This window comes from Perissodus microlepis, chromosome 15 (genome assembly GCF_051167445.1).
Source record: "Perissodus microlepis isolate ML-2025 ecotype Zambia chromosome 15, ASM5116744v1, whole genome shotgun sequence".
In the NCBI taxonomy this organism is placed as follows: Eukaryota; Metazoa; Chordata; class Actinopteri; order Cichliformes; family Cichlidae; genus Perissodus; species Perissodus microlepis.
The window spans coordinates 33,805,875-34,094,232 of NC_140475.1; the positions used below are offsets into that span (position 1 = coordinate 33,805,875).

The following is a 288,358-nucleotide window of genomic DNA, read 5'->3' on the forward strand; positions in this document are numbered from 1 at the left end:
CAAAATACAGACATTCATGTTTATGTTAGGGAAGACCAGTGAACATTTCAGTCTTTTATCTTTAATAGGTTTGGAAATATTCATGTTCCAACATTGCCTCAGATTTCAAAGTGTGAAAAAACAAACCAAAGAATTTGGACCATAACATTTTATGCAAATGGCCCATGATGATTTCAGATGGAATGACCCTAATTAACCAGGTTGGGCTTTGAAACCTTGAAAACACCAATAGTCCAGTTCCAGTGCCATATCTTAGAAATATATATATATATATATAAAAGAAAGAACCCTACGACTAATATTTCCAAAACTGTTTCATGGTTAAATATTATCCTTCCATGAAAAGAGTTTGCTTCTATTAACAATCTCCTCTTTGCATATCCTTTTAAAATATACCCTCATTTGCAATCAACACCACATACATGCTGATGTCATGCTTTATTTTATTTAATGCAAAATGAAAAAGAAAAAGAAAAATGACACTACATGTTCAGCCACATGTTGAATGAGGGCACAGCGTCTGACGAAACAAAAACAAAGTCATCATAGTGAATAAATTGCTCACATGAACACACTGTACACTATCATTACAGTTTAAATAATAATCTTCTTTTTAACCTTGGCCTTAAAACAGCCAAATGCAGGCAGACCGAGCTTTTTGCTGACACATCCTTCCAGTAAAGAACATTGAAACACTTCTTCCCCCAGTCGTACTAGATTACAATTTCAAAAACACGTACATGTCTCTTTTGGTCATAAATACCCCCCACCCGTCCCACGCCCCCAGTTAAAAACAAAGCACCACGTTGGCAGATTTATTTTTTGGGGGGGGAAATCGTACCTGCAAATGGTGTTGGATTTGACATTCAGTGGCAAAAGTAACACAACGCTGACGCTGGTTAAACCAAATGGCGAGACTCTACCCGTATGCAGCAACAAGGATCTACCTATTCTGCCTCGCATTATTGTGTGAATTTCATCCTAGTGTTAATAGAAAAAAAATAAATCTAGCAAAATTACAATGTTACTATAAATTCACAACGTGCTGCATTTATAGATGATGGACAAAAATGCTGCTAACACACACGCTTTAGTTGTTCAGGTTGAACCCGTTTCTGTGGTGAAAAAGACGCATAGATATGTTGAAAATGACACAAACACTTCATAATGTGGCCTTTTTAATAAACTGGGAGAAACTACTTATTTTAATGCATCACTTACCTTGTAAATAACAGAACATATCTTTTGCAACTATGAGAAATCTAGCATGTGCTATATTCTAGCTATTCTTACTTAATTTTGGTGGGCCAAAAGTGGCTTATAGCTGGGTGCAGATATGATAATAAAGAGTCTGAGTGTGCATCTTGAATTTAATGTTAACATTTCATCGTGACATAAAGAGAAATACTTTGTAGGTGTCATTATAGCCTGGATATCAGTCCTGATCCCAGTGGCCAGGAGTGTGATTGTACAATATCTTAGTACACTGCAAAGAACCCTACAAGTTGTAGTCGGCAGCATTTCATAATAAAAAATAAATAATACTGAGGAGTTTCATTTGTTCACAAACCTGCTGTGAACCAGCAGCGAGGTGATCTACAACACTGGTTCCCGATCTTTTGGGCTGAAGCAATGCAAATAAACCAGAAAACTGACATTGTACTCGACAGCACAAACTGTCTGCACGTGTCCTGACCTACAGGTTGAGAACCAGTGATCTACAGTAACGTCCTGCATTCATTAAAATCACTTCCTCAAAAACAGGGGTTCTGAAAAAGCTGGAACCGCTTTGCTTTGTTGAGCTGAACACACATATCCTGTGTGGCTAACGCTAGCTGTATGCAGTCAGGTTTTTTTTGGCCCTTTGGAGTTTACGTACTTTAATGTACAAACTTTTACTCACACAGGTGAGAAAAGAAAAAAGAGGCTTCTTCCAAATACAAAAGAGGCTGTTGCTTTACACTCACTCTTACACTAAAACAAAACGTGCGTAAGGCCACACTTCAACAGGGTAGAGCGAACAAAAGTCAATCTATACGTGAATTGAAAACATTCAGAGCTTCAGTGTACGGAGTAAAATGTCCCGGCATTCATACTGTCTCCTTTTTTTTTCTTTTAATGTTTGGCACATAGAGAACGAAAACATCAGTCACACGCGCTCTCACACAATGTCTCAAATCTCTTTTTCAAACACAGACATGATTACGTTTACATCATTCCTCGACAGTGTCGTACATTCCAGCTGTTCGTGATCTTTAAAGTCTTATCACTTCTGGTCCGAATATGAAGGATAAATAAGGACGGGAATGCAATGAGGAGAACGAACAAAACAAAAGATAAATACGCATTCATCTAACTGGCATTGCAGGTGTTTGAATCTTCATGGATATGTACAGTGAAGTGCTAACCGAGACTGGTTATGTTCAAAGAAAGAAAATGAAATGTTCGGGGTATCAAGTCCCATTAGGACTGGGCAGGCACTACTTTTTTAGGGGTGGCTGGCTTCTTGGTTTGCCAGAGGTGGTTGTGGATTGTCACTGCGTCCACGCTGGCTGACATGGTCTTAGCTGGTATCTGACTGAACTGCTTCTTGTCTGAGTTGTACTTGTAGAGGCCATCGATCATCTTGCGTGTGATGCTCTTGGGGCCGATGCCCGTCAGCTTGTTGATCTCTTCAGTCTCGGGGCAATAAGTGTAGAGAGCGCGAAACTGGCATCCGGCATCTCGGAACAAAACCAAGAAGTTGTTGGCTTCTGATTTCTCCATTTCCTGTCAAGATCAGATAAGCAGGTGACATATGCTTAAGGACACTTGATGTGCCATGTAGATATTTTTTCCTATTTATAAATCTGTGACTTAAAATATCAACAGGATATACAGCTTACAAAACACTGATGATACATGAATTGTGAAGTGGCTATGATCTCTGCAGAGATTATGCCAAATGCTGCATAACTAATCAGATAGTGCCTTACAGTGCGAATGGATAATGAAACATACTGCAAAGGCAAGCCAAGAGTTACTCAAGGCAAAGAAATGGGATAGTCTTCAAAAGGTTTGCACTACAATCACATCTTGATTGTTTCAAATCCACTGTGATGGTGTACAGAGGTAAATCTACAAAAACTCTGTGTCTCTGAATTTAAAGACCACTTTATATGAAAATGTACACTAAACATACACCTCAAAGAGAGTCAAAGGTCCCATGTCAGTTTTAGTGCAACTGTAAGTATAGTTATGAAGGACATGTACCTCCAAAATCTTGTTCTTTTGCCCCTCGTTGACCTTCCCTGCAAGGCAGCAGTGTGCCAGAGCATTTTGGATGATGTGCTTGTTAGATTTGGCGCTGGGCTCCTTGTACAGCCTCGGTCCTGAAAGAAAAACGGAGGCAGGGAGATCAGGATGGGACTGTTGCCATAGCAACCACTCCAGTGATGTCAAAGGAAAGACTTGTTTGCTTGGTTTTACTTTTTCTGCTGCTGAATTGTGTATGACGATTGCTAAGGGTAGGGTTACCAGTTAGTCTGACAGAGGAATGTGAGCTATTTGAATCAGAAACAACTGTTTATATCACTACTTTGAACTGCAATCAGTACAAAAGGAAACCCTGCTTCAGACAATGAGATCAAGATAAAAAATAAAAAAAACTAAAAACAAATCTCCAATGGATAGAACAAAGATCTAATTTGTTGTGAATATTTGCCACTTTTAATATGTGTCTATAAACTAAGACGTGCACTGAGTTAACCTACCAGTGTACTCTGTATTTGATGTAACAGAAGAGGTGGTGGATCCATTTTCCCAGTCCTTTTCTCCATTCCTGCTGCTGGAGCGACTGGGGGACAGGAAACCATCAGCAGAGTCAGGCCTAGAAAACACACACACACACACACACACACACGCACACACACACACAACACACACACACAACACACACACACACACACACACACACACACACACACACACACACACACACACACACACAGAGCGTTAGTTTACCTCTCTGGATGTGTGCTGATCCTGAACACTCAGCACAGCATACTGCAGGCACTGCTATTCAGTTCAGTTTGGTCATCAAAAGAAAGGACTTGGTTTGGGTTTTAGCTGTGTGACAAAGTCACGATAACCAGGGCAGCAGCAAAGCTTGCAAGCGCAGGCAGTGAATACAGTTTGGTGCATTAAGCTCAGTAAAAAAGGTCAGATACGTTTTTGTGCAGGATTTGGCATTTACTTGCTCTCACTGTAAGACTCTTTGCATTTGGAGTATTTTAACTTCACAATATTAAATCAAATGCTGCTTTTTACATGGACACCACCAAATTACATGATCTGTGCCATGCATTTGTAAATATAAGCAAAGAAAATGCAAAGTAAGAGCAATTAGGCCAACTTGTGCAACTAAACTGACCATATTAACAAGTCATTTCAGCTTTCTTTGAATAAAAAAATGTGTTTATGACTTGATAAGATGGATGCTCTACCTCGGGTGTGCATTGGGTTTGTCAAGCAGTGGTTCTGAATAAATCACCTGGTGTTTTATCAGACGTAAATGACCAAAGCAGGTGTGGACATTGGTGAGAACAGCACAGCAGAAGGGTAAGCAGGAAAGAAAAAAGTGATTGTTTTGTGATGGTGATACTGAAGGAAGCATAGCGGACCTGCTTTGAAGTTAGTTATGAGTGTCTTAACAAAAAAACATTTGCTTTTGCTTAAAGTGCTTACTCAATCCCTAACAAAACCCATTGTGGTCTAAAGGGTTTTCAGTGCAGGATTGGGCTCAGGACAGCATGAATTGCCTTTAAGATTTCACCGTCAACCAGAAAAACTAACCTTCTCCTTCTCAGTTTAGGAGAGCCCAGAAAGTAGAAGAGACCGCTAGAGGCTAAACTAGAACTTCTGACGTGTGAAACAACATGAAAGGAAAGCGTTAAAAGGGAAGACTGAGAGAAAACAGGAAAAATGTTAGATCTGAGAGTTAGAGTTAGTCTGCTGGTCCAATTAAATGCACATCACGGCAGGTGTGAAGGATAAAACTCCTACTGTAACACCGGAGAGCACTTCAGCACATGCTCTGCCTGAGAAGGCAGTGCGAGTTTACTCTGTACTATATATCCGGCATGGATTTAAGGCTCTTACAGCAAGTAGAAAAGGTTAAAACAGTAAAATTATTTACTGCTGAATGGAACACAAAAATCTAAACCAGGTGTTAAACCTTTGTTTCATTTTGGGGAAAAAAGAACCCAGTAACATCTCACCTTGCTGCTCTCTTCTCAGAGTGAACGCTGTCGTTGTCTCCCAGGTTGAGTGAAGCAAGGGACAAGCTGGAGACTGAAAAGACACGCTGGCGTGAACCTGCATGTGAGATAATCACACGTGGCACAACACGACACGATTACACCACAGCACGAATGAAAACACCACCGGGCTGTCCACGGTGTTTTGTGCCACCTGCAACAGCATTGGAGCCTCAGTGCTGCGACTGAAATGTCTCACAACCACAAATACATGCAAAACCGACTAATATGATGCATAATTAAACACGTATTCAGTAAAATCAGATCATATAATGCTTTTTTAAAAATATACACATATCACACATGCATACACTGATGCTGCTTCCTTCAACGTGAGGTTTTAATTTGTTATTTTAGAATAATTTTTCAGTATACTAATTATTATTATTATTGCATTAATATCAATGCCATATATTAGCTTGATATTTTTACTACATAAAACAGCATTTAAGGAAACATCAGGAAGAAGGCAACGCTCAGCTGGTTGCTTAACACAGTCTAAGGTGGCACAATGCACTGCAGCAGCGAGACACTGATGTGACAGACGAGATGGCATTGACCTCTCTAAGAGATAGTTGGTTACCTGTGGCAGCCCTCACGGGGGTTTTGGGTGAGTCCATGCTGTCGCGATGGATAGACTTCGGTCGCCCTCGCCTCTGTTTGGCCCCTGCCGCGGGTCGAGGTTTAATGACGATGTCCATGTCCTCCATCAGCTTCAGCTGCTTCCTCCGGAGGTACTCCTGCTTGATGAACTCCTTCCTGGCCTTGTCCTCCTCCTTCCTGACACGCTCCTCTTCGGCTTTCAGTCTGAAAAGATGCAGGGATGGAAGGAGAGTTAGCAATAAGATACTTTGAAATGCTAAATTCACCATACAAGAGACAGTTGATCGATTGGTAAATATTGTACTGCACTGCTATTAAAAAGAGACTAGTTATTTGGCAAGATGTTATTAAGCAAATATTGGGATATATTGGGCTTTAGAAAGCTGTGACGTTACTATTACTATCTTGTGATGTTTCATAAATGGACAGAATGAAGAAAATACATGGAAGATAATACAAAATGGAAACAAAAAATATGAGGAAAAAGTAGGAAAAAGATTCTAGTAAAGCATCAAATAAAATCTCGACAAACAAGTTAAAAAAAATTTTCTCAGACGGACACACCGAGCTTCCTCTTTCTTCTGCTCCAGCTCAGCTCCCAGCTGCATCTTCTTCTGCTGGGTCTCCTTTTCCCTTCGCATCCTTTTCTCCAGCAGTGCAGCCCTCTTCTGCGCCATGTTCTCCTCTGCTTTTCCATCCTCCTGTAGGAACACAAGGCAGCTGGGTTAATGTGTGTGTGTGTGAGGTAATGCAAGCTGCTGTGTCAATTTATGAATATTATACGTTTAGCTGTTTATCTGTTTTTCATCAAGCAAAGTTGACCTTCTGTGATTGTGATGCAAATCCAGAGCTGGCAGAACCGAGTGTCATTTTGATACCCAGTAAATCCTTTTTATTGTTGTTTTGTTCAATCTAATCTGATATAATGAAGAGATGACTCTAAACCTGGATTGTGAAAAGGTCAACGTGCTTTTGTAATATTAAATGAGGCATTCAAAAGGGCTTGCAGAAGCCACAGAACAGAGGAATTTCTCAGGGCCAGAAAGAGCACATTCCTTTGAAGGCTTTCTAAACACTTTATTATGCAACTTTGTTTCATGTCCCTGTGGTTAACGCTGTAATATCTGAGTTCAGACTATAAATATAAACACACGTCACAAAATGAATTTGAATTCAGCTGTTTCTAATGGTGGCACAGCAAACTTCTAATGCAACTCAACTACAAATCTGATTCCTGTAGAGGTTAATTCATGTGACCGCTCATTGCTCATCCCTCTGTATCCACCCTCGTTTTCTAGCCGACCCATCTTCAGCCCCGTGTTTCCACAGCTGCGCCTGAATTATTCACAGCAGTCCCAGTTTTGTGACCCACATTGAAGCCCAGACAGCAGTTAGCAGCAGCCTTAGAAGCTATAAAGGGGAAGATAATACTATCCTCAAACAGCATATATCCTGTGCTACTTATCATCTTCACCTAGGAACAAAAACTGTTTCCCTATGAAAACAATCATTTCTGCCCAATTACAAATATGTCTGTAGGTTTTTTAAATTTGTTTTCAACTTAGCGACACGTTTAAATGCCACTCGGGTTGTGCGTGTGTTAATTTTTGTGATTTAGCCTACCTTGAAAAAGAAACCACGGCACAGCTTCTGTTCATCATCTAGGCTTTCCGCATCCCCCTGCTGCATTTCCAGGCTTTCATCCAGAGTTGGATCCTCTAGCGGTTTCACCACTGACAGAGGAACCTCAATCAAACTGCTTTTGGCTTGGCCAGACAATTCTGACTGGAAAGGGATCTCTGTTGGCATCACCGTGAAGGTCTCTACCACAGGGTGGGCTAGAACTTCAGGGAATGTTGACTCTAAAGTAGGTTTGAGCTCTACATCTGACTTCTGAACTTTCTGGTAATCTGTTTCCATGTCAGTGGTCTTGGATTGGTGGGGAGCTTCTGTTTCCTGGGTTTGGGCATTAGTACCTACTTCACTTTGCTCTTTTTTGTTCTGCAGTTTTGGGGAGCTACAGGGGGAGCCGGCTATACCCACAAGCTCTCGCTCTGGGGAAAGGAGGGAATGTGTTTCCTTGTTTTTATCTGCAACTGGAGCGACCGTCTCCAAATTGGCGGTTGCTGGTTTCTCCCCCATGTAAACGAAGGAACTTGCCAGGGGCTGGCAGGGTGAAAATCGCCGTAGCCTTGGGATGCTATCGACAGACTGCGGCGCGGTTAGGACGCGACTGTAGGGGGCCAGCTTGAGCTCGCTGGGTCGAGGGGTGCGAGGATTACGTGAGTGGAAGGACGCAGATTTCCGTTTGATGCTGGTTGGAGAGTGATGGGTGGAACGAGGGGAGTCAGCCGGCGAAGAGGGTCCCGAGGATCGAGTGACGGCTCCGGCTCGACCGTGCTTCTGTGGCGAGGGGTTTGTATGTGGAGGAGGGATGACCCACGCCTGCTGCTGTTTTTGCTCCCTCATGGCCATGATTACTTCTTGCTGCTGAGCCAATCGCTGCATCTCAGTTTGGAGGAAGGCCAAAGAGTGGTTGAGTTTCTCAATTGAACGTGTATACTCTGTGAGATCCACTTCTGTCAGCTGAGCGTGGCTTTGTCCGCCTTCCTCACCTGCACCGGGAGATTTTTGCCAACAGGAAGCCGTGCTGCTTTGCTCTGCCCCGTCAGGTGTGTCTGCCTTGTTCCTCCCAAATTTAAAGGTAGGACTTGTACTTGCTGACTTTCCTTCTCCCTCAGTTTTTCCTCCCTCTTCTCCACTTGCTGCACCGTCACCTTTTCTCTTTACCACGTTTAGGAATGCTGAGTGGCCCATCTTTTGCCGATGCCTTGTGAAAGCTGCCTCCACTTTCTTCTTCTGCGCCTCAATAGCTTTCCGTTTCTCCTCGAGCCTCATCCGCAGCTGCACCATCTCTGTAGCCATGACCTGAGCGGGGTCATTGGGTGGAAGCTGCACAGGTGTGGGTGACAGCTGTGAAATAGGGGGCGGTGTGGTTTGTTGGCGGACTGGGCTGTGCTCAGGGGTCGGGGCCCATGAGACAGATAATGGGAGCCCAAATTCAGAGCCCTCCGGAGTGGTCTTCAGCGAGCTGCAGCTGCCCCTTCCTGAGTCTGGTGCTGATGGATTAAGCTTCTTCATCTTCTGCTCAGCAAAGCTAGTCATCTTTACTGCTGAAGGGGATTTGCTTTGACTGCTCGGGCAGGGGCTCGGCGTGTCCATGTCCAGCTCCATGTTCACAGAGCAGTCTTTCAGAGAGGAATCTTCATCCAGCATGTCCTCTGTTTGGATATGGATGCCAGTGTCCACTTCTGTGGTGTCCGTGGTGCTCAGAGGTCCTTTGGAGTCCACCTCTGACACTGGATCTAAAGCACCAACGCCGGCACCATGTTCCTGACTATGCAGAAAGAAACCATTGTTGATGCCCTCCACTGGTGGCCTGGTTGGGCTTTGGATAATCTGGAGGGCTTCCTCCATGGACGGAGTTGTTTCTGTAACTCCTCTGTGTCCGTTGGAGTACCCTTGCTTGCTCGGCTCCATGCCAGCAAGGCTGTCTGGGCAGCCTTCCTCTTCAATGCCGACACTCTGACCATTCACTGGCTGGAAGGACAGGTTGCGCTTCATTCCACGGGGCATGTGAAGGACCTTGAAACCAGAACCATCATCCGTGCTGACAGACCTGACCATGCCATGTGTGGAGGGAACAGTGGCAGGCGCAGACTCCTCTTTATCAAAGGGGATGTCAAAGGACACACCGTAAGGCCCGGATCTTAACACAAAAGACAAAACAAAAAACAACAAGAAATTGTAATTTAAATTAGCAGATTTGGTTAACAAATGATAAAAGGTTAGACATAAAGAGGGCAATGATAACACTCACCTCTTCTCTTTTGGCCAGGTACCGAGATTGCCATCAACAAAGGACATCGAGGTTGACCTCTTGATCTCTCCTGTAAGACACATATGATGAGTAACAATCACAACAGATTGCTTTTGTATATACTTTGTATGTATTTTCATAAATAAATATAATCACCTGAGTTTCGGGGCTGGGGCCGCAGGGGTAAACTTGAGAACGAGAGAGACAAACATGATGATGGGAACTGAGAATTTTCTGCCACCTGATTTCTTGTCATTGTAACTTGGTGCTAACATACCTGGGTCTTTCAGGGCTTGGGGGCCTTTCCATAAAACTCTTCTTAGTAGCCTTGGAGATGGGGATTACAGGGAAATTCTTCAAGAAGGATGAGGGCTCTGACGTGATAAGACAAATAAAAATGATCGCACTGTGGTTTTTCAATAGACACAATGTAATATTGCATGATCCTTATCTGATTAATTTGTGTATGATTCAGAGAAAAAACATTACCATACTCAGTTACTGCTGCTTCGCTACAAATCGTGACACTAGCATGACTATAGCTACTTTAAATTTAATTGAAACGACATTACATTTTAGGTTAGCTTTCCCTTCATCCATAGTTTACAATGATTTGTGTTTATTGGAATTGTGTATGTTGGAATGAACGTTTGACCATATGGTTGATTATGCATCTTTGTTCGATCATGTACGCTTTAATGTCTGAATTTTATTCAAAACTGTGAAGCAATTTGTGTCTCTTTGAAAAATGCTATACAAATAAAGTTGCAGGGTTAGAATTTCACACTTGCCTGTGCCTTCGGTATCGAGCTTTCTTGGTTTCACAAATGACGGTTTGACCACCTCAAACCACCAAAACAGCTCTGCCATGAACACCAGGTAGTTATTCTGGGGAGGAAAACAAGAGCAAGATTGAAACCATTCAAAACCACGTAAATGCTACAGCACAGAGAATAAAATCCGGATGAGTCCAACACAGCTTCATTCAACTGCATTGTCTGATTTGTCCAGCAGGTGTCTCTGTTAAGCTGAGGTATCATAAACTTGTATTGTACCCAGTGTATATATGACTAATTAGTTGATGGAATATCCTCTTTAAGAGAAACATGCCTCACAGTTCAAACGACTGTAGAGTCATTTACAGGGAAATTATATTTTCTGTGTGTTGGCTCAGGTAATGTAAATGATGCTAAAGCAAATAGTACCAGTGCTAGTCGAGAAGCGATTAAGACATTAACCTCATTTACAAAATAGAGGTCACCTGGATCCAACCTGAATGAGACTGAGAGTCAGAGCTCAAAGGGATTTAACACTGCTGTGCCAGGTCATGTCCACGTTTGAATCGGGTCAACATACACGAGGAGGTGAAACTGCTGGAGGAGAGTGCACTGCGCTGCAAAAAAACATCAATCTTACAAAGTCCCTGACTCAGTATTTCATTCTCCCAAAGCACTGTTGTTTGTTTCCTTATAATAATGGGGAAAAAAGCTTATTCTCTAGAAACATTGCCTTTCTTCTGCTCCCTCTTTCTAAATTCTTTCAATCTGTCACTGTCTTGAAACAAAGAAATGACCAAATAACATGTCTCCAATCCAAACAGATGAGATTCATTTACAGTAATCAATTTATGCTGAATGATCAGGCCAAATTGTACAGTTTTTCTTTATTCACTCACAGACGCACACAAATGCAAATGAGTGGAGTAAAGGACGACCTTGAGGAATCCCACCCTCTACCAGCTCTCAGTCCACGGTCTCCAGACAAAGACAATGGTGCGTACTCCAGCTCTAAAAAAGCCTGACTCAAGTCATGAGCAGCATCTTTCTGTACCAGTCAAACACCAGAGCGCACGTGTCAACTGAAGCACAAAAGCACACCAGGAAGGACGGAGGCAATTAACACCAGCACCCTGGTTGGCTGGAGGGGGGGGGTGTTACTGCAGCATTTCACATGGTTTTGTTTCCCGTCTAATTCACATGCGAGCGTGCAGGGCTGCAAGAAGACGAAAAGGTGTGTCTGCTGCAGAATGCTGCTCTGCTGGTGTGAGAAGCAGTGGAGCACATGGTTAACAAAGTCGTTAGAGTTGAGTAAAGCAAAAAATGATCAACTTCCCATTTTAAATTATTTTTATTCTCCTGATGACTCTGGAATTAAAAAGCAAAGAATGACTAATGAACTCCAAATCAAATAGTGCTGGTTACCTTTTAGGTGTGTTCAGCATGTGAAGCACTCCTCAGAAGAAAGAAAAAGCAGGGGAAAAAAATGACTGAATGAGAAAGAGACAAAGATCTCCTGTCATCCGCCCTTCCCAGATTGGTGCCACCAGCTTACTTGTTCTCTCCTCCCATCTGTTCGCCCGACTACTACTGACACACCAGGTGTGAGTGTTTTTGCTTAATACCCCCAGCCTCAGCACTCACTCACACACACACACACACACACACACACACACACACACACACACACACACACACACACACACACACACACACACACACACTCAGTCTGATCCCTTAAACCAACCACTGCACCACCACCACCACCACACCTATCTCCCCAGTGAATGGCATTACTGCCTCGTGGGTTGCCAGGTCTGCAGCATTGCCAAGTTCCCTGTCTGCTGATTTCAGTGTGTGCCGCTCAGAATGAAGTCAGATTGGTGATTACTAGAAGACTAGAAGATCAGAGCTGAGAGTGGTGGGGTGGGGGAAGCTAATCCACTTTGCGGGTATAGGAATAAACACCCTCCCCCTCCTCCCCTGTATGTGCCACACACATACACAACAGTGAAACATTCAAATGCATAGGAAAATATATACCAACAAAGCCCCTAGAAATGATGTTATCCAGCTCAGCGCACGATGTGGCCTATAGCCACACAGTGAGCATTCAGAGGGAATTAATCTTAAGAGTCACTGGGCCTGAGGGTTGATTAAAGGATCTACGTCCAGCAGCCAGCCAGACAGACTCACTCCAATCTGGAAAAACCACTCTTTGGTCTATCGCCAAGTTTATCAGACAGCTGCCAGACGCCTATTGAAAGACGGTAGGAGAAAACATTTGGATTTTTAGAAGTGATTGCTCAGAGACACGTAGTATCGGACATCATATTACTTCCTGTTACCCTGCCACTCTTTACCTGACAGTGAAGAGAAATTATACTAGACTGCAATGTGTGTTTACTACACCCACGGCTATTATATGTAATCCTGTGTGCCACTTTAGGTCAAAGGAGTAAAAGTGCCATCCTTCAGTGCTGACAGTCAGATCATAAACAAATGACTAATTGAGAATCACGTTGAAGAGGGAGATTATGAATTATTGTAAGTGTGTTAACTGCCTCCTCAGGGCAACCGCAGCATGTCGTGGTACAAAAGGAGCTGGTGAATTTCATTTATCTTCCTTGAGTCCACAGATAGCCACTATGATGTGTGAGGAATTAATTAAACATAGAGCCAGTAAATGGGAGCAGGTTGGGTGATTTAGTGGTCTGGTGTCCATTAGCAAAGAATGGCCTTAGATAATGTATGTGATATATGGCTTTTGGGTTCCTTACAGAAAGGAAGAAAGTGTTTTGCTTCTTACTAAGGTATACTGAACAAAATGTCAAGTCAACCTGTCATCACCATACATGCAAATTTTGTGTACCTTGAGAGGAAAGAGTGCAGACTCTTAATCTTGGAGAGGGCTACATATTTACCAGAAAGAGACCTGGTGTCTGACATGAAGATATCAGGCAGACTAGTTTGGGGGGGGTGTGGGCAATAAATGTTCCCACTGTAACGCTTCATGCTCTTTTCCAATTTTCTGCATCTGATTTCTTAGGAAGACTGATAACATCTATTAAATGATCTTCGCCACACCAGCTAGAGTTGATCATTTAAGCTAAACTGTGGCATCTTCCAGGTTCTCTCTTTACTGCAATCCTATATTCTGATGCACTTTATTGTCACGTGTTATATCTTATGAATTATGACTATTTTAATGTCAATCAATTGAGAAGTGTGTTTTTAACTGTGTTTGGAAACCACCAGCTCTAATCTCCGCTAACCACATCTGGCAGCAGCATTAGCAGAGGGACACTTTCACAGAGGCAAAGTGTGAGTCTATTGTGTATGTTACTGTAACACGTGTGCCCAATCTTGTCATCACTTTCCCAAAGATACTGTCCCATTTACTCTGTTTCCTCGCTCCTTCTCCTTCCTAATTGTTTCAAACTGTGTTATCACACCTTCTTGTCGCTTCTCTCCTATTTCCACTTTTTTCCACATCAACACCTCGTGCACCTCCCCTCCCCTCTAAGCGGAGGCTCATTCTCTGTAATATTGTCTCCATCAGCGTGCCGAGCAACAACATACGACCACTGAGGGTGTGACTCCCTGCAATCTGGGTCAAGGTTACTGAATCTAACTAGTTCTGTGTGTACTCGTGTCTGCCGCGCTGCTTCTCTCAGGCTATTACTGTGCCTGCTGAGACTGCTCTACCCCTCCTGAAATCAGTGTCAGCAAAATGCTGCTAATGGCTGGTTCACAAAGCTTGGTGATTATTTTTTTGACACCATGTTGAAAAGAATGCATGTGCTTTGGGCTGAAATTGATATGTTTCTTTTGCTTTTTCTTTTCTTTTTTCTTTTTTTAGAAATTTTGTGCAAAATAAAGCATGTAAAGGACACTTTCCTCTAAATATGAATACATTTCATTACTTTAAGCATATAATGATACTTTCAATACTTTCTACCTTCATCATTTTGCTGGATTTCAGCTTCAAAACTGCTTTTTTCAGCGTGTTTCCTTTAGATATTAGACATATTTTAGTCAGTTTGGACAGTCCCCTGAGGTTTGTCCTTTCAGTGACCTGTATTGTATGTGTGCTCAGAGCTCTCCTACATCTGAGGACATGCTGAAGTGACAGTCAGGGAAAGTCAAACTTATCCAGACACATCAACTTATTTTTCCCCTGCCCGTGCAGCTCTCGGGCAAAACACACTGAGACTGACACACTAAAAACAAACTCAAGCATGAGAGAGGGAACGTTAGATCAAACCACTGAGCAAACACAAGTGCACTGTGATTGTGGCAACCACTGGCTACAATGGCAATTTGATGATAAATTAGTAGGTATGCAACAGAAACATATATATATATATATATATGTATATGCAGTATGCACACCAGCTGACCAAGTAAACATACTGAAATGTTGTGGATTCAAAGAGAGAGTGGAACATTAGTGAGAGGGTAAAATAAGCTCTTTCCTGTGTGTCTCGAGTGACCTATATATGTTTTTATGGTAACGGCAGAAAAGCAGGGCTGAGCTTAATGTAAAATGCGGACTGTCTCCATGGCACTCCAGCTGCAATACACATTCATACACCAAGAAACCACACACACACAGAGAAACAACAGTGTTATAGACGAGAGAGGACTGAAGGATTTATAAATCAGAAAGGTCTCTGTCAAGAGAAACTAATACTGTCTGAGAAAGGTCAGCAAACATGAGGAGAAACATCATTAGTAAAATTCCTTAAAAGCAGTGGCAACTTTTTAAATGAAATAAACGAGCAAAAGAAAAAAGATGGTTGGAGAAGAAGAAAGAGTAACTAGAGAAGGAAATTAGGAAATGAAGATGAAAAGAAAACAAACAATGGAAAGCAAGTTAAAGGGCAGAAAAATGAACGCATGCATAGACTGTTTGGGGGAAAAGGCTGAGTGGAGCTCTCCAAGCTTGTGGCTGGTGAAGACGGATAGTTTGGACTGAAAGTTTCTTTTCCACAGTGTGACTCACCACACTGGCCTACACTGCTGCACACTTCTCTTGTTTCATTTAGCCTGAATCTAACACCACACGGGGTTCTAATCTGTGTCGGTACAACACTTATGAATAATTTTAAAGTGTTTTGGAAAAAAGTCATCAACTCTGACTGGGACTGACATCGCAAACTAGTGTTTTAAATAGAGCAGGCGGCACTGCGGACAGGGTTTGGACTTTCTGCTAACAGACATTTTTTACTGGGTACCATTCTAACGTTTTAGCAGCTAAAATTCTATTTTTACAACACTGTAATGACTAAGAGTGAAGAATCTGTTTACAGTGAGAACCATGAGACAGCCAAGCAACCAGTAAACCAACAAACCAAAATCAGCATCACAATGCAAGCCTCAGATCACACCACAAACGCAAATGCAGTGCCTAAAAATGTATTCTTACAATCTTATATATTAACTTAAGCAAGTATTTTATTAGACAGTAGTACCTTGACGGTGGAGGAGGCGTAGAGCATGTCTTCCAGGCTGAAGTGGCAGCAGCTGTTCAGGTTGTCTTTGCAGAAGTCTTGTATTAGCTGCAGGTTGTACAGTCGATCAGCCAGACTCATATTCTCCTTCAGGCAAACATCTGGGAGGGCAGAGAGATCCATCAGGTGTCACTGTGACGCAGTACGAATTTGATGATTGAAGTCGGTCTGGTTATAATGCAGACGCCAGTGTTTTCCTTTTTACTGTGCTGACAGTAATATTTAAGATCAGTGATGGAGCACGTTCAGAACAATGCTGTGTCTCTTTTTTAGGAACTGCTGAGGCATTTAAAGTGTAAAGTTTTGTGAACGTCTGCCTGACCAATCAAAACACTCCACAGTAGGCATCAACTGGTGGTTGGACGTAAGGTAATTACATCACATTGGTGATGAAGTGTGTGTAATAGCTGACCAAACACACACAAACACACCCCCGCACTACATACATCCACAGTCATTTATCCAAGCTGAAACAATCACAGGAACAAAAGATCAATCAGGAAACACTGTTCATTTAAACACGGTAAACAACGTTCCCTGATTGATTTTTGTTCCCCTCATTGTTGTCTGTGCGTTTGCATATTTGTCCTGATATTAACTCGGCTCTTTGGCAACATAATGTGATTATCTTGAGTCTATTTTGATGTTTGATCTATTGAATAAACCATTAGCTCTTTCCCTCATAAAGACAACATTTGACGACCTCCCCCTGTACTCTCAATTATGAATTTTGACACCTCAATATGTACCAATAAGATGCATTTTGGGTTTAGTTGTTTGGTCAAATAAGCAATTAACTGCTGGTAGATACATTACTGTCATGTTGTACTTTATTATCAAGCCTCCTTTAACTGCAAATTCCACTGACCCACCCACGCTCCTCATGCTTGTTTCTTACCATCCAGTGGCAGCAGCTGAGGACAGTAAAAGTGCAGCAGTGCACCCAGGGCCGAGCCATCTGTGCTGTCTTTTAGCAGGTTGTCCACTGGGGGGATCCAAGGAACTGGCTGAGTCGAGGCCTGCTCCTTCCTGTAGCGAGCCTGCAGAATGTAAAGTACTATAAAACCAGGCCCTTGAGCAAAATTACCAAGCCTACACCTACAGCAGGTATTAAGCCAAATTCCTCCTGCTGTTTCTTACCGTTTCACTAATGACAGCAGCAAAATTAGGGAAGTATAATGGAGCTTTAAAGCAGCAACAAGCGCTGCAAGGCCTCATTGAATTCACTCATGTATTAAAGTAAGTGAACGGCTCTGGAGCCTTGTTGGAACTGAAAAGGAAAAAGAACTGGCACGAGAATGAAGAGAGCTGCATGATTGAAGTAAGTATCACTGATTATTATTCCAGATGTCATGACGTGACCTTAATTATTTTCTCCTTGTATTACAATGAGCTCTTGTTTATGTGGACCATCTTCATCTTCATACGGATTGAGGAATTACACACAGCTCTGTATGGAAAAACATTGAAATATTGCCATTTCCTTATCAATTTGATATGTATAGTAACTGTGGGAGCTTCTAGATTTCTAAAAGCCAATAATAATCAGTGATTTCCCAAGATTTTATAGTTCAACTTTCCAGTTAGCAATACAAGGAAGCACGTTAGAGACACAAATAATGGCTATATTGACTTTTGTAAACTCAGGCTCATATACAGAACATGGTTAATGATGGACACTCAGATATTAACTGTCATTTACAGCCTACTTTGTCTGCTTTAAATTAAGAAAAGCAATAATCACATGCATACAGCACTTGTAAATCAAAACAGGAGAAGAGAGAAAATATCTGGTTTATATCACAGTGACTGAGTGATGCACACATGACAAAACGATGGCGATCGGACAGAAAGAGCAATGAAAGACAGTCACTCTGGACACAGATGAAAGAGCAGCGCACTGATTAGGTCACTTACAGGCACAAGCTTCATGTACCACTTGGTTGGAGACTGCAGATGCACAGCAAAGGGAAAAGACAAACAGCAACAAAGAAATACCTGTTAGTCAGATTAGTTAGTAATGGGATTAGTATTCCAAGCAAAGACATGACAAACCTGCACTTTTTTCAGAGTGTACAAAAAGACTGTATACAGCAAGCTGTTACTGATTACACATATATTACAGTTGCTTTGGGTTACAGAGTTACCGTGTACTTTCCTCACATCAGCTCGGAGGCTCATTCTTTAAAGATACATGGAAACACTAAACCACGACTATTTTCCACCAGCTGACAGTCGATGTGTTAAACCTCAAATGGAACTTTAGACTTAAGCATCAAATTCCCCTCAAAAACGATCACATTGTATCCTGAAACATTTAACTGAAATTTTAATTGCTCACTTTTACCTCACGTTACCTCAGTGGAAAAAAACAAGTATTACTGTAACCAAACTGTCAGCTATCCAGTGTCACTGTAAGCTGATTCCAAAAAGGAGAGGATTGCCTCAGTTAACAGCTAATTCCCACGCTACGGAGAAGCATCAAAGACCTAAAATGTAAGTGCCACTCAAGAGGTCTGCGAGCCCTCGACTTCAAAGGCACGCAGTGACTCGTGAGAAGATACAGCTGCTTTGTTCTGAAACCCTCAAAAGTAAATATTAATGTCAGCCAGAGGAAAAATAAATATTAAAGACAGCAAAGAGGATGAAAGGATCAATAGTAGCTTTCGAAGATTCTTCTGATTTTATTGGTGCCACAGCTCTCTGAATGATAATTTGATTTGGCTTCTAACCTTCGATAATTCTACTTCCCCTAAGATCACTGACCCGGAACGATTCTTGACCTCAATAAAAGTATCATAAACCCTGCAGTCACATCACCTCTCCAGGCTGAGCGACATCAACAAAAACAACAACAACAAAAAGCTGTACCCAATCCATGACCTCACAAAGTCAGTGCAGGCCAGCAGGCCAACTTCAACATTTGGCTGTCAGTTGGGGAGCACAGCAAACACAGAGATCAGGATTTGATCACTTCTCAGGCTCTCATCAACATTCTATCTCTTTTGGAAAAATTTACTCACAAATCACAAATGTTTGAACTTTTATTTTCTCATTTTAACCCGAGTGTAAGGTTGTGTTTATGAAGAACAAACACAATGACATTTTGCAGCAAGGTAACCAAAACTACTCCAAACCCTGCTGTCCCAGTTTGAGAGCAAGACACAGGAAATGGATGCTGTCTGTATCTAATGTGATGATTTAAGGCTGGTTAGACAGAGAGTAAAATCTCCACCAATCAAACCCCTGGGGAGAGGTACAGTAATGCCCTCTTTTATCATCTTACAGCAAAGCACACACATGCAAGCACCCTTTATTTCTGTATTTAAACACACACCCCACCCAAATTCACCCCAGTCATTCCCCTACTCTCTCTCTCTCTGTGTTACTAGCAAAGTTCATCCTCTCATACAGAGGATGATGTCCGGTTGAGCTGCAGCTCAGCTTTGGCAACTTTAAAGGATTAGTCCTTCCTTCTCTGTCCGGACGTGCCTTTGCAGCTCCCTCCTCTTATTCTCCACCCACCATCACCTCTGAACATAATGCAGTAGGTTGAAATAAAAACACCGTTGCCCTGGTGAGCGTCAGTCTGTGTCTCTCTATGCCTGACTGAGACAGAGGCTGTGTGCGTGACTCACACTGCAGTAATACTGCAAAGACTAAAGGGGGGGGAAGTATTTGGAGGTGGGGAGTGATGGAGGTACAGGGAGAGAATAGATGAATGTGCTAGACATACACACACAAAAAAAATAGTAGCTCTTCTGGGTGTTTTTAACTCTTACTTAAAAATAATAATAATAAAGAAGTAAAAAAACAAACAAACACAAAAAATCCAAAGACTTTTTTAGGCTGAAGGCTGCAAGTGAGAAATACATAGTGCTAAAATGCTCTAACTTTCTGAGTCTTTGACAATCAAAGAAACATGTTTGTATAGATAAAAGAAAAAAGAGGATGAAGAGAGCTTCATACATGGCTTCATCTGCATTTCATGAAATACTAAGAGGCAGAAAAAAAATGGCTGGAATGACAAAGTGAGCTTAAACCTATTCCATCAAGTCTCCTGCTGGCTCAAATTTCACATCTCCTACAATGCAATTCAATTCAATTAGTTTTATTTATAAACCTGAATCACAACAACACCAAGACATTTTATATTGTCTGGGAGGGCCTTCCTCCCATTCTAATTTTAAATATCCTAGGAACCACAAGTAAGCCAGCACTCTGACAGCAAGTGACTTTGGGCACTATGAGAGATTATGGGAGAAATATGCTCTCTGATGCTAGTCCATCAGTACGCTTGCTGCAGTTTCCAGTATTTATCTTTCTGATATCCATATAATAAGTGAAACTTTAACCATAGAAAAACTCTTTTTAAGAAGTTAAATGCAAACATAATGACTGATAAATGTGGACTTCAATTCACCCAAAGGTGTAAAACGGCAGCATCCAATGACTGTGACTTTCTGCGGTGGTTGGACAATGTCATAAGCAGCCATAGGCAAACACAAACACACAACAATCCGCCAAAGCCGCCCAGAGGTGACAAATGATGTTACCAAAAAGCCAGCTCTCCAGCTCGGGGGCCAAACACGCAGACTGTGATGACACTCACATTGACAGAGCAAGTTAAAGCTATTCCGCTTTAAAAAGGGATTTTCTTATACAATAAGCATGACAAAAATCCGATGATGAAATGATGATGTGATGGCACTTTTTCCTTCAACTTCACCAATTAAAGTGTGTGTCATCCTGTGTGTTTGTGGGGGGCTAGCTGAGGCATGCAGTGCTGTGTCTGCATACTGACTGGTCAGATCAGGATCAAACACTGTGCAAGTTTTCCCCAGCCCTGGGACTGGGACAGAAAATGCAGACACACACTAAAACACATTGGACAGGGTTACAATTTTTACCCTTAGGTGAACTTTCTCACTCTCTAAACATCTCTAGGAAAAAGCATCACTGACAGTGTTAGTGCATGGAGTTTTTGCCTGATTTAACTCGGGGTAGAAAGGCAGTTTGAAAAACCAGGAAGGCCAGAGGAGCAAGGGTCAAGAAAGGTTATTGGGTGGGATGATAGAGAGAGTCTGGAGAGGGAGGAATGGAGTAACTAAAAAGAAAGAAAAGAACAAACTGCTGATAAATGTCAGCTGAAGTTTATTAATTTTTTTATGGTTATTAAGGATGAGTTAACTTTCAGGGGTCAGCGGTACCCACCGCATCATTAAAAAACTCACAGCAGGGTGACTTCATAGTACAAGAAGTAAAAATAATGAATGATCTGGAGTCGAGAAACAGGCGCACAGCATGAAGGATAAGGATAAAGGTGAATACACAGATGACATCATGCATCTCCTCCTCCTCTCCCCCCTCCTCTGTTATCATTCTGCTTTGTCAGGTTGACAGAAAGTGGCTGCCATACCAACTTTGCCCCTTGCTGCTGCACCATAATACTAAATGTAGCTTGACTGTTAGCACACAATGAAGTCATAACAACAGTAAATCCACACACGCACAGATGTTTCATCTGAAAAATATATCAGGATTTTATTGCCATTGTTATATGAGTTTCCACAATAATAAAGTCATAAATGACAAAGATGTGATTCCGGAAATCGGGAGCATTTGCTGCGCCCCCTGCTATTACTGGAACCCAACTTATTCCTCCTTCTCAAATAACCTCTGTGACAAAGAAAGCAAGGCAAAAGGGACAAATATAAGATTTAGGGCAGACTGGAATGTAGGCCATTTCTTTTTGTGCGTACTTGATTCGTACAGCTGCTTCATAGGAAAACCCCCGGTTGCTTTAAATCTGATAACACTGTGGCGGTTAACTGAATTAGCCCGAAATGCTAGTAATGCTTGATAAAACAATAGATAAGCAACATCATTACCACAAACTCTTACATCCATATTAACACTATTATATATTATGGACAGCCAGTCCTTATGCAGACCCACATAATTTGTGTATCATTTAAAATACAAAGATAAAGGTGACAAAATTAATATTGCCCATTGACATATTATATCATAACGTAATATGGCATGCCATCTACTATATGACACCTGTATAAATAAAACTTCAGATATTTGTTTATCTCTGGCTCTCTTGTCCTGTCACCCTCCCCTCACCACAAACCTGTCGCTGCAGATGGCCCCGCCCCTCCCTGAGCCTGCTTCTGTTGGAGGGTTCTTCCTGTTAAAAGGGAGTTTTTCCTTCCCACTGTCGCCAAAGTGCTTGCTCATAGGCGGTTGTCTGATTATTGGGGTTTTCTCTCTACTACTCATTACTTGAAGTGACTGTTCTTGTGATTTGGAGCTATACACATAAAATTGAATTGAATTAATGAAATAATTTACATTTCCATATATATATTTAATAGTATTGATGACTAAACAGCACACAAGGTGATGCATATCAGTGGCAAAATGCAGTCAATAAAGCCTATTCTGTCTCACATTATTTGTTAAATGGTACATCACATATGTTATTTACTCTCAGTACTAAGTAGTCCTGTTGTAGGTATACTGTATCTGTGAACATATGCACTGGTATAGACCTGCTTAAGAGATTTATGAGGTATTTGAATTTAAAGAAGGACTTTATGAGATTTCAGTTAATTCATTTCCACCCATGAGAGGCATTATTCAGTGAATCACTGAATTATTTACTGTAAATGCAGTGTCAATCTACAGAATCCAGCATGGATTACTTAAATACAATAAACAGACACACACACAGGCCACACCAGCCTGTCTCATTGCATTCTAAATTACTGCTGATAGTAGAGTCGGTTATATAACTGGTTTGGACTGTGGGCTGGACCCTGAACTTGGGTCACCCCTGATTGCCTCATTAGACTGCAGAGGGCTGATGTTCTGGTTAAGACAAAGATGAAGTGATTGAAGCATGCAGAGTTGTCAGAGCAGATAAACTCATTATGGTGTTGAAGAAGTAACCTGGTCTTATCTCTTCCTCTCTCTGTGTGATTTAACCCTTGGATGCACAACCTACCAATACCTACACTCTTCCACGAGTGGGGTCAAAAATGACCCCAAATAAAATCAATGCATTTTGCTATAAACTCGGTTGTTATTCTTCAAAATCTTTAAAACAAAGAGTTGTAATATTTTCATATTTGAGGTATTCCTCATAAAACATGTTTGTGGCATGAGGCCCTTTGCATTTTTATTTATTTTTTCATTAATTTTAAGAAATTGGAGATTTTGTATCACTTCTATCACTTTTGTATGCTTGCTCTGCATATACTGCAGAAGCTGGGTCTTCCCTCTGAAAGGCACAAGTTGTTCATCCACTGTAACACAATCACTGAGCATGAATTTCTGCCTGCAGTTGACCAGGAACAGACCCCATATGTAGCGGAAAGCTGCCACATGGTTTGTTTTCAGTCGGTAGGCTCTGGTCCTCTTGTCATCAAAGTGCAAGACGGGCAAATATCTTCAAATCTTTGAATTGACATAGTGGCCTTGTACAATGGGTTATGCAGAGGACTCCCAAAAAGCACACCGACTGGTACATCCCAGTTGTTCTCACTTCCTGCAAGAATGGTCAATCAAATGAAGGCCAGCTTATGTTTAATTACATTTTTCCACTCTTTTCCCCTGTCTGTGGCTACTCTTCGTGCCTCCATGTTTGTGCATGTCAGCACCTCTTCTATTATATTATCAGACATGAACATCTTCCATACATCTATTGGGGAGACAGTACTAAACCCAGGTGCAAGCCCTGGCTGACTAATTCAGAATATTGTGGCTAGAGCAGTAAGAGGGGCTCATTCTGTTGGACTCAATATCCATTTCCTTTTTAGAGGACTCATCAGAGGACTCCTCTGTGTCTGACTGGCCTTGTTCAGTGGGGGGGACAATAGTCTGGGTGCTCTATATCTGAGATGTCCGATGTCCGAGTCAATGCCTCCGATGGGCTCTTCATCCCATCCATCCTGGATCATTTGTAGGGCCACAGGGATCCTAGCTGGCCTCATAGCAGCCATGCTACTTTAGATATTTAAAAAAAACATCAATGTTTGAAATGCACAGAAAACTATAAACAGGGCTGCACATAAATGGTCCGCAGGTGCGCATTCGCTGTCAAAATAAAAGACACGCACCAGATAAGAAGTTGGAACGCTCGTTTGCGTACATAAGATGTTCTGGAGGAGGACAGACATTTGTTCAGAACTCTTAAAGATGTTGAAGAAGCAAGCTCTGTAAGCAATTACTTTGGTGTTCCTCCACCGCAAAAGAAGCGCATATTCTCAGAATTTCTGGGAATACTTTTTTTTTGACAGCCAATGCGCACCTGCAGACCACTTATGTGCAGCCCTGACTATAAATCATATATGTTACTGTGTAAAAATAAATTCCTGATCCTTTAGAAGTGTAAGTGGGACGGTCGGAGTTGCTAAGAATTAACGTTTCATAGAAGATTCCACAGGAACTGCTTGGGGTCATTTTTGACCCCACTTGTGGAAGAGTGGGGTAGTGATACAGAAACAGCTTTTTCTTTAAATTAATGAAAAAATAAATAAAAATGCAAATGGCATCATGTTACAAACATATTTTATGAGGAATACCTGGAATATGAATATATTACAACTTTTCATTTTAGAGATTTTGAAGACAAACAACCCCTGGGGTCATTTTTGACCCCACGTGTGCATCTAAGGGTTAATTAAGACAGATTGAGCGTAATCTAAAGCTCAGACATCTGTGAGTCAGATTTTCTTTGATGGCATCAGGATTTTAACAGCTTAACTTCTGTCCAGGAAGCTGTTCACAGACATAAAGTGACATAGAGGTCTGGGACAAATATCTGTCAGTCAAAAGGCGAATGTGGCGATAATTCTATTAAGCAGAGCCAAGAGTTTTACTTTGCTTCGGTTTACTGTCCGACAAACATTTGTGTTTTTATGCCTAGTTTGTGAAGGACTAAAGATGAGAAATTGAAGGGGAAAAAAATCACCTACCCGAGGACTCCCAGCAGGCTCGGTGCCCTGCGTTTCCTTCTTCCTTTGCTCCTGCGCCACAATCTCTTTCAGGTATTCATTTACCTGAAAGAGAGAGCACAAACAAGTTTAAAATGACCCGAGCCGCAAAAAGCATCAAGAAGCAAATTATAAGGAGCAGTGTATGACTCAAATTGCTCTCTTAGAAAGTGTAATAGCCTAATTAGTTTTGTTATTTTAAGTTAGTCTCCATAGTTTATTTTCAAATTGGTAACCTTAATACTGAAATTTTAGTTTCCACATTATTGTCCTGCCAGTAATTAAAGTTCAAAAACAGTTTCTTATTAAGAGCTGATTCAAAGGAAAAAGCAGTCCTGGTCCATTTTTGTGACTTTGTCCTGATTTCTACCAATGACTGTAGAAAACAGTCATTTCTACAGTCATTGATTTCTACAGTAAACCACAACACCACTCTGTGGATTATACTATACACATTTTACATTAAATTTACTTTATTAACAATGCATTTAAGTGGAGCTGAATTGATTTTATTTAAATCTAGCATCTAGCATGAGTTAAAAATGAGAAATCAGTAAAACACAAGTGGAACCCAACAGAGAGCCATATGTCAGATCAGTGGGACACCAAGACCACACCTCCTGTTTGCTGTTGTAAGTGTGTGCATGTGTGTGTAGCTGAAAGCTGACAGCAGCTCCTTGTCTCTATTAGAGGAATGCAAACAGACTGTTGTAGATTCTTTAGTACTGTATGGAGGAGCAGCCATATGTGTCTGCAGATGATGACCACAACCACTTACACGCTTAGAAATTCTGATTTGCTGTGATAGTATAAGTAACACTTTTGTAGGGCATGTTTCATAGGTCATATATAGCCTGATGTAACATGGTTTAAGTCTATATATTAAATGTGAGTTTGCGGATATAAGAATGTTTTGTGCCTGAACCAACACACAGACTGAACACTGACTTATCTCCTGCAGATGTGACTGTAAAAAATGTGTTTATTGTGACACAATAGAGCTAAATTTAGTGAATTTTCTATAGGTATCAGGATAATAAACAATAGCAGGATAATAACAAATAACAAACGCATTTTGCTTTTCCAACATCAGCTCCACAAATTCTCTGTTTATTTCTTCATTTCTATTTGTCTTTTTTGAGTTAATACATTATATGTAGAATACAGTATGACAATGTCTAAGGCAGGAGAAAACAAAAAAAAAAGGGGGGGGGGGGTAAAAGGATAGAGTACAAATAGACATGCATAATGTATCGCTAACTGCCTCACCTGTAAGAAAGAACAAACATACAACACCTGGAACACAAAAATTAGAAAATGCACAAGTACATAAATCAGAAATCTTCTTGGGGGGGGTGTTTGTCTTTGTCATAAGCTACAACAACCCCTCCCAGGAGCCCAACGCATTCAGAGATGGATCCAGGAGAACTGGGCCAGCCGCGGCCTCCAAGAGTACTGAAGACTCGAGGCCACACATCTCAGCAATATCTGCCTGCCCATCCTAGCAGGAGAAGTGGGAGGCCCTAAATAGAATACCCACGGCCAAGGGGTGGGGGTCTCAAAGGACCAGAGACGACGGGCAGCTCACCCCACTAGAGGCTGCCCTAGAGGCTGTGAGCTAAGATCAGGGTCCCAGGGCTCCAGGGGCCCAAGAACCACCAAATACCCGACAGGGAACACACCAGATCATCCAGCCACGCGCCCCAGAACCAGCAAGTACCCCCAGCGGAGGGTAGCAGCGCCCAGCGAGGAGCGGTGGGGAGGTGAAGTCTTAGGGTTCACCTGCAGACTGAGTCACAACAATGTGCAAGTATTTTTTTCTCATTTTTTAGTGAATCTACCTGTATGCATCATATGGCAGAACCTCAGGGCACGAAGGCAACATGGTGTATCTAGATCAGATTTCATGGTATTTAGGTCAGTGTTTTCGCTGGACTTCACTGTGCAATGTGAATTTCAGAGGTCAAGCTTCATGAAACCGACGTTGGTGAAACGCCCCTGTGTGAGACTTTTGAAAGAGCTCCTTAAAAAGACATTGAACACAATGAAAGGGGACACTTATGAAATGGCAAAATCTCAAAGGGCATTACTTTTGATCAGTCCTTGATGTTACAAAATATTATTTGTTCTTTAGAAAAAAGATTTTTATAGAGGTTCGCCTGTGAGGAGGACAAATTGACCTGTGCTGGCTTCACAGCTGAGAGATGACTGATGAGAAATGTTGTTTTGATGTCAGAATGACCTATGCTTCTGCAGGTTTGGATTTCTTGTGACAAAATAAAATGTTTAATCATACGTCGACTCATGGGATGGCTTACAGAAAGCAATACATCAACACCTGTAATCTTAAGACACTAGTCTTGTGGCCCAAACACTTTTTTTGCCAGGTACAAAATACCAGGCACAAACACAGTCATTTCTATCTCTCCATAACATGTCTTAAGAAAACATTGTGTACCATAACTGACCTTGTTGATCCAGGTGGTCACTGCATCCTCAGTGTCATAAGGTGTTTCCACCTCAGGGTAGCAAGATGGATATTGACAAATGCAGGCCATCACCTTCTCCACGCTCACAGCCTCCACTGTGTATGCCATCATCAGAGTGTCAATCATTGCCAGATGGGCGCTCTGAAAGGGAAAACAGTAACAAGATTAAAGGCTGAAAATTAAAATCTCCCAGCTAGCTCACTGTAGTAAAAGAAAAGCAGTCCATCTTGTTTCTTTGCCATAAAATAACAAAATAGTCCTTGTATTATTTGATCATATCCTTTAAGTAGTGAGCAAAGGGAATGAAAAAGCCGTCATTAGTTTCTTCAGTACTGTACAACTGAAACTTTTTCTGTGGTTAAATTTTCTCATGTGGCTGTTACCCTGGAAACAAATGTGTCCAAGACCCAGTTTGCTCACAGTGGCTGCTGGGCTGTGATGGGCCTGAAGAAAACTTCTTCCTGACAACACTACTGGCATCCGTTCTCTGTTGATTGGCTCATGGTTTTTGCTGAAAGCAGGGTGTGTGCTTTTAATTAGATAAAGCCATGTTTGGTGACAGCTTGTGTTATCAGACTGTTATCTTGTGAAGAATTTGGCATATCTACTTTTTCGCTTATTCGGCTCCGTTCTATAACAAAAACAAATATGAATTATAAAAGAAACAATGACTATAACAAGGTGTTAAGTAGCAGCCTGTTCTATTTGGAAACATGCAAATATACTGTTGTTAAGAGTGGGTTTCAAGTAGTTCTCTTATACATCCATCAGTTTTAAGCTATGATTTGGATAAAACCATATTTCTTATTTTTCATCCTTATTTCTTATCATTATTAACCGGAAGTAGGTTTTATTATTTATATCTCTAAAAACAGAAATAGAATAGAGTCTGCAGATTAAACCATCATTTAATGAACTAAAGAAGACAACTTCTGAATATTGACATCATCTCATCTGCTGACTCTTAGCATCTTCCGCTCAGCCACCTCCAGCTCAGCCTACTGTCTTTTTCTTAGTGGTACTGTCTCCAAGCATCATAGCAGGGCTCACTACCTTCTTGTAAACTTTCCCTTTCACTCTTGTTGCTATCCTTCTGTCACAAATCACCCCTGACACTTGTCTCCATCCACTTCAGCCTGTCTGCACTCTTTTCTTTTCCTCTCAGGGCACCATCCTTTGCTCTCAGCGGTTGACCCCAGGTATTTAAACTCCTCTACCTTCACTACCCCTGCTCCTTGTTACACTGGCTCCTTCTCATCACAAACAAATAGGGGCTATGTAACCTGATGTAATCCCACTCCCAACTTGAATCCATTTGTCACTGCTACTGCACACCTCACCACTGCCTTACTGTCCTCATACAGTACCATAATTCCTATCTTCCTAATTCCTATCGTATGCTTTCTCTAGATCCACAAAGACGCAGTGCCACTCCTTCAGATCTCAAAGCAACCCTCACATCTACCGCTGCTCACTGATCGGTAGTTCACTTCTTAATCGAGCTTCATCAAATTTTTCCCACAGCTTCATGTTATGGCTCATTGACTTTATCCCTCTGTTGTTACCAAACATCACCTAGTTCTTGAAAACATGTACCAGTACACTTCTTCTTTATCCCTCAGCCATCCTCTCACTTCCTAAGATTTTGTTAAGCAAAAAAATCTGCTGCCCTCACATCTGCATACCTCCACGGGTATGTCATCTGGACCAACTGTGTTTCCACTCTTCATCCTCTTCACAGCTGCTCTCACTTCCTCCTTACTAATCCTCTGGACTTCCTGAGTCACTAACTTTCCCCAATCCATCCTCCTCTCTCTCATTTTCTTCATTCACAAGCTCCTCAAAATACTCCCTCCATCTTCTAAACACACGCTCTATATTCATTAGCAGACTTCCATCTCTTAACCTCCCTCACCTGCTGCACATCCTTTCAAGCCTGAGCTCTCTGCATAGCCAGACTGCACAACAGAAAGTATTTACAATAATTTGAGACTATACTTAAGAACTACAATAGCTAAAGCCTTTGCTTACTACAATGTTTTGTTTTTATGATGTTAGCAAACATCTGCATCAATGACCAGTCTGTTTTCTTTCATCATGACTAAAAAATATTAATTTGATTGGTTCTTCTATATTTTTATGTCCACTTTTCTAGTTTCTTTTTGAACAACGCACCATTAGTCAGGCTCATTAACCATATCAAGTCAAAGCCAGAAAAAATGCATAATTTGCATTAGAGCAGGGTGATATGACCAAAAATATTTATCAAGATATACATTTGAAAATTTGCGATAACGATATAACTGACGATATAATTGACACTAGACAAAATACTTTACAACTCCACAACTTTGTTAGTGCTGTTTTTTATGTGCATTAAAGTTATATAAAATTTTAACAGTGCAAATGCAAATTCCTTGCTGACAGTTTAACCAAAGGGCATTTCCAGTGGAAATTGGCCGACATATCCTCAGCATAACCATGTATAATATCCACAAAACTTAAAAAGAGGTTATACACACACAATACGGTAATATTATGTTGAAGCACAGTACGTATCACTCCGTGAGGCTCCTCCCTACGATAGCCGTAACGCTCCGACAGTCCATCAAGCGGTGCGGGTTCGTAGCTTAGTAAAGTCGTACTGAAACATTTGACAGATTTTCGAGCGCCGTGTAGCACATAAAATTGTTTCGAGGTCAGTAAACGTTTTTCAAAAAACACGGTAATAACGACGGCCCGCTAGCATGCTCTACCAAAAATAGCGCTTTGTTGTGTATCTGACGGACGAAAGCCAAACCAGTTCCACACCATTAAAGTTGCAGCATTTTTACAAACCAATTCTGGTTCATCCGTTTCATTCAACGATCCGCTTTCGCCCTTCTCATTCTCCGTCGCCGCCATGCTTTTTCCGTCATGTGCGTATGAAAACAAAGGCACTGCGCATGCGCGTTTTACCCATATTCTATCGTGATATTTCATTTTCTTATCGTTGCCCAACATTATACCGGTATTACCGTGAACGGTATGATATGGCCCAGCCCTAATTTGTATGATGACATTACTTCTCAAGGACAAAGCAAGGGAATCCTATTCTCTCATGTTTGCAAACTGAGCATATTTTATTGTATCTTTGCATGCACAGAAATGATATGATCTATGATCTTCTATGACTTTCTACTTTGCAAATGACATTTTTTTTCAGTTGCTTCCTTTAAATCACTCTGTTAGTGAGTGATACCATGTGTGTCCTCCACACACAAAAGGAATCAAACTGCTTTCCATGAGCTAACCCAGTTAATCAAGCTGAAACTTTGAATGTCCTTGTGAAGATTCACAATTATGCAGTGGACCAAAGTTAGACAAAAAGAGCCAACGTTACGAAAGGTATTTCTGGAGGCTTTATTGCGAAAGATATTCATGAGCCATTTATAAGGTGAAAGAGGGCAGAGTAGTAAGAGTCCACATTTACTTATTTACGTGGAGGAAAAAGGCTGACTCGGTCAACAACGGTTGGTAACTTGTACTAAAAATGACCTGCTAAGACAGCCAGAACCCCCACACAGTCCAAATGTAAGTGACGATAAATATGACACAAATGTATTATTTGTATCTCTGAAATGAATTTTCTATCTGCTGTGTCATTATTCCAATGCCTAATTTCCACTATCTGGCAACCAGGCGGCAAAGCGAACCCATTTAATAATACACTGCCGAGATGCTTCCAGTTGGCCTTCATTTAGCCTGTCCAAACAGTGTAAAACATTATCACAAAGACATACAAACAACAGAAAGCGCGCACACACATATCCATAATCTGCCCTTTATTTTCAAAACAAAACGAACAACTCCAGGCAACATCAATTTTAAAGGCCAAGGGACCAGCGTAAATCCTCTGAGGGCTCCTTTTCTCTCTCACATCTCCTCCCCCTCTGCCGAGTAATGTGAGAATATCGATTTGGATCGGCTGCGGTCTGACGAGATAAAATGACAACAGTGAGAGTAAGTGTTGTTTACTCGACCGCAGACCTGAAGCCTCTAATTGTACTGAATGAAAACACACTACTGTGTGGGTGAAAGAGGTTAGCGTAGGACTGAGCGTTCATTCGGCTGTTAGTGGAACTGGAATCAAGCATACTTTAGAAAATGACACCTTCTGTCTGCGCCTAAATGTGAAAAAATGCAGTTTTGATTATTTGTGTAAACATTCGTGACATGAGAACTGAAGATGGCGACTTTTGTGTTGTGTTGCCGTGGAGATGGTAGACCCAATACTGAGACAGTAAAGGACGATGCTAAAGTAGGAGAACGGCTTACGCGAGCTCAGATGAGTCAGTAAGCATTCAGTTATTTTCACCTAAATCCCTAAACAACGTGTTTGAAGTATTATTAATAAAAAGCTTAAAATAAAAAGCTTTAGTACTGTGAATTGCATGAAATCAAGTGGGAAACTGTCAAGAGTTAGGAAGCGAAACAAAAGCACACTGTCAGAGCAACATTTCACAGTATTTGTGCTACACTAAACTTCCCGACTTTGAAAGGATTAGATTATTAGCTTCTGTGTTTCCATGTTCCAAAATAAAAAAAACAAAACAAATGTAACTGTCTTGTTATATTTGAATAAAGCTGAAAATGCCTCTTTAAAGGTCCAAGCTTTCATCGAGCTAAATGCATGCTTGGGATGTTCCACAGAGTCGCTGCTCCGTGTAACGGTCAAACAAATGGACTGTGAAGGATCAGCTGACCATGTGTGAATGTCAAATGAAATTTAGGAGACGAGAGAAAGCCTTTGGTGACTGGATGGATGCAAAGGAAAGAGTAAGGAAAGAGGAGAAGAGGCAGATAGGTTGCTGCCAGAGGAAAGGGTCAGCCTTCCTCATTAACTGCAGACCTCCCTGTTGTTTAAAGTAAGGCTTGTTTCCTCTGTTTTATCCCGTGATGTCATGTTTCCTAACCTTTTGGTTTGTGGAGCACATATGCTTCCCCTCAACGATGCTCTACCTCATATTCATGCATCTGCACATATTAAACCTTGCAGCAGCTCTGGCTAGACATAGCTCCACTGGGGTATTCAGAGATCAAATGCCCTGCTGGAGGGTATCTAAATGGCTGAAAGAGGGGGAAATGTCACTTATTCATGCCCTTTGATGGAGACTTTTTAATCATAAGGCTGCTTCTCTGTCCCTTAATTCGATTTATCCCCAAGATATCACTTTTATCTCATGGCGATTACAAAAACTGTACAAATAGTTAGATGCTAAGTCATTCTGATTTAATGAATAAACAGGTTACAGACACAAACACACATACACACACACTATTTTGCTTTCTCATCTAAGCTGATTGTGTCTATAAATCTTGTTTAGATTTCTCAGGAGGTGAGAAGATGCTGCTTCACGGTCAATATCCTGTTTTTATTGTGCTGCTGTATTGCTGGCTTTCTGTATTTCCACCCGGGCAAACACAAAGAAGGCAAACACGGCTCATCCTTAATATGGCTTCATGGTTGGAAAAAAAAAGAAGAAGGGGGGAAAATAGCAAAGATGGAAATCCACCACAGAAGCCTGATTTAACATAGCACAAAAGAATTGCAAATATGAACCGCAGTGACCTACAAAAGACAGCGTGTGTGACGATTTTTTTCAACCTCACAATCTGTTGTAAATAAACCGAAATCTCAATGTCAGAGCTCTGAGCTGCTTGCTGATCCCTGACACAGGTATTCAGAGAAAGATGCTTCCATAGACTCAGTTTATTTCGACGGAAAATGATCTGGACAGAGTTAATGACTAAACAATACTCGCTTACAATAAAAGCTTGTAGGACTGCACTGAGTCATCATGGATAATGATCCGCTTGTGTCTGTTTTTCTGGCTGTTCGAGGCTTCACTGATCCTCCCAAACTTCTGCACAATGGTCTCCTGTGCGACCACATGGCCATGGTAGCACACATACTCAGGGGTGATGTAATATTGAAAAGCAGTCTGCTTTTAGAATTAAAGCTCTCCTAACCTGGCACTGAGTCTCGATGCTGGGGCAGATGTCTAAAAACTGAAACTGTCTAGCTTCAGGTAAATTCACGCCAACTCAGCTGGACATGGAAAACCACTCAGCTGTACCTCTCTTTTTGAAGGTCAACACATGTACCAAAGGAAAGGCAAAAAGCTGGACCGAGAGAGCTTTACTTTATATTACATGGAGTGAAAATAGGAGAAAAAACCCCAACAAGGTTTAAGATTTTATCTTTTTTTAGAGTTTATTCCACTGTGAAGGAGCTGAAATGAGTAGGATTTGCTATAGTCCCAGTTACCAGGTGCTTTAGATAATCATAGGAAGATTATTTTTTATACAAAGAGCACTACAGGAACTAACTCGACAAGAACAATCTAACAACCTCACAGTGAGACTTCAAATGAAAGTTAATGAATTGGCACTAAATGAAACCAATAAAATGCGAAGTTCATCAACAAAGTTATTACAATTAATCCTGCATAGAATATTTATATCTTTACTTTTTTCACACCAATGTCAGTCAAGACCAAAATGGTGGCCTGACCAACACAAATACATGACAGTTTAACTAACTTTAAGCCTTTTCCCAGTAATTCTGCCTGATCTGTCACAAGTTAATGTTGCATTTTCCCTGAAAAAGCTTCTGGTGTGACACAGAATTGCAGGTTTAAGAGATTAAATGTTTTTATGAAGATCATTGCTATAAACCTAAAATGTAAAACCTTCCAGTTTTCTGTGCCTTTAATTACCTTTTCTTTACAAAATGCACAAAACACCAACTGAGAACGCTGGCATCAGTTGTGGGAATTCAGCATTTAACCAGCATGCCTTCCATATGCTCCAAACCCGAAGCTAGCAATTATTTAGAAACCTCAAAGCTACCCTTGGAACTTGACTGAGGGACAGTACCATGGCTTCCATCCAGTGTTGACCTACTCTGTTGAAATGCAAGAACTCCGACTCCTCCCATCATCTTTGAAAACTCCCTCTGTGTTGACATATTTTCATGTGTGGATCGTCTCTATTTAACAGGCTAAATGGATCAGCAAAAACAGGAAACACTGCTGCAGATTTTCTGCAGAGCACTGACTGATTTTACCAGTTATCGGGAATTCTGGATTTCTGCTAGCCAAGCACTGTGGCTTGCTCCACATGTTTGACTTTGCAGATTTTTACCCCAGATCTCCACTAGCATAATAGCATTTATTTACTATAGAAAGACGCAGTTCTCAGGCCATCACGTGACATTGTGTAATGTGGTTCGCTGCTTATCCATCCATACTGTACTGCCCGGGAGTCACTGCTGGCATTAAGCATAACTTCCTGCCTGTGACTCCGCTGAGGCCAGCAAGGACAGAAAGAACTTGGATGTGCCTCCCTTCAACCCTGCTGCTTCAGCTCGTCTTTATTCACAAGATCAGTTGCAATATGAGAAGAAAAAGATTCTGAGGAAGCCGGTCTGATGTTGACAAGTGTGTTGTTACATGCTTGGCACATAATTTTCTGTAATTCATCTTCTGTGTGTGCCTCTTTGCACATGAAGCAGCGTGACAGCGTTGCCGTGTGCTTCTATTAATCCTGCATTTCAGCGTCTCTCCTGGAGTCCATCTCCTCTACTATAACAGCCACTACACACACACAGAGCACACAGCTGCACATACAAGTTCATATCGCAAATAACGACATATGCAGCATAAGCACCCCCACTCTTGCGCCCACCTACACACAAACGCAACACCCGGCCAACTGGTGTGTAACCATGGAAACGGAGTGCCTGCCCAATAGGAGGAGTGATGGAGGCAGCAAAGGAGAGGGAGAATAACAGGAGGAAGTGTACGCTCCTCCATCCATCCATGGTATATATATGTCTTGATGAATCAGTCTGTCACAGTAAAACTAATATTTGGTACACACAGTGTGTATATGGCTGTTGTAATCATTTTTCATCACTACAAGCTGACGAAAATCCAACTGGGATGGAAATGTACTTAAAATGGTTGATATGGTGTCCATGTGCAGGCCTTTCATCACATTATCAGTAGCAGCTTTATTTAAATAAATAAAGTATTAATGTAGGACAAGTCCTATCATACAGACCAGCAATAAAAACAGTTGTATTATCAGCTGCTAGAGGGAACTGTTGTCCTGCAGAGGTAATGCACGTATGACACAGTTATGTTTCTTGATGCTTCAAAGCTAGCATGTTGCAAGATGACATTCCTCGTCCAGTTTGTTCCAGACCAAATGGGCTCAAATTAAGAAGCTTGAATATAATGTGAAAGTCTAACTTGTGCAATAAATGTGTTATATAATTGGCAGGCAGCTAAACAGAGGGCCAGAACTAGGTTGAATGTTTAAGTTTGCATACATGTAACGAGCACAGCTGCCAATAAGGTAAACCTCTGAAAGAATATGACTATAGTGACTATAACCCTGTTTTTGTTTTATGGTTCGTCTTATATACAGTCACAGAGACACATAAAGCCAGTAAATAACCCAGAAAAAAGGACGTGGTGCTTCTGGCTACCAGTATTCAGAGCATACAGTTCACAAAATAAACACATTATCATCTAATATATAATGAAAATCTCATAGCGGCATCATGAACTATTTACTGCTGCTTTATTAAATTAAATAGTTATGACATCCACTGTTCAGTTGTGAGATTATTTAAAGAAACATACATATTCTTGGAATCTATTGTTTCCAATTACTATACTGTAACTAGGCTGTTCTGCATGTCATTACAAAATTCAGAAGTCAATCTCTTAAATCTGACTTTAATCTTATAAATCTGTCTTAAATCTCACAAGTCTGATTTTAATCTTGTAAATCTGATTTAAATCTTATTCTGACTTTAATCTCAAAAGTCTGAGTTTAATCTCACAAGTCTGAGTTTAATCTCAAAAGTCTGACTTTAATCTCAAAAGTCTGAGTTTAATCTCACAAGTCTGACTTTAATCTCAAAAGTCTGAGTTTAATCTCAAAAGTCTGACTTTAATCTCAAAAGTCTGAGTTTAATCTCACAAGTCTGACTTTAATCTCAAAAGTCTGACTTTAATCTCAAAAGTCTGAGTTTAATCTCACAAATCTGAGTTTAATCTCAAAAGTCTGACTTTAATCTCAAAAGTCTGAGTTTAATCTCACAAGTCTGACTTTAATCTCAAAAGTCTGACTTTAATCTCAAAAGTCTGAGTTTAATCTCACAAATCTGAGTTTAATCTCAAAAGTCTGAGTTTAATCTCAAAAGTCTAAGCTTCATAGCTTCATAACATGACTCAAAAAGTCATGACCCCAAATTATAGACTTTTATTGGCTCTAATCCTCTTCCGTAGGTTACACACACACACAGAGTTTATCCTTTGGCTACATTCTCACCCCAGCCAATATAATTTATATTTCACCATGGCAACAGAGTGACTTTCTCCAGGATTAATTTTTCAAGTGAAGACACTGCTTGATATTTGATAAGGATTATCTGTTGATTATTGTCTCAAACTTCCTTTTTTGTCACATGCCACATGTACAGTGAAACAACACAAACATGATATTCCTGCTGCAGTACACACCTTTGTGTTTTAAATAAATCCTCCATCATTCCAGAGGACTCACTCAAAGAAGGCTACTGCACTTCCACAAATGAGCACAAGCCTAGCAATTAAAGCTTTTCTCAGCAGGTAATTGTGTTCGCTGTAGTGCTGCATGGGAGCGACAATGTTTAACGCTAACAATATTTCAGTATTGCCCACCTTGACATCCCTCTTTATTCTTTGAGAGCACTACAGGTGGGGAGAGTCAGCGATACAGAATGTGTGTAGGCGACCGAGTGGGAGGAAACTGCGATTTGGATTCTGCATCTTCACGTGTAGAAATGTGTCACATGGCAGAAGAGAGAAGGCTGAGTGGGCAGAATAGTGGCAGAAACGACAGGGACAGAAAAATACGACTATAAAGCAACGTCGGGTCGGCAACCTAACGAAATGTCAGCAGTGTGCTCGGTCCTGACACGTGTCAGACAAGACGTCAGCAGCATCTGATTCTGTAGCTGCCTGACCTACTAAAGCTGCCTTCAACATCCTCTAAAGTTGCTTATTCTGAATATTCTTATTCTTCATGCAAACTGCTGAGTCAAAAAAGATGCTAAGCCAAAATGCCACGAAGCATTATTTAACGACACTGCTGGTGCTCTTATCCCGAGCAGCTTACATATACAGCTGCAGGCAGGTGCTCGGTCTCTGCTTCTGGAGTAAAAGCAGTGATGTTTTTCTTTCACTAAAACCTCTCAACACAGCAAACCACCTTGTCTGATTCTTCCAGAAGAAATGCCTTTTTCTCTATCGCATGAGTTCTCTTCAGACACCTAACAGCCAAGGTAGACACTCAAACAGTCTCTTAATAATTAATAAAGCTCTTCTTGAGCTGCAGTGTGCAGCCAGCTGATCAATATTAATACTGTCTCGCAGTGCTTATCAAACTGCAATCATTCCACTAGTGGAAACACTTGCTCGGTTTGGGTCAGGTTGCTGCCCCAGCAGAGTGTTCAGGAAGACAATGCACTAGCTGTCAGTTCAGTGGATTATTATTTATTCTCACATCAACGTAATTCAGACACACACAGATTTTGTACACTTTGTGTGAGTTACATAGAATCTGTCTGCACTGGACGTTTAGATTGTTTGCAGACAAAGAGCCAAGAACAAAACAACGGGATACAGCAAAACAGGAGGTGGGAGGAATAAGGAGCAAGGAAAAAGACAAGTGAACACAGAGAGGGAAGTGACTGGATTTAATGGGAATGATTAAAAAAGAGGAAAGATTTGGAAATAAAGTAAAAGAGGGGATTTGAAAGTGTCAGGAAGGTAAGTAGGGAGTAAGGAAAAAGCACAGAAAGAAAGAAGATAAGAAGAGATGATTAAAACAGAAGAAAAAGGCCAGGACAGAGCATGGCAAAGGAAAGTAATTTCACACTCTTCTAACAGCTCATTTTCACATTCACAAAAACCTGCTCTGTCACACAAACACAAATGCTGACACCCTCTAGCACAACATTCAGCCATGAACCGCAGTGAATTACAATCAAATAAAGAATCCTGGCATTGGGGCAATCATGGCTCAAGTGTTGGCAGTTCGTCTTGTAACCGGAAGGTTGCCGGTTCGAGCCCCGGCTCGGACAGTCTCAGTCGTTGTGTCCTTGGGCAAGACACTTCACCTACCGCCTACTGGTGTTGGCCAGAGGGGCCGATGGCGCGATATGGCAGCCTCACTTCTGTCAGTCTGCCCCAGGGCAGCTGTGGCTACAACTGTAGCTTGCCTCCACCAGTGTGTGAATGAATAGTGGCATTGTAAAGCACTTTGGGTGCCTTGAAAAGCACTATATAAATGCAATCTATTATTATTATTATTATTAGTGAGCTAAGAGAGACTAGCCAAATAACACTCACAAGTGCAACGTTTCCCTTACCTTTAAAAACCCATTAAAATTTAAACCTGGGAGAAATGGTTGCACTGAAACACTTGTTGTAATCTGGAAACTAAGTGCTTTAAACGTAACCCCAAACAAAACTTAAATAACTTTTACATTAGCATTGGAGGGAAATTAAAATCAGCAAGACTCTACAAGCAGACTGCAGGCATACTGTGTGCTAATTGTGTTGCAATTGCAAATTCACTGAAGCAATAAAGCCTCCTATCGGGATTTTGCCCCAAAATAATGAGGATACCTCAATCTTGCGCAGTATGCTTCCTGCAAAGTCATCTCATCTCTGACACTGACAGACTGAGAGGAGCTGCGAGTGTACAGTAAATCCCACCCTACAGCATGCTTTCATGAAGAAAATACCAACCCGCACAGAGCAGTAAAAGCCTTGAGGTGTGAATCATCATGAGAAATGACAAATTCAAGACAAAAATCTGTATGAGAGATGTGTGTAAGTGACACTCTCCATCTTGTTGTATTCTCTTGTTACACTGTGGTCGTCTTGCATTGTTATTCTAATGCAATGTGTAGAAGCTGTTGGTGTCCAGCTATAGTCCATTAAGAGACTATGTGATTTCCACAAAGTAGTTTAATCACAGTTTAGTATGAGCCAAACTGTATATATATGAACATGAATAAGAACTACTGTGGTTTGTCATGTTTACCTGAATTACCATAGAGAAATATGTTTTACAAATAATGGGAGGAAAAAAATGTCCTGATCAGTAAGCAATAAAGGTTTGCACAAAAGTTTAAATAAGGGAATAAATTTAGTACCTTAGCACAGCGGTCTCCAACCCCCGGGCCTCGGACCGGTACCGGTCCGTGAGTTGTTTGGTACCGGGCCGCGAGATTTGAGGATCAGGTGTGAAATGTATGGTTTTCAGGGTTTTTATCGGTTTTCAGCGTTATTTTGTTATCGTTTTTATCGTTAACTCGGTTTTCCTGGGTCTTTTCACGTGTGTTATGAATAAATCTTCTTTTTTTCGGTACCGGTACTAGTTTTATTTTGTTGTATTTATCCGCGACACCTTAAAGGCCGGTCCGTGAAAATAATGTCGGGCATAAATCCGTGGCGCAAAAAAGGTTGGGGACTGCTGCCTTAGCAAACAATATTAAACTTATACTTGATCAAGCTAATAAGTAAAATGCATTTATTTACTCTAATATTCTAAAGGAACAGCATACTCTATGGAAACCATGAAATTTGAATATACTATGTAGCTGGGAGAGAAAATGCTGCAGGGTGATCTTGTATTTGAGTGCATGAAGGTGTAAAAATATGCGTTTCTGCACCTTGACAGACCAGAATGTCTACTTAAGTACAGTTTCAGCAACAGCAAGATCAAATAATCGGACGAGGAAGGAGACTGTTTGCGTGATAGATGTCTGAGTTACTGAGAAAGCAAAGCAAAGGTTTACTACCACTGTATTACCACCAACAGCTGGGTGCACACCTAATACATTACTAACTTCACGCACATAAGAAAGAATCTTTTCTGTGTACAGTTTAACCAGCTTTCACACAGCTCCCCTACCATTTGCAGAGGCCTCTTTCGCAGGTCTCTCTCAGTCACCAGTCTCTCCTGGTCGGTGACGTACAGACCGCGTTGAGCTAGCGCCTGGATGACAGCATCGTGACCCAGCAGCGGCTTGGCAGCGTCACTCTTTAGGATAAGGCTGCCAGCCCTGCAGTAGAGGTCTGCAGATAGCAGGAGGCTGGCCACAGGAGGCTTCAGGTGCTCCTGCTCATACTGGTCTGTGTAGAAAGGGTCCTTCAAGTCTGCTGGGGTGCTGTCTGCGTGATAGAGCAGAGGAAGCAGAATCAGCTGACAAGCAGAGCTTAATAGCAACATGGCGCCAAATCATTTAAATAACAATTTATGAATCAATTCATATTAGACATTAAAATGCTGGCAAACATCAGCATGTTTCTAAATTGCTTGCCATGCCACATCATTGAGGATCATATAAGAGAAGGTAAACAAGTATATAATTAAAAGCACTGATGTAAACAGAGGAAAAAAGCTGAAAGCATTCTGGAGCATTAGTTTTCTACCTTTCTAATCAATAGTCATTTAAATTTTCTAATACGATTAAAAAAAAAATAGGATAAACTCAGATGAGCTAATATCAAGTTTGGGCCGTGTTATTCTAAATCTGTCTTCACTGAGGATTTTTCCCTCTGTGGACAGATTGTCTAGCAATACTTTGGCACAACTACTTGTTTTCGTTGCCATGCTTTGACAATAACATCACATGGATATGTGTGGATAGACCTTGGCGTTGCTATAGCAACTGCAGGATGAGCGGTAACCTGATCGATTCATCCAGTGTGTATCTCTGCAGCTTCCAGCTCCCTGGGAACACCCTTCTCACTGCCTGCCTCATCAAAGAGAGAGGCTGCACGTGAGCGTGTGTGCATGTGTGTTCATTACCTCAGGCAAGTCCACTGCACGGGGGATAGCGTACAAATAATTTGAGCAATTCTGGCCCACACCTTTCTATCAAGTGTTTTCACAAATCCACGTCTGGGAACATAAAGTATGTTATGCACAGTTGTTAGTAAAGCTACTGCAAACCCTTCTTTCCCTGGTGCAGATTAAGGAAGCCATGATTAAGCGTTTTCAAATGAGACTATTTGAAAACATTAAATTATGTCTGCAAGCAAAACAGACGCAGGGCTCGTCCCTGTCTCCTTGGTACGGAGAATGGATCTTAATTAGGATAAAAGCCTGTGTGTGTGTGCGAGTGGTGATCCACACACTGACAGCTTTATGCTGCCCATCCTCCAGCACATGCACACGGAGGTCAATGAATCACCTGCTTTGACTGACCGCTATCAGCAAGGTCATCTGTACACAGTGTTATTACAGAGCAGAATCGCAGGCAGAAGCAGCAACTATCCAGGTTACAGGGTTTCCTGTCAGCACTATATTCACATTAAGGATCCTAACAAAGAACAAAAAAATACACTATGTCTTTATATTAACCCCCCGCACCGCCTTCATCATCCACAGGGAGAGGTCAGAGGTCAGGCTGAGCTCACGGAACACCACCTCTGGAGCTGCTTAGGAGACGATTTTTTATGTTATCTTTCAACATTTTGTGTTCCTGGTTTATATTCTGTAATGCTTCTAATCGTTTTAAGGACAAAGAAAACGTTGAGCATGAAGAAGTCGGTTTTATCTTTTAATATTTCATTAGCTTGGTAGTATTTGAGCTTTTCCTCATGCAGACTCACAATCTTCCATTCAGTCATTGTTACAACTTAAAACAAGGACATCTGGAAAAACGTCTTATTAAGTGAATACAGAGGGAATTACACTCATTGTCTGTCAGCCTCTGGTTTTTACCTGGTATTAAATGTTGCTGCTGTTCTGAGTTCTGAATCAGGACACTGTAAATGTTGGGGGATAGCATTTGACAGCGACTCCTGACAGCAGATGATCTGCTGTACAGCTCACATCTCGCACATACTCGACTGCATATTCTTGATGTACTCTCGCCTCAATCTAATGAGGCGGATGCATGTAAAGCTTTCACAGCAGCGTAGGCTGGGATCTGGAGATGATTTCGCTCCCTTTCTCTTTCTTTCCCTTCCCCTCCCTCTCTGGGGGGCTGTATTTTTGGAATCAGCCCATTTCATTCAGTTCTGACTGAAAATACACAAGAGGATCAGCAAGGGATCTCATGTTTGCTGAGATATAAGCAACACAGAAACAAGAAATGACGCTCTCAAATAAACTGAGACGATGTGTATGAATCAGGAATATAATACAATAACAACAACAAAAAGAGATAAAGATGAACGAGTTGATATAATGGGAAAAGGATAGCACAGAAGGATCTTGCACTGCATTTATTAAGACACATTTGCAGTTACTGCTTGGATCCTTTTTATAAAATTGAAAAAACATCTTTTTCCCGCTGTTGTTCATTTTACCTCGTGCATCCAAAAAAGATGTGGACACTCCACCAAAACAGATGTTTGTGCTGTAGTTTTCTATTATATATGCTCAAATGCAAGCCAGATAATCACACTGATTTGCCACTTTATTATCACTGCATTGCTGGATATGCATCCATGCATCCCCTATATCAGTTAAAGTATTTAATACTAATTCCACTGAAACTGTGGGATTACATCCACTTCGTTAGGTGTCACAGGATGTCATGCCATACTTACTTTGCAGTTCTGACATGGATGCAGCACCCTGGAGGTGACATCATTTGAAACAGGTACTTTAATATCTCTATAAGTATTCTCCATTAAATACCCCCCACCCACCCCATTGATTTTTTTTAACCTTTCTTTCGTTTGGTATAACACGTATTGCTTTTCTCATAAGAAATGACTGCAAACGATGGCAGTTTCCATGTGAACCAGCCCATATGGGAATTGACTGATAATAAATCATAAATCTCCATTACACATTTGTTGCTTTGGGTTTATTTGGATTCTGACAAGCATGCATTAAAAACAAACAATCAAAAGAAAAGCATTAAAATCATAAACAGACTCGTGCTGCGTCCGGTTAACTGTTGCAGTCGGGGCGGTGATGAACCTACCTGTCCCGTATGCTTTGGCCACCAACCATGTGAGGCTGCAACACATTTTGGCTCGGGAGAAGTCATAGTGCTCAAAAGACTTTATTGCAGGAGCAACGAACGTCTTCTTAACATCCCTGACGTCCTGAACTTCACCCATATTTCACCCCTTGATTGTTCCCTCAAACCCTACGAAGCGAAAGCATCCCAGTACTGGAATTTGGTGGAAAACTATAAACAGCTGGAAACTGAAGAGATGGTCTGTCTTTCCGCAGATTATTCACAGATATGCATGTCCTTCCAGTAATAAAATGATCTTGGGGCTAGGTTTGTTTTGTTTTTTTCGGTCTCGTTCACACAATAGGTCGCTACTCCTGGTGTTTTTCATCCATTCTGTTTTCTACCAGTTGAAAGGCTCTCCGTCTGAACAAGCTAGGTTTCCTTGGAAATCAGAGAGGAGGGAAAAATGCTCGTCGACTGGAATGAAAACAACAATATTTCCATTATTTGAGTTGTTTGGCAGCAGACGGCTTCTTCCTTTCATGGCCATGTGTCATTGTATGAATAACCTGTGTGTTTTGCATTCGGTCCTCTATTCGGTGCCGTGATGCGGTTTTCCTGCCGCACTGAGGCTTTCTCTAGCTCTGCACGTTTTGTTGTCCAACGCGCATGTGTGAACGGTGCTTTCATACTCCACTGGGAATTTTAACACTTTTATCTTAATTCTTTGGAATCAACCGCCCACAAACATATTGTACCGCAATATAGTCAGTAAAACGGCATTAACTTGCTACATTGCAAAATGTCCACCCCGGATTCGTTTAATGGGCTGCATTTTTATTACTTTTACACATACTCTGTTACCCTGAACGCACCCTTAACGTAAAATATGACAAATTAAAAAAATGAAATGAATAAGAAGAGGTCAGTATACAAAGATACACATTTTTAAAACGTCATGTTTTAAATACAATTTTGCTAAAGACAGTGATGTAAATAACAGGGGAAAGCGACTCAGCTCTACGAACTACAATTCCCAACGTGCAAAGGAAGTAATGTTGCGGCATCAGTGTGCGTCGGGAACTGTTTGCGACTGTCGGAGGATTTGACGCGAAGAGGTAATGTTGTTTTTGTAAGTAACAACCAAATGGTGGCTCAGAAGTGTAATTTCAAAATACTCAAAAACTTGGTTTCTTCGCAGCAGGAGTTATTTAAAACTTTCATTTGGAAAAAGTCAATTTGGCCCTTTTAAAAAAAGTGAGCTATGGAGGTTCTTCATACTCAATTTATTTGCAGCTGCTGCCATAACATGTCACCTAAATCTTTTGGCGTAACTGAGCGTTTACATCTGCTTTGTTGTGGTTACAGGTAGTATTTAAACATGTTTCTGCCACGAGCCCTGAAGGTGAAGAGACCTGCCGAGGGATCGGCTCAAGTTGTGGTTAAGAAAAGCAAAGTTGTTCAAGAGGAGGATAGCAAAAGTAGCTCCGAGACACCTGCTCAGAGCGAGGAAGCATGTGAAGACACCCAAACACGAGATGCGACAACACACGCAGCTGCAGAGAGCTTAGCACCCGAAGATGGACACAGCTCCCTCTCAGATGACAGTGATGTTGATGATGATGATGAGGAGGAGGAGGAGGAGGAACCAGTGAAATCATTTAAAAAGAACCAGAGATGGCCTGGGCCAGGAGAACCTGTCTGTGTGATGTGTGGTCGCTATGGAGAGTACATCTGTGATGCTACAGATAATGATGTTTGCAGTCTCGAATGCAAAGCCAGCCATTTAGTGCAAATGGGCATGGGGACTGGGGCAGATGCATTTATGCAAAAGGACCAAAATAGAGATGAAAGGACTGTTCAAAGTCAACAGCCAGCAGCTGACCCCGGTAGGGTGGTTGAAAGTGAACCAGGCTACTCCTACAGGGAAGATCGGTTCATATCAGGCCTAACAGAGGAGCAAGTGCAACGAATTAAACAGGAGCTGGGCATAGAAACCCAGGGGAGAGATGTCGCAAGACCTGTTGTTGAATTTGAGCACTGCAGCTTCCCTCCCACATTAAGTGGTAACCTGAAAAAGGCGGGGTATGACACACCTACCCCAGTCCAGATGCAGATGGTCCCTGTTGGCCTCACAGGCAGGGATGTGATTGCCAGCGCTGACACAGGATCGGGGAAGACTGTAGCCTTTCTGCTGCCAGTGGTCGTGAGGGCACTCGAGGTACAGTATTGAAGCTAATATGTCACATGCAAATGCCATCAAGTTAAATTATATTTGAGGAGGCAGACATTTCTACAGCCTGGATAAATAGCACCACAGCCCAGATCTAAATATGTAAATCTGGACTGAATCTGCTTTTGTATCAAGCATTTGCCCTCCTGAGCTACCCCTTAGGAAGACACTAGACTCCAGTATCTGACAGAAAAGCTGCTCCGTAGCTGCCAGTGACCTCTGCAGATAAAAGAGTCGAATCGAATAAATGTATTCTCAAAAAGACACAAACAATTTTACATTTAAAAATTCACAAATGCTCTCTTGGTGACATGCAGTGTGTAACATTGCTTCTGCTTTCAGAAATCAGCACACAGTGTGGGCAGCCCTGTGGCTTTGATCCTGACCCCCACCAGGGAGTTGGCCATTCAGATAGAGAGACAGGCCAAGGAGCTTGTGATGGGACTCCCCAACATGAGAACTGCCCTGCTGGTCGGAGGCATGCCGCTTCCCCCACAGCTCCACCGCCTGAAGAGCAGCATCAAAGTACAGTCTCTGTTTTGTTTTGTTTTTCTTTTCTTAAACAATAATTTCCTCCTGCTGCAGTCAAAGCTTGAGGCTGTAAATTTGTCCCATGCCATGGTTTTGTTCATTTCTCAATCTCCTTTAGATTGTCATCGCTACTCCTGGGCGGCTCATTGAAATCTTGAAGCAGAAAGAGCTGAAGCTTGACAAAGTGAATGTTGTGGTGGTTGACGAGGTAGGACAAACATATTGAAATTCACAATTGACAAAAACTGTGCACTTTAAGATGAAGTAATTCAGTTCAATTCAATTTATATAGCTTTAAGGATTAGTAATGTAAAAGTTGTGTCTTTTAGAACAGACAACATAATGACAGCTTTTGAAAGTATTCATCTATGCATTCTGTAGAAATCATTCAAATCAGTTTTGAGAGTCCTGCAACATGAAAGTTGTGCTGCATCCTGTAGGTGGACACTATGTTGAAGATGGGCTTCCAGCAGCAGGTTCTGGAGGTTCTTGAGCAAGTCCCAGAAGAACATCAGACTCTACTGGCGTCGGCCACCATCCCCACCGGGACGGAGGAGCTGGCTGCCCGGTTGGTCCGTGACCCTGTACGTATCACTATTGGGGAGAAGAACCAGCCGTGCGCCAACGTCCGACAGATCCTGCTTTGGGTAGAGGAACCTTCCAAAAAGAAGAAGCTGTTTGAGATTCTCAATGTAGGTCATAGATGAGATGTTTTTCAATCTTAACTTTGAGTTTTTAGATTAAAAATCATGAAGTCTTAAAAGGTTTATTATAAGTGGAGTATGTCTGGACACACCTCCACTGCCAGCATATGGTTTCTTTTACTGGTCAGTAGATATTTTTAGTTTTTGAATTCAAAAAAGGTCTAATTGGTCATTGGACTCCAAGAAAGTACTTTAGAAGAAAGAAGTTTTTCATTAGATCAGTTTTAGGTTACAGTTCATTTACTGCTCAGTCTTGACACGCACTGATACCAGCTTGGTATTTTAACAGCTGGCTATTGTCGGTGGAAATATTATAAAGTCCAATAAAGAACCAGCCTCCCCTTCTGCCATATTTAGACAGCCACTGTGGACACTCTGGCCTCTATCTGAAGGAAAACGGGTGGGCACAGAGCCACGGCACCACTCCAGAAATCCCAGCAATAGTTTGCACTGTTTATATAAAACAGAAATGGTCGACTTTAATTAACTTGAAGTAGAAAAGTGCTCTCAGGTCATAGTTTGAGTAACATAAGACTCTTTTCTTATAACTCAGTAACTCATAGTGTAAAGCTATTGTCTCACGAGCGGTGAGTGAATTGTGGAATTGCAGAGGTACAAAACTGGGATTTGGACAAGACACGACAAGAAAACCAACTATCTGGAGTGGACATGACTCAAAAACTAATCAAAGCAGTTGCTTCATATATTGCAGGTCTTACAGCATAGTGCATAATAGTTGGCTCAAGATTACAGAATGTTCTCCTAAAGAACAGTGAAATTAAGAAGGTATGATTGGGAGTATGCATTTCTTCCTGTCTTGTCAAGTTACAGTTTGGAGTGCTGGAACGTATCCAGATATGTAGATGCCTCTACAGGCACATAGTATACATAATGTATTAGTTGTATAGCATTTTTGGCAATATTTTTGTATAGAAAATATGTAAAATGATAAAAAAAAAAAAAAAAAAAATTATTTTGTCACTTTTCAGGATGGTAAGCTGTACCAGCCTCCAGTGGTAGTGTTTGTAGAGAGTAAACTCGGCGCTGATCTGCTCTGCGAGGCAGTCGCCAAGGTGACGGGCCTCACTGCCGTGGCAATCCACTCTGACAAGAGCCAGTGGGAGCGCAACCGCATCCTCCGGGTGAGACCAGTGGGAAAACATGCACAGGGAAGAAAAACCAAACAATGCTTCCACGTTTGGTGTCCTAAAGTGTTTATCTTCAACAGCACAGACAGATACCCACAGCTGAGGCTTTCCCCAAGAATCCAGCTTTAGTCTGCATGTCCAATGCAAAGAGACACAATGCAGAAAAAAACACTGTTTTTCCATTTACGTGCTTTTCTTCTTAAATACTGACAATTTTTTTTCTTTTCCAAGATCACAACTTCTATAGGTAAACAGGTGACTAAAGAGGTGTGACTTTATTGAAACAGTTAGACAAGGCCTGAAATAATCCAGAATAAATCTAAATTATTAGGAGTCAAAATGATTTATAATCCCAGAGTCCCACTTTTAGAGTATGTAATTTTACTGGCTGATTGTATCAGACATAAATATGCTGAATTATTTTATGGACACCTTGCTTTGTTATCTGCTGTGTGTAAAATATAATTATGGGAACAACATGCTAATAAAAACAGGCTTGCCAGTAAATGCAGTTCATTATTAATGTCTGCTGTATGTGGTACATACAGACTTCTAATTGTGGTTTTCTCTTCAGGGTCTTCTGGATGGTGACTTTGAGGTAGTGATCAGTACAGGTGTTCTGGGCAGAGGGCTGGACCTGGTCAATGTCAGACTGGTGGTTAACTTTGATATGCCAAACACAATGGATGAGTATGTCCACCAGGTTAGTCAGCACTGCTTAGTATCACTTTGATGTAGTTTCATTAGGAAAACCTTTCAATTACGACAGCTAATCGAATATTACCTTTTTTTTCCATCTAGGTGGGAAGAGCAGGTCGGCTGGGACACAGAGGAACAGCCATCACTCTTCTCAACAACAACAACAAACGGCTGTTCCTGGAGGTGGTGAATCGAGTCAAACCCACTGGCTCCATTTTGCCCCCTCAGCTCTTAAACTCACCACACCTCCACGAACAGCAAAGGAGGGAAAAGCAGAGAAACAAGAAGGACCACGAGGATTCACTGGTTACCACAAATAACCTCCTGGACATCATAAAGAAACATGACCGTCGCAAGAAGTAGCAACTTCTTCCAATCTTTCATGGAATGGTGCTTATTTATTGAGTAACCTGTAAATGTTTAGTTTGTATATTTTGTTTATAAATAAATACATGTGTTTTCTGTATCTGTTTTTTTTTTTTTAGATCTGTGTTTTGTATAATTAATGCAAAGTGACTTAATCAAAAAGCTCCACACAATCTTCCACATTTTTCCGGGCTTGGAACTGGCACTAGTGGCACACGGTGATAGAGGAGTATGAAAGGGGCACTGAAAGAAGAATAAGAATCCTCATTAATCCAGACTTGAACTAAGGTCCAGATGCTTTTGAGCAAGGCACTGAACGCACCCTGCCATTTGTACAAACTTTAATCAGTCTGATTTTATTCTCATATATTATTCCACCTAAAAGGTAATTTTTTCTCAAAGTTTCTCTGGAGGTTTTATTTATATCTCACTGCCTTCCGCAGTAGATGTTAGGGAGTTTGAGACATTTCGTTTATTTTAACGGTAAAGGACTAAATTTAGATGGGAGCTTATGACTAGCACATTTTTTCCACTGGTACGCAATCTCAGAGATGACTATCGTTCACAGTTTATTTATTGTGGCTCGGTATTGTGCTGCCATCTAGCGGTATCATAAAGTGCCTACAGGTCGCGACCATGACGTGACGTAGCACTTTCAGAGAATCCAGCCAATCAGCTGCCAGTGACGGTGACGATTTGAAATTGAAGCGGGTAGAGGCGGAAGCGAGCAGGAGAACATAAACAAAAGAAGTTTTTTTTTCGCAAGTGCAAGTAATAATTTATTCGAATGGATTTTTATTTTCCTTTAACTAACATATGGAGTCATACTTACGTCCGATTTACGTGGTTTTTAAATGTAGTTGTTCGTGTAAAGTGCATCTGCCGTTAACTCGCCTGTCTCGTAATTACACCGTTTAGGTTTCTAACAGTCCGCAGCCATGTCGATATTTAGCGTACAAGGGCGGAAACACACCGCTTATTACGACAATCTGCTGTCAACATCAACGTCCAGGACACCCGGCCGAGAGCGAAAGATAGCCGACACGACACTGGGCAAAAGTGTGACCGCATCAGGGGAGTCTGCATGTGAAGACAGCAGGTCATCAGATAAAAGCCGTCCGGTGAACAGGACGTATGTCGTCTCTGCCCTGTCAAAGAGTGGCAGCGGGCAGCAGACCCCTTACCGAGCCCGGCTCACCCTACAAAGACGGTCAAGGAGGAAGACCGGGGCCGAAACGGCTGAACAAACGATGACAGACAGCAGCCAAAGCACCACAGCAGCTCCGGAGAAGAGACTGACTCTGCAGCGCAGGACCAGGACTCCCTCCATGGACAAGAGCGGACGTGGACAGCCTGGAGGCCTGCAGTCAACTCCCAAAGTTCTCGGTGAACCAAACGGGAGGACACCTGGTTTATTCAGGTCTATGAGCTTAAGAGAAACTGCGACTCATGTGCAAACACAAGGGAGGTTTGCGCAGAACAAAACCCCCTCCTCTTCTTCATCTTCAAGTAGAAACACAGACGAGACCCATACCTTTAAAACGCCGACCAGAAAGACCCCGTTTGAGAGAATCGCTGCCAAACGAGACGTGTTTGAGAGACTGGCAGGGAAAGAAGCTCCCAAGCCAGTGTTGGTCAAATCTGCCAGTCTGGAAAGGCCCAAACCCCGAGCACAGCAAGCCGAAAACACTAAACCCTTCCCGGCTCCTCGGATCAGCAAGACGACCTCAGGTGTGCGAAGACCTGACACGACGCTGCAGGTGATAAAGACAAAGACCTCGAACCAAAAGGGAGACGTGACCCAGGTCAGGACATCCGATCCTGCTCCTCCTGAACAGATCCTGCCCAGTACCAGTGAGGGTCTGAAGCAGCAGGACTTACTTAAAATGGAAAATAGTGCTGTTACGGTGGCTGTGCGTGTCCGCCCCTTCAGTGCCAGGTTAGTGTTTAACGCCTGGGTGACTGAGAAGCAGGCCCCCCTGTCAGTATATTAAAGTCTGGTTCTGGAAAATCTGTGTATAAAACACTGGCATGCTACTTGTTTAAAGAAAGACAAACAACACATTTCTGAAGTTTTGTGTTCGGCTCTATTACAGGGAGAAAGCTGAGAAGTCCTCACAGGTCATCTTCATGAATGGCCAGGAGACTGTGGTCCAGCATCCAGAGTCCAGACAGAGCTACTCCTTCACCTACGACTTCTCTTTCTGCTCAGTGGATGCCAGTGACTCCAACTTTGCCTGCCAGCAGACCGTGTATGAGACGCTGGCCAAACCTCTGCTGCTGAGGGCCTTTGAAGGATTTAACACCTGCTTGTTTGCCTATGGCCAGACAGGTTCTGGTAAATCATACACGTGAGTGGACTCACTTTTCATTTACATCAGTGTTCTCACTTATGTGGTCATGTGTTTTGTTTTTTACTTTTGTACTGTAATCTGTCACTTTGATGTGTTAAGACTGATTGTTTTGCAGGATGATGGGTTTTGAGGAGGAGGTAGGGGTGATCCCAAAATTCTGCCACGAGCTTTTTTCTAAACTGGCCTCAATAAAAAGTGAAGAGGTAAGCTCTCTCTTTGTTTTTGTTTTTTTACATTTCTATTCCAATTTCATTTTTATCTGAAAAATAATTAAATGATCTGTTTGGGTCCCTTTTGAATCTCAGGTCAAATGTCATGTAGAGATGAGCTACTTTGAAGTGTACAATGAGAAGATCCATGACCTGCTGGTGACCAGAGAAGAACCAAACCAGAGGACGATGCCCGTGAGTAGTTTGCTGTTGAGTGACACTCATCCCTGGCACATGTTTTTATCGCTAACTTGCCACTGTGGTTGACTTACCACGGGGGAAAAAAATGTAGAAAACCTTTGTTTGGATTTGTTTTCCAGCTGAGGGTGAGAGAGCATCCGGTCCACGGGCCTTATGTCGCTGAGCTCTCAGCGTAAGAAAATCTCGTCTTTCTCTCTTTATTCGCTGAAAGCTTGAACATTCTTGGATGGTACCTTTTTCAGAATTGCTCAGCTTGCTGTTTCTTCACAGGAATGTGGTGCGCTCTTACACTGATGTTCAGGTAAGATGAACCAGTTGTCTTTTTATTAGTGGGTGCTTTCAAGAACAAGCTAGGTCTTCCGTGTCAAGCAGACAAAAAGCCTGTTAACCGAATCTGAAAGGCTTGTCATGGAAATGAATATCTTCAAGTGAGATTTCACACAGAGAATCAATAATAATTTAAAGTACTTTTTTTCTTCTTCTTTAGGGCTGGCTGGAGCTCGGCAATAAGCAGAGAGCCACAGCGGCTACAGGAATGAATGACAAGAGCTCCAGATCTCACTCTGTCTTCACCTTGGTCATGACCCAGACTAAGGTACTGTCTCCACTGTGTATTTACACCTCTTTTCCCTCTTTGAGTTTTTATGTAAAAAAAAAAAAAAAAAAAAAATACGTTAACACGGGGGGAGCGGATGAATAGTGCTTACATTAAGTGCCTGTGAGTCCATTTGTGTTTGTGTGTGCAGACTGAGCTTGTGGAAGGAGAGGAACATGACCACAGTATCACCAGCAGGATCAACTTGATCGATCTGGCAGGCAGCGAACGCTGTCACTCTGCCCAGACCAGTGGAGACCGACTCAGGGTGAGCACATGTTAACTACCATCTGTGGTTAAGTCATTAAGCAGTTAATCATTGCTTGTTGGAGATTGGAGTTGGAGACTTTTAGGTGAACCACGGTATATAATTTTATCATTCACAAATCAGAGTGCAGTCTCTTGTCTCAGAAGGCTCTGGTTTCTTTGCATTGTTGGCCTGTTCATTAATTTTTCTATGCTTATTTTATTCAAAATGGTGTCTTTATAGGAGGGCGCCAGCATCAACAAATCACTGCTAACGCTCGGAAAGGTCATCTCTGCCTTATCAGAACAAGCGCTGACCAAGAAGAAAGTCTTCATACCATACAGAGACTCTGTCCTTACATGGTGAGGGAACGGTATGCTTGTGCACAATTTCTTTATTTTTGTTTGTTTGTCAGCAATCACAGTGACGGTTCTCCTCTAATTGTCACCTACAGGCTGTTGAAGGAGAGCCTCGGCGGTAACTCTAAGACGGCCATGATCGCTACGCTGAGCCCGGCGGGCAGCAACGTGGAGGAGAGCCTGAGCACTCTACGCTATGCCCAGCAAGCCCGCACAATCATAAATGTGGCCAAGGTCAATGAGGACACCAATGCCAAGCTCATCAGAGGTCAGACATCCATAACATACGTGCTTAAAAATTTGTATACTGTAGACAAAAGGTATCTATTTATAAGCCTTATGTCTAAAGCAGGGTTTCAGGCACACTTACTGTGTTGGTTTGACATGTGAGCCTGGACAAATCCTTGGTCACCTTATAAACTAAAAAAAAGAGAGGGAGGGAAAATCATTTTTATATGAGAGATTCTTTTTCCTTTTTTTCCCCCTGTAGTTCTTTGTAAACCTGAACATCTGCCTTTCAACACACAAAGCCACACCTGTATTTCCTTTTTTACAGCCAAAACCACAGAGTAGCTTCACAGGTGTAGTCAGTATTTTTGGACTGGAAGAACTCTCTCATACACACACACATATAAATATTTTCATGTCTGTCCTTCAGCTCCTCCTTCATCAGCCTTTTTCCTCTCTCTCTTTTGTTCATCCCTGTGTTTTTCTTTATATGCGAACGTGTTCCTGTTAGGCGCTCGCTCCCGATTGCTTTTGCTCTCCTCCTTTACCACTCACCCTCCCGTCTGTCGGCCCGTTTATCCATCACCAGCTCTTGCGCTATCCAGTTGAAATTAAAGCCTGGCCCTAACCTTGCCTCCAGGCCATATTTATGCACTGTCAGTTGCACATGGCGGCTAACTGTCATGCAAGTATTATTTTTCATAAGATGATAGCGCTGCTGTTTGACGTTTTTAGCACTAAGGGGAGCTCTTGCTGTGGATTTCATTCACGATGCCTGTCAGCGGGAGATGCTCAAAGTGAATGTGACTCGGACAGACAAACCAGTCAACTTCACTGAGGGACAGTATCGAGCAGTTCGCTGACCAAATCTGAATATTCCTCTCTAAAGTGGCATTGTATCTGCACGTTTTCATAATCTTGCTGCAACAGTTTTCTCAATCTGGATGAACTTTGTGTGTTTCAGAGCTGAAGGCAGAGGTGGAGAAGCTGCGAGCGGCCCAGATGAGCTCCCAGGGCGTCGAACCAGAGAGAGTGAGGCTCTTCCAGCAGGAGATCTCCACCTTGAAGAATAAACTCTGTCAGCAAGAGAGGGAAATGATTGAGGCCAATCGGTCAGCATTACTGCTATAATCCTACTGAATCCTCAAATGAACAGTTCTCTTTTTGCAGTGGAGGGGGTCAAATGAAAGCTAGTTTCAAAGTTATTCTTCACACTCACACAAAGTAATAGTATATTTACAGTGATCTATATGTTTCTGTTTATTTGCGCAGTCTTGATACGTACAGTTTGTTATTGAGTTCTAATAACAGAAAGATTTAATTCTTTCCCGTGTATATTTTTATTAGGCTAAAACATTCAACGTTCTGATATTAGAAATAAAAATCAGACATTTTTAGCATGACAAAGATGTTAAGTAGAGCCCGACTAATATAGAATTTTTAAATAAAATATTTGTTATGTGTGGTTATTTAGATAATATGACAATGCTCTTTCAATATAATCAGGATTTATTACCACAGCAAGTTGTGCGCTACTCATTTATCAGAATCAGAAGTACTTCATTAATCCTGAAGGAAATGATGGAAATGATGCTCTGCTTTGATCAGCTGGTTATTTTTGCTGCTTTCCAAACACTTGTGTTCTCAAGTGGAAAGCTGCAGAGTGCCCTCTGGTGGATGAACTATGCAACGTCAACCCTCTTAACTTGGTTGAAGGGTGTTTCTCCCATCTCTTCTTTAAAACCTTTTTATTTATCTGCCATTATAAATGCTGATATCAATATATGACTTGGGGTTTACTTAGCAGTGGGTGATGTTAGTGGTAGAATTTGTTCTTATGTCATTTTTGCTTTTGGTTATAAATAATTTTTTTTCAAATTTTCCGGCAGGGCGTGGAGGGAGAAACTTGAGCAAGCAGAAATTCGCAAGCGTGAAGAGACCAAAGAGTTGCAGGTAATTTCTTTTTTCGGTGTAACCTTCATTTTATTAGTCTACTCTCTCTATCATCCTGCACCCACCATGCTTGTGTTCAAACACTAATGTTGTTAAAGAAGAAGCTGAAAACAAAGGCGATGAACCCCCCCCTCTATAAATAACTTTTGGTCTGTGTGATCAGAAAGCAGGAGTGACCTTCAAAGTGGACAACCGTCTTCCCAACCTGGTGAATCTGAACGAGGACCCTCAGCTGTCCGAGATGCTTCTCTACATGATCAAAGAGGGTCGCACCACGGTGGGCAAGCTCAAGTCCAACTCCAGCCACGATATCCAGTTGACTGGAGCCCTCATTGCTGACCAGCACTGGTGAGACCAACTCCTCAGAGGGGTGTGAAAACAGTAGCATATTGTTCAGTCAGGTGGAATAGCTGCATCAAGATGGATATAACCAAGGAATATGTAGCCCTACGAAGATATTTGGCCACTTTCTTTGCATTTCACCTAAAATAGTTTATATTTTCTTTATATATATATTTTTTTTCAGTGTTATATCCAACATACACGATACTGTCAGCATCATTCCGATGGAAAACGCCAAGACTTTTGTTAATGGGAACCTCATCTCTGAATCCACAGTCCTACACCATGTAAGTAAAGCAGCAAGTCCTAACTTTTTTGTCCGTCTATCGGTTCATTTTGTTACTCACTGTAAATCAAACGGAACGGTCTGTCCACGCAAGGCCCAAAGCGTTTCATAAATGATTTCTCTCTGGATCTGTGTCTCTTGTCCGGCTTCTAGGGCGACAGGGTGATTCTTGGAGGAGATCACTACTTCCGCTTTAATCACCCAGCAGAGGTGCAGTCTGGGAAGAGAGCGTCATGCTGGACAGGCGAAGGCGACGGTCATAAAGATTTCGAATTTGCTAAAAACGAGCTCCTTGCAGCTCAAAGAGTGCTGTGAGTGGAGGGAAAACCGGCCAGACGGAGGCTTTTCTGATCAAATGTAATTCCATACTATCAAAATCTGAATTCCCATTTTTGTGTTTCTCAGGCTTGAGGCAGAAATTGAAGAAGCCCATCTTAAAGCAAAGCAGGAGATGATGCAAGGAATCCAGATGGCAAAAGAAGTGGCTCAGAAAGAGCTTTCTGACCAGAAGGTGCTCTATGAAGAAAAGATCCGAGCCTTGGAGAGAGAGCTGGTATACGAGACTTTCTCTTCTTCTTTTTTTCTTTTTTTAAAATCTAGAAATAGGCCAGTTGGATGATATTAGTCATTTATTATTGTAACCCTGTATTAGATTATTGACAGTCTGTAATTTTTATTTACTGTAATATTGTAAACTAAAACCTAAAATTGAAATTGTTAGGTGTATTTTCTTAACACTTGTGCATTTTTAAAGAACCTTTAAGCATAGTAGAGTTTTGCACACTCTCATACCCTGTCAGATTATGCAAACTACAGATAAATGCCAGCATTTCGTTCCTTCAGAATGAGGAGAATGAGCGGAAGCGCCAACAGGAGTTGGAGCAGCAGAGGGTTGCCAGCCAGATGGCAGAGCTCAAAACTGCCAAGCTGGAGTTGGAGCAGGAGGTGGATGTCCAGAGGAAACGTCTCCGTATCCACATGGAGACCCAGGTTAGGATTTTTGATTAAATTAAGGAAACAACAAAAAAAAGGATGGGCTCAATTATTTTGATTTGTGCACATGTTTAAAAAAAAAAAAAAAAGAATACCCAATTTACATTTGGCCAGTCGGCCTTTATGGGAAGCCTCCTGTGTGAAGGTTTTGTGTGTTTGCAACCCTTTGGATCTCAGGTGCTACATTATGAGGTACAGGTGGAGACGGCCTTGCAGGGGAATTGGGCAAAATTAAACAGGACTTTGAACAATCACTTTTTGATGGCATTTTTTTTATGGATAAAAGTGAAAATAGCTCAGGAATGTGACCGCCGTACCATCAGTTTTTCCAGAAAGAGACTGTTGCCTTTTCTTTTATTTCCCCTATGACTGTAGGCGGGTGGGTAGGTGGGCGAAATGTGTGATATTTTCAAGCAGTCAGCTTCTCGCTTTTCTGGAAGTAGGCATACAGGAAATCTATATTCATTAATTATATCACCTCTTTCGTTTGCTCATCCTCATGTTTTCTGATGTTATAAATGAGCATTAGCAAATATGCTGACTCTGGGCTTTATGTTTAACCATTTGGGATGCGTTTCGAGCCACCGTGGAGCTTGGCTTCAGGCGGAATGTTTTAACCAGATGGTTTTTAATGTTGTTTACATTACCATGACTCACTCAAGGCTATGGAAGAGCATCGTGTGCGCCAAGCGAGGATTGTCGAGGCCCTGGAGGCGGAAAAGAAAAAGATCGGCAAGGAGCTGGAGGAGATTCAGAAGAAAAGAGCTTTAAGGGAAAACCATACGCCCCAACATGGTAAGAGTTAAGTCAACACTGAACGTGTTTGGGAGTAAGGATCACATCGTGTAAGCAGAGTTGTCCTGAGCAGCAGAAGCATTAGAGAAAAGCTGTTTGCCACTATATCAACGTACACTGAAGGCATATAATCCTTAGTAAATATGTAAAGCACTAATGGGCCTCCATATTCTCAGAGATGCAGGCTTTTGAACTAGGCGGCGATGACTAGCCAGATGGTCCGTCTCCTCTTTAGACTGGGGAACATGGTTTCCACATTTATCTAAATTCAAATTTCAATTTGTCTAACCACAGAACAGTTTTCCACTTTGCCTCGGACCATTTTAGAAGAGCTTTGGCCCAGTGCCGTTAGCTTCTTCTTTGACACAGCATACAGTGTTTACAGACAATGATTTCCATGACTGAATCGTGCCTGTTTTTAATGCAGTGCTGCCTGAAGACCTGACGATCACAGGTGTTCAGCATTAATCTTTGGCCTTGTCCCTTGTGCACATATTTCTTCAGGTTCCTGGAGTCTTATAATAATAGTATATTTGTTTGTTTTTCTTTTTTACAAACATTAGACACAGGAGCAGATAGTTGAACCTCTTCTCATCTTATTTTCTGAGAAACCGCCCCTCTAAGATGCTCCTTTTATATCCAATGGTTTTATTTGACTCGAGACAATGTTGCATTAAAATGACTTTTTGGTAAGGTAAGGAGTGTTGGGGAGTCTGACCATTAGGCTGCCCTCTTATTCTGTTCATTTGTTTGTACAAGGATCATATTAGATGAATGGATGCAATGTCAGAATTTATGAGCCTCTCAACCCTAATCGGTAGAATGTGGAGCACAGTGATCTGCATCTTACTGTAATTCCTTATAAGGTCTTTGAGAATTGTTGGTGGAAATGAGTGCAATAGCCAGTGAGTAGCTTATTTCAACTGTTCCTTTTTACAGTGAATCCCTGTTGTGTACTATCTTGTACTGCTAAGTAAAGATCATCTGAGCCAAATGACATTTAACTCTGGGCTATTAGTTGAAGGTAGGACTGGGCGATATGACCCAAAATTCATATCTCGATATTCTTTAGCTGGATGGTGATATACGATATATATCTCGATATTTTTTTAAAGCCATAAAGTAACAACAAAAAGAGTTCTTAGTCACACTGTGTCCCAGATCTCACACTGGCACTTTTATTAACATACAGCGTAGATGTACATGAAAAAATTACTCAGAAATAAATTATCAGCATTTATTAAATAATAATGCTCCATAAATAAAATAAAACAATGTTGTTTTTGTGCATAACAAAAAGCTCACAATTGTGCAGTCAAAATGTAAACTAACAGACCCTGAGCATAATAACAAAGACAAATTTCGCATCTGCTCTGTTCCCAAGTTCTTCTGCGTGACTGACAGCCTGGAGTTTGAAATCCTCTTTGTAACCACGTCTCTGAACAGGTGCCATTTGTGGTCCTTAAACACATATGGTAATATTACGTTGAAGTACAGTACGTAGCACTCCACGAGGCTCCTGACTACGGTAGCCGTAATGCTCCAACAATCCATCCAGCGGTGCGGCTTCGTAGCTTACCAAAGTCGTACTAAAACATTTTTTGACAGATTGCTGAGCACCGTGTAACACATAAAAGCGGTTCGCGATCAGTAAGCACAACCAGAACTCATGCATAAGGTGCACTGTCGAGTTTTGAGAAAATGAAAGAATTTTAGGCCGTGCAGCCCCGTGCATGGAGCTGCATGGTGTGAGAGCCGCGGTAACTCGTTAACGGAGATTTTCCGCATTAATGCAGTTATGGCTTTAACGTCATTCTAACGAGATTACTGCTACCAGCAGTAAAATAGTAATCTCCAAATGTTTTCTTTTTACCCCAGCTCCTCTTTGATAGCTGATCTTGTTGTTGCCTGCAGGTGAAGCGATGGGGGAGGGGGAGTTGTGTTCAGTGAAGTAGAGAGAGGCAGAGTAACGTTGCGTGGAGACAAAAGTGGACGAAAGAGAGGCAAACTTGCGGCTCCACAAGTATAATTATAACATAACATAGACTATATCGATATAAACAATATTGTCACATCTCATATATCATATAAAAATATATCGATATATTTAAAAACTCGATATATATCGCCCAGTCCTAGTTGAAGGTAATGCTTCATTTCTCTGTCGCAGTCTCTCCACAGTGGGATGCCATGAAGTTGTCCTTGATGATTGAGGAAGCCAATAAAATCAGTGCTAAACTGAAGAAACACACAGTGTTCAGCAGGTAGGAAAGAAAGGATGGGCAAAAGTCGCATATATTTTTTATTATGCATCATGTAAACACAAAAATGATGAAGAAACCAGTGGCATTAAAAAAAAAAAAAAAAAAAAAAAAAGTAAAAGCATGTAAACCTATATCCAGTCTTTGTATTTAGCTACTCCCAAAAATACAGCTGTAAATGAACACGTGGCTGCTGTGAACCTCTGACCTTATTATTTTTATTGACTTTACTCTCCTGTTTTAGACATGAGAGCTCGGAGAATGAGAAGTGCGGTGGTGTGCTACAGGTGCGAGTTCAAAACACAAAGCTGGGAATTGCCACTTTCTGGTGTCTGGAAAAGTTCCAAAATAACATTGCTGCCATGAGGGAGCTCGAACGGGTAAGTCTGGGATCAATTCTGCGTTCAAATTCATAACCTTTTTTTGCTATCATGTCTTTCTCATATTAACCTGTGTTCTAGTAAGACAAAGCACACCTGTTCAGCCTGCACGACTCTCTTCCTTGTTTTGCAAATTCAGAGCCTGACATCAGCTCCAGTCACTTGCAAATTTCCTAAGTGTTTGACCTCATTTATAGTCCAGAATGGATTGTTTTATGCCCGACAGAGGGATGCTGCCTCACTTTGCGATGCTTTTCTCATTAAGCTGAGTAAATGAGAGTGGACATGTCATCAGGAGTTTATTCACCACAGGGGGATTCCAGCTCTAAAGATGACAATGTGTTTTACGACCCCGATGATGAGTGGGAGCAAGATATATCAGCCTCTTCTTCCTCCGCCGCCTCCTTTTCTCGACGAAGGTAATTATCCAGCTCCTCCTATCCGTAAATCCTTCTTCCTAGCATCTTACATTTACATAAGATTGAAATATGGAGGCGGGAAAGTTTTCAAAAACACTGCTTGTCCCTTACAGAAGGGTGTGTGTGTGTGTGTGTGTGTGTGTCCATGTACCTTAAATTTCATCTTCATCAGAGCTTTTAGAAAGTAAAAAATAGAAGTGAGCATTTTTGCACTGATTTGCATTGACCCTCTCTCTGTAAGGGAACAAGTGGACACAAAGCGTGCCACAAAAACAGTTCCCTTTTTAAAAAAAAATGTTTTACTTTTCGTATGTGGAAAGTTGAGTGATGGTAAATACTTCAAGTAAATTTGGAATACTTGAGTTATTTTCACAGCCTTCCCAGTTTCCAACATTGTGATTTACAACCTGGCACATATTTCTTGATAGTTAAACAGTCCTGTTTTCTCTCTTTTCCTGAAAACTTTCTGCCCAAAGAATATTCCCCTCTTTGGTGTATTTCTTGTGTTTATTAATTTTCACATGCATGCAAGTCAGGCCAAGGTGTTTGTTTGGGAGCGGTATGGAGGACACACACACACACACACACACACACACACCACCTGCTGTACATACAGAACATTTTCCCCCTCACATTGTGGTTATTCTTGTCAAGCAGTCCTGGTGTTCCCAAACTACCACTAGGCACAGCCAAATGAAACACTGCACAGGCTCTGGGGCTCCACCATATTGCTCTTTTACTCCAATAAACCTTTGCCTAAACAATCATCTCTATTTACTGACCTTTCCACCTCTGGGTTTCTCCTGCAAGTAAAGGTTATTCTCCTGTGTCTAAAGAAAAAGTCAGTATAAATGTTGAACGTTGGCAGCAGTACCAAGTGGGTTTCTGGTTGGTTTGGCTTTAGAAGCAGGAGTTTGCTGAAGAGCAGAAGGATCTCAGGGCGTCTCTACGAGATCCGGGTGCATCCCATTCAGAGCCTCCACAGTGGCTCCTCGCAGTCTGCTGGTAAGAAACACAAGTAAATATGCGTAAAATATTAAACGTCGTGTTCTTAAAAGGCAAATGTCTGTGGAATTAAGTGGCGAAAAGCTGCCTCGTTGTCTTTCTAAAATGCGACATTGTTACATGAATATGAATTTTCAGACCTGCATGCAGCATTCAGTGCTACAGCTGTTAAACACTCGACTACATTTGCTTTTTGTGACAAATGATCATCACCCATTCTTCTCTGTGTCTGACCCAGGGTTAATGGGTGTGACCAAATCCCCCTCCCTCCATTCCAGCATCTCAGACCCTGGGATGCCTGGCATCTGCAAGGAGCTAGTTGGCCAATCACTGGCCCGTCTGCGTAGTTCTACAGGGTCTGAGGAGAGCATGGCAGATCGGTTAATCTCAGATCTAAACCTGGTCTACATGGCTGTCCAAACTATATCTGACCTATACGACAGTCTGGATGATGACAGCCAGGATAGTGGTGAGTTCCAGTCAACTTCATTAGACATTAGTAAATCAATAGCTACTGATGGATAGGTAATGATTAGAAGAATAATTTGTGGATATTCATCCTCTGCCAAGGTAAGAGCTGAGCCAAAAGGCATGTATGACCAGGCCACTTTCTTAAAGGTGGCCTGGTGTTTATTGGGCACAAACTTTTATTGTGGTGCTTTTTGGTGGTTTCTTTTTTGCAGTGTTTGTGGGTAATTTGGTGGCACAAACTGAGTTGGTGAAGGCCACGACGGCCATAGAGAATGCAGTGTTTGTTACCATGCAGTGGTTGGCCAGTGTTAAACCCTCCTCCGGTCTGCTCTACACAATTGCCGAGGAACTTAAAAGCCAAGTCAAGAAGATGGGAGGGTTCTTCCAGATGTTGATTCAGGTAAGAAAAAAACCAAAAAAACAAAGGTAACACGTTAAAGTGACAGTACACAAAGTTTCAAATTGAGGTTTCTGCTTGGTGACGATAAAAGGCTAAGCCAGCCTACATGCAGATTGTATCATTATTCTCTAATCATTACACTCCGCCCATTTTGAGTTTAGGCAAATCAATAGCCTTTTTTTTTTTTTTTTTCAGTTAAAGGCTATGCATTGACATGATGTCTGGGTTTTCTGGCATTTGCAGTATATGAATGAGTCAAAAAGAGTGCAAAATCTAAGCTGACAAATGATTTTCAATTTTGCGTAGTTTGGAGACGGGTGGCTAATCAAAATGCAGAGCATTGATTGACGGGTCTTAGCTCTGAGCTGTTTGAGCTCTGTCTATGGAAATGGCACAGCTGAGGGAATTCTCAACCTTGAAGCCCCAAACAGAACATGAATATATGGAAACTAAATCTAAATTCCTTACCAGTCTCAGCACCTAAACACACAATTTTCCCCTCTCGATCCTTACTTTTAATTTTTTCTAGCATTTTAATTTATTTACTGCCCCTTCAGACTTTGTTGGCTGTTGTGCTCTCTTGCTTGCATTGATTCACTATTAAATAAATGTGAACTGAACCTGTGTATCAGTTTGTTTGTGCCGACTCGATGCTGAGTGAAACATTCCTTTCCCGCCCTCACATCCAGGGTTGTGAATCTGAGATCACATCGATGGTGAAAGAAGCCCGAAGGAAAACTAGTCAGTGCCTGGATACAACTTTACTTGCGCTTGGACACATGGCGGTAGTGACGGGCATGTCATTGAATGTCACGGGACTGGGCGCCCAGGCTATGGGCAAGGTAAGACCACCAATAATTTAGCTGGGAGGTCTCTGTTTGGGCACTGTGGTCCACTCTACTCATGCCCCCTCATCACAACTATTAACTGTATGAATGTGAGTGTAAGGTACAGCCATGGTAACACGGTGCACCAATGCTAAGGTTTTATGTATTGGGATATAATTAATTATCTGGTCCTTAACAGGTCATAAACTTGATATGAATAATAAAACATGATACCAAACACTGTCATTATTTATTTAACAAAAATTAAGCCGAAATGTAGAAGCTGTGAGTGGGTAAAACCAAGTCCACCCTTACTGCTTCCACTGGAATTAAGAGGAAAAGCAGTGGCCAAGTTCTGATAATTAGACACTGGTAACTGACTGGAATAATGTGGTCATAAAAAGTCATTTGTGTCCCTTTGTTTTGTTTTTTTTAATCATTAGCCTTCAGTGGTCACGTGTCTAATGAAGGGAACTGGTAAGGGTGTCCGTTCTCTCTTGGAGGAGAGCCTCACCATCACGAGGGAAATGCTGAGAGAGGCTCAACTGTCCTATCCCAGAAGCTCAGTAAGAGATCACCCACTTATTTAAAATGTCGTGCCTTTTTGTGCTCATTTATATCACAGAAATGCTATATCTGGTGTGTTTTTAAAGTGCTTATTGAGTTGCTACCCATGATACCTGTCATCTTTACACGCAGGTCCTCCAGAGCCTTAAATCAAAGACTCTTGATTTAGCTCGTGCTCTGGAGAGCTACATGTACTGCCATATTTCGGTAAGTTTCATCAACAGAATCCATTAAAAACCACAATCTGTAGCCTCTAAACCAGGGACGTTAAACTCCTTTTCATTGCACAGACTGTCCTGTAATTATAAATGTATATGTTTTTTAATTTACTGCAAGCGCACCAAAAGTGGAAAAACTGTAATTTTCCCGTCATTTAATTGTTTATCTCTTAACTAAGTTAACCACTTATGGCAGTGGGAGTGGATAGGAAAAGCTGTAAAACCTAAGAAAATGCAGTTAGAAGTTGGACATTTACATACTCCTTCATATTTTTTTCTAAACCTCTCTAGTGGGCCAGATTCAGGTCTTCGCTGGGCCGATTCTTGCCCCCAGGCCTTATGTTTGACACCCCTTCTCTAAACCCTTTAGTTTTTTTTCACAATCAGATCTACAACATAATGCAGCTTACTTTCTTTTCTTTTTTTTAGCCTCTATTGTTTCATTATGTTCATTTTTTTTTATTTTTTTTTTTATTAAGAATGTAATCATAGAATTAAAAAAATATGTTTCAAACTTGGGGGAGGGAATAAATGGCATTAGTTATCTGCTTTGTGGAGCTTCATTACAAAAGTCCTGGCACTTGTTTTGGTTTAACCAGAGCAAAAAGACAACAGTGCACGCTCAGCTGAGCATCCTGTAGGTAAAGGTTAAAAACGATCCTCCATCTTGACACAGGCTTAAATGTTACGGATTAAGACTCGCTGCCACAACAGCCCCGTTAAAGATGCCACTCAGCCTTTATTGCTCCTGTAAAGCTTAGTGTGCCGTAAGCTTATCTCTCTGCGGTCATCCCTCGGAGATCGTTCACATAATGAATGTGTTGAATGAAGGGGCATAAGTCACAGCTAACAGGCTTGTTTGTCCTTATCTTAGCCACACAAAGTAGCAGGTTTTGTTTTGGCCTTTTTACCTTTTCAAACCAATACATGACACATGTAGGCAGCTGGGCTTTATGCTGTCCACAGTGTTATTGTAGTCAAATAAAACTGAGTTATATCCTCCAAAAGCTACTTTCAGGGTGTTTTTCTCACTATTGGTAAATGTAACAGAGGCTTGAACCCAAAATATTTTCAACTTTTAGTGATTCAGACACTGGCTGCAATTCTTTTATTTCACTTTTTGTGTCAAATGTATTCTGCTCACCCTTTAAAATATAACTTAAGCAAAATACAGGAGTCAAAACTGGTTGCATTTAGTTAATAGTAAATTTATACACATTATAGTAGGATCTTTGTTGTGTTTTATATGTAATTTAACAGATGAAGTTGTGGCTTGCCTTACAAGCATGTCCTGTTTGTTTGCAGTCTTGTTGTCATTATGTGTAAGTGCTAATGTTTGCAAACAGGAGAGGGAATCGGAACCACAGGAGGCAGAGGAAGGGGAGGAGGACGCTTTGGCTTCACTTTTGCAGAAACTGAGGACGACATCAACCAAACTGTTCCAGCTGAACCAAGCCATTAGACAGTTGCATTCATCTCTTTCTACAGCCTTACGAGGTAAAGCTTTTGATTCACAGTGTCAGACACTTACACTAATGTACTTCCTTGATGGGCAAAGGCCAACACTAGCTCTTACAGATTATTTTCTGATAGTTCAGTGGCGGCAGTGTTGGTAGATTTAAGGATGGTTGACCAGTCTGTCCCTGGTGCCCTCTTCCTAGGAAAAGACTTCAAAAGCTGCAGAGATACGATCTCCTCCTCTGCCAAGGCTGTTGACGAGCTGATCACCGGCCTTTCCAAGGATGGAATTGGGGCCCCGACCCTGCAGCTTCCCTGTCTTCAGACCGTAATGTCTGCACGAGATGAGCTCCACTCGACCCTGGAGTCCTTGTCCTCTCTCTGGAACCAGCAGGATGAGGGAGAGAGCAGAAGTTCAGCTAGTTTTGAAAAGGATACAGAAGAAGAAAGCTCAGCCAAAGAGAGAGCTGCCACTCACAGTACTGTTAGACATCGAGTTGTGAGCAAGATTGTGTACGCCCTCGCTCCAGGTGTGCAGTCTAACAGCAGCCCGCACTGGGTATAGTCTTTATTTGTCGTATCACATGCTGTTTTACAGACTGGTAACAGGAAAACTGCAGTATAGCTATCTACAAGCCGTATTTACACAACCATCTGCACACCAGAGCAGTAGTTCCTCTAATTTGTCTTACTTCTAATGTTCTGTAAAGGCAGCTGTTGTTAAAATATTCAAACTGATTTCCCTAGCTTAGTAAAAATGTTGCTTTTCAGCAATTCACATTTATTTTAATAAAAATCAAGTGTTTTGTTAAACATTTAAGCCACCAGAATGTGTATAGCGTTACAATTAGCAGATTAACAGCATTAGGAGTAACTAGCTGTAAAGATGTGCTGTGCCAGGTTTTTGCTCCTTTACTTTATATATTTTTTTTCAGAAGCATTTAATAATTCTACTGCTGGTTTTTCTTATTAGTTCCAACATGCAGATTCGATAGTCAGCACCTCAGGTACAACATTTTGTTAAAGGTCTTGATTACCCACATGTTTTCTTTCTTGCATGAAGTCATTTTGTTGTCATGTTTGGATCAATATTGCTTTTGTACATTGAATAACTCGTACTGTAAAATTTGCACTCAGGAGAGACTTGTATATTTGGGGTTTCTTCTCAATACACATACTTTAACAGGGCACAGTTTTTAATCTTGTTGGTTGTGTTTTTGTTTTTTTTAATTTAGTGCTTTATATGACTTGGTTTAAAAAAAATGCTACTTGTACTTCAAAAATATATGCACATGGTTTGATTTTGCAAAGATCCAAACCTTTTATCTTGAAGGATGTTGTTCAATAAACCATGGAGCTGTGGTTAAGACTGCACTCATAATAAAATAAGACTTTGTTGAATTAAAATCAGACCTAGTTTTATTCTTCTGCTGGTCTAACAGCACAGGTATACACGGATGCTAAAAACTAGTCTTGCCCAGCATCATTGCTCCAGTACAACATCCAAATCTGCATGAGATTAATATCCTTTTTTTCCATGTTTAAACTGAAATATCATTATGCAACATTATGCCTTTGAATCACTTTTCTAAGGGTAATCATCATAATATAAAGATTTTATGTATGTGTGTTCCTTATTTCCTCCTGGATGAAAAGAGCGATCTTGATAAAACTTTGCATAAAAGATTAAATATGTAAATCACATATCGAATTTTATACAAATTCCACAGTCATATTTGTACATTTGACAGGTCAGCCGAGTATAGAATGAAATGTCAGATTAGAATGTGGTGTTATAATTTAAACATAAAAATATTTGCATGTTCCATAGCCCAGTGAGGAGAGAGACCAGGGTTAAAAAAGCTACAAAAACACTGCTTGAATAAATATGAATATATGAAGTTGATGATTGTTCAAATAAAAGAGAACATTTTAATCAATTTCTTGTTTGCTCCCAAACCTGTGACATGACTATACAGAGAAAAGCTTGACAGGGTGTGTAAGGAAAAAAATAAACAAATGCACAAAAAGTTTTATGACTCAGTTTCATAATTTCAAAATTCTCCAAAACTAACATTTTCTTTAATTCACTCATATTAAACTCATTAGGGTCAAATTTAGTGTGAACAATATTACACAAGTGCATGCACACACACATTGGAATGCCTTTGATTCTTTGTGTCATTGTGGTGGATCATAAATTTGATTAGTTTTGGAGTTGTACATCTCTGTTCCTTATATTTCGTGTCATGCCTTTATTATTGTTTTATTTGTTGTTTTGCAGCCAGCAGCACAGGCGCGCCTCCTCCTTCACTCAATACAGACGAGTGAGAGTGAGAGCTGTCTGTCCGTGCCATTCTTTCACCTCTCCTCACTATTTCCCCTGTTTAAGGGCACAACATCATCACAACCTTGCTTTGATCTTTGATCCCACTAAACATTTAAATAGGAGCTTTAAACTGTTAAGCTTAACTGACGATGACCTGACAGCAACCAAAACCCTTTTGAAAAGTTTTGCGAGAGTTTTGCAACATAAACCAAAAAATTTTGAAACGTTTCTCACCAATTCACCGAGCAAACAAACACATTTCACCATGTCAGCCAACTCGTCTTTAAGCTCAGATGACCTTGAAATATCTAAATGGACCATTTTGGGAGATCACTATGAGGTAGAGGGTTTCCTTGAAGAAGGGGGCTTTGGTATTGTAACCAAATGTCGCAATACAAAACCCAACAAACTTGTTGCTATTAAAGTCAACAAGAGCAACCATGAAATTCTGCAACAGGCAAAAATGGAAATTTTCATCCTGGAGCAGCTGCAAGGCTTGGATGTAGATAGATGCAATATTGTGGAATGGAACGGCTTTTTCCTCGACCACCAGCGGATCTGCTTAGATTTTGAACTCCTCGATCAAAGCCTGCGGGAGTACATGCAGGACTGGAATAACCAGGGTCTCGCAATAAGTGAATTGAGGCCAGTGTTACGTCAGCTCACAAATGCTCTGTCCCACCTGGGTTCTTTGGGAATAGTGCATGCTGACCTCATAATGGTTGTGGACCGCGATGACTGTCCCATCAAAGTCAAACTTGTTCATGTTTTAGATCATGTTTTAGACTCTGGCTTCTACACCAATTACTATTTCATAAAAGACAATGATAATGGACAGCGCTGGACATTTAAGACTGAATGGCAATTTCAAGATGAGACAGATTATCAATCCAAGGATATTCGATACATAAAACTAGTGTCTTGATGACCTTGAAGAACTAGTACTGGAAGATAGCGAAGAACCTGAAAATAGCCAACATTTATTTGTCAGCCTAATCAAACAGATGTTGGCCTTGGATCCAAACCAGCGGATAACACCCTCAGAGGTTCTCCACCATCCCTTTTTCAACCCAGGCCTGCACTGGCATGGTCTCTCAGCAGCCTTCAAGTTGGAAAAGAGAAAGATCACACAGAATCAATCTCCAGCATTGCTTCAACCCTGGACAAAAGTAACAAAAACATATACAGGGATTGGAAATGGCCATTAACAGCAAATTACACTGCAAGAATTAATTAAGCGGCTCCAATAATTATCACTTTGGCTTTTCTCTTTTTCTTTGAAATTTTCACTCTCCCCCACCCCAACCAGTCATGGCAGATGGCTGTCTTTCTGAGCCTGGTTCTGTCGAGGTTTCTTCCTTTTAGAAGGGAGTTTTTAATTCCCACTGTTGCTAATTGCTTGCTCATTGGGAAACACCTGATTGTTAGGGTGGCCAAAACTCTAGGGGAACTACCAATTCTTGTGAAAATTTAAAAGGAAAAAAAAAAAAGGCCTAAAAAAATAAAAACAACTGATGAATATGTTCTTAAACTTAGGCACAATTTTGCTTAAAATCCATTAAGTAATCTCTGTGTCAAGTTCTTACCAATATTCAAAGCGGAGCAGCATTTTAAACTATTTACATAACAATCGGGTTTTCTGCATTCAATAACAAATTATTTGTGCCACTCCAAAAATTTCTGTCCACTATAAAGAAGAACATCACAGCCTGATACCTGCAGGCCTGACAGCTGGAGGTGTATCACTCCTGTTTTCTACCTGGAGACAGCAGTCACAAGACAGCATATTAACTACACACTCCAAACACGCTAAACATCACAAATCTCTCAGATCTCAAAACTCGCTCTCTCTCTTTTTCTCCTGTCTTTCTCTCTCTCTCTCTCTTTCTCTCTCGCCGTCACTCCTAAAACTTCCCCCTCTATCTAAACAACCAAATGTCATGATGCCATATCATTTTTGATTAGTTGACATGGTGCATTTTTCCACCAACACGAAAGGGCAGTTTTTTGGGGGGGTTGGGGTTTTTTTTGGCCATAATCAGAGAGTGCTTGCTAGCGCTGTCCTTAGACAGTAAACGTGACGAAACTATTATATATTGTTTATCATTGTTTATCATGACTCTGGTTTTACGTGGCCTATCAACACAATTTAAAAACTGGTATATATCACCTTGTTGCTTTGTCATCTTGAAGTGGTCATGTGATTGGCTTACCACAACTACTTTAATCTTCCTCAGTTAAACAGCAGCACTCATGCAATTGTTTTGCCCCCTAGCTACAGGTGTTGTGCCAAAAAGCGATCGTCTGCCAGAAAGCGATTGCCACCCGCGGGAGTGCGCGCAGCTGCTTAAAGCTGTAGCGCCCAGATTACTTAGAGCTACTTCCCTGCCACTGATATAGGATGCGGTAAGCTGAAGACAGCTTCGACCGTCTGTTGAAAAATAGTAATGCGACTGCACCGCATTTTCTTGTTAGTAACAGTAACGGTGTTGCAACGATAGAAATAGTAATTAGTTAGATTACTCGTTAGTGAAAAAAGTAACCCCGTTAGTGATGCGATTACTTGTAACGCCGTTATTCCCATCACTGATTGTTAGCTCATAATTTTTTTTAAAGATGTCCCTGCACTACACTCACTTCACAGTAATTACAAAGCAGCCAGTCTTCTAGTTTCAGCTCCAACAGCACCAGTTATGTATACAGGGACGTAATTTCCAGGGGGTTTGGGGGGGTTATGATCCCCCCAATAATCAGACCCAACCAATATAACCCCCCCCCCCCCCCCCCCCCCAAATAAAATTATGAATTATCTTGCATAAATAGGCTGTTGATTTTCTTTAGTCAATTTCAGGTATTACCAGCAAAATAGTTGCATGTTTAATCATCTGGGAATTTACCCAGATTTATTTATTTAGACAGAGATCTTGACCCCCCAAGGTTCAACACAAAGTTACGCTGATGTATGTATATAAGGTTTTCCTTATCCTCATAATAAATTTTGACAACCTATAGATTGTCCAGTCCAGTTAACTTGGACTGCTAGATAGATTTACATTTGCTGATGAGTGGAAGCCTAACATTTAAAGAGACCAGTCGGAAAAAGCTGTAAGACCTCCGGAGGTCCCCGAACCTTACTTTTATAACCCCGCTCTGCCGACTTCAATAACACCCACGCCTCTGTGCAGCTGCCTGCCTCTGCATCCTCCTTGCATACTCTCGGGAGTCTGCTGCAGCTGGTAGTCTTCTTGTACTTTAGTAAGCGGCTGTGAGCACACAGCAGAGAAGAAAACTTGGGTAAACTCTACAACTTGAGATGTGAAGACGCACAAAAAGGAGCGAATAGTTCAGGTAATAACAGCTGCTTTGCTTAACTGAAACAAGGACTAGTAGGAGCGGGAAATCGAATTGGATTCCCTGCTAATGTGCATATATTTAATTTCAGGATGCAAAGGATATTGTTCTGCAGTCTGGGCCTGCTTGTGAGTAGCTGGCACATCTTTGTGTTTTTATGTTTTTCTCTTATTACATTTTTTGTCATCTTTTAAATGAGCTCATTTCTCCTCAAACAAACTGGCGCAAAAAAAAGGTTTTATACCTGAAGCGTTCATTTGTTTCGAGAACGTAAAGCAAATCAGAAACCTTTTATTAGTCTAGAGGATTCATTTTGGTCGCTGTCACTTTTTCTCACTTGTCATTTTTTTGTAAACATGTTTTGTGAGCAGTGTGAGTTTTCCCAAAAAACTATCATAATTTTAGAGAAATACAATGAACGGACTTCTGTGAAAGTAGCACAGCTGGATGGTCAACAGTTTTATTAATGTCTACTTTATATGAAATAGTATTTTAAAGGAATACTTTACAAAAAACACGAGGAGGCTAGGCTGGTAGTGATATTATGGAGGACCACGAGTGCCATAATTATTTAACCAAACAAGTAGTTAAATTAAAAAAAGTAAATATAATTAAATAGTTGAAAGATAAATGCATCATTAATTATGGCGAATTAATCAAATGGGACAATCATTAATTGATTAAAATTCAAAGTAAGTAAAATATGCATCAAACATTTTAAATGAAGTGAATTACTACTTAATCATTATTAATGTATTGAATTTATTAATTACTTCAAACTTTAATTAATTCCCGGCCCAATTAATTATTTAATGATGTATTGTTTAATTCATTTTGGCACTCGCTGCACTCCTTAGTGAACAGGTGCCCAGTTATCTTTATTATTTTATACCTTTAAAAATTAGCTACATAAACACCTGTGCTTGTCTTACAGGTTTGCTTTCACAGCTATAAAGCAGGTGAGGCTCTCTCTCTCTCTTTCTTCACCCATGATTTAACTAAACTAGGAACTGCAGTCATTTATGATACATATGATTAAAATGTGTGTTTGTGTGTGTGTGTTTGTGTGTGGGGGGTTATTTTGTTTTGTTTCACCCCAATGATGAATGATCATGAATCAACTGCTTTGTTTGTCTGAAACTGCTTGCCAGTTAATTTTGAGCCTCTGATAATGTGCAACTGCAAAACCACTTGAATTAAAGCTGAAGGTCTCCACTTGCATTTCAGTCCTAGGTACTATAGTTTTTTTGTGTTTTTTTTTCTTCGGGAAAATGAACAACTAAAATAAAAATAACTAAACTAAATATAAAATAAATATGAGAATAACAAGCCAGAGTGGGATGCAGGACAGTAGTACAGGTGGGTTTTTTGTTTGTATGTTTATACTAATTTCTGGCTGATGGTTAGTTGTAAATAGCATAAAAACAGCATAAAAACCGAAGCTGAGTACTGGCAGGTGCTTTAAACCCTAACCCTCCTCTGCATGAACTGAGAGGCTTGGAAAATGGACATCATTATTTGGCTGGCGACTCGTTCAAATGTTGAATGAAAAATTTCATTAGATGTCATTTGTATGATAAACAAGCATGTCTGGCCTGTTCTCACAAATATAATTGGTCGTGTGGGCACTGCTGATATTGTAATCATAATAATAATAATAACAAAGCCCTGGTCAGGATCTGGGCAGGATTAAAACTTCAAATCTTGAATCTCAGTAAGTTTTAGTCTGTATTTTACCACTTCAGTTTGGCCACCTTACCTCCTTACCTGTCTTCTCACGTTTCTTCTTTTCTTGAGCAGCCTTTCTCCTGGAAACCATCACCCAGGCTTGTGATGTATCCTACTATGCGTATGTTCCTGACAGCCTGCAGTGGAACAGGGCTGGAGAAATGTGTAAGCAGCGCTCTGGGGCGTTAGCTACTGTCTCCAACGCAGAAGAAAACCGGGAGCTTACCAAATTTTTAAAATCCTTGAACATCTCTCAGTCTGTGTGGATTGCCAAGAAAGTCATAACACGCATCACAAGTAGGTTTAGTAGGTTTTTTAAAACTTTGCATTGACATTAGTGCTGGTCCTTTTATAAATTGTTTTCTTTTTGCTTTTCTTGTCCAGACAAATTCCTGCTTACTTAATCATTTAAATGTTTTCCAGCTGTTTACAGTAAAAATAGGATTGCAAAGTGATTTTTTATAATTAGCTCCTATCTTTTCCAATATTTGTGACAGCATTTTTTCTTAATAGTCTTTTTTTCCCTCTCTCCCTCTCTGTGGTGACACCAAAGCGTCCTCCAAGACCCTCATTCTAAATTTCACTGGGCGCTCGAACAGAAAGCATGCCCGTCTTCTGTACAGCTTCCCCTCCATGGGATCATTGACTGTTTGCACCCTTCTGCGCTTCAATCCGCACTGCTCTGGCCGTTCCACAGTCTTTTCATATTCCATTCCGTCATATATTAATGAGTTCCAGCTCCGTGCAAACCTGAACCAGGGCAAGCCTGTGCAGCTGGCTCTGCTTGTCCATGGCAATCATGGGCCTTACCATGACGCCTTCAACTATGATGACTCCTGGCACTCTGTCTGTGTTTCTTGGAGCCAGAATTGTGGACGCTGGGCAATATATGCTCATGGTCACTCTGTGTCTGCGGCTGAAGGCCTAAACAGTACGGACAGCATTGGACCTGGTGGCCTTTTCATTATCGGGCAGGAGCAGGACACCTTTGGGGGGTCATTTAAGAGCGACGAATCATTCTCGGGGAGCATAACAGAACTCCACATTTGGAATCGGGTACTGAACAGCAGCGAAATTTCCAGCATGGAAAAGAAGTGCTCACTCGTTTCCTCTGGGCTGGTGTTCAAGTGGAGCGAAGCAGCAATGGAAATAGAGACCTCCCTTACAAAGCAGTGGAGTGACAGCCCATGTCAAGGTACATTAATCAGGATGCAATCAGACGACATGGTCAAAAGCTGAAGGGTTTTTAAAGGCTATGTATTATTATAGCAAATTTATTCACCAACTAGAGGAAAGTATGGAGTTTTGTGTTATTTAGACTATAAAAGACAAAAGAGACTCAATCTATCCACAAGATCCAGCGGTAGAATTACTTATACTTGGTGTTTGCAGTTTAAGTAGGTTGGCACTGGGCCTGGGTGGAGCTGCTGTACAGAAAAACGATTACAGACAGTCCATTTGAAAGTCATTTTTGACTGCAATCATTTCAGTAACGTCAGACATAACAAAAGATCTAAGCTGGCCTGTTGTAGTTAACTCCACCTATATTACTGATATAACCCCCAGTCTCTGTCCCATCATCTTCTACACCCACATTATTACCCAGTCATAATGTGATCACATCTAAAAAGTCTAAAAATGCTTTGACTGCTAGAACCAAAAGCTGCTGTCAAGTGATGTCATGAAATAGTGAAACTGTTTAACTGCACAGAAGCAGTTTAATCATAAATGATATCTCTTAGTATTAAAAAAATGTAACTAAAACTGTTAAATGTCATTCATTTTATTTTTATTGGCTCTTTTACAAAATCAGATCATTTACAGATTTAAAAAAACAACAACTAGATGTGTAAATATCCTATGATCACATGTTATGTCGTGTTTGCTATAGTGGCAACCAATGACAACCATTTATTATTCAAGTTTTAAACATTAGTAAACAAACACAGGCACACTTTTTCTCTCAGCATCTGTCTCCCTCCCTCCCTTCCTTCCTCCCTAAAATGAATAAGGGAGCTAGTGACCAAGTTGAAAATTGGCAGCTGGTGGGGCTGCTAATGTTTCTGGTAAATGCTTTTTGACTCATATCACCCCGAGTCCCACCCTTCAAAACAGACGTCTCCCCTTCTGACATCATGGTCTCTAATGAGCAGTGAAATTCCAAAAATCTCCCTTTCCCTGCTGGAGCCGAGCGTGTAGAAAGGCAGCGTGTTGTAATTCAGTCACTTATTTTCTCTCACACAATCAGAATTTAATAGCAGGTCTTTTAAAGACTATCTCTGTGTGTTTGTGTGTATTTAATGCGATCAATGTAATGTTTGTAGGGTGACTGTTGCCTTCCTTCAGTTACTGGACTTGAAAGATCTTGGCACTGCCTGCTACTCTGTCAAGCAGGTTCATTTTTCCCTCTCTCTCTTCATCATCAAACCATCTCAGACATACACAGTCTAGCATCAACATTAAAAACTCCTGCCAAATACTGGCTAGATCACCATTTGTACATCCAGAGCAATTATGGCTTGGCGTGGACTTCACAAGGCCCCGAAAAGCATTGTGTGTTATCTGGGACAGAGGCGTTAGTGGCCGATCCAGTCCTGTGAGCTGGAAAGCGGAGCCTTCAAGAGTTTACACATGTTTTTCCAGCGCATACCACATATGTTCAGTCATATTGAAACCTGGAGAATATATGGGTCAAGCCAGCACCTTATAAACTCTTGCTTCTAATGTTGTGGCAACAAGGTATAACATGGAAAAGTCCTCTATGGATACAAATTATTATTATTAGAAATAATATCAGCTTTACACTTAGAAGTTAAACATTGTTTTATACTAAATAACATCATCTAGCAGTTTATAACCATGACTGTGCTTTAGCATATATAAAAGCAATAACTTTGATCTACAGCTCCACTCCTGCTCAGTTTGAATCGAATGCCAGCACATGCCAAGACCAGTTTCATTCAGCTTAGCGCTCAGACTTTTCTTTTACTGGAGAGCTATGTTGAATGCGGTTTGGTATTGTATTGCTGCAACAAACAGGTCGTCCTGGGTGTGATCAATTCACTCAAAAGTCCAAATACATTAGAGCAGCGGTCCCCAACCCCTGGGCCTCGGACCGGTACCGGTCCGTGAGTTGTTTGGTACCGGGCCATTAGAGCAGCGGTCCCCAACCCCCGGGCCTCGGACCGGTACCGGTCCGTGAGTCGTTTGGTACCGGGCCGCGAGAGTTGAGGCTCAGGTGTGAAATTCATGGTTTTCTGGGTTTTTATCGGTTTTCAGCGTTATTTTGTTATCGTTTTTATCGTTAACTCGGTTTTCCTGGGTCTTTTCACGTGTGTTATGAATAACTCTTCTTTTTTTTCAGTACCGGTACTAGTTTTATTTTGTTGTATTTTTCCGCGACACCTTAAAGGCCGGTCCGTGAAAATATTGTCGGGCATAAACCGTGGCGCAAAAAAGGTTGGGGACCGCTGCATTAGAGAATATTGGTGGTCACAGTTACTTTTAATATTAAATCCCAGCAAAAAGATGCTTTTGAGCCGTGATATTCCTTAGTGTACCATAAGTCATCAGTATGGCTGCCTGTGGTGCTCCAAAACCTCTATTTGTCTTTCATTGTCAATGGGGCTTTTAGTAATCCTCCAAACCATCACAGTTGTTGGCTTTTGAGTTGTATATTAAGGATTAATTGTATACTCTTATCTTTAGCTAGAACAGGACAGTGTCCCACTTTACCCCAGACTATTTTAAAGGAGCTCAGTCCCAGGAAAGACATGTTTCTGGATTATATTTGTTCCCATAGTATAGTTTTAAATAAAGCAAAGTCTTTGAGCTACAACATAACATGCTGGACTATCCTCATGTATTAACCAGAAATTTTAAAACGCACCCTCCCAATTTGATGGCCTCCATAATGTTGCTGCTGCCCTACATCATTTCCCGTTATGTCGACCACTCAGCCACCCCAGCATCCACCTGTAGGCTCCTGGGGATGGTTAACTTTTACTCCCTAGTTTCTACTATGTGCGCCTGTAAGATCATGGATCAAATCATGTTAAGCGGCCTGATCATTTGTAAGATGTCCTTTAGTAAAGCGCTATACAAATACAGACCATTTACCATTTTACCATTTAATTATTAATATATATATATTTTTAATTAGTTTAGTTTAGTACACAACTTCCCTATCCATTTGCTTCCCCTGTCTTAGTTTTTTTTTCTTCTGATCCTGGTATCAAATTCATAACAATCATAAATTCTTCCTCAGAAAAACTGCATTTGATTAATGTATTTTCTGCTATTTTTAATCAAATATAGGCTTCAAAAGATTTGCTGATCATTGCATTCTGCTTTTATGTACACTTATTTACATTCAATAAAACAGATTTAGTATGATGTGTTGCAGACCAAAATAAAAGCTTACGATATGTGTCCAGATTCTGCTAGCAGTGAATAAAAACTAAGATATACATAAACATATATATATATGCATACAGTGTTTTAGTATACAAGTAAAATATTTTAATATGAATAAAGCAAAACAGATTTTAAAATGCTACAATGGACAAATAGATGCCTAGAGTGATAGAATAGAATAGAATAGAATAGAATTCAACTTTATTGTCATTGCACATGTCACAAGTACAAGGCAACGAAATGCAGTTTGCATCCATAAGTGCTTTAGCCATAATAGATATATTACAAAATATATATTGGCAATAATATAGATATATAGATATATTATAGAAATAGGTTTGTTAGGTATGAGGGTACAAAATATGGGTCTATTATGGGTATGCATGTTGAGTAAAATATCCAGAAGCATTTGCTAACTATAAATGAGTAATTTGAAACCATGTTTAATTTACTATTAGTGCAATATTTATACTTAGCCAAGTTAACAAACTTACTCCATTTCTAACGGGGAGAGCAGGTCAGGTTATGCCTATCTGGGTCAATTTGAATTCACCCAGTTACACCTTATTATATTGTATTTGTAGACTTGTTGATTACTTATAACAAGCTTTTTTTTTCAGCACTGCTGTGTATTTTTAGTTTCCTGTATGAAATGTCTCACATTTGCAACATTTCTCTATTTTGTATTATCCAAACTACTGTCTATCAGCATAATATCAATATTGATATTTCCCTACGCGATTTGCAACAGCTTAATAATATGTATAAGCCTCACTATTCCCTTCACCATGTTTGCAGAGAGCCAGAGAACCGATGAAGAGTGCGGCATTTTTGACCCCGTCACGGAGCATTCCCGCCTAGCCAAATGCAACTCCTCCAGAGGAGCTGTCTGTCAGTGTAGGCGAGGTACAGATAATAATTATTGTGCATCAACAAATGTGATTGAATTATGCAATTCAGTTTTCTTGTTTTTAAATTATTTTTAAATAGGTTTTTAGGGTGCTGTGTGTGCTTTTGTGTGCTAATGCATTGCAGCATATTATATTATATTTGTCCGTCTCTGCAGAGAAGCTGGGTGTTTTCAGTTTACCAAAGACACCCTTCTTCAGGAGGCTGAACAAGGATCTCATCAATAAACCTGTGAGTCAGCCTGTTGAGCTTTGAGGTGGTTATTAGGTAGTGCAGTGGTGGTACAGTCTGATAAACTACCAAGTATTCATGTTAGTGAGCAGATCACCAAGTTAACACGTGCTAAAAAATCCCCCAAAAAGAATATTCTTTGATTATTTACGTTTCATTTCACTCGCTGGGCCCACGTCCTCATTTTGGGGTTGACAGTGTTTTAGTAGGTAAAGGTGAATGGCTTGGCAATGAATTGAGCTGCGGTTTGGGGAAGGCCTCAAAGGGGACTGACTCCCAGCCCTGGCAGATCCCCATGTACTAAATAGAAGTGAAGAAGTTAAAGAATTGAAAAGGAGAGGGAGGGTGGGGCACGTAAACGAGAATGACAGCTTGTAGAACTGGGGGAACATATATAGATAAGAACCAGAAGGAGCGTGTCTGGAGGCGTGGTCCCACTCCTGAAATTACGATACTTTATCTCCAATTAAGCTGTTTTGTGGAAGATGTATCCAAGACAAAATTGACACACTTAAGAAACTCTTGGAACTATCTGATCCAATTTTAGGAGAGTCATCATCTCAACTTTGTACATTTGTTAGGATCAAAATCCCAGAGAATCACCTAAGAATGCTTGGTGAATAGAAGTGATTGAAGTATAAAAGGACCAGTGAATCAGCAGTTAAGTTAATGTTATAACTTTGTTCTATTCTGTTTATTCAGGTAACAGGGTGGGTGGGTGCTAACAGCTCCTGGGACAAATTGACCTTGCTGCAGCAGCTGACCCAAGCTGTCCTACATAAAATAGAGGCAAGTGGCCCGCTCCTCTTGACCGCCAACGATGTTCTCTACCTCTCTCAGATGATGGACGTAACTCCACCAGCTAGATTTCACTCCTCCGGAGATAATGCCACAGAGGTCATGGTGTCCATTGCCACCAACTATCTAAATATTGCGAGTCTGATCCTGGAGCCACGCATGGCTTCACAGTGGATGGGTCTGACGGATGATGGGGTGAGGCGTAATGTTTCTGTGATGATATCTCTGTGAAATCCTCCAATTTTTTTACTTAATTAAAATTGTGTGTTTAATAACATTTTACCTCCTTAAGTTATTAAAAGCATTGTAGCAAATTAGTGTACCCTGGGATTTAAGCGCATACGGACTATGAGAACCTTATTTAATCCATCAGAAAAGAATTTAAAGTTGTTTCATAACTATACATAAGAAACCTGTTTGCATCACTTAACAGGCTGTGTTTCTATCCTTTATTTATAATGCGGATTTAGATTTTTTTACTTGCTGGGTACACCCTGGATATGTCACCATCTATATCTATCACAGGGCCAACACACAGAGACAACTATTCATGCTTATGTTATACAAACAGGCAATTACATAGGACATACAGGCCCCAGCCAGCTGGTGCATACATAACCCAGGACTCTGTTGCTTTGAGGCGCCCTGCTTACTTACTTAAATATAATCTACTCTCCAAAGATAGCTCTTCACCTCCATTAACCTGTGTTTGATCGATTTGCTCAGGTCAACATTGGCCCATTTACGCTTGTCAAGACCATTGATAAGTTCACTGAAGCTTTTGCAGAGATGCTTTGTACTAAGGGAAGAAGCTTGAGTCTTTCTACCAAGAATATAGGTGAAAGGACACACACACACACGCGCGCGCAATGATCGAAACATTTGGTGGCTCTTGGCTTTTTAACTTATGGTTTCTGTTAATATTGTCATTGCATCTGCTTGGCTGTCAGATGTGTACATGAAGTGGCAGAAGCTGTCCCAGGAGAGCTGTAATCAAGTCTACAAGCCATCTGCGTTTGGCTCTCACAAGCCCAGCAGCAGTAGCCACGATGAGTTGCTCATTCCTGAGACCGAGCTCCAGAGGATACACACACTAGGTAGTAAACACACACACACACACGGAAATGCACTTATTCTAGAGGCTAACCTTAACCGTTAGTTTACACTACAAATGCTATAGACACATATTACATTGTTAGATGCTCACCTAGATGAACCACTGACCCACACAGTGTTTTTTCCACTATCTCTAAACAGGATATGAGGAGGTGATATTTATTCATACCCATTACAACCAGTTCAGTGACATTGTATCAGGAACAAAGGAGTCTGCACTGAGTGACCAAGAGAAAGTGAAAAGGTTTCCTGTTGTTTGTTTCTCTGTTTTTAATGAACTGTAATTTCTTATCTTATCTTTGTGGTCTGGTTTCAGCCACTTTTACTCTGAAGCATCTGATGGTTGTAGTTTGAATTGATTATGTAAGATGTATCTCAGTGATAACCATTGCCTGTTTTCCCAGAACTCTCCCAGGAGATCTAGCATCGGCTATCATATCAGCCACAGTCCGCCATGCCTCGAACCCCGAAATCATACCGGTTGCTGTCAAGTACACCCTTTCATCATCACAGGTGGCGCAGCCTATTGTGCAGAGGATGTCACACAGCATGATATTAGCAGCTATGCAATTTTCGTTTATTAAAAATAAGTTGCAGCATTTGATTTTACAGTAATTTTCATCACTTAGCAAGCAGCACATGGAATAGAAAGAAATAGTCATTTAAAATAAGCCAAAGTTTGATGACCAACCACAGATAAATTAAAACAAGAGGATAAAGATTAAAACAAATGCAAACATATGATTCTGTTTCTAGGTGGAGTATTCAAAGAGAGTTATTCCTGTTTGTGCCTTCTGGAATTTCAGCCTGACGTAAGTTTGACCAACAGCACAGTCACATGAATATGCCTGAAAATTGTATTATTTCAATTAATTCGATAAATGATGTAGGAAGTAGCCTATTGTTTGATGTTTTATAAGACATGTCACTATCCCTGCAGGATGTCTCAGTCCTAAATATGAGTGTGATTCTTTACCAGTGAGTGTGTTTGTGCTTTTGTATAGGCACACGAATACCAGTAGCTGGTCCAGTGAAGGCTGCACAGTGATCCTTGATGGCTCTAGTGTCACATCCTGTTTGTGTAACCATACAACAAACTTTGCAGTGCTGATGAATTACCTCGAATCACAGGTAACTTGAGCTCGATTGTGATGCCCCCATTTAAATCACACACATCAAGTTTTAGGTTATTTAAGGTAAACTGTGAACAATCTTGTAAAGGTATGAGTTATGTGGTGCATTTTTTTACAACATGTATATTATGATACATTTCATATTCGTGGTAAAAATGGCGTCGCATATCTGGAATAATAAAAATAATCAGGGTTTAAAATGAGGTAAGTACAGTCTCAGACATGTCACATTACACCACATCTTTATTAATTTATCAAATATTAAGCCAAAATGCGAAAGCAGTGTATGATAAACTAAGTGCACTGTTACTTCTTCCATACATATTAAGATGGTAAGTGGCTGCTAAGCAAATAGAAGTGAATAAATGGTCATTGATAAGTGTGCCCACCTCTATAAAAGCAGACGTTTTAGCAGTTGGCTGGTCTGGAGCATTCAGGTCTGCTTTCAAATTCAGATAATGTTCAGAGAAAACCCCAAAGCTACACTTCAGGCCTCAGTTATGATGCTAAAGTTCATGAAAGTACATTTCATGAACATTTCATGCATTTCATGCAATTTTGCATTTGCAAAATCACAGTTGTGCAAGCCATGAGACCCAAGTGGAGCTGTCTGGCCAGAATGCACAGAACTGCCTTTGGAGAAAACGAAACACAGCATGTCGGCACCAACACCTCATACCAACTGTCAAGTACAGTGGTGGAGAAGTGATGATTTGTGCACCTAGCAGCTGTTGGTAAATGACAAATGTACCACTTTTCTACTCTACCTGAGCACTCAAAGGACTTTGTACAACTTACCTTATTAGCCCATTCGCACCTATTCATAAAGGAACTTTTTTTTCTATGCTTTTTCTAGGTAAGGGCTTTCTCTCTATCTCCCCTTCATACTCTGATAGATGCAAATGAGAGCAACTTGGGCTCAGTAGCTTGCCCAAAATGAGAAAAATGTGAGAAACAATTAAAGTTACTTCAAGTTATTGCAGATCAAGGTGGTTCTACAAGCTACTGGGCCTTAAGTTGCACTTAGTTTTTCACATACTGCTTCTGCATTTTGCTCTAGTTTGTGTTAAATAAATAGTGACGTGATATAGTAGGTCTTTTATTGTTCATCTAAGACCTGGCAAGGAATACATTTTGAATAAATGTTCTAATACGGTATAGTATTATAGCTGATGGAGGATGTACTTTATTCTTTATTATTGTAGGGTTTTTAACTTACAATACAAAGCACTTTGAGGTGACTGTTGTTGTGATTTAATGCTATATAAATAAAACCGAATTAAATGTATTTGAATTACTTTTTACCGTGACTGCTTGTCTAAATCAAGATCCAGTTTAATATTCGATCTTGGGGATAGGATTTGCAGTACATGATGTCTGCCAGCAGGTGTCACTCATACTGCGCCTGTTGTGTTGAAGGATGTAGAATGTAGTACAGCTATTCTCTCTGTTTACCTGAAGAACATAAAAGTTTGTAAGTTCATCAAAGAACAATACCATCAGCAAGATTTTGAGTTTATAAAAATGCAACCATTTATGTATAGCGATGACATAAGAAATCACTTTCTTTCAGATCAAATGAGGGATTTTTCAGATATGGGACGGCTGCTCGTCAACCTCTAGGACTCTCTGACAACATTCTCCCCTCTTTTGTCTTTCTCCCACAACTTGCCTTTCCTTTCTGTCCCAGTGGAGCCCAGAGGAAGAGCTTATTTTGACCAAGCTGACATTCATTGGCTGTGGCGCATCTCTGTGTGCTCTGGTGGTGACCTTGATGCTGTTCACTGTGCTGGAGTAAGTAACTGATTTTTCCTGACCTGCTTGCCTATGATGCGAAAATAGCTGCCTGTTTTCTGTCTGCCTGAGCCACGAGACGCAAGGCAGCCTCACCTTTTTCTGTGCTGCTAAACACAGCAGTCACTTTTTACACATGGTGTCAAGCAGATGCAGTGGTTCTGCTATACATATTTTATGTTGTATATTGTATTGTGTTGCTCAAGTACCTACATAATTTTGAAAACAGGATCATCATTATTTCCAAAGTCAAAATAGCAAAAAACTGTCTTTATTATAGTGGTCTTGAAAATGCTAAAAACTTATAATTTGGACTCATTATATGGAATTTATGTAGCACAAATATCATTTAGGCATTTTTTTGTGTATTTTTTACACCTTTTTGGGCATTGCCATGTTATAAGAAAAACACGCTGAGATAACTGATCAGTAGTATCGTTGCTGCTCTGTTCCTAAAGCTATGATAGTATTGACTTGCGCTAATCCAGTAATTACTGTTGTCTACATGTGAGTCCACCCTGAAGGTTTATGGTGACATTCTGTAGCTGTTAATTAACATTACAGTCATTGAGGGATCGCGAACAGCTGGAGAGGAGCTGCCTCGGCAATTTACGACTGCCCTAAAAACAGAGAGCGCAGGCTCGCGTTTCACGCGCGCTGATGTATGATGTACATGTGTTTGTGCACTTAAATTCACTCGCAACCAGAGACAAAGCTGAGGCTCACAAAGCCGAGGACGCTTGTATTCATGCGGCGGGGTTACAGTGGTCTCAAGCAGTGATGCAGACATGAAATGAGCCTGATGGGCAGATAATGAGAGGCTCTGTAGTTAATTTACCTCTCAGCCAGTTTCAGCTGTCTCTTGTTTTTCTGTTTTCTGTTTGATATTTCAGTCTGAGATGGAAATATTCAATGTATTGAAGTCATGTAAAGATAATACGAGTAGTTGTTTTGATCTTTTTGGGTGTGACAATGACATATATAGTTTCCTTATTGTGGTGCCACTGACATTTTCAGTTAGTTATGCGAACAGGTGTGGGGTAAAAGGCACAAAGCACGTTGTCAGTATTTTACGTCACATCTCAGAACCAAGTCAATCTGTGAATTAGTGAGATTCTGCACAATTCCTAGTTCTGCTCCTTTATTCTGTATGAAAAGCTTTTCTTTTATCTAATCCCTGCAGCCGCCTGAAGGCAGCATTCCAGTTAACTGTTGATCAATCTGCAGCTATTTTTGAGAAGTGTAGCACCGGAGCATAGTGATATTATGTACCAGCTTCCCTTCTTGTTTACCTTAATATAATCATGTAAAACACGCAAGTGCAAGATCACTACACATACCATAGTGTCTGTTACAGCTGTTTCTTATGACCAGATATTTGGCTCATTTATGACTGGTGGCTCCTCTGTCTTACATTTCGATTGATGTTATTAGTGACATGTGTTAAACAGCAGTGTTGCAAAACCAGAGAAATAGGGTAACAGTTTTGTGTAGTGCCGACGTGGGATAGCTTCCAATTTTGTTGTACTATTGTACTAGGTATGACTGCACAATGACAATAAAGATTTATCTTATCTTATCTTACTGAGATAGCATTCGATTGGTGCAATGCTGTTTAAGCAGGCTCCATAGCATATATCTTCCTTTGGATGAGGTTTTGTTATCCCCCTCTGTATCCACAGTATCCCCAAATCCGACAGGACGTCCATTCACAAGAACCTGTTCGTTGCCCTTATCTGTGCCCAGGTGATTCTGCTGTGCAGCGGCTCAGCCATTCACAACAAGGTAAATGTTATGTTGATTTTTAAAAGTAGGTTTGCAGATTTCATAACCTTTATAGAGGGTATCATTAAATATTGTTAGAGTTACACCTATTTCCAGTATTTTTACAGTGAAACAAGCAAGTGATTTAAATCTAGATTTAAGAAAATACAGAGCATTTATAACACCTACATATGAATTGTGCAGTATTTAGCTGAAGCTTAGAAATATTTGAAATGACTGTCTAAATGAAAAAACATGTCTTTAGTTGGTTTTTAATTCCTATTGCAAATAAATCATAATCATTAATTTACACAAACTAACATTTCCCGAATAGAGGCTACAAAAGCATGCATACAGTTATCTGTGATCGTGGGATTGATAATGATGTCAATGGGATATTTCGTCTTAAACATACAGTTTAAACATTTTTCATTTGTGTGTGTAGTTAAGGCCTGTAGCCATTCTTGACTTTTATTACTTAGTATCACTAATGCAACTTTCATCTCATAATGACAAATCTTATGTTTATGCCTGTGCTTGTGTGTTTTAAGGTGGCTTGTACGCTCGTGGCGGCGCTGCTCCATCTCTTCTTCATGGCGGCATTTAGCTGGATGCTGGTGGAGGGTCTGCTGCTCTGGAGCAAGGTGGTTGCAGTCAACCTAAGCGAGGAGCAACATATGAAATATTACTATCTCATCGGCTGGGGTACAGTTACATGACCAAACCAAATTGTTCCTTATCGTTACACATGCAGACGGGCTGCCAGATTTTTGTTGTGGTTGCTGTGTGTTGTTGCAGTTTCAATTTTTTTTAAACCTCTCAATCTAACCAGGTCTGCCTGTGCTGATAGTCACCATCACACTAGCGTCAGCCCCGAGCAAGTACTCAGCTGATGACTACTGCTGGCTCAGTCTGCAGAATGGCATTATCTGGGGTTTTGCTGGGCCTGTCATCTTCATCATCATGGTCAGCAAATTAAATTATAATTAGCTGAACTGATGTTGTTCAAATAGAGCATAACAGGGATAATAGTTTTGGACTATAAAACCTAATGTTTATTTATTTATTTATTTTATTTTATTTAGGACAGTGCATGTTAATGAACATAAATGTAAAAAAAAATTACATGAATGTAAACATACCAGATTATAGCCAAGGGCTAATTTCCATCTGTTGTCCTGTTACTACTTCTCCTTAGATATTTGTATTTACTTTCTTTTTTGACGGTCTCTGTGGAATCTTTGCGTCTTCCTCATTTCTGTACTCTCCTGATTTTATTTTGAAGGTGAACATATTGGTATTAACCAGGGTTGTGGTCATCACAATCTCCACAGCCAAGAGAAGGTCCATCATGTTGGCCATGGGAGCCAGTCCGGTGGAGCGAGCGTATGAACAGATCAGGTACCAACCACAAGGAGGCACCATTTGTCCTCTTTTTAATGTGTATTGGCCTCGGCCAGAGGCCTTGAAACGGACAAGCTGTAGTCGTTAAGTGATTTTGTACTGCATTTTGTCATTTTAAATCAATGGCTTTTGTTTATCAGAGAGAGAGAGGAATACTTTTGAGTGGATTTTATTAGTGATAGCCATATAAAGGACTTAACTGATTGCAATGTTATACTCTCAGTGTTTAATATCGTTTAAGTCATGCCAAATTGTATATATTGTCTTGCAACAGTATATTTAACTTGTGCTTATGTCATAGAAATAATTCAAACTATGGTGTTGTTTGGAATTGAAAGATTATGTTACTAACTGACAAATTTATATTCTTTCAATTTAAAAGAAAAATATATAAATACATATGATATGTTTGTTAACTTATTTTAGTTTGGATTAATTAGTGTTAATTTGAAATGTAGCATGCGTGCAAATCACTAACTAAAGTCCCGGAGTTTTGTACAGTTAACTTTCCTTGTTCCATACCATGTACCATTGCTAAACCTGCCTTGGTACACTGACATCTCCGTTGCTGTTGCACTGTGATGTCCGTACAAAAGCACCATCCCAGGCTGCGTCCCTGCTGTCTTTTCACTTCAGTGTGATTGGAGTAAAATCCTGCAAGCTTCTATGTGATCCTAGCAGATGAAATCATGATTGTGGGCGTGTTTGAACCTACCTTAGTCCACTGGGGCTCACAGTAGGTGCTTTATGAAGGTTTTCAAAACAGGCCTTGAACTATTTGCCTGGGTGGCAGCCATCTCGGAAACTCAAACACATTCCTCCGCTGAATAAACTAGGGCCCGTCGCATGCCATGTCACACACACGAGAACACACAGACAGCTGTTGCGGTTTGGCGGTCACCTAAGCAGAACGCTAATTCCACTCTAAACAGAATTAAGGTGGATTTAAGGTGGTAAGTTTTCACCCCGTGAGCCTTCCAGCTGTATAGGGTTGTATATGGAACAACCGGCTCACCGGAGCTTCTCAGTTTTGACAAAAAAACTAATAAAAAGTTGGGAAAGTTGGAAATTGAATAGAAGATGATCAGAAGGAGAGCCTGAAGGAAATAATTAAATACATTTTACGTGGTTTGCTCACCTCAATCAGCTACTTTAGATTGGTGTGATTGGCTGTTGTGTTTGTGGGTACAGGGCTGCAGTGAAAGCAGTGCTGGTGTTGCTGCCCATCCTTGGACTGACGTGGCTGTGCGGTGTTTTGGTCCCTCTATCCATTGTAATGGCCTACGTCTTCATCTTCCTAAACTCCCTACAGGTACACACACACACACACTCAGCTCACAGATGTTGTGTTCAGTGTGTGAAAGTCTCGAAACCTAAACAATATTCAGGAAAATAATATCAGTCGTGACTGCAATACGTTTACGCATGCAAAAGCTCGCCTGGCGATCTGTATTGATTATAGCGTATAGAAATAATACGCTTGTTATTTACACTATAATTACAATGAGACGTCTTTTGAAATAAACAAATCCAAGCATGCATAATTCTCTCAGTTGTAATATCTCCAATGAGAGAAGTACCTTCATATCTCTACCCACGTATTTTTGAAAACTTGTCATAAAGAAAAAAAATGGAATAAAGCTGTGGCGAAAACTTTTGAACAGCTTGAAAAAAAGTTCAGACTTTTAACAGCTTTTTTTCATCAGTGAGAAACAGAAAGGTTTTCCATTATACATTGTAATTCTGCCCTTCTCACATGGTGAGGGTACACAGACTGTCAAGGTTTTTATTTGTCAGTGACAAGGCTGAGGCAGAAAGGGGAAAAAAAGAGCTCCGGTCTGGCTTGTGTTAAGGAGGTGCTTCATTTTAACAAGGAAAGTGGGTTTGTATTGTTTGTTTGATTATTTGTGTTTTATGTATTCAGAGGTCAGCATTACTCTTGTTTTTTGTGCCTTATCAACGTTGGTTTTTAGGCTTTTAGTGCTGAAAGTTAGCAGTTCGACTGCCACAAACTTTGAACAAAGATATATATATATATATATTTTTATTGGCACTGTTTAAAATAATACAGCAAAATTCATGAGGTGTGTCTGTGGCCATTACAGCTCCATTTTAAAATGGTCACAATATGAAACAAACAAAAAAAAGAGTTATACCTCTGAAGCCTTACTTTCCTCAGCAGTGATTGCGGGGAAACCATGAAATCATGTAATTCTCTCACTGCAGCGGGCGGCCCCGGGTCAGCCAGCCTCGGCAGCGTCTCCAGATCTGCTGCTGCAATTTGTAGTTGTTTTTTAATCAGCTGTATCTTTAATTGAGTTGTATATTTAAAGGGAAAATCAATAGAGGTTTCAGCTGCGGTCTGATCATTACGTCCGGCTCCTTGGTTACCATAAATAGTTTCTGTTTCTCCCTCATATCTCATTATATTTTTTTCTGTGTCGACAGTAATTAATGAAGAAGGTTTTCTTTCTGGGCTCTTATTATACAAATGCACTGCTTTGCATGCTAGTGCATAACATGGATTTCTATTCTTTTCCATGCAGCGGCGTGTCTGCCGCTGTCCAGCCTCTGTTATTCTCTTGGATCTCTGGTTTTCTTTCCAGCAATGTATTGTGGGTATATTGCAAAATGGCAAAGTTTGGGATCAAAATGTAAAATAAGCAGCCTCAGAGACGGCTCGCCTCAGGCCTTAGGTTTAAATAAAGAAATGAAATATTTGCAGTTACACTTTTGACATCACAGATTACAAATACAATTTCTTAATATTAAATACTTTCTTTGTCTTACTACATACTTTCAAAGGTAATGGACAGACCATGCATAGTTCCTTTGTGTGTTTGTGTGTGTGTGTCTTGGTGCTGTTGGGATTTTTGGGCAGCTATAAGAGGCCTGTGGTAATACCCAGCTGCTCTGTGATAAAAGAGCTACATAGTGGCTCTTTCCGGAACCCTACCAGGCTGCACTCTGCTCTTTTGACCCCGCTCTTCTCACTGTGACAATTAAAGATGGAGAATTTTTACTTTACCTATGAAACGAGCTACCAGACAACATGCTAGAAACAACGAAAATGAAATAATTAAAAAGGTTTAAGAGGGTTGTTGGTGTAAATGTGCTCCAACATGCTCATGTTTGTGCTTTAATTTTCTTTAGTGACAAAAGTCAGATAACCTGGGGAGGAAGGGGAGTCAGCATGGTATTTTTACTTTTCCTATTCGCTAAAAGTAACTCTAAGTTGTTCTATCAGTGTCTGCTTGTGGGTGTTGGTCAAACTTTTGTCCATACTGAAATATCTTGACAGCTGCCGAATAAACTCTCATGACTCTTCGTACAGAAATTCATTGTCTGCAGAAGATTTTTGATTTTGGCCCCACGTTGTTCAGCCGAGTTTGGATATTTTTCTCTTGCACAACCGTGAAAAATCTGGTACCATGATTCGTTCTCCAGTGACTGAATTGATGAACTGATCCTGTAATCAGGACAGTCATCATTAATAATTCCTCCTCAGCCATCTCTGCTTGCAGGTGCCACTATAAACCGTTTAACTGTTATCCCTACACTTTTGAGTGACTTCTGTTCTAGGTTAGGTTCTGTGTGAGCATCTGTTTTAAACAAATTCAACAGATGAGGTCCATATATGTTTGACTAAACAATTTTAACTTGCAGAAAACACTGAAAGATTCATATGATTCTTTTTTGGTCAGCTGCAGTTTATAGAATGTAAAAAAAAATAATGACAGAAATAAAATAAAAAATAAAAAAAATTAAAGTGCAAAGGCTAAAATGATACAAATTTTCTTTGCAAATTTTTATGATTTGAAGGTTTAGGCTTAAAGATTTCCTTGTGTTTAATTGAGCCTGTCTTTATATTTTAATTTTGTTTAATGACCCTCTTAATATGTTAATTAAACCTTGCGTTATAGTATCATTACGGTCTGTAGATGCTATTGCCTTCTATAGTGTCATGGATCCCTTTGGTGTGGGAGAGTCCAGCAAAATATGGTCCCTCTGTAATGATGCTCGTAAAGATGATGAAATGTGTAAAACCTTAACAACGATGCATGCACAACCTGAGCTAGTGAGTGGGCGACAGGAATAAGATTTTAAAAAAAAGAAAAGAAAAGCAAATAAATAAATAAGAACGTTCAGGTTTTTTAGGAAATCGTTTTTTATTTGCAGCTGTTGTATTTTCAATGGGCCAGCCAAAGCAACATAAAGCTTAAGCGGCAAGCCTTTACTGTTAAATCAATAAAACAGATAATGTTGACAAGCCTTTTTCATTGCTCTCCCTCGTGCCCTCCTCGCTCGTCTTCTTCCTGCTCCCTTCTTCCTGAAGTATGTCTACCCTTACTGTTATTTCTCAGTGCAAACCAGCTGCAGCGGGCCATTATGAGCAAACATACTGAACACCGGGCACACAGATGCACTGTATGTCTGCTTCTCTGTGCAGCGAGGGCTCCGAATCTCAGCCCTCGCTGCTGCTTCGTTTTGGGTGAAAGTATCCGACATGTGCGTGTCATCTGTGCAGAAGTTATTTGAGTTGTTTAATAATTCTTTTTGGCAAAACAAGAAGGCAGAAATGTTGATATTTTTCTTGATTGGTCCGATGGCTCGTGTGTAGTGCTTTCTTGTAAAGCTACAGAGAAATATTTTTATTTTAGGGAGTATTGGTCAATGCGGCACTATTGTAAACACTTCTAATGCTCAGTAGATGTAAAAACCCACAGCAACAGCTGCAAGTCACATTTCATGTCAAGCCAAACACATCAGAAATGAAAAACTAATATATGGCATTTTAGTTTTTAAAGAGAACCATGTGGAGTTTGGAGCAGATATGATGTTCCCCCGACTCAATTCTAACTTCCTGCTCTGAGCCGGTAGTTTTTATGAACATCTTCACCATAAATGCAGACACGCCTCATCTGCCTCCTTATCAAGCTAGAGATAAATAGCAGCGAATAGCGTGTGTGCGCGTGTCAGCGAGAGAGAAAAGGGGAACGGGGGCTCTTTGGGGAGGCCATAAATTGCTCCATCCTCCGTCATCCAATCTCTTGGCAATGTCATTCAAAATCCCCTCACTATCCATTACCTGGGTATAATAGGCTCCTGGCCATGCAGTGTCCATCTTATTATTAGCCCATAACTTTAAACTATCAATAACTTTGAGGTGCCGAGAGAGACATTGGGCGGGCGGGGGGATGAAAAGAGGCAAGGGAGAAAACAAAGTAGAGAGGAAGGAAGTTACGGAGTTGGAAAGAAAATGTTAGGGTAACGATCGTTCTGAGTAAGTCGTGGAGAGCGCAACGAGTCCCTGTGGTTTGTTTTCAGTTTTTTGGGTTTTTTAAGAATGCATCCTTTTATTTCTGTTATGGCCATTCGCTTCCTGCGGAGGGCAGCCCTGTGCCTTGTCGTTACACTGCAAATATATAGAGAAATCAATGAGAGAATTTATCTGAGCTGTTTCATTCATATCACATTAAGTTCTTTTATATCATAGGAATTGATGACAACAACATTTTCTTTATTTTGTAATGACATGAACACGGCGGCGAGTCTACAGGTGTTCTGTCCCTGTGGGATAAAGATGACTTTAGAAGAGATATTTGTACACGCCAAGGAAGAATGAGGCAGCTGTATGCTGGTTTGGTTTTGCCAAAAAGTTGGTCCATGTAACTGTCCCCTCCCCCCGCCTCCACTCTTTGCCTTTGCTTGTGATAACATTGCACTCCAGTTACTTCACCTTAGGTGCTCACAAAGTAAATAAAACACTCCTGATAATCCAAAGGAAAACTGAGGTGTAATTTTAAAGCAGCTAAAGGTTTCAAAAAAAATATTGTTTGCATTGCAATGAACTCCCCTACTCAGTCCACTTACATCAACACACATTTACACGCGCTTGGCTGGTGGACGTCAGTATGCATCCATGATACAGATATGATCAATAGAGTCTTGCACCGCTTATTGATTTTTGCCATATGGGAGATTTGCTGTATAAGTGAGCCCTGCTTTTACAGTATCTGAAGCGATTGTTCGAGAAGAGGTGATTTCTCCTCTTTGCTCAGTAGGTCAGAGACTACAAAACATCAGAGATTACTTCTGTAAAAAAATTGAGATAAAATTTGATGTTAACAGATTTAGTGTAACTGGATGTTACTGCATTGACCGGACTTTATAATATGCTAATATCTGACCTCTGCTCACGCTGACTGACCAAGTGGAAGTGAAAAACCACAGCAAATGTTTTTAAAGATTAAAGTTTTTTGTTAGCTCAACCTTCCTCATCACTTAACGAGCTCTCAGCTGAAAAGTACTTAATGTTGCCCCAAAATACAAACCGACAGCTTTAACACAGAATCACCGATCTGTATCCAGTTTTGCCTGCCAACGCTTTATCCCTTTCAGGTAAAAATGTCTCAAACTAGCAACATGCATGTATTTAAAAGACCTCACATTCAGTTTTAATTCCACTTCCTGTCTGAATGTGAGATGAGGTTTTCAGTGGTTCGTCATTTTTAACATCTTTGCACAGTGTATTTTTTTATGCTTTCATTTAAATTTGCCCAGTTTCCAAGTACCAGCTCAGTTAGATATTTGCTGATAGATCAAGCAATGCGCTGCCTGTGCAAAAGTGTAATTTTGCTAATGGTCCTCAGCTTTGCTATGCAAACATCAAGTCAAAAAAAATCAAAAATTTAAAAAAAGATTTTCATGTTCTTAAATGCAATGCTCTGGCTTGTAAATATTTCAGAGCTCAAATTAATTTCTCTCATGTTGCTTGTTTTTTGTGCAAACAAAGCAAATATTGTTATTTATTATATACCTTTTACCTCAATTCAAAATAATCCCACAACAAAAATTTAAAAGAAGAAGGAAAGTGTATGCAAAGAACTGGCACATAGTGGTACATGTGTGATCCTGCATTTCGATTTCTTGTGTAAAGTCTGGCTTTTTTTTTTTTTTTTTGCTGAACATAACAGCCCGTTAAGCATTGTGAATGTCTGTGTGCATGTGTATCTGGACAATGTGTGTGATCGCTTGTCACCGCTACCATCAACGCCCTACAGACCAAGGAGTTAGAAGTTATTTTAATTTCTCATTTGGCAGAAGAAACCAAAACAGCAGGACCTGGATCCAGTTTCACAGTCAGGCATCTCCGGCCCATTCATCTGGACCTGCACAACTGGCCCATTCACAGCCACAGCATTCCCCTCCTGTACTCCTTCTTATGTTTTCCTACTGTGCCATTTATAACTGCGGCTTGCCACATTTTTTTTTTTATTTTTAGGAATGCTACTTTTAAATGTATATATACACTAAGATTTTTGTAGAAGTTATGCTCGTGGAATTTCCGTTCAATGTAATCAAACAAAGATTCAATGAAACACGTGCAAAATATCAGTCAGCAAACGTTGAAGTGGTCCAAACTGTGTTATAACACAGTTTTACTGCCTATAAACTCACTCTGCAAACTAACGCAGTGACACAGTCGAGAGTGTCGATGTGCACACATGGCAGAGCTCTCACTGGCCAGATTACGGGGGGAAATGTTTTTCATTTTGGACTGTTTGAGAAAACAGGAACCATATTCCCCTCAATTCCCCTGACATCCTTATTCATTGTCTGCCGTAGCGCTGATCACACGCAATTTAAAGCAGCAGCCATCTCTCCCAGTACAGTGGAATTTACTGGTTGCACAGAGATAGCAAGTGATTGTGAATATTTCATAATTTCTTGTATTAGTTAATATGCTTTCACTAATTATTTTTTTTCTAATTGTTGAATTGAATTTTAATTCCTTATGTACTGAAATAAACTAAAATACTGCAAATGCAACTTTGTAACATAAATATTTTGCGCACAAATTATTATTATACAGCAGTGGGTGATGAAATGTTTAAATTAATGTAGTCATAGGTAAAATCATGGAGATTTATTTATAAATCCATATTTTAATGAGTCTGTTGGATAATTATGAACAAACAAATAAATACACTTCTTTCATTGTTTGCATTCCCACTGCCTGGGAAAATAACTTTCCCTTTGAAAAAGAGTCCACTGTTTGCGTTGCATTCTCAATTACCAGACACGGCATTAAAACAATATTCAAACGGGATACCAAGGTCAGCACCGATTCCCACCATGCCCGTCTGAGATGGCACTTATAATGAGGATGTAGCTCAGCTGTTTTTTTTAAAGTAGTATATTTATAGTGTGTTTTGTCTCAACTTGTACTTTTATTTTTTTCCCCTGTTGCCTCTTTTCATCTTTTTTTGTTATATTTTTTAATGTTTATTTTAGTTTAAATAAACAACATTAAAATTAGAGCTGTGCTGCAATATTTCATACAACCGCTTGTTCACCTGTTTGAAGGGAGGATTTCTTACAGATGGAGAGGCTTATTTCACAACCTTAGCATCAAGGTTTGTGTACAGAAAATACTTTACAAAAATGTTCACCTAAGTACCCTTGAAATTAACTGAAGGGTAGACAAAAAAAAAAAATCAGCCTTCATTCTCATATAATGTAAATATTAAGTCTAGGGAGTAAAGACACAGACCAGCAGAACCAAAGAACCAGCTGCAGTGGTTCAGATGGGGAAGGACTGATTGTTAGGGCGGGGAGTTCTCTTGGAGAGATCAGTTTTAAAAACTAGCCTGGGAAAATAAAGCGGCGAGAATAATAGGCTTCCTGTCAAAAGAGGCCAAAGAATTTCTGTCATTGCTCTTGCCGCCACCCCAAAGACCTCTCCTTGTGTTAAACCTGCTGGCATTTATTTGCCTTAGAATTACCTGCCAGCTCAATTTAGTAATAGACTGTGTCATAAGAAAGCAAACCATCCCCTTTGCCCCCTGCCCAATGATAACTATGTGTGTGTGTGTGTGTGTGTGTGTGTGTGAGAGAGAGAGAGAGAGAGAAAGAGAGAGGGAAAGCGTAAAAGAGAAAAAAAGAGTGCAATTATGCTCAATGGCCTTAATGCATGTTATAGTTTGTATTTGATTCCATGCTTTGATGCTATTAGTAATATTTATTTCTCTGTTTCTGTGTGTATATGCATGTTATCCCATCAGCTGACTCTAGACTTCATGACCTCACTCATCCATCACCCCTGCCGCCTTCCCCCTCGGCTAAGCCACACAGCTGACAGTGTCAGGAACAATTCCGACACCCGAAATTACCCATGTCGAAACAATGACCGTTCTATTTATAAGTTCACCGTCTTGCCTTTTGTATCGGCTGACACCACTTCGCACGCATACACAAAAATACAGACAAACTCACGCGGCTGTATCGGTAACAGCTGAGGGTGACTAGGTTGGGGATAGTCCTGTTTTTTCTTACTCTGCCTCGTTGCCGCAGATCTGTAGATTTTCCCGGCTTTGATGTATACTTTGCGGGTAATTAGTGGGAACTGGGTCAGTGCAGGGCAAGAAAGCAAAACCCTGTTGTTCTTTTAGTGGGTGGGTGGTAAGGAGCTGCCGAGGCGGGGGCATGAAGGGTGGACTAGAGTGTCGGAAGGTTAAAAGGCTGTCAAACGTCAGATCCAGTTTGCATGTGATAATTTAAAAAAATCCTCTGTATTTAAAATTGATGAAAACTATTTGATAACTTTTGAAGCTGTCAAACTGATAGATAAAATATATGTTAATTATAATTGAATTTATATTGATTACACCTTAGCGATTACACTGAGTGACAAACCAATGGGTCACACACTTGCCACACAACGTGCTCATCTGGAGCGACTTTGTGTTAAATTATGTGGCAGATAAAATGAAATGATTTGATCTAGGTTACCCAAAGCTGCGCTGTGCTTTTTGCTTGAAAAGTAGCATGTGAATTCTCTCCTCATTTTGGCTAATGTATGTGTGCTGCCACTATTTCTGTTAAGTAGCTGTAATCAAGAATGTGAAGTACAAATTACAAATGAAACCTACAGAATATTCTGTCAAAATTTTTAATATCTGGCAACTCAGTTTCAATGAGTAATACAGTAAATTATAATTTCACAATTTAAACATGACAAGTTCCCATTCTAACTGTACACAAAGGCAGGTCATTAAGAGACCGTTTAGCAGAGATGATTTATGAGCACTATGTGGATGTGTCTGGGAAGCATGGCAGCTACCTGTGTATTTTACTACTAGTACAGTGTAGCATTGTGTAAAAGCAAACAAAACAGTGCGATAGGAGCTGAAGAACAACAGCCATGGCAGCAGGACACTGATTTGGATGTTGATGTCCCCACTGGCCTCTTGCCCTTCCTGCCGTGGCCCATAGCCAGTCCTCCACAGATACCCCGGGTCATTTCCTATGCATGTCAACGCACATAGATATACACTCATCCCGTCGAGTGTTTACAGCCACATGCTGATTCATATTAATCTGCTTCTCGTCAGGACGGCGTGTAGGGAGGGTCCTGGAGGGTTTATGCAGGACTGGGGGGCCGCTGAAGGTGGGTAAGGCATTCACACACACAACCTGAAAGCCCTGTCTGACAGATTGCACCAGGCCTGGACTTCTCTTTACACTGAGCAGATGTGCTCTCCCACTTGTTTTCCTTAGTAATTATCCCTCATTAAGTGAAAGCATGTGCCAATCAAACAGCTTAGAGAGCAAGAGCAGAGCCTGGGACAGAGTGCAGAGAGAGAGAGAGGGAGAGGCGAGGAGGTCTATACCAGGATCTTTACTTTTTTGTTTTTTTTTAAGCATACTGTCATTTCAGAGTCATTGCTAGATTAAAAGCTACCCTTGCCTGCGCTGAAGCAGTTAGAGAGTTGGCATTATTGTGTCTCAGTTGACTTTTTGGCAGTTACAAATCTAACAAGTTTAATACTTGCCATTGTTCACATTAACTTTCAAACTGAAATATTGCTGCCATTCTCTGCATTGTCATCAAGGCTTCATTGGGATGGAAGCATGCATGACGCATCTTTTTTGTAAATTTTCTCCCTTTGGATGCTTGTTACATTGAAACGAACAAACAGAGCCCAGTTTTGCAAACGCAGCATCATTGCTTCAGCTTGTGAGAACTTGTGAGAACGTGAGTTGAAAGCCACGTTTCCCAGTGGCGCGGTCTCTAAAATAACCTCCTCTGGAGTTGCAAAGGTCAAGGGTTTGAATCCCCAGAGTGCAGCAATTCATGCATGGGTTATGTTTTCAAGTGCTCACTGAGGTTAACAAATACTGATAGTTTAAAAGCTGTATCTGTATTTTTATGCTTTGCTTCTCTTGAAACACTGTTTTTACTATTAGTAATCAGTAACTTAGATTACTGTTACCTGATAAATGGTGGCTGCTTGGTTAATAGCCAAACATAACAAATGATTTAACAAGTCAGGGATGCAGACACTTTTCTTTGATGCTCATGTTGGCAAGGTAGGATTATGTTTATCGATATGTCAGCAGGGCTTGATAAAGTAATATTGGTATGTTCACAGGGGAAACACCAAGTGCAGGACATTGGGATCATGTACAGGATCGACTGCAGAGAAGTAAATAAAATTACAAGAGGTGATAACAAAGGAAATCAAGAAGGAGTCCAAGTAGATAACCAAAAAATAAGGAAGCAAAAGTAATGAGGGCACAGGGGAAGGCACACAGCAAGATAAACAACTGGGAAGCACCAGTAATCTGCCAGATACGTGCATTAAGCAGCGTAGGGTAAGGCTGGGGTTACCTGCTTGCAAAAATGCAAATGGACAGCAGCCGACACCACTGGTGTAGTTGTTCTTAATGCTTTCTTAATATTTTCTAGTCTGCTTGTAGTTGGCTTGTAGATCCTTGCTTGTAATGTCCATGTGGAAAAATGTCAGTCAAAACAAGTTGGAGGGCATGCTGATCCCAGCAGTCACACTTTGATGGCAAAATTTATTCAACTCAGACCAACGCAAAAGAGCAAAGAAGAGTAACAATGGTGTAATGATGATGTCAAAAAGACAAACCAAACCAAAAATTGAATAAAAAAGAAAAAAATCAACACCCAAGACATAAAAGGAAGGTGACATGTTCCTAACAAAACAGGAAATAACACTTTACTCACACTTTACATGAATGCAATTTGTGGAACAAGCAAACTTTGAATTTATTTCTGAAAATCCGTGTTACTCATTTAGATTCTCTTACAAACTGAGTGGGCAGAATGAATTTTTTTATTATTTATTTTTAACTTGTGTGTCCAGCCATGGACAAAAACGATGAGCCTCACAACGAAGGGGGGCTGGGAGAAAAGATACAAGTCTCTTCCCAAAAATAAAAGACAGAAAAGAGCGAGAAAAAAAAAACGAAGATATATGAAGTCTTCATGTCGATGAGCTATCATTCATTTTCACTTTGAAGTCCTGTGAACCGTAGTGAAGTGTGATTGCATGTGACAGTCGCCGAGTCTCCCGGTTTATCATGATGGATGCACCCTGCCACCGCGGTGGTGTTGTACCGCATGTGTATGCGCGTGCACAAACACAGACAGGCGGATGAATACAGAAAGACACAGAAGTGGGATTATGTTGGGTAGGTGTACGCAGAAACAACTACAAACCCAGCGGTTACACTCATGCACTCACATGTAGATACACATTATTTTAGACCCTCTTTCTTATTGTCCTTTTCTCTCTATTTTTTATTTTTTATTTTTGGGGTGTTACTAACTCTTAGTGGTTTAATAATTAATTTCTATGAGCTATTTATTTATGTATGTATTAATTTAGGCAAATAAATAAATAAAAAACACTATAAAACCAATATTTTGCATCCTAAAAAATTAAATTATTTCCACTTTTATCAGATGTGAGACAGATTGACAGCAGATTGATGGAAATGCAGTAGGTATGTGAAGCTCCTGCTGCTTTGTAAGGACACTACATTTTATTGCTCTGTTTCTTTATTTACAAAACATGACAGTAAGTGTCTCGGGAATAGAAAACGACTTATTAGTTAAAAATAATTTATAGGTTTTTAGAGCACATTATTTTTTCATATGCTGCTAATGTGTCTTTAGTCACTTACGTCCTTTACAAATACAAGGTCACAGATTCGGCATAATACATAATAAAGCAAGCAAGACACCAATCGGCAATTCACATGTCTAAACGAGAGAAAGAAGGTCCGTCTTTCTGTCTCGCTCTCTCTGATTTCTCTCGACAGACATCACTCACCTACACTTCTCAATCTTAACACGTGCCATTAACCTCGGCTGGGCTCACCTTAGTTGAGAAACAGCATAGCAAACGCATCCCATAATGGTACCCGGAGCAACGTTTTTCCTATTTTGCACCCAAAAGCAACTTGTTCAGACTTTGCATATTGCATCCATTTGTCATTGTTAGTCAAGGGCACTGCAACACGGTCTTGTCAGTGGTGCAATTTGCACAAAGTGTTCTGCTCAAATGTTACTGTGCATGCGTAAGAGTTGTTTGTTTGCAGGTTCCAATGTACCTTTCAGGTGCTTTAAAACTGTTTTCATGCCCGCGAATGTATGCATATGAATAAGTCGAACGCGCACCGGCACAAGAACAATAGACCAAGGGCAAATGTGTCATAGTTCTCTAGGCAAAGCGTACACTCTTTATAGAAAAATAAATAATACAAACAAACAAACAAAAACATAATGGTACGTATTTTGGCCCATTAGGGTTGGCACACTTTTTTGGAAAAATGGTAAGTTGAGGCTCAGGTGGTGTTCAACGTCCAGACACTTGACTTTGATTCTGAGCTTGCTTGTACTTACATAAGAGTGCAATTACTGTTTGGAAGCCACTAAGAGTGCCTGTGCTTGTGGTGGTATATTGGAAGTGTGTGTGTGTGTGTGTGTGTGTGTGTGTGTGTGTTATGCCTTTCCAGCTCCTCATTGCCACACGAAAATAAGTGGCTGGCAGTACATGATTATGTTGCAGCTGTCTGTTAATGTGAACTCCTTCTGACTTGAAAAATTAAAAAGACATCACATTAAAGACGTCACCTATTTGTCCTTGCCCCAAATATTCTACAATATAACAGTATATATCATAAATTATATAATTTATCTATGCTATGATTGCAAATCTCTGCAAAATATCTGGTACCTTCTATATTCTGAAGGCAGTTTAAATGGAAGAAGCTTACATGTTTATGAATTACCACCAAACCACAGTTTGGTGGTAATTCTAATGGTATTTTAATACCAGGTGCAACATATTACTATGTCTAATTCTGTATAAGTATATGGTTTAAGAGTATATACACTAATATGGTATTATGTCTGTTACTGCAACCGATTGTGCATATATGCAAGTGCATAAAATCAGATTTATATTTGTGAGTGGCCTTTTCTCTAAATTTACCCAGGTTCCAGCTGCTGTTTTTAGGTGAACTTGTTCCCATCTGACCCCCCCACCCCCCACCCCCTTGTCAGCGGAAAACTGTGAAATTAAAAAAAAGATTGACAGCAGGCTCACATACAATTTGACAAGAGGGCGCCCCAAAAAGGCCTGTTGAATACCTAAGTATTTTTAATTAAACAGCTTTCTGCACTGGCAGCCGGCTTTCCCTCGGCAGTTCAAAGACTCCCGCTTTGACCCATGTGTTAAAAGTTTGTATCAGTTTTCCGTGGCTGTGTTTTTCTTGGCGCCCAAGACACGCAACTCGAAATTGTCTTGTTTAAAAGCTAGTTTGTTTACAGTTCACTCTCGTTCTCGTGCTCTCTGTACCGCTCCTCCATTACATTCCCACATGTGTTCCATGTGATCAGGTTCAGGGTGTAGTTGCCAACTCCCGCTGATCTCGCGGCAGGCTTGGTTTCCGCAAATGCTTCGAAATTTGGTTTATATTAAAGAAAAATTGTCGGAAAAGCAAAAGGAGAGATCTGCCATGTGACAATTACGGTCTTAATTTGCTGTCATCCTGGTTTATTTAAACGCTAAAAAAACAACTCAAATGGGGCGGTCATCTGTTTTTCTGGAACTTCATCAATAACGTTCGTCCATCTGATGTAAAATCAATATGACACACACTGACACAATGCCAGAGCAATGGCAAATGTGCCGTCATTTGTCATCGAGTGGTAATAAAGATATGTCACAATTGATTTTTGCCCATTTTCTCCCCCTTTCTCTTTATCTCTCGCTCTCCCCATCTCTTCCTTGCTCTTTTTCCCAGTAGCGGTGATGGAAAAAATAAATGAGCGTTATTAGGATTAAGTGTGGCCAGACTTGCCAAACTCAATTAATACTTGAGCAAAGGTGCTGTAATAATATGAAGACCTGTGTTTTCACTAAGACGCCTTACCAGACGTTCTTAAAAGAAAAGACAAGGGATTCATAGATGGATGGATGGATTGTTGGGTGGGTCTCTTGTCTAGGAAGAAAGATTTTGTTTTGGCCTCTGCTCCATTTTTTCTTGATTGTTTCTCTTTAAATATATTTAAACTGTAGTTGCCAATCTGTAGAAAAGTGATGAAAGAAAAAAGAGAGTATAGAAACTAAAAATAAACGTACAAATCGCTCCTCGTTGCTGTGCTTGTAGACATCTGCTGCTGCCGATGTTTTCCTTTGTAAATTTTGTTCCTCCACAGTTTCATGTGGCTCTGTGGTGTAAGCGTGTGCGCTCCACTCTGTGTCCGTTGTGTGTATGTTTGTGTGTCAGTTTTGCCATCGCGGTTTGTTGCCGCTGGGTTGTGTGTACCCAAGTTGCACTGGTGGTAGCGAGCAACATCTGTTTCGGGCTTGTTGTTCCTCTTGGCTGCTTTTCAATTGGATTTCCTCAAGCAGGGCCAAAAGCTGTCACCTCTGCCAGGCTCTGTTAGCGATCACCGCCGGCCCCTATATTAAGTAGGTGGTTCAGGGCTAAGCTAATAACTCTCCCTCCTCTCCTGAGCCATCGCACACCAGCACTGGTGTTGCTGCTGGCTTCAGTGTGTGCCTGTTTGTGTGCGAACACTGACAGTTTTCCTCTGCAGCTACACACCCCGTGGAGGCAGGCTGGCTTGGGGGGTCCCCTCCTCAACGTGACAGCCCGACTGACTGGATGTGTGTATGGGGAAAGAAACAGGGAGTCCTAAGGGCTCTTTTTTAATAGAATAACTTATCCACTTTCTCTAATAATGTGCAGTGAGAAAGAAACAGGAAGAAAACTTTGGCACATACCCAAATCAAAATTTAGGTTATTCCAGTTGTCAGGACTGGATGTATTTGGTTGCATTTTGCACCTAACAATCTTTTTCAATTGTACAAATTCTCTATAAATGGTTGATGTCATGCTTTTGTGCACAACAGAGGCCAACTTTAAGATGATTGAGAGTGTGATGATTTATTTTCACAGCCATCTTTACAGTAGGGTGGACTGAGTTTGCACCATAATGAATGCAGTGCTCACTTGCTGCAAACGCGAGCAATTTCAGCTTGAAAGATGTGATGCCACCCAAATCTTAAAAACGTGTTTGGTTTGACTTTTATTTTTCCACTGCAAGCATCTTCTCTCATTCATATCTTGAGCAGTTCTGGGTGCTACAAAGCATTTATTGGGCGGTGTTTACCTCAAACTGACAGAGTGGCAGGCTGCCCGTCTACCTGCCCTGTCTGCCTGCCTTCACTTCTTCTTGCCAGCATCTCTTTCCAGCTGGAGCAATTGTGTGGAGCTGGATTCAAACCGAGGGCCTGCAAAGTATCAACTCCCTGTTTCACAGCTTTGACAGACACTTTGATTTGACATGCCATGAACAGTTAAAGTGAAAGTTATGTATACATGTTAATTAAACTGTTTATGTGTGGAGGGGTCAGAGACATTAGCAAGTCCCAGCGCAGAAGTGTGAATTTCTTTTCTTTTTCCCCACATCACGGTGTTTTAACCTCTTCTGTCTCTCATTTCCTTAATGATTACCAGGTGTGAGGGCAGAATTTTTCCTCCCCTTTTTTTGCCAAGTGGAGATGCGGATAGCTCTATTTGTGAAAAGTGTCTCTGTGTGTTTGAATTTAGGCGAGGATATTTGACGTCGGGCCCAGCTTGTTCAAAAGGCTCTCGTTTCTGGCAGAGAATGACTCTGGAATTCACTGAGGGGATGTGGAGGTGGTGGTCTTCAGTTGCTTAAGAAAAGGCTGTCGGTCTGTTTGAAATATGTAATTTGTGAAAACTGTATCTATTTTGATTTGTGATTTTCAGTTAGACAGTATAGACAGAGTTAGTATAAATCACTTCTGACATTAAGCAATTTCAGGGCCTAAAGCTCTCCTTTAAACTGTGTGGAGCATGTGCTTCTCGATTTTTCTAAAGCAAGAAACAAAGTGCGGGTAGTTCATGGACTAATTCTACATGTTTGTTTCTAATACTGGGATCAAAACTTTGAACTAGAAGTTTTTTTCTTTATGCATCTCTATTGCAAAAATAGAGATACAGAAATATTCACAAAGGAGAATCAAATGCTTAAAGTAAAAAAAAACAACCTGTTACTTGTCTTATAAATTAACATATTAAATTTTGTATACAGTAGTGTGCATAAGACTAAGCTTCTCATTTTTTATAATTTGCTAGGAAAATGGGAAATACTGTACAGTTTGCAAGGCAGATACTACAATTGTAACAAGCACAGCCTGAATACTCATAGGCAAGCTTTCTTTCCTGTCAAAATGTCACATTTGGCATTTTCTATAGATGCGACACAAGAAATGTGTTTTTGTGACATGTTGAGAGTAGCAAAATCCCTAAAGATACAATTTTAAATTGGTTCTTTCCTAAATTGTCTTTATGTCTAGACAGAACATTGGTTCATCCTTTGAGTTAGGTGCCCTTTTTATGCTTTATTGATTCATAGGTCAGTGTTAAGTGGCTTAACTAAAAAGAAAAACTACAGCTGGAAGTTATCAGGTACAATGACTGGATTGAAAATAAGTGAAAAAGCAGCCAATGTCCAAAGAAAAACTGCCATAGAAATCATAGAAACTATTGCTCAAGACCACGGTTATAAAAATATTTTTAAAAAGGGGTTGGCTGAAAATTTACACATCTATTGTATATAGATCTGTTTTACTGCAAGTCATTTGTACCACTAAGTAAAAATAATAATGAGGATGACAAAATTGCAGCCATACTGGTTCTTTTTTCAATCTAACAAGCAGACAGAACAGCAGACTTCCCTGTCATTATATCTCATGTTAACGTTTAAGCTCCTTCTCATACTACAGGGAGCGTTGGGCTGACTGAGACAATACATTCCAGCAAGAAAGAAAAAGCTGCCCTGCCACTCCCTCTCCCCTTGCCAAGACACTGCCCTTCCACCTTAATCATAGTTTTCATATCTGTACATTGGAAATTTGTTTCCCAAGGACGGTGCCATAAAACTACTGCTTTTTGAGATTTTTACCTGCCAGCTCTCTGCTTCCTTTCTCTACACAAGTGGGGAGGTTGATGGAAGTGGGAAATAGGGGCGCTGATAGTAAGTGAGGGGAGAAATGTAGACGGATTACTCTCTGGGAATTCTTTGAGAGGTTGAAGGGTTCAACATTGCATATGCCATAAACAAATAGTATAATTATTATTATTTTTTTGTTATAAGAGAAAGTGGCTTTTTTAAAACACCCTCCCCCTGCAGTAGGCTTACTGTCAAAGTGAGGACAGCGTATGTGCTTGGGAAACTTGGAGCTGTTGTAGGGAATTTAAAAGTGGTCAGTGTTTGTATTCAGGTTGGAAGTTTGTGTCACTGCTGAACATATGCAGGGATGAATTCTCAGTGTTAAAGACTGAAAATACCTGAAAATGTGAAAATTGTGTTTAATTGATCATGTTGATCAATTAAACACAATCAAGTTAAAACAATAGGAGAAGTTGTGTGCACAAGTTGTAGCAGCCTTTAGTGGTCAGCCAGTGTGTAAGTTATGTTTTAAATAATTGTCTTGTGTTATCTTGCTGAACTATTGTCGTACCGCACTGTACACTGTCCATCAGCAACCTTGTATTCTGTAGAAAATATTATTGAGCTAAACGATCAGTTGCTACCAGCTCATTCATTTTGTCTTGTCATAAAATCAAATGACTGTGAAACGTGAAAAAACCTAGAGTCAGATCTGTTCTCTGGCACCTGAATCTGTTATCTGAAATTCAAACTGCTTTATTATCTAATAACGCAGGAGTTGCCCGTCTTAATTCATGCAGATAGGCAAAAACGATGTCTGTATTTGCCAAAGATCTGTAGGGTCTTTTTTGACATTTGAGGGAATTAAGCTTCATTTAATATATTCTCTTACAAAGCAGACACTTAAACACAGGAATAAAGCTTTTATTACAAGTATAACCAGCGGTTAATGGCTCACCTTAAATATTTAATGCACTCAGCTGATGCTTTTACGAAGAGTGAGTTGCAAGGACAACAGAGGTAAATTTCCAAAGGAGCTTGTCGACATCACAAACAGCCAGTAGTAAACAATATCAGGGCTAGCCGCTTTAAATGGCTTGACTCAGAGTTCTTGAAAGTAAATCGATGTCTGACTTTCATTTGTTCTTTCTGTTTTCCAGACAAAACTCTCAGTATCTCTGATAAGTAGGATCGCGCATGCACGTTTAAACAAATGCACTTTCCTGCCCGGCACTGCGGCAGAGCAGTGGTGTTTTTGGTCAAACACAGTAACTTTTTAAACATACAATTGTTCCATAATTAGTGAGATGCTAATTAATTTATGCTCCCCTGTTTGATGTACAGTATGGCAATACTTTGAAAGCAACTGTGTTCGTTCTTTGCATAAATTTGTAGCGTTTTCTGCAGAGTTCAAAAGAAATGTGGCAGAGTTTAGAAAGGCACGCTTGCATTTAAATAATGCGCCCCATTTTCCCGTCTGTTTGTTTTTAGGGATAATATTAATGAATTAACATTTTAAACAATCCGTCATTATTGTTGCGCTGCCACTTATTTTTAACTCAATTAGATTTTAATAGATCATTTTTTCCTAATGTGCACACTATGTTCTCCCCACTTTGTTCACTGCACAACAAAAGATTAATTACAAATGAGAGGAATGATCAAAAACATGATAATCAAATTGCAACAATAAGTTGGGAATTGCAATTCTAATGCAATACAATAGAGTATGTGTTGCAAATTAACCACCCACTGTCTGTTAGTGTGTGTGTGTTCTTGCTAACTTGTGTGCATGTGTCTGTGTGTGCAAACAGTATGGAGCCACGCTGGGTTTACATACATGATAAACACTTTGCTTGTGCTTTTAAATAATTCTCAATGGACATCACAGGTTGAGATTTTAACGTTTTACCTTATAGAGGTCTAATTATTATATATTTATCAGCAGAAGGACAGACACCCCAAATACAGCCCTATAGTAACAATTCTATAGTACCACATCGCGAGTGATGTGCATTTAGAGTCAGTCCATATCATTTTTAAAAAATGACAAAAAAACATATCTCTTTACTTTTCAAAAGCCTTTTACTAGCCGACATTAAATAATAAACCCTCACCGTCCACTTCATCACGCACATCTAAGGTTAAACTGCTTCTTACCACAAACTTTGTGCATTTAGGCATGCAGACATGCTCATGATGCCCTGCTGAAGTTCAAAACAAGCATTTTCCCCAAAGAACTATATCTTTGAGCTGATAGAAAGGAAACGATAACTATATATAAATAACCATTTATTACAACCAAGGTATGCAGAACAGCATCTCTGAGCACCCCATCCCTGAAACAGAGGGGCTAAAGCAGCTTCCACTCATGTCGGCCTGAAAACAGGAATTGATACAGTTCACACAGGCTAAACAAAAGACTAGAAGACAGGAAGACTGGTCTGATAAATGGTCATTTCTCCTGCAACATTCAGATTTTAGGGTCAAAATTTGGCATATACAACGCTGAAAGTGTGGATCCATCCTGCCTTGTATCAACAGTTCACACCGGTGGTAGTGTCGAAATGGTGTGTGGGATATTTTCTTGGCACACTTTTGGGTCCCTTTAGTACCTAACAATGTGACCAGTAAGTGTATAGATTCAATTGACTGCTAAAAAAATACTGCTGAAAAACGTCCAGGCTTGGCATATATCTAGAGTAGCCTTTCACCTTTGCAGTCCAGTCTCTTTGAGCTCGATGGCTGAGTGTCATCTAATGCTCGTAAATTGGAGCAGAGATGATAACAGATGAAAAGATGATCTTGCCGTTACACTTGGAAAACAACACAGTCTCATCCTTCATTCGTTGATTCATTTATTTATTTAACGTGAAGACAAGGTTTTGTGGGCGCTGCTCTTTTTTTAACATTCTTTCATTGAACATTTGAAACTGAATACTCCAATTACTCCTGTGTATCGGGTAGTTAAAGTATAAGCTATGGGATGCACTTTGAAAACCAGAAACCTCAGCTCACCCACTGTTATTAGGTCACCAACCTCACCTATGCTCTCATGATCACACTGTGCTATGGAAATATTTTTGTTTTTATTTGTATCTATTTTTTGGCCACTTCGCATGCGTATGTAGCAGACGGATCTCGGTGTGCGATTCCTTGTTGTGTCTTCAGACTGGCAGAGACAAGAGAAATTGTCAGTTGTACGCAAGGTGTCACCAGCCTGCGCGACAGACGGGGCAATTCAGTCCCCGGAGGACAATGCGGCCAGGTGAATTTGTAGTAGCTTGGCCTAGAGGTCATCATCGTCAGCCACTGTCGCCCTGTCACTCCGAATGGGCCCCCAAATCATGTTGTCAATGGTGATGCATCGAGATCTTCCTCGGGCAAAAATTGGATGCTCCAAACTCAGCTTGATTGATGCATTGGGCAGGTTGTGCCTGCCTGTCTTCGGGATGTGTCCTTACCCTGGTTTAAAGATGAAGCAACAGAGACGTACTTGGTTGCGGTGAAAGCAGAGAGATGTACTTTTAAAAGTTTTTTTTTTTTTTGTGCTAGCGGTTTTCTTATCAAAGAATCTACCATATCTATCAGCCTTGAAATTTATAGGATTTTAACTGCCTTTTCATTTTTCTCGGTACATCTTTTGTGGCACGGTTCAATCAGTGTTCTGAGAATGTTGTTCTCACTGTTTTCATTGAGGCATCAGGATTACATTATGGCTCGAAGGCGAATGCACAGCTTGTACATTCAGTGGATGCCACAATGAAACGGAATGAAAAATAGCTGTTTTTCTGTGACCAAAAGTGCAGCCTTTATGCATCCAAGGGCATGGCATTCTTGGGCCCTGGGTACTAGCCGTGGAGTGTTGTGAACATGAAATATCTTCTTTTATGTGCCATTTTTTTCATTATGCTCCCTCTGTCTCTTTCTTTCTCCGCTTTCCTCCAATGGTTTTTCCTTGATGGTCTCGTCTGGCCCGGGTTGCTCTCTTTCTGTGTGTGTGAGTGTGGGGCTGTGTACACGTGAGTGTGTTTTAATAGACGCCACTGTTAATGCTGTCTTTATTGCCTCGTTTCTTGCTATTTGCATAGATTTATGAGCATAGATTTTCTGTTTCTTTACATAATGCGCGTGCTCTGTGTGTATTTGTTAGTACTCAATCATATAATTCTGTTTTTTTATGTCAGAAAACACAGTATGAATATAGGCACTTGAGATTTTCTATTTCAATAAAACTGTGTGGAACCTTGGGTTGAAGCCTTTGATGGCTTAGCGCAGCCTGCAACGAGGAAGAAGTCTTGCAGACGAAACAAATGCAAGCCGAGCTTTATACAGAGGTGGCCCACTTTGGAGAAGTTGTCCTACTTCTTTCCTCATTACTTCCGACTAAAGTCTAATTCAGCTCTGTGCGACTAGAATAGACTTCAAATCAACCTTACCTGCATGTGTCGCTCCGCTCATTAGTTTTGATCTTTTTTCTTCTTCTTCTTCTTCTTCTTTTATTTTTATAAAAATATAAGAGAGAAAACAGGTGTAACAACTTTGTCCTCCTCTTCTTTCTTTCTCCCTTTCTCTCTTTCTTTGTCTGTGTTTACAGGGCCTGTTCATCTTTCTGATATATGGGGTGTACAACACAGAGGTAAGTCTGCATTGTGTCTCAAGGCTGTTGGAGTGAATGAGAGAAATGACAAGTTTCTGATGGGCTCCTTGCTTAAAATCAGCGTGGGTGGGGTGCGCCAGAGTGTGTGTGTGTGTGTGTGTGGATGGGTAGAGGGATGAGAAGGAGGGGAGGGGACATCGTTTCCATGCGAGCGTCCCACTGCCCTTCATGCTTGGACTAACTTATATGCATCTGAGTCCAACCATTTAACACTGACACGCTGCAGTTCTCAGCCACTCATTCCTCACCCACATTGGCTAATATTTCACTGCCTCTTTAAGTTTTTAAACTCACAGCCCTCCATTTAGCATCCTGACAAAGCTGCTGGCCAGGGCTTTGCAGGGCTCCAAGCAGTACCCGTAATTGAACCGAAAAAAAAAAAAGGTAGTGGTGGTGGTGGGGGGACAATATGCAACAAACAATATAGAATGAAGGGTGATAAAATGCAATCTTACTGCCTTATTACCATTTACCAAACCATAGCTGTGCGGGGGTGGAGAATGGTTGAGCGTCTAGACGGAGAGTTGTGATTTAATGGATGAGTCGCATGTCACAAAAATCATTCTTGGTCAACTGTGGCTCTTTGTAAAGTCTGCATAGGTGATGCTGCGTTTAAACTTAGGCCCACCTTCCAAAGTTGCATGTGAAAATTTAAAATTCAAAAGTCTGAAAAATGTGCAAAAATAAAGAAAGCAACAAGCAAATGGAAAAGACTGTAAATCTGAATGTAAATGCAGCATACGAAGCAAAATCTAAGACACCGTTTCTGCGGCTTGCTATTCATTTATGGTGAATACATATATACGCTGTCTTTTTGTTAGGCTTTTCTTTGACTGAATACACAAGGTCATTGGTCATTAGTCCATCCTCCTCCACTGCTCTTTTCTGTTTCTCTTTCTTCAGTCTAATTTATTTCAGCTTTCTGTCATTATCACCTGGCTGCTGACCATCAAAGAAAACATCTCGAGTTTTCTGTCCTTTTCCATTTTGTTTTCTCCCTCCTTTCTTCTCGAGAGCGTCGAGAGCAGCGTCCCTGAGTCATAGGCATACATCAATATAGCATTCTTGCTTAAGTGGCTTTTCAGTGCTCGGGAATTTGTTTTCTTACACTCATGTTGTCCTTGACCCTGAGGTCCTCGTGGTTTGTGAGCAGCTCCTCTTCAGGTTTGATTTTCAAGAGGACCTCACTGTTGTGGTAAAATTTGGGGGAAACAAAACAAAACAGAAAACCGAGTAATTATTTCATCTGCTCCCACTGACCCCGCCATCACCTCTCGAAGAGTAGGGAGCTTTTCTTTTGTTTCTACTTTTTCCTCCAGATTGTGACACTTGGCAACGTTGGCTTTAGGTTTCAGCCTTCGTGACCCCTTAAAAGAAAATATTTGCTTGGTAAAAATTTTATTATTTTATTTTATTTTTTGTAAGGATCCTGTGGGCAGGATATACGGTGTCCTGGCATTTTGATTCATTCAAAAGCTGTCTTGGAAGGGACTTTCAGCGACAGCTGGTATAGCACATGGCAGGTACACAAAACACACAGTGAGCACACTGTGTGTAAAAACTTTGCAAAGTTGCTGTTAGTTGTTAACATTTAAAACAGATGAGTCTAACCGCCTCTGTGTCAGGAGATTTCGCTTTGATATTCTTAAGGTGGTGAATTAACTAGTGCCTGAAAGTCAGGACATGCTCCATTTATGAAGCCGGTTTCTAGGCTGAATAATTACAATTGTGTATGGTATGGAAGAGAGACTACATCTGCTGCTATTACCCTCAAAATGTATCGTTTTAATTGCTAATTACCTGACAGTAGCTTTCCATTATTCATTGCAATTAGCTTTTCCTTGGTGGTCACCTTGTAATCCCACGCTTTGATGACCTTTTATTTCCATCAGCTCCAAGGATGTCGGCAGGTGTTGTCGGGCAGACTGCTTTAATATGGTAATCGCTTAGCACCCATTTACATGGGAAACCATGCTTTGCATCCTTTGCATCATTGCAAAACCTTGAGTGTGCGCAAACCCCTTAAACGCATAACGATCATCTAAAACAATGCCCTTCCCCTCATTGTCAAATGATTAATTAAGTTGTGTCATGTAATTGCCTCAGCTCACTGGCTGCTTTTGAGATCAGTGAAACCCTCGCGTCTCATTTTCCCCATTAAAAAAATGTTAAGATAGTGTCTATCCAACATCTGCACTGTGTTGACGACCTCCTTAGTATCTTGTCAGAAATAATAGAAGGGTTTTTGAAACGCAATGCTGGCATTGTTGATTTTGCCTTGTCACGAGGCTTAGGCTCTCTTCATTATGTCGCCCTTCAGCAGTGGTACGTATGCAAAACATCTTCTGCATACACATGCTGTCTCTGAGACCGTGTGTATGCGTTCACTGTGGTGTCATAATTTATAACACGGCGTGACTTAATGAAGCCATAAGCCATAATGCATATTCACTAACGTTGTGGGCCGGGCTGGGACGGGCTGTAGTGATAAGTGCCCAGCCGATACAAATTTACAGTTAGTGCTGACAGAGGGCACAAACACAAGAGCGCGCAGAAATCCCCAGAGGATTTTGAAGAAGATAGGAATAACTGAACTACCGAAAAAATGTAAGAATTAATTTTGTATCCTGTAATATTTATTTCACTGTACTGAGAAATTAGCAAAATGTAATCGAAGCAAAGCAGTTCTTGTACAATATATATATATATATGTATCTATCTATCTATCTATCTATCTATCTATATATATATATATATCTATATATATCTATATATATATATCTATATATATATATATATATATACATACACATACATATATACATATACATATACATATATATATATATATATATATATATATATATATCAACTTCTGTCTGGTATTTTATGTGTTAAATGAAGGTGTGCAGTACACTGTTTCATCTGAGTGTAAAAATGTAATCTGTTCTGCTAGGGCAGTCCCTTCTCCTCCAATAGCTCCCATTTGTTGGTCCCGGCGCTCTGTGTTGACAGATGATAGCTTGAAGTCGTCTCCTTAGTTTGCCAGCTCTATGTGTCACTTTCAAGTCCCATTAGCCGCTGGGACATGCTGGAGCACCCTCTCGCACACACATACACTATCCCAACCACTGCGTGTCAGTGTCTGCAAACGAACCCTCAAAATATGTTCCTTCCATTCCACATTTTATTTTCCCTTCTCCATTTTTACACTTTGCATACTCGCAGGTGTTTGCTGTGGAAGATATTTTGTTTTAATTCAGCGTGCGCTGCAGTTATCTCTTTTGCTCCCATTCTCTGTGTCTTTCTTTCAGGTTCGAAGCACGGTCAACAGGATCAAGGAGAGGAGAAAAGCGCTTAATTTTTCAGTATGTAATCTTCCATTTTCCTGTGAACAAGTGTGTGTGCACGTCTTTATTCTGTTGTGTGTGTGTGTGTGATAAACACTGGTGTGACAGACTCAATTTTCCTTACAGCGTTCGCTTCTCATGAAAAAAAGAAAGAAAAAAATCCCTACTACAGCAATGCCACAAAGAGTCTCTGTACATCGGCTCACTAGTCGACAGTCCGTGTTAGATGCCCTTATACATCAAACATACACCCATAATAACCCCCCCTTCCCTGCCCTCCTCACTCTCCCCATTGCATCACCTTCATCGTAGCAATGTCAAGCTCCACGGTGGGTTACAAGTTTCTAATCCAGGACAAGCCGTCCCCTGACATTAAAGTGTCAGGCCAGTATTTATACCTTGGTGGACGCCGTTTGGCTGAAATTGTGGGATGCTGCACGTGTGTCTGTGGTGTGTGTGTGTCTTGGGAGATTATAGCCTAACCAAAGGACATTAAAAGTAGTCACAAGTCTGTAGCACACACAAACATGCACATGTCAGACACGCATACGATTGCAAACCTTAACGTCTTGACAAACTCTCATTAAACTTATCCCCAACCTCATCTTGCAATTGCATACACAGGTGCATGTGCATGAAAAGCCTCTGCTCCCATTGGAGCACACCACACAGCGCCTTTCTCTGTACTCTAATCCACATATGTGACCCACCTTATAATAAAAAAGGAATGCAATAAATAAGTTGGTTAATTAATGTTTTCTGCATGTCTCCCTGTATGCATGTCTATGCAATGGGGTTGTGTGTTTGGGGGAGTTGGGGGGGACTTGCCTCCTGGTGCAATCTGATATATTGGTTGCTCATGTTATCAGTGAGCCCCCCCATCTACCATCATTTTTACTGCTTCCTCTCCCCTCTGTGGCGGCAATTTTCCAATCCTGCTGGGTTCCGCTATCAGAATGCGTTTTTTAGCCATCACCGCTGCCTGACAGTTTTTAGCTAATGCTATCTTGTGCTATAAATCCTGCTTGAAATACTGTATCTACCTGTCCTTTGGTTAGATAGGAGACATTTGGCTCTAGATGACCGCACATGCCCCTATATATCCCCTTGTTGTAAAACATAGGATTGGGTATTGTGCCTTGCCGGGTGAGGGATAAAGAGGCTTCAGCGTGTTACTGCATATGGGGTCATTTGAAGACAAATGGCTCTTTAGAGATAGAGGGATTTATATGTTGCATTACTCATGAGTGAAGATTTACCCCGAAAAGGATGATTCACAATAAATTCATTTTAGGAATTGAAAGTGGTTATTTAAATAACAAAAGACCATTTTAAGCTTTCATTGTCCTTTTATACCTTTATCGTAAAAACATTAAACGTAGCCAGTACTAAGCCGAGTTATGTCAAAGCCACCGCAGTACTGACTTTTGGAATATGCCTTCATCTCTAGGCTGATCATATGTTAGTACAGTCGTGTAGTGTCTCTAAACAGTGCAAAGGATATAAATGCACAGTATTCTGCAAAAACCTTGATCCACCCATCATTTCTTTATATTTTGCTAGGAAAAGGGGAAATATGTATAGAGATTTCTTGAAATATGCAAAAATAAATGGAAAAAAGTATATAAGGCAAAAACAGAGTTTGAAAGTGGATATTTTGTTTCACTATCTTTACTCTTCAACGCAGCCTGAACTCTCACAAGCAAGCTTGTCATTTCTTATGCTTTTACTGCACTGGCATTGTGTTTCTTATGCTAAACAATGAAGCTGTTGCCAATCACACCTTTCCAGATTATGTGACTGTACTTTTCTGTGTTTAGAATTCCATGAATGGTGGCACAGTCTCTACCACCACAGTTGAAATTCAGCCTCAAACCATGACAGAGCCTCCACCGTGTTTTATACCTCCTGTTTATCTCCGCCATACATATTGATGACTATTTGAACCCACAATTTAAAATTTGGATTCATCAGCCAGCTTTATCTTCTTAATAGTGGTTTCGTCACAGTCAATTTTCTAGTGAGACCATGTCTGATGAGGCTTCAGCAAACAGGAGAGCAGGAGATAAAGGGCCAGATGTATCTCTTAGAGCCTATGTGAGGGCTTTGCTGGATTTTTTTTCTCTATTTCTTAAATAATTTATAGCTTAATGTATCATCCAATCTATTATTTTTTTCAGGGGAGAAAAAACCCACACCAATGATATAGAAGTCTCAAAAACCCACAAAACCTGTATATGATATATTGGGCATTAAGGGGTTAAGGACATAATGTTCATGCTTTCATCAGCTGTAGATAGTGTTTTAGGCCTGCCACTTGTGACCCCCACCAGTCTAGTTTCCTCAAGGACACACTGCATACTGTGCTAAGATATGCTAAGTGTTTGGCTAATAGCTCTCTTAGAATTTTCCATAGTATTTCTTGGTATTTTCCATTTCATTTAGAGAAATTGGAACATTTTTGTTCCTGCTGCCAGTAAGTATTTAAGTTATATTTATTTACTAGTATTTTTCTTCCTGTTATGTGTAGACACATCACTGGTTCATCATTTCAGGTGCTTCAGATGCTTTTTTTGAATACTTTATTGATTCATTCGTCAGTGTTCAGTGGAAATGAGTGTTGGCTCAAACCTTTAGACAGTACTGTATGATGGTCTGGCAAAAACACATAATTTTTCCCTGGTGTTGCAATATTTAACTTTAAAAGTCATTGGTCTTGCTATAGTCTGCTATCGTTGAAGAATTTGCAGGTGGCTAGATTTAGAACGACTGATTAATCTGCTATACATGGCTGTGAACTGTGGGAGAAAGCTGGAGCACATGGAGAAAAACCACACAAGCACAGGGAGAACCACCTACTTTGACAGCTTCTTGTATAAATTCCACCCAACCTAATCACACACTATCCCCTCTTTAATTCCACACCACTGCTGACCTCTTTAGCCCTTTTCCTCTACTTGGGTGTGGATCTCAAACAGCGTTTTCTTCTTGTTTGACCCCAGGGATACACACACACATACACACAGCCACTTTGAACAGTGTCGCCTGTCTGTTTGATACCTCGTACCTCTTGACCCACCCTGACCTTCTTGTACACTCACAGCCAGATTGCTTTGTGAAATAAAGCTGTCAGTTGTAGGACCCAAATAAAAAACAACCCCCCCTTAGTGCTCCATGCCCCTGACATCACTGAAATATAGATATAAATTGGAAGTGGATTAGTTTTTTTGATCTTAATTCAAGTTTTGACAAGACATAGGAAGCTACATGTAGAAGTTACAATTTAAAAGAAAAAAAATGAATGGGACTAGAATTTGGTGTTGGTGTTTCCTTTCTTGTCTTTATCTGGTAGCACAAAAATATGTGTTGCATTTGCATTTGCCTTTTTCTATTTGCAGTAAGACAGAAGAGCAGGATATAAAAGACATTCCAGTCTGTTATAGTACAGTACAAGACTTAGGAAACCCTGGAACCTTGTTGTTGGCCTCCTTGACCCCACAACTCCGTTTGAGAGCCGTGCAAATAAGTGGGTTTTGTGTGATTGCAGTTTATTTTGGTCTGGATGGAAGATGCATGTGCATGGTATAAAACAAAGAGCTAGCTCTTTCACTTAATTTTCTACATCAGCTGCTCTAGCTTGCTGGCCACACTGTGGGAAGAATAACACAGTACGTAACAATAGCCTATATGATTTTTTGAAATCGTGATTAGGGGTAATCAAGGGAAAAAAGGCATAATTTAACATGAAATATCTACCACTCGTCCATCTGAGTTTAGTACACATTTCCTAATATATGTTTATGTATTTATTTTCCAGTTTTTCTTGAAAGTACTGTTAAAGTACTTTTCTTTAACATTTTAAATGCATAAGAGTGCCAAGTGGAATAGATACAGAAGGCAGCAACATAAGAATGATGATAATTGTATATATAACTAATTTGTATCACTAATGGGCAATTAATAAGCTGCTGATGATACTGCTTTCTTATATCTTATAGAACTGTGCCAGTTCCCGACCATCCAGTTCAGTTACCAACTCTCGTCCTGTCAGTTTCCCTCTTGGAACAACTCCAAGCCAGGAAGAGGAAGGCTATGCTTGCAGCACCACGCTAGGCCCGGCAATGCAGGAAGAGAACAGCCAAGGTGAGCTCTGACTCCAGTGTCATGCAACTGTAAGTGGTGTTAGTACACCAACTTTGAGATGAGGCAGGGTTGTCGTTGTCATCGTTAATCATAATATAATTTGGGGTCTCAGTCATTCAGTAACCTGGAAATTATTAGACCACATTCACAATCCTGGAAAAGTAAAAAAAATGAGAGAAGTTGTAATGTCCAAAAATCACTGTGCAGCAGTGATTGATTTCTGTCCAGTGATAAACATTGAAGACCAATCATGGTGCATGTATAGTTGGCAGTCATGAAGGAAACTTTCTATTGTTTCTTCTGATTAACTAAAAAATTCATTTAAAAAAGACTTTTGTCTCAATTTAAACAGTAAAAGGGCCACATTTCCAGCATAATGATTCCACCTAGAGAAATGTAAAGCAGTTACTGTATTGTATTGCTTTAAATAGTAATCTTTGTCTTTTCTTGTATCACTTTAAAATGTAATACAGTTGCCCTTTTGTTTGGCAGTTGTAAAAAAGCAAAGCCTTCTCTGATTCAGTTTTCCACACAATCTTTTCTAGTTTTGCTCAAAAGATGTGCAATAGCATGCAGTCTTTGGAGCTAAACATAATAGCAGGTCACAATATTGCTTGCTAATTTGATTATTCTGCTGGCCTTACTTCTCAAAAAGCACAACCAACCCACCATCACTTAAAAAGAACAAGGAAGGTCACCTATTCTGTGATTTCTTTAAAAAAGTATTATTATTTTTGTTATTTGAATGAAATTTTCTTTTCTTTAGAATAGCTGAAATATTTTCTTGGTCGTGTGTCTTTGTACTTCATCTTTTTAAGACGGCAGCACCTGTAGCCTTGGTTGTCAAAATTTTCTGCTCAGCAGTAGATGTTTTCAAGTGAAGGACTTTAATTTTCAGAAGCTTTTTGAAAGATTTTTTTTAAGGAAGCAGTGAGAGTGACTTGTTTAGCGGGGGAAGGGTGGCAAAATAGGCAGCCAAAAGATGTGAAGATGGGGTGTTATTGAATACGAGACTCTAAAGGTTTATTTTCTGTGCACAGATTATAAATTAAAAACAAAACTAATAAAACACTAAATTTGTGGGGTGCAACAGCCATCCAATCAGTTTCGTCTTCATTATGGTATGGAATCTATGCATGCAGTTCAAATTAAAATGCTTTTCCATGTTTTTTTTTTTAAGGGGCATTGGGAACAACGCTGCACTCTTAACCCATTATTACCAACACCCCTGATCAGTGTCCAGTTGAATTGATTACATAATGCATTGGGTCTGAAAGCCACATGAATTCATTGATGAGTAATTGATGAAAAATTTCAGATTTTACATTTGCAAAGAAACAAAAGACACTTTAAGTTTTAAGAATCTTGCATATCATCATATTGTCTACTACAAGAAAAATAATGCCATCTCTATACTAGTGCGACACCATCCCTGGGAGTGTACCTCATGCCTTTGATTCATATCACATTATTTTGAAGAAGAATACAATGACCTCAGTGCATATATTGAAACTTGGACATCACTATACTTGGACCTGGATTATAGGTCTGAAGGTTTGGTGTTGCAACTTGTGCGATCCCATGCAAGATGATCTGTAGTTTTGATTGCAGCAGTGTAAGTATATTCCCCCACTAGCATATCTGCAAGGCATTACCGCAAAGCGTTCTCAATCTGAGAGTAGTGGCTGGCCCTATTGAGTGAAATCAGACATCTAAAGTATTCTGTTAAACTTTAACACTAACCAGACACCCTGGATTCAATCTAGCTGCCTGACCCATGCTGCACTCAGCAGGGTTGAAACTCCTTTTATTGTTGAAAAGATCGGCGATACCAGTTTCAAAGAAGGGTAAGAAAGCGGTAGAGGTCAATCTCAGGTTTCACTCTGTCATTTTTATTCTTTTTGCTCACTTTCTTTTACTGTTTACTAAAAAGTAAACAGTATTGAAGCCAACAGTTTAAGACCTGTGAATGTACTTATATGGGAATATATTTGTGAATATAATGTAATTGTGTATTTGACATGGCATGGACTCTACAAGTTAGAAGCAAAACTGATAACTTGACAATCTTTAGAAGACCTTCTACAATCTCTACAAGACAGCCTTCTTTTAAAAGTGCTTTCTTCTATTTGGAGGCTTAGGACAACAAAATCACCAAAACTCCACAGGTCATCGATTTCTACTTATGCCCAAATAAAAAAGTTTAAATTTGTAATAATTTAATTCTAAAAAGTAAACTTTCATATATTCTATATTTATTAGATATAAAGTAAAACATTTCAGACAGTTCAGACAGATTATAGGTTTTTTATATTCAAAAATCAACTATCATTTTTTATTATGCTTTCTGAAACAGGTCTCTCTTGTAAATTTGTGTCAGCCCCACAAAATCCAGAGCCTTAAGGGACTCAGGTCAAATCTCATCCACCCCAATGACTCAGCCACCAGAGTTTTTTAACTATCTTATTGACCTCAGCCACAGTAATGGGTGAGCCACCCCCCCTCATCTCTAGACTTTTAGACTTTACCTCCTTTGCTGGAGCCATACGATTCTTAAGATCCTCCAGGCACCTTCCAGACTAGGTTCTCTGCAAGATGCTCCCAGTGCACCTGCACTATACACCAGGCCTGTACAGCATCGTTCCCCGCCACCTGATCCAACTCACCACCAGGTGGTGATCAGTAGAAGCTCTTCGCTTCAGCTGAATGTCCAAGACATAAAACTGTAGAACTGATGATACAATTACAAAATTATTTATTGATCTGTAGTCCAGATTATCCTGTTGCCAGGACTGAGCATTGTATTATAGGCAAACTTTCATGGGACAAAAGCCTAATAACAGAAGGGCTTTCCACTGTTATTTCCCATGTAGTACGTGAACATGACAGTGGAGTCCGCGGATGGGGCACCTTCCAGTGACCCACCCAAGGACTCATGAAAAGGCCAGTACCGGTACCTTTGAGTTGTCAGTCAAGGCCCCTTCCCCAACCAAAATGTATCAACTGGGGTTATTTTGTGTATTGGAAATGTCTGAATTAGGCAGATTTTTCCATTTAGAATAGAGCAGAGCTCAGCAACCTTTCTGATGATGAGTGCCATCTAAAATTTCCTCAGAAGTCAATGTGCCATATGACTGCATTAGCAATAAATTTTAATAACGCTCTATATTAACAGTTACACACTATATAGAACAACTTTATAGAATTATATTTGTTCGCAGATGTTGGCAGCTATCAGGAAATAGTTATAAGCTATATTTGAAACACACAAAAAAATACACTTTTTATCCATAACAGCAAAGGAACTGTACAACAGAAAATACAAATGCTATTTATGGTCTCCTCTCAACAATAATAAGAAAAATAAACTGGGCCAATATGGCATGTTTGTTGATACAGAGATACACATGTTAATGTGATCTCTGGTCTCCCACTCAGAGACACAGGTCTCTGAGTGTCCAGCATTCAGACGGTTACCTGAGGACGCCCTTCGTCTGAGAGAAAATCTGCTCACACAGTTCTGTAGAGCCAAATGTCAATAAGGCCTCTGCAATGTTCTGAAGACAGTTAAACTTTACAGGTAGTGATGTCCAGCAGGTGAAAATGCAGCTCCATGAACACGCACAGCTATGGATTCCAGCTGCAAACTTTGACCCCTACAGACTCGAGCTTTTCAGTTCAATCAGCTGCATTTCGATGTCCTCTGTGTCCAGCCAGTTAATGCGAGACAAAACCAGCTGCTCATTAAAACTTTCTGGTTTGATCAGAAAAGAAAACATTGGTCCATACACCTGAAAGTCCTGAAAACGCACTGTGAATTCTGTCTCGAGTCTACGGATGTATCCGTGTATTTCCGCGGTGCTGATGCTGCGCTGAGCGGACAGCTCATGATGCATTTGAAGTGTCAGAATGTGGAAATTTCAACATTGCTTGAAAAAACTGCCAGCTAGCAACATCCCTCCCACCGGTAGGCTAAGTTATTTTTAGCCAATTACAAGTTGAATCTGGTAGTTGGGGTTGTTAGCTAAGATACTGTCATTAAGAAGCTGCACAACTAATGTGTGTATGCGAGCTAATTTGCGATGTGTACCGCTGGCCCGGCCATTTATTTTTTAATGCACCCTCTCAGATTAATTCACTGCGTGTCGGGCTCGTGCCATCAGTTAACCCTTAGCGTGCCAGCTGTGGCACGCGTGCCCATGGTTGCCGACCCCTGGAATAGAGTATACTCTTTATATAACCTGTATCCTAATAGATTCTCATATTATTAGGATAGTGGTAGAATAGAATAAGTCTGTACAGATATAATTAGAATAAGTAAACAATGCCTTGTTGATTTACTTGAAGAGGCTCCTTATGATTTTCTTTAATCCAGTGACATCTAAATGTTTGCTTTAGTAGAAAGAAGTGAATTAAAGGAAACTGTTCACAAGTTTTATTGGCAAAAAATGCAAAATTGTGTCAAATTTGATTGCTGACCTAAAAATAGGAAATAATCTTTCACCTTTATTTACTTTTTGTAATTGTTAGCCTCATGATTTATGATCTGTATTAGAAAATGTCCATCAGCGAATTAGTCCTTTTGTTGCTAACCATGTGTCGTTAGAGGACCTAGGACAATCGAGCATCATATTACAATCTAGGTCTTGAGTAGATAAATATTATGTGGGTAAGAGTTTATGACACTTACAATAATGATATTCACATTTGAAAAGTACATATGCTGTGAGTTATTGCTCCTTGTTGCTGTTCTGTGCACCTCTCAAACTGTGATTTATAGCATTTCCTTTGCAGCTGATCTACATGATCCTCAGCAGTATTACCGCATCTCTTATTCATATGGGGCACAGTATATACAGTCTATATGCCACAGTTACATGACTGAACCTGCCATGCACCAAGACAAATTAAACTGAGCAGGAAAAAATAATGTTTTTGATGTAACACAACTGTAGAAATAATGGAGTGTCAGATATTATTACTTAGCCCATTTGGTGCTCTTCCAATTTGCTGCTGTGCTATGAAGTCCACTGCAAATGCAATCACCTGCATGTGATTTATTGGGACTTGGGTTGTTGGCCAAGAACTCCACTACATTGCTATTATTTTCTTGCTGTAACTTCTATTATTACTGTTCTAACACAGAGTGTGTGATGCTGTGAAAACGCTAATATACTAGTTGATCCATTTCTCAGAGTGACAAGCAGGCATTTCTAATGCTTGATTGAATCAGTAATAAATTCATAAAATAAAAAAAATCTGGCTTTTTTAAAAGTGACAATTTTATAATGATTATGTATTCCATTAAGGTACAAATAACAAACAGATAATTTTCTTTTTTCTAACAATAACCATTGGATCTGCTGAGTGATACTGGTATCTTACATATATACGGTCAAGTAGTAATTGTTTCTGAGTGGGTGTAAATTTCTGCATGATTGGGACAAATATTCAAAGCAGACAGTGAGTTATGTTAAGGAGTGATATTCAGTGAGAAATCGGAAAGTAAAGCACGTATTTGCCACGAGGAAGGACATGCGCGTGATGAAGGAACAAAAGGGGAGTAGGCAGTGAAGTATGGGGACTGGAACTGAAAGGGATGTGCAGATGTTGGCGTAAGTTTTTGATCAGAAGGCCCCACGTAATAGCTGTGTGGAAGGTTGCGAGGCGAAGTAATGGTAGGTCACTAGGTCACATCATCTCTTTACTTTGTTAAAGAATCTTATTCAGCAAAGACAGACAATTGGTCATCTTTCATTTGGTGGTTCGTGTTACGAAACTCAGAGGTTATTTAGCTTTTCTGTTGGGTCTCCTTTGCTTCAGTGGACTGTATTATAGAGCTTTCTATGGCTTTGTCACTCTTTTTTGTGTCCAGTTAATATCTAATAATTTCTCAATGTATTTTTATTGCAGTTCTAGTTGTGCACTTTATAGATTTTACTAAAGGTCTGATGTAATTTTAATTTAAAACCTACAGGCTCAGTTATAAACAAAGAGAAACTGATGGGTCACCTGCCCCAAATTCTTTTGCTTTCCAGGTGACTATAATGAAGAAAAGGTGTTGTGAAGTGTTGTGCAGTCTTATAAATTTATAATAGTAAACCATATTTCTGGTATCGTTTCCAGTTTGAGTAACCTTACTTGTAGGAACCATATGCCTGCACATTGCTGACATCTGACACCCATTTCTCTTCCTCTTTTTAGAACATGTGTTTCTCAGTATATCTTGCAATTAGGGGCCTTGTTAATAGAAAGTGGTGTGGCGGTATATTGCATGCATCTTCTGCAGATTACACACAGATCACACAGACATTACCAGAGGGTTGTCTCCCCCTTACATCCCTCCACCCGGACACCATCACTTGTCATGCATGTTTAGCCCAGTTCATTGACATGCAACAGGATCCCCTGCTCCAGAAATGCACAAAAAAATTGAAATATTCCCTTGTGGAATGACAGCATGTTTCAATTTCACGTGGGTGATTGCTGTAGTATCGCTTTCTGGATTTGCATGACCACGTCTATAGGCCAATGATAATTTCACAAATAAAACCCTAATTCACTTGTTGTTAAACAATAATGTTAACATTAGTAGCTGTATCATTACGTTATGAACAGCAGTTTAAATACATGGAAGCTGATTTAACATTTACAAATGTTAAATCTGACACAGCTCAACTAAACAATATCTAAGCTGCTAGTGATGAACACCTGTTTGACCCTTTTATTTCTGCACGTCTTTTGTTTTAGTTAGATATGCATATGTAAATCTGTCAAAATGAATTACGATTAAAATTTCCTTGATTGCAGATTGTGTAAAATGAATTGAAATGCGATTACAGCTTTTCATAATGTCAAGTTATGATATCCTTGCACCTTGCATACAGGCCGTTTGTAATTACTGTTTATTTTTCCACTTACAAGACAAACTTAAATAGCTCAAGTGTGTGTCTGGTGTCTCTGTTTTGACTTTTGAGTTTTTCTTTGGGGACACCGAATCTACTTCAGGAAGAAGAAGAAGAAGAAGAATCCATTGATATCAAATTGATAATTGCCACAACCAAATCACAGATCCTGGAGGAGAGGTGTGCATGCATGTGTCTCTGTGACAGAGAGGTATTTGGCCTCTGAACGGCAGCTTGTGTTCAACGTCTCGCTGATGCAAAGTGATGTGTGCTAATTCTACATCTGCTTTAACCAAACAGGGCTCAAAAGTTCAGCCAAGTCCCCCCCAAAAAATCACTTCCTCACAAGTTACCTTCCCTTCCTCTCTCTCTGTACATGAATTAAAGTGTATTTCCCTTGTATCAGTTTTGAAGAGATTTTGAAGTGATAGACGAATAACTGGTTAAGTCTTTGGGGTTTGGTGTGTGCTTGTGCGTGCACGTGTGTTTGTGCAAACTGAGACTTGGCTCGTTGGTTTGGATGTTTAGAGCATGTGTGGCCCTGAAATGTGTCCTGTCATGTGGGCTTAAGCTTTGAGGAGTTGATTGTAGCCTCGCAGTGTAAATACCCAAACAAACAGCCAGCGGTCAGTTTGCCATGTATTTACATTCCTCTTCCTCTCTCCAACTCGGTTTCTCTCACTCATGCTCTTACATCTGATTTGTTAACTGGCATTCATCTTTCTTCTGCTCCGCCTCTGTCTGACCTGCTCCGCTTCCATGGTGTCGCTTTTCTATGTAAAAAATCTCTTGGAAATTCTTAGGCCATTTGAAACACTTAAACAACTGCATTTCCTGAACTTGTATTACATCCTGACATTTTGTTATTTATCACCCCCAATAAGAGAAACCCCGAGATGAAATATTGAACCCATTTGGTTGTTCTTAAGTGGCTTTAAGCGCAACTGTTTATGCATATTCGCCCAACCGCTACCGAGCGTTCCAAGCTTTACGAATTTGTTTTCCACAGCTGTTCTGCATAACAGCTCCACACTATCATGCGCAGGCGAAAGTCTGGTGGAGAGAATCTATTCATAATTCAAAGAAACAACACGGCACAAGCTGTGGCGTTGTCAGATATAACAAATTGAGGAGGAAAAGAGTTGAATTTGTATCTGCTTATGGAGGTTGACTACATTATACATACTGCAGGAGCCGCTGAGTGTGGGGTAATAGGATATATGATGGATGGCCAAGCTGCACGGGCTCCCATTCCTCTGGGTTATTCATCTATTTATCTGCTTATTTATTTATTCCTTCACCCAGAGAGACCCTCACAGACCTAAGATTTGCTTAAGGTGCATAATAGTTCAAAAAAGGAACACTGGTCAGTATGGAAATGGGTTTGAGTTCTTGAAGTCCTCTGTTGGTCTTGTGTCAGCTGCACTGATGTTCACTGGGCCAGCAGTTTGTTGGGTTTTATTGCCTCTTTTGAGTACACTAAACTACAAAGACGTTTCGCTGGAAACTTTTTCCAAACCACAAATTAAACTCATATCGCGCACACTGAAACACCCATGCGAACTTGTCCAGTCGAATTTCAACACAGCCAAGTCTTTGTGTCTTGTGTCTGCTGCATGCAGATGCTTTAGTTGTTAGCGATGAGTCACGTGTAACTCTTTTGCTGTTGAATCCCCTGAAAGCATTTTCACATCTTTGGCTGCTCAGCAATCCCACGATGTGTAAATGTGTAATATTATATTTTAGTTTATGATGTCAAAGAGCATAATAGTTCAATTAAACCTAAATGAGATCAATCAAACCGAGACACCTGAAAAAAATATTAGATTGATTTAATTCAGTAGCAATCAGCTGTCCAACATGAAACCAAATCTTCAGGGATTCCTGTGACATAGAGTCAGCACCCGCCACATTTAATCGTCAGCTAAATGCCCTTTATGTTTAACCCTGTCACTGCTCCACTATCAAGGGTGTCATTCAAGGTCCTGCATTTGGCCAGGCGTAGGTCACCTCCCCTGGGTCAGGCTGTTTTGTAGGTTACCTCTACCCCCTCCCAGCAAAGAGGGTACAGAGTGCTCTAGTAAGTGTGCATTTCATAAAGGAGAGCCACAATATGGAGTAGTTTCTTCTATGCAAAATCAACCTAAATTAGAAGCTGTATGTTTCCATTCTGTTAGTGACCTATCCAGGGTATATTCTGCCTCTCACCCAAAGTCAGCTGGGTCCCTGAATTGCAAACATAGTTGAGAAAATCGATGGGTGAATGGATTTCCATACTTTCTCTTTTTACATGCACATTTTAATGTATGTTTACACACATTACACATCACACAAACCAATCTTTTCTGAAAGTATCTTAGCATAGTGCTAAAGCATTTACCACTACTTCCATCGTGCTCCTTCGCCACCTCGAACATTTTTCCATCATCCCAATCTAAACCGCCGATGGCAACGACATAGCTGCTAGCTTACGACAAAGCAAAGTGGGGAAAAGGGAGAGAGGAAGGCAGTAAGGGGGTGGGGGTGGGGAGGTTAGGCCGTAGATCAGGGCAGGGAGGATGGCGGCGAGACCAGGAGGTGACAGGGGAATAACATCCCTTTCTCCTCAATCGACAGGGACCATAACTCCTGCCTCTCCAGGGACAGATTGAGAAAGGCAATAGCCCTAGGGGCTGTGAAGCACGGATGCTTAGGAGAATTGAAAGTTAAAAGAAAAACGCAGTTTGCCGAGCCACTGCCACTGATTGAGCCAACAGCAACACTCGTAGCTAGTGGAATTTTGTCTCATTTCTTCTAATTTTAGAGCTACAATAGAAAGGCCCAAGTAGCATACCATTTATATTGATTCTCAAACGACAAGTCCCCGGGGTTATTGTTGAGCATTGCACAATTTTTAGACCATGTTCTTCTTAACTAGCTGGTAGTATGAGCATGTCTTGCTTTTGCAGTGAAATGTTTTTGGATCGGAAAGTCAGAAGATGACATGAAAGTGTCTGAGTTGCACTTCATCCTTTTACTTCTTTACTTCTAGTTTTGCAGTGATCTTGTGAACTTGGTCATTGTTGCGACACACAAAAATAAAATTTAACAGACTAAACCTAACCCTGTAAAATCATTTTCAAGTTCCTGAAGTGTAGCCACATGATAGATATGCTGACATACTTGCTGTACTAATTATATACTAATTATATTAGACATGGACTAAGTCAATGACATGCCAGTTCTAGTGTGCCCTAAACCTGCATTCTTTCTAATGACCTACAGGAGGCATACACACAGACTTTATTCAATCTCACACAGGGGAAATTCACTGGTTATAGCAGCACAAGGGACAGGAAGAAAAAGTGAAGCAGAGATACATTAGACAAATTAAAATAGAAAAAATAAATAATACGAATGGTACAAGAAAAGTTTTTAAAACAGCTGAATTTGAACTGTAGAAGATCAAGTTTTCAGGGCAGCTAAATAAAGGTGCTGACCTGGTGCATTACAGTTTCTTTGTTTGGTTCAACTTTTACACAAAAGCAATAAAAAGCGACAAAAAGAAGACTGGAAATGCGTAAAAACTGTAGGAATAGCGACTAGCCAGTTATGCTGTTTAACTGAATCAGCAAATAAATCACATCATCATAGAATCTATTATAGATTATAGACTATATATATATATATATATATATATATATATATATATATATATATATATATATGTGTGTGTGTGTGTATATGTGTGTGTGTGTATATATATATATATATATATACACATATATATATACACACACACACACACACACACACACACACACACACACACACACACACACACACATATATATATATATATATATATATATATATATGTGTGTGTGTGTGTGTGTGTGTGTGTATATATATATACATACGTACATATTTGTTTTACGTACATCTTATCTCCTTTTATAACTTTCTTCACCTTTAAAAAAAATCTCTGTCTCAGTTTTGGTGTCTTTCTTTTCTGTGGTCGTTTATCCAACTTCTCTCCTCCACAATCATGCTGCTATCTTTGGGTTTGGAGCAGCTGGACAGCAGAGGGAGGCAAGGACGTAGCAGCTTTTATAGCTTGATCAATTTTACAGTGGCTTACCGAATAGCTTTTAATGCTGTCCTTTATTTTCAGTTGTAAGCTGCAGAGTGTCTGCTGCTCCAGAGCTGATGTAATAGCTTGCTAGAGAGAGAGAGGGAGAGAGAGACAATAAATTTTAATACATTGTCTCTGGAAAATTACACATGTTTAATCATTGATTTTTATTGGCTCATCATGATAACATTATCCCAGTGGGTGAGAGTGGGCTCATAAAAGAAAAGTGACTGAATTAGTTATGACATTTTAAAGACTGCATTTGAGAAAATTAACCACAGGCATAACCCTTTTTTTTGGTCTAATACACTGTTTATGGATTGGTGTGGTAACAGTTATATCCATGGACAGTTTGCCATTCAAACCAATTTGTAACCATTTAAATCTTACACTGCTGTGAACTGTAACCTAGCTGCTCTGCTCTTTAATCTGCCCTTACGTCACCTCTTCTGTTTGGGAATTCATCATTGAATGGAAATTAAATTTGTAAAGAAGGACATGAAAATGATTTGGAGCAAAGACCAATTGTGTCACCATCAGTTTGAGATTAAGTCTACAGCAAAGACCGACTGATAAGAGCCATTTGGCCTATTTTTATCCTTTACAGAGACTTGAAAATGTTCCCATTAATAACTGAAATTTAGTGCTATTAAGTTTGTGCAAAGTTTGTATAAATACAAAGACATATAGAGTTTATTTCTTCCTTGCATTGCACCTGCTCTTTAGTTGTCCTATATTTTTTTTTAGCACCCTTGTAGGGTGAACCCTTTTTTCTGCTCTTCTTTTCATCTTTTGTGTGTCCTATGTTTGTGTGTATGGTTATTTATTTATTGATAAATTTGACTGTTAACCAGATGAAATTAGAACGAAAAAGCAATGCATGTTATTTATACCTGATGTAATGAAGCTCCTGACGTACCCGCACTATTATTATAATCTTTGCTTTGGTCTGCCTTTAGCGCTGTCACATTCTCTGTGATTTCACCTCAGTGACTACAGTATAGTGCAAGAAAGGTGAAATTTAAGTGTGTGCACCAAGATTTATCGACTGCATATAAAAAAGATATCAGGGTCATTAAGTCCAACTGTACTGCCATCAAGCTGATGAAAACTGGCAAACACATACTCTTCATAATGCCTGCGGTGTGTGCTTGTGTGTGTATAAGAGATGTGATAAGGTAGATTGACTTCTAATATAAATGGTAGAGGTGTCTACTGACACCCGTATAGCAGTGCCCTTTGTGTCCCTGTCTGGCAACCTTATTCTGTGCTTGTGTGTGTAGGGATACTAGTTCTCTTGTGTGTGCAGCCATTAAAGATTTGTATATCCTTGTGTGTCTTTGTTTCTTTCTTTATTTGTTACTTGGTACTTTTAGATACTATTGTTTGAGATGCACAAGAGAGTAACTTTGGATAAGTTAGAGGTGAATTGAGGGAGCAAATGTGTGAACATGTGTATCCACAAATTTCTTCATGCATGTTTGTTTGCTTCACTGACACACACACGCTCACACATAAATACACACGCACACACACCACATAAAACACACAGGTTAGCCCTCCTCTACACCGGCACCTGCTCCGCTGAAGGTGAAAGAAGTGCTCACTTGAGCTCATTGAAAAGTAGATGTGACAGTAAATTTTTCAGGCCCTTGTGAGATGGGAGATCTTGTTATAGCATTCAGGATGGGGGTCAGGGCAGTGGCTGCTTGATGATTGAGGAAAAGAGAAGTAAATTCATTCTGCTTCGGGCACTTTGTCAAGTGCCAGTAGCTTACCGTTGAGAGCCACTCACCCATCACCGTGTTACGGCCCCAGAGGTCACATCCACCGCCATAAATCTGCCTCGCCTCCTCGCCTGCTAAACCTATTGCCTTACCCTGGCTGAGCACGAGTAGGGAGAGAGGCTGCAGCTGCTGCTACTGCTGCTCATAGTCACTCAAATGAAAAAAAAAGGCAGAAGGGAGGATATAGATTCTTCTTTTGATGCTGCTGATGGTGTAAGAGCAGGACACTGGGTGTGCTGTGTAACAGCACGCGAGAGATGTGTCCATCGGGACGAACGGTTCTGTTGTGTGCATTCATGTTTGAAAGGATGGAAGTATGACTATAGATGTTTCTAAAGAGGGCTAAGGAGGGCTCACATGTTTTATTTGTGTGTTTAGAGTTGGGTTGAGATTTGTGCCCAGTCTTCACTGGGACGGGAAAATGTACCAGAAAAGTTGGCACTTTGAAGATGCAGAGTCAGCTCTTATGAAACAACTGTGAAAGGAATAACTGACGTTTGTAATCAGTTATTCTAATTCTGCAGCTGCCTTACTCTTCCTGCATGTCAACATCAGAAACTTTCTTATCCTAGTCTAACTATATCCCCGTCGAAACTGATACGCCTGAGCTCAATCAGCTCATCATGCCTCCCCTGAAAGGAGTGAACTGGGTCCTGAATTGTTGTTGTTGTCATGTGCAGGATGCCAGTGAAAAGCTGTGTCCGTGTGTGTGTTAAGACAACAACGGGAACTAAAAGGAAAATGCTGAAAAGTGTTGAAACGTGGTCAGGTTTGTCATGCCTCTTCTATAGTGGTGCCAACCTCCACTTCCACCACCAGCTCACTCACCTGCTCAGCCCGAAACCGCAGGTCGGGGCACACGAGGGACCTGCTCTGCCTGAGACGGAGGTCGCCACCTTCAAAATAGCTCAAGAATAGTGCACAGAGAGCTTTATGCATCCGAGCCTTGCATCACCAAGCACAGTGCAAAGCATTGCATGCAGTGATGTAAAGCACGCTGCCACTGGACTCTAGAGACAGTGGAGACGTGTTCTCTGGAGAGGAATCACACTGGCAATACAATAAACCCATCTGGGTTTGGTGGTTACCAGCTGCATGGTAGTTTTCAGACTACGCTGTGCTAACTGTAAAGTTTGGTGAGGGAGAACTATGGAGTAGGGTTGAACAGGGTTTTTTGGCAATTTAATGCTCCCAGCTTTGTGGGAAGATTTTGGGGATAGTCCCTTCCTGTTCCAACATGACTGTGCACCACTTTACAAAGCAAGGTCCATATAGACATGGATGAGTGAGTCTGGTGTGGAATAACTTGACTGGCCTGCCCAGAGCCTTGACCTCAACCTGATAGAACACTGAGTGAGGACTGCGAGCCAGGCCTTCTCATCCAACATCAGTGTCTGACCTCACAAATATCGAAGAATGGTCAAAAATTCCCATAAACAACCTGAACCTGTGAAAAGCCTTCCCAGAAGAGCTGAAGCTATTACAGCTGCCAATTATGTCACTCAAGGCAGACGAGCAAATACTTTTGGCAGTATACTGTATATGACTTCTCTCCATGAAAGAGCTTTAACCTGCATTTCTGGGTGGCACAGAAAACTTTGCTCACAGTCAATGATTTCTGGAAGTGTTTCTGAGCCCATGCAGTGATTTTCATGGCAGAGTCAAGCCTGTTTTTAACGTAGTGCTGGATGAGGACCTGAAGACCACAGGCATCCAGCATGGATTTTTGTCGTTGTCTTTTGCGCACAGAGATTTCTTCAAATTCTTAGAATCTTTTGATGATATTATTTACTGAAGATGAAATATTTAAAGTCTTCCCAGCTTAATTTTTTCTGAGATTGTTCCACAATTTGTAGATGCAGTGTTTTTTTTGCAGAATTGACTCTACCTGTCCAAGACACTATTTTCATAACTAGTCATGTTACTGACCTGTTGCCAGTTAACCTGATTAACCTGAGCTTTCTTTTAGTGCCATTTCCTTTTACAACCCTATTCCAACTCTTCTGAGACATGTTGCTGCCATGAAATTCATTCATTCATTTTGCATTAAATTGTAAAATGCATCAGTTTAAACATTTGATATGTTTTCTGTGTCCTGTTGTTAATGAAATATGGATTTGTGAGACTTGCAAGTCATTGCAGTCTTTTTTAATTTACATTCCACACAGCATCTGTCATTTGGCGGGCTTTTGGGATTTTTGGTTGTTTTTTTTATTTTCCAAAAGAGCTTCCTCATACTATAATTGGGAGAGAAGAAGAAATGCATGCCTTGTATGTTCAACATGGTAATAAGTCACTCAACTAAAAAATTCCAAGCACGTGGGTTATAATAGTACCACACATTTATCAAGTGACACATTTTTTTCTTTTTGGACAACCTAAGAAATGTCAATAGATGAAATGGCTGAAAACCAAGGTATGTAAGTTGTTTGTCCTTTTTTGCTTACTGGCCAGATCCCTAAAGATTGCATTTCTCCTGCTTCTCCAAAATTGGTTCCAAGTCCACGTATGAAGACTTGATCCTAATGGTTGAAAGCCTTCAGACCTCTCTATTTCGTTTCTGGAAAATATCCCTTGTGAAGCCAGTATTAACTGGTGAAGGTAACTTTAGTTTAAGAACCATGAACCAAGGCTAATTCTTTTTAATATATGCCAACTGTACTTTGAACTACCAAAACTATTACTTTTGTTATATGGACATGCTTGTCCATATATGTACAGAGTGTGTGTGATTGCTTCTTTCTGAACTTTGTCATTGTACACCATAATTACACCTGCCCCAACGCTATGTGTCCGTATGCATTCTTCTGCCCGTGTATATTTGTGTATGTGTGTGCACTCATCTTCCAAGCTTGTTATATGTAACCAACAGCCTGCTTTCAATATAACCTCTTATTAGATGGTGATTATCCTGCCTGCATCTGGCTTTTTTCAGCAATTGACTGAAAGTTGGAAAGGCCAGGGGCATACTGGGTGGAAAGGAGTGAAAGCTTCCTGTACCTGTACCTGGTTCACAGCTGTCTTTTGGAATGTAATTTTTTTTTTTTTTTTTTTTTTTTTTTTTTTACAATAGCTTTAATGCAACTTGGTAATAATAATAATTGTAGTTTAGCAACTGTCTTACATAATTGTGTTATCCTGGTTGAATCTTTATATTTATATAATCACCAGCAATGTTAAGAGGGTTACATTTGAGAGGTAAGTGAATAGTTAGGGGTGGGTGATATAGCCTCAAGATTATGTCATAATACTTATGTTTTTTGGGATAGTGATAAATAAAAAAATGAAGATTTTACCAGTGAGTGCAGCTTGTTGGATGACAGCATTAACAGCATTTGTTTATCACTTTATAGCTGAAAGTATATAGTTGGATTCAACCCTTTTACATCACCAACATTTGGATTAATAACTGAATTTTGATTGAATATTTTTTCCTAATGACAGCGTAATAGATAGGACTTACATTTTATTTGTTTATTTAATTACATAACTTTGTATCTATAGCTTCTATATCTACTGCATCCAAAACCACAGCTAATAAGTGTCACATTTGGATCCCTTCCATAGCCTGTCCTGTGTTTGTGGTGAAATGATAACGGAGATGCTATAACATGCAAATTGCTACATGTCAGTCTGCAAGCTACTTTATAAAGCAAAACACAGCCAAAATAGGAGGGAAAGAAATGGACAGTACACAGTGTAGCAGGATCCCGAGGGCCTGGCTGGGATCTTTGTAAGAGCCCAAACATCAGCTGTTCTCCAATGGGCTTCCAAAGAGCCATAACAGAGGAACACAATAGACTGGACAGATGGTCCCAAACAAACTGCACTGGGTTTGATGCTATTGAAAGCTGTTTACCTCATGCCAGACGCCAGCAAGTGCAGAGGATGCATTGTGTGATCATTTCTGGATGGCTGAATGTGTGCTTCTGTGTGTTTGAGTACCAGCTTCTGCTGCTTCTATAAACCCCCTGGTCTGTTTTAACCACCAAATGACTTCTCATAGCTGGTAAGATGTGAGAGTGTGTGCACTTTTGTCATAATTAGGCTACAATCAAAGAAAAGACATGATTATTAAATGCAAACCATGAGTGATTTGCACTCAATGGCTGCCAGCCAAGTCTCTGGGCCATGACAAACCTTTGGCTGATAACCAATAACCACACAAACGTTAAACAGACCCCCCCTTAACCTCTTTCTCTGTTTCTCCCTGCCTCCCATGCTCTCCTCCCTCATCTCCCCTTCATCTGCTTTCCTAAAGAGCAGTGCTGACACCTCAGAATGATGAACTCCTTCAGTGCTCTGACCTTTCTCCTTCGGACTAGTCACCCACCCTCCTGCCCTCTACCATGTAGATGAGACAGAGACAGATGAAGATATTTTGTAATGTGTGTGCATGTCTGGGGTTAGTGGGGATGGTGGGCGGGAGTGTCAAGCAGTGACACAGTTAAATTAGTTTTGCTGTTGGTGGATGGTGGCCGTTCCACCTTCAGATCAGCAGTCAACCAGGGAGATTAATCCCGACACTGGGGGCCTGTTGAAGAGCGGTTATGACAGGCCCTGAACCACAAGAACGAGGCAGACAGGTAGACAGACAGAAAGGGCAGATGGGTTCATGACTATGATAAAACCGACCAAGATTGTGTCCATATATCTGTGTGTAACTTTAATGCTTAACATACAGATTGTCAGACAGCCGGGGACATAAAAATGTAAAAGCCGAGTTTCTGCACTATGACATGTACAAATAATTAGTAGGTAGCAAAAATCCTACGATTGACTTATTAAAAAATGTCTGCAATGTCTGCTGGTGCTGCTTCAGACAGTTTCCCTAGCAGATTTAACAAAGATTACATTTTTATTATAGGCTAATCAAAAGAAATCAAGCATGATACCCAGTCGTGATTCTGATTTAGGGCGTGTTTATTAATTTGCAGATTTTTAGCTAGCTATTAACTAGCCATGCAGCATTTTATATTGTATTTAAATTAAATTACTAGTGTAAATTAACGTAACTTCTGACTTAATTAAAATACAGTGGCTAATTGATCTGGAATAGGGTGACTGATTCTTCAAATTGCTGTTAGCAGTATTAGCACAAAAATACACATCTGTAATAAAAAAAAAGAGAACAAACCAATTATTGTTCTGCCTCAAAGTAATACATTTGGATGAGCTGTTGCATTTTTATAATTTACATTTTATTAGTTTCATGGTTATTGTAGTGTTATAAGTATATGGTTAGTAAAGATTTGAGACTGGAGCTAAATTCTGGAGCACATTTTACACCCAAAGGATGGCACTGCAAATCTTTTCGATCCATAGTGATATCAAGGTGTCATGTTAATTATTGTTACTCCATTGAATTCAGGTATTGTGACCATGTGAACCGTCCTTGAACAGTTACTATATCTTCTCATCACTCTCATCCCATGTAATAAAGGCCAAATGAGGATATCAGATACATAGCATAAATTTAAGTGAATGAGTGACAGAAGTTGGTAAGTGTAGTATCATTAGCCTTGTCTACCCATTTTTCTCTTTCTTTCTGTTTTAATTGACTCCAGTTTGTAATCCTGTCCCTTTAGGCCATCCTTTGTATTTCTGTCTTGTTTCCTTCTATAATTGGTTGAGATAAGTGCATCTTACAGGCCACGTAGATGGAAGAAATCCCTGGATTATTCATACTCTGTTTAAGTTAAGGGTTCACATGAACACTAAAACAAATTTGTGTTGTTTATTTTAATAATTTTGCTCAGGTTTTGCCATTTGTTGTAACTGATACCTGCAGATAGTTTGTGAGATAAAAGGCAAAGAAAAATAAAACTTAGTTGCTTAAAGCACATGTGTATTCAGTTACTTTTCAGTAGTGGGAAACACTGTTGGCAGACCTAACTTTATGAGTCTGTTTGTGTCTTTATGTCTTCAGTTGAGGTCTCCATTCCTCGTGTACCAGAGATAGTAGTAAATGGCCAAATGTCCAAAGGCACTCATCTGGATACAGAGGTATGTTACATATACTTTCAGTACAAGTGTGTTTAATCTCTTTAGCTCAAAAATGTTTGGAAGACACGTTTTGCAAGTTTTGAAAAAATGTTGTATTAGTTTAACATATTCAGACAGTTTTCTGAGTCCACACAAGCCTGATGTATTAGACTTTTAAAAGATTACTTTGGTTTTCTAGATTTCTTTTTATGCATAAATGCTGTTAAGAGTAAAAGCACCATTAAAAGCCTTCTATAGCTCATCACACTGTGCAATAAAACTCAAAGATTATTAAAATTATTAAAAACTATTACTGACAAACTGAACCAGGTACTGTGATAAATACACTGACACTACACACAATGACAAAGAAGCAGCAGTAGTCACATGGCACTTACAGTTTCTCCTTCTACACGTAATTGTGATTTCATTCAGACAAATGTGATTTAAAGCCATTGTAACATTAAATTTAACACAAAAAGAACATATTTAGTTAAAAAAGGTATCATTCAAATTATGCTGTAACATGAAAAAAATGAACATAAAAAAACCAAGTGATATGTGAGTGAATTTTATTTTGCCACAGTTACAATATTTTATATTAGTGAGATTTAAAAATGATAAAATATCAGTGCTATTGAGGTTAGAATAGAGTAACTTTAATAAAAACTACTTATTAGGCATAACAAAGATGCTTTTTTATCTCCCACTCCCTCTTCCACAGCCTCACATGCCTGCCTGACTCTCCAGAATAAAATTAAAACTTCCAGATCAGCTCTCTGCATGTCCTCGTCCCCCTGGTGGCCAGCTCTAGAACCACACCACACACTACAAACCCCCATACACGACTGGCTTTATTGTTTATAAAATTATCATTTTAAATGTTTTATATTGAATAGTAAATCATTGAATATCTACAGTTATTTTGACAGTGAAAAACTAAATGTCAGCTTTTATACATGCTGCTTGTTTATAATTAGCTGTGCATGCTTTGTGCTTTCAATCACTGAGAGGTTAATTATCTAACACAAAGGCATCAGTCCGTGCAGGTTTTTTTCCTGGTGTTATCCTACCGTATTCTGCCTCATAAAGTTATACAATTAATCTGATATGATAAAAGGTAACTGTTGGGAAGTGTTGATAACAGTAAAAGTGATAATTGAAAAAAAAGTGATAATTGTCTTATGGTGATTGCTAGCATCGATTCTTATTTAATGTCATAAATCAATTTGTTACCTCCACCAGCTGTTATGGTTTTGGTAATGTTTTTAAGCTTGTGTGCTTGCGTGTTATCATTTTGATTACAAGCACTCGAAAAAATTTGAATGAATATGTATAAAACTTTATAGGGGTGTCAAGTGGGGTCATTTCAATATTTCATTAAAATTTGGTTTAGATCCACAAATGGTCAAGTTAATGAATTATTGGTCAGAAATTGACGAAAAGCTTAGAAACCGTTATAGAAACACTTCTTACAAGTGTGGTGTATGTTGTCACCTGTATAAGGATTAAATATCATTAGCTGTTATACATAACAATTTGAATACATGTACAGTGCATAGTAGCATATATATATATATATATATTTAAAAGTGAAAAGATGTTTTTGAGTTGTGTCATGACTTAACCTCATGTGTAGTTTGCAAAAATTAAGACAGTAATAAAATTGACAAAGTAACGTCTGACTACAAGTTTGAATCTAAAACAAGATGGCAGACTGTATATTGTCTTTAGGGTAAATACTACCTAAAAATCCCTCCATCCTTTCTTTTTTTCTTGCACTGTTTGAATTGCTATCACACAACAACTTTCAAACTGTCCAAAGCTGACTTTGCCGGTGTTGTTTTTCCTCACAGCCACTGGGTGGTCCATGCCCCTCTCTATCGCTTTCTCTCTCTTTGACTTTGTGGCAGTTTTGCTCATTGTCAAGATCACAGTGTCTGTTTCTTTTTGAGCCCTCTGGGACCCAGGCCCAGTCTGAAACCTAATACCTGAGTGTACACAGTCAAGTTCACACCACAGGTTATTGTGTGGAAGTGGGGTCTCAAACAGAATGTGTCGGTCAGGACCGGTGGATGTGAGCTGTTTACTGTGTGTGTGTGTGTCTGGTTAGTTGGTCAAGGTTAACTAAATGACTTGAGACTGATCATCTGGTTCAGGCACAGGAAAGAGTCAAAGACTGTCCTGGTTGGTGGTTGCAGTTGGAGATTTGTTTTGACTTGAAGTTGGACTATCAAAGAAAACTTGCTAGAAAGTGTTTTGTTTGATGATGTTTTAATGATTTTATATTTATTCTGTTAGGAATTATACTCCTTGTACAAGGTTATAGTATTCCACCTTGCTGCTGTGTTGGGAAGTGTACTTTTTAAACATATTGGTGTTGTCAGGCTATTAGAACAAAAGTATAATAAACTTCCTTTGAGGAAAAAAAAGGTTGAGATGCATATAAAATGTAATTATAATATGAATATAATCATTTGTGAATCCCTGAAAAATCATAGAATATAACATATTATTAGAAGAACCCATACTCTTTAAATACGCAGCCATGCTGTTGGCATACATGCAGACTGTGACTGGTGCAGTATCTTCTCTGAAAACCTTATATTCATTGTAAAGCAGCATATGCTTCTCAGAAATCTATACATTATATACATATTGCATTAATGATACCTCCACTAGTGTACAGTACATACCATCACTGGGCAACTTGATCCAAGCCACATAGTCCTGTTTCTCTTTAGCCAAAAAGAATTTCAAGTCTCTCTGAGTATGTTTATTTGGTGCACTTTGACAGACATGTTTATATATTTATCAAATATATAACATGATAAAAAATAAAATTTCTCTTCGTGTACATCTATTATGTAACGATCTTTATCTAGAAGTGTGACTAAACAGAATCACTGTAAGCCCATCCACTAACTGTAAAAAGTACCTATAAAACAAGAGGCAGCGTTCTCTGTGTCATGGGATTCTTCTCTTCCCTTCAGAGGTCTGTTCAGTTTACTTCTGCTCTGTTTTATCAAAACCTCACTCTTATTGAATGGGTAAAATATGTGAGCCTAGGCTCTAAAAATACAGGAAGAGTTCCAGGAAAGAATCAAAGCATAGGCACTGTGTTAAGCCAACTTTAAGCCACCTCATTGCACCATTTATGCATGTGTTGTGAGAAAATCTTAAATCTCATTCCAAATAAATGAACAATCAGGGTATAAACTAGAACATGCTTTTTCCCTTCATTAATCAATTCTTTTAAATTGCAAATAAATATATTCTTTTTTAATATACATTTTTATCTTAATTCTTTTGATTCAGTGACACAAAAATCTGTGAACCTACTATGATTTGAAATTAAAGCAAAAACCGACCACAGTAAAAATATTTCTAAATTCATCTTTTCATAGAAAAACTTCAACAGTAAACATCTGCTTTGAGATTAGATTTCAGTCATATTAATTTATTTTGTACTATGTTCGCTACAAAATTTACTCTGTGCTCATTTTAATATAAGGTTTCTTTTGGCCCAGTACACAGAAAAGAAAAACAGTATTCCTGGTTATGCCCAGCTGGGATCACCCCAGGTGACCTTTTCAGCCTGTTGAGTGTTTCAGTGTTGGACCTGTTAGCCACAGTTCCCTCTGAGTAACATTCACACGCGATGGGGAGTCCCATGACAGGCCAGCTGGAATCTCCAGTCCACCCCTAGAAACACATACAAATACTAATCCTCTGTGGAGCCACCACTGGTCAGCCAGCCTGTCAGTTCATTGGGAGGGTTTTGAACTCTGTGTGTGTGTGTGTGTGTGTGTGTGTGTGTGTGTGTGTGTGTGTGTGTGTGTGTGTGTGTGTGTGTGTGTGTGTGTGTGTGTGTGTGTGTGTTGGGGATGTTGTTAGGGTTTCCTGTTTGGCCTGTTTTAGTTCTTCCTGGCAGGGCCCTGCTGGCATCGTAGTTGAGCTTTAGCATTAACAATACAAAAAAAAGTGTTGTGTGTAGTAATGGAGATTTTGCAGTGGATATCTAATCCTTAATTCTTTTTCATTTAAAAACATTGCCTTTATGTAAATTTTTGTGCCTTTTAGTAGCATTTAATAGTGATTGCATTTTTCTTTCATTGGCTGCATGACCTGCTAATACGCATTTATGACACTTTTCTTTCTAAGAACTGTAATTGACAGCCTACATAAGCAAAAATTGAATTTCTTTCAATGCAAAATATTATTTTCGTAATATTAATAATAACATATATTAAACTTTATAATTTTAATTTACAGGATCTTCCTTAAACAATTGAAAATAGAGTGCTCTGCTCCTTGAAATAAGTAATAATTAACTGAAAAAAGGTTGTCGATCTTACATATTTTACAGATTTATGTAACAGAACGAATTACAATTACTTACATAATTGTTTATAAATTCACCACATGGCAGGAAATCCACCCTTTTCTCTTTTCACTCACTTCCATAATTTCCCTTGTAACAGCTTTCAACCTTTGACTGTTCTTACTGAGGCTCATGCCTTTACTAGCTTCTTTAAAATGTCCATGTTTAGCTGGTTAATGGGGGTTAAAGTGTACGATGGGGTTTGAAGTTTACTTTGACGAACTTTGTATCTTCACTCACCACAAAGACCTTCCACGCCAACAACATGTCAGCATGTTGTTGTGACTGTGTGTGCAACTATTCGGCTGTGACCTGCGGGTCACTGGCCAGGGCTGAGAACTCCGAAAATTGATGGATTCCATGTTCCTGGTCGCTCGATCTGTACGCCTCTAGCATTTAAGCTGTGTTATGATGTGCTTGTGATGCAAACCCTGCTAAATGTCCGCAGAAATGAATGAAATGACACTTCATCAAACCAAACAGGAGCAATTTCTCCGGACAGACATAAACACACTCCTGTCGCTTATAAGAAGAATTTCTGTTATACTGTATCAGGGTTACCAAAACATGTTTTATATATGCGTATTATTAATAAATACTGCTTACCTGGCTATTTATGTTTTACTATTTTAAGCATGTTTATACCTGTGAGATTTATTCATTTATTTAATTGTTTTTTTTGTCAGATTCTTGTATCTCTTGATGACCGTGACAAACTGTTTATCAAAGTTCAAGGTTACTGTGACTTTATATCTGTCCTTTTCTCACAAAGGTGGTTTCATTTTAGCTCATACTTAGACTGAAGAATGAATTGGTTAGAAGTAACTGTTAGCCCCCAAAACATGTTTTTAGCTATAACTTGGGAATTCATGTGCTAATCATAACAAAATGTCTCACAAATGTCCAAATGAGTAAAATGCTGATGTGATGAAACTAACAATGTGAAAAGAAAGAAATGTCTATAGTTTATGTACAGAAGAGATTATGACCATTATTTTTTGAATGAGTGTAACAAACAAACAAACCTTCCATTTCACTCTTATTTAACTGTCAGGTCTTGGATCTACTCTAAAAATGTGTTTGTTTTGTTGCAGAACCATCAGAAATTACGCTATTAGGAACATTTTTGATTCAAATTTTCTTTGAATCTTTTTTAGCTCAGGACACATTCTTAAGCAGTCATGATTTTATTATCTCCTCTTTCTTGCCTCAGTGAAGCAATCATATTTATTGTGTTTTGGAATACATATAACCATATGCATGCTGAATAGCTTTACCTCACAGCGAAACACACATGCAGTTACGCTCTTCATGTGTGGGGGGTGGAGGGGGGTGGGGTGCCAGTCATGTTCCATTAATCTGAATCAACATGTAGTGATTGATCAATTAGCCCTGCTTAAAGCTGGGGCTCAGGCTGATCAATAGCACTGATCACCGGCCAAAGGTTTTTCATTAAGACCTGCTGCTCTGCATGAACAGACTCCATTAGCACAGACCAAATGGACTGTGAGGAATGTAAAACCTGTAGTGGAAAAACATATATACATCCTGCAGTTTTGCCCTTTATTCGATTTATATGCATGTTTGAGGCATATATTTAACAGCGTGTGTAATAATTGTATCTAATTTGCAAAATTATTAGTGGTCGCTAAAACCGATTCCAACATAAAATCTTATTCCTGGTACCAACAATGTAGGTATAGGTGTTTCAAAAACTTCAAAAATAACAAACAATTCATTCAAAATAATGTTGTATCATGTTTTCATGAATGGACTGTGGGTGTGTGGAAAAGTACTGTGATCATATTGTCCCACATAATACTTGGTGCTTACAGCGAGATTAAAAAAAGTATGTATTTATTTATTTATTTTCACACTACCACACTCTGAGCAGATAGTCGGGGCTAATCAGACCTTATAATGTTGTAGTTTATACAAAGTCTGACAAATGAATGATATAAATTATGGAACTACTTTTTAATGCCCATAAATATTTTTATAGTATAGTCCTTTGTTTGTAGGCAAAGACTTGCGTGCATATGTTTTACATTTCCCTATTTAATCCCTGTATAATCACTCATATTGCTTCTAAATATTGTTTTCAGTTCCATGGGTGGGCATGTCTGACTGTATTTCCTTTTTCAGCCCAGTCATTGTCAGCTTGTTTGTTAGTTACCTGAAAAAAGAAGCGGATGTCGCTGTGCCACAGTGATATGTCTGATCCACGACCCCATCGAACCCACGGGATCATCCGTAGCCTGAAACACAAAAAACACTGGTCAGCCACCACTGTCAAACTCACCTTTCTCACCCTTTCCTTACCCTCAGTGGGGCCAGGAGCCATTGTTTCACTTAAACAATCCTTATTGAATTAAATCTGGCCACATGCTTTGTTTAGTAAGACCGATGCGTACTGCTGTCATGGGTCCTATCGTTAATGTGCCATCACTACACCTCATATCCTTAGCAGACACGTAGCTCCGTTTCCTCCATCTGTAGGTGAATGTGTGCGCACATGTCCCTCTATGGGTGTGTGGCAGTGACTGAAACCATAAAAGTGTGCTGGTAGATACGGTGAATGAGTAACCAGGAGGATGATGGGTGGGACTGTGTCTGTGTGTGTGTGTGTGTGTGTGTGTGTGTGTGTGTGTGTGTGTGTGTGATATTGAGCATTAAATCACTCATCAGAGAGAAAAGCAGATAAGCAGTTTGACATTAGTGGCTTTAGTCACTGTTAGAAATGCCACAGAGAAATAGACATATAAACACCCTAGAAGAGGCTTACGAAATCCATATTAAATCCAACTTATTCATCTCTAATGTAATAGCCCTATAGCTCATGGTCATCCCAAAAAGTTGCTCGATCAAAAAAACATAAAAGTCAATAAGAAATGTCATCAAAGCAAACTCCAACACCTTTGAGATGTATTTTATATATTTTGATCTGTGATTCACTTGTATTTGGAGCGACTTGTTCTCCTGATTGTTTAGAGAGTGTTATTAATTTAAGGTCACAGGACTGGATCCTCTCACTATCAAGACCATGTGGCTATCCTCCTTACCTGCTTTGAAGTAAGTTCTCTCTGTGGCATTGGTTTTTTTTTTTTGAAAACTTTTAATAAAACAATTAAAAGGAATATGAAATATTCCGAATTATAGGAAAAAATAACTAATGTGAAAAAAGTATTGCAATTGTAAAGCTTGTACCTTTTTGCCATTTAAACATTAGGGAAGCAAGATTAACATGTGTCAGGTTTGAGCAACGGCTAGGGAAGTAGATTGTTTTTTAGGAGGGGTGTCATAATTGTGATAACACTTACACGTGTTTGGGCACATGTGGCTGTATCTCAGTTTAGGCGGGAAGGAAGGGAGTTGGTCATAGAAATACTGTGGCAGACAGGAAGAGATCATCCTCATGTTACCATCGCTGGGGTTAAGCACTCTAACTCCCCAAGCCCAAATGTAGTGTAGATTCAGAATATTGCTAATAGATTTACACACTGGTGCATACAGTGTTACAAACATAAACGTCTTCTCCCTCATGGTCTCTCATCTTTTTCCTTTTTACAAGTGCCACACAACTATTTTGTTACTATGATAAATTGGATTTTTTTTCCTTTCCTGGGATTGGATGGCAGCACGGACATTTCCGTGAGTGGTCGATGGGATGGATGCACGGATGACACAGTATCCACCCCCACTGGGGAAAGGAAGTCCCTATCAGAACAAAACAGGAAAGAGACAAAGCAAAAACAAGTGCATGTCTTTTTGGACATTAAATCACTTCCTTTAGGACTCTGAACTGCTTGCCCCACCATCCTCAGCTTCCACCTATCAGCACACACGTGTGTGTGCATATAAAATTGCAAGTTATTCGGTTATTCATCTCTAAGCAGTAGCGTTGATAAACTCAGCTAATTAATATCAATAACAAAGAAAAGAGACTAGAGAGTTCATTTAGAATTGTAAATTTGCTTCAGTGGTAGGAGCTGATGCCCTACAGTGTATGTCCAGCCTACCAGTCTTATTGCTTTAAGTTGCAGATGCGATGGGAATCATAGGATGTAAGTGGCATATAAATCCATGTATGCTGACAGATCATAAGCCCTGTCTGGATCCAGCACCTTGATCTAAATCCAAAAACAAAAACAAAGAGACCAAAGTTCTTCTGCGGCTAATGCAGGAAAGGACAGGAAAATGGTTGCAGGAAAAGACAATGACCGGAGTTTTCATCCAGAACAAAAACACTAGTCTCACTCTGTCTTGGTAGTCGCTTTTGTGTGTTTGATACTCTGTGGCTCATTTCCGATATCTAGTGCAAGTCTTCTACAGACATTAGAAATGCAGCTCTCATATAGTGTTGTGCTCATCTCAGGGCACAGCTGTAAAAAATATGACTTCCTTCCTGAAAGCAATTTCCTGTTTATGTCTGAATGCAGGTCACGAGAGGGGTATAGTGGTTCCTACCTCATCCACCATCATGGTTCAACCCCAGACTTGATGATGCAGGATGTTATGAAGCTCATTGCCATTATCTTGAGCAAAATACCTGTCTAGGGTTGGTTCCTCCTTGAGCAAGACACTGAACTCCAACTTCAGTGCATGTGCATGACATACATGTCTGCATCTTGATGTGTAAATTGTAAATTGCTTTGTCCTTTAAGGTATAAAAAGGGCTTCATAAGTACAGTCCACTTATATTTTCCAGTTCTGTCTTTTCTCTCCTTCTTCCTGTATACCAAATCGAAGTCTGTCTACTTTAATCCACAAAACACAAATAAGCAGATATTCACTAAGCAAACACACTGTTGCGACATTATTTACGTTTTATTCTCTCCACAAGACTTAAGAGACTTCCTCCACACCCCCAAATTGTCTCAATTGCACACACATGGATCTTCCTGAGGTGCCCTGTTTGTTTCATTTTCTGCTGATTTTCCTAAAACAGGCAGCAGCCGCTGCTGTCAATGTTTAATTTAAGAGCTCATGTTCCCCTCTGCACGGTATCTTGTGGTCGGGAGCATAGATGGGCTTTATGGGGGGGGGGTGCGATGGGTGGGTTGAGGGAAATTGGGTAGGTGGGTGGGGGGATTGATGGAGACCGGTAGGTCTCCGGGCGCCGTCATTAAGATGGCTCCTCGGTGTGGAGATGAGAAAGCATGCTCTGCACTCTGGGCTCATTGAAGATGCTCCCCTGCCTACTTGAAGCATCCATTATTTATAAGTTTTTACAAATTCCAACTGACATTTTTATCAGTTGGGAATGTCTGTTTCTTATTTGCCTACTCTGGGCGTGTCTGTCCTGCACCCAAAAGTTGGAAAAAAATTTTGAAATATAACCGGTTGGCATTAAAAAGCACTTTGCAGCTGGCTGCAGTTATCTTCGACATCTATAATTAGGTTTTCAAGTTTTCGTTTTTAAACAGTATTTTCAGAATCAAAGGGAAATAGGTGATATTGTTTGTAACAAAGTGGCATATTGGGTGGTGGCACACAGAATATGTTATTAGTCATGTCTCCTTTAAACCTAACCACTTTGATAACATTGTATTTAACTTTACCCCTCAAGATTATTGAACATTACAAGAAGTAGATGTCAGACATGATAATCATATATCCGAATAAAAGCATATGTGCATTACTGACCAACGCAGGTCTATCAGGAAGCATCTCTCTGCCGTCTACCACCCCTTTCTCGTACATCTGTGGCAGAGCCAGTATTGATCTTACCGCTGCCCTGTTTGGTGTTCACAGCCTCGGGCTTCACACAGCCTTACCTCAACTTACATACTCACCTCATATTAGGCTCTCAGCTCGATATGCACTGTAAGGCTCTGAGACACTCCCACTTGTAAAATGTCAGGTAGGATGAACTCCCATAAAACAAGACAGAAAGCCCACTTACACACACATATAGATACATTTTTTTAGGAATAATTTTTTGTAATACTGAAAATGTAGAAAGATTCAAATTAGAGGAAAAAAACCAAACCTGTGCCCAACAGAGTGGTCTATAGTGGTCAATTGAGGAAGGCAGTAAGGTGAATGAGGGCATCTGAATGATCGGCCAAGTATGAAAATGATGTAAATCGTACTCCATGGTCTTTGCAGTTACACCTAAGTTGAACACCTATACAGCTTCAACCAAAATAAACTTCTGTCACACATTGCTACAGATCCCACCACATCTCAGAGTTGCTCTGCTGTATTGAGATCTAGTGCCTGGGAAGGTCATTTGAGTATAGTGAACTCATCGGCATACCCAAGAAACCAGTTTGCGCTTTGTGGCATGGCGCGTTACCCTGCTTGAAGCAGCCATGAGAAAATATGCATACTATGGTTATAAAGGTATGGAGGTGGACATGGTTAGCAACAATACTCAGGTAGGCTGTGGCATTTAAATGATGCTCAGTTGGTATTAAAAACCTAAGCAAATATCCCCCAAACCATCACCACCAGCGTCAGCCATTGATATAAGGCAAGAGGAATCCATGCTTTCATTTCGTTTATACCAAATGCTGATCCTAGCATCCAAATATAACAGCAGACATTGACGTATCAGACCACGTAATTAAAAAAAATATCTTCTGTTGTCTGATTTTGGTGAACCAGTTTCCTGTTGTTAGCTAATAGGAGTGACTCTTGTGTGTGGTGGTCTTCTGCTGCTGTACCCCATCTGCTTCGAGGTTTGGCATGATGATGCTCTTCTGCATAAGCTGGTTGTAATGAGTGGTTATTTGAATTACTGCTGACCTCCTTTTCATCAAAGCATTTTAGCCAGAGAACTGTTGCTCACTGGATGTTTTCTCTTTTTCAGACCACTCTCTGTAGAAATGGTTGTGTGGGAAAATTCCAGTAGTTTCCAAAAAACGCATACCAGCCTGTCTGACACCAACAAACAAGTCATGTCCAAAGTCATGTAAATCACCTTTTTTCCTCTTTCTGTAGTGCCAAAATACAGCAAGTTGCCTCAAGGCACCTTCTATTGTATAACCCTATGGTAATAGAGAGAAAACCCCAATAATCAGTCAATCCCCATTGAGCTAGCATTTAGCGATAGTGGGAAGGAAAAACTCTTTTTAAACAGGAAGAAACTTCTGGCAGCATCAGGCTTAGGGAGAGTGAGCCATCTGTCATAACTGGTTGGGAGTGAAGGGACAGAAGACACAAGAATAAACAGTGCTTTCCACAATCGCCAACATAATACACAGTGGGATAATATCTTTTGGACAAATGGTGTTCCATAAATCAAGCCTACTTCCAGAGATTTTTTAGAATAAATGTCAATATGCACTGGAACTGTTCTGACAGCATGCAATGGTCCAACACCTCAAGAAGACATTTTAATTATTTTGTCTTTCTCAGGATTTGTGGCATAGTTTCCATACCACCATGTTTTGTTAAAGTTCATACATATACACACCCTGTCATTTTGACTTCAATACATAAATGGTTTTAAATGCTTTGCCCAAGGGCACCTTTGCTGTGATTGTCTAACCCAGCCAATTTGGTTTGTCTCGTCCATTTATTTTATAGCTTGTAGTAATGTGTTCATGAATGACAAATGCACAGTCCTGACACTATTATCCTGAGTTGGAAGGCTTATATAGCTTAAAATGATTTTAAAGATTTAAAGTGACTTTGTGACATAAGGAGGTGCATATTACTCGACAGTGGTGCAGACTGCCATGTGGTGACTAAAATTAACCACAGACACCCATGATTAGAGTCAGAATTTAAGATGCAATGAAAAAAAAAACACCCAAATATACAAGAAGTTGTCTTAAATGTATTTCATTATGCTTTCATGTAAATGTTCAACTTCTAGGGTATAAGCTATTTGCTCACCTTTATTTCTTGTTATCCGTGGTTAAACACTCAATAAATAGCTGGGCAGTCTGTTAGCTTTGCTCATGTATTCTTCCTTGAAAAGCTGTGTTGTGCACACTGCCAAAAAAAGGACACACCAACTCACCACTATAGAATGCTGTGTTATTTGTGGTGTAGTACAGTTAGAAGGCTATTTTGGGAATTTTGTCAAATTGATACAGTAACTTGATTGGAAATCTAAGGAGGCGAAACACAGCATTCACAGCTATGTAGGGCTAGGTCATGGTCTGGTGTTTGGGGTAGGCTGTGGTCTGGTGATGAGGGTAGCAGCTGCCTTGATGTCCAGTGCCAAGCATAGTAATGACATCCAACAGTGCTTCAGCCCACGCAAAAACTTTACACTCAAAACTTTTCACTATCCTCACTATCAACCACAAAGCACAGAATCTGTAAAACTACATACTTATGCCATTAACGATGTAATACTTCTGAAATGATAAATTAGTGATTTATTGTAATAGATTGAGCTCAACTTTTGACAGCCTTAGAACTCTAGGTGATGATAGCCAGCCTTTCCTCTATTAACTTGACTTCTGGTCTTTATAAAACTGAGCAAGTGCCGAACAGATGCTGAGGGGATGTTCCCCAAAGATCTTCCATGGGGATTATACTCCTAATTTTACTTAGTAATGTTTAAGGCTGTGGTGTTGCTTCATAGGAGCTTCATTACAGTGTTACTGCTGCCTCTGGCAAAGGACTGAACCTCTTAAGAGTCTTAGTAGCTTAGAGAAACTGCTGCTGTCTCAAGAGAGGGACAGCAGACTAAATAATCAGTTTCCCATCACAGTGACAATGTGAGAGCAGCTGTTTGCATCTGAAGGCCTGCCAGCAATTGTCAGTTGTGCTCTGAGACAGTGAAGGAAAGAAAAGAGGCACGAAGGGAGTGAAAGATGAAAGAAAAGTTTCTTTCTGCTTGATTCAGGCTTCTAAAGGGTTTTGATATTGATTTCACCAACAGACCTGTAGTTGTATGTCTAGAGAAGGGCTAAATCTGTCTGTGAAAACACATGTCAGTAGAGATAGAGACAAACACATGATAAATTTAAGCAGAATCTTGTATTTTTGGTGCTGTATGCTAAAATAAACAGTACTTTTTGACTTATGGTGCACATTCTTCATTTGTGTTACACCAAGCCTCCGAACTCTCAAGTTGTTTTGATGGAAGAAGAATGCTTTTTTGTCCATTGTTTTGCTGTCCACAGAAATAAATCCTCTGGGATTATAATAAACTACATCTCAAGTATAGTGCATGTTTACATTGTAAAAAGTGTCTGTGCAAATATGACAATGGTCCCCAGCTCAAGGCTATTGCTGGGCTTGAGGGACTAAAATGTCCCTCACATCTTTGGATGTGTGACCACCACCCTGCCCAACTTGAAGATTAATAAATGAGCAAAGAATTTTGAACCTTTCATTCTTATACATTTTGCTGTTTTAAAGAGTAGATGGTCTGTTCCAGCATTTTTATTAGGCACTACCTGGTTTCTTATGGTTTCTTGATACTTTGTCTTGTTTAGTGTAGGTTCTGTTTTTTATTCTGTTCCTTTAGCTCTTGCTTGTTTCAGTTATTTAGGGGGCGATCGTGACTCAGGAGTTGGCAGTTCGTCTTATAATTGGAAGGTTGCCGGTTCGAGCCCCGGCTCCGACAGTCTCGGTCGTTGTGTCCTTGGGCAAGACACTTCACTCGTTGCCTACTGGTGGTAGTCAGAGGGCCCGGTGGCGCCAGTGTCCGGCAGCCTCGCCTCTGTCAGTGCGCCCCAGGGCGGCTGTGGCTACAATGTAGCTCGCCATCACCTGTGTGTGAATGTGTGTGTGAATGGGTGGATGACTGAGTGTGTAAAGCGCTTTGGGGTCCTTATGGACTAGTAAAGTGCTATACAAATACAGGCCATTTACTTTGTGTGTTACAACCCGGCTCAAAAGCTGAAACATAAATATGGAAACTAACACGAGAAGAGGGTTTTATTTTAAATTCTATAACAAATTAGCTAAAATAGCTGGTACCACTAAGACAAAGACTAGTGTGCCTCCATGAAAGCCTGCCTCAGGTATGCCTTTATCCACACCTGACTAGGTGTGGTCAATTAGCAACAGCTGAAAAGTCTGGCACTGCCACTGCAAAGAGATTAGGGCCTGCAGAGGGACTTAACAATGTGTGTGCTTAGAGCTTATTTGTCCCCTCCATGTTTCCTTTGCCTCATCCTCCTGTGTTGAGTTTATTCATGTGTCTATGTTTCCCTATACCGTGGCTCAGGGGGTTGGGAAGCGTATCTGTAACCGGAAGGTCGCCGGTTCGATCCCCGGGCTCTCTGTCCTGGTCGTTGTGTCCTTGGGCAAGACACTTTACCCTACCGCCTACTGGTGTTGGCCAGAGGGGCCGATGGCGCGATATGGCAGCCTCGCTTCTGTCAGTCTGCCCCAGGGCAGCTGTGGCTACAACTGTAGCTTGCCTCCACCAGTGTGTGAATGCGAGAGTGAATGAATAGTGGCATTGTAAAGTGCTTTGGGTGCCTTGAAAAGCGCTATATAAATCCAATCCATTATTATTATTATTATATAGTTATTGTTTATCACTTCCTGTTTTATTTTTGCAATTAATTGTCTCATGGGTATTGTGCTAGTTCTACTTCCACTGTCTTGTCTCATTGTCTTGATTATCCTCACCTGTGTCTCATTACCCTTTTGTTTTGATGTCACCTCCTGATTAGCCTTTTGTGTGTGTGTATATATGTATATATATATATATATATATATATATTTCCCCCCTCTGTCCTTTGTCATTGTTGTGCTGATAAACGAGGGCCCCAGAACAAACCTATGAATAGAGTGGCCACTCAATCATTCAATTGGCATCTCCCTCACTGATAAAACAAGGCTTGTCACCACTGAAGCCTCTCAAAGCACAGAGAGCTGGTGATCAGCATGTGAGGACAAGGTGCTGGGCTGTTGTGGCTGTGTATGGTTCTTCCACATGCTATTTTCACAAGCTCCTGTTTGCTGAATGAATAAATTGTTACATTGCCAATATGTCTTATTTCTTCAGACTTCAGTCATTCAACCCAATAAACGAAACAAGAGTCAGTAGCAGAATAAGCTATTTGGCATTGGCAGAGAAAATTTGGCAACTTTTAATGGGCACAACCCACATACTCAACTCTGCTGCTCAACCCACAGGAAAATAAGCAGTATAAAATCTATTGCCAAGAACCATTGTTAGAACAAAAACCAAAAACATATTTCCTTACCTTTGTGCTAGATTTATAATCCTCTGTTATAAACTGAGCCTACTTCCACATGGAGGAACATTCCTGGCCATTAGAGCGGGATCTCAGGCTATGATGAACATTTTTTAATTTACCAGACGCATGCTTTTTTTGCAGCACTCATGCAGACAATTTTTTAACCTTGATTTTTTTCTCTGGCACAGTCCAGTCATTGGTAATTGTAAGCAGCCTTACTTTTGTTTACTACCTTAGAAAGTGGCGTATTATGCCACAGAAATGTATTATCTTTGTTTGGAAAATTGACTACCATTTTGAAAGCTCTGTTGTTAGATGCAGCATACAGTATGATATGTCAGGTGGCAACCACAATCATGACACAGTCACAATTACCAGAAGACCATCAGAAAACAGCAGCAGGTAGAAGAAATAACCACCAGTCAGAAAACAGCTGCACCACAACTGGGAGTGCAGAGACAGACTGTAGACTGAGGGACAGATGGGGATTGTTGCTTGAACATGGATAGCCAAACTGCAACGTGTAAGCCACACACAGATTTATAGTTTTACAGTCAGAGCAAAAGCTACTGCACACGTCACACTGACTCAGCTGTGACATGTCATCATGTTTCCAGGCATATTGTAGGGACCACAACTATCCGAGGGGTGTTCAAAGTAAAAATGTAAATTACAATAACCCGAAATGGCCCAAGAATCCACTGTGCAAAATTGTCAGACAGGTTAAAAAAACATCTATGTACAGCAAGTACAATTTTCTTCTTGCTTTTTTAATTTCAGTTGTTAATTGTTGTTATTATTATTATTATTTTAATCATCTTTTGTCTGTCTCACTAAGAAATGCTAGGAGGTCATAGCAAAAACATACATATTTGTCTGGATTTTTCATAGGAAAACAGTCGCTTTACCCAGAACTCTGCAGAAGAGGAACAGTGTTGTGATATTCAGGTTGTAATGTCATTACAGATGCCACATACCTCTTTTGTAGCTCCCATAGAGGACTCTTTTTGATAATGTTCACGCAAAGGTCAAGATTCCACATGTAGTTCTTCACCAGCATTCACCTTCGCCACTTGGCTGAGGTCTGGCATGATTAATTCTTTGTGTCTTGCCATCTCTCTGTGTGCCAGGTTCATCTTGCTTACAATGGAGCCAAGCAAACACAGGAGAAAAGTGTGTGCCTGAAAGTGTGTGTGTGTTTTTAAAAGACATTGGTGCAACCGTTTTAACAGGGCGACTCTGTTTGAATTAGATGTTCTAACCCCCCGCTTGCTAAATGGATTTCTAAAGTGGCTGTAGTTGGAGGCTTTCAATCGGATGCAACCTTGAGTCCTTTTTTATGTGAGCTCTGTAGGATTTAAGTGCCGGTATAACATGAGCACGACTGAATGCATGCTCCTCATTTTTTGAAATTGAAAAATCTCCAAAGGCTCTCCCCATTGTGCAGGCAATTAATGGAATGCTGGCAGCGAGGTTCAGGTGCTTAAAAGTTGTATTTTTTTCCTCTCTCTCTCCTGATCTCTTTTTAATGACTAATAAAGGATAATCATCGTGGAAAAAACATCATAATGCTGTAGGCTTCCTCTTTATGCACAATGATGTATAATGCATGCTTTGAAATGAAACGGCAGCGGCCTTCGAACCATTCCATCTCCAAACCTTAGTGTATTTGTTTTGCATGCCACAGTGAGGCTTTTGCATAATAATTGTGAGTGTTCCCTTTAACAATGCTTGCCTATTAATTTGATCTTTACATTTTTAAAGTTTGTCCATCAGGCCACCAAACAATGGCTCCTCCAGTCGCTGTTTGGCGTAAGTGATTGCAACGTAGGCTAATTGCCTCTCTAAAGAGTTGTTTCCTTTTTTATCCTCTTTGTTTTTTATGTTTTAGTGTTGAAGCATATGAATAAATATAAGTGATCAATAAAACCTTTCCCCTTAACTTTTTGAACAGCCTTTAACATGTAAGAACTCCCTTTCTTCTTATATGAGGTGAATATATAAAAAGCTAATATCAGTTTTCATGACCCTTTTTTTTGGGGAGGGTTTTTCTTTTGCTCTTTGGTTCATTTTAAACTTAAAATGTCTTTGTGCTCTGCTTTTGCACCGATAATCAGGCGACCCTGGTTGGATAAAAGGGAAAGGTTAAAAAGGTTAACGTCACACAACGTTGTACTCAGAATTTAAGATGGTACAAATGTGCCAAAAAGTCTTTTTCAATGGTCAAAGTAAGTTGATTTTTATTTCCCTTTGATGTATTGTTACTGCCAGAACTACTTTACAGGGAGTAAATATGATCACTTGTTAATCGACATTGGGGGAAGAAGCCGAGGGTCTGGAAGGGGGCTTTTTTTTTCAGTTGCTCCAGTAGTAAAATGCAAAGTTTCTGATAAGAGGGTAAACTGCTGCCTACTTTTGGTCTAATGATATACAATGACTGAGTCGGTACATGTGGCTGTAGATATTTCATTCAAACTCACAGCTGTCATTATTTGTTTTTAATAAAGACAAATAATTAAGACCAAACATACAGTAAAAGTTCAGCTCTCTCGTAAACTCACTGATTAATTTTATTTAGTGGTTGTGCTTGTCTCCGGCCTGTCGAGCCTCCGGGCCTGCCTGAAACTGGACTGAATATCAAATTTGCTTATTCCAGCATTCAGTTGCACATTTTCTCGCAATCTTGGAACCCATCCAATAGCTTTCTTTCTCTCTTTCTTTCTTTCTTTCTTTCTTTTTTTCCTCTCTCCTCGTGCCCTCAATCTCTTTCTCTTTGACTGTGCTTGACAATGCAGGGAAACATACAAGCGCATCTCGGTAAATTCGAGTGATGTGGTTCCAGAGTTTAAAAGCTTCACATAACACTAGCAGACACAACTTGGGGCTGTTTGTGTGACGGAAAGGAAAACTTGTTTAGAAACTGACAGCACTGTGTGTGAGAGAGATTTAAAAAAAAAAAAAAAAAAACTGTATGTGTGTGTTGCTTTTGGCAAGTTATTCATTTGTATTTTTTTTTTCTTGCTCTCTGTGTGGTTATCTTTTGAGTTGGTTGGTTTGGAGCTGATGTCCACCTTTGGGGATGCACATAGCATGCATTTCTGAGTATTTTCACCTGAGGCTGCACTTGTTAGAGTCTGTGGATAAATGTATATACATTATTTATACAAATTCAGGGCGAGTGAAAGCAGGTTTAACACGTTTACAGACAGGAGGCCAAGCACTGAAAGCCAAGCTCCAAGTGAGGATTGCAATGCTGTGTGAGGGGAATCGAGCTGGCCGCTTGCTCATCTCTGACCAGCATCCTTAATGCTGCGTGTGAACACAGACCGTATTATCTTTACCGCCTCAGCAATTAAATGATCCCTTGTATCAGTTGCATCGTAGGAAGAAATGAAAACTAATAGCCTGTTAAAAGTTTGGCATTTACAAAAGGCTCTTAAGAAACCTCTTGGCTTTGTTGCTGAATTTTTTATTTTCTAAAAATGTAGAAAAGGACTAGTGACTGTTCAACAACTTCTTCTTCTTCAGTTTAGAAATTATGTATGTGTCTTTAAGAAAACATGAGAAGAGATTAATGAACCTAAGAGAGGGATGGGGAGAGAGAAAGGTTGGCTAGAAGGCAGAGAGAACTGTAAGGTGGATCAAACTCGTGGCAGATCATGTCGTGTGGAGAGTTAAAGGCAAATATAAAAAGGACTTGATGAGTATTTGCACAAAATTACACTTGCTGCCAAAGTACAGCTCTTTAGATCATTTATCAACCTCTTGTCTAGATTCACATTGTAACAGTAAAATCATGCTTTAATGTGAATATTGTGCTGCTGAAGGCTGTTGAGCAGGACAGCTTTTTACAATTTAATCGCTTCTGATATAAAACTCTGTATTTGACTTTGAGACCTCAACTGTAGACCTTAATTAACGTTCTTTCAGTCACTCACTAAAGGGTTTCATTTTAAAACGTTGTACTGTATACAATAGTTAGAAATGATTGGCGATTGCATCTGTTCGTAATATTGTTAAAAATTGTTGCAAATGTTGTAACAACAGTAATTTAATAGTGGGGCTCTTCCGCCAGTTTTGACTGACTTCAGTGACAAAGCACTAGATACTGTACTTGATCCTCCTCCCAGCATGAAATGAGAGTTACCATTTGTGTTGCATTGTTACAGTATAGATAAGTACTGCTTCCCTAAAGTTACTTGAAATTTCCCACTTACCCATCCCTCTCCTTCATTTAGGAGCTGCCTGCTTCAGAAGTGAATGCCTTGCCACCTGGCTGCAGTCTTCATGTTCCCATGGACCTCGAGTTTTCAGCTTCCTGTTTCCCTCGCAGCCCTACACCTCAGAAAAGCTACGATCTCGTCCACATAGACTGATCTGTCATGCTGTTTTTGGTGTTTCTGTACTTCTTATTTGACATTTATCTGCCCCCCAAATTGTCCTTGATTATTAGCTTCATTTGTACTTCCTTTACGATGCCTTGGATAATAATATATCGCCTCATGTATATATGTATGGTTATGATCTAAACTGAACAATTAATGATGTGTACATAATGATTTTAAATATGTTTGTCTTTTTTCTCCAGGAAAACAATGTAATTATTTCTCATTGCTACAGGTACTCACGTTGCAATCATACACATAATTTCCCTAAAATAACAAATGAAGTGGAAGTGGGCAGCATTAGTGTTCAGAGGGAGTGAGAACCTGGTGTTATAAGCATAAGAATTATTTATTGAGATATGAGAAAAAACTCAGTTAGTCCCATTGAGAGAAACTCCAGGACCTGGAAGTGATGGAAGCGTTAAAAATGTCAGCAAAAGGGTGAAAAAAGTCAAAGCAGAAAGGAAATAGCATTTAGATTTTTTTGTCTCCATCTGTTGACAGTGCACATGAGCATATAATGCACAAAAGTAGTTGTTGTTTGAATCCTGTGTACAAGTCTGTTTCACAATCACTACATGTTCTACAAAAATGTGTTGTGAAGCAAACAGGTGGAATTTACACCATTTATGATAACTTCTCACTGTCAAGCTACCAGAAACACTTCCTTAGACCATTTATTTGAATATCTCCAAACATAATTGTCTTAGGTGTTGGAGCAGGACTGCAGTGATGATACAACAAACATGCAGTAAAAAGCAGGACTTATGCATTGCCACATTAGTGGCTTGTGTTGCCTACATGAGTTGTGGATTTCACTGTATGTTACAATTAGGTCCGTAGGTTTATTGTGGATTTTAAATCGCAGGATAAAGATGTGACTGAAGTGCATGCTTTCAGCTTTAATTCAAGGTCTTTAACAAAAGATTTGCATTTACTGTTTAAGAATTACAACTATTTTTAATAGTCTCCTATTTACAGAGGCTGAAGCTTTAATGACTGACACACAGCTACACAGAGAGGTGACGCCTGTTCCTTTGTTATTTTATGGCAAATGAACCAGACATAATATCTAAAGTTTAAGTGTGTTGAATTTGTGTTTTATAGCTTTTCATTAGAATTTGTTTCAGTGCAGTGAGCGATAGCAACAACTTTAGCAGTGTTCAAATCAACAGTCTGGTTCATTCTTAAAAAGAGTGAATGCACCTGACCCACTCAGTGACAGCAAAAGGCCTGAAAGACCAAAGAAGACAACTAACTTGGTTAATGACAGAATTTTTTTCCACAGTAAATAATAAAAATAACTTTGCATCTAAAAAAGTCATGAATACTTGTATTATCAAGACACCCCAGAACGAATGGAAACACGGAGGGTTTACAACAAGGTGCAAACCACTGGTTACAGTCAGGAATGAGAGGGCCGGATGAGACTCTTTCAGAAAACATCTTAAAGACCTGCACACTGTAAAAAATATTTAAAGAGATGAAACCAAGTTTTGCTTGTACCAGAATGATGGGAAGAGATAAGTATGGAGAAGGCGAGAAACAGCTCGTGTTATCTGTTGTTATGGCATGGGTATGTATGGGTGGCAGTGAAACTGGGTCCATAGCGTTTATTGGTGATGTGACTGCTGAGCAGGATGTAGCAGAAGTAGCAGGATGAATTTGGGCTTTAGTCTTTGCTTAGATTCAGAATAATGCCACAAAACCGAAGGTCGCTGGAGTAAAGGCCTTCAGAGCAAAAGATTTTCATCCACATATTAAAAACAATCCTTGCATTTGAACTGTTAGCTTGTTCAAATAATTTTGAGCTGCTGAAAATGGGGTTCTTTGTATAAAAATGGCCATAAGTCAAAATCAGTTAATGCAAAACTTTTGTTAAACTCCTTGAATTAAAGATGAAAGTGTGCACTTTAATCAGTCCTCGATTGTTTGATTTAAAATCTATACTGTTGTGTACAGAAATTACAAAAATTGCACCTTTGTCCAACAAATTATGGACCTAACTGTACGTGAAGTCCAAGGCAGCTGCAGAACCTAAACACTGACTTTGAGAACATGAATGAGAGGTAAGATTGTCTGACCAGAACACAAAAGTAATGATCGGATTCAGAAATAACTTAATGACTTTTCTGTACATTAAACATGCCGCTGAAAGACTTTAGCTCATTCGATGACTTATTAACAAAATGCTTTAAAGATAAAAAAAAACACACACCACAGGTTGATGTGGGAGGGACACTTATAAACAAATACTATACATATGGAGAAACTTGGCAAGAGAATAATTTAGGCTGCCGTTGTTTTTTTAAAGCTGCTTTTCTTAACTTGGGACACAATAATAAAAGTCACAGCTCACAGGGGAAAGATGCAGTCTTTGGTATAAGAGCAAACTGGACAGAACAATGATGCAGGATGTGAATAAGTAAAACTAACGTGGCACAGACGTCTTTCACACCTACTCACTTAAACACAATACTTGTTTCAATGTACACACTTGCATGAAACATTTAAAAGACTGAAAACTTGTGATTTTTCTTTCTTTCTTTTATGTTATTTTTCTTTTTTTCTTCTTTTCTTTTTCTCTTTTTTTATTGGAAAGCCTGTTATTTTTGCTTCAGACCTGCATCGTCGAACTACTTATGGAAACGAAACAAGAACATGCTACAGTAAACAAATTTATTTCGGCGTGGACACCTTACGTCATGTAACACATAGATGGAAATATAGCGACGCAATAAATTATCTTCATTATTAAGCATAACCAGTGACATACTATACATCAAAAATGTCAAAGCACTGTAAATAAAAAACAAACAGAAAAAAGCAAAAGGCTTTTACAAATAAAAAGGTCGGAAGCGAAAAGGAAGTCTTACACAGACATCAATGCTTAAAAAACCCCCCCAAATAAAACAAATGTTTGAATGCCAGCAGACACAGAAATTAATATTTTAAGTGTGATTCCTCCTTGATTTTAGTGTCTCACGACATAATTTAAGTACTGCTCAAAACAAATAAAAAAATAAAACACTATACACACACCAAAGAAAGCAAACCAGAAGGATCTTTTTTTCTCATTAATTTCTTTTTTTCTTTTTTCTTTTTTTTTTTTTTTTAGGAAATCATTGCTTTGCAATTTATGCTTCATCACAGTTCTCTCCCATTTGACCACATGAATGTAAACAACTGCTGAATTATTCTTTTTTTTTAATTTTTACAACATTAATACTTTTTATATATATATATTTATATATATATATTTATATATTTGTACATATTTTCATTCACATCTGCACGGTTAGCTAGCATGGTAATGAAATAAGGCAAGACTCACATAACTGTGACATCACAATGTTTTTTTTCTCTTATAATACTGATTATTAAGGTATTTGTCATTTCCTTCATCTGTTCTGCAGCAGGCTTTGGTCTTTTTGGACAAAGGCAGGATCGTTCCTTCTCTGTCTCCAGAACCACATTTTGTTTTGTTCCAGTTTTAGTGAAATATTAAAAAGGACAGGGTTTTTTTTGTTTGCTTGTTTGTTTGTTTTTTTGCGGGAAACAGGGCTATAAATACAATTTAAGCTGACATTAGTTAATTGAATTTATTTAACACTGGTCTTTCTGAGGTACATAGTCTAACATAACATGGAGAGATGGAATAAGAAAGGAGAACTGCATGGGGACCATGAGGAGCAAATGACTTCAATTACAAGAGAAAAAAAGACGTCTTCTTCTTATTCACCCATTTAGCATTTTGTTCGCTAACAAATTAGAATTTTATTTTTCAACTTTCAGTTCTCCCCTTTCAGTTCGGTCGAGCTGCCACTCGCTTTTTTTGTGAGTTAAAAAAAACAAAACAACAAAAAACAGACGTGATGGTAGCTGAGAGTCTCTTGCCTGGTTGACAGCTTGTCATTTTGCCCTTACAGTACCAAACAGCAACTAAAAGCCAGTTTTATTGATAGAGCGCACAAGAGAATCATTGACCAAAACAAGCCACCGCTGTAGTCACAAAGCTCTTTTAAAGATGGGCAGTGTTATTCAGCTTCCCCCTTTTGTCAGCACAGAAAGCCTCTCAATGGCATTACCAGCACTAAAACATTTGTGGGCTCTTGAATTCTTAAAGTTGCAGTCTTACAGTCTGATAGTCTTGCTTGTGCAGATGATCAGAAATCATCTTGTACAGTCAAATGCAGATTCTGCTTCAAGTGTTTGTCTTTTTTTTCTTTCTTCCTTTCAGCATCGTCTTTTTCTGTCTGTGGTTGAGGAAAAGCGACTCTTTTTTAGAGTTTTTATTGTGTTTTTTTTCTTTCTACAATAAAGGGATCCAAATGCTGTTTGTCTGTGCACGTTATGAGTCTCTGTGCACGTGTTCGTCCACTTCAAGTTGTAACTTGAACCACACACACACACAAAAAAGAGCTCGATATAAACTCTGCTCCCCATCCTCTAGGTCACCACGTAGTCAAGTGTGAGCTGGAGGTTTGGTTTTGGTGAAAGCATTATTTGGAGTTTCTGGACTGCTGCAAAACTGCACAGCTGCACTGCGGGTAGGAAAGTCGCCTCCTAAGCTCTTTTGGCGTGCAGCATTTCAATAAGCAGGTTGTTGCAGGGCACGTCGCCGTTCAGGTGTTTGTAGTAAAGGTATTCTTCGGCTTGCAAGCTGATGGCTCGTATCTCGGGTAGCCGGAGGAGCAGCTGGCCAAACTTGTCCGTTTGCTGTGGGTAGTTACACATGACGTAGTCCAGCAGCGCTGCATTGACCTGCTCCTGGACGCTCTCGACCAGGTGAAAATTCTCCAGGTTCTTCACATCTACGGGAAAGAGGAAGAGAAAGGTTAGTTAAAGTCAGGCTCCACAGGAAATGTGGGTCAGCGTGAGAACAGGTGAGGGAACTCGAAACCAAGGTTACCCACACTCAAAGACGCTGTTTCACTTTAAAAAAAAAATCCACAGGGTTCATATTATAGACACACAGATTAGTTCTTTGGTTATTGCGTATTTTCACGTTGCTCAAAATCTGGCACTCCATGTTGACGTATCCCTCCCTCCTCTTCTTTTTTCCTCTTAATCATCTTCTGGGACTACAGTGTAGAGGGAGTCAGGTAAAGGCAACAAAAAAAGAAGGTTCTTCTCCTGAGACACGAATTCCCCAAGAGCCCATGAATTATGCAGGGGAGAGTTGTAGTCGTATTAGCACCAGAGCTGCTCCTTAACCTAACGCTTTCACCACACTTTTGTTTAAGATCAAAACAATTTGTCCCACTTATTTTATTTTTTTAAATGTGCAGGTAAAAGTTTGCAATGTCTGATGAATAATAACGCTAACTTTAAATAAAAGAGTAGACATCATGTGCAGGAATCCATCTCAAAGGAAAACCCCTTTTTTCACCATTAATTCCTCGTGCAAAATACATTTTGCATCTCTCTAAAACCCTACCTTTCTGCGCAGCTATAAGCACTTTTCCTTGACAATAATAAGCTCACTGGGGGTTTAAGCAGATTATTGCAAGACAAGACAAAAAAATTTGCTAAATGGATAATGGTGAACCAGAGCGCTGTGTGTACTTGTCATGATTATGAAGCACAGGGCTGCAGAATATTTAATCAGGTAGCAGCTCTGTGTGTGCGTGTGTGATCTTTTATTAATCTGTTTGACCCCAGGTCGAGTGTGCTCACAGTGGGCTAATGTAGAATGACAGAGTCTGTGTATAGTTGGACCAGCACACACGCACACACTAAAATATACCACCCTTCCGACTTAATCTCTCAAACACACACACACGCACACACACCCGCACTAATCCATGGACATACACATAATATTTCTTTCTTTCTCACACAGTACCCTCTTCCCACACACATACAAACTTACTCACACACACATGTGCCCCATCCACCCACCTAGAGCATTAGGAGGAAGGAGGGGGAGATAAATCAGCAGCTAATGAGGTCTAGAGAATGAGAAGCAGGTCCTTCAAGGCACTTCCATCTATGATGCACTCTACCATGCTATTGCAATCTGTATGTGTATGTGTGTGTCTGCCTGTTCTTGTGTTGCTTGTGTGTGTGCCAGCATGTACTGTGTTGATGCTCACCCTGACCTCTGAATGACACGGCGGGGGGCTAAATAAGGCCAAGAGGAGGGCAGGAAAAGGGGGAGGGGTGTGGCCTGTGACAAAGGAGCCTCCAAACAAACATGACATGTGCTTTTTCCTGCCGCCACTCAGCTGTCTGACCCCACTCAGACTCCAGCACCGTCTTTCACACCACCAACACCTCAGAGAGGCCTTTATGTAGCCTTACATAAGCCAGCCCAGTAGACTGTCGAGTGCGCTTTAAGCGTTTCCACATAGACGTCCTACGCAGGTCAACAAGGAGAAAAGTCTTCTTCTTCTTCTTTAAAAAAAAAATCTACAAATGAAACAATTTAAACGTTTAAAAGTTTCAGAGTCGCTCAGAAAGTTTGGAAAAAAATGCAGAAATCACTGAAAGTACTACTGTTTTGGATTTTTGTTGTTTATATCAAGTTGACTGTTAAGTTATGTCTTGAGCATGCACTACAAAAAAAGAATTACATTGAGCATTTTTTAAAGGACTCAACATCTGTGGCATTGCTGTACGTATCCATGGACAACAGATGGGCATAGCTACATCTCTTCAAATAAGAGTCTTTTTTTTGAGAAATCAATAGACAAATACATTTATATTTTATTAAATTAAAGTTTGTCAGCATAAAGGAAACAAAACTTTTTTTTTTATAGAATAGACATATTTGAATTTTAAGTCATATGTCATTATAGTATTAAAAAATCATTGAAAACTAACTTTTTCCTGAACACACTATGTGTCTAATAACTTCTGTTACAGAATGAGTGTAGCTTTACTGCTAGCCATCCTCTCCAAACACTAAATACCACACATACATTAAAGAACACAATCAAATTTAAATAGAAAATTCTGTTTAGTATTATCAAGAATAAGATCTTTTGGGGCCATATAAATTAAGAATAAGTGTTTTCTGCAGTGCAAACACTGTAACAACACCACATGCTGGTATGTCAGAGCATCTTCTGAGTCACAGCAGAGGCATGTCAAGTATTACCATGCTTTCTCTGAAAGATTTGTCTCTGTTTTGTGTGCGACTACGTTGTGTGCGTGTGTCGATGTTGGGGGGACAATGGAGAATTAGGATCCAATGTCTCTGTCAAGCTAATTAGGCAAAAGTGAGGCAATAAGACAGAATTTTAATTGCTAATTATTAGCAGAGCCTCATTTGAAAAAATAATGAATCGGGGCTTCTAAAAAAAGGGAAAAAGGGAAAAAGTACAAGAGTTGAAGAGTTGTTTGTTTGAATTCTGCTGCTAAACACATTAGAAAAGTGAAGAGCTACAAGAGCTACTTTCAGCTGCTCCCTTAGTCACATGAGGCCTCCACAGCAGGTAGCACTGTATATTTGATTTGGCAGACCCTTCCTGACACAACACCAAAGGGAATCTCTTCCTGGGGCTTGAACCAGGGATCTTTGCTGCTTAGGTGATTGTACATGAAGCCACTAAGGCAGAAAGTAAACTCAGAGTAATTTAGTCATTCAACGGCACGAATGTGATGAATTAAAACAAGCAGCAAATAAACAATTGATCAGTGATTCCCAGACAGTGGCAGGTTGGAGTATTAAATGTGCTAAGCACTCGCTCCTCTTCCTTCAGTGCCCCCCTTCATTCCCCCTCCCCCCTCTCTCTCTCCCTCTCTCCATCTCATCCTTCAGTCACTGTGGGACTAATTATCAACTTTTTTTCACATAAAACAGCCACAGTTCGTTGCAGTGCCGCGTCCGAATACTCAAAAGGAAACCCCGAGGTCCCGCAGAATACATTGTTTCATTTGACGGCCGATCATGCTGAAGCCAGCGACCTAATGCAAGAGCACACACACGCACACGCACACGCACGCACAGACACAGACACACACAGACACACACACACACACACACACACACACACAGATTAATTCTCTCTTTCACAGAACCCCTGAAATCTCCGCTGTGCTTTTTAATTAGACTGGATCTGCTCTGTGCTGTGAGTGTATGTCTTTTACACTCTTTCACCGACCCTTACAATCAACCTGCTCCAGGGACACACACACACAGAAACTGCACGTTCAGTCATGCAAACGCTTGCTCCATTATTTCACTCTGATCACAGAGATGCCTCACAGAGTGGACAATGTGTTGGGAAAAATATGACCCGAGAAATAAAAACAACACATACACTTAGTTACACCAAGGGTTTTCTTTTTGTACATTTTTCTTAATTCTGTATACTTAGACTATTTTAGTGTTGTGTTCTTCGGCAACAGGTCGCTGTAGATGAGATTCATGTCGGTCACAGTTACTCATGTTAGTAACTATGTTACTGTGCAGTATATGGTGCCTACTGCGATTATTTGGGCGTCTAGCCTCCCTGTAACTGGCCGAACTTCAGTTTAGATGGAGTTAAAGTCATTTGTGATTACCTGCTAGCTGAGAGCGTGGCCAGTCATTTAATTCTGCCCAAATTAGACAAAAGTGTTGCTATGTTTGTTATTAAGGTTCAAAAGTTGGGGAAATGTCATGTTTCATAAAAGAAAGAAAAGAAAATCTTAAATACTATAAGTAGGGAGTTCACTTGATAGGTTTACATTAAGCTAGCACCTGTTTTGTGAAGGCACTGCTAAGTCGCCAGCAGTTATTACAGGGTAAAACAACACCGTGTTCTCTCACATTACACTTTAAGGGCCTCGATCAATAAACCTCTGAGTCACGTGCTGCCCATACACACAGCCTTTCAAAACTTCACAACATGTGTTTTCTGCCGGGTCCAAAAACAACACATAAAACCGGTGGGTCATAAATAGTTATTGAGGGAACTGCTGTCAGTAAAACGTGGTGGAAGACAAACTCGTTACTTCCTGCATAGGCGGGAATTAGGTGGCTCGGCTCTTCCAATAGGTGCTCTCAAAGGCATTTATGCGAGCCGATCAAAGCTGGAGGACCTTTTACTACAGCAGCGGTGCGTCAAAGAGTGAGGAGCTGAACGTGCATTCCCGCTAACTCCTCTTTATTGCGCCCTACTGGACCGTTATCAAGTCAACGCTGTCCACAGCTACTTTTTCCACTATTAATCTGCCTTACAACTTGGCTCCAATCAGAGATGGGGGCGTTGACAGACGAGAACCCGGTGACCTTTGACTCTTACAGAAACATATGAGGACTAATGACTTACTAACTATCACAAGAGAAGTGTTGCATGATCACTGGGAGAACTCTGCTGTGTCTGTGTTTAAAACACAGGGCAGCAAAGGCAATCAAAGCAAATAAGAGCCACAGGGCAAGGAGCAATGGCCGAGCGGTTAACGCTAGCACTTAGGTAGCCTATTATCAGAGTTATGTTGCTTTGCCCTGAAACATAATCTTTGATGAATAACATTTTGTTTTACCCCCATTAGCCTCACCATAAAGTCGTGGAGTACACAAACATACATGCTACACATGCATACACTCACCTCAGCTCCTATCAACACTCCACTGACAACATTTCATGTGGACGTGCATGTGTGTGTGTGTGTTTCTTTTCTTCTACAGGATGCTCTCCTTCCCCATTAGAGTATTACATCTATCTGTGCTTGCCAGAAAACAGGTTCCCCTGCTCCTTGGAGCTCTCAGCTACCTTGTTTTCCTCCAAGTCCCGTTTGGGGAATTCCCCTCTCGATATGAAGCCTCCACCTTAGAGGCGAGTGAAAAAATAATGGAGGTAAACTGCAGATATATGCCTCTTAACATTTAATAGGGGAGTCTTTGAAACCTGATACTCCAAAGGGTAAAAGGATAACGAGTATCACAACAATCTGATCACAGAATGTAAGATGAGGATGTGGAGGAATGTATCTATTGTCTGCTTTAGGAACGGAAATTGATCTCACAAAAAAACATCCAACTATGATGTAAACCATGGTGGTTAAGGCAGGGATATACTAAAAAACAGTATAAAAAAATACAAAATGTGGTTGTGACATAGTACACAAATCTTCCAGGAAGTGGGTACACTGTGGACATAAATAGATGAGCCTGATTAGGAACTGTGGTGATGTTCCTGGAGATGATGGTAGCAATGGAGACTCATCAGACCAGGCAACTTTCTTCCAGTCCTCCATTGGCCAGTTTATAGTGAGCACCAGCGAACTGTCGCCTCAGTTTTCTGTTCTTAGCTGCACATCTTGTGGTCTTCTGCTACAGCAGCCCATCTGCTTCGAGGTTCAGAGATGCTCTTCTGCATACCTTGATCATTGTTTTATTGTAGGGTAGTGCCTTGTTGTGGTCGTGATTTGTCGCTATATAGATAAAACTGAATTGAACCGAATTGAATTGATGCTCAGTTTGAACTTTGGCAGATTGCCGTGATGTAATTGGCTGTGATTGGCATTAATTAACATTCAAATGGATGTACCTAACAAAGCTGCCTTTGAGTGTCCATATAGGTTTGTGTAGTGTTAGGCTCATTTATAAACAAAAAAAAAGTCCAAACCCCGGACTGGTTAATCCCTGTGTGAGCCAAAATATCAGTTTCAACAAAATCAGAAGTGAGATGCATCTTTGTATTCTAATGCTGGAAAGGTGTGGAGATTTCAGATGCCATTCGACTCTCCAATCACCTTTCAGGCTTGAAAGGTGAATTTGAAGCGGACATATACCGACTGGTACAGAACCACGATGAACAAGTTTAATTACCTTTTTCTTTTGTATTTATTCAAATGATAGGATCACTGGATGTATACTTCATACTCGGGTATAAGAAAGGTCTCATTAATCTCTGAGCAGTGACCCTTTATCCTAAGTAGTTACCATTATTTCACCAGCATACATGTAGCTACATACTGTAGCTACATGCCCTTAAGCTAGCATAGAGCCCAATATCCAGAGGCTAAATTTCCTCTGTGTCTGCAATGAATAATAACTGTCTCACAGTTTCTGGCCACCAATGGGAACATGCTGTTGTCAGCTTGTCAGAAGAAAGCATTAAGGCTCAATTTGCCCGCCGACTCATCAAACCCTCACTTTCTCGTCTCCAGGGGCCAAATGCCATGCGGCTGTAAAAGAGAATTAAGCAGCTCCGGTCCAGTTGGGAATATATTAAGTCAGATCTAAACCTCAGCTGACAACAATGCTATTGTTGTTAAGCTAAACAGGTAGCGGCTGCTTGAGTTCTGTCGCCCAAGGATGGGTCGGCGGGCTCGGCGGGGTGATGGAGAGAGGTCGAGAGATATTGAAAGGAAGAGAAATGCGCCTAAGGTCTGATAAAATAAATAAGAGAAAAGGTGCTTGGAGCAGGAAGGAGAAAAGCTTCTCTCATTGCCTATGCTGGCTGGAAGGTGCTGGGAATTTATCTTGAGGTGAAGGGGAAAGCAAATTTACACCCTGAATCAGTAGGTCCTGTCTGTGGCTGTATTAGTAAGGGTTCCAACAGATGGGCACAGCCAGGGAGATTAATATCAGTGGGGATACATATTAAAGGGAAAGTTAAGACTTCTCTACATAGAATGGCACGGCAATGATATTGTTGTGTGGCTATTACAATAAATCACACATCCCGTAAATAAATATGTCCACAAGATGAGTTTGTTGGCCATGCTAACGATCATATGGTTAATCGGATGAAAAAATAAATAATTTCCAGACGAATCAGCAATGAAAATAATCCTTACTTGCATTTCTAACATGCTTCAGACCTGCTGGGGTAAAAATCATATTGCTGGGGAAGAAAAAAAATCACATTGTCTCAGCATTATGAAAATCCATTTGCCAGAGGGATACTAAGAGACTTGAATCAGCAATGAACCTGGTGCTTAGCCCTCTGTGGTCCCTCTAGTCCTCCCCACCTCTGCTCCTTATTGCCCCCCACTTGTTTTTTAACCCCACCCCCTCCCCGGAGGTGGAACCAAAAGCCTTTCAATGAGTGAGCGATGCACCCACAGGTCCCTGTTCTCCCACCTTCCTGACGTTGCGTGGACTGTGCAGAAAGTTAACACCCCCTCTCCACTCACTAAACAGCTCCCAGTCATGTAGCTATACACAGCTAATGATGCTAACGCTTGACTGACAGGCTGAGCACTAACAGGCAGCAATCCAGATGCAAAGTCCCTTCGTTTGGTGTAATGTGAGGAAATGTCGATGGAGAGGCGAAAAGGAAAAACAAAAAAGGAATCTAATGAATTTGAAATCAATATTGCTGCACCTGTGAGGTGGCTCTTCAGCTTCCCTGTGACTTTACCTTGTATTTCATTTGTACCTGTCAGCAACAGTAGGAGCAGGCACCGTGTGTGCTGTTCCTGTGTCTGTCTGTCTGTCTGTCTCTCTGTGTATCAATGCATGCATGTGAACCTCGTTTAGATTCAGTGCACTTTTGCACCCGTCGGCTAATTACACCCAGGGTTTGTTTGTTGGTGGAGGGGAGGGCATAGAGAGTGGAGGGGCATGTCAACCTTTCTTGTTTATGATAAAGTGACAGAAAATCATTGGGGGGTCAAGTATCCCCCCCCCCCCGCCAACCCTCCGCTGCCCCAAAAACTCCTGCAGCAGTACAGAAGGTGCATGATGTGGGATGCCTCCCCTTTAATGAGACCATTAAAGGGCCCGTGTCCCCGTCAATAGATTTCTCTCATTCTTTCTCTGACAAATTTGAATTAATAATTCAGCATCAAGCGCCCGGGGATGTATATTTTCAGCATGAAGGACAGTTAATCCATAGTGTCAGTTTCCCACCTCGCTGTCTCTCACTCAGTCTTTCCCTCGTGCGCTCTCTTGTCTTACATCCCACCCATCCCCTCTCCTTCCTCTTCATTCGGCTTCATTCTCTTTTGATGCCGGCAGGTAGAGTGCTGACTAAAGAAGAGTGTGCCACATATATTCCATGCCTTCTTTTGATTTCTTTGTTCTCTGTGGGATTTTTTTTGTTCCCCGTTAAGTTGACTGCACTTTTCACATAAGTGCAAATTGGGGTTTCATTTATTTAAAAGTATTGGATGGCAGCAGCTCTCCTCCCCACCCCTCCAACTCAGAGTTAATGGGAGATGGCATGTTTGCAGGCTGCTTTTCAAAGCTGAACTGTAGATTTTACTGCACGCTCCCGCTGCGCCAAATGTGAGGACAGTCGTGCGCACAATTCGAGAAAGTCAGAGGAAATTAGTCATTTTGAAGATAAACCACAAGTATGCTTACTTATGTTCACACATGCTCAGGTTTGACGGTTTCACTGGTTTTGAGTGAATGAGTTTTAACAAAAAATACAAGGGCTGCTTCACTGTGCGGTCTCGTGTTCGTCATTACACGCTGGAGTGGTGTCTAACTGTGAAAATGAAATTCCAAAAACAACAGACAATAAAAGAGGAACAAAAAAAACCCCAAAACAAAACACCTGCACATTCACTTTCTTGAGGATGTCCAGATGTTACATTTTGTTCCTCTACAGAAAACAACACCAGTGTGCTTAAAAAAATCAGCTGTGTAGCCAGGTAATCACTATGAGTTGATTTTTAGGATGGCTGCTCTCTGTTTATATTTGAGATCAGTTTGTTGAGCTGTCTAGTATCTAGTAATATTTAAACAGCTTTTTAAAAAGTATAAATATATTATTATTCATTATTCTGTCAGTATTGCATCAGTGACAATTACCTTTATAAGTTATCTGCATTTCTTTAATAATACTGATCATTGTACTGAGCATCGTATCCATTTCCAAGCTTGCAGTGTAATGCCAGGGGTAGCTTTTGCTATCAGTGCCAGGTGGCACTAAAGTACAACTTTATGCTCTAAGGCAGTGTGCACAGGCACAAAGAGCTGGAATAGCAAACGCCTGCTACTGCAGAGCATTATTTTATATTACATAGCTTTGTTTTCTTATGATTTACTGTATGAGCGCATTCTGTTGGCATGTCTGTGAGAATAGAAGGTTGATTGATTCATTTTGTTTCATCATGGACTGCTTCTTGGCTTCCTGACCCCTTTCTTTAGCTACAATCACTCCTCTCTTTCTTATTTTTCTCCCAACACAACATAAAGAATCGCTTTCCTTTCTGTGTACCAGCACCACGCTGCTAAAAATAAGTTTCAGCATGAGAACGAAGAGGCACGAAAGGAGCTGTGATGGTTCAAGAGTGAGGGTGTAATGTCACCGGTGGGTGGGTGGGGGCCTCAGTGAAGAGAAAGAGAGAGAGAGAAAGGGTGAGAGAACAAGAGACGGCAACTGTTGGATCATCTGTGCTTTAAAACATTTAATCACTGTCTCCGGTTGCACACAGACACACACACACACAGACTAAAGCATGAACACACATATCATCTTAAAGCTCTGCTGTTCTGTGCTGTGACAGAAGTATCTTGTAACTACATTGTCCACAGACACACACACACTTAAACACACACACGCGCCCACCAGAACAGAAGCTCAAAGAGCAAAGGGTGTATAGACTTATAGCAGCCACCATGACCACCATATAGCTTACCAAAAAGTTTAAAGGCATGCCTCTGCACTATACATATTCACAGAGGGATGCAGAGAGTGATAATCCACATGCCAGGCAGTACTGTAATGCCAGCGAGGTCTGTTTGTAATATCAGCCCGGTAGGTGTAGATGTAGGGGATTATTGCTGTTCTTAGTCTACTTAGCATTTTTCATGCAAAGTCACGCACTTGCAAGTTTAGTATCATTTCCATTGCTTAATCCTGACTTTTGATAGAACGCAGTTCAGTTATGGAAACTAGGTTTCATTTAATGGGCTTTCTGAATAACTCAGTGCGTCATCCCTTTTATCTTTTTTCAATCATTACAACTCTGCGCTCACGCCTTAAGCATTTTGCATAAAGTAATGATTGTCTAGTGAGTTACACTAATGACACATCATGAGCTATACAAGGATCATAAATGTCTTGTCGTAAAGATTTTTTCTTTCTTTTTTTTTTTTTACACAACAACTGCAGCAATAACAGTGTAGCTCCTTCTGAGATATTGATCGAAAGAGTGAATGGCTTTACAACTTTACAAATGATTGACAAGGCTGGTGTGTGTGAAGCTTGGGGCCCAACGGATTACGTTTGTATTACTGAACACTTGACTGGCAATAGACTTAAAGACTTAGAGGCCACTCCTTTGGCCTAGATCTCAATGTGTGTCTTTGCGCACGTTTTCTTGTGTGTGTGTGTGTGTGTGTGCGCGCGCGCTACACATGATGGCTACATGCTCTCTTTATGTAATCAAAAACATGCCAGTTATTGCGAAAGCTTGACATTTAAATAATTTTGCTCTGATCACTATACTTCATGACAGTAGTAGTCAGTCTGGTGTGAACCATCAGTGCACATACACACACACACACAGTGACCACAGTCCTCATCTCACAGCACTGTTATACTGTATTATGAGTGAAATATTGATGCTTCTTCGATTCCTAGGACCAGCTCTGTTTTGTTGACTATTTGTCTTTCTTATTGTACGGTGCTCTGGGGGTTATGCTTTGTGAATACAGAAAATTATCGCATTGTTTAAACTCGTTATAACCACATGATAAGTATGAAAAGCTGGTTGCTCTGATAGTCTGAAGTCGGCGTGATAAGGTCCTGCGGAATAAAACCAACAGGTCCTCTAAAGCAGTTATTAGATAGCATAAAATCACTGCCAGGGACTAGATGATGCTTGAATCAAGAGAGGGATTATCTGATGCACTCTGGTGTATGCACAATTTGTTCTCCGAGTCTGTTTTCCTTGACTAATGTGAGCCTGTTCTCCGCAGGGCCCCAGATAGCCCAGGTCTGTCTTCCCTACCCCAAACAGACATCCCTCAGTCTTTAATTGGAGACGAGTAGCAGCCCTGCTAGCACAGCGTTGGGACCTGAGCTGCGGCCACTGAGAATGCATTAGCATTAGCATTGCAGCGGACCGACCTGTACATAATGATAACCTCAAGCTCTGCCCACTGGGAGCAGCTCCTGTTCACACACGCACACACACGTACATACCAGCACACGCTCCCTTCCCCCTTCTACCCTATACACGCAGCCACGTAAACAAGCAAGTGTAATGCAGCCCCAGTGGTGGGCTGCTCGACGATCAGAGGAAGGTGGGGTGGAGAGAGAAAAAAATCAGTTGCCGCCGTTCGGCTGAAAAGTGTGTGTAATGAACTTGAGTTCCATTGATCGGGACTCAGAGTACAGAACCAGGGGCTGTTTGTCCCAGAAGGGCTGCCATACCGTTGCTCAGTAGCCCCTCATAAATGTTTGAGAGGCCTCAGCCGCTCCAGATCCACCCTACCTGGGTTAAGATTCTCTGTTACAACACACATATCCAGGTTGATACCAATGATGGATGGACGGTGGTTGAGGGGATCATCCAATATTTTAACTTGATGACATTTAGGTGGTGTACTCTACAAGTGAGTCATGCTGATGGTAGTGCTAGAGAGAATTTTTTTCAAGCAGACAAGATTTTAAGACAAAAACGTTGTGCGCAGACCTGCAACTAAGTTGAGCATTGAGGCTAATATTTGCAAGGATGCGCTAATTAGGTTGGCATGCTATACCTTCCAAAGCTCTAAGGCCCTCAACTGGCCCCCGAAAGCCTCCGTATGCTATAGACAGGGTTGATATTACTGCAGATATCACTTAGAAAACACCTGATGTGCTCGGCCGACCATCCATGCCTCCTTTTGACTGCTAAGTATCAGCTGGCGGGAGGTCCTCCGCGTTATGCAGCAGGTAATAAAAGTTGAACATTGATTTTCTGTAGCAGCTTGTAACTGTTAATGTTGAGACATCAATAGCCAAAGCAAAGCGCTGGTGCCTTAATAGGAGGCCGAGAATGTGGAGGGCGCGAGCCAAAGCTGACTCTAAATCACAGAATCTATCCTTGCCGATCGATAGGACAGTAACTGCAAGTGTCCCTCTGCTTTCCTAATGTTTTATAATAAACTGACAGCCTGTAATAAGACCAAGGGAGAGGGAGAATGAGAAGGAGGGAGAAGGCAGGAGGGAGAGATAGGAGGGGAACAGTTTCTCCATAGCCTATCTTGCCTTAAATCACCCCACATGGGAGTGCAGGAGAGATACACAGGGTAAGGTAGAAGGGTGAATTTTTTTTCTGGTTAAAGAAAAAAAAAAAAACACTTTTACAGTAGCATTTGTCTGGATGTGCTCACTGCTAGAGTAGTTAGTGAGTGTATTGATGGAGGGGAGCAGAAGTTCAGGGGATATGTCCTGAATTGCTTTGGCAGGACAGTGAGTTAAAGTGCATTAAATTCTGCTGCCAACTTGCAACAGTCATCATATTCAGGAAGAAGTGAAGGGCTGGGCTGCACATATTTTGATTTTACATTCAGAGAGATCTAACTACTTTTGAAACACAACTGGTACAGTAGATGATGAGCAAGTTTTCTTTACTATGCCGTTGCAATGAGGCTGCTGGTTTGGAATCATTTTTAAAGCTTATTTTTCAAAATAAAAGTGATGCTACAAGGAAGATTTAACATTAAACATGATATAAGGATATTTGTATTACATGTGGTGCAAAAACTGTACTGAATAAATAATAAAACATGTGCTGAAATTAAACTAAAATCACATACACAATAGCTCATAAGTACAGCAAATGTAAAACACTATAACGTTATTATCTGAAATCCTTAGGATGTTGTCTTTTAAAATCTCCTTTATCCTGTCTCCTTCCCCTTTCCCTCACTTGGTCACAGAAGATGGCCTATCCTTCCCTGAACCTGGTTCTGCTGGAGACGTCTTCCTGTTAAAAGGGAGTTTTTCCTTTCCACTGTCGCCAAGTGCTTACTCATTACTCTGATTATTCAGGTTTTTCCACTCACATATTCATCACCTTTAAGTCAATGTTACACTGCATGCAATAACCTTTACATATACTGGATGAGTCCCATAGCTCTATAAACTTTTACACATGCATCTGAATTGTTGCAGTCTCTTTTATATATGTAATTTATTTTCAAAACAATAGAAGACATCATTCAAAACCAATATTTTGGGGAGTAGTTTTATGCAACAATGTTGTTGCAGCAATCTACGTCTTGTGCCATCTGTGAATCTCTGCTGCCACATTAATTATGATACATCACAGGGATGACTAGGGAGTTGGACCTATTCACATGTGACCAGCTTGTAAAAACTGGGAGGTGCATGAACAGCCAAATAGACACAAAATGACCCCATGTGGGTTTGCTGTGTGCAATAGCACATAATAAGCATAAGCATGGCACGAACTCAAGAACATACTCTGTTTTAGGCCCGGGTTAGAGTTAAGCATTGGACTGTCTGTATTTACTGTCTGATAAATGTCACTGCTTAACAGTGTCAACATAAGTGTTATATAATTTTCTGCAATAATGGAAAAAGATCTATAAAACACAGCCTGAGCTGTAAATTAAGGACTGGTTGGAGATGATCTGGATGGAGACGTTGAAAACTGAAACTGTACCTAGGTGAAGATATAAGGCTGAGCGTGAAGGTGGGGTTAGTGATGAGAGACACTGATTCTCACTCTGTCAACCACCACCACCAAAACTCACTGCAACTTCTGCCTAATGACAACAGCCTGCAGTATTGCTGGGTAATAGTGGTGAGCTGGAGCTTTTATTGCTTGATATAGTCTGAAAGCCTTTTAGACAACCTCATTACATGGAATTCCCTACAAAGTGGCTGCCACCATCAGGAGCTGACTGCTCACCATGTTAGATTTCTTAGGATAAAATTGACAGAAAATATACAGAAGGATTAGGTTCATTGCTTTAGGGCACACTCCCACCTACTCCTAATAAGAAGAAAGAAAATGAAAGAAAAGTCAGGACACTCAAACATGATTAGCTGGATTTGGCTCTGTCGGAAACCAAGTTTGAACAACTTTTTTCCTTTTTTTTGTTTGTTTCCTGCATCAGAATGATGCCTGGAGAAACTAGACGGAGGGTAAAAAGATTTGTTTGAAAGGTAGATGAGAGTCCAATAGTTTTCAATCAGCACATGTTTGCCGAGCACTTCACCAAGATTCAAAACAAAGTGATGAAAAAGGACTAGATGCAGCCGCTCAGTGCGTGGACTGCGCTTTATGAACCTTATACATATATAAGGTTCAATCACCACTATTGCATTTGACATTACTGCTGTCAATGGACCAATCCAGTGACTGAAACTAATTTATGGGACACAAACATTTGTCAGAGCTGTCTGCACCGCCATGAACTCGTACACTATGAGGCACCAGTCATGCCACATTTCAAACACATGCATCTCATACCATCCGGCTCTTTTCTCGTGGAAAAAAACTATCAAATCACATCTGACCTGTAATACTTCACACATGAAACTGCCTGTATGAATTCTCTCATATGACAGCAACAATGCCAGATTTGTTGGTACCCTTCTCTGTTTTTGTTTGTTTTTTATTTTTTGTTTTTTTGGTGGTGGTGGTGGTGGTGGGGGTGGGGGGGGGATAAAAAAGAGTGTTTAAGAATATTTAAATGAACGGTTTAAAATAACAATAAAAGTAAACAAGATGAAAGAAAAGTCTGACACTTCATATAAACAAGGTTTCTGCACCAAGAACTACAAACGATTTTCTTCTTTGTTGGAATTCTACCCAATTCATTTATAAGAGTTTACTCTCATCTATTATATTTTGCATTTGTTTTGCTCTTTTTCTAAATGAGACCAGTGCGTTCACTTAATGGTGTATTCCTTAGTAGATGCACATCATGGAGCCAAGAACAAAGACTTGTACACTGGCCTTCAACGCACATATTAAACAAATATGTAAGACTGCTTTCTTACATTTGCGCAACATCTCTAAAATTAGAAATATCCTGTCTCAGAGTGATGCTGAAAAACTAGTTCATGCATTCATTACTTCCAGGCTGGACTACTGTAATTCATTATTATCAGGATGTCCTAAAAACTCACTGAAAAGCCTTCAGCTAATCCAAAATGCTGCAGCAAGAAAGAGAGAGCATATTTCTCCTGTTTTGGCTTCCCTTCATTGGCTTCCTGTTAAATCCAGAATTGAATTCAAAATCCTGCTCCTCACATACAAGGTCTTAAATAATCAGGCCCCATCTTATCTTAATGACCTTGTAGTACCATATCACCCTATTAGAGCACTTCGCTCTCGCTCTGCAGGCCTACTTGTTGTTCCTAGAGTATTTAAATGTAGAATGGGAGGGAGAGCCTTCAGTTTTCCGGCCCCTCTTCTGTGGAACCAGCTTCCAGTTTGGATTCGGGAGACAGACACTATCTCTACTTTTAAGATTAGGCTTAAAACTTTCCTTTTTGCTAAAGCATATAGTTAGGGCTGGACCAGGTGACCCTGAATCCTCCCTTAGTTATGCTGCAATAGACGTAGGCTGCCGGGGATTCCCATGATGCATTGAGTTTTTCCTTTCCAGTCACCTTTCTCACTCACTATGTGTTAATAGACCTCTCTGCATTGAATCATATCTGTTATTAACCTCTGTCTCTCTTCCACAGCATGTCTTTATCCTGTTTTCTTTCTCTCACCCCAACCGGTCGCAGCAGATGGCCGCCCCTCCCTGAGCCTGGTTCTGCCGGAGGTTTCTTTCTGTTAAAAGGGAGTTTTTCCTTCCCACTGTCGCCAAAGTGCTTGCTCATAGGGGGTCATATGATTGTTGGGTTTTCTCTGTATCTATTATTGTGCAATCTACTGTACAATATAAAGCGCCTTGAGGTGACGTTTGTTGTGATTTGGTGCTATATAAATAAAATTGAATTGAATTGGTCATCTTTCGTCCGGGAAAGCCTGAAGTCACACAGTGCACATTCGGCTGCGAAGCTTGTTCAGGCTATCCCATATGGAAAAGAAATAGAAAAAACTTACATCAGATGTGGCCTACTTCATATAGTACGGAGCCCCGTAGGGGACATGGGAGAAAAAAAAATTAAGACGGACTTTTGCAAGATCTCGCAAAACGAACTCGGGATCTCGCAAAAGTTTTGCGAGATCTCGCAAAACAAACTCGGGATCTCGCAAAAGTTTTGCGACCTCTCGCAAAACAAACTCGGGATCTCGCAAAACTTTTGCGAGATCTCGCAAAACAAACTCGGGATCTCGCAAAACAAACTCGGGATCTCGCAAAACTTTTGCGAGCTCTCGCAAAACAAACTCGGGATCTCGCAAAAGTTTTAGCCGCATTCTTCCCGTTAGCTCGAAGCTAACGGGAGGTCTCGACCTCCTGTTAGCTTCGAGCTAATGGGAGGTCGGGACCTACTACAGCCGGGAGGAACACCGCTTTCCCGGCACATCGTGCCTCGACCTCCCGGTCGGCTTCGAGCCGGCGTCCGAAGAATGCGGCTAAAACTTTTGCGAGATCTCGCAAAAGTTTTGCGAGATCCCGAGTTTGTTTTGCGAGATCTCGCAAAAGTTTTGCGAGATCCCGAGTTTGTTTTGCGAGATCTCGCAAAAGTTTTGCGAGATCCCGAGTTTGTTTTGCGAGAGCTCGCAAAACTTTTGCGAGATCCCGAGTTTGTTTTGCGAGATCTCGCAAAACTTTTGCGAGATCCCGAGTTAGTTTTGCGAGATCTCGCAAAAGTCCGTCTTAATTTTTTTTTTTCTCCCATGTCCCCTGCGGGGCTCCGTAATATAGTGAATCATATAAGGTTTATATGATTTACTCATGAAAGTGGCCACTTTCATATATTGTTTTAGTAAGTATCCAAAACATACAAGTTTCATTTATATAATTTTTCTAGGGATCTTATATCTGTTTTCACTCTTATATGCTTTTCATACAAGTTTCTCACAAGACAGATACAAACTTTATAAGATTTATATATATCTTTTCCATATGGGATTGTAAATGCATGATTTACACATTGCAATGTGCATTATCTAACTAAGGGAAACTCTTCTAACCAGTCATGCCAACAGGTTAATCTCTGACTAACAGTTCTAAATTGACATTGGGGTACATGGTATTTGTGTTTCCACGAGTGCAGCCTCGGAAAAAAACAAGCAACCTAAATGAGGTAAAGTGTACATCTACTGCAGTCCTATTAAATGTCCTAGTTTGCCTAACCCAATTTTAGCATGCAGCAGACCAGCTGTCAGGACGTTTGAGTGATTGTGCAATGGGCTGCCATGTTCTCAAAAGTCTTAACAAATGATTAACCCATTTACTTTCTTAATGACAGCAAATGTATTGCAATGGACAAGAATGCATTGGAAAACAGTGATTAATTCACAGTATGTAATTCTTCCATCAGATTAACAATCCAAGTCCAATCCGGAGGTGGCTGTAGCTCAGGAGGTAGAGCTGGTCACCTACTGATCAGAAGGTTGGGGGTTCGATCCCTGCATGCCAAGTATCCTTGGGCAAGATACTAATCCCAAGTTGCTCTCCGATGCATCCATTCGAGTATGAATGTGGTTAGACAGCACTCAGTTTAGAGTCAGTGACTGTGAGAACAGGTGTGAATGTGGCATGTTGTATAGAGCGCTTTGAGTACTCCAGGAGAGTAGAAAAGCGCTAAATAAGAATCAGTTCATTTACCAAGTCTGGAATAAAAATGGATAAAGCCATGAGTCAAATGTCTCAACTTAGCCTAGGGTATAGAGTTTCACTAGATACATTGCTAAAAAGTCTGAAATCTATTGGATAACGTTCAAATGTTGGAGTTATCAAAATCAGGGCAACACTCCAAGATTGCTGTCATAAAGACGCCTCTTCTGTTTATACTCCTTTACTGTAAATAATTGTGTGCTATTCATATTATTAGCAGTCTTAGTAGATACAGTGGGGACTTTGTTTCTTTTCTATTTTTACACTCGTGGGTTCTGTTGTTTCTTTTAAGTTATCAGTTTCAGCATTTTTTTTTTACTGTTTGCTTTATGATTGCCACATGTACTCAGGGCAAAGTTTTAACAGATTACGCAGATTACATTTTGTTGTTTTACTGTTACTTTTTTGTGTGTTACGGTAAACAATAGTGCTTTTATTCTCATTATTTATTAATTTATTAATTTAATGTATGCACTGGCTCATCCACATGACTCCAGAGAACAGGAAAAGAGAATCATATTTTGTGTTCAGTCAAGACGAGGGCATAAGAACACATGTACACGCTAACTATACTTTATTCACGTATTGATCAGGCCAAAGGTACATATCATGCTCCATTCTGTTGACTTGTAGCCAAGTGCAAGTTTGCCTCCAAAAAGGGAAAAAAAAATCTGTTAAACTTTGTTAGAACATTATTAAACACGGATTACTGAGCATTCTCTACTAAATGGCTCAATAGAATAAATGTTGAACTGTCACTGCTTCTCAGTTTTAATCAATTCCTGAATGAATTTTAAATGATCGAATTCTTTTCAGGAAATGAATATTTGCCATGTTTTATGGGCATGTGAATGTGTGTTTGTGTACGTGTGCGTGTAAGGGGGCTTGCGTTATCCAGCTCCCCTGCTCACTGGCCAGGGATCAGTGCATTGATTCTGAGCAGCCTCGGCTGTTGCTTAATTAGGATGTACCTGTCTGGGAATTATATCTTTTTTTCTCTCTCATTGTGCGAGGAAACAAAAATGATAAAGAAATACAGAGAGGGAGAGAAACTTGTCTGTTTTCATCAAGGTTAATCACGTTTTCTGCTTTGTGTTGCTGTCAGCAGATTGGTGTCTGACCTCGCAGCACGCAAAAAAAATTTAAAAATATTGAAAAAACGTTTTGTGTGGCACACAAAACATGCTAATGAAAGATGTTTCATTGTATGGAGACGGGGGTGACTGGGTGCTGATGCTGTAAAAAGTGGAATTCAAATGGCGGGAATGGTTAAAAGCAGTATGGTCGGATGAAAAAATCTGCTATAATGCTTGTAATCTGAATTAAATTCAAATAATTTTAAATATCTTCAGTATCAAAGCAGTTACTGGATACTATTAGATATTAAACTAACTTAAATGTTATTTTTTAAAGTTGAATCCATCTATACATTTGATTGTTTGTGATGTTGGCCGTGTTTAGGGATAGAAAAAGAGGTGAGGTGAAAGTTGGGTGAGGAAGTAAAGAAATAAATAGTGAATTAAGATGAATGAGGACCAATGGAGGTGGATGTAGCGATAGAGTAGTGATAGATTGAGCTGTACAAAGATGGATGTTAAAAAAAAAACAGAGAGAAAGGACAGAGCAATGAGACAAGAGACAATACAGAGGGCTGGATGGATGGAGAGGGATGAAGGGTAGCAAAGACTTGATGGGTGGGTGTCTCTAAACTCCAATTTCAGTGACTGACTAATCGCTTGACAGACGGCTAATGTGTTGAGTTGCTGAGGCAGCTCTTGAATCACTGGCTGCCCTGTCTTGATTTCTTATGAATGGACAACACTGCCCATTTCTGATCACTAAGAGAACCACCAAGTTTACTTTAACAGATGAAACAAAAGCAGAATTGGTCTGCATCACTTATAAAGATTACAAATATGTATATCTGTAGTTACACAATGCCTGAAAGAAAAACAAATGTATTTTCTATTGTTGTTTTAATGGCAATAACTGGGTCTATTTTAGACACATAATAGCCATCCATATTTAGCTTTTATTTAGCTGTTTTTAAAAATTTGATTTCATTTATTCCATCTCTAAAATATAGAAACAAGCAAATAATGAGAACAAACCCTAAAACAATCAGCTGTACTCGTGTTTAATAGAGGAATAATATAACCAATAAACAGTTGCATTGCACAGAAAGCATAATTATGCATGATATATTGATCAATAGAAACGATTTTAAGCAACATAATGAATGATGAATAATGAACGATTACAAAGTGAGCACAGTTACACATTTTCAGCACGCTACTGCCCGTGTTCCTGCTAAATGCTGCAGTATGAGGACATTATTTAGGGCTACAGGTATGTCCACAAATGCGCTCTCTCCACTGGGACTATTTACCACCCTGCACTGGTCTGGCAGTACTCTGGTTGTCCTCTCAGTTCACAAGGATTGGCAGCACATGTCTCACCGAATTACAGCTGATGAGGTCTGACCCACTAAACTGGGTTAACTGGTTGCTGGGTGAGCACTTTGTGACCTCTGTCTCTGTATCTGCTTTCCAAGTTTGGAAACTATACACGATGAACCAGAAACACATCGTGAAGATTTAGGATAAAAGCTGATAATTTTTCCAGGTTTCAAACTTAAAGGAGGGTCTACTTTCTTCTCAAAACAAAATCTCTTTCCTCCATAACTGGAGATGGATCTAGTAAGAGCAGCCACAGCAGCAGGAAGTCAAATCCCCTTAAAATATAAAGAGAAGATCTTTTATTTTTACTCAGCCTGAATTCAAACTTGTCCCTTCACCTCTGGTAATGCTTTGTAACCCACACAGCCTGTCAGTCTTTCTATTAGGTCTTTAAGTCTTTTAAAGGAAATCAAAGGCTCATTAACAGTTTCTTGACACTCAATGACTCGTAGTAATCCTTCTCCAAACTCTGATCCAGACAGCCCTCAAACTCTCGCTGCCGTTATGTGTGTCCTTTGCTCAATGCCCAAGACGTACAATCATTGCTCACAGTCCTACAAACACTTAGGAGATCAATGATCTCAGAGTGATAATCTCCTCCTTGATAGAGGGTAAAAGCCTTCACCGAAGACAGGGAGTGACAGGGGAAAGTGAGAGACAGTGATAGAAAGAGATAAAATAAAGCAATAAACAAAAAGAAAGCAAACAGGAAGTATAACTCCGAAAACAAGCGCACATACAGATCATGACAAGTGTCTCCTCTCAGCTGGGTTGACATCTATATCTCTGTTTTTATTGACAACTGGCTTAACTAAAAGCTCCTCTGCCAGGGAGTGAATGACTGACTGCCCATGTACAGAAAGAGAGGGGGGATGACTCACATGGGAAATCACTAGCTGTATGTAAGTGAGTGAGTAAGTAAAGTTTATTTATAAAACACCTTTCGCAGACATGTAGTCACAGAACGCTATATACTCAAAATCATAAAAACTAGGAAGAAGTGCAATAATAAATAAAATAGAATAAGAAATTGAGTTGTTGGCACTAATTTGTGATCCAATGTCTAATATATTCTAATTCTCGCTTTCTACTATATCTTGTTTTAATGCCTTTTCGTCTCTGCGTGTTTGCCCTGAGCCCGCTGCTTCAAGCTGACTGCTGGACAAAAGGGGAAGTTTATAGACGACAGACTTATGATCTGGTACTGCATGCATATACTGTAAATAAACTTCAGTAGAATCAGTGTGATTTAGCTATGGTTAAAGTTACCAAATGCCAAACAAGACCTCTCATCTAGAATTCCCAGACAACTACACTATTTCTCCAGTTACCGACTAACCAAACCAACACATTTGTGAGGGTTGGTTAAATGAAAGTATATTTAAATAAAGTTCGAGAAAGACTAAATTTACAGTTAAATATGGGTGCTACAAAACCCAGTGTCTCACTTTTACTTTCCACCATGTTGCACAAGCGGACACTTAAAATACTGCACTGCATGCCATATTGGCATTGGCTGTCAACTGTAAGGTGTGGGGCTCAGATGATAATCATAGCAGTGATGCATTGATAGCAGCTGTAATAGCAGCAGTAGCAATCATGATAGCAGTATCTGTGATAGGAGAAGAAAAGCAGTGCAAACAAATCTATAGAAGCCACTTTATTAGTTTTATAAAAGGCTGTCCGGGCACTGAATCACTGGGTATTTCTCAGGGTTTAATCCCGTGATGCATATGTAGTGTGTGCTAAGTAAGTAGAGCCACAGTGTTAAAGTAGTGCAAACAGTTCCTAGTCTCAAACCTGTCGTAATGAACACATCCCTTTTAAATTAGAGAGTAAAGTGACCAATATTAGAGATTAAATTAGGCTAATAAACAGAAAGAGTCTAATCTTTTAGTTCAGCAGTCAGTGTACATCTACTTTTATGCCTCATTTCCCTACGACCCTTATTAACTGGCTCTGCCGGTAGGGCACAGACAGCTGTGTCGCAAATTAATTTGACCCTTCTGATAATGTGTTTTGATATTTAAATATACATACCACTACCGATGCTACGCACATTATGCACATTAATTCCCCAAAGTAAACATATTTGTAGCTCAGCCTTCTTACAGCCAATTACATACTCAGTTTCAGCTGTATGTGATATTAATCACATAATGTAATCTCCTGGCTCTACGTAGCTCGAGCCTCTCTCCTCCCCTCATCCTCACCAACACCACCTCGGCTAACGCTGATCCCCTCAGCCAGCTCTACGGCGTCTGTGCCGGGCTTCTTTTGCGGGAGGCCTGGGCAATGCCGGAGAACAGGCACTGCCGGGGGCGATACACATCCCTCAGGTGGGCCTTTCATTATGGATGATGTTTCTGCCAAATTATTTAGACCCTGAGCCCCAGCAACATCCCCACCCTATAAAAAACTGAAACAAACACATGCATGCACACAGATGTGTACACACACACACACACACACACACACACACACACACACACACACACACACACACACACACACACACACACTCCCTGTCTCTTTCTTTACAAATGCGCACAAGCATTAATTCCTCCTGATCGCATATATATGTGTGTATGTACAGTTCATTAGTGCTGTTTTCTTTGTTCAGAGGTGTTAAAGAAGTGAAAGTGTGACTCTTGTGAATTACATGTTGTCAGAAGGGACTGGGAGCTAAGCAGGAGGAAAATATTCATCACATGTAAGCCAGTGTTGCTCTCCATGCCATAGAGGGCCCTATGTTGACACTACTGGCTTCAGTAATGTGGGATGTTAAACAGGTTTGGCTCAGTGTGTGTGTGTGTGTGTGTGTGTGTGTGTGTGCGTATTCCTCAGAGGCAATTTGTTGCAGACTCGTTAGGAAAGAGTCAGAGATGACAGTCTCCTGGCAATGTCTGACCTCGGCTTAGAGATTCGAGAGCAGCTTTGGGATACAGACACACACACTGAGGAGAATGCACGCACACACACCACATGCCATCAAAGTTACCCTTCTTTTTGTCCCTTAACTCATCAAGCTTTATATTTCTCCACTTACCTTCCTTCCCAAATCCCATGCACTCTCTAGCATCAGCTCCCGCCCGTCTGTCTCCAAAATACTTCAGGCTGGTGCCTGCCTTCAAACAGCACGACCAGTTCAATTCCCGCTCGCTCTTCATCTTCCTCCTATTTCCTCCTTCCCTTCCTTCACCCTTCTTTAGCTGAGATCCCTTCCAAATCCCTTCTTCCTTTCCAAAACTCTACAGCAAATTCTGAGAGGAAAAGCCCCCCCGTTGACCCCTTGCCCTCTCACCCGTTCCAAACTAACATCTCATTCCTCATGCACAGCTCGCTTCTCAAATACTGGTTATGAGTTACACTGCACTTGGCATAATCCTGCACACACTGTGATTCATGACTTCTAATATTGTTGATCCAGGATCTGATCTTTAATTTGCATTTGTTGCAGCAAGTCTGCGATGCCAACGACCAACAGCTAAATTTCAGAAAAGAAAAACGTCAATATTTATTTTGTATTTACACTTCATATTGACATACTCTCTTTCTCAAGAAATTTTGTACTTTAGAAACTTGAAGATGCGGTGGAAGATCAGGTGAGAGATTTGCTGCTGGGAATGCCACCGATAGATTTATGTGCAAGAGCTGGCTAATAGAAAAAGTAAACCTGCCTATAGTGGATCTAAACTTCCATCCACCCGTAGTCCTATATCATCTGTATGGTTGCACTGTACTGAACCTAGATTTATTGAGAGTTGTACTCACCAAAAATACATTTAAATTTTAGACCCAGACGTATATACAAGAGCTGCCACATCCATCTAAAGAAGACCAACCACACCTACCTCACATCCATTTGCCCTTTCACTATTTTGTACGTTTCAGAACCACCCCTTCCTCTCAATTCCCATGTTCCTCCTAGCTGATATAAAATATATCTGACTTACCCAGGCTGAAAAGCACCAGGAACTTCAGGCAGACAAACTCTCGTTGATCCAGCTGCAGAGAGCGTAGTTTGGCCACCAGCTCCTGGGCGTGGCTCAACAGATTGTTGAGAGTTGCTCCCGCCTGTGAGGCAATCACTGCGTAGTCCACCTTTAAAAAAAATAGGAAAGAAGAAGGTAAAATGTGTGCATTTAAGTGACTCTGACTGGAGTTTGAGCAGAAGTTTTGAAAACATAGTTGTAAATACCAAATAGAACACAATGTCACTTAGCGGATCACTGATTTGGGAGTTTTACAGCCCCATAGTAGCCATAATTGGACGGTGGTTTGGTTTGGAAACAGCATGTTTGTGACAGAGTAAATCACCCATTTCTAGTCTGTCACTTCTCTTTCACTTCTTTCACATGGATACAAAAATGGCTAACATGTTTCCTTAGGTCTAACCTATAAACATTAACACCCACTTACACACTCCTTTTGCAGGTGTGCTTCAAACCTGCAGCTGCAGCTCATTTGAATGGGAGGCAAGTCCTTAGTCGCCACTCACCATAAGCAGGACCATATTAAATTTTTATACTTATTGACAATTCATTACCATAATTGACTGTGTGAGGGTTTCCAGGGGAAGGTAGATGTTGGTGCGAGTCAGGAAGAGGTTCCCTGCGAGCTTCCATTTGTAATTATAAGCAGCCGTGAGTTTGGATTTTACTTACAGTGTAAATAAGATGACTGGAATACGTTTTTTTCATCTTTTTTTTCCCCCTTTGCAAATAAGAAAAGGGTCAAAGGGACATACATGTTGATAATACACCATTTTTAAAATTTATTTATCTGCCTTCCCCACTTCGTTTTCCTTCCGTGTGCTTTTACAACACTGCACTCTCCCACTTTGTCCCGACGCCTCTGTCCCTGTCTTCCCATCTTAACACCTCCGAGACAGAAAGAGCTATGGCTCTGTGAAAAGCAAACACTGCCCCCCTTCCAAGGTGTCAATCAATTTACATAAAATCAACTGTGCATGAAATAAGTTCATTGAAGGATTGGACTGTTGATGGTGATGCCTTGGGTTATTGCCTCCCAGCCTTAAGTAAAAAGAGAGACCAAATAAAACGCTATAGTGTCACTATAGCAGACTTAGCACTAACTCTGGTGACCTGCGTATCAATCAATCAATCAATACCACTTTATTATCACCCCCGGAGAGACATAGAGGGCGAATATATGATTAAACCTTCAAATCTTAACTTATCATAAATATAGTCTTTGCTGAACATTAGGATTAATATGAAAGGTGAAAATAGGTTGGTGCTGCTATAGATGGAGGATGCAGATGGAAAAAGACCATGTTTGAAACCACAGAAAAGTGTGAGAATATATATATATATATATATATATATATATATATATATATATATGTCATTTGAATTTAATACACACCAGGAGCACTCTTATAGTGTTTTTTTGTAGCTGGCTGACTGCCACACTGTGAGGCCTTGCTAAATCATTCAACAGATCAGTCCAGCCTTTGTCATTTCATGTTTGCTCACATTTGTACAAGTTCCACTGTGTGTTTGATCCTATGACAGGATAAAGAACAAGCACTCATGGCCATTTCTCACTGCTGTTGGTGACATGCAGTAGTAAAGAGAAAGAAAGGCAGAAAAAAAAGAAAAAAATTAACAAGCATGGGACAACAAACATAGGGACATGAGACCGGGCAAGACAGAAGGCAAATGACAGGCTGTAGCAGTTAATCTGCTAGTTCAATGGATTTCTCTTCAAATGTCAGTATGAATGGAGCGTATGACTGGCAAGAGCAAAGAAGCAGCTTGCTTCAAAGCAAGAGGGAAGAAACATCTGTTTAAATTCTCCATATGAGCAAAGCTCTGGTCCTTCAGTCACATTTTTTTAATAAAAGCAGTACAATATCTCCTGGTAAACTTTGCGAATTTATTTCAGAATAAATGTGATGATTTGCCTCAATGCACTTGAGGACAAAGTGCAATCAGTTTCAGTGCAACAATGGATTAATTACGGCATGAACTAAGGCCTGTCCTCAATGGCTGCTTTGTGTTATGGCATCATTTGGTTAATTCCTCATAATACACTACATATGGGCATTCTGGCAATTCAATAGTATAAAATACCAGCTGTGTTATTTCGTTTGGGCTGCCAAAGGGAAAAAAATCCACCTTGTAAAACTGTAGTATCTGTTCAAAATTAAGATTTTGCACACTCTGCATTCTTGGACAAATGGCCCTCTGTTTTGCTGCTGGAACTATGCTTCTAATCTGATGCAGCCACTCTGTGTAAAGCTTAGAACTACAAATACATGGTCCTTTTTAAAAATACTGATATATAGTTTATAGACCAGAGGACTACATGTACTCCATGTACAACACAAATTTTAAGAATATCACAAATTTGCTTCTTACTGGGCACTAAGGTCAGAGAAGGCTTTTGCCAGACTCGGTGCAGCGCTCTCCCACCAAGTCCTGACTGTGTTTGTGTAGCATTTGCTTTGGGTGGTGTTGCTACTGCGGTTTAAATATCCCTTGTATTATCACTGTGCTGTCACCCCTGGCCAGGTGGAGAATAATAGGAGATAATGAACTGTTTCAGACCCCCCCCCCCCCCCCCCCCCCCCACACACACACACACACACACACACATGCATACATTTCCTAACACACACACACACACCCTCAACACCAGCTGTTCATTAACCAAAGTATGCAAAACGAAACCGCCATCCAGCACCTCCCCTGACTATCAGCCCCTCCTCCTCCTCCTATTCCTGCACCTCGCTGTTCGGGCCTTTTAAAACAGCCTTATCTGCTTCGCCTCATCATCTTCTCCCCGATCCATCCTCATCTCTTCTACTTTTGGCACCTTTCTGCCTTCTTCTACCTCATTCTGCCTCCTTTCTTTTCTTCTCCCTCCTATTATCCAACTCAGTCTCCTTCCATCAGTTTACTCCCTCCGTCCATGTGTTCAACAATCTTGCACCGCTTCTTCTGCCTTTTTATTTATTTTTTTGCTCAAACTCTCATTTACCTGTTACCACTACCATAGCACTATTAAATACTGCTTTGGGTTTGTGTATTTAAAGACAGCTTGCTTTGTGAGTGCTTGTGTGTGTGTGTGTGTGTGTGTGTGTGACGCCGAAACACAAATCAGCACACGGCATTCTGATGCATTGAGATTTCTTGTTAGGGCTTCAGGCACCATCTCCCACCAACTTCCTCAAAGACCCCCAGTAAAAGAAAATAACACATTTAGCTGCATTTTTTTTTTATCTGTCCACCCACTCACTATGCTACAGCATGAGTGTCTGAGTGCTTTATTTATTCACTGTTTGAGTCTTCATGCTCTGAGAAAAACTGTAAGAGCCTATAATCTTAGAAAGAAACCCCAACAATCAGGCGACATGTCTGTGAGCAACCACTTGGCAACAGTGGGAAGGAAAAATCCCCTTTTAACAGAAAGAAAACTTTAATGGACAGTTTTTCTTCAGAGTTTGAGTGATACAAATTGGACAAAAACAAAAAAGGAGTGGAAAATGCTGGAAGTAGTTCTTACCTGTTGGCCAGTGACCAATAGGATGGAGCCCTCCTTGGCATGCACCACCTGGCGGAAAACGTGGTCGAGAATGAGGAGTTCACTCCAGCAGTTCTGCAGCAGCTTCATCTGGTCATCCACCTGATTAGAGATGCATATACAAAAATCCACATCAGGCCAGGTGTTTATTTTTCCGCTCTTATAAAGCTGTAACAACAGTCTCTGTTGAGACTGAATGCCAGATGTACAATACTGTAACTGTCATCAGTGCAGATTGCATGTCTTTCATTGCACTCCTTTATTACATGTTATTTAGACGGGTTTGCAGTCATCAACACACAGAGTTGTGTGTTCAGGAGGGGCGTAGAAAACATGCAATGTGCAAACTGTACAAAATGTGTTTAATATTCCAAAAATTAAAGTCTTATATCTGTAAGTCACTGAAAACAAATCAAGTTTTAAACAGGAACTTGTAAGAAAAGTCACACTGTTAAAATTTGTGGTTAAGATTGTGTCATAAATACTGTAATCATTTTACAGGCTCCATGATCAGTCTATGAGGTCAACTGCTCTAAACATTTTTACTGCACGTTGGGTTTTTTCCAAATGCTAAAAATGCCTGTTAGAAAATCCCGTCTGTCAAATAATCTGAAATGTAGAGCGGTGATAATATTGTATAAAGACCTTGAGAAATAAAGGCTACAGCCAAATAGTATAGAGCCACCCACAGAAAAAAAAGCGCTGAAAAAAGCTGAAGCACTTTGTCAGCCGTAGCGGCTTGTAAATATCACAGGCAGCTGTTTGCCGGGTAAGCTTTCTCACAGGTCAATCACTATTGATCAGTAGCGTACCACGGGCATTTTTTTCCCAACCTTACACAAAGCTCAAAAGTCCCCTGTATGCACTCTAAAGCTTTCTCATGTGAACCTTTCCCCACACAGTTAAGCACTTTGCTGCGTGCCTGATTTAACAATGTTGCCAGGTTTATCTGTTTGCCCATTGCCAGGAGTTTCTGAGTGATTCCACAGATGATAATGATTAAATAGTCCACCCCCCATTTGTCCCCCCCCCCTCTAATACCAGCCGTCTGCTCCCAGGGACCTGACAGGTAAACTTTGGAAGCTGACGCAGGTGAAATAGTGGTTTTGGGAACCAAAACAACCCCCTCCATTGTGACTGCTAGTCTCTTCCCATGCCCGACCGTGTTAATCATTACTCTACATAGCTAGACTCAAAAAAAAAAAAAAAAAATGGAGAACACAGTGAGAGGGATGGAATGAGGAAAATGTATAAGTAGTTCTTTCTTTCTTCTCCCACCTTTTCTATCAGTAAACAGTGTGCACTTTGTGGCTTTGCTGGGAATAATGTGTCTTTCTGAGCACACAGGGGTCTGCTGCTTTGAGTATGTGAGAACTGTCTGTGATGGGCATCCAAAGCTTGCAGTATGAAGAATGTGGATCGATGGTGTATCGCGGAAAGGTTTGAAAGGAATGTCTTTTTCTTTTTGGTGCTCCGTGGAAATCATAAAGGGTTCAGATTGTTTGATATCAAGTGATCTTAGTTACTCATTTCATGTCAACAACTTTCATTCCACTTTTATTACCTTGTATGACACGACACTGGATATGGCCTAATCTGAAGTCTATCTCTTGTTGATTAGGCCTGTTTTGACTGGTGATCTGAGGATGGTGGCAAACAGTGTTTGTTTACCTTCCACAAAGACACAACAATAGGCAACACACTTGGTTAGACGACACGTGGGCTGCCTGACTATGCTTTTCTTGCACGGCAGTTGTCATTTGGTTGCTGTATTCCTCCTGATTGGAGTTACTATTTATTGTTTACCTTGATATAGAGCAGCTCTTTGTATTTGTATTTGAATTGTCGCTCTCCTAACATAGTTTTTCTTTTCAAAAGTGATTTGGTTTTGTTTTGACCTTAAAAACAAGCATTTAGTGCTGACATTACGCCAAAGTAGGAAGGATTTCCTTTTTTCTGTGAGATTTGTTTGATCACATCTTTTTGTTGTTAACCAAAAAGTGAGATGTGAGTATCTGGCATCTCCTAACAGAGGCATTACATCATTTTCTCTTACTACAAGGTAAATGTCATTAGTTAAAAAAAATCATATTTGAATTCAGAAAAAGTCCACATGGAGGGGATCGTTATGCTTCTAGCACACTGTGATGGAAAAAAATGAAGCATATATGAGAGATATGGCACGGTGAGAAATTTGCCTTGAAACGTTTCATGTCTCCCACTTCTCTTTCATCAGTTTGGCAATGCTGCTGTGACTTTTTCTAGCATTTTTGACAGCATCACAGGGTCTGTCTCTCTCCCGCCTCCTTCCTATATACATCTATTTTTGTGGTTCCACTCTGGTAGTCACTCAAGTGCAAGGGAAATGCCTTCATTAAAACCATCAGAAAGCAAGGAAGGCGCTCAAAAGAGGGTGTTTTCTATATTGTGCCCTAATCCAATTCTCTTTATCTCCCCAACCTCAGGATGTTGGAAGTGTGTGTGTGTGCGTGTGTTTACGAATGATTACATGTAAGGCCCAGGCTCTTCAAAGGACTCCACTGTATGTCACTGGTGCTGGCAAGTATCGGGATACTCATCAAAGGCCTGTCCTCACTCTGCCCGCCTGGAAGCTCTTCTCTGACAAGAGTCCTGGGTCATCAAAGGGGGGCAATGGGAGGCTAGACTGGGGCAGGGGACACCCGCTTGGAAGAGGGGGACTGGTGACAGACAGACAGGCGTGTGGGCGGACCAGGGGTACGGGGTTCAGTTCACTGACCTTTTAAGTTCCAGTGACACGAGTCGTTTCCCTGACAAGCTCTTCCTTTGCTCTGTCAAATGAGCAACAGTCACGGTGCCTGATCTTACCAACACTGCTGCCTGTTCGCTCAGATAAAATGAACTTTCTGACACGACATCGACAACCAATTTGTCTTGTGTTTTACACGAGGGCAAAGGGGCCAAATATTATCTCTGTGCAAAGAAAACGCAGTCAGAAAAAAAAAAAACTGGACGACTGCCAGCGGCTGATTATAAACATTGCCTTGTTTAATGTATTCACACCTTCGTATGGCGCTGCAAAGTTGAAATGAGCAGTTTGTGTGCTCCAAAAGAGCAATAAACCAGATTTATATAGTGGTTTAATTCCTGTCTCACCACATAGTCATGGAGTATTTAGATAAGGCTTCTAATTGCCAACCATTTCCAGCAATGATGACGCATAGTAGGAAAAAAAAGCTGTTGTTTTTCCTTGATTCTTCTTCTTTATCCCTTCCTCATTTCACCAAGACATAACACTTGCTGCTAGGCTGATGTTCTTTACTGAAATTGGTTGCTTCCTCGAACACTGTAAATATAGATATTGACGTCAAGATAACTGGCACTCTTTTTTCCCGCTACAATGATTTCCTTAAATACATAAAGGCAGCTAGCACCAGTTACAGCCAGGTCATTCAGTGCTAACAGATGAAAAAGGAAACATTGTTTGATTAATAAGTCAAATTGATGTGAACACGTTTTGGTAAGTGTGCGTAGCAACGGTGCTACACAATAAGTTCAAAGTTGAACACATTCTGCAAAATGAATTTTTCTAAACAGAAAAGTTGAAAAAAATGTAATACTGTTGGTGAGGCACTGTGAAGGGGAAGGAGAGAAGTATTTTTCAGGTAATAATGGAATTCTCTTTGAGATTTTAATTTCCACTAGCATCAGACTCAAGGTAATAAAATCTGATAATTACAGGCTGGTGAATGGACACAGCAGCAAATACTTTTCATAGCACATGAAAATACTCCACATGCTCACTGTAAGCCTAACCAAAACCACCACAGACGAACAACAGGAAGGTCTTGTTCTTGAAATTCTTACCAAATGCCAAAACCACGCTCTGAAATTGGTCAGATGGTGATTTAACGTTGCTATCATTTTGTGGCTAAAAAAACATAAATGGATTTGAGCCATACGAACTTAGCCATACTCTATGAATTCAAGAAATAATTTAGGGCAACATGAATGAAAAAACACTTCTTCTCCTCCTTCAACTGTACGCATTTGAACAATCCCAAGTTGCCACCTGTCCTTGGATGAAGCAAAACTCATTACAGGAATTTTGCTTCTGAGCTTGGCGCTCATGCAGAAAACAAGCTCCCCAGAAAACGCTTCAAACTGGCCTCAATATACACATTTACAGGTGCTTTTCAAGGTGTGATCTAGTTAATATTTCAATATCATCACCAATTTTTGGTTAAGAAATGAGAGAAATTCCGAGCAGGAACTTGTACTTGCAGCAGCCAGTGATGAAAAATACATATCCTCCAAGAAACCAATTTAACACCTTTATGATCGTTCAGGCGAGTGGGATCAATGCCCTGGATCAATCGCTTAGCCCATAGCTTTTGTTCAAAACCACTGGCTGAGATTAATGGGATTTTCCAGAGAGGGGGAGAGAGAGGTAGAAAAAGGAGAGCCCAGTTGAGAAAGGGGGAATGGAACTGCCAGACAGGGAATGGGAGAATGAGAAAAGACTTGGGGGAAATTGAGAAAATAAAACATAGTGATTAAGAGCAGATATTCCCTCCATTTCTGGGCAAATGTAAATTAATTGGAAATGGAGCATTCAGATGCTCGCTGACAAAAGTAATGTTTATTCATAGCCCCCTGCTAAGAGTAGAGCAATTATCACGCTGCGTCGAGTCAAAACAGGCCAATGTACGAGAATCTTTCTCCCCCTTTCTTGAGGCCGGGTTTTGGTCTAGTGCCACGAGCATTGTTAAGCTTCGTACGGTACGGTGGGCTTTAACGAGAGTACACAGCTGGATCTGATTTTAATAAGTAGTTCCATTTTTGATGTGGCTTAATGAACAGATTAATAGAATCTCCTTCTGTGGAGCCTTAATGAATGGAGAGAATCGTGTTTTTTTTAACACAGGGGGGAGAACACACACATTCGCAGACCGTGAGTTTATTTGCCTCAAACGACTCGTACATAAACAATAGCTGTGCTTCTATCTTTCCTCTATCTCTGTTGGACAAGAATCAATGCTGTCTTGGAGTACTACAGGTGAGATTTGAAGCTGACATCAATGCCTGCGCGTCTCTAGCAGCCATTCTTTGGTGCAGTCCTGTCTTGGCATCTGTTCGCCTTGAGCCAAACAGGCCGCGTATTCACCTGGGAACGGGCATTAATTTACCTAGAACCGTGCCTGTTGTTCTCAGAGTGTGGCAAACACTTAATTACGCCGAGCTTGACGGTGTACCGAAGCTCGCTTCCAGTTTAGCTCGTTGATTAAATTGAGGAGTGAGTAACATCGGCAGCGACGTGTTTTTGGTGTTTTTTCTTTTTGTGATTTGGACAAATTAGCCAGCAATGTATCAGGAATCATAAAATAGGTTTATATTTGTTTTACTTTTAGAGCACACACAACCCCGATGACCTGAAATAAAACCTCACTATCAACCTGTTTATTTCTTTATTGCCATTATAACATCTTAACAAAGACCAAGCTACAATAAAGGCACAAAAAAAAAATAAAAAAAATATCAGGTCACCATTTGATACCATCTAGGCAGCGTCTTGTTTTAGGTCAAACGAAATAGCACATGCCTACTGAATCCTGCTGCAAATCATTTTTGACATCCTTAACTTGCCCAAGCCACAAATAGAGTTATATCCATCAGGAAAAACAACAGACTGAGTGACAAAATCCCCTGGATGTTCCAACAATGGTATGTGAACTGGTGGGAAGGCCGAGACGGATGGACAGTGTTCACGATCCAGATGACGTCCCCCTTTCTGTTCCTGCTGCAGAGTGAGAATAGAGGTACCGGTATTCGCTCGTCTCACTTTAACAACGTCAGCTTATGCTTATCGTGGCCCTCCAGTCCATGTTCGGCCTCGATCCTTCGGCTGGCACAGTGATAAGAATGCTGGGAAAATGAGCAGGTGGCAGGTGCTGCTGCTAGTCAAGCGGGAGGGGGCTACACAGAGAGCAGAGGAATGATAATACTGGTGGTAATGCACCCAGTGAAACTAAATTTGTCAAACTGCAGACAAGCTTAAGGAATAAAGCAACCAGAGTCAATTATTTCCTACTCGGATACGTATTTGTTGCTTTTGAACTGATGCTTTAAGTCCTTTTACAGCCGCAGACACTTAACTGAATGGCTTGAACAGCAAATAAATGAAAACATTTAGCCATTGCTGAATTAAAACCAGGGGTTACCTCAACTATATACAAAATGCTTGTTGTTACACTCTCAACTCCACTGCAGCTGTGTCTATTGAACCTTAGGTTGACACAAAAGTTCAGCACAAAGGTTCACTTGGCCTGGTTGTGCTATATAAGGTATCCAAGCCAGAGTGTCACCTTTATCTATATTTTACTATTTTGTAATGAGAAGTAAGCACATTCTCTGCTCCTTTGTCCAGCTTTGAGCTGCCCTGCGACAGTACGTGACACTATATACTGTATATATATATATATATATATATATATATATATATATATACATCGCACAAATGCCCATCAGCATGTCTATAGCACCTGCTTGTTGTATGCATCTATCTTTAATCCAGCAGATCAGGTAATGGAGAATGCCGATGGGTTTATCTCCAACTGAGCACACAGAAATCCTAGACTGTTATTATGTCTCTTAAGAGCCATTGAGATGCCACAGGCCATCTGTGAGCTCAGAAAATATCACACAAGATGCAGCAGGCCTTGCATCTTTCTTTCACTCCAAAATGAAAGCGCTTCTGGTGGAAAAGAGGTTCTTTATTATATCAGCTTGTGATGCATGCTTTAAAATTGTACATGCTCTATTCATTTGTTTTGCAATCAGTCGAGCACAGTATTTCTAGTCTCACCATAATATAAATTCACTCACTGCAAGTAGATGTAAAGGTTTTTCAAGAGAAGTGTAGAAAGTAGAAAGTGCAAATCTTCTTTCCTCCAAGATACTATTCAGTACTTAGTACTCAGCAGTGCAGAAAAAACAAGCCGTTTCTTTTCGAAGTAAGTATTTTTCTTGTAATGCCTTGTAATTATCTACCTACCTAGATGTTTTGAATGTGCATTTGTGTGTCGCTGCATATGCACTTACTGTGTGTTGGACTGAGAGCGAGACTGAGAGGTTTGTGTGAGTGGATGTATGCTGTCCTCTGTGTGTGTGTGTCAGAAAGAATTCTTTGTGTTTCAGCGTGCGTGTGCCCCAATGTCTGATCGATATTGCTGAGGCACTGTGATTGATTGGTTCCCACGGTGACCGCATTAACGGACTCCGGAGGCCGACCTCTGACCTCTACAATACCGCACATTCGATTGGCAGTGCTCTTTCCCTCTTCCCAGCTTCGCATCGTTTCATCTCTACACATTATGGCATTTGTTTTCTTGTCCAGGTCCCGCATTGAAAAAACCCCCCAGCAAAACAAAAACCGAGACAGTGATTGGGCACGGACTCTTTCCCGCCCTGCCCTTGCTCACCCTGTCTTCTTCCATTCTGCTCCGAGTACATGTGTCCTGAGCCTTGTTGAGCTGAGAGGAAACAAGACACGGGCCTGACGAAGCTGTGCACGCTTGCCTGGGCTTTACCTCAACACACACTGATGCCACTAATACAGGAAACCACTGTAAACAGTGTAACAGTGTGCTTAATAAATATGTAATTAATGTAATGTAATTAATATATTATTAACATAAAAAAGATGCTTTTAACAGCAGAAACTTGATACAACAACTGCGCATGCAGGCTAGGAGAATTGTGGCACAAGAAAAAACAAAGCAAGATTGTCTTGTTTTCTCAAGGTCGCTGATGATGGCAACAAACACTCCTCTCTGTCTGATATCAGTGCAGGGATTTGAGGATGAACCAAGCACGCCCAAACTTTCCTATTCTGTTTTTACTTGATGCATAAGCATATGAAAGATGGAAAAATCAATAAGGCAAGAGGAACGGACCAGTGAGAGGCCAGACCTGAATTTCAATAGATATCTTTTCATGCATGCAATGTTTATTGTTGTCTGAAACAACTAGACTGTTTACTAGACATGCATAAAAAAGTCTTGTAGGTAATGTCAGCCATTTTTATTTTATAAGTATATAGATAATGACTGAAAAAAGTTGTATTTTAATCTTGCACGTGGTTCAAAAACAGGGAGCTGCAATAAATTTTATTCCGAGAGAGTGTGAGACACGTAGGTAGTTAATGAGAAAGAAATGTATGTACTGTTGCTTAATTTCTGAGGAAAGTTAATCCATGAGCGCATGACTTCGAGGCACTATTGTTTCCAAGGTACCTTAGAAATAGATAACTTAGCCCCACCCCAGCCTGCGTGCACACACAAACACATACACACAGACTTGCACAGACACACGTATGCAAGAAATCTCAGGGCTTAGAGCTAAGAAGCTATCAACTAATTATCAAAAACACAGAGAAGCCCTAATCAATTATTCACATGAACATTAGACCGCTAATACACATGCAGCCCAGGGAATGGCATCTCCCAAAAGTAACCCTTCCTTTTACACTCAAACGCACACACACACACTTGGATGCAATCACGTTAAGACCTACATAGTTGCAAATGGGTGCCAATAATATCCATACCTACATGAATATTTCTGCCTTCCTGCTTCTCCACTCTCCCACCCCACCTCCTCCATCAAATGCAGTGAGAAAATGCATGCCATAACAAAGTCAAACGAGTAACGCTAGTAGACTCTCTATAAGGTTCCAGACTGGGAGGCACTGACCACAGAAATCCTATTGATCCATCAGCAACCCCCCAACCCCTTGTAGATTCCCCAAGCACACACAAATACACACCCCGAGCTTAATCTACAAGGCGATTCCAAGGCATTAAGCCCCAGCCATTGGATTTTCACGCTGTGCAATCATTATTTGAGCTAATGCTGCAATTTATGACTAGGTGTTTGTGTGCTGGGTGTGAAAGGCATGTGGAGGGGATGCATGGTACGCTGGGGAGTAAAAGACTGCGAATATATGCAAGTATGGATTTGACTTTGTTGTGATTGTGGGCTGGCTAAAATTGTGGCTTTGGATTTGGTTTAGTGAAAGGTTATGACAGTCAGATGTAAATGAGAAAGAGGGTTTAGGCACAGGAATCAACAAACAAGTCACAAAGTAAAGGAAAAATCCTTTACCTTTTACCCATAAGTGAAGACATCCTTCGGCCTCGTTATGCTGCGGGGGAGGGTGGGGGATGGCGTGGATTTGGCTCGATTTAGCCCCCTCAGAGCCAAGTGTCATCGCAAATCAATGACAGAATGACAAAGCCCTCATCTATAGGGCCTTAGGGGTCAGTTAATAGTTTGATGAGTATGAATATTATGTAAATAATAAGCTATGAATTTTCTAGTCATCTGATCTCATCTGCTCTGGTGGATTTGAGAGCAGGTTAGACTGCCCCCTCCACCAGCATCAAAATCAAAGAGCAAAATACAGGAATATCTTTTGGAAGAATGGCATCCCGTTTAGAGAGTACCAGAGACTTGTCGAATCAATGCAAACGCATACTGAAGTTGCTCTGTTGAAAAGTGGTGACCCTTTACATACAAAGTAAAAACCTCTCTGCGTATGTGTAAGTGTGCCCTGGTGTAACTGTTTGTGTGTGCGTGTGTGCGACTTCGATTGACAGACGCTGGAAAATTTGCCAATAATCCTTGTCTGGATGTCTGGATGTTAAGAGGAAAGGAAGACACACAAAAGAGGAGCCAAAGAAGACAGGAGGCTGAAGCCTTCACCTTTTTGTATTATTCAGAACAGCAGAGACATTCTTCTTTAACTTGCTTGTTCTTTCTCTCCCACACGCAGACAGACATATACCCACAGACACACACATATGCAATATACCTTAACCCAGCATAGAAGACCAGAGCTGTTTTAAAATGCACAGACTGACGCTGTGATGCTTTCTGTCTGAGAGGGTGGGAGACACATATTCCCATTAGTGTGTGACGCGCTGGGGGAGGACGGGGGTTTTTTCCCCCTTGTTTTGTTTTTTCCTTGGGGGGTTGTAATGGGGTGGTGGATTTTTAAGAAAACAGCTGTGAATCCACATTTAAATGTTGCGCAGCTCCAGAGATCACTGGGATCAGAGCCCTTGATGCACAAATTAAATATCTGAATTGCTTAATTGAGCCTTTCCAGAGCTCTTGTGATATGTAAACCGCCAAACTCAGAGGAAGACGAGGCATCAGAACCGCAGTGCCGCAGAACAGATGGGGCCCTGCTTCTCCCTGAAGTGCATCTCCAGGCCTTCTCTGACAGAAACTGCCACGAATGCATCTGGATTCGGAAAAAGATATCTCTGTATAGCATGGCTGCTGCGGGCCTGGTGGTGCGGCTGCTCATGATGGGAAGTGCAGTGCAACATGTGGCGTGTAAAGCATTGCCCTGAGGGAAGGTGAGACTATGGCTTGCCACCTGAAAACCTTGCATTTTTTCAGCTTCACTGGTTAATTTCTAGAGGTTTAATGACGTTGTCGACACCTCTCCCAACAAGTCCCCTTTTGGCATATTTGGTTTATTGCTCGTCATTGTTTCAGCTTTGCCCGAAAAGCCTTTTTTTAATCCCCTTCTGAGAGGGCGCAATCCGAAAAGAACGCAGGGCCTGTAATGGCTATTATTAGTGCCATGCCTTTATTACACATGTATGGAATCGTTTATCCGTGGCTCGTGCCAGGTTCGCACTTATGGCTTTTGGGGAGAACAGAGAAAGAGACTGACAGATTGTGAGGTGAGCAAGAGGTAATGGTGTGAGAGTCATAAAAAAGTCCTGGTCTAGTGCAAAAGAAATAAGAAAAGCAAGAGCAAAAACCGGCAAAGAAAAGAGCGGCTAAAGTAGGAATAGGGAACAGGTGCTTTTGTCCTACTTTGGCGGGAGGGCTCGGGCCGTTTTCTCGGCTGGGACGCTGGCTGGCGTGCAGCCTCGTTGAAATTTCTCGCCCGTTGTCATAACACAGCCACAGTGTCTAGTGTTACTCCGACGAACTGCACGCATCACTCATCGGTGTGCAAATTCAATCACCGTTGAATATAAATACCGCTCGAGTCTTTAAGTGTAAAACTAGCCAGCAAGCTGTTGACTGTGGTCCACCACTGTCTTATCTATTGTCTCCTGGACCCCCCAGGCCCCCGAAGCTTCCCCACTCCCTGTCTAGAATAGATGAGCCATAAATAAGCATCAAAAATAGACCTAGGGGCACAACTGTTGACAGCCTTGTGACGAAAGCAGCAGACACGGACCCAACTTGTAGGCAGGCTGGATTACACGCAGATAATAAAGGCCACGTAAAATGGGCACATAGGAACCAAAGGGCACTCTGTGTGTATATTGCTTAGTTATTTATTTTTTATCTGACCTAAAAGCTAGGTGTGCATTCTGGTAAATGTGTGAAAGACAATCAAGTCATTGTCTAAAGAAGTTACTCACACTTAGATACCTGACCTATAAATATCTCCTTCTATCACTGTAGTAGGTGGAGTTTTCCACCATATGGAACATATGTAATGTAACATGCTTAAACTGTATACACTGAATTTAAATCAGGTAGATAATTGTTGAGTTATAATTGTGTAAATCTGATATATGTTATTCAGCTACTCCAGCAATGAATATTGGATTTTACTTTGTTTATAATATAAATAGATGAAGTAATCAAAAACCGTGCTTTGGTTCTGGCGAGCGCAAGAGAGGAAGATGAATTGGCTGACATGTTTGCATACTTTTGAATGGTGAATTTAGTTTAGAGGTTGGGGGGTTAGCTTAAGGTTGCAGCAGCCACACCTCAGCCCCTGTGACCTCGAGGAAACCCTATAGCAGGGAAGTATTTAGAAGCAAAATGCCAGGACTTGTCTCTGTATATTTCCCAGTCGTCTGACAACATAGTGCCACCCTGTGCGTCTGCAAATCACAATGGGCTGCATTTTTTTTTATTTATCTTTTGGCTTTCAGTGTTTCTAATGGGAAGCTGGGGTGGGGTGGAAAGGTTTCTGGATAAAAGGCAGATTTAACATGGCTCATAATTAGAAGCACAGCAGCATATGTGTGTGTGTGTGTGTGTGTGTGTGTGTGTGTGTGTGTGTGTGTGTGTGTGTGTGTGTGTGTGTGTGGAGGGGGGTGGGGGTGGAAGGAGCGAGAAAGTTGCTTTGTACTTTGGAGTGTGTAAAATGTTTACACTCCCTTGAGTTGATTTGTTAGCAGCCCAGCCAGCTAAATCAAGTTCCAATATCCACTTTGTTTACCCAATTTCTTTGTCTTTTATTCCCACTTCCTTTCCCTTCTATCTCTATCTGCCCGTCGCTCCCGGCTGATTTGACTGACTGTTGCCAACTTGCGAAAGAACAACAGTGTTAGTTCGGGGGCCACAGAGGCTAACAGCACAGCCCAGTCACCTGCGCCACCGTCTTAACAAGCAGCATGACCTGCCAATAAAAAAGGCTTTTACCCTGATCATCCTCAAACAAGACTTAAACACAACCTGCTCTTTCTCCTGCCGGATGCCCAAAGTGCTCACAAATGCGAATCAGCCCGTGTTAACTTGCTTGAAAATGAAAAACTACGAGAGGAGGTGGAGGCAATTTTTTTTATTTTATTCAATTTTTTTGCTTTTCTTTGCTGCTAAATGAGCAGTGGGTTGAAGACGAGAGGGGGGAAAACGGCGAAAGGCCGAGACAGACAGAAGTTTACAAAAACAAAAAAACAAATCTCTTTTACAGGTTTAGTTGGGTGGTGAATATCTAGTGATGTCCATCTGTCAACAACTGAATGTCTCATCAGTGCTCTCGCATGCCGAGTTCCAATTTCGGTTAAGAGTCGAAACAGTGGGAAAAAAGAAAGGTCCTTGTGAGAGAAAGAAGTGGCGCAAGGAAGAGATAATGCTGAGGACAGTTGAGTCTATCATTGCTCAGAGCTCTGTAAACTTGTACTTCATGACAGCCTTTCATCCCTCATCAAAGCAACAAGTAGATGAGCAGACTTTGCACATGCTTAAAACGACCCAACCCCCGTCGTCTCCTTAAAGCTGCCGCTCCTTTGGGACAGGTGACCTTAAATCTTCTCTTTTAACAAGTTTCCTGTTCTTCCTTCCGGCCTCCCGCCATCCCCCCGGGATGGACCTATGGGACCTGTCCAGTATTTGAAATGGCTGTATTTTGAAGCTCAGTCTAACTATCAGGGGAAGTGAAGAGGACATTGGAAATTTTGCTTTCTGTCAAATCGGTGGTTGCTTGCAGTCAAAGCAGCCTAAGTTGTATAGGCTGTTCAAAAATGCATTATGTTAGGAAAATAAATATTGATTTAGAAGAAAAAAAACCCAATATTACACTGTAAAAGCTTCAGACTAAGCAGGCGCTATCTTGTCACATTGGTCACAGAATAGCACGATTTTTATTATTTATTTGTGCTGTTCTGCAACGGTCCCTCTGAGGCAAATACAATATTTTACATGCATTTCCATGTTTCACTTGCACGTGGGACCTGTGAGAATAGCATTTCACGGCTTCCGTATCTTGCAGCGGGACACTTCAGTGTAAGGCTCATATTCAGGACGTCCAAACTGGAGCCTTCTAGCTAAAGAACTGCCTCAGTCATGTATGATTTATGGTTTTTTGACTGCCCATACACTGTCTTTAAAACAGATCCAAAAAAATCGACTTTTCTCATTTTGTATTGCAAAAAAAGAAAGAAAAAAAATCAGGAGGGCCTTTTTACACTATTTATGAAAAAGACAGAGTGATGTCTGCGTGATGGTCAATAATTTATGAATGAAAAGAGGCCTTTGTGAACCTACACCAACCTCTCCCTCCTATAAGTATCCCCCGAACTGCTGCTGCTCCTACCCAGTACTGCTGATCAAAGAGATATTGTTACAACTAAAATAGCAACTTAAAAAAACACACAGGCGGCCGTAAGACCTGCCGGCAGCCAGGGAGACACATAACAGCAGAAGAGAGACGGTGAGAGAGAGAAGGAAGGAAAGAAAGAAAGACAGAACATGTAATAGACAAGTAAACAGGGACAAATAGCTAAAATAAGTGAGGCTGGTCGTCTGCCGACTTCAACAAAAAAAGTCTGTGCAGAATCAAAGGGGTGTGTGTGTGTCTGTCACAGGGGGGACAATACTGTACATGCATTTGTGTGTGTTTTAGGGTGGGTTGCACGCGTGTGTGTGTGTGTATGTCATCTATCACTGGACAAATGCTGGACTGTGGGGGGTGTTGGTGGGGGATCGGGGGGGTGACGGTGGGTGGAGGGGTTGTCGGCCAGAATGCTGCTGCTCCTCAAATGAAATAATATATCTTTGAAAGCCTACGCCCCGCGCCAGGCCCAGGCCCCATATATCAAGCCCAAGAGCGTCTGGTGGATCTGCTCCAGGCCCATTAACCTTCCACCTGTTCCCTCCTTACACCCCGCACCCTACCCCACCAACCTACCGGTTCTCTTTTCACCCTCCCCTGTTGTCCTTCACTGTGCCCCCTCTTTTCCTCTTCCTCCTCCTCCTCTTGCCCTTGGTTGTTACCTCTCACAGTCCCTTGTTCATCTTCCCATGTACCCCCTCCCCTCCTCCTTATTTCCCTCTTTCTGTCCTTCTCTAGCGACCCTTTATTGTCTTCTTGTAATATTTTCTTAATTTCTCATCTTATATCTCTATTATTTTCCTTCGGTCAACTTTTTTGGAACCCCTTCTTTCTTTCTCTTACTATTTCTGTAACTAATTTAAACATCCCGTGTGCCATCTTTCCCCACACTTGGCAACATCCCTCTCGCTGTCCTTATCTATAGCTTCTTCCTTTTATCCCCTGTAAAGTAAGGGTGCCGTGGTATGTGTGTGTGTTTCCAGGGTGCGGCACAACCTGCAAAATAATTCAAATTCAATGGAGCAGGGACACAGTTACAAATCTCTGCCAAACGCATGTGTCCGCCAACCCCATCACGCTTGCAGTTTGTCAGGACTGGCGGTGTTGAGAGAGGAGGTTGTTGCATGGTGGGGTAAGGGGTGGAGGGGGTTGACCTCTGTGACAAGACAGACATTGCAGCCTGAGGCTCCGTATCTCTGCGTGTGTGTGTGTGGATGGTGGTATAGATATACCACTTCCCAGGGTTCACAGATCACGCCTAAAACGACTTATTAATTTCCACTCAGTTATGGGGTGTGAAGAAAAAAAAAAAGAAAAGGTGCAATCACCGGTCAACGCAGTGCAGGGGCAATATACCCCCTCCTATTACACACACACACACACACACACACACACTTAAACACACACAGAAATGTGCACATGCACCTTGAAAATAAAAGCTGCTTCTGAATAGATTATAGAAAAACGAGGTGGGGGAGTAGACTACATGTGTGCAGAGGGGAGAGAACCAAGACTGCAGGAAAAAAAAGACCTTCCAGTCTGAACTTGTAAATATAATTTTACCAAAGTAAATTAATGTAATATTTATGGATGTAGATGGGAAAGAGGTTGAGGAGGGGGCTGAAATTATGCACCGGGGCAGAGCGGGGGCACATCAGAGGACCTTACATTATTCACTCAGGTAAATCTATTAGTGGAGAATATTCAGGTGTGAGATGTGAACATCAGCTCCCCTCTTGTCCCACCCGAGGGATCTGTCATCTGGTGTGATTGACTGACACGCAGCAGCTGAGAGGAGTCGATTAAACTGGAGGAGAAGAGTAAGCGCTGTAAATAATTCTACTGCTTAAAACTACTTGTCTAATTTGTTAGACTGCTGCACATTTCTGCAGATTTTTGTGTGTTCATGAAACCTTTTGAAATGTATTTATTTATAGGAATCAATAAACTAAACTGGAAGTAAAATTTAAGTACAAAATAACACAACACAGTGCTAATTTGGTATCTTAGCGGACTGGTCTGTTATGATAACAACACTTTATTATAAAGCTCTTAAAATTTAAGTTATGATTTGTATTCAATTTGGGGCTTATTAAATTGTTTGCATTCCTGCCTATATTTGAAAGAAAGCTGACATAAAGATGCGAGGTATGACCTGCAACTCTCCTCTCCTCCTTTTTCCCTCTTTCTCTCCTCCACCCGCTCCTCTTTGTTATTCCCTCTCCTTCCCTTCCCTCTCCCCCCACTCTCTCCTCGCATTCCTCGTCTACCCATCTCTTCTCTCATCTCCCCTCTTTGTTTCACCTCTGTTCTCCTCGCCTGTCCTTTCCTCTCCCCCGCCATCTGTTTATCCAATATGGCCGTCCCATCTCAGCTGGGAGCTTTCCCAGGGAACGAGACTTCTAATACAGTTCCTCCTCACCATAATGGGCCTCAGTTCTGCTTTTGCCATTGCCGCTACATGCAGAGCAGAGCAAAACAGAAAAACGAGAGAGAGAGAGAAACAGAGAGGCATAAAAACCTAAATGGATCTCCTCCAAACAACTGTCGCTGGACAACTAATAGAAACAGTAATGCCACATTTAAAAAATGTCATGGGTGTTTTAACTCTGTGACATTTTTTTCAGGTGGGTGGAGTATACATATATAGTTACACAGTTTTGGGTATTTGAATTATCTTTTAAAATGCTACGTCACTTTCAGCAGATAATTGAAGTAACATACAGTTCTTGCTCACGTTCTATGAGACATTTGAGATTTGAAAAAAAAATAGTGCAAATGTCTTTGAAGCTGGGATCTAAAATGTATCTAATGGCTAATAATGTGGAAAAAGAAATGCATAATGCAATTTCATAGTAATAGTACAGTAATAATTTGGAAATGGTAGTTCACATTGCACATTACATCATGGATTATCATATTGTTGCCCCATTTATATTCATTTTAGTCTAGTGTTACTCACAGTTACTACTATGTTATTACAGAGCTGTACCATATTTTCTTTACGGTGCTATTGCTAAAGAGTAGTAGCTTTACGGCACTACATTACCTATGAGCCTTTGTCTGACAAGGTGCTTCCTTTTAGTACATTAACTTCTGTATGCCGTGTGTTGACAAGGCATGCAAAAGCGCTTGTTGTCCCACCACTGAACACACATGTTTTTATTAAAGGGTGTAGAGAGGAAAGAGGGTGGGGTAGCTGTGGTGAAAAGGGAGTACAGTTAGGAAGGTAAGATATAAACATATGAATCATCAATAGTCCCTATCGCCCGGCTAAATTCTCCTTCCCATTGTGTTTGTGGTGGGAGTCAAGCTAGCCATCTTTACGCTGGAACAATGGAGGAGAGGGTAGCACCAGACCACCGTGGTATGAGTCACCCTCACACACACGAACACACACACACACACACACAAACTACTCATGCAAACACTTGTATTCCAATTTTCAGTAAAAACAGGAACAGAGTGTTTGTTTTTTTAATGGCTGTCTTCACCGGTTTTACAAAAACACATGACATCGTCTTTTTAGTCAAAGTGTTTAAATGTTGTCAAGGAGCAACTTAAACTATTTGATCCTTTTAAAAGTCTGATATTTTACCTCACGTGTGTACTTTAAAAGCATTTGTAAGACAAACCTTTACTTCTGTTACAAATTCATCTCTTTCAAGGGCGGTTTGATTTCTGACAATTTCTTGTTTTTGGTTTTTTTCTGCAGCTTGTTCGGTGAATCACTTCGCTTTACTTGCACTTTCATTTTTGTGTTCTTGCTCTGTCTTGTTTTCAATAGCCCTTTTTTCATTATTATTATAGTGGACATTGATTTCTATTCCTTGTAAAGCAAACTTTAGTTTACGTATTTCGAAATATCATGGGAGGTTACTGTTTTACATGAAATGCTTTCATGAAATTGTTTGTTGGGAGGTTTTGTGTTGTATTTCCATCATTCTCCTTCATCTAGATTTGCTTCAGTGAGAGAATTCCTAGAAAGCCCCTCTGAAAAGTGTGCCTGCTAATACTTTAACTATGGGGGTTCACTGATTTGTTCTTTATAGGGGTTACCATCACGTGTAGTACAGCTGTGAAATCCAGTACCACCAAAAAGCAATCTTTTTGCAAAAATTCCAAGACCAATCATTGCCTGTAGCTCCCTTTATGAGCATAATAAAGATTTTTTTCTTTTCTTTACCATGCACAAATGTATCGGAGCAGGCAGTGGGGTTCATGGCAGGACAGGGGATGAGAAGGTTGGGGAGGGATATCACAGCATCCGCCCAGTGCCCGCAAATGTCTCTGAACGACAAACGTATTGTCAAACACCCATCCCCCCCAGAGCGAACAAACTCTGGGATACACTACATTTAAGTGTGGAACACAGTGGATTAAGCATGGTTTGTGTATACTTTTGTATACACAAATAAATCCCTTTTTTTTTTTTTTTTTTTACCTTATTTACCCTTTGGAAAATAAGACAAATGTATAGTCAGTGGCTGTCTGCACGCAAGAGAAAAAAAACTAATCTTTCAATGAAAAATCATTAAAACCATTAACTGCATCTTTTGTTGGCAAACGCAGGGTCAAATTCTGATATAAATAACAGAACACACATACACATGTACCTACACAGTCACGAATCCACCTGTTTTCAACTCACTTAAAATTCTATAAAACTCTGAACCCTGCCAAAGCATTCCCTCATCATGCCACTTTTTTTTTAACTGATTTTAAAACCAGTGCACCAGACCTGCCTCGATCTAATTGTCAATGTGTTAAACCAATCAGAACTGAAGTAGTGAAGTAGGTTGGCAGAGAGAGCCCACCCCAACTTCTCAGATCCAAGGTGTAAGAAATGTTCCTCACGTCATGCCTCATTCCCAGAAGTAAAGAGAGGGAGGGCGAGAGGTAGTGCGCCGCACTGGAAAAGAATAGGGAGTGCTCTTTAGAAGGTCCCCCTAATGACTAAATATTTATGAGTCTCGTGACCGAGGCCAACTTATGGAAACTAAATCTTTAAACACTTTTTTGGCAGATGCCTCACACACACCCTTCCAGCTTGGCTCTATGACCAGAGAAATTCTTTTGTTCTTACAGAGCTAATAATAGTGAAAGGGGCTGTGCTTTATGGGTGAGTGGTGTCCGTGTCTTAATGTGGATATCTTTGTGTGTGTGTGTGTGAAAGCGTATTTATAACTTCCTACAGTGCCACACTACTGCAGTGACAAACTTTTAATTCCACTCAGCTTCCTCTCTTTCTGGTCTCAGGCTCAACCTCATGTCTTGTAGTCAGATTTAATAGTTAGAGGAGCTGATGAAGGATTTATAAATGTCTTATCAAATCAGCAATCAGAAATGAAACATTACAACGTGCACCATTAGCTGTACCAACACAGACACACACACATAGTCAAAAGGAAACAAAGATTTGTTTACAAGGAGATAAAGGTGGAGAACAAAGGTCGTGGGTGGGTTTTTCTGCTTAATTTGCACAGTAAAAATATGTAAAGGATGGCACCATGCATTGACACACAATTATTAAGCTCATATGGCTGAAAAGCACAAAGCAAATACTTTGTAGATTTTAAAATGTGTTCAATAGCAGCATCAGACAATCCAGAGTGAGCTGATCAGTTTGGCTAGCCCGTGCTTTGCATATTCTCCCCAGCATTAATCTTTCTTCACCAGTCCTCCCTGTAGCTGTTAATTAGAAACAAGCGAGGAGACGAGGACTGTGGGAAAATCTGTCAGCGCCGCAGCTAGCACATTATTCGTCAGGCCCTCTTGTGCTTCAGATGACCCTTCAAAAATAGGGGAAGTGGGGTAAGTTCAATTATCTCTCTTACCAAAAAACACTGGGTCTTGTGCAACACAAGCAGGAGATTATTTTTTGTAACCGTTTGGGGTAGAGCAAGAGGTTTCTCCTGCATAGAGCCCAGGTCATTTTCTACCTTTGTAACAGGCACTCGGCTCAATTACTATCAAGCTTCTGTAATATGGGTAGTCATTAGGCAAACATAATGACAGCCCATTCTGCAGCAAATCAGGGAGTGACAAACACAAGTGGGTGAGATAATTGAATTAGGATGAGAGTGAGAAAAATAGAGATGCTTCACAATGGAGCAAAAATGATCATTCAAAGTTAATTGGCAAGCCACACACAATTATTAGCTGTGGCCACACCCTACAAAGGGCCTTTGTGTGTCTGTGTGTGTGTGCTATGCATTTGAGGTAAATGCAAATACAGATCTCAAAAATGTCAATAGTGGGGACACGGCGCGTGCTAAATGTCAACATGTGTTTTTCAAGGACTCTTATCTGTGCTGTAATTGGCTCTGTTTTTAATATTGCATTTTTTCATTTGTTATTTTCCCCTTTGAAAACAAAATAATAATATTAAATATTTGGAGGGGATTTTGCAACAGGCCCTGGCCCATGAATATGCAGCTGAGCCTTCGGCGATGCGGTGTGAAACAAACAGAAAAAAGAATCAGACAAGGGGAAGAAAAACAGGTGAGGCACAGACTAATCAAATGCCTTTCATGTCGCTCTGAACATTAACCTTCATTCAGAGCAAATAAAGTGCAAGTGTGCAAACACACACCAGAAAATCTCCCTTGTGCTCTGTGATGAATAGGAGAAAGAATGATCACGTGTTACAGTGAAGCATTTGTGGGTGGTATCCAGTGGTCAGTTGTAATTGTGATCGGGACAAAGGATACAATGTTGCCATTTTAATAGGCTTGTCAGATTACATAAACCTTAAAAAGCTGGGTTAGGAGGAGCAGAGTCTTAGGCTTAAATGTTATTTAATTAGAACTCAGTTTAAAACAATTTTAAAACGCAAAAGACTTTTTTATTTTTGCTTTTATAGTCATAGTATCGCATGTCATCACACAGTGCATGTCTGTGTAGATCTGAGAAGTATTTAAAAGGGATGGTATTCTGTTCACATAAAACCCTCAGACTAGGGCCTTGTTAATATGAAATGTGCCTGAAGCTCACAGTCAAAGTTTTCAAAACCCATAGCAAAAATGTGTCATGCACGGGGTAAATACAACTGGCTGCTGAATTTTGATCAGGCAATGGGACACGCAGCAGTGGCAGCAAAGGACAGACCTGCCACTTCCCCCCACAGCCTTGTGCACTCAGTGTTAGCGTGCAGCCATGGCATTAAAAGGGAGATTAAAGGTCTGCTGAAGATAAAGGATTAAGCACATGTTTGTGAACTGGGTAAAGTATTGTCAATTATGAATGGCAACATGGTGAAAGATTTAGCAGTGGAAAGAAATACAGGATAATTTATTAAAGGCATGAAGACTTACTGCAGATGGAATTAAAGCTTAAACAGTATGCTGTCATAACTGATCAAAATGATGGGCCAAACTATGAAAACAAGTGTTGGCTAATAATTCAATTTATGTAGAGTAAACAGCTTCTCACATTCAAATATAAACATATTTTAAAGACTTGTGCGCACATACCTTGAGTTCTCGGAAGAAAATGCTGCTGCGTGCCCACTCCACGATGGAGAAGAGTGTTTGGTCGGCCATCTTGCACATCAGGCCAAAGGTATTGAGCTTCTCGTGTTTGCCCCGGCTCGCCTGCTCCTGCTGTAGATAGGCTAGGATCTTGGCCTGAACCTGTGGCTCATCTGGCTCACATTTAAGCAACTCTACAATCAGGTGTGGGAAGCTGGGTGGTGAGCCCGACTGGTAGGCGTCAACGTAGGCATAGCCCATGATGGATTCTGGTGAGCTGGTGTATGGGTCTGGGTACTCGGACTTGATGGTGCGAGTGCCCTGGAAGTGTCCGTAGGCTGCCTGGTAGCCCTGCAGGCTGCCGGCATGTGGTGGCATTGCCATGCTTACTGGCGAAGTGACAAATGGGCTGCGGTCGTAGTCTGTTGGAGGAAGGGCTGTGCCGTGGTGGTGGTGGTGGTGGTGGTGGTGACTGGTGTGGTGGCCAGCGTGGTGGCTCAGTGGAAGGCCCTTGGAGGCTGCAGAGTGGATGTTCTGGATGGCTGAAGAGATAGTGAGGTCAGTGGGTACGGCCTGCATCACCTGGCTCATGGCCTCAATCTTTAGGCCGTTGGCTCGAATCAGCGCCTTCTTTTGCTGCTTGAGCGCTCGGTCACGTTTGTACATTGGGCCGAACTTGTTGCGACCACCCCGCATGCGATCCGCTCGCACAGCTGACGGGCAGAGAGATGAAAAAGAAGACAAAAAAGGAACATACAATCAGCTGCATTCAAAGTTCATAGTTATAGTTCTTAAAGAGGTTTCATAGAATAAGCAGTTAGTATATGCAATCCTAACTATTTTTCACATGTTCATCCAAAAGTTATTTCGTCCAGAATGATAAATCCATCCAACAAAGAGATTCATAATCCAAAGAGACAATAGTCTGCTAAAGATTACATGTGCCTGATAACCTCACAAGTGCTTCTAAGTAGAAAAAGCCTTTAGAGTACCGTTCCAGACTGTAAAAGTAATCATGATGTTTGGATATGAACTTTTCATATGTAACTTGTATGTAGGGCAAAAGTTTTCCTGTGGTGATTGCACTTGACATTCACCCGTTGACTCTTAAACCCCACAGAGCTCACAGATAGCAATGTTACTCATTGACTAGAAACTCTATGAAACACTCTGCAGAATTATCGCTGTGCAGCTGGCTGTCTCAGTCTACCATTCAGAAACTATTCACCTCAACAGCTAGAGGTGGGTATAATCTCACAGGATACGCCAGCTCTCTTTCCAAAATACATGTTTTAAAAATGTATCTGAATATGAAGTTTCAAAAACCATTAAAATACCACTGTCAATTACCAGAATCTTTTTTCTTTTTAACCAAACTCCCACAAAAAACAAAAGCTTAAAAGCCTGACAATAAGTACATTGTGTCTCTTTATTCTGGTGAAACAAACATACCCATGATGCCCCCTGTCTCCCCCCTCGGTGCAGCATCCTGTGGCGAGGATCACAACGAGTCTGTGCTGTGGGTATTTATAATGAACGAACTGGGCACACAGTGGACTGCTACGAGGGCCATGTGTGATCTGTCGAACTGCTGCCATGGGGAAGACGCTCTGCTGTCTCTCAGTTGGGGGGCGCTGGTGTTAATTATTCATACTTAATTACCTCTTACTCTGACGAGGCTCGCGTAGCCCAGTGTGCAACCAGCTAACGGACTTCTGGGACACTATGCAGCAGAAAAACACTCACTAACACCAATATTTCAGAATATCAACTTGGGTTTTATTGTAGACTTAAAGGTCTTCTTTCTTTTAAAGAATTTCACATACACAAAAAGAATATGCTAATGAATGCACATATATTTGACCTGCTCATACACACTGAGTAATCAGCTATCTTAGCCAGTCAGCCTCGATCCACTCTGACTCTCGATGTCTTGACGGATGAATGAAAGAACAGAAGAAGAAAATTGAAGAGGGGGTGTTGAGAGGGTGTGGTGGGGGATTGAAGTTCGGGGTTAAGATGGGCAGATACCCGCACAAAGGCATACATGAATAGACACGCACTCACACGGACACCGAGCTGCCTTGGGAGTGATTTTAATGACCTCCGTCACGAAAAGTGCCTGTCACTGATCTGAGCGAGAGGAGCTGAAAGGCCAGACGCACACACTCACACAACCACGTGCCGCTTGTGTGTATCACCGTTTCATACGCTCACACGCAGAAAACACGTGCAAACACAGAGTCCTGAACATAGAAAACATCAGACACAGAATCGCATAAAGAGACGGGGGCACGCTAGACAGTCAACTTGTCGACTGTCATCTTGGCGACTTGATTTTACATGCAAACGTTCACACAATCATGTCTTAACACGCTTGAGGTCAACCCCATGCAGTGCCCACTCAGCCAGGCTCAGGGATTATCATGACCCTTCAAAAATTGATTATACATCAAAAGAAAAAAAAAAGAAGAACTCAGGAGCCATGTCAAATGTATCCATTATACATTATTTTGGAGCAACTTTAACTATTAATGATTCTCCACAACAGCGTAATTAATGAGCTGAGAAACTAATAGTTGGCCCTACTGGGAAAACAAAATTAAGCCCCGACTGCCTTTCTTGCCTGCCCACACCCAGGGACCCACATCACATCATGAATATCAGGTTTGGGGGGTGTTGGTCTTGCCACCACACACACATACACACACACAGACTCTTTGTGTCTAATTAAACAAGGTGATTTGCATTCATGTAACACAGATTAATATACAAGGGGGAGGGAAAGGAGGGAGGAGGATGGTACATGCCTGTGTATTGGGGTAGAGGATGAATGGGTGTGAGTGAGGTGGAGAAATGTTAAAGGGTTGGATGCTGCACAGACTCAGCCTATGATGAAAAACAAATCTTATGATGCTGTAAGTTTAAAGGATGAAAAGCATGAGAAAAAGGTCACTCCATTAAAAACTGAAATTTCCAACAGTAACTGAATTTCCTTTTAACAAAACTTTGCAGACTGTTGCAGACTGAAACTTAAACTTATTGGCAGCGGTGTCAGGTAAGGGATGTTTGTGTTGTTTCTGATTTTAGAGGCATAGACTTGTGTAACTGAATATTACATAAGACAATGACAACCGCCTACAAAAAAGCAAGCAAGAAGAAAAAATACAATAACAAAAAAAACAAGGCGAGTATAGTGCACACATAGCTTGATTGACAGAGGTTGACAGGAGTTGTATGGAAATGTGGCGAATATTTGGGTGATATAAAGGCGGAGGCAAAAATAAAGAGAATTTCACAAACCTGAGATTGTAAATGAAAAAGATGTGAGTAATGCAAGAGGACAATGCATATATGGAGACAAAACATTAAAAGTTCAATTCAGGTTGATTTATATTGCACCAATGCACCAATTATATTCAAGAATCACTTCAAGGGGCTTCAAGGACTCTGCAGTATTCTGTAAAAAATCCCCTAAAAATCAAGGGACCCTCTATAAATAAACACTTGGCAACAGTGGGAAGGAAAATCTCCCATTTAGCAGGAAGAAACCTGCAGCAGCAATCTGAGCCTAGAGCAGCATAACTAAGAGATGGCTCAGAATCTCTTGCTGAATCTAAACTGGAACTCTGCCTCCTCCTCTACTTTTAGAAATTCTAGGAACCACAAGTAACCCTGAAGTCTGAAATGCTCAATTAGAATGGGGGATGGGGCGAGATCATTTACTACTTTGAGTCTGAGGAGAAGGATTTTAATTTCAAATCTAGATTTAACAAGGAGCCATTGAAGAGAAGCAAGAGAAATATAGTCTCTTCTTCTTGTTCCTGTTCATACTATCACTGCAGCATTTTTGATCAAAAGTTTTTAGAGTTTTTACAACAATCTGATAATAAGGAGATAGTCCAACACCCTGAATGACATGTCTTAGTCAAAAATGATTCCATGATTTCTCACAGTGTTACTGGTGGTGAAAATGGCCATCCAGAGTATGTATCCGGTCAGATGCCATACTTGTAAGGATTTTTGGGACATTATTTGGGACATATATAATAACCTCAATTTTGTCTGAATTTAGGAGGAGAAAATTAAAGGAGATCCAGGTTTTATATATTTAAAACATTCCTGTAATGTAACTTTTTGATTTTTGTCATATGGCTTCACAGCTAGATATAGCTGGGTATTATCTGCATAGCAATGAAAATGTTTGCAGTGTTTTCTAATAATATTGCCTAACTGAAGCATGTATAATGTCAAAAGTATTAGTCTTTAGCACAGAATTAGAGTCTATTAGACAGATTCAAACCATTGCACCCCAATTTATTTAATACCCACAGTGCGATCTTTGTCATTTCTGGAGTAAAATATTGTAATCAGTGGTTTGAATGCTGCACAGGACAACCACAGAGATGAGTCCACACAACTCTTAGTAGTGCTGTTTCTGTGCTGCGATGAACTCTAAATCATTATTGAAACTCTTTAAATAGACCATTCCTCTGAAAATGATCAGTTAGCTATCTTATAACTGCTCCAACAGTAGTTATAAGAGGAAGGTAAGAAAATTGGTTTACAATAAGCTGAGTTAGCTGGATCAAGTAAAGGATTTTTTTAAAATTTTATTTTTTATTTGTGATGAAATTCAAAGTCATTACAAGTACAAGTTAAAGGAATACTTGGTTCAACAGAGTCTGACTCTATGACAGCCTGGCTACAATGATGAAAACAAACCTGGGTTTTCCACTATCCATGATGAACAGTAAGATGTCATACCTTTATGGAGGGATTTTTTTTTATAGAGTAACAAACTAGTTTTCTATGCCAAACGAAGGTCTTCTGAATCACTGAAATGCCATTTTCTCCCCAGCGTACGGGTTATCTGCTTTAGTATGTGCATTTGTGAGTTATAACCGGGCATCGAGAGTATGGATTTGTTGCCTCCTTTTTCAGAAGAGCCAGCATCCAGTCATGTACAATGCAACATTATTAACTAAATAATTATCCCATAAATTTTAATCATGGTTGTAAAGTTTAAGTAGCGGCTTTGCATTGTGTTGTGACATGTCATTGAAGAAGATAAAGCTTCATTAAATCTATTTTATCCATTTAAATCTATTAGACTTTACTTTAAGTCTAATCTTTGAGTTGATGTTGAGTGAACTCATTTACATTTTGAAAAAAGCCAGTTGAGTCTAATAATAAATTAGCTGCAGTGTGAGCGCTGATATTTTCAACATATAAACGAATGTTAAAATCAGCCACTATAATTATTTTACAGGAACTGAGCATCAGATTAAAAGTGAGAAATTGGATAACAATGCTAAAAGGGAGGTTTTTCCAATCAATTATAACTCTGCCTAGGTCTTTGCTTTATTAATAAAATACAGTGAAAGATTGCTGCCACTCCTCCTCTTCAGCCTGTGCTACCTGCATTCTGACAGCTCATAACTCGGGGAAGCTGATTCATTTAAACAAACGTATTCATCCTTACAAGATTTAGAAGAGAGTGACCCATTGTTTAATATTCCATATTTAGTTGTTTTGCTATTTTGTACAGTTAAAATACTTCTAAGTTTCATTTTGATTTTTAATAATTAAAATATTTTTGCTGGTATTTCATTTTTTTAAGGAAGGAAAATTCCTTTTTTGTCTTCATGTACTAAGACTCAACTTTATTTTATCACTGTGTCTGAGCGAGGGGATATCCTGGGTTAGCTATGAGGCTTTGGGGCCAAAGCTAGGCTAAAAGGCTAATGCGACCTTACATTCTGAGTTCACCTTTTTTAAATATTTGAGAGCACAACAAATGCATAAACCCAGGCACACATCATCCATAAATTCCAAAACTGACCAAACCATCATCTCCCAAGTGTCCAATGCCCCCTGTACCTCTCAAACATGTAGAAACACAAGCACATGCACACTCTGAATTTTTATAGCAAGTACAATATCTCAGCAGACACCTACACATAGCCACTAAAACTCTCGAAGACATCACACATACAGCCCTCGCTGCTTATATCCTCTGATTTATGGTTGTTTAATATACAGGAATATTAAGCGTGCGTAGGTGAAGATCCCTGTCGGCTGCCGGCATATTAATGGGTCCCGCGGAGACTTGCTGACACCCTGTTTGTCATGTCGGGGCCCCGGCCCCTGCTCTGGATGCGCCCTATCCCATGCACACACATGAATACCTATGATACCTATGCATAAGTAATGGGACAGCTCCCCGGCTTCCACTGCGGGTACTAGGAGGCTGATGGAAGACAAATCAGAGCGAGGAAGATGGAGACAGGGAGGAAATAAAAAATTGGAACAAGAGGGATACAAGGAGGAATATACAAACACTCAGCCGGTGCTGCTAATTTCAGCAGAAGGGCTCTTAACAAATTTACATGTTACAGAGGACTGCAATGTAAAAAATAATTGCAGTTCAAAAACCTAATTTATATTTACTAGTTCAAAAACATTCTGTCCGCTTTAATATGTGCAGGAAACTGTCAGTAACTTGTATTACATCATTAAGCTTTGCGTTCTTTGTGTCTGTTGAAATACATCAAGACGACAACAAAACATTATGCATCTTCTCTTTCCTTACACGGCACACAGTGGAACCAATGCTGATTTAAACTCTTAGTATCGCAAATACAACTGTTATACCCTGTCTTTGATGTATTCTTGAAGGAAATATTAAGCAGTTCAGTGAAGCATATGATGCAAGGCAACTACTGTATTACTGAGCAAAAAAGAAAATTGCGCCAGTGGGAGCTGTTTGGAAAGGGCACGCTTCATCAGCTTTAGTGAATGACGTTCTAATGGATCAAATCTTTTTTCTTTTGATATCTTATTGAGTTACTACAGCTAGACATGCTATACAGCAGACCAAGAAGCATGTGCCAGACCCATCGTCACCATGTTTGCTTGTGTGTTTTTCTTTCATTTTTTTGTTCTTTAATAGTAAAAATCCTCCAAAAATGAAAGAAAATGATGCATTGACTGAATGACCACAAAATAGACATTATTTACTGTACTTTTAATAAATGAGAAGAAGAGAAACACAGCTTAAATATTGGGGTTAAGATCACTCTCATCCAAATTAGTCTGATGGTTAATTGTTGGGATTAAATTTGGGGTTAATTTAATAATTTAAATGTAATCTCTGCAAGCGTTATTCTAACTGTAAGTTAGGCAGTGTTTGTTTCAGCAATCATCTTGAATTTGAACAAACTGGGTCAGAGGTAAATCACTTATCCTGCAGCAAAAGCATGCAGAGGAGAATGTGATGTGTTGCAGCAATTTTTAAATTATTTCCGTCTGACGTCATTGAAATGTAAAGGTTTTTTTTGTTGTTGTGTCAGAACAGTCAGGACTGATCTCTTAGTCCGGGGATAAAGTGAAACACAAGCAGTTGCATACTGGTAACTATAAAGGGCACTGCAGTAACATAGAGCAGAGTTACATTCAAATTTCTAAAAACTATTCTAAACTTGACAATAACTACATACCATAAATGTGACTGTGTAAACAGATTAGGGTTCCCACACACAGACACACAAACCTCTTTAGTGCCACCTCCATTACACTAGTCTTAAACGCTGCACGGCCTAAAGTAAGGGCCCAAAAATGCAATTTAAGTCAACTTTCAAGTTTTCCTCACATTTGGTTTCCACTTGATGCCCTGAAATCACATGTTGCTGCAAGCTGCTGTGTAATGGAATGAAAAGATTGCAATAACAAAGCACATGACCCCAAACCTCCTTTTGCTATTGTACACATTCTTTCAGATGAAATGACAGCTTCTCCCTCTTGCCTGTGGCCTTCTGAACACCTTTCTTGGGCTTCTCATGAATATATGCATGTGTTTACCGGGGAGAGCTCTATGTGTGTGCAAAGTTTATGTGTGTGTGGTGAGGGGTGTCAGCCGTTCTGCATGGGAGGTCTTTACCAGCTGTGGCAGGAGTCACCCATTGCAGCTTCTGGCCCCTGACAAAGTGCTGCAGGGCCCGTCTTGCCCCTGAGCTGAAAGTTACCGCCAGCAAAACAAATCAAACGCTACCCCCTCCCCACCCTTGTCAGCTGGAAAATGACAGGCCGGGACATTCTGCCCAGCGGCCATTCACTATTAACGGCAATTAATTAAACCACACATGGCAGGTAAAGGGAGAAGCCTCCGGAAAGATTTTAGTTAGGCTGTCTTTGCTATACTTTCATCCTCTAAGGGTCTTATTTCTTTAACATATTAACTTTGCTTAGTTGCATGTGATCATTTCAGGGATCTTGGGATTTTTAATTTAGTTTGAATTTCAAATGGGTGAAGAATTTTGTCTTAATATCAAACTGAAACGAGATGAATAGCAGAACGGCTGCTTTTATTAAAAATACTGAAGTCATTTTGTAGGACCAAATCAGCTGCAACCATTAGCTTTAATATCGTTTTTCTTTCAAAGCAGTAATTGAAAGATGACCTTCAAGCCCCTTTATTCACTCCAAATGTAATGATTTCAGAATAGAATGCATCATCAATGTATGTGCGGAAAAACTGGCAGTTTTAAATATTATTTTTGAAAAAGCTGAACCCTCCCCTTTTTTTTCTTGCAGTCCTGTCAGTTCTGAATGGGCATGTTTGACCAGGGTTCTGAGCCGTGTTCAAATTAAACAAAGAGGCCTCAAAACGGCCAGCCAAAAGTATCATCATTACCATTCTCAGTCTGCTGCCAAGTCTAATATTTTATCTATTACTTTGTCTGGCAACTCTAAGTGCACAACGGCTACCAGATACCCCCAGCACCCCCTGACCCCGTGACAAACACTAATAAGCCATACTGGATTTCAAGGCACTGGTTTGAAATGAAAGGCTTCACTTTACAAGGTTCTCTGTATAGAGTGGCTGTTACTGAGATGTTCACCGTTAAATGTTTAAATAAATATATTCCTCTCCTTTCGTACGAGCAATCATTTTGTCAGAGCACATATTAACCATCTTCTAAATAGTGGATATCTCAATGGGAGGAAATTATTCACATGCATATTGATCATGGAAGAATACTTTCCACAAAAAGCTAATGTGCAGCTCAGCTGTGAATTAATGGAAAGAAGACTGGCTGTGTCATTTCACCAGAACTTGGGTAGAGGTTTTTTAAAACACCTCTGTGCAAGTCCAGCAGCACTCAACCTCCAATTTTAACTGCTCGATGTTATAATTTTTTCCTCCACAACTTTCAGAAACAGTAATTGCAAACAGGCATCATATCTTGAAAAATATATGATGCAGCACACACAATGTAAAAAAAAAGAAAGAAAGAAAACCCCCCAGCCTGTATCTGCTTTTCCACTTCTGCAGATGTGTACTGTAACATCGAGATCATATTTTAGTGAGTAGTGTTTACTATAAAACCCCAGAATAGACTAAATATGTGGTAAACTATTCATGAAGTTGTAAAAAAAACAGTACTGTATAAGTGCTATAAAAAAACATCAATATTCTGAGTAAAATGTAATTTTGAAGGACTTCTGGTCAAAGCAAACCTGGAGGCTGTGTAGTGCATTCAAGTGGCTTAGATGCTGACTTGTTATAGGCAGCAGTGGAATGTAATTGCGAGTGCTTAACTACAGGAATTTTGAGGTATCTTAGCTGAGTATCTCCTGTTTTACTCAGTCCAGTGTCCATACAGTCCAGAAAACATAAGACAGATTATTTCATTTTTCTCCACCACATTCATTCTATAGTTACTGGTTACTTTAAGGAGTGAGACTTTACACGCAACACATATGATTAATGCAGAAAAGACTTTTAACCACTACACATAATGCACCGCTGCTGATGCACACTGAACACATTGCTTCCCGACAGTTTCCCATGTTTAAGCCAAAATTAAATCAAATTACAGAAGCCAAACATCAGCAAAGCTTGTAATTTCTAGTTGAGTCGATAAGCTAAACTGCGTAACACAAATATGTTTTTGTACCTTCTAGCTTCATGCCGACGGTGAGGCACTTTTGGAAGCGGCAGTATGGGCAGCGCTTTCTCTGGGTCTTGTCAATCTGGCAGCTCTGGTTCTCTATACATGTGTAACGCTTGTTGTTCTGGACGGTGCGCTTGAAGAAGCCCTGTGGAGAGAACCAATTAAGACGTCAACCCGCTTGACCCCTGCAATGCAATGGTAATTGGCCCATTCACACTCCCAGACAGATGGAGAGGGACAGACTTAATGGATACACACACACACACACACACACACACACACACACACACACGCACACACGCAAGTTTTAAAAGCTATATGCCCATTGATGTGGTGCTTTATAGACATGTGTAGATGCGATATATATGAAGCAGAAACACTTTGAACTCTTAATGAAAACTGAGTATTTACAATTCATTTATATTCATTTAATAATTTATTTTGCTTTAAAGAAAAAAAAGGCTGCAGATATGCCCGTTTCACATACTTTTACTTGACAGCTAATCTTTTCATTGCATTGCAAACTACTTCATAAAAGTCAGGAATTATAATTTGTTTCCTGTCAAAATTGCATTCATATTTTCAATATTCTCTGTTCAAATAAAAGACTCTGGGAATTACAGAGTAAGCATCTTTTCAACTCTGCACTTAATTATTGAAAAATATGAGTGCAGGAGCCCGAAAAATCCAATAAATTATATCCATAATTCACAGTTCCGGGATTACAGAGATTCATACCTGCAACATGGAATTTATTATCAGCAGCAGCAGTGAAAATCAAACGAAGGGAAGATGGTATTAACGTATTCTAGATCCATAACCTAGGAGGAGAATCCGTAAACCTGGTCTTTAAAATAAAATAAAAATTAAAAAGAACCGGTGGCTATCAATATTTCGCCAGACACAAATTTAATTGACAATCTGCATTGCCTGACCTGTCAAAAAAAAAAGAAAAAAAAAGGCAGTGCACGCGGTTTTTGGATTATCGACTTCTCAGTGCCAAGAAATCCATGCTTCAGAGAGAACTTTCTCTCCAATTTTCCATTTAGCACACAGTGTGTGTTATAAATATCCGGACCAAAGTGGATTCAAACGTGCTATAAAAGACACACAGTACATCGTCAGGAGAAGCCGACGACACCTCACTGAAAAGCTCCAAGTTGAGGTTCATTTCTTGCCATTGTCATTGCCTTGACAAATTTACAAAATAACCAGCGAAATAAATTGCGTACTAATTGACATGAAATCAAAAAAATCATCCTTCCTAGCGTGAAAGTGTATGATGCAAAAGTATCTAAAATTCACAAAATTCATGTTAATTTGGTGTCAACTTGGTATTTCTGCACACACACACACACACACACACACACACACACACACCAGGAAATGCAATTTACTCTTTTTCAATACAAACAGCAACTCAGAAAGAAAAAGAAATGAATTTCACTGTATTTCACTGCTTGATGTCCTCTGACCTTTTCTCCTGCTACACCATTTTTCTTTCTTGTGTCTTTCTGTCTCACTTGATAAATTAAAAAAAAAGATCCCTTTGAATGTTTGATATGAGCACCGTGCATCTAAGCACTGACCTCTAATTTGCTGTCTGTAGTTTCAGCATTTTCAGGTCATTCCTCTGTGCTCACACAGCTACACCCCCCCCCCCCCCCCCCCCCCCCAAAAAAAAAATAAAAAAACACAAAAAGAGCTGTTGACTAACGTAGCCCATTTCATTGTTCACTTATTTTTACTTCAACAAGAAGGTACCATTTTTACTTTATGCATGCTGGTGTGTATGAACTGAAAGTGTCTGTGTGCATGGATAAAAGGGGATGTGTGTCTGTGTTTGCATGTACACTTGTTGAGTGCAAAGGTGGGTTTAGGGATGTGGTAAATCAATTGGGGATAAGAATCTGTATGTGTGTGTGTGTGTGTGTGTTGGGGGGATCTTTCTTTTTCTGTGTGTGTGTGTGTGTGTGTTGTGTATTTGTGTATCTGTGTGTGTCAGCTCAAATATGGAAGCCAAAGCAAAGCTCAAAAAAAATGTGACCCTGATAACGAGCGTTATTCACAACTTTGCTCCAGGGGCTCAAAGGGTGGAAGAGGAGAGCGGTGCAGGCTCGAGAAAAATTATGATATTACTTCAAAATTACAAAAATTACAAAAATAAAAGGAAATATTTTATTCTGATAGTGCATAAGAAAAAAACCCTGTAATATACGTAAGGCCGAGACTACAATGTAGCTGCTCTGTTTATCCAGCTTTGTTCAGGAGACACAATGGATATGGATTGCTCTGCCTATCTAACAGAGTGTGTTTAATGTCAAAATGAATCTGTCGAGCACCGGTGATTATACTTTTAACGGGACAGGCTGCCTTCATTTTAGAGATAATCAATGACAAGCTTCAGGTGAGTATCAATATTATTAATGTTTCAGCAAGCATACACAGCACTTTATCAAAGACCTCTTCGTCTGCATCGTGCGTGCTTCCATACATGCACGGCAGAGTGTTTCAGCCAAACTGGAAAATGTGTGGACTGGCTGTCCTGCGTGAGCCTTCGCTGAGCCTGAAAAGCAGCAGAGATGCCACTGACTGCTCCCTTCAAGCAAATGCTTAGCATTTCAAGGTCATAATATGGGATAAAATCTATAACATCTGCTTTGAATAATGACCACATAGGCAAGAAATGTGCACTAGCACATCATTACTGAGGAGCTGCAATTTTACACTGAATAGTGTTAACACAGAGACATTTGTCTTAGCTTAATTTTGTGCTGACAGCTTTACTGGTTGAGAGGGAAAAAACTTGGGAAATGCCTGTTTGCTCTGCTGAGGGGAACAGTGGAAAGATGCAGAAGGAGACAAATAGGTTGTTGATAGATCTCAAATTAAGCTTTAACAGTTTGATTTGCGTGGCTTCATTATTAGCCTGCACATGGAAACGTCGTGCTGTTGAGGTCTTAATGAACTTGTGATGAGAGTTTTAGACAGCAGGGTGCAAGCCTGTGCAAGCAGAAACTCTGCTATTGTACGCTTTCCTTCGTGGGTTAAAGCCCCCCCACCACACACACGCACACCTCCTGTGGTTGGTGGTTGCAAAAAAAACCAAACAACATAATAATTTGCGAACACTCTTTGCCTGCTTTTGAACTCCAGTGTCTTTTCCAAGCCGTTCCACACTTTACAAAAATCCTCTGACACTCACAGGAAGAGTTTGTTAGATCAACTGTCACAACAATATTTGACCCCTGGCCTCTTTACTGTTGGTTTTCCTGCAGTGTTAATGGTGAGGAGCTGAAATGTTGCTCTACTATTACACTTGTTGCAAATCATTCTTTAAAAAAAAAAAATCTCCTTAAATGCTTGGCATGCAAAAAAAGAGAGAGAAGGACAGAAATGACACCATCCAGATAAGCAGTTTTCTTCACAGTGGGTAGCCCATAGTATTTAGGAAAAATGGCTGACACAAGAGGAAGTATAATATCAGAGAGCGCATTAAACTCATGAAGACCACAGTTTAGTCTGTGTAAGCCTCATAGTGACACATGTTGATGCCCTACAGGGACTTCAGAGGCTAATACAAATAACTGGACATATATAATTGCATGACACTGCACAACGATAGACAAGAGTGCACTTGAATATTTTATACATCGAAGCAGTTAATCAGAGGTCACCACAGGCACACAGTACCATGCACACTTTATGTTAATAGGCAACTTCTTGCTTAAATCGTGCGGCATTTGTTTTCTATTTAGGGAATTGGGGGCACCAACCTTGCAGCTTTCGCAGGTCAAAAGTCCGTAGTGATACCCTGAAACCTTGTCTCCGCACACGGGACACATCTCGTCCAGGTCTTCGTCATATGAGTAGTCCATCATTTTTAACTGAGGGGCTGGAGGAGGACACACGGAGACACATACACAGAGAGAAGTCTATTTCAGTGCCGGGGAATCTCTTTTCCAAAAAGGCCCTCTTTCATCCATCCATCGTGATGGATGAAAGAGGGTGCGGAATCGCGCGGGGCAAATTAATGAGATTTTTCAAAGTTCTCGAAGACTTTTTTAAAGGTTAAATTTGAGGAGCAAAAAACGACGAATAGTAGCTTTTGGATAGAGCTGAGAGCACGCGAACATTTATTACTCCCTCTTCCTCTGCTCTTCTACATCCGTCTCAGACAGGAGCCAAAATAATAATAATGATAATAAAAAGAATCTCATGAAAGTGAGCCTCATACATATGCAATATGTATCCGAGTCGTGAAATCGCTGGGAGAAATCGAGAGATATTAGACTTGAGGATTGGAGGAGAAAATGTTACCGCCCACAGACAAATGAAGACACACAGAGAAGCCCTTATCTCTGCAGGCGAGGGAGAAAAAACCCCATCCAAACCCAACTTGAACCAACATTATTTTTCTCTATTTAAGAATCAGCCACAGTACTACAGGCCATTTAATTTTATTTGCTTTATAGTGGTACAAACATTTTATGTGGAGCTGTGCGTTGCATTTTAAAAGTTCTCAATTCATAATTTTCCTGGTTACCGAGTTTTAGCCATTATTCATACTGAAGAGAAAATAATGACAAACGCTGGAAATAACTAATTATGTAATTTTAAATAAAGGAGGAAAAGCATAAAAATTCCCTCACCTCCCCCCCCCCCTCTTTTTTTTTTTATATTTAGGTCTTAATAGTCTACATACAAATACGAATATTTCTGAGGTGTCTAGCCCTCTTTGCCCTGTTAGAAATACCCACCTGCATAAGTCTCTGTGTGTGACAGCGCTACAAGCAAACGGGCATGCTGACTTTTACAACAGTTCCAAAAGTCTTTATGGCACTAATCATAAAAAGCAGGCAGGATCAAAAAGGAAACCACAGTGGATATGGCTGTAAAAGTGGAAATATTTTGTCAACTACACCTTCCAATGCCTTTACATGGGCTATTAGTACTGCTCGACTTCAAAATCCACTCATCTGCTCTCTCAGAGACCTATTAATTAGACACGATTTCTAGTTTGTTAGCGCGTTGCCCTGCTGGGATCAGCGTATTCCAGCTGAAGCAACAAGTTCCACCAAGCTCCGTTTTTTCCCTTTTCTTTTATTTCCTTCCACAGAAACTCAAAGCAAGCTCGATCTTCGAACTTTCTTCTGCGTTAAAGCGCAAGAAGGACACGATTTTAAAGGCCTGTTCTTACGACGTACCGCAGGTGCATTTTGGACGCCTTTTCAAAAAGAAAATAAACACTATCCGAGCCCTGGTTGCAGTTCTGAAATGATGACGCAGTGGAAAGGAAATAATAAATTAAGATATCCGAGGGGTGTCCGTCCTGAGGCCGACAATAATGAATATTTATTTTACAGGATCCTATCCAAATATTTTCTTTCTTTAAATTGTCATTGCTATGGTGTTTCCATTATTTTGTAGAGTGAATTTCGCCTTTTAATGAGCTCTAACAGCACATGACACGACGTTATGCCTGTAATTATAGTCCAAATAGTGTTTTTTATGCACAGACAAATTGAATATATTTCAGCACCTCGTTGTATAACTGACAGACGCAGGTGAATGCATACAACGTCTGCGCAGATTACCTCCAGAAACACATCGGCCCGACCGTCAATCATTTACTGTCCACTTGCTCATAAAATAACAAAAGACAAAACAAAACAAAACAAACAAAAAAAACCAACGTCCTCCAATTGTCAAAAAAACAAAACAAAAAACCTCGTGATTCTAAAAGAAATTCATTTCAGTCGGAGCTTCCTTGTTTTAGCTGCCTGTAAAAAACACAGTTGGGGTAAAATAAGAAAAAAGGTAAAAGGGCTGGCAAACAAGCCACTCCTTGTTTAAAGTGAGAATACGTTATCAATGTTTTATAAGCCGAGAGCGGGCTAATTGATTGTCCGGTTATACTGCCGTGGAAAGACATGCTGGAAATGATCAGGGTTATATGAGTTTAACTTGCCATTGAGGTCAGAATTTCTTCAAAAATGTAGCTGCTTAATGTGCAGCCTACTGTGAAGATCAAGAAAATAGATTTTTACGGCATGCCACTGGGAATTTAAATAATTATGCTCATTCTGAAAAAAAATGCAGGGGTCCTAAAATTTGCTCTTAATTTTTTTTTTAAATGACACCGATTTCGAACATCTGAAGGCCTTACGCAGTTCTCCTCGAATGTGAGATAAAAACCTCCAACAACAACAGTTTAAAGCTTACAAAAATGATTTCACACTACAGCATTAAAGCAACATCTAAAACGTAGTGATTTAGTTTAACTTTATTTTGCAGCTGTATTTCATTTGAGAGTAGAATCAACTTGGCTGTACTACCAGAGAAAGCTATTGCGAAACTACGCGTTGGCACACATTACCAAGCTCTTCTTTACCGTTTGTAAAATCAATAAACTAGCTCATAATTATTTTCTTCTTGGGTAAACGTTTGCTGTCCTTAGTCAAATATTTTAATCTTAATTAGACACTCCAGTTTTGCTTCGACATCAACAACTCTTCCACAGCAGTTTTCTTTAGAAACAAAACCACGAGCAGGTTTGAGATATTTCTTATTCTGCTAAGAGAAAGTCATCTGTTTCATTCTAAAATCAGAGAAAGAAAAAAAAAAAGAAACAAACAAGAAAAAGTTACATTGACAGAATACCTCTGCTCTGTTTCTTGCTTTTTACGCGCCGCTGCCGCTCGCTCTAAGCGTGAATGACAGGTAGGTACCTGTTTGACCGCGGGCCAAACTTAAAAAAAAAGTGCTTCCAAGTTGAAGTGGAAGAACATTATCGAAGCCTTTTGGAGATCATGTTGAACAATAATAATAATAATAATAAAACCCCCTAGTAATTACCTGCTAAGTTCGTGGAATCAACGCGTTCGTGTATTGGCGTATGACAGATCGGTAACTGTTCCTCATTATAAGAAAAAAAGGTAACGAATACAAGCATGTACATTTTAGTGAGTACACTCTCAGCCGGAAAACGCTCCACGAAGACAGCGAAGTGGAAGCTTCGGGCAGGCTACCGAGATTCAAATGAATGACAGTTCTTACCCTGCATGTTCCTTGGCATGTGCCCCTGTTCGCCATACGATCGAGAGAGTCCCAGGGATTCAGTCTCGAATTTGGGCAGCATGACAGCACTGCCGGCCTGAGATAGAGACTCCGCACCGCACGGCGGGACACCTGGACGTCAGAGACAGGCGTTCGCACAAACACCCCCCGAAAGACTATCCCGAGCGACTTCTACCGTCCTATTTCTTACTTTATAATTCTCTTTCACTTCCAATTATCGGGCAATGCTCCAACGATAAAGCCAGATTAAGACTTTTTTCTAAACAACAGGCTTGCATAGCCTGTGTGTCATGCTGCTTTGACTTAGCTACACTGATTTAAAAAAAAAAAATATTAAAACGCATTTACGCAAAAAAGAAAGGAAAAATCTCAGAAATAACGCAGAAGAAAACGGAGTGATTCCTTCTACACTAAGTAAGAAGCACTTTCGCGAAGAGTTAGGGAATCACTCTGCACTTAAGAAAACAGCACAAGGTCCGGATTAGAATGCGATGGTAAGTTTCCCTTTATCTTTTCCAAAGTCTTTAAAGCGCGTCAGCCATTAATGTGAGACTGTCAGTGTAACTTTCAGCCTTGAGCAGACAAGCACGAGCCGCCGGGGCCGCCCTCTCCTGTGCGTAAAGTCGGATTCGGTGAGTCGGTCGGACTGTCTGGAGATGTGGAGACCTCTCCTCCTCCTCCTCGCGGCTTTGTTTACTCCGCTCTCTCCAATCCGAGACGCATGCGGTCGTCTGACATCATCTTCCTCCGATCCAATCAGGAAAGAAGACCGGGAAACATCGCCTCAAACTCTCCAGTTCCATCTCTCCAAAATCTCATCTATTTAATCCCGTTAATGACGGACTTTAAAAGCGGAGGGAGAACAAGGAAATCAAGAGAAGTGATGCAACTGTAGTGAGATCACCGACTGCGTCTGGGCGCACGGAATGCAAATACAAAGCGCAAGGTATGTGGATCAGAGCGCTTTAGCACACGCACGCACAGGGAGCGTGAGAGCGCGCGTTCCTATATGCTAAGTAATTTTTTCATATATATACAAACTTTAAAAGATGAACTATTGTGACAAAATGATACTCTTTCCTTCTGCCCTTCTTTCTTCTCTCTGTGTGTATCTGCGCCCGTGTGTGCGTGTGTGACCACTCCATCTTAAAATACAGGTGAGGACATTGTAAATTCTCCATAAGGCCATATAAATTTCATGGAAAACTCGAGCATCACCGGCCTCAGGCTTGAAATGACCTCACTGTCTAATCAAATCGCCCCCTTTATGCAATAAATTATACCTTTGCTTCTGAATCATTAACAGTAATTGGCTGAGCGGGGATCAATTAGTGATCTGACGTCACTGCCTGTTTCAAATTAAATACACGCAAAAAAGAATTACACTACAGCATCCCCGTAATGCCCCACGACCACAATCACAAAAAGCTTGTGTAACTTATTTTAGTTCGCAGACCACAGAGAAATATCCAACTTTTGAATCAGGTAGAAGTCTAAACTATTTTCTGTCGTGTTAAGGAAACGATCTGGATTCCTGTTGTCTGCGCATGTCTCTTAGTGAGTTACTAAACTCGGAAAACGTTATTGTTTTGAAGCACTGTTATAAAGGATCGCCACAAAACCTTTACTTCCCGCAGTTGCGTATATACTACTCCGAAATCTGTTTGGGGCTTTCCTAATCACTGCTGTGGGTAATTTAGTCATGAGGAAAATTGACATAAAAGTGATCCACATCGTTAAATGGCAGAATACCGTCACTTCAAAACATTCATGAAGCCAAAAGTGTTTGTGTGGAAATGGCGGCGGTGTGTTTTTATGAGTGAGGGAGACACGGAAAATCACCAGAGAAATCTGACGAACATAAAAGGGTTACAGAGGGCACACACACACACACACACACACACACACACACACACACACACACACGTTTCAGTACCCACAGCTAATGGTAATGTTAAGACTTTGTCATCTCTTAAAGAAAAATATTTTTTATAGCAATATAGGGCAAAAAACCTGCTCATTATCAAAAAATGCAAGGAGCACAGAAAGGTGAGGTCCCCCTGATGACAATTATTCCTCTTGTTTTAATATATAAATATATAACTAATAACATATTTTACTTGGAACAACAAGTTCCAAGTAAAATACTTATAAATTCAATTAAATAGATTTCACAGTAAAGCCAGAAACACAGAGCACAGCCGCAGCTGTTGTAGTCTTCCTTCTTATTTTCTTTTTTTTACAGAGTTGAGTAGCTAAAGTCTGGGTGATTTATAGACAACCATTTTGCCATTATATATATATATATATATATATATATATATATATATGTATGTATATATCACCTGTGTCGCACACACACACACACACACACACACACACACACACACACACACACACACACAACAGGCTCATATGTACTGATCAGGTCCTCTTTGGAGCATTGCCCGTTTCTCCCAAAATGCTCTCATAAGTGAGTTGTCCTGTCTTTGTGAGGATGCTCTATGTAATGTATTTGTGTGGTTGTTAACATTATCCTAACTCAAACTTAAATTTTACAATAAACTTTAATGAAGTCATCACACTGAAATAAAGGCTATGGGGGCTTGTTTTTCTGTACCTGCAATGTTACTGACTGATGCTTCTACTTCATCAGTACACTGTTCACTTGTACTTCATGTGTTCACAGGTTCTCTATGTGTGCTCACATACACACATAAACACAGGCATACAGTACGTTTCTATTATACTTCCAACTGAAATGTTTTCTTTACACAGTGATCTGGAGTCGTCTTTGGAAAACAAGTGAGATGTAATATATTCAAATACACAAAAATATAAAAAATCGAAAAACTGAGAACTTTGGCTTTGAAATGAAAGTAGTTACCCTGCAAAGTAATGTCTGTATCCACACACAGACAAACACAAACAGGTCTTTTTATTTGTTTTGTTTTTAATTTTAGACAATGAGTTGGTGGCCAGGTTTAGGTTCTTAGGTTTGTCAGGATCCTGGGTGGTGGTGGTGATGGGGGTCCACCAATCAGCAATACACAGTCAGTACTGAGTTGGGATTGGTTGAAACTGTGTTACTTGAGGGCAGTGGTGGGTGGAGTCAGAGGTTGACAAGCAAGAGAGGACAAGTAGGGGCTGAAGGGTGAGGGGGGAGCAGGGTAGGTTATAAAATGACACAGAGACTGATAAGACCTGTGGCAAGATAGCTCTACTGGAATGATTAACTTATTCAGAGAGAGAGAGAGAGAGAGAGAGAGGCCCAGTGAGTGATGGTGAAAGGTAATAAGAAACGTAAAGACACAAAGGAAGTAAGGGAGGAAAAAGATTAGGTCCAAACTTTGAAGATGAAGCATGAAGAAAATAATGTTTGATCATAACAGTCACAGAAACTGTGAACTTAATTAGATAGATGATAGATAGATAGATAGATAGATACATACGTAAGTAGTAGTACTTTATTGACACTGAGACTTTACAGTTTACAGTCTGAGGTTATAAAATGACACATTAAATGATGTACAAGAGTACAAATCAAACTCTGGACTATTCACCTCCCATGTTATGGTTCCAAGTTTGGATTTATCTGATTGGCACAGACACAAGCACACACAGTGACAATTTGAGCAGCAACACTGCAGGCTGTAAAAATGATCTTTTGCATGCATGTATGGTAATTAAAAGTGCAAAAGAATTTAAAACTTCATGCAGTCTGTCTTTCACTTGTGTGTCATATTTTTTGCATGCGCGTTTTCATTTGTAGGGCTGACACCTTGTATGGTCTCAGCTTGCGTGTGAGTTTTATGAGGGAGTGCATGTTTGTGTGCGTGTTGTGTTCATGAATGAGTGTATTCCTGCGTGTACAAGTGTTCTGATCAAATAACAATAGCCTTGGAAATGTACAGCAACACACACTAACATCATTAAATTATAATCAACACACATTTGCTATTCATAAGCAGGAAATCACCCCCTCCACCACTCACTGCCAGACACAGACACCCACATACACACCTCTCTCCCCTACCTGCTACTGTTTTCTGTATCGAAGATGTAATGTAAACAGTCATTTGTTCTAAAAATACAGCAGGACTCAAAGTACAGAGCAACAACTCACAAACAGAACTTCACTGAGGTAAACAAAACATGAGTGAATGATTTAAGGAAGTAGCTGTCAGTAGCTTTGAGGTTTTTGCGCTGTTCTTAGGATGGCAGTCTGCAGGAAAGAGACCTCTGATGTTGTGCCTGGAATCTGCTGGAATCTATCAGTTTGGGGGTTACGGCTCCTAATGTTCCCATTACCACTGGGACCACTTTGTTTTCCTGTGCTCCTTCTTTCAGATGTTGCTGTCTGCTGGGATTGCCACATCTATCACAACCGTGGTCTTGTGCTCTTTGTCAACCACCACTATGTCTGTTTGGGTTGCCAGCAGCTGCTTGTCTATCAAGAACCTGGAGTCCCACAGGACCTCAGCCCTGTTGTTCTTAACCACCTTTGGGGTTGTCTACCATCAGGACTTGGGTCCTTCTAACCCACAGGCAGCACAGATGTCTCTGTACACTATTCCAGCCGCTTGATTGTGCCTCTCATTGTATGCTGTCCCAGCTTGCATCTCACATTCTGCTACAGTGTGCTGGACAGTACTCCGGGGAACCTTTGCACACTTTGCAGTTCGAGCTCTGTATGCTGTGGTAGAGTTTTGCATTTATGGATCTGAAGTTTGGGCTTGTTTTTGCGCTGCCATAATCAAAGCCTTGGTGCTGTCCTTTAGGTCAGCCTTTTGTAGCTACTTGCAGTTTTTCTCAGTGTCAGGTACTTCCTCTAACTCCACATCCCATGCAGGTGCTTAGTCTTCCACAACTGTTTCCTGCCGTTCCTCCTCACTGTTTTTCTTCAGCTGCCATCTCAGGAAGTATTCACAGATGCTCCGTGTTTCATCCTGAATTGTCTCTGTGACACTCACTAATCCTCGCCTTCCCTCTTTCTGTTGTTTGTTGAGGCTCAGGGTATCAACTTTGGGTAAAGATCACTGTGCACTGGGAAGAGTTTTTGTTTCTTTACACCGGTAGTATCTGTCTCCACCTGTGGCCAGCGTATTATTCCAGCTGGGTATTTGATGACCAGTGGGACATATGTATTGTTTGCCTGGATTTTATTCCCACTATTAAGCTACCCTCTGAGCACCAGCCTTACCTTCTTTAGGTATTTGGCAGTAGCTGACCTTCTTGCATCTTCTTCATGGCTCCCGTTGGCCTGTGGGATACCCTTGTAACTGCCATGTATGTCCACTATTTTGCCTTCAGACAACTCCACCTCTTCAGTCCAGATCACCTTCCCTCTTTTTGCCACCATCTACCATTCAGCCACAGAGTCCACATCCCAGTGTTCTTGCTGTAGATACTGGTCATATGGAGAGATGGGCAGTAACGCGTTACATGTAACGCCTTACTGTAATCCAATTACTTTTTTCAAGTAACAAGTAAAGTAAAGGATTACTATTGCAAAAACGGTAATTAGATTACCGTTACTTTCCCGTAAGCACGCTGCATTACTGCGTTACTAAAACCGTGATTTTTTTGCGAGCATGTCTCATGACAGTGACGTAAGCGAGTGTGATGTTCATGACAACAGCTGTGTGCAGATCAACAATGGATAATACAACGAGTGCGGGAGAGAGTATGAGTATGCAGCGTTTAAAGCGTGGAAATACTGACCTTATTTTGAGTTTGATTCCATAAAAAGTGACAAAAACATTAGCGTCCGTTGTGCGTGCGAAGAAAACTTCTTTTTACAGCAAAAAAACCCCCTAAACTTCCAAGCAAGCACCGAGTGCCCTACGACGTAATGGGAAATTCACAGAGAAACTCGCGGATTCTTCAACTGACCGCTGCGGCACACCTGCACCAGGGTAAACCTCCGCCTACCCCACTCCTGCTTTACAGGTGAAAATAGAGCAACAGGACCGCTAGTCTTTGATTTTATTTATTTTCTGCTGTGTTTTACTTGCATCTATTTGAAAGACAGTGTAAACACACAAAAAAATATTTTATTTTATGTGCTGGAACGTGCAGAAAATAGGTTTAAATGTTAAACAATTTCTTCCAGTCAGAGAATGTTGCATATAATTAAATTTTTGCTTGGTGCATAAAGTTAAAAGATTAAAACTAATAAAACAAGTTTTAAAAAAAGATGTTTCTATTTGATTACATTTTGTATGATGGATTATGCAGAAAAAGTAGAACTGGGCTGAAAGATCTATCGCTTTATCACCTATTCAAGTTGTAAATCGTGTTTTTAAAAAGTAACTAAGTAACTAAGTAATTAATTACTTTTGAAAATAAGTAATCAGTAAAGTAACGGGATTACTTTATTGGGGGAAGTAATGAGTAATTAGTTACTGATTACTTTTTTCAAGTAACTTGACCAACACAGGTCATATGAATCTTGCTTCATGTATTCCGTGTACAGAAGAATGCTGATGGTTACGCCACCCCTGACTCTAAATCTGTAGCTGCTCTTTGTGACGAACTGGCTGAGGGGGTTGAGGCATATGTAGAATAGCCACAAGGACATCACTTTGTTATATTTTGTGCTTGAAGGTAACTTGTGCGACTGCCTTGGAGGTGGCCTCTAATGATGTCTTCCACAGTCCAGTTGAGTTCCTGATGAATATCATTAGGGCACATTTAGTCTTGTATAGAAGGCATTCTGGTGTCCATGTGTGGGACACTGAGTTGTAGGCTTTCTTGTAGTCCTAGTGTACTGCTCTATCAAGCAGTGGCTGGTGTTTTGATCCTCTGGTGTTGTTTCCAATGTCTTTTTGAGCTGTACTCATGTTTAGACTCATGGACTTTCTCAGTCTGGTTGCTATGATGCTTTCATGATTGAGCTTTCATGTTGTGTAGAGGCCACTAAACATCATCATTCACGATCGGGATTGTTCTGCCCTGTATTAGCCAATCTGCTGTTAGCAGACCACTTATTTGTGCTGCGAGGTATTCATGGAGTGCTATAACCTTCTTCACTTAATATGGGTGGATAACATCAGGTTCTGGTGCTGCCCAGGTCTTTATGTTTTGCCTGAGACAGGTAGTTGGATAACTGCATTTGTGGCCTTGATTAGTTTTTGTGTGGTGTGCCAACCTCAGTTCACTGAATTCACCTATTGTAGCAGGATGGGAATCATTCTGTTGCTGCTTAGTTTAGGTTGATATTTACTCTTCGTCTAATTCCTGAAGGTAAAACTTTGACTCCTAATCTCCTACATGCTCCTTTTAATTCACCAGCAAGTCTCAAATCTTGTCTGCATAAGAGGTTGCAAGAAATAAACAAAGGAACATGAGAGATTATTAAACATTTGTGGAATATGAGGTGTTGTGAGTCTTTTTTCCTTTTTTTGGATTGAAGACGATGGGTTTTATCCACCAACCAAAAGAGAGAAACACTTCTACAGTTCAGTTTGGATATGATACCGTATATCATAACTTAACTGATTTATTCTATGGTGTGCATTTCTGTAAAGCCTTCCATGTGGACAGTTTTGGAGCATTGAAGTCATGCTGAGAGGCTGAAGGTTAATTCTACTCCTTTTTCTAGACACTCTCTATGGGAACATACACTGCTGACTCTCTCTCAGCTTTCAGTAACCATTTAAAGCAGCTGGTATCAAACATCTAGAAAAAGTAGCAACTACATTTTGATTGTGGTTCTTGTGTGAATTCTATCACTCTTACACTAAAAATCACAAATCAAATAAAAATAGTTATTAAACTTATAATAATACAAGTACAGATTAATGATTAAAGTGGTATTACATGCTCAGTGATACTGAAATGAAAAGTGTGTGATGCAAAGAAAACATCAAAACACCCCATATGCTTCTCTCCAAGGAGTTCTTTTCAACAAGCTTAGTTTTTAAAATAAAAATATATATTTCATGATGTGTTTGTTACATTCTTGCATGATACCCTTACACTGTTTCTTATTGTCTAATTCTCTAATTTCTCAGTATGTCTTGTACTCCTTTGACTTTCTATTGTGCCCCCAGGTCAGCTGCTGTTAGCTGCTGGTCCCCAGTTCTTTGGATGAAGGCAGTCAATGGAGGAAACAGAGTGTGTCAACAGCAAGTGTTGACATTTGGCTTAGGAGATAAACCTCACAGGGGATCAAACAAAGACTGGCTCTTTTGAGTGGAGAAAGGAGTGTGTGTGAGTGCGAGTGTGCGTGCGTGCATATGTTTGTGTAAAGATGTTTCAATGTTGCAAGATTTCTGCTGATGTCCTGAAGTCGAAGGACGCTGATAATTGTCTGAGGGCTTTGGTTATCTCCATGTCAAAAGGCTGAGTGAACTTAAAAGTGAGATGAGGTGCACTACACACATGCAAAGATGTTTTAATTATTCATAGCTTCACAAAAAAAAAATATAAGAGATATAAATATAAAAAAGTAAAGAGAATATTTTCTGACACGACTGGCATCTATGTGCTCAAACACAAAGTCCCACAGAAACACATGCTGTAACAAGTGTACCGATGTGAAAGAATTTTTGACTCTTTCACCGCAGAATGAGAAAAATGTAAAGATCATAGAAAGGTTCATTTCTAAATGACACTTAAAAGGAGGAAGACTCTTCCAATGGTTGAATAAAGAATGGGCAGCATTACAGTATTTCTCCCCTACAGAAAAGCTGCCGTGTCAATAAACCTGTCTAGAGACCAGCATTAGTACAGATACGTATCAATATTCTCGTTGCTACAGGGAATGCAGTGTTACAGGTTATTCACATGATTCCAGGATGTCTTTCAAATTTCATCTAAAAAGTGCATCACAGATCCTTCATTCATGCCTCTATATTTCTGATTTTAACCCTGTTTAAATTAGCCTGTAGGTTTAAATGCTCAAAACCAAAAACTTTTGTCTTTTTCCTGCTGAAAAAAAAGCCAGGGGTCTGACTAAGGAGCTTGGCTCTTCTTACACAATATATAATGTTTTTAATGCGATGGCAGTTTATTCTTCACACATGCACTGTGTGGAGATGCTACCAAAATAGGCAACTGATGTTAGGTTGCACTAAAGACCAAGGGAGGACATGAAAACACAGTAATCCAAACCCAGTCGTTTATTGGTTTTGAATTGGCCTTAGAGCTTCAACAATTTCTAATGGTCGTTTAGACATAGCTGTGGTCTGTGGGCATACATTCAAAACTAGTGGTAACGCTGGCCATACCCTACCTTAAATGGTTGCACAAACATATAGGCATTTTCCTATTGTGTTCACATGGGAAATAAGAATTTAGTCCACTGGGTCTCAGTTCCTCTGAGTTCATGAATAGCCACGTGCCCACTCTTGCAGCCAGCAAAAGAAAACTGGCCATACTTTGCTCTTAGTGGAGCTTTATAAAGTTAGGTTGAGCAGCAGCGATGGAAGTTCTGTATAAGGCTAAATGCCCTGCTAACATCCCTAACATAAAGGACAGTCAAAGTGTCTGTTTTTGTGTACTATTGAAACATCACAATTATCGAAAATCCATTAAATTTGGTACAGGTTGTTCTTGAAGCTGTTGCAGTAAATTAATATGTAAGTTTGTGTGATGTGGCATGAACTGCAATACTTTACATAAAAGCCAGATATGCTACAAGCCTTCATCCATTAAGGCCACACTGTGGTTCATCTATTGGTTCTCAATTCCACTACTAAATCATCATGTATTCATTTAAATAAATGGGTTGTAAATTGTAATAGATAAATAAATAAATAAAGTGACTTAAGCACTATAGTAAACACTTTATCAAAGAGGATTATGGCCACTGTAAAAGGAAAAAGGTGAGGACGTCAAAATTCAAAGCAAAAAAGACATCCCCACTTTTTTTCCCGCTGTGGCCCTAATCCTCTTCTGTAGCACTTCCATATACAACACAAGGTGACTAAATGGCAACCATCCATGGATCCAGTTTCCTAAGCCTTTATTCAGCTGAGGTTGCAGGGGAGCTGGAGGGTATATCTGAGCACTAGGTGAGTGAAAATCTACACTGTGGTGAAAACAAAATGTATCTCAATCATATGTTTTGTCCATCACAGTAGATTCAAGACTAGACATTACATTTCACCACCAGCATTAAGACAAAAATCTTGTGGAAGGACGCTGTTTATCCATCATTACACAACACTTTACAAAGATGTTGTATTTATCTATTTATTTTGTCACTCTTCTTCACGTTACACTTGTGGCGCTTGTTTATATCGCTCATATATGAAAACACAGACTTGGATGCTAATTTATCATGCTATTCTTTTAACGTTCACTACATCCCTGTGTATAGTGAAATGGAAAAAATGGCTGTTCATAAATAATAATATATTATTCAACAAATTAATAATCTTAACATATTTGTATCACTCTTCTGTAACGTACACATAATGTCAAAAACGTACACGTAGCACAAACGTAATGTCGTCATTCATTTTGAGATCAGCCACTATGCACATCTAATATATACAAAATTTGTAAAGGTTGGAATGTTATAATAATAATTCCCAAAAACTATATAGATAATCCTGATAATCCTGGTACCTTAAATAATTTAAGGTAAGTAAGTTTCTTGGAGTTAATAGATTAAATAAATTATTTAATAAATTATTTAATCAAATTAATAATCTAATCATTTAAAAAAATATTGCTGTCTTATAGTCATCTCCTGCCTTCAGTAGCTAAATAAAGGAAACAGTAATTAGTTAAGTCACTATTCTGATAACCAGAATGTACTGTGCAGTGAACACACATCATTTGCATAATTTGTTAATGTGTAACTATTAGCAGATAGGAGACATATATAGTGTAATAGTCACAGAGTAACACAGGCAATAGTACAGTCAGCTTTGTGTTGTGGCTTCAAAGTCTGCTCTAAACCCCAAGACAGAGAAGTTGGTGGTATGCTGTCATTCTGTGTTAGTTTCACTTACTGAATGTTATCCAGAAGACAAACTGTAGCCCACTTATTACACATAACCGAGGATGACTGGAGAACGCTAGCCACGAAGTAATTGGGTTTATGTTGATGAAAATGCTTTTGTCATGGGACACGCGTCATTTACATTGCTGACAACAGACTACAGCAGATAAGTGCAGGAGGGAATAAGACAGTTGAGGTCGTCGATGTTATATATGGAAGATTCAAAAGAATTCAAGTGGAGAGTGTGAGAAAGTGAGCGCACACACACACACACACACACACACACACACACACACACACACACACACACACACACACACACACACACACACACACACACACATACAGTTTACTCTGGGATAGCATAACATTATGTCCAGAGAATGTCTAGGAATGCTGTGGGAACTGTGACTCATACAACATCGCCACTTCTCCCAAAACACACACATATGTCACACACGTCCACACGTCCAAGATAATAGTTAATCTGGCATCTTGTTGGTTCTTGTCCAGGCTTTTCTTTAGAAACAGATGTTTAATTGTCATATCCACATTTAGACTGCTCCAACTTGACCATCGACTTCTTTTTACTCATTTCTTTAATGTGGGCTGCGATTGTGAGACAGACGGCAGATTAATTTGTACATAAGAGTTAGTTTAATATTAGCAACTGTGGCCATTCACAATACAAATTCCAGGCACCCTTAGTCAGTTTTGCCTTACGTCCTCCTGCATGAACAATGCATACTGAGACCCGAGAGCTGTTGTAATCTTTGTCCTGGCACTCTCAGTAGTGCACATACACATATTTATTGTGTATTGACCCTACAAAAACACATACATAAACTCATTCATCCTCTCTGTTGTGCTTGTCACTTTTTTTGTCTGTCTCTAGTGCTCTGTTAACACACATGCATTTATTCACACACATAAAAAAACGCAGCGGCTGCTGGATCCATTAGCAGGTCATGCAACAGTCATTGTTCATTGCTTCCTATAGGCTTCTATTTTCTAGCGCCAACCGGAGGAACAACAGTCCAGGCACATGGTTGGGTTGAAACTAAATAAACAAAGCAAAGCCAAACGGTTTATTTTGCTGCAAAGCGAATACAGCATTGATAGTATGTGTGTTAGTATATTGTGTTTATTCTGTTACACAAACATAAACTAATAACTTTATGAGTGTATATCAAACCTTTGTGGCTTCTTATCTATTTGCATTTGTTTACAGCTGCTACTATTAGCATCATCAGGTGAAATTCCAAGCTGAGGCCCCGTAGGAGCGTACAAGTGCCAAAAACAGCTGCCAAGGGAACATCAGCTCATAGCATTGTTCTCCTTAGACAGTTCCTATCATGCATGATTAAGTTTTACGTTTTTTCTAAACTGCGGATGTCTATCCAGGACACAACTAAGAAAATCGGAGAACATCTGCTGATGATGAATATCATGACTTCCATCACATATTCATTCAAGGAAATCCAGTTAAGATTCTGAAAATTAAGACATGAGAAACAAACCTTTTCTGTGGCTTCTTATACATCTGACATCCAAGAAATCCAAAATAATTTTAATCAGCCTTAAGTTACCAGATGAGAAAATATTAGTCTGCGATTTAAATATCTTTTTCTACAACATCTTGCCAACTGTGTTCACATGAATATGAGCAGAGACTTAGGAGTCTAATAAATTCTATCCTATTAAATCACCAAACGCACGTGTTGAATCATGTGTTACTTAGGCAGTTTTTAAAATTGCTGTTCTTAGTCACTGCTCAATATCACTGCTGTTCAATGAGATAATCTCTCTGCTTGTCAGTCAGTGACATGCGACGTGTGTTTCACCTTAATCCCAAAGGTTTCAGTAAGCCAGTAAGTAAGTGCCTTAGTAAGTCAAGGAGTGGTGAGTGGGTTGAGGCAGAATGGCAACAGACAGGGGAAAACTGCACAAAGTTGCCACTATATATAATACAATAGGAAAGAAGGAAAGAGTCATTGAAAAATACTATGTAAGGTTGATTATTTGAGTACAAAAGCAAAAAAAGAATCAGTAATTAGGGCAGTGTTAGCCACAAGATGAATGTGCAGTCATTCATGGCAGAGGTGCATTTACACATACAAACACACACCTGACTATAAATGCTCGTGTCTGTTCGCACTGATGTTTACCCAGGTGAATCCTGGGATATTGTGTGGGTTGTTGACTTTCTTTTAAATTCTTCTACCTGAGACAGACACACACACACACACACACACACACACACACACACACACACACACACACACACACACACACACTGACGTTGACTCAGGGGTCAGTGTGCGGTTGGCTGTAACAGTCTGGACAGTGAAAAAGAAAAAGTGGATGAGATGGACTGCTCTTACTCAACCTCCCTGTAGCACTCTCACACACACAGACACAAATACTCATAGCTTCTTGACTGGTGTCTGTGGTTGTGGAGCGGTCAGTTGTAACAGACACATAGTATCCCCTCTGGATGACCCTTTGCAATTAACACAATTAAACACTCACACAGACATGCACAGATCCATGCCCAATGGACCAGTCCTCTGCAGAGGTGCTTTGCCATTCAACACTACGCTAATGACGCAGAACACCTAACAGGCCATCAAAGAAATACACACCTCCCTCTCTTCCACCTTGCATAACATTAAGATGTCCACTGCAATCAATTTAAATTTACATTTTACACATTAGGCAGAAAATCTGAGTGAGTCCAATCAATGAAATCAAATGTTTGCAACATCTTTTTTATGTATGGAAATATTCTGCATTTTATGACTTGTGCAAAACATTTTTTTTCAGATGCACATGCGTTATTGAAATAAAAAAAAAAGAAACATTTAAAGCAAACCGACATCCAGGGAGCGCATTTACACCGGAAACATTTTCTATTTCTGGCTTAACTATGTAGTTAGTATAAATAATTACGAATGCCAGGACAAGCACTACACATTTTTTGTTCCTGTGAACATTTCTGATCTTATCTGATTGCTGTCAGGTTTGCAGAGTTTACATCTCAGTGTGTCGCGATTCAATTAAGGAAACTATTGTGCTGGGTCTTTAAGGATAATGGCTAATAAAGCTTAATTGTAGCACAGAGGCTCATAAAATCCAGCAAATAAAGATACTGATAGAGCTGCTTTATGGGTTAGCCAAGCTGAGGGGAATGGGCATTGTTCTCCCATGATAAAGTCCTGCACCAGTCCAGTGTATGTTTACTTGCCTCCCTGTGACGGTATAATTTTTGGTGGCATGTTCTTCTGTGTGTTTGCTTACCTCTAAGTGACAGGCAGAAGTGGGTGATGTGCAGGTCACTTGTTAATTATGGCAGCTTTCGCGTCTCCGTGTTGCTATGTGTACTAGGACTTAATGGAGAGTAAATACAGAGATCCTAACCATTAACTACAGCAAAATGTTTGGTCATGGAGACACTTAGAAACATTATCTATAGCCAGTTCCTGTTTCTGACTGAAGGAATTTGATCCTAGCATTTATTTTCCTTTCTTTCTTTCTTTCTTTGATTTTTTTAATCTCTTAATTATATCCATGTGAGTGCACAGTGTGAAAGGAAGACAGCTGTTGCATTTCACATAACCAAACCTGGTGGATTTTTTATTTGTTCAGAGTAAAAGGTTGGCCCGTGCAAGTGTAATTTTATTCTCCAATAAAAAGTTAAAAGATTTTAAGCAGTGACATCTAATTTTGCTTCAAAATTCAAATATCTGATATCCAAGAAGAGAATGTAGATCGTTTATTTCTTAGAGCATTGTTAGATGTCTATAGGGGTCATGCCTCTTCCCAGCACTGGAGGCTTGTCAGATAAGCTGCTCTTCCTTTCCTGTAGCCTCTCAGCAGCTCTGCAAACACCCAGCGGACTGGATGAACCAACCAAAACCAACATGGCTTCCCATATGCAAATTATTGTTATATTATGAAAATCCATTCCATCCATCGTTTCTTAAGTAATTTTTAGCATAGCTGGAGCTACGATAGGGCGAAAGGTGGGGTGCACGCTGGATAGATCGCCAGGCCATTGCAGGGTCAACATAGAAGGGCAGACAGCTATTCACACTCACATTCATATCTAAAGGCAATTTAAAATCACCAGTTCATGTATTTTTTGTCTTGTAGCCTGTGGTGAGATCACAGAAATGAAAATTAACCAATATTTTTTATCTACATTTAAAAACTCAACTAGAACATTGGGAAGAGATCTCAAAATAAATTATGGCTAACAGTAGAATTAAATTGGCAAATGGCGATTAAAAGATTGATCGTATTCACAGATTGAGTTTGAAAGAAATGTATTAGATTCTGATGTATTTGGATCAGAAATTGTGATTGTAAAACAGTTCTTACACTAAAGATGCCACAGATTTTGAAAGATTTCACTTAAAGTCAGTGGCCTGTGTAGGACTAAACATTTACACTGAAATGTAAATGTTTAGTCCTACACAAAAAAAAAAAAGATTTTTATATACTGAAGCATAAAATAGACACAAAGTATCGTGTTCCTTCCCAACACATAACGGTGTCACAAACACACGTTTGTCTGAGACTGAATTAATCGATGTTAAGCTGTCCGCTTGCAGGTGTCAAACAAAAAACAACATGGCTTCTCATTTCTCTCTCTTGATCCACTGTGGTGACCCTAAACAACCCTAAAGTGCATCATTTTTTATATATATAAATACAGATTTTGTGATTTTTTTGACACTTCTAAATCATTTTTTTGTCCTAAAAACCTAAATCAATTCCACAATACATTTTAAGCAATGCATTGCAAAAAATGCTGGATAAAGGGAATATTATACAAAATTAAAATGTATATATGTAAATATATAAATGTATATTTGATTCTTTGTTAGAAGGTTCAATAGAAGCTCTATTTGAAGAAATTTAATAATTTTCTGGCAACTAATTCATGGTTCTGACTTTAAAGGGTTAAAAGGAGCTGCAGATAGAAAAAGAAGAAGAACAACTTGTGCAAAATATAATTTAAAAAAAGTCTATCAGACAGAACTATCAATCATATAAATAATAAGCTGTCACACTCATAAACCCTGTCTGGATTGAATTTCTTGATTTAAAGATGTTACATGAAATCTATAATTTCCCCAGTAGTTCTGCTTTCTGGTCTGGCAGTATTTGATTTCAGCAGCAGAAGAAGCTCCTATACTGTAAAGATCACCAATGCACTAATACTGTATCCCATATTGTGTTTAATCATCTATCGAAGACCTCACCTGCTTACTCTTAATTAAAGACCATAAGCTAAGTGTCAGACATGAAAAGCGTAACATTCCTCACTGAAACCGAAGCAATCATTCTGCAGTCTTAGTTGACATGAGGAATGGAGAAAAGAGGTTGGCCAGCGAGTTTTCTGACAGAAGTTTGGACAGGAGGAGAGTCGAGTTCATTTTAGCTGGACAGAATCCCTTCAGCAATGAATTATTCATTCAGCCAAACGACCAGTCTGCCAATTGGTGAGGCAGCCTTTGGGCTCTGTCTGTCAGTTGATTAGCTACGTCCGCCACCAAGATTCACTCATACAGTCAAGAAGGCTGTGAGCTGGAAAGATGATCATTTACCATCAGTGTTGGTGCTTACATTTAGATCTTCTACCAACTAGCTGTTGACTTAATTTGCTATCTTTGTATTAGTGGCAATCAGAGCTAGAAAGCTAGCAGATGTACAAAGTCAGATTTGCTAGTAGTGCTGTGTCTCGGAGAGGCAGAAGGACCGGAAGCATGGGGTACGTTTGATGTATATCCTTCTGAGCGTATATGTAGAGTTGGCGTAAGTGTGCATCTGTGTGCGCTGTGTTATGGACCACCCATAGGCCTCGAGCATCTGGGTGAGGCTTGGACCTCGATGAATTATAGTCCCCCCTACGAGATGGTTTTGTGGCAAGTTGGTGGGGGATGGAGTGGGCTTGGGTTTGTTACACCTGCGAGCTCTGTCATTGCAAACCTCAAGCCAGTTCCCTGAAATGGGGAGGTACATGTGTTGGCCAGGGTGCAAATGACTCCCAGCTTTCCCCCCCTGTAGGCTCGAGGGGAAATCTCACACATATGGTTCATATACTCGTTTGTTTAAAAAGAAACTTCAAGAAGGAGCAAGTTTTAAGGAATGAGAAAATTCTGGCTTTCCAGCTGGATGTGGGATGTGAGAGCAATTTTCTGAGACATGCAGACAGAGTCCCCTGTTGTGGAGATATATGTGAGCTGCCCTTTACTGGAACCCCAGCAGATATAAATGACACTTCTCATCTCTCCGGCAGTGCATGGGCCTGCGACTGTTACCAAGTGTTTGAGGTGTTTTACCTCGTGCTGATGCAGATAAATCTGTCACCTGGTGGAATCCGTCTCCGGGCCCACAGTCCGGGGGAACAAATTGTGGCTTTTTGTTGGTGAGGGGAGAGAGGGGCAGAAGGAAGGAAGGAAGGAAGGAGGAAAGGATGGAAGGAAAAAAGTGGATAAAACAGCAAGTGAGAGAAGTGACCTGTCAGCTGAACCCATTTATCATCTAGACAAAATGGTTGCCTTCATGTTTTCCTGCTGACCAGCCGAAACATCCTGTGGTAAGCAAGTTTTGAGGTGTGTGCGTTGCTGGGTTTCTCCGTTTCTTGTTTGTTTTATTTTTATTTTTCATTAATTTATAAGCTTATCAGTATGACTAACATTTTCTTTTGTTCTATCCCAATGCTTCCTCTGTTTTCTTTGCACATGGTGCATAAAGACTGTCTTCTGCGTCTTCTCCCTTGGCATCAGTATTTAAAAACGCTCCATGGGCTTCAAATAAGATTAAGTCACTGAAGTCTGGCATAAGTACAGAGTCAAAAAAAGGAAACTGGTGTGTGGTATTTATAGAATGTGGTGAGACGGCTTCTTTGGTCACTCTTAATTATTTTTTCCATACAGCAGCAGGACCGGTGATCCGATGTTGTACAGTTGTGCGTAGCTATTAAAAGTTGGTATGCTGCGGACCACATTAATGAGGACCTCCAGTTGGAGTGGTCAGGTGGAGCTGGGCCTTTAGTGGCCAAAAAACTGACAGATTCATCCTCTGGAGAAAATGGTGAGCCAGTTTTGGTTTGGCAACACTGTGTGTGCGCGCATGTGTGTTGACGAACATGTCTGGGAATTGTGCTATATGTTCGAATATATGCACAACTACACATCAGTACAAACTCGGATATGATTCACAAGTTTTAATGCTACCTTAAAACTGACATGTGTGCCTCTTACACATAAAGAGATGCATGTTTAGAAAAATGCAAAACCCTGCCCGGGCCCAAAAAGATCAGTTAAACTGTTCTACACCAAAGTCCAGATCTTGAAAATATGCTCAAATAGAGGCCATTAGAGACTAAGCTAAGCAGTCTAAGTAATATTAAAACCAAGGTATTAGATTGTGATAATTCCTTTGACTTGCACTTTATTTTAACATGCGTTTAACAAAGAAAAAACATACTGTAAATCATAACTGAATGACAAATAGTGATCTCACATTTGAAGGGGATAGGGGATTGCTGATAATTACTAGTTCAGTTGGTGACAATGATGGATGAGTTTATGTGAGCTCACTTTAAAAATGTCTTCATAGAAATATGTCTGTAAATTCACCTAAATGTAAGTATTAGCATACACTATAAACCTGTGATTGAGCTAAATATTGTGAAGCAACTTTGTTTTCCATTTGGTCTTCACCTGCAAGTACTTTGATGTTCAGTGTCTGCTGTACAAATCTTATCCCCTTACTTTTTGAGCATAATGCAAAGAAATACATTTTTAAGAAATTACATTAACATTTAGATTTCTTACCCTTTTCTTCACCCCACTGGCCCCATTCGAGTGTGAATGGCTCTCTCTGTGATAGGCTGGTGACTCTTCATGTTTCTCCTTCGTGAACTTAATTTGGATAAGTTGTTAAGAATAGGTGAAATGATATTATGCTTACGCATTTCCATTTTTTAATGAAAAATAAACTAGTTGGGATTCTGTTGATCTTACTTTTTGGTTTTTTTGTTTCACTAGAAAATAACCTCATCAGTTTTACAAAAAAACCTTTTACTGTCTTACTTCATATAATCAATACTCTCTGATCTGCTATTCAAAATGCATGCTAAAACATCTGAAATGCAGAAGCTTTGTCAACCTTAAGCAAACCATCAAAATCGCATACATTTCCAAACAGTGCACCATATATCTCAACATTCATGTACAGTGTGCAGTGAATGATGGCCATTAGTGATGGCCTGTCAATAAGCAGCATGGGCAGGAAATAAAGAGATCCCCTCTTTCCCCAATAGGCAGCAACATAAAGAGAGGTGGGGTGGTGGTGAGAGTGGGGTGAGCAGATAGATCATAGTAACAGCCAATAATAAATGGATCATGCTTCTATGTTTTTAAAGCCCGTGGCAGCTGTATTGAATGGGAAACCTTGTGTGGGGGAGAAAATAGAGGTTTATTGATCAGAGAGAGCATGTAGGGTGGAGTGCAGTTGGGGCGTGGGGGCTTTGAGGCCTGTCGTCCTCCAGGAAAATGATGTTCTCACTGAGTTTTCTATTTCATATACATCCAAACCCCCACACCTCCGCACAACGCTTTGAGTCGCTCACCCTCATGTCACGTGCATTCCCACAGCACATACGCACACATATAAACATCAGGCCACGGCCACACAGAGGAGCAGTAGCCCTCGTTCGTGTGTTTGTTTGTGTTAAAGGTCAGGTCAGATGGGATATTTCTGTACCCACCTTTGTTGTTTTTCTCGTGGTCATAAGGAGTACTGCGAAGTAGGCTGCAGCAGTAAGTGAAAACATTCACAGTGTGAGTGAAAAGCAAATTGTTATTTGGCTGCAAAAAGGCCCACCACCTTCGACCACTGCGCCGATGTGCTGTGCTGCAGGAAGCACCCTTTGCTTTGGAAGTGACTGCAGTGTTTTCACATAAATATTGTTTAAATGTCACAGTTCTACTGGCTGAATCAAAACTTCTATGATTTCATTCAATGCAGACAAACTACATCTGGGTGCCAAAGGGGGAAAAAAAAATGCGTTTTTGTTTTTTTCTAGAAGTTTTTAGAGATCTTCTTTGTATCTTGTTATCGAGTCTACAAGCTTCAGGCGCTCTGTTGGAGGGTGGATCACTTCTTTCCAAAGATATCATTTGATGTTTTGATGATACTAACACATCATCCCAGAATCTCCTAAAGGTGTGTAATTGGGTTGAGATCTGGTGACTTTGAAGGCCAAAGAATGTGACACATCATTCTGATACTGATCAATGAGCTGGATGGAGGCGTTGCCATCCTGGATTGGACCATAACAGAAATATATCATTAAGCGGTAAAGGTGATCACTCAGAACAAGTTGTTATTGATTTATATCGATCCTTCCAAATAAAGGGACAAGCTGGCCCAAATCATGCAGGCAAAATCACCTTTGCAGCATTGAAGAGCCACCAGATCCTCTATGGGTCAAGGGTTAACATTTTTCCTTTAATTTGTCACATGTGTTTCTCTTTTTTAATAAAAAAAAAAAAAAAAAAAGTACTTTCCAACATGATTTGGTTTAAAAATGTTAGGCGCCGCTCTCTCCATAAAACATTTAACACACTCATGCTGTGGTGGCGATTTCATTTGGAGTAACGTTCATATTTATTTTCTCAGTTGCCCTCGCCAAGCTCAAATTCCGAAAAGGATTTTCTCTCATTTGTTTCTTCTCTTTTTTCCCTGGTATTATTTTTCGTTCTTTTTGTCTCTCTCGCTGCCTCCAAAACCCCAGTCGCATGCAGACTGGGTTGCCGACCAATTTAAACAGCAAGGTTTTCGGCAGCTAAACGTCGGCTAGCAGCAGTTCTGTGGTCTGTGCAGTACTTTCTCTGTGGCCACACAATTAAGGATTTAGGTGTGGCGATAGGAAGAATGTGGAAATTGGATCCTGGCAGCACACACCCTACTAACTCTCTGTTTCTCTCTTGCCCTTTTTCTTTGACTTCACCACTTTACTCCTGTTGTTTCCTGTCTTTGTAAGTCCTTGTGTCTCAATTGCCTTTTCTCTCTGTCTCTTTCCTCCATTTCTTCCACTCTGTCACTCACCCATTCCTCTCCAAACACTTCTGTTGCCCTCATTATTTCCTTTTTCTTCATAAATGTATTTTTGCTGTCCCTTTCTTTTTCCGCAATCTTCTTTCTCTTTCTTTTCTTCCCTCCACCACCACCATACTTCCTCTGTTTTACTCTTGTACCCTCATTCCATCTCAACTGCACACTGAACCCACGAACAAGCATTTGGGTTTTCCTCTTTCCTTCCCCACAGACACTGAACCTGGAGAGAGAGAAATCTGAGCGTGTCTGTGAAAAAGGGAAGTAAATGTTGGGTGCATACATTTCATAGTGAAAAAGGGAAAAATTTGGAAGCAGGACTGCAGAACATAACTTATGTGGGATACTTTTGTATCCTAAGAGTAACGGGTTTAAGCAGTTTGAGCTTAATAATTTTATTGTACTTGCAGTTATATAAATATAGCAGAGGACTGATTGCACCTTATGTGCAATTTCTCAGATATGAAGGTCTGCGTTTTTAAACGTGTTTCTGAGTTCACATTTTAATTTTTATATAACGAAGTGAGGCGGCCAAATTGTGTCCTGTCATTCTTTTGGAACGGAGGGTATATTAACCTTTACATGCCTTATCAAATTCACAGATACTTTAACATGCCATACGTAATGTGTGAAAGCAATGGGAACCCATCCATCAAACAGGATCACACTGGGCTCTTCCTGTTACGGGATCTCTGTTTGTGTGTTTTTCTTATGCATTGTGTTCAGTACAAAGTCACTTAAAAAAAGACAAAGCAAAAGAAAATAAACACACACAAAAAATATGTAGACAAAGATCGTCACGGTAACATGAACTGGTCAAACAGAAAAAAAAGTATTGGAGAAGCTACAGAATTTTAATGCTTATTAAACCACAGTGACCCCCTTCTGTTCTATATAGCAGTATTTTTTTATATTCATTGTAATTTTCCACTCAATCATTAATGAAATATACAAAAAATGTGCAGCAACATATACGCAGATGACACAAACACCTGACTTTTCACCTGATCTCTTAAAATTCCACTTGAATAACATTTAGTGGACTCTGAATAACACCTAGTGGATGCTCTCTTGTAAAGAAGAAAGCAAATTTTTTAGATGAAGTGTTCGTTTTGTAGTTGTGAGTATAAGCTAAAGTTAATTTTAGTACTGATTCAAAAAGGAAAGATTTCAAATCAGTACTAAGTATTACTACTAAGTATTAAGGATGCTGGAGAAACTCAGCTTACTTGTAGTCCTGAAGAAGAATGTGGACTACATTACAGAGATCGTTTGACCATCCATCCATCCATTTTGAAGGGTGTGGAGACTGCAAAACCTTGGCATAGCATTAGCTGCTTTTATGAGTACAATGCTCATCATGCAGATACAGAGCGTGTTGGTTAAACCAGTGGATCAGCTCAAAGGTCAGCAAGTCATCTACTTCAAAAAACTTGGCTCCTGTCAGTTGTATGTACCAACCAATGATTTGCATCACACTCTTGTAATGTAGTATTCCTCCTCTGAGGCAGGGTTGTGGAAACCATTCGTTTAAAGAAAATCCAGAATTATTTCATTAGTTCCTGTAACCTGTTCTTTTACATACTTCCCCATTCAGATGATCCCATCTAATGTTTGGCAGACAGCAATTATTTTATCACACTGTTCTGATTATCCAGCAAGTGGAGCAAAAAGTTTGAGGCAAATGACATGAGAAGAGAAGGATGGCTGATGCTTTTAAAAAATATTCTAAGGTTGAGATTCTGCTTCAGTTATGAAGGTTCCCCTCTGCTCCAGGCATTTCACTGAAGATCACTGTCCCTTGTCATTGATTTTAAATATTATTTATTATTAATGTTCTTTTTTTTTTGTTCAGTGTTATATCAGCAGTCCCCACATAATGTTTATAGATTGTGCAATACTGATCCTTTGGTACACAGCAAACAATTGGACAGTTAATTTAGCCAATCTGATCAAATTCCACAATGTTAACAAATATGGTTTATAACTGTGCTAGATAGATAGATAGATAGATAGATAGATAGATAGATAGATAGATAGATAGATAGATAGAGAACTTGAATATGAACAAGAATATGAACTTCAAATGCGAACTTTTACAATTTATTGCTTGTTTACAAATTTATCAGATTCACAAGACCATCCTGCCTTTTGACCCATAAACTTTCCTCATTATTCCCTATGCTGTCATCAACTTATGATCCATGCTCCATAAAACCCCTTCATTCATCACTTCCAATTAAATCAATTATCATTCCTGGAATTGGATCTCGACAAATCACGGCGGGCAATGGGCAGGTAGGCATAGGCCAGTGGGGGCATTTGGACAAGCAAAATGAGACAGCGGACAGATAGAGTCATCCTTCATGCTAAGTGGGATTGTCCTGACGCAGGCTGAGATAGACCCTGAGGTGTAATGGACCCCTTTGCCTTGACTTCCTCTGGCCTCAGTGACTGTCTGAGGTGGAAAGTAGACCTGTGTCAGACAGCTGCTGACTAGTTTGACTCCAAAGTGAAATAACTGCCATTTAAAATATTACAAAGTGATTGATGCTATAAATCTTCAAACGCGCCTACATTTTAAAATGACAGTATGTTTTATTGGTAATAACAAAATAAACAGAAAGTACTCAGTCTCTTAAGTGTTTGTTATTTTTATACACACTATATTAACTGTATCGTGTTCAGTGTAAGCTATTGTTTATTAAAAGTAAAGGAGGAAGTCGTTGTTATAGCACTCCAAAAATGGGGAAAGCCTTTATAATACAATACAATACAATCAAGATAGCTATTACTGTAATACTGTTGTTCACTTGGCTATGGTGTTGATATTCTTGCTGTATAAGAATAGAACTTAAGAAATGTATTCAATGTCTTCTTAAATATCTTCTCACATAACTTTGGATCATCTGCTTCAGAAAGCTTCACCTGCTCTAAGCTTTGTGTGAACTTGCATGAACTCTCTCTTGCTGTGTTGATATGTTAATAATGTATAAATGATATAACAAGAGCTCAGGGCCAGTATCCTTCGAATGATTTGGAATTCCTTCAGTACAATATTTGTTACAACATTTTAAACATACTTTGGCCCATCATTTCCTTCCAGCCTCAATCCTTTTACTCTCATTACTGGTGATCCATTTCAAAAGTTTTGTTTCTACCCAGATTGTCTATACATATAATTTACATCCGATGCCTCGTTTAAGCACTTTTCATTGACACTAAGTAGATTAAACAAAAAAATGTTCTAGCAGATGAAATATCAACCAGATTTGGCATTGTCTATATATAAGTAACATTCTTTGTCTGGCACGCAAAATGTGAATTCTCTTAACACCTTCCTGTTATTATTATTTATTAATTAATTGAATTAAACCCTTTCAGAACATGTTAATAACCTGTCAAAGATTTTCATGCTCCTTTTTTTGTCCGTCAAAATGTATTTGTTTTGTAAAAATAATTAGCCTTATTGATTTGCAATTATTTCTTACCCGCTGGCACACAGGCAGCATGAAAAAAATGAAAACAATTTTAAAAAAATGTACAGAAATGTGGGAAGAGGAAAGCATTTGAAAGACTTGGTGAGAGAAAGCGGCAAAGAACAAGAGAAACTGAAGAAGAGAGCAGAGAGAAAGTAAAGGAAGGGAGAGTGAGGTTGAGGCCTGTGGTGGATTGTGGGCTAGGGCTGCTGCTGCCTCAGCATAGTCAGCCGACGGGTCCAGCCTGAGGTGATATGTTTTCGTCAGGAAATATCTGCGGAGGCTAGTGGGTCTAGTGCTGGGAGCCGTGCCGGCCCTGAGCAGCCAGGGATGATGGGGGGGGGGGGGTACCAGCATGAAGGCTTATAGCAACCCCAGGAAAATCCTCCCTTCCTGGGATAGAGATATGAGTGAGGCAGACCTAAACAGACATCCAAAGTGATAGGATTTTTATTTCAGTGGTATGAATACATTTGAGACAAACGGTCGAAAAAAATCATAACACAGGTTTTTTGATTACATTTTTGGCCACTTGGACATTGCCTACGCTTCTTTCAGTCGAAGGTACAGTACATGCATTGGCAACAGCTATGTTTTTCCAGAATGCAACAAAAGAGGGAGTCCTGACATCTATATATTTGACATCGAACACTAGTGTTTTTACATGTCCTGCAGTCATAAAACTCAGCACATAATCAGTCCTTCAAAGGCTATTTAAACTAAAAATATACAGTTGTATTCTCTTGAACAAGTTATTTACATTTTTTAAGCTTCTACCAAATGCCATGCACCATATTCACGTGCAGACGGATCACAAGCATAGTAGAGACTTTTCAGATCAGAAAAGAGCAGTGTTTGGTATGCTTGGCTAATTCTCAGTTAGAACAAATAAACCGTAAAGCTCAACATAAAGAAATTGAAGATTGAGATGAAGTTTTTATAATGGCATGTGACTAGGAAGCTTTTAAACGTTTTAAAGTAAAATTCTAAAAGGCAAATCTTCTTCTTCTTTTTTTAAACCACTGGGAAATGGTAAAAAGAATCCACTTCTAAAGTGGATCTAGAGGTAGAGACTGACCAATAAATCTTTGACAATGATTTGTTTTCCTTTCAAATGGCGTGAAACGCACTGCTCCCAGTGAAATTAAAATGATTTATTTCCATCTGATGAGTCTGAATGTCTAGACAATTCCACATTGTCTGTTCTTTTTGCTTTGCATGTGTGAAGTGGTGTCAGTGTTTTCCAGGAAGTATATAAATGGCTTATTAATAGAGACCAAATAATTGACATGTGAAGGATACAAAGGAGAGAGAGCTGAGGTTGGGTAAGAGTGCTCATGTTCACCTCTGCAGCCTCCAAATGTCCCCCACAGCTAGCCCATATGCTATCTGTGTGTTTATATAGATACAGGTGTGTATGGATTGTTGTATGTATATTTGTCTACATTAGGCAATGTTGTGCATTTGTGTGAGATTGTATATTTTAATTTGTATGTTTTGCTTTGAGTGCAGTGGGAACATATGGGGGCTTTTGTCAGGTAAAATCCTGTGTGTATGAGTAAAATGATCACGTGTACATATGTTCCTGTGTAAGTGTATTTCCTGTAATTCCTCCTTTGCGTGGAATTCAACAAAGTCAACCAGGACTCACATTTGTTGATCGCTGAGGAATAGGGCTGAGATTATGCCTGGATTTCCATGTTTCAAACTTCATCAACCAGTCAGTACAGAGGAGCAAAACAAGATGCCTGTGGAAACTAACTCATTCATAGAGATATAGTCTGAAATGCACAAATATGCATGCTGTGTTTTTGATTTTTAGCTATGAGTTAGATTTTAGTCGTGCTCCCAGTCATGCTCACTACATGCATATAAAATTTGCATTGTGTGTGTGTCTGCCATGTTGGAGGGCGACTTAGCAGGGTGCTACATAGAGAATTTCTGTTCTACACAAACTCTGCACAAAATATGATTCAGTATTAAAGTTAGTTTGTCTACTGTTTTGTCCACAGGTGCGAGAAAATCCCATGTTTGCATGTGCACTTCTGTGTGTGTCTGTCTATGTGTAGATGTGACACACTGGGATCAAAGCACATTTTGTAGAATGCCATAAATTTCCAGGAAGACTTGAGCATGAATTAAACAGCACAAATAAACTTAAAATGAAGTTTATCAACTTAGCATCTTTCCCAAAAAAACAAACAAAAAACAAAGCATCAAAATACTAGTTACATTTACCAATATGTTTTAAGTAGACCTAAAGCTACTGTTACATGGTAAGTTCTTCTTCTCTCATGCCCTAGACTAATTAAATCAAGTAGTTTTTCCTATACAGTTTCTGTTTCTGGTGTTTTTGTCCAGGAAAATAAATAATGATGATTTCTTTTTCATGTGATACGAATCTTAAAACCAAAGCAGGTGAAAAACTAAGTAGTTTGAGAGTCTTCTTGCAGTACTGAAACAATGCAACAAGCTACTAAATAGGAAACTCCTCAAAGCACAGCAAGAGGAAAAGGTGTTACGTAAGAGTTCAAGAAAGTATGATTCAGTGCATTAGTCTATTTGCTTCATTTGTGTGTATGGTTGGTTGGTTGCAAATAGGTGCTTTTTAACAGCTTACATAAACGTATGAGTTTATCCATTATTTGCCTGAGTGTAGTAACAGGTAGGATCTTTGTGCATGTGTTTGTACCTGCTGTTTGTCCAGTTACTCTTTGCTCTCTCAGGAAGCGATAGAAAGTTCAAGCCCGGTCTTGATCGATGTGCTCCAGTGTTGAGAGGAAGCAACAAGTTTGCCAGTGAGTGTGTGAATGTGCAGGGTGTGTGGAGGGAAAGGGGGCAGTTATTTTGGAACTGTCCAGACGGAAATGGGACCGAACCCAAAGAGGATGCAGATAGGACTGTCAACTCGTATACACACACATGCACACTCACACTCACTTTTAAAAATGCTCCCAAACGTGACAAAAAGAACTTCTGAAGTAGTTAGGCTGACATTTCACCACAACAATGGCCACAAACACATACGCATGCACAAACGCTTAAGTGAAGAGATAATAAAAGAGTTAGTCTGCTTTTTAAGTTGTATATTCTATGTCAAAGCCCCTCTAAACACACACGCACACAAACACACACACTGGGGACTAACTTTTTATTCATCACATGTGGTGACCACCCCTTTCTAAGGGCACTAGAGGCATGAAGGTACTTTACCCACGGTTGTATTAGCTTATACATGCTTATACATGAAACATGAAACATTTGAATTGATGAGGTTATGTCTGTACCGTGCTTAATGGGATCTTATGAAAAGGTACACAAATTACCTTTTGATGTGTAGGGACCTTGAAATATCAACGAGAGTATTACTAACAGCAAATAACATTCACCAATATGAAGTCAGTCTGGGGATTAATGCATTTGCTAACAACACGGTTTAATGTATAACCAAGTAGAAATAAAACATACTGTAGTAGGACATTGACAGCTATTCAAATTCTGAACTTTAGCATTGCTTGGTTCTTCATAGCAAATGTTGAAATGTAGTTTTAGACTCGAAAATTGTGCTAGTAATGCAAAGTATCAGTCTTGCTTATAAAACCTAGTGATGTCCATGTAGTTTTCTATCTTCACAACGTACCTTAATTTATGTTCCACCACAAAAATGTCACAAATCCTCCCTAATAAGGACCAGGAAGTGGGTGCTATCCTGCCATATTTGTTATTAGTGTGTGCCTGAGCAGCCTTAGTTCAGTTTTAGCCAGAATGTATCAGGGGGCAGTACTGTGCAATCCACACACACACAGGGAGAGAGAGAGAAAATGTGTTATGGGCCAAAACTAAAAACCATTAAGTCACCTTAAGAACAACTCCTGTATTCGTTTAATAACATTTTCCTTATGGTTTACCTAATTTGTTCCGTCCCCATAGCACAACAAGTCCCCATGATGTGACCGTGTTAAGAGTTTCTGTCCCCACAAAATCATAATTACCAGAAAAGACACACACAGCACTGCCTCTCTCTATGTCGTCTCAGCCCAAACAACTAAACACATATGAGTCTCTTGCATTGTCCAACACAGTTCTTAAAACTGAAAATCTGATGTTTTTCTAAATCAGAGTTATAAAATCAGATAAAACACACACACACACACACACACACACACACACACACACACACACACACACACACACACACACACACACAGACACGCACATAGAAATCATAGTTTTGTGTTTCATCAAACAGGAAAGATACAAATATCTTCCAGTATCATTTTCTACGTAGGTGGCTGGTATTCTTAGTTCATTCATTTAGAGAGGGGGTAATAAATCTCTACAAGAAAAGTCAAACTGCTGGAGAGTTTTTCTCTAAAAATAATTTCTGTTTCCTTACTCAGAGGTGAGAGGGCTTCACGTGTGGTCTCACCTTTAAGAAAACGTTAATATCACAGCTGGAAAGTGGCAAACCTTGTGGTTAGGACTCAGAATAATAAGAAAAAAGTCTCACCTCTATTTTCTCATCCACCTTTTTACACTTCCCTTTAACTGTCTCTTAGAGATTTAGGACATTTAATATTTTTGTTAACAGTCTTTTGTATCTTTATCTGTGGCCATAGAAAATGTTTTCTTGCAGGCAAACCTCCCCTCTCTTTGTCCTTTGAGAATCACCCCCACCAGCATCTCCTCATATCCAGTCCAGCTTCATAAGTGGTGGTCAAACCACAATGTTTTTACAGGGTGGTTGGTTACACTGTTCTCCACCCGTGGTTGCTAGACCATGGCAGAGGAAGAAGCTTGTTCAACATGTTTCCCCCCCTTTTTTACATGAAAAAAAAAGTCTTTTCACTCCCTTCTTCTCCAATACCACCCAAGTGTTGGGTAGACTCCTACGCCAAGTGAGGGTAGGTAAAATGTGTTTAGAATGAATCTTGTGACATCACATGATTTAGACTGTTTCAAGTACAGACTGCCGATGTATGTCTGGTGCCCAAAAAATAATTCACCTCAAACAGTGGTGGTCCATAATCTGGGATGCATTAGTAATGTCCAACCACAGTTGCAGAAATGTATTCCACCAGATTTTTAGAGAAGTACAAGTATTTAAGTATACAATGGAAAAAGGTTATTCAGAAAATATGATTATACGCTTATTGCTGCTGCTACTACTGCTGCTGCTACTGCTGCTGCAGAGAGGAACTATTTCTCTGGGTCTGACAGATAGAAAGTATTACAGCTTCAGTCTATGGTCTAAATGAGCATTTTAAATTTTAAAAATGTAAAAATCAGCAGGTTAACTGATTTCATTGGTCTCGGGAGTTGTGTGTTTGGTGTGTCATCTAATCAGATATGTGCAGCATTAGAAAAACAGTTTTTAATATTGACTGCTTCCCATGCATTTCACCATTTTTTGAGCGTATTAAATCAGTTCCTATCAAAACAGCTATTTTTTAACCAACTCATCCACTTTTTAAAATATATTTTCATGACAAGTGTGACTACATTTTGTCTAAGCTTGTCAACATAGCCCATTTTTGCTGCCCAGCATTAGATTCCACCATTAGTGTTACGTTAATAATGTCAGTTCTTTGATGTCAATCTGAAGCTTGACGCATTCAGTCCCATCAACGTGTAAAGCAATTTGTAACCTACTGCTTCTATCCAGGTGTGCAATTAGCAAGTAGCAGCAGCAGGGCAAGGCATCAACAAGAAGGTATTGCTGGTATGGCCATAGCAGTTAAAACAGGACTGCTTTGTCAACAGAGGCTAATGTGAAGCTAGAATTACGACACTTAATCCAAAAAGGTGGAATTTAAGCATTTTTTCCTCCTAAACACATGTTTTTGTGCAGCTATATTGAAAGGCTAAATATCTGCCAAATTCTACAATATATAAGCACATGCTACATTTGCCATCATGCCTATTAACCAAACATTAACCTATCCTGTTAGTCAGCAGCTGTATTAAAACACATCGGCACAGTTGTGCAGTTATTTTGAAGGATTATCTAAGTTAAGGTTCATTTCAATGGTCACTGGGACATAAAAACTGCATGTATAGAATGTGCAGATCTGATTTTACAGCACATACGTATTGAACAAAGATGTACTTTTATAGCCATTTTTGGTGATATTTGTGTTTGAAACATTCTGTTTGAAAGGTGTAAGTGATTCCCCTGTGTTGGTGTTGTTCCTGCAGTAATTGTAGGTCACAGTACAAAGCTGATGACATCACAATTTAGCGCTTTGGGGGAAAAATATTATCAAGTTAGGTTCGCTGTTAGTCAAATGTATGTTTTTCATGTTGGTTTGTTAGTGATAGTTTTAGCCAAATTCTGGGCTCATGCTAACTGAATGCTTAGACAAGGCTAGTCAGCTCCAATGTTAGTTCTGGATCAACACTGATATGATAGTATAGGAACAAGATAAATATGAAATTGTGGCATCAGTGACTCAGTTTATGTTTGCACCTCTTCTTTAGCACGAGATAAATGCTGAAGAGCCAGCACTATAACATTTCTGCATAATCCTGGTAATACTACTACTACTACTACTACTACTACTAATAATAATAATAATAAACTACATGCTACTCTGATTTCCCATGTGGAACAAAACGTTTCTCATATTTTAAGAGTTTGGATGATTGTCACCAATCCACCAATTGTCTTCATAATTTTAAATAACCTGCTTTGACAAGTCAAGTTCAGCTTTCACTTCATCGGCATTTACTGTGCAGTAACCACCAACTCTGCTGTCATTTAAAAAGCCGCTTTCTATTGGTCAACAACAGCACTTGTGACCTCCACACCACAACTCATGAGATGGTGGTAAGTTCCTCTTATTTGGATGAAGGAAGTCAATTAATTCATAAATACTTCAGCACGTTTACAGTAATGCAAGGGGAAGATGGCTATTGATTGATCCCACTAACACCGCACCTGCCCCCCTTCCTCCAAGCAGAGTACTTTAACGAAGCAGGAGCTTTTATTAATCAAGAAAAAAGAGGAAAACATAATGATTTTTTACCCTGGGTTAAGTGGGAAGGACTTCGCATATGAATTGGCTTTCTGTGAGGGAAGGTGTCAGAGAAGGGTGTAATAGGAATATTAGTGATAATGATTATTTCAGTGCTAAAACAAAAGCACGTGAAGAAATTATGCAAAGAATGAATGAGTTACACCTTAAATGTATTTTAAAGAACATATAGAAACAAGGATGTTTAAAAGAAAGAAAAAGAGGAGCCAGATGGCTGCAGAGTCCCCTGTCTTGACCTCTGAGAAAAATTTGGTGAAACAGCAGAAAAAAGTGACCTCATTTTTATAGTACTAAAGATGGTCACATCTATGACAGCCCAAACAGACCAAAGCATCACAGAACTCAGCACTTTGCAGAAGTAATTTTCACTCTGGTCACAAAGAAGAAGTGATGATGCAAAATCTAAAAAAAAGAGAAAAATCTTCTTTTTTCTTTTTTTGCGTAGGAAACCAACCACCGTGCTTTATAGCCTTTTGACAAGGAAACCCAAAAGAATGAGTCTTTCAGCTCAGTAAAAGAAAATTCCCGTTCACTGGAAACTGTTTTTCTATTAGGAAAGTCCATGCTTGGGCTATTACTCCTACTTAGGGTTATGAATTACCGGCAGCCCATCAGCCAAGCAATATCTCAATAGAATAAAATATGGATGCACTTTGAAGCCAATTTTATGCCGTTTAAAAACCCATGTAGATAAATGGATGTGTGAAACACCTCTAAGGCCAACTAATGTGGGAAATATTGAGCTAAGTAATTGCAGCAGTTTCATCAATACATTTGCAAAAGTAGATCATTACAGTGAAATGTGATTAACACAGAAATTGTAGGGTGGAAAAGCATAGAAGCAAATGGAGTAAAGTACTGCATAATTTACATAGTGCAGCTTCCTGCTAATGAAAAAAAATGATTATTGTGCATACAGATAGAACATGACACACTGATGGTTACTATAGACTGTCAAAAAAACCAGTAACAATGCTGGTTTAGCTACATTTAATGCTAATGCCTTTAGTAATTCTTCTGTAGGTGCGTAGCTATACAGCATATTGAAAATGTAAGTCTATAGTGCTGGTTATTGTTTAATGATTACTGCTGTTTATTTTTAATTCATCAGAAATGACTGAGTATTTAAAGTGCACTTTATTTAAACAAAGTAACTTCTAATGATGTCTTTCTTAACTGAGAAATATATTTCCATATTGCACAGTGCAAAAAAACATAACACACTCATGACATTTTGTTTGGTACCAACCATTTTGAAAATTATATTTTTAAGACGCAAAAGGTTTAAAATTAAATGTTCCAAAATGATGTTCAGTATAAGACACGAGTTAATAAGAGAAAATAGCATCACAGCTATAAATGCATTGCAATTGTTTGCATGTCCTTCTGGGTGTTTGTAATGGCCGTATGTCCTCTTTTTATTCAGTGTGGCAGCTGTTATATATGCAAGTATTTTTATAGTCTATTTGCAAAATATACAGTAAGTGTGATAATGAGTGACAGAAGAAATATTGGGTGATAAGTGTGTGTGTTTGTGTGTGTGTGTGTGTGTGTGACTGTGTGTAGACAGGCAGGGGCCATTTGTTCTTCTCAGGGCCCCTGGAGTAATCAGTCCGTCAGCGGAGGTGGGGAACGGCTAATTTCCCACCCCTCCTCTCTCCCCTCACTCGTTCCCAAGACGGATGCTTTGGGTAATAAGACTAATCAATACACTTCCTCACAGCCCTCCCCATCCACCCAGTCCCAAGACATTATCAGCCGTTTGTCATCGAGAACGTCACTTGTTCTCATCAGGTATCACAATCTTGTTTACATTGCGATGCCCCCTGCCTTCCTGCACACAGTGTCATACACGTATAAGCATGTATATTTTAATAGCAATGGTCATATAGAATCAGCAGACATCCATACATTCTTGTATAAACAAACTACATCTTAACACTACCAAATGATCACACATATATACAGACAGTGACCACCTGCAGCATATAATATATCCTCATAAACACATATAGTAGTGCACCACACTCCAGATTTACACACACAGTTGCACTATAAAAGGACACAGACACACATGCACACACCCACACCTCCCAGGCAGTGATGAATAGACACATGGGTGCTCTGTGACAGGTTACACATGCACAGCGGTGTCAGGATCTATACGGAGAAATTAATCAACAATGACAACAGCACTGATGGCTTCCCTCTCCCAGCTCACACTTCAACATGCTGTAATTTGCCCAGTATGATTACACCAGGGTCCAATGGGGGACTGGCACCCCCTTTCTTAATTAATTAAGCTTTGTGCCAGCACAGAATCCTCTCAGGAGTGCAATGCAGTTGCACACACAGTGCCTTTGCCTCAAGTCCCCTTTCTGTATTTTCTAAGAACTTTTATAGCTACTTGTTTAGACAATAATAGAAAAAATTTGGCGCGTTAGTTTGGTTTCAATAAATATAAAAACTACCTATAAATTTAATAAGAATTAGAATGACTACAAACTAGTTCTTATTTTTTGTATTTTGTGTGGATCTGGCACTCTTATACCTGTATATAAAAGGCTGATTTAAGGCGGTTTGTACTATAATCTGGGAACACTAAATCACTAACTAACCACTAACTAAGAAAAAAAAACATAATGTGTCAAAAGAGAAGTAACAATAAATATTAAAAAGAAAATCTCATACATGACCTCATATTATTTAACAAATAGAATTTAAATATTATTATATGTTACTTTTTTCCTTTTGTTTTTATTATTTTTATTTTATTTTAATATTTCATTTTGATACAACATCAGTATTACTGTGTAGGCGCCACTAGTGCAGGAATAATAATCCATTTGTTACGTGATAACGATTAAGCCTGTTTCTGAAAAACTGACAAATGGCCATGCGTCTCCTCCCCAGCTAATTATTAGTACTATTCATGTGCAGCGCATCTTTGAAACTCAGAGTGTAGACAGCAGCCCGTGGGCTCGTGATGTCCATGATACCAGAAATCTGAAGACTTCAGGAAAGAATAGCTCTTTGGCCGACTAAGATTTAGTTTGTCATCAATTCCATGCAGCGATTAACAGTGCCCAACTTTTAGTCATGCTGATTATGGTTTTCTGCTAATGTTTTAGATTAGATCAGGTTTCCCAGCACAACGCCACATTGTAACCACTTGATCAATGGTTTTCACTGTGGTTTCCACCTGCGATGTTGGTGGAAACTACAGCGATGTTGCAGCTGATTGTGTACATCACAAGAAGGTCAAACTGCTTCTTGGTAAATCTTCGCTTTACTTCCTCCTGAAGCAGCAGGAAGACATTTCAAACCCTCACCTGCTGCCAGTGTAACTTTCCGCTGGTAAAGACACAGATAGTTTTTATTCCCCTGAGGCACAGATGCTGATGGGCTGTGGGGGTGGTCCATTTCAAAGAGGAGACAGAGATGAGAGGAGGCTGACGGTGTTCCCAATGAGACCATTGTTTGCCTCCAGTAATGATCAGGGGGCTCCCGATGATATGGGAGCCTTTGATGGATGACTAATTTATCAGTAGCTGTCTTGGCCTAATGATGGTTAATGATGCCACGAGTGGCTCTGCTTGGGTTAACAGTCAAAAAGGAGTTGATATGAATCGTTTGAAACAGTTTTGCAATAAATCTAACTGAAAATTTCCAGCCTTGTATAAAAATGGTCTGGAATATTGTGAGAATACAGTGTGTTTGTTGGAATTTCTAAAAATATTTTCTGGTGTTTCTGCTAAAGTTTTACATACTTTTACATTTTACATGTAGCTTTTTTTTTTGAACAGCTACCAAAAAGTCTGAGCAAATCTGAATTTGTAAAAAAAGTCCAGTTTGTGCCATAGAGGGAAATAATAAATGGAATATTCAGTAGAAATGTTCCATTCTGGATTTATTTAGGTCTGAACTAACATACGCCCTTGTGAACCCTGGATTTATTTATGTAGTTTAAATCTGTTCACACTAAAATCATAGCTGCATTGTTGATTGTATTAAAAGTACTTTTCCTTGTTATTAGTTTGAGAAAGTTTTAATAAGAAAACAAAGGGTATTTTCAATAAAAGGTCTTGATGTCTCTACTGTGTGAAGACCATAGCTTTCATCATACAGTTGTCCCAAGGCCTCTGTGCCATTGTTCTTTTAGCTGTTCCTCTCTGGTTGTAGACCCCACTGGAAAACAGGTGAGGCAAAACAATCACGCAACTTCCCATCACTCTCTCCACTTTCAACAATAACACTGTCTGTATCTTTCAGTAGTAAACACAGCCCCTACACACAGACCCCGGGTGAATGTTGCTCCGGAAACAAATACATTGTCGGACACAGAGCAGGGAAATAGAAGACAGAGGCCAAAGCGTATTGGAAATTGGAAAACAGCTCTCTCCTCCCTTTGAAACAGTCCTGGTGATGAAAATATGTAATATAAATAAAGCTGTGGATGCTTTGAAAGCCAAAGCCTTCCTTCCTGGCCCAGTCCTCTGTGGGGGGAAACGCCCACTTCTGAGCCCTTGCTCTTAAATTCCCAAAGACCACTCTGTCATCAGGGTCCCAACTGCTGCTTTCAAACACGCAATGGCCAGACTCACTTCCATCTCCCGCTCTGTCTATCTGCCCAGCTCTTAGTCACTTTCTCCCCCTCAGTGCTTTCATGTGTACCCCCTCCCTGAACAGGAGCTTTTCTACTAGTTGTGTCGCTTAAACACCCCTCAGAAAAGCTCCAATTATTTCACCAGTGATGTGTTTCTGAGAACTGAGTTTCATGACTACAATCTTTGTGTTGATGCTTTAGAGTGCGTCTGATATTGGAGCCTGCCTGGCGGATGCAAGGACAGACATAATGACAGATGACTGCTGATTGGCGACAACTATGGAACAGGGCATGAAATGACACATGGTTGTTTTGAAGCAGCATCATTTCACTGGAGTCTCCTCATAAGAGCTTTAATGTTTGCTGCAGGAAACAGCCGCTGTCTTGTCTGTGTTTCTTGGAATTCTCAGTACATTGTAAAGTTTTTTGTTTCGTGGCTAAATCTGGTCAGGGGCTTTTGTTAAACTACAATAAACATGCTGAAAGTACTTACAAAACTTCAACGTTTCAACTGAAATGTCATACTTGAAATGTTCATGGGAAATGCAAAGAAATGCAAAACACTCACTGCCTGTGAGAAGTCTGATAGGCAACTAACTAAAAGCCATGATGCTTTTGTTTGTGCAAAAGTTTTATGACGAAGGAAAGGCACTCAACAGATTTGCTACACCTCGAGGAGTGTGTTTGGGGAGTAACCCTGAATGTAAACATAATGTTGGTGTGTTTACAAGAACAATCCAATTGGCATCACCTTAAAGTAGCATCGTGGAGAGCAGGAAAACGTGTTTGGTACACTAACAGATTTGTGAATATGAGCGTTCACAAGAAGTATTTGTATGCACAACAAAAACCGGAGAGTTTGGATGTATTTTTGTTCAGCATCACCCCCAAAACTCCTGCATCGTACATCAAAATCAACCTAGGACATAAACTGTGCTGTGCTTTGACCCTCAGTGGCAGGGTCCCTAATGATATCCACCATCTTGGCTGAAACTGTGAGGCGGTTTCCACTTAGGGCAGGCCTTTTTGATCTATCTGCTGAGCTGGTGGAGTGCATGGGTCATGGTGAGAGATGTGCTGGGCAGCCCTAACGGTCAGACCTGATATGAACTCTGGTTAATTGAAAATGACTCTCTGTTCTATCATCAGTTTTTCTTACAGCATAACCTACCACGTATTGCATGATAAATGTGTCTCTAGAATCAAACACAATTTTGTAGTATATTCTATATTTTATGCACCGTAATTTTGAAAGAACACTAAAGAAAAGATTATTGCAACAAAGATTTTCTTTTGGTAAACAGTTATCTTGCACACATTCACCACAGTGAACAAATGTTATGATTTCCAAAACAGTTATTACGTCTGAAATATTTATTGAACTCTCAAAGAAGCTGTATAAAGCTCTTGCTTTTGACCAACATAAAAAAACAGGACAATAAGTAACCAAAGTTCTTTATAGCTTCCTGCAAGAAGAAACCATTAAAGTGCAAGACATTGTCTGGGGGTCAGAATGAAAATGTTGGAGGAAGCACATAGTAATCAAGTAAAAGAGAAAGAAAAAAAATGCTTCGTGAGAAACAGACGTAAATAATAGACCAGGAAACGGGAGATCAAAGCGCCGGAGTCAAGCCCCCGTTTGTTTTCATACTCACCCAGGCCTCCCAATAAAACACGCAAGAGTCACACTTCAGTGGAATGGCGGTGATGCAAGGAAGTGCTGAAAGCGGTTACGTCCTATCCTGAGGCTCCAGTGCCACTATCCCTATGTTAGGGAAAGGCGTCAGGTACAGCACTGTTTACCAGGAAAAGGGACGAAACGTCCACATCAGAGAGGACTTAAAGTGGCCAGGGGCCGTCTTGTTAAACACAGACCGTGTGTTTATGAAGAAACCTTTTCCTCTCAAAGCTACATGCAGTAGTATGTAGAGAGGAAAAAGTGTGCTTTAAATGGCACAGAAATTTCACTCAAAAAAAGAGGACCGTGCAGCTTGTGTGCATGTTTGTATACCTTCAAGTAGCCCAGATGGCGTCAATGATTTTCTAAGAATTGGCACAGGATGAGTTTACAACCATGACAACAAAACACAATACAAAATACAATGTTCTCTGACCCCCACTGTTATATCTTGACATTGAATTTTCCTTCTCATTAAAACAGGACTCATCTGTTAGGAAAACCCTAAGAATTGTGTGTGTGTGTGTGTGTGTGTGTGTGTGTGTGTGTGTGTGTGTGTGTGTGCGTGTGTTTTTCATATGTAAAACACCAATAAAGCAACTATAAACATACATTATTAGCCACTGAGTATAATGAGTGTTTTGTCTTTTTGGAGGTCAAATGCTAAATTTGGCCAAGCACATTGGTCAGCAGATAAAGCCCTGATGAAGGCTTTCAATCCTGATGTATTTCTCCATTGCTCTTCCTCTCATGGCTCTCTCTTTTCCTTTTTCCTGATTTGTTGTAAGATTTCTCAGTATTAAAAATTCAGAAATTTTAGCAATCTTAAAATATTGACAACAAGGTGGTAATCGTTACATTTTAATATGAAACAAATATGATTTCAATATGATGAAATTAAAATGATAAAGTTAGAGTCTGTGTAATCTAAATTTGAAAAAAGCTGTCTGTATAAATCTAGTTTTTCATTATTAACAGACTAGATAGGTGGCTCAATTATCTATACCACTGACATAATTTCCAAATGTCCATCTCCTCAATGTTCCTATCTTATAAAGAGGTAATATAGCAATGTCCAGTAAATGTCTTAGCGAGGAATTCCATTTCTTTTAGAGTGTGTATGTGACCTACGAAATCAATACCATTTTGGCCCCAATTTGACTCTGACCTCAGTCTTTTAATAGTGTTTTGATATGCAGGCAAATTAATTCTCCTTAATGGAGCAGAGGGGTCAATGGACTTTGATTCCATTTGAACTGGAAGGCTGGAAGAGTACCATTTAGCTTGGTGAGGTCTTCAATGTGTGTGTGTGCGTGTGTGTGTATTTTCATGTGTCACCGTGTGCTAGAGATCCTGACTTCACTTCACAGGACCGTAGAATGACCCCCCTGGGTTCAATCCTAAGGAACTAATAGCTCTGTTATGTATAATTTTAAGATTGAAGCACAATGTAGATTCATTATATTGCCATTACCAGGAACATCACCTCATACAAATGTGTAAATATCCATCTTAAGCTGCTGGATTTTTCTACTTAACATACTTCTATCACACTCGGTATGAAGCAGTGCAGATTTAGCAGCTGACTTAGATGGATTTCGCAGAGAGCCCATTGACAGCCAAATAAATTCAAGTTTGGGGAAGCTTTTCCTGCCGCGCAGTGAATCTTGTTCTCTGCATCCCTTGCCTCTCCAGTCCATTCATATTGATCTCAATCTCTCAGCCTTCTCCAGTAAAGCTGGGTTCACGAGTTCATTATTACAAGAATGGAGGTGTAATTGGCTTTCAGGCATATAAGAGGCTATTTGCTCTAATATATCTGGTGAGGAAATGTCAACAGTCACTTTGAATGGCACAGTGTGAGCCAACTTTGCACTGTGGTCATGTGGTTTTGAAGCTATCAAGTCAATCAATAAACACATAAAACAGATATACTGTAAAACCAAGGGTTTACTGATCTGTAAAGGAAGACGAGTAGAATTGTTTTATTTTTTTAAACTAAGAAAATGTATATTACACAAAAACAAAATTAAAAAGTAAAAAAAAAAACCCCACAAAATATATATGTAGGAGACAAGTTAACAATATTAGGAAAAAAACAGGAAGTTATCAAAAGAGAGGAAAAGAACTTGTATTTTACATTGTTGGATAGGCTGGACATCAGATGAACAGATTCTCAGATTAGTGTCATACACAAGATTGTCATCTGCATAAAAATCAACATCAAGTCTCTGGTTTATCTGGCTTTTTAAAATGCAAACTATAAGTGGTCAATGGTGTTTCTGTGAGACTAATTTAACTGTATATTAATTATGAAAAGACAATGGCAATGCTTTGTTCAACACATTGTTTCAATGTGTTCAACACATTTATAGGAATACAAAAAAATCATTACTCGCTTGGATAAATTAAACACAATAATATTGATAATAATAAACTTAATTTATGTAACACCTTTAAAACAGGGTTTAATACATATACTCAAAGTGAAACCTTTAACAACACATGAGACAAACAAGCAAATTAGTTCTAAAGTTGAGGAGCTGCTTTGGATTTAAACCCTGATTTTAGAACAGCCAACAGCTTTTAGGGTCACAAAGTCTATTCCGAGGGTATAGTCATGTGTCATCAGCATAGCAGTAAAAGGAAGTGTTGCAGATTCATACATTTTTAGCAAGTGAAAACATATAATAAAAAAATGTAAATAAAATAATAAAACTTAAAATGTAACCTTCTAAGGTCTTGTGACCTTTGATGGGGAAATTACCTATGGTGATTGAAAAGGTTCTTTCTAAAAGATCTGAACCTGTTCCTATAACCTGAGACCAGCGTGATGCAAAATCTCTGTTTATGAGTTTTTTTGGTTGGGAAAAATATTGACATCTGGTTGATCTGGTGATTTATAGTAACTATACAGGCCATTTTTTAATTTGCATTTATTACTCAACCTTAAAGTATTACAAAAAAACCTCAGAAATACACAGCTCTTGCTACTCATGTTGACTGTTACGCAACATATTGAAGTAATCAGACATAAAATATAGCTGCAGCTTTCCAAATAAAAGAAAGTCTTGAGATCTCTCCTGAGTACTCATTAGTCATAGCCATACCTCTGTCGGTTGGCACTCACAAAGCCAGTCTGAACTCATGCAGTTCCAAAATAAATGTACAGTTCCATGGTTGGGAAAGTAACTTTACAAGAAAGGTTCACTAAACAGCAGGGATCGCGTTTACTAAATGTTACAAAACACGCAAGACAAATGAAAGCCTGACAGATGCCACACAGCCCTGCTCTCCTTTCTACTTGTAAACAGCAAGTTGAAGTGACTGAGAAAGGATTCTGGCTTTCCAGGGAGAGTAGGTGTGTTTGGTGTTTGAGGGAGGAGAATGAGGAGCAAGGGATAGATGGATGTGAGCCAGCAGAGGGAGACCCCAGCAGTTGTGTCGACTTCCTATGATGAAAGGGTCATGGGCATCTGTAAATCTGAGCAGCTGGAAGAAGTACGAGGAGCAAGACAAGAGAAAGAAGTTGGGGGTGCTAAGCTCGCCACTGCCCCTGCTGCTCAGCTCTACTCTCTTTTTTATTTTCTCTCACTTACACGCATGCACAGACACACACATGTTTTTTGTTGTTTTTTTGTTATAATGGTCAATCCTAGACATTTTTTTCACTACCTGTGTAATTTACACAAATATAATCAGAGCCATGAACTAAAAACAGTCTTCAGCAAACCCATTAAAAGCAAAATCCATTAGACCTTTATTAGTGAAGGTCTAACTGAACTTAAAAAATACTTTTACACCACAGTGTCCTCAGTAAACCTGTTGACTGTTTTGACTCTTTTGTCATTGGTCATATTGGTGTTATAAATTAATAGTTATGGTTTAGACTTAATATAATCCATGATGCTAATGAATATAATGAATAGTAATATATATACATAAATATAAATATATATACTGATGCTATTGCATCTCATAGAAAGCAAACGCATAAATATTGTAAGCTGTTTTTCAAAAAAAATAAAAAATAAAATCTCGTCCCAGTGAAACACAAACACACACTGTTTAAGTAATTATACCCACTCTGATTAAGATGTTGATATATTTCAGTCAGCACCTTGCCCATACGCTTGGATAACACTTCTTGTAAGTGCAGGTGCAGATATGTGTGTGTAATTCAGCTGTGTGTGTGTGTGTGTGTGTGTGTGTGTGTGTAGCTGTGTTTATGTGTGATCCTGCCAGGATTTACTGCCCACTGCTTCAGGGCAGCTGGTGCAGGGCAAAAAGGCCTGGTCAAGGCTGCATCCTCCTCCTGCAACCCAAAAGGATACAATCTGCTGACAGATACCTGCTCTGAGATGACAGAACACTTCCTCCTCAAAATATGTACACATTACATTTAGATGACACACTGTATCCACAGTGACTTAACAAACGCCCAGACGGCTGCTGTTGTTACACGGACCATTTGTGGTATTTGTGACGCACAGCGGCTGCTCCCCTTGTTGAGACCAAAAGGAATTATAGGAGAACAATACTTTGATGCTTCAGTGTCCTGGACGCTTTGTAAATAGAAAATATTTCCAATATTCTTTAAATTGAGTTCAAATTAAGGTTTTACATTATATTCCCTCACATTACAAATGGACATATAGTAATTTAGGTGTTTTTAGGACTGATACACCTGATTAAATTTGATACTGACTGCAAGGATTTTCTGTACTTTTCCTTATTCAGTTGAAGATTCTTTAATCACTCCATTGACAAAACGATATTGTTCTGTTCTTTTGAACTTGTATTTCTAATTGTGATATCCAGTCCACAGGTTGTCCTGCATCTGCAGACTTGGTAGTGAGCACATGTTAGACTACGTTCTGAGATGCACTCTCTACGCTGCCTTTTCAGGGATCAGTTGCAAGGAAACAATTCTTTGTGACCTTTTTTTTTAAAACACACCCAGCCAACCAACAGTTCTGAAAAAGCCACTTCTGATTATCTTTAGTTTTGCCCACCCCTTTTCGTCCTCCTGCATTTTACTTGTTGGTCGCTCAGACTGCAAACTGTTGGTAATACAATCCCCCCACTGCGCACTTCAGTGTCAGCATGCCTCATGTCTGTCCCGGGAGCTTGGGTCACTGTCGCATTGTTATTTTGGAAGTAGCATATGTTTGTCTAACTGAGGCTCGGGTTTCCTGGTCCTCAGGCGAGAATCCGCTTGCTTTGGTCTGCAAAGGAGCCATGACGGACAAAAGAAGTGTGCAGTGCTGCAGCTGCAGTAAAGTGGTCAGATTTCAGTTACTTGGGTGAAGCTAATTTTGGTTGGAGCAGGTGTCCAGGTTAAATATTTCTGAAGTGACTAAGTTACAGTGATTTTCTTTGTTTCATTTAAAAGTCCAGTACAACAGGAAGACTCCAGTTTTATGAAATATAGAATATAAAAACATCAGCAGAAACTCTTGTACTATGAAAGTAAAATAACAGAATAATTATGCATTTATAAAAGTAGTCTATGTACTTTCGCTTTTTCAGTGTACTGCGGCCCTTGAGAAGGAAATTGAGTGAGATAAGTCAAGATGGACTCTTGACTCTGCACGTGAATGTGAATCTGCCATGTTATGCTTCATTTGATAATTGATAGAGCGGGTTAATTGCCTTGATCAAAGGTCAGGAGATTTAGTATTCTGAGGTTAGGCTGTAGGATTTGAATTGGACACGTCAAATGTTTATAAGATGAAAACCTAATGCAGTTATGGGACTCTGGCCAATTAAGAACATTAAGGATGTTTTATTCTAATCGACGGTGATATCAGTTGCAGACATCCACATTAAGCCTGATGAATATTCATGAAACCTCTTCTCAGCCTATCGAGCGCATATTAATTTCAGAAACGTGTGTCTGGAGTCCGGAGACGTGATCACATTTCCCTCTAGCATCAATCCTAATATGCAGATGAATGCTCTTTTAAACCTAGCATGAGCCTCTGAGGTACATTTGATATTTCATTCATGTGAACGACTATAAGCAAAAAAAAAAAAGAAAAGGAAAGGAAATGGCTAAAACAAACAAAAATACCCACAATGCCCTAGTGTGAAATCTCCAGAGGTCGTGCATAATTACCCTGCGGAGCACCTACCTGAACACCTCTCGCTGCCTGTCAGCGCTGCACACACACACACACACACAGGCCACAGAAACACACAGCAAATACCCCACTCACACAGTCACAAAACCCTTCCTTCTCATTTCTCTCTCTTAAACACACACACATACTGACTAACGCACACACCCGAGTACACAGACCGACACATCAGCAAAGAGCGCTGCGGCTCTGCGGCCGACCACGCCGTCCACAAGGGAGAAATCTTCAGCTCATTTCTGACCCAGGCTGTCGAGGTGTTAATTGCCCTCCTGAGTCAGCAGAATTTTCAGGGTAAAAGGTGCTATCCTTGATGGATCAGCACTGTTGCCACCAGTGACTGATTCTTTCAACTTGGACATGTACCATGCATATCCTATATCTCATTAAAACAGCCAGCAGAAAGGGCTGGTGAGGCAGAGGCGTGTAGATAAACACATTTGTTTGAAAAAGAAGCTACATTTGTATCACACTGTCACACAAACGGCAAGATGAAAACTTTTAAGTGACTCGATTAACTCAAAAAGTTGACAGAGAGCTGAAGGCTGGACACAACTGACAAATCTTTACACTTATGTGCAATATTGTTACTTTGTGTGTCTCTTTCAGATTTCTACTAAGCTGATTCAACATAATGTCTGTCTTCAAAATCTAAGGATCAAGAACAAGTCAAGATCCTGTTTTAGTTTTGCACAGGTCAGTCAATTCAAAATGCTAATGAAAGCTTGTCTTAATATATAATCAGTAAAAGCCTCATTCTCTATTCTTTCAATTATGCATTAATGCCTGAGTGCCTCTTCCGGATGTTGTGTATGTAGGAAATCCACATTGTGGACCAATTAAAGTCAAAGTCCCTGCCTGTTATAGATGTTTCAGTGATGAGTGAGAAGCATTGTTTAACATTGAGTAGATCTGGCCTTGTAGCGGCTCAGCAGGCGGGACAGAGAGGCTTTGATAAAGACACAGATTCAGTTGAAAGGAAGCACGTGTTGTTGTTTGTACGACTGCTTTATTCTGTTGTATATGAGACAACAATCTGTAATAAAATTGATCTATCAGAGCTGTTTTTAAAGAAAGTTAATATGATATATAATCTAAACTGTTTACATTGCTCCAAGCTAATATTTGGTAAAACAAAACCATTAGTACGTGTTTGTTAATCCACGTTTTAATAGTTTCTTAGTCCAATTTAACATGTTTTCACACACACACATACACACACACACACACACACAGCGTTCACCAAGCCATAAGTAATGATAACATAGCGTCATGCAATCTGCTTCCATAATCTACTCGTGTTTTATTATTGAACATTTTTATTTTATTATTTTAAATTTGATTTCATTGGCTTTTTTCCTCACAAAAAAACTTTATTCAAAATTTATTTTAACAATATATTCTACATGACAACGGGATATTTATCATTTGCAAAGGACACATATTCTGCCCTGCTTTCTCTATGATCACATTACAACTTACATTATAAACTTCTTGGTTAACCCCTTAGCACCTACTATATATCATATCTGACACATGACATTTTAAGTTCTTGAGACTACTTCATCAGTGCGATTTTTTTTCCCACAGAAATTGCACAATAAGCAATAAGTTGCAAAAAAAAAAAAAGATATAGCAAATATACTATAAATGAAAACACATGGATGCAAATTAACACTTGTTTATTTATTCATTTCAGTCTTTGTAAACACTCCACTTTAAAATATTTTGAATTTTCTGACAATTACTTCATGGTTCAGGCTTCAAAGGGTTAAGACAGAGTGCACACGCTCAGTTTAAATTTGGACCTTCCCTGGTGTTTTTATCAACATCCATCACTTTCAACAACAGATACTTGGATACTTTAAGTTCATTGCACACTGTATGTTCTCCATATATATATATAGTAAAAATATATAGTAGTGAGGATCATATTTTGGTCAAACTGGGTTGGCTAATTGTTTTGTCATATTTGTATAACATTCTGTGGCTTTTGTTCGTTTGTTTGCTTTGGTTGGTGGGGGTGCCTCCAACCCATAGCTAACACATTTGACATTTGATTAAACCAGCATGTCATTGCAGTTGGTAAATTTTGTTGGAAACACACACACACACACACACACACACACACACACACACACACACACACACACACACACACACACAGAAATGTTCTTAAAGATGGATGAGTATGTAGAAACACTACACTCATATGCACAGAAATACAGAGACTGGCAAATGTGTAGAGGTCTGCATTCACACATACACGCAGTCACACTCATAAACATAATCATTTGCATGGGCTACATATTATGTACAGTTGAGGCTTTTTGATATTAGATAAACTGTGTAAAATCAATGTAATTGTTATTTAAATAAAGACATAGCCTTCACATATAGGCTTCAAGATCACATTTTGTAAAATCCTCCCAAAGCTTTTGAGTTACATCATCTCATTTAGTTGGAAATTTGAATAAAAAACAAAAACAAAAGTATTTGCATGAATTCTTTCCCAGGAGTGACCTCAAATATTAACCTTTCCTGTCCACAAACTGACACCAAACCACCTGAAACCTGAATCCCAGGAATCCGACTCTAAATTCTAGATATGGGGACATGGTGGTACAGGCTTAGCACTGCAGCTTGACATCAACATAATTCTGGGTTTAAAATCTCCTGGTTGACTTGGGAATTTCTGTGTGGAGTTTTCTCCCTGCTTCGATATGGGTTCACTTCAGGTATTCCAGCTTCCTCCTACAATTGAAAGACACGCACAGTAGATTAATTGGTTATTCTAACTTGGCTGTGGATGTGAGTTATATACAGTCCTTGAGGTATATAGAAAGAAGTGCTCTATTAATATTTGGTTACAAATGTCACTTTTAAGTGGTCATTAAAATTATAAAAGCACTCTATGAATGAGTTATAGCTTTAACAGAGGTTAAATGAATCGTATTTTGTATAACATTTTCAAATGAAGTGAAAAAACTACATCATGCTCCAACAGAAATCGTGAATAGTATTTTCATCTAGCTATATATATATTTTTTTTTTTCATGTGATAAAATCATTATTAAACACCAGTGTTGCTGTACATGTGCTGTACATTTTGAAACAGTGAAAGATGATACATTCACTGAACATTGACACTCACCCATACAACATTTATTGTGGCCTTGAGGATACGTTTTGTCTGATACGATTGATTTAAGTGAGACATGAATCCATGGGCGCACCCAAGCTTAGCAAAACATGAAAAATTGATGGGAAAATTTGTAGCCCAACAGAAAAATGAACATTTAATTATGTTTAATTGTCCACTCAGAATCATTTAATCCACCAACCGAATCACATTCAGTTGTTTTTCTTTGCCATACAGTTTGTTTTATTTGGAGTCATAAAAACAAAACAGCTATTCTCAATATCATTAGTGAATTTCCCATTGTTTAACCATTTTTCAAAGACAAAATATTGTTTTTACTAATGGCCGTTACACTAAGCATCCAATGTAAGGGGATCACAATATGCAATATGAATTAATTAATTGAAACCAAAGTAGATTGATTTGTAATAAGATCCAGCTTAGCTGGTTAAAATAAATCCTTTTATCATTGTTCATAGGAAAGAAACTCAAACAAAGAAACGAGCATGAGTGAAAGACAGAATATGACTCATATGCACAAACACACACAGACACACACACACACAGCAGGGGGCCTGTGTGAACTGGATCAGATATATGGCCGCAGGTCCACTCTCAGGCTCTGTGGGCTTTAGGGACTCCACTTACTGGTTCCAGGCTCTGTGTCTCTGCTGTCATCAGTAAAAGAAAGAGTCCAGTAAAACACCTGTTCTACCCATCTAGGGAGTAGCATTACTGATCAGCTATTACAGTGAGAGAAGTATACTTGGGAAAACAGATAAATAAAAAGCATCTAAATATTAGTGTAAATAGTGATTAAAATCAAAATTAAAAATGCAATTAAATTGCAGTTTCTACACTTTTGTTGCAAAGGTCATTCAACAAACCAGGAATGCTTTCATATTTACTGTCTTACTTTTAAAAACACCTGGTGGCTGATAGGTCGTTCCTGTAAAAAAATCACCTGGTTGGTTAGAAACCAGCTGTCAGTATAATCAGCGCTCAAACCTTGCAGGTGTAGCATAAGGGCCTGATGTAGGATTCTTCAGGCCTGCACTCTTATTGGATGAAAGAAGCTGAATATCATTTACAGTGACTACTATTAGCAATAGACAACACCCACTACAGTACACTGACATTTGTCCCAAAATGCTGCCTTCCTGTTACCAATTAGTAGCGCTATCACTACAATTGAATATAGTAGATGTGATCATATCTTGATTGGATAATGTACTGTGCATTCACAGTACAAAAAGTACTAAAAATCTTCCTTATCGAAGAGAAAATGACCATCTTCAGGCAAAGAAAGATGAGTATCACAGATGGTGACAACACAGCGGCCTTTAAATGCTCAGAAGCCAGTCAAAAGGTTAGCTATACAACCCCCACTGGATGTTTGCAAGGATGTCATCGCATGTTTGATGACATAGGTGCATAGAAGTGATTGGGGCAATCACTGAAAATGAACATGGCTTAGCAGCTGAGAAACTAAGATGGAATTCAGGTTCAGATATAAATTTATTTGCCTTTAACTTCTCAGAAATGTGTGGATGAAAAACAAGATAAGAGAAAGAAAGAAAGAATAGAATTAGAATAGAATTCAACTTTATTGTCATTGCACATGCACAGGTACAGGGCAACGAAATGCAGTTTGCATCCATCCAGAAGTGCTTTAGTGATATAGATATATTACAATATATATTAGCAATAATATAGATATGTAAGTATATTACAGAAATGGGTCTATTATGGTATGTTATAATGTACACGGTATGAAGTATGTTGTGAATATTCTATAACTATAGGTATGTACAGGCTGTAGTGAGTACAAGCTATGTACAGGCTATGAACAGGATATAAATATGAAAAACTATACAGAATATGAAATAAATAACTTTACAGAAATCTGAGATATACAGTTATACAGAAATGGGAACTATGCAAGTTGTAAACAGTTGTAGGGTTAAAAATTATCGTATGTACAGAATGATTATTTACAGAGCTATACAGTAGTGCAGTTAAGATAAATTAGATATGTGGATAATTTCTACAGTATCTATATAAAGTGCTAGTGGTTGTGAGTGGTGGTTCAGTCCATGTTATTATTGTGTGTTTGAGGGTACAGTTGTCCATTGTGGGTGTGTGTATGTTCAGTCCATGTGTTAACATGGGTCAGATGTCAGGAGGCAGAGTTCAGGAGTCTGACAGCTGTGGGGAAGAAGCTGTTCCGGTACCTGGTGGTCTTAGTCCGGAGGCTCCTGTAGCGCCTCCCAGAGGGCAGGAGGGTGAAGAGTCCATGTGATGGGTGACTGGGGTCTCTGATGATTTTCCCAGCCCTTTTCAGACACCGCTTCCTGTAGATGTCTTTTATGGCAGGAAGTGGTGCTCCGGCGATGCGCTGGGCAGTTTTCACGACCCTCTGCAACGCCTTCCGGTCCGAGGCAGAGCAGTTCCCGTGCCAGACTGTTATACAGTTGGTCAGGATGCTCTCGATGGTGCAACGATAGAAGTTCACCAGGATGTCTGAGGACAGGTGGTTCTTCCTCAGAGTCCTCAAGAAGAAGAGGCGCTGGTGAGCCTTCTTGACCAGCTTGGAGCAGTTGGTCGTCCAGGTGAGATCCTCGGAGATGTGGACTCCCAGGAACTTGAAGCTGCTCACACGCTCCACAGCCGTCCCCTTAATGTGGATGGGTGGATGTGGGTCAGCATTCCTCCTGTAGTCCACGATGAGCTCCTTGGTCTTCTCGGTGTTAAGCAGCAGGTTGTTTGTGTCGCACCACTCAGCCAGACGATCCACCTCCTCCCTGTAGGCGGCCTCATCGTTGTCACTGATGAGGCCAATCACCGTGGTGTCATCTGCAAACTTAATGATGGTGTTGGAACCATCAGCAGGTCTGCAGTCGTGGGTGAAGAGGGAGTAGAGGAAGGGGCTCATCACACAGCCTTGTGGTACACCGGTGTTCATTGTGATGGTAGATGAGCAGTGGTTATCCAGCCGGACATGTTGGGGGCGGTTGGTCAGGAAGTCCAGTAACCATTTGCAGATGAGGGAACTGATGCCCAGGTCTGTCAGTTTCCTGATGAGTTGTGAGGGGTGGATTGTATTGAACGCTGAACTGAAGTCTATGAAAGTGCACCAAAGATGTACTGGCATAAGAACCAGCTTTATAAAATTAAACTATAAAGTTTTAAAATACATGGAAACAGGCAGACATTACTTAAAAGGTTACATTAAAAGTGACAAATTCATTAATTTACCAAGCCTACACAGGCATAGCTAAACAAATAAACTCTTCAGTTTACACATTGGGTACCTTTAGGAGAATATTCTACCTAATAAACATCTCAACAAGATGAAGTATGTGTTAACAGACTCATTATGGGCTAAGTGTTAAACTGACCTATGTATAGCAACACTGGCATTTCTGCTATTTAGACTGCTTTAAATACAGTCAAGCATGGCAAACTGTTCAAGATCAAAATAGAGACAGACAGGGAGATAATTTCAGACAACTGATGCATCATAGCTTAAGAGTGTCATCGTCACTAGTCATATAAATCTTTAAAATAAATAGTTAATGTAAATAATGAAAACAGAGTTTCTACAGCCAGTTCTTTATACATTAAATCCCCATATTTATCATTATGAAAATGAGTGGATGGTGTGTTAGATTTACACTCATATCTTACATTGTCACATAATTGACTTGGCACTGTCTAAGTTATAGACTCAATCAGCTATATCTCTTTAATTGATCTATTTTTACTAATAAAATATGCTTTTGATGAACACGGGCTGAAAATAAAATAAAAAAGATCATGTTAAAACTGTCCTTTACTAACACAATACTGCCATCTAATGACAGACACGCCACAAAGATTAACCTGTTCCTTGTTTGATGTCACACACACACTCATTCACACATGCTCAAAGAACAAAAAGGTGATTATACTGTAACACTGTTTATAGAGCATTCACTGGAATGTGATTACTAAAGATATATCTTTGTAATGTATACTTTCATTCAGTGCCAAGAATTCACATTTTACATTGTTCTCAGTGTGGTGCAGTGAGAATTTTGATTTTACTTTTATCACCTTAACTTATATTGTGTAAAGAACAAAATCCATTACAATCACAGTATATGTAATTACTGCACTTTTAATAACCTTTATTGGTTTTAATGTCACACGTTGCCTCATTTTAGCAACTTAATGAAAAATGAAGTTTTTCCTAACATATGAATTTAGTTTTGTATAGTTGGTTTACAGTACACTCCTAAGTGTCGTTGACTAGTACAGCTGCTGTGCATTGGCCCATCAGTCACCCTGGCTGGATTTAGTCACAAAAGCTTGCCTAAAACTGCACAATTTGAAATTCTTCTGGTTAGGTCCTAGAAATTCTTCTAGCATGTCTCATTCTCAGTAGCATTTGTCACTTGATCAGGGCCCATGGATGTTACAAGACGGCATCTTTTAGCCATAATCGTTCAGTGTATGGAGTAGCCCAAGAAACCTTAACAGAATTCCCTCAACATGTGAAACAGATGCAATAAGAAAAAAAAAGTGCTCGTCTGATGTTTACCCGAGGCAACTAAGGTTACTGCAGGTGCGTGTTAGAGATGGGACCATGTTTCTAACCAACTACTTTTACTGCCAAATACTGAGCAAAAATGCTTCCAGGAAATGGTTAATCAGGTGGGTAATTACAACCATATTGCTAATCACTTGAGATGTAAGATCATTAAATGCGTAATGACCTTATTAAGTCAATTTAAACTGAATTACCATCATCTCCACATAGACAGTCAGGTTAAACATCCAAATAAGACATTAAAATCCTTAATGTGTGGATGCTGTTATATAGTTAATAGTTATATAGTTTGTCTAGTTGAGCAGGCAAACCCCTATGTTGAAGGTGCTGCAGGGCCCTTGGTCGGAGTCCCCCAAGCTTTTTTTCCTGCATGGCATTTTTTCTACTTTTTTCTTGCTTTGGTCACTTTGAATTATCTTATCAAATAAAAATTTTAAAAAGATGAATTAAAAAAGTCCATGCTTTTGTAAATTCTTACACTGACATTAATAAGAGAGCCCACTTTGTGTATCTTAAATATTAGCCCTAGACTGCTTTGTGTGGAAGGTCTGCAAGGGCAAGGCACTGTCTCAATTTGATGCCTATCCAGTTCCTCGGGTGGATGATCTCCATGATTAGTTAGGCACTGCTGGATTTGGCCAGTGGCTGCTGATTCAAATGCCTTCAGAATATAAATAAAAAACCGCCTTCTTGGTCCCAATTTGTGACGTTTTCTGCTTGTTCTTTGCTGTGTAATACTGCACTGCTGCATCCACACAGTGCAGACTGTCTTCTCAATGTCATTACCCCCATTAACAGCTGGGAAGAGCTTATGTGGTGTTGGCTTTAGTGCTGAAGTCTGTCCGTTCACAACAGCAATCTAAGAAAGTCTGTGGTTAGATGTAATACTGTATATACTGATTTTAGCCACCGCCCCCTGTCTGGACCCCAAGACCAAAACAGAAATAAGGTAGGTCTTGGAGTTGGTTGGTTTTTACTGGAGATTCATCTTGAACTTCTTAGTAGTTTTCTTTTGCTTTCATCTTGTTGAGGTTATGAACGTGGCCTGGTAGGAAAGGTAAAGGCTAGTTACTTTATCAGAAAGTGTGTCAATAAAAAATGTAGTTAACAAAAAATGTTGGGATTTTTTGTTTTGTTTTGTTTGTTTTTTAACCATAAAGAATCACTATGAGTAATTCCATGTTATGTTTTCAAGTCACTGGAAAGGCAGACACCGTTCCAATTATTAGGTTTACTTTTAAGAGGAAAAACGCACACATGGAGAAAAGATTATACTGCACATGCTTTTAATAAGGCAATTAAGGATACAAAAATAGAAACAAATAAACCCCAAAAATATTCTATCAAACCAACACACTAAAAACACATACCCAGCAAACACAGGCTAAAAACCCAGAAATGCAGAGTTACAGGTTACTGGCAGGTCAGCCTCTCTCCTATTACTCTCCCCATTATGTGTGTCCTTTTCCTTCCATTTGATTTGTGCTATGGTTAAATACAAATGGTTGATTAAAAAATGGTCATAGGATGATGAAAATGAGGATGTTTTGTTTTGTTGTTTTATGTTGTTCCACTATAGTATTGCTAAGTCAGTCACTTCTATTTTTCTCTGTATTGCATACGCGTTAGAAGTGAGATTGCTATATTTGCTGAATCACTGCTTAATGTTCACAAAATGTGTGGCTCCACAGTGAAGTCAGTGTCTGTGCGCTTGCTGCAAACAGTGTCATCTTTCCATCAATCTGGCAATTCATACCCTGTTACTGGGCTTCTTCTCATTCGTCTCTCTTTCATTCCTCTTTACTTAAAGAGTCTGCCCTTCTTTGCCAGCTGGGTCCTAAGGGAGCCTGGCCACTCATCAGGGACCTATTAAAGGAGGTAGGGGGAGTGGGTTTGTTGGGAGAGACACGGTGGCAGGTCAAATCGCTTTGTGGCCGAGGAGAACTATCATTTACTGTAATTCAGGTCCTGTCAGGCTGAAGGAGAGGGAAGGTGAAGTGGTGTGGTGCTCCCTGGCTCTCATCTGTCTCCCCTTTCACCCCACCTATCATAGACAATGGGTGGCTGATGGTGGATGGTGAGTGGGAGGATGGGCACTGGAGGAGATATTCCAGCTACTGTCAGGTGCAGGTATGATTTTGGATTTAGTAGATTCTTTTGCCATTTAACAACAGATAGTCACTGTGTGAGCACATATGGATCCGGTGCTTTGCTCAAGAATGCTATGGTGAGACATTAAAGTATTATCTGAATCAAACCTCTATTTTTAAATTCATAGTATTACTTAGAAAAATTAAGAACACGATGATCATCCAAAGCACATGGTTATCATTTTGTTTGCATTCCTGCACAAAGTGGTTTCTTTCTGTCTTTTTTCTTTTTCCCCTCAATAAAATCTGTTATCTGTTATCTGACCTTGCAGCCATTCTCCTGTCACCTGTGATGTCATCACAAAGGCTTTCATTTTTGTTGCTGACAGCAAGACAAATATCTCTCTATAGATTTGCTCTGGTTCAAATGGAAAAACGTCTGTTTTCCACTGTACATGCAACATCACTACGGAAGATTAAGAAGATGCTTTTTAACAACTATGTTGATTTTTTTTCATTTCTCTATTTACAACATCCTTTAGCTTTAACTCTTTATTGTCATTGCATAGTCATGCTTTGTACAGTTGAGATTTTGCAAACATGTGATCACTGACCATGTCAGCTATTTTTGATATTTATAACAATCCTGATGTGTCAGATGAGTGAAGAACCTGCTAGACATTATGTAGATGAGATAAACCATGGTAACTAAAAGAAAAACAAACAAATGTACAGTATAAACTCTCTCAGAGGAAGTAAAACATTTTCATGTCAAGCATCTTGCTTGTTATGAGAAATTGGGTAAGGGAGGGCTGAAGATAGATTTTTTTCTTACTCCCTGAGTGTGTTTACTGATGCCTTTAGGTACAACCCTGGCACTGTCCCTGACTTCCCAACACTCAAATTATTTCGGATGAGATCTGAAGGCCTACAAAAGTTTTATCAGTCACTAGATTCTGCCTGGAACTGTAGTCAATTGAACAAGTGGACACTGCCAATGTATTTACCTGATTATATTTGTTATATTGTGATATTTACGCCTGTCTGCGTATTATCCCTCACATTGTCAATGAGTCAGCGTAGCTCATTCGTTATTGAAGACAGTGATACTGAGTTTAGCTGCTGAGGATATCTGTAATTTTCCATCAGCGAGCGCTGCTGTTTTTTCAGCAGCGATCATTTTTATGTAAACAACATATGAGTTATTGGACGTGATTGCCTCTGGTTACCATGTCCAATATGGCAGAGAGCTCTCAAATGAAGTGTGCATAACTCAACATACAAAACTTCAATGGTACAAGAAAACTGGAGTACTGCCCTGCTAAAAGAAACGAAGCAGTAATTACAATAAATAACATATATATTCAGAATTAAATATACAATATATAAATAATATATCCTCTGATTTTCATACAAATCGTATTAACTGAAAAAGAGAACACCATGAAACACACTAATGAAAGAAAATTATTGAACTTGACACATTAAAGGTCAAATACTCCCCATCTGAATGGGAGATACACCAAAGAGAACTTTTGCCCGGTTCTGTGTTTCTGGAGGATTCCTTTGATCCTTTCCACAATATGTCTGTTGGATCGACTTCAGGACTTGCTGTTCTGAAACATTACCTGTAGTCCAGTAGCATGCAGTGACTTTTACAGAAAGGCAAGCAGAGATGATGATGACTAACATGCTGGTCTCCTATCAGTTTCCTCTCAAATACCAGAGGTTTATCCACAATGTGCAAATAATGATAAAAGCTGCTGGCCTCTCAGCCCGACAGGCTTAAGCCATTGTTAATGGATTCAGCTTCCAGCTGAATCACAAGCCTGCTTCTGTAAGTAAGTAAATAAGTAAAATGTATTTATATAGCACGTTTCACAGATAAAAATCACAAAGTGCTTCACAATAAAACCAGAAATATGAATACAATAATATAAAACAATAAAAAAAAATAATTAAAAGCTCATTTGTATAAAAATGTCTTCAGCTGTTTTTTAAAGGAGTCAAAGGCGTCTAGACAGCGTAAAGACAATGGAAGAGAGTTTCATAGCCTTGGTGCCAGTGCCTTAAAAGCCCAATCCCCACGTGTTTTTAACCAAGTGCGTGGGACCAATAGTAACCTCTGACCTGAAGACCTAAGTGCTCGGGATGAAGTATGAGGTTTCAACAGGTCAGAGATGTACTGGGGAGCTTCAGCATGAAGAGCTCTAAAAGTTATGACTAAAATTTTAAAATGAACCCTAAAATTTACTGGCAACCAATGAAGAGAAGCCAAAACTGAAGTAATGTGTGACCTCTTGTTTATGCCACTTAAAGTCATGCAGCAGCATTCTGTACAGTCTGAAGGCGATCCAAAGCTGATTTGTTGAGACAAGTAAAAAGACCATTACAGTAATACAAACAAGAAGAAATAAAAGCATAAATAATCATCTCAAGTTTTGCCTTTGACACCAGTAGTCTGAGTTTAGAAATGTTTCTTAAATGATAAAAACAGTTCCGGAGCAGTTGGTTGGAGTGTTTCTCAAGAGACATTGAACTGTCAAATGTAACACCTAAGTTTCTGAGACTCGACTGAAATGAATGGTCTAAAAAACTGATATGCTGCCTAATTTCTGAGAACATGTGATCAAGAGCAATAATCAGAGTTTCTGTTGTATCTGTATTAAACTGGTGGAAATTGTCATTTATTCATTGTTTGATTTCTGACAGACAATAGTCAGTAACAAACTGCAACCACAAGATGGCAGTAATTTAGAGGATGGATACAAATCCCAAAAAAGCTTTATGACGAATTGCTGTTTGAGATGAAAGTAGAGGGACTGTTTTCACTTTGGTATCTTTTAGTTGATATCTATTTTCAATATTTGTTACATGTTTTTTTTTAAATAAATGTAACAAATTGTAATGAAGAATTTCTTATGGACAGGGCATAAACAGGAAGAAAAAGTGTAGATTATTACTTACAAAATAGTGGAAAAGGGTGGGATTAAATTAACTGAACTGAACATGTAAGTTATTTATAATTATTATTGCTTTGTTTTCCTTTTGTTTTTGCTGTGTTTGTTTGTCCCTTTTTTCTCTGTTGTTGTTGTTATACCATTTTAACGTGTTCAAAATAAAGATTCAATACAATATATGTCACTGAACAGGCCCTGCTTGCCTTGCTTGCCCCGATAGAAAGCCGCTCATCTTTGACCTTTTTTTGGTGAGGGTTGTTGTCTAACCGCATGACTCACTCTCTTTTAGAATTTGCTCAAGCATTTCAACATTCAGTCCTTCATCTCTAATGGTCAGCTGCAGTAAAACACATTCAAACCATTCTTTCAGTGTCTCAGTATTTTACAGATAGACAGATATACAGATTTTTTTAATCTCATGTTGGGGAAATCCAGTTGTTATGGCAGCACAAGGGTCATGAGTTCATACGATACATAATAAAATACACTAGAAGACATGTCACAGAGTCACACAAAAAACCACTTACCACACAGAACACAATATTTAAGGCTCTGAGTTGAATATAAAGTCAAAAAATAGCTAGGAATATTTTTGCAGACCCACCATGCAGAATGTTGGGTAATAACTTTGATGTTTGTCCTAAAAAAAACTGCTTAACAACTTCTCTCAAAACTTCTCATCTTAATTTGAGCCGGTGTGGAAAAAAGGAGAGATGTTCATTTGCATATTTTTTAAATAAGATCTCATCCCAAAACAATGCTTTCTTCTATTTTTTCCATTTCTGTGCCTTAAAATTAACTAACTTTCTTTAACAGTTTCCCCAGAGGAATAATGAATAGACGTGTTTTTCTTTAGTTTTAAAAATTGATTGTTCAACTTTTAGATTCTGTATGACATAAGCTGTGAGTGTTTTTTAGGTGGGGATTACGTACACTTACTTGCCACTTTATTAGGTACACCATTTCAGCTGCTCTTTAACAGATATCAATAAGCAAATAAATGTATTCAGGCCTGTAGACATGTTAAAGACCACATGGTGAAGCTCAAATTGAGCATCTGTGACCCTAATATGGCATGGTGGTGAGCACCAGTCAGGCTGGTCTGAGTGTTTCAGAAACTGCTGTTTTTTTCACATAACCATTTCTGGGGTTTACAGAGGATGCCAGTACTCAGAGGAGACGAGCTACTCATTTTATATAAAGGTTTTAGTGGGGAATGCAAGATCGCTCACCAAAGACATTTTTATATTAGTTTTATATCGTACTCTTATTGACTGGAAATTCTCTGTGCAAATGGGACCTGGCTTTTTTTTTTTTTTGACAAATACAGATTTATTCATTCTCCCAGGATAATCAGCAGGGAAATGTTCCCTCATTCGGACAACATTTTATTTCTTGGTGATTTAACATCTATGTTTGTTGTCCTTTAGGTCCTTTGTCCCTGGACCTATTCATGAGCTGGGCTGTGTTTGATCTTGTTCTGTCACTTAGTTTATCTCTCCATATCTGCATAGTTGAGGATGCTGCTTTTACTGAAAACATGCATGCCCATGTTGAAGTTGATGTTCTTGAGGTAATAGTCATCACCAATGACTGTAGAGTCACTGGTCACAACCTGAAACTGAAGACTTTTTCAGGTTCTGACTAGTCTTAACTTACAATTTCATTTTCTCCATCACTTATTTTATTTTATTTTAATTTATTATTGTTGTAATTACTTCTTTTTATATGAAAACCTTTGTTTTGTATTTGTATCTTTTAATTGTTAGATTATTTTTATTATTCTTAAATTCATTGTTTTATCTTCAATCATTTGTTGATCGATTTTCTTACGGTATACCTTTTTGCCTTAAATCACATAGTGAGATAGTCGCGTCATTTCACAAAAATGGGAGCTCGTTTTTCTTTGGTCACGTGATATTTCGAAGACCGATACGGGCTTCGACACGTGCTTTGTTTGGACACACCCCCTTTGGTCAACACAGGCCTGGTGGGCTTCAGTTTTAGACATAGCATCACTACTAAGCAGCATCATCTGCTGTGTTTGAATGTGGTATGTGTAAAAATTGAGTTGTTTAAATGCTTTTTAATGTTAGGAAGGCAAGTGTTGCTCAAATAAACAGTCTTTACAACCAAAGTATGCAGAAGACATCTCAAACGCACAACACAACACCGCTTTTGACGTTCAGATGGTAAATGGGATGGTTCTTCGTACTTTTCTATTCAAATGCAATCCTATTCATTTATTAATCACCAGGCGATGTCGCATTAAAAGAGATCAAAGAGGCACAATCGGGAGCCTTAGTCAGGGCTTAAAGTGGTTTGTGTCGTCCTTTTTGTTTTTTCTGGCACAACACTAGAACAATTGCAGGTGTCTGTAAGTCGCTGTACTTCAGCATCTAGCTAGCACTACAAAACAGGAGCAAACATAAAAGGAGTGATGTTTTTTAAGTGGCAGGTAATTTCAAATGTAATGTTTCTATCAGTTCAACAAACATCAGCAAACACACAAACTGTTTGTATGCAGTTTGTCTCACAGTGTGTTGCTAGCTAAACATCCAGCTGCCTATTTCACAGGGAGAGAAAAGAAAGAGAGCTAACTTCACTCAGAGATGGAGAAAGATGAGGATGGGAGAGGAAGAAGACCAGTTGTACTTAAAGGTAAGGACTGCTCAGTGGTATTTGATAAACTAGATATGTAAAACTTACATGTAAGTCCTCGTGTTTTTAAATAATATTTTCCATAATTACATTGTACAATGACAATAAAGGGCTATTCTATTCTAAATCAGATATTGGGTCTACACGTGTGACATGTTTATTTGGGGTTTTTTTCATGTTGTGAAATACGAGTCGCAAAACAAGCTACGGTACACTAAGTGTTTTATTTAAAAGTTGCATGAAAATATTCTGCAGGTTAGTTTGCTGTACTGTGATAGATATAAAGTAAAGAACAGTGTGTGACTGGTGCACAGTAGCTGTCTAGTATAAACAGAAGACCTTAGAGGATGGAAATCAGCCAGGACAACTCATGAAACATTTGCTTACATCTTTTTGAATTCAGGTGTATAAATCTGGAAAGAGCAGCAGGTCAGCTGATCACACCCTGTACATTAAGAAAATCTACTGGAGCTCTAAATAGAAATTATTGTTCTGCTTAAATTCCCTATGCTGAGTCTTTAAAACTGATTTCAGGGTTCCCCCACCTGCTGAAACCCACTTTAACTTCTTCCCTACTCTTCTTTTTTCTCTGCTCATGCTCTACATAACTGATTCAAGCTGAATACATTTATTAGAAATAAAATTTAGACTGAAATAAAGTTTTATTCCCATCTACTGATATTATTTTAATATTACATTAATATAGCACAAAAAGTTAGCTTTGACCAAAAATACCTGGTAGACACGTCCTCCAAAGAGCTACTTTTTACTTTCTTACTTTGAGTACATTTCAGAGCTGTTACTTTTTCACTGTTACTTTTAAAGAGTTTGAATCAGTACTTCAAATTTTACTGGAGTATTTTTCAACACTAGTATCAGTACTTAAGTACAGAATGTCTGTGCTTTTGCCCACTCTGACCATCACTGACCACGTCCATCTATTTATGATCAAAGTGCACTACATCTTCTGACGGCTGTTTTAAATAGGGTAATGGACCAAAGCTCAAATCATCTCCAGTTTGTTTCTTAAACATGACAATGAGTTCACTGTATTTCATTGTAATGGTTTCTGCAGTCACCAAATGGGAGACTGGTATCATGTGCTGTTATTTCCAGGAATGCTGAGGCATTTTTCTAGCACCTTGTTGAAAGTTTTTTGTGCCACAAGAAACCAGATTTGAAGGCAAAAGTGTATCCAACCTGATACTAATGTGGAGTTATGTAAGGACGACAGGAGAGGTTATCACATTTTCCAACTTTAATCTCAGCTTCACTCAACTAGTTTCACAAGGCGGCAAAACCTAGAAACATTATTCCTCCCCCGAACACCCAGCAGGGTCTCATACTAGTCCAGGACCCTGGGCTTTTTGCAAATGACCGGAATGACTGAACCTGGGAAGCGGAGAAATGGTAGAGGGAGTCCTAGCCCGAGTATGAGGCCGGCGTGGGCAGCCAGGAAAGGCTGAAGAAAACTCAAGCTCCGGCGGTCAAGTCCATTAATCCTGCAGCCGTGGTGGGGGGCCTGGGCCGGTGATGCATTGTTCTTGATGGGTGTGAGTGGAGTCTCCTGTTGATCCGCCACACTTGTAAGGTGTAACTAAGTAGCTGGTAGTAGTATTTGGTAATTTAAAAAAATACATTTTAAAAAAGTGACTACTTTTTTGATTTTTGGGACATCATTTATAGTATAATTGTTTTAAATCCATCCTTATACCTTGCAGTCTTTTCAAAAACTGGATTTATTCCTATTGGAACTTAAACTTTTAGAGGTTGTCAGGGTGCTATAACATAATTTGTCACTAGAGGACAGCATCTTCCTTTTTAGTAACATTTACCAGGCCAAAGGAAACACCCTTTAAGTCAGAGCTCATTGAACAACTATTGTTATTTTTTATTTTTTGGGG

At 40.0% G+C, this 288,358-nt stretch overlaps 5 protein-coding genes across 11 annotated transcripts; 3 read left to right on the forward strand and 2 right to left on the reverse strand.

The window, feature by feature from the left end:
- Window positions 1-423: 423 nt before the first annotated feature.
- camsap2a (calmodulin regulated spectrin-associated protein family, member 2a) lies at window positions 424-44,264 on the reverse strand. 5 transcript variants are annotated; one of them, XM_084952328.1, is made up of 19 exons: window positions 43,627-44,264; window positions 40,593-40,852; window positions 27,546-27,707; window positions 25,060-25,143; window positions 17,990-18,022; window positions 16,971-17,112; window positions 16,034-16,173; window positions 10,572-10,668; window positions 10,058-10,154; window positions 9,937-9,968; window positions 9,781-9,850; window positions 7,524-9,669; window positions 6,465-6,601; window positions 5,881-6,104; window positions 5,259-5,355; window positions 4,834-4,899; window positions 3,753-3,868; window positions 3,253-3,371; window positions 424-2,769 (listed from the first exon to the last, which is right to left on the reverse strand). In XM_084952328.1, the coding sequence occupies exons 1-19, from the start codon at window positions 43,763-43,765 to the stop codon at window positions 2,464-2,466; spliced, it is 4,467 nt and encodes a 1,488-aa protein (XP_084808454.1). In that variant the 5' UTR covers window positions 43,766-44,264; the 3' UTR covers window positions 424-2,463. The 5 variants fall into 5 exon arrangements, with proteins under 5 accessions (XP_084808454.1, XP_084808452.1, XP_084808451.1 ...); XM_084952326.1 differs by lacking the exon at window positions 4,834-4,899 and having other exon boundaries at window positions 5,259-5,331; window positions 43,627-44,263; XM_084952325.1 differs by lacking the exon at window positions 4,834-4,899 and having other exon boundaries at window positions 43,627-44,263.
- A 66-nt stretch (window positions 44,265-44,330) lies between these two features.
- Window positions 44,331-49,386, forward strand: ddx59 (DEAD (Asp-Glu-Ala-Asp) box polypeptide 59). 3 transcript variants are annotated; one of them, XM_084952330.1, is made up of 8 exons: window positions 44,331-44,723; window positions 44,974-45,826; window positions 46,181-46,363; window positions 46,488-46,577; window positions 46,810-47,061; window positions 48,063-48,215; window positions 48,796-48,924; window positions 49,023-49,386. In XM_084952330.1, the coding sequence occupies exons 2-8, from the start codon at window positions 44,987-44,989 to the stop codon at window positions 49,281-49,283; spliced, it is 1,908 nt and encodes a 635-aa protein (XP_084808456.1). In that variant the 5' UTR covers window positions 44,331-44,723; window positions 44,974-44,986; the 3' UTR covers window positions 49,284-49,386. The 3 variants fall into 3 exon arrangements, with proteins under 3 accessions (XP_084808456.1, XP_084808457.1, XP_084808458.1); XM_084952331.1 differs by having other exon boundaries at window positions 44,651-44,737; XM_084952332.1 differs by lacking the exon at window positions 44,331-44,723 and adding an exon at window positions 44,748-44,862.
- A 614-nt stretch (window positions 49,387-50,000) lies between these two features.
- Window positions 50,001-67,261, forward strand: kif14 (kinesin family member 14). Its single transcript, XM_084953900.1, has 29 exons — window positions 50,001-51,225; window positions 51,383-51,637; window positions 51,756-51,843; window positions 51,946-52,044; window positions 52,170-52,222; window positions 52,321-52,351; window positions 52,538-52,645; window positions 52,797-52,913; window positions 53,136-53,254; window positions 53,347-53,519; window positions 54,444-54,591; window positions 55,369-55,432; window positions 55,596-55,780; window positions 55,959-56,061; window positions 56,214-56,371; window positions 56,466-56,613; window positions 56,904-57,050; window positions 57,716-57,848; window positions 60,019-60,112; window positions 60,354-60,489; window positions 60,802-60,908; window positions 61,813-61,913; window positions 62,152-62,382; window positions 62,597-62,784; window positions 63,474-63,626; window positions 64,055-64,177; window positions 64,311-64,385; window positions 65,743-65,893; window positions 66,058-67,261. Exons 1-29 carry the CDS (start codon window positions 50,225-50,227, stop codon window positions 66,417-66,419), a joined length of 4,851 nt encoding a protein of 1,616 aa, XP_084810026.1. The 5' UTR covers window positions 50,001-50,224; the 3' UTR covers window positions 66,420-67,261.
- Window positions 67,262-71,409: 4,148 nt separating this feature from the next.
- On the forward strand, window positions 71,410-158,558 carry LOC146372535 (adhesion G protein-coupled receptor D2). Its single transcript, XM_084952460.1, has 25 exons — window positions 71,410-71,531; window positions 71,626-71,662; window positions 72,469-72,493; window positions 73,335-73,559; window positions 73,816-74,457; window positions 78,477-78,584; window positions 78,745-78,818; window positions 79,521-79,811; window positions 80,343-80,454; window positions 80,567-80,713; window positions 80,874-80,976; window positions 81,137-81,245; window positions 81,489-81,544; window positions 81,737-81,863; window positions 83,556-83,659; window positions 85,342-85,444; window positions 85,975-86,128; window positions 86,256-86,389; window positions 86,709-86,824; window positions 88,019-88,139; window positions 109,738-109,779; window positions 113,115-113,168; window positions 117,149-117,293; window positions 136,029-136,105; window positions 155,836-158,558. The coding sequence occupies exons 2-25, from the start codon at window positions 71,627-71,629 to the stop codon at window positions 155,971-155,973; spliced, it is 3,243 nt and encodes a 1,080-aa protein (XP_084808586.1). The 5' UTR covers window positions 71,410-71,531; window position 71,626; the 3' UTR covers window positions 155,974-158,558.
- Window positions 158,559-158,647: 89 nt separating this feature from the next.
- nr5a2 (nuclear receptor subfamily 5, group A, member 2) lies at window positions 158,648-227,729 on the reverse strand. Its single transcript, XM_084952461.1, has 7 exons — window positions 226,953-227,729; window positions 223,670-223,788; window positions 219,897-220,038; window positions 209,938-210,647; window positions 188,584-188,703; window positions 185,004-185,151; window positions 158,648-160,796 (listed from the first exon to the last, which is right to left on the reverse strand). Exons 1-7 carry the CDS (start codon window positions 227,032-227,034, stop codon window positions 160,549-160,551), a joined length of 1,569 nt encoding a protein of 522 aa, XP_084808587.1. The 5' UTR covers window positions 227,035-227,729; the 3' UTR covers window positions 158,648-160,548.
- Window positions 227,730-288,358: the final 60,629 nt, after the last annotated feature.

Bases quoted from the DNA above. Each gene is read 5' to 3' on its own strand.
- camsap2a (XM_084952328.1), bottom strand. From the start codon at position 43,765: ATGGGTGAAGTTCAGGACGTCAGGGATGTTAAGAAGACGTTCGTTGCT. The intron at 40,853-43,626 runs GTAGGTTCATCA...TCTATCACGCAG, and splicing joins GGCCAAAGCATACGGGACAG to ACAGCACCCCAGCAGACTTG. The intron at 10,155-10,571 runs GCAAGTGTGAAA...TTATCACGTCAG, and splicing joins GCTCGATACCGAAGGCACAG to AGCCCTCATCCTTCTTGAAG.
- ddx59 (XM_084952330.1), top strand. From the start codon at position 44,987: ATGTTTCTGCCACGAGCCCTGAAGGTGAAGAGACCTGCCGAGGGATCG. The intron at 45,827-46,180 runs GTACAGTATTGA...TTCTGCTTTCAG, and splicing joins TGGTCGTGAGGGCACTCGAG to AAATCAGCACACAGTGTGGG. The intron at 46,578-46,809 runs GTAGGACAAACA...TGCATCCTGTAG, and splicing joins ATGTTGTGGTGGTTGACGAG to GTGGACACTATGTTGAAGAT.
- nr5a2 (XM_084952461.1), bottom strand. From the start codon at position 227,034: ATGCTGCCCAAATTCGAGACTGAATCCCTGGGACTCTCTCGATCGTAT. The intron at 188,704-209,937 runs GTATGTGCGCAC...ATCTCTAATCAG, and splicing joins TTTTCTTCCGAGAACTCAAG to GTGGATGACCAGATGAAGCT. The intron at 160,797-185,003 runs GTAAGTCAGATA...TCTTTCCCGTAG, and splicing joins CCTGGTGCTTTTCAGCCTGG to ATGTGAAGAACCTGGAGAAT.
- kif14 (XM_084953900.1), top strand. From the start codon at position 50,225: ATGTCGATATTTAGCGTACAAGGGCGGAAACACACCGCTTATTACGAC. The intron at 62,785-63,473 runs GTAAGAAAAAAA...CCTCACATCCAG, and splicing joins TCTTCCAGATGTTGATTCAG to GGTTGTGAATCTGAGATCAC. The intron at 65,894-66,057 runs GTAAAGCTTTTG...CCCTCTTCCTAG, and splicing joins TCTTTCTACAGCCTTACGAG to GAAAAGACTTCAAAAGCTGC.
- LOC146372535 (XM_084952460.1), top strand. From the start codon at position 71,627: ATGCAAAGGATATTGTTCTGCAGTCTGGGCCTGCTT. The intron at 78,585-78,744 runs GTACAGATAATA...CCGTCTCTGCAG, and splicing joins TGTCTGTCAGTGTAGGCGAG to AGAAGCTGGGTGTTTTCAGT. The intron at 136,106-155,835 runs GTATGTTACATA...TCCTTCATTTAG, and splicing joins GCACTCATCTGGATACAGAG to GAGCTGCCTGCTTCAGAAGT.